At 51.2% G+C, this 286,624-nt stretch overlaps 1 protein-coding gene across 1 annotated transcript; it reads left to right on the top strand.

Moving 5' to 3' along the window:
* Positions 1–3,167: 3,167 nt before the first annotated feature.
* PLXNA2 (plexin A2) lies at positions 3,168–211,574 on the top strand. Its single transcript, XM_012758763.3, has 32 exons — positions 3,168–3,863; positions 28,301–29,568; positions 35,401–35,583; positions 100,856–100,990; positions 138,840–138,940; positions 142,086–142,209; positions 143,555–143,708; positions 144,320–144,416; positions 147,515–147,629; positions 155,751–155,951; positions 157,559–157,655; positions 160,568–160,758; positions 177,787–177,938; positions 184,287–184,404; positions 186,253–186,389; positions 187,330–187,497; positions 187,600–187,693; positions 191,960–192,199; positions 192,812–192,955; positions 193,270–193,504; positions 195,333–195,475; positions 196,174–196,442; positions 198,344–198,410; positions 198,664–198,810; positions 199,465–199,624; positions 199,994–200,097; positions 203,793–203,892; positions 204,830–205,020; positions 206,370–206,539; positions 209,021–209,233; positions 210,154–210,304; positions 211,038–211,574. Exons 2-32 carry the CDS (start codon positions 28,336–28,338, stop codon positions 211,131–211,133), a joined length of 5,730 nt encoding a protein of 1,909 aa, XP_012614217.2. The 5' UTR covers positions 3,168–3,863; positions 28,301–28,335; the 3' UTR covers positions 211,134–211,574.
* Positions 211,575–286,624: the final 75,050 nt, after the last annotated feature.

The raw sequence follows: 286,624 nt of genomic DNA on the forward strand, positions 1-286,624 counted from the left end.
ATACCTTTCCAAGGGTGGGGTTCCAGGAGTAGCTTGACCTCGGGAGGTGTGTGGGTTGGTGTCGGGGGAGAATGCTGTTGAACTTGCTGCAGTTTTCCAAAGATGAGGATTTGGCGTAAGACAAACATTTCCCCATTCATTCATTCATTCATTCATTCATTCATTCATTCATTCATGTGATGAATATTCATTAAATATCTACTAGTTGCCCGCAACTGTGCTGGGCTGTAGCTGTCCCTCCAGAAGGAAAAGAGGATGAACACAAGGCACTGACAGAGGACTGGTCAGCCCGCAGGAGCTGTGGGTTTGACATCAGCTGGACAGGATGAGGAAGAATAGCGTGAAGGTCAGATGGATACAAGAAAACTCTGAGTTCCCCAGAAGGACATAGAAGGATCTGGGGGTGTGGAGTTTGTTGGATTATTGGCATGCATTCTTTAAAAATATGTGCCAAAGAGATCATTATGTAACGCATACAGTTCCATTAAAGGAAAAAAATCTAGTAAATTTGCTGTTAATAAATATTTGTGTAATAAATGAATGATCAGATCAAAGGGAAGGGGTTATTTGAACACATTTAAAAGCTAGAGGCTCCTGTATACTACCATTACCCCAGAGGATGTTATATCTAAATACAAACCATGAACCAAGGTGGGTTTTGGTTTTTTTTTTAGTTTCTAAAGCATATTTTATAATTAATGCTTAACTAATAAGATCCATATTTGTTCTAGACTATTGGGACTAAAAATAACGACGATCTTTCCATTTTAATGATACTATTAATTCTTCAAACGCTTTTTACACATGTCTGTTTTAATTCCCTCAGCTCTCTGGAGATCGAGGGTAGACATTCCCATCTTACAGATGGAGAAACTGAGGCTTAGAGAAGTGAAGGGTATTTCATGCAGGCTTCCTCCCAGGAGGTAAGGTTAGTGCTCTCCCCACTGACGTGCTGACGCAGACACTTCCGCAATCTCCCAGGACTCAGACCTCAGACCCTGCTCGGCGGCAATGTGGAAACTAGACTGCACTGAGGCACCTGCCTGCAAAGTGTTCTCCCACTGTGATCTCTCTTTCTCTCTTCTTTTATTTCTCTTTCCTTTTTCCTTTATTCAGGAATGGGAGGGGAGGCATGGGGATGAAAGATGGAGTGAGCAGAAGAGTCTGTTTCATTTATGCTTCCTTGCTTTTCATGCTAGCATTTACTCCTGGACCACGGGAGTGGTGGGGGGCAGTATCAGAATATTACTTAAATTGTATGATAATCTTCTGAAGATGTGATTAAATTGAGGCGTGGGGAAGAGACGTAACCTCTGCCAGGGTCACGTAGCACTTGATTTAGAACCAGAAGACCCTAATGTTCAGCTTTGAGCTTTATTTTTTTTTTAGCTTTGAGTTAGATATTTCCAACCCTACCACTGGTGGTCTTAGGTGCAGCTGGCCAGACCGATGCTCCATGCATTGAACAAAGGGGGGAAGTGTTCCCAAATCTTCCAGCATCTTCCTCAAATCATCTTCCTTAATAAACTGTGCTTTAGCTTCAGTCAACCCAGAGATAAGAGGATAGACTAGACTGTCTGGATGGGGAGACAAGATCTTTGTAAAAAGAGAAACAAATAATAATAGAGGGTAAATATGATAATTTTCTAGAATGTTAAAAGAATAAATGCTGAAGAAATTCTAAGAAAAGAGTATGGATCAGGAAAGACAGCTTAGATTCTTTGTGGTTCCACAGGACAAAACTAGGTAGGAATAAATAGTGAAAGTTACATCCATTTCAACTAATTACAATGAAGAACTTTTGCAGAATTAGCTCGTTTCTGCAGATGTTGGAGTAGAGCCTAGATTCCTCCAATCCTGTATTGAATGGACGATTGTTTTGAGATGACCAGTGAGTCTAAATTTCTTTTTCCTCTTTCCCTCTCTCTCTTTCCTTTCTTTCCCTTCCTCCTTCTTTCCCTTCCTTCCTCCTGCCCCTACTGCTCTAAGAATTTCCTGCGGCTGCTTTTATAGGGTTTTCAGGAGTGATGTTTTTGTTGTTTTTCTATTTACACCACTGAGGACGGTGGCCACGAGAGGGCAGCAGAGGAGACGTCAGCGACTTGGACATGTTCAGCAAACTCGCGTGCGCTCTGATCGCCAGCAGGGACTACGCAGATCCTGGGAACTCGCTGGGGTCCCGCTAGCAGGCCCCTTCCAGAAAGCGGCGTCCAGAGACTGCGGTGATGCCCAGACTCTATGGCGCGCCATCAGTTGGCCTTAAGGGCCGCGAGGCATTGTCACCCGGAATCCAGACACCTCTCACCTTAGGTTATTAAAATAAGTTATCTTACCGCCACCTCTCTAAATCCCCTGCTAGGCAGGCTCTCCGGGTCTATAGACATCTCCCCTCCCGCCCTCACTGCCCCCATCCAAGTCGGGACTTGCCAAACGCCCAGGATCCCTAACAGCGTGGAAGCCTGAGAATCAATTCAGAGCAAGGTTCATCTTCGCATTGCCAATAATAATAATAATAATAATAATAAATTAATAACAACAACTTCAACCCTTATTCGGGTTGGCTCTTTGGCTTTTTGAAATTCACTAAGAGAAGGCATGCGGTCTCACAATTTCCGAGACCCCAGTCTCAACCCCACCAGACAAGGCCGGTGCCTGCCCGCTCACCCCTCACTCAAATGAAATTTGCAGAGAGGTGTGCAGCACGCGCGCGGCGGCAGGTGACGCCGAGGGAAGGGGAGCCTCTGTCCCCAAGGCCCTCGCCCACTCTGCCTGGGTCCTGACACCCCAGCCCCCCCTACCCCCGCACTTCCTACCCTTGGCCACACCAGGAGGCCAAGCCGGCCGAGCTCTCGCAAGGCCTCGACCCGAATCCCCAGGCCCCGGCAGCATTTTCCGTGACCCGTTGGCCACTTAAGGTGGCTGGTGGGTCCGGGCTGAGCCGGGCGCAGGGCGGGCGGCGGGGCGGCCTCCCGACGCCAAACCTGAGCCTCCTTTGTTGACAGCTCGCGGAGGAGGAGGAGGAAGTCCGCGCGGGCGGGGGCGGGGGCAGGGGGCTGGCTGCGGCGGGCGGTGCCAGCGGCGGGCGCGGCCCCAGCCCGGGCGGGCGCGGCCGGCAGGGAGCGGGTTAACGCGCGCGGCCTCTATGATAATGAGCTGCCTGGTAATATAGGGAGGCCGGCGCTGAGGGCTCCGCCGCCGCCGCCGCCACCGCGGGAGCCGGAGCTGCGGGCGGAGCGGCGTCCGCGCCAGGCTGGAGCGGGAGGGCGGCGGAGCGCAGTTGCCGGGAATATTTCGGCCGGGAGGACGGGCGATCCGGAGACGGAGCCGGCCAGCCCGGGAGCGGCGGGGAGCGCGGGCGCCGGAGCGAGCGGAGCAAACCTCCGAGTCGATCTGGAGCGCCGGCTTCCCGGAGGAAATGGGACTGTGACCGAACCGGGAGCAAGAAGGGAAGGAAGCGCCGGGATTGCTGATGTCAGAGCAGCCCGGAAAGTCGCGCTGGGAAAACCTGAAGACGGCCGGGGCTCTGCCTCTTCCCCACGAGAGACACCACCGGCCCCCCCCACACGCCCCCTCGGCGCCCCCGGGTGCCCCCCGCGAGCCGGCGACTGCGCCCGGCGGGGCTGCCGAGCGGCGACGGAGGACTGAGGGGCGCGCGGACCGGAGACCGAGGGGCCACTTCAGGAATACAGATAAGTGGCTGGCGGCTTGACGTGGATTTTAATGAATTTGGACTCCATGTGGATTTGGTCGTCCCCGTGATTCCGAGCTGCGGGCAGGGAGAGGGGCCTCGCGCAGCCCTCGGCAGCCGGCGGCCCGGGCGGACGGAGCAGGGACGGAAGGACAGACAGACGTCGCCGAGCTGGGTAAGCGGCGGCTGGGCCGGGCGCTCGGAGTCGGCGGCGCCCTCCGCCCTCTCCCCAAACGCGCGCACACCGCGGCGGCTTCTCCGGCGCCCGCCGCCTTGGGGTCCCGGCCGGCCACCGGCTTCCCAGCCGCCGGCTGCGGGATGCGGGCTGCGGGCTGCGGGCTGCGGGCGGCGTCAGTGGTCCGCGGCGCGTCTCCTCCGCGCACCTGCCGGCACTCTGCGGCTTTGGGGAGCACCCCGGCGGCCAGGCTGTCCCGCGAGCTGGCGCCCAAAGAGGGCCTCGGTGCAAGAGCGAGCAAGACAGCCCAAAGCCACTGTGGCCAGCGACCGATTTGGGGGCGTTCACTCAGATGTCAGAGTCCCTGGTGGTTGCTGGCTGTTCCTTCCGATCGGGGGACTTGGGGATGCATCATTTGCGGGATTCTGTAAGGCTCAGGGAGCGATTCCAAGGCACTGGATGGGGATGAGCGCTCCATCTCTCCCTGTCCTCCTCCGAGGCGGAGCGCCCAGCAGGGGCCCAACCCCCTGGTTTGAGCAGGAGAGGAGCGCTGGGGTTGAGATGGGAGTTTGCTCGGGCTCAGAGAGGATCCTCGTGAGCCATTTGAGAAGATTTCCCTCCATGTGCTCCTTCTTGCCCCACCCCACAAGTGATGTGGGGAGCTTAGAAAATTCTAGCCCTTTTTAATCCATCCCACAGGTAGTCTATGTAAATGTGAATCAAGGTGTAGGTGGCTACAGAGAGTCACCAGAAACAGCCATTCTAGGTCACCCCAAATGTCCACCTGTTTAGCATGACCCTAGGCGGACCTACCCACTCAAACTCTGCTCTACTCGGAGGGATAAAGGTAATGGGGGACAGGGAGGTGGTAAAAGACTTGGGGGGTCTGGGTCAGTTAAGTGTCTAGAAATGAGAGCCCCAGGAGGTGGGCAATAGAAATATGATAGGTCTCCTGTAGGGCTCGAAGACTAACAGTGGTGCACTCCAGTCCCAGGTGTGCAAGGGACATGAAAGTAGGATCAGTTTGGGGCAGTGGGGCTGCCAATCATAGCTTGAGGCAGTGGCTTGGTTGAACAAAGAGGAATTTTAGGGTGCATTCATCACCTTCTATGCAGGAGCACAGCGGGCAGGTTTACTAAGCCAGGACAGGTTTACTAAGCCAGCGGCAGGCCGAGATGAGTATCTGGGCTGGGCTGCACTGGACTCTTTGGGAGCAGGAGTCAGGTTCAGCGCTTCCCCCTCCCCGCACAATAGCAGGCTTCTTTCCCAGACCTTGAAACTTCACTCTTCCCTCTGGGCTGGCTTAGGATTCTGGGGCCTTCAGTTGAGTGGCAGAGCCCCAGGAAGAGATAGCCCTGGCTGGAGGAATTCAGCTACTCCTAATTGAAATGCACAACTTTTGTGCAATCGCCCCAGAAAGCTCCTGGAGTTGCTGGCAGCCCTCTCCCCTCTGACCTCCAGGCAAGAAGAGACAAGAATTCATTAACTTCCCCTTCTCCTCACTGAGCACCATTTGAACTAATTACCTGTGATCTCTCCTCAGAGGCCTGGGGGCTGGTGGGGTGGAGAGGAGAGAGGGTAGGGAACCACTGAAACAGAGTGGAGTCTGTCTGGATACCCTATGGAGGTTGCCTTTCTTTCCCTTCTTCCACCTGGCATCACACCCCTCATCCCGGACACTTGCCCTGCTGCTGCCACCAGTCAGCGTTACCTAAAGGAGTCATTTCCCTCCATCCAGCAGCCAGCGGATCCTGTTCGGGGACCGCGGATCAAGGCAGGGCCACGCAGACTGCCCTCCCTGTTCCCTCACTGTCCTCAGCAAATTGCATTAGGATGGGGGCAAATTGGCTCGCAAAGCAGTTAAATGGAAATGACATTTGGAGCGATGTGCTGGGCATCAGTAGCCGCTGAGGAGCAGCGGGATCTGAAGTGGCAAAGTACCTGAAGGTCTCTTCTGCCCAGGGACCAAGAGTCTGGCAAAGGAATCCCATCTGGCCCCTCTCTCTGACCGGGCATAAGGGCCGGGCTCCTTGACAGCCTAGTGCAGGACAGGGGTGCTGGCTTAGCTTTTCAGCCCCCGTCTAAACGAGGAGTACAGTGGTGTCACGTGTCCATCACCCAAAACCATGTCATCACAAGGTTGGTGGCCCGCCTTTCAGAGCTGGCCTGAATACCTACCCCTGTCTCCAGAGCACTAGGGAACAGCATTTCACCCTCCAACTCTCTTGACCATCAAAAGCTGCAGATGTGATGATTATAAAAGTTCACCATCTGTCTTACTGGAGTCTGCGCTCAAAATGAGGTTAAAAAAGAAAGCCCTCAAAGAACAGCTTCTTCTCTGCTAGCTGCCTTTCCATTTACAAATACTTCTGATTATTCAGCTAATCTTTATTTCATGGGCATGTTACAAGAAAACACAGGAGCGGGGAGGGGAAACCGAGTGACATGGTTAAATATACAAGGCAGCAGCTGGCAGCAGCTGAAACTCACCAGTTTAGGTGCTATGAAATATTTGTGGCTCTGGAGTTGTCACTGTTTGGGGGTTCTATAGTTTCTATCCTACCTTATTTTCTAGGACTGCCTCCCCAAGTTACAGGGTTTGGTGTGGGGGAGGCAATTCTTATCTCCAGCAGAACCCCCCCCCCCAACCACCAGCTGTCTGCCTGCATTGCCACACAGCTGTCTCTGCACGCACAAACTGGGGCACAGTTACGTCTGTCCATCATGGCAAACGGAGAGGCAAGGAGCACCAAGCCAAGCCCCCACCCCCACCCCTATTCTGATCATAAAGAGACTGGAGCATTGTGTTACAGTCTGTTAACTAGAAATAATTCAGGACCATTCATAGGGAAGCTGGGAGAAACAGGCTTTGAGGTGCTGGAGTTTTGCAGCTCCTGGGCATGCCTCCCTGGTGGCACAGGGCATCGCCACCACCCCACCCAGGGGCAGTCTGTTATCAATTCATTATATGTGAATATTCTATCTCTGCTCTTCACATATGCTCTGTTCAAACAATGATGAATGGAACGGATTCCCTTAACAGTTTTTTCACTTAGTTACAAAGATTTCATGCCTGATTAGAGTAAATGAGGGGTGGGTGTGCATCTCTTTCTTTCTTGGTCATTTCTAAAGGTGAGCCCTGTGGAGACCCAGAGAAAGGCGGTTCTTCCCAGGGTCAAACAGCTGGTCCCAAGGCGGGGCGGGGAGGGATAGCTGGTGAGAAAGGGACACCCCCTTTCTCCTCTGCCGAGCCCCGGGGCTCTCTAGGGCCCCAGTCCCTGGCATTTGGGCATATGGAACCTCTTTATCTGGCTCCACACTTCTCCATCTGGAATTTAAGGGCAGAAATAGAGGCGAGAAAGTTCTCTGTTGTGGAGCAGGGTCTCTCTATTGGGCAAGAGTGTCAGGGGAGAGGAGGAAGGGAGGAGGAGAGCGGAAAGCAAAGGCTTAGGCCTGAGCATTGAGAAGTTCCCTGCTCCTACAGTTGGTTAACCATTAACTCCTGGCCCTGCCCTGGCCAATCTCCCACTTGGGTGAAAGGATATCTCTGGGAAACCCCAGGGACCAGCAGGTGTTCCCCCCTGGCCCCCCTCACCCTGGCAGAACGCGTGTGCTCTGTCTCCCCTGTCCCCTAAAGCCCCAGGCTCAGTCCCTGGCCCCCACTCACCCCATTCTCTCCTTTCCACCCCCTGACAGCTGTCCCTTCACCTGGCAGTGTTGGTTGTTTGCATGGCAGGTTGTTTGCATGGCAGGGTGCTTGGTGTCAGAGACTGGCGAGCAGGCAGGGTGGCCGGGAGGTCCGACTGAGTGGGGTGGGCTGGTTTCACACAGGACTCCAAGGCAAGTGCTTGGAGTACAGACAGCTTCAAAAATACATATAAACCCAATAGGCCCCAGTTTGCTTGGGGGTTGGGGGGAGGAAGTTTTGCTGAAGTTGTATTCTCCTCCAACTTGATTCTCCTCGTGCTTCTCACTGTGGGTCTGCCCAGTGGGGTCCCTGTTTTGGTCCTCTTGGGGTTAGGCCATTTCATCCAAGGCCTTCCCAAAGCCTTTCTCGCTGGTCCGAGCCAGCGTCCTGAAGTTCAGAGCAGGCCAGTGCGTGCACTGGAGATGCAGATCCAGATACAGGAGCGAAGGCACACCTGGAAAGGAAACAGGAGACGTGGACGCTGTCGCAGATAAACAGAGAGAGGCAGGGAAATAGAAAGGGGAGATCAAGGCAGAGAGACTGACAGCATGGATGAGGCTGGAGGGAGCTGAGAGCAACCCGGGAAGAAAGCGGGAAAAGCCAGCCAGACCAGGCACGGGGGCACAAGGGGCTCTTCTTAGTCTTCCCTGGCGGAGGCTCTGGTCCAGCTTGGGAAGCCGAAGTAGCAGGTTATGTCCACTAGAGGGGACTCTTGAAAACCAGGCTTGGCTCTAAAGAGTGGCTTTTGTGCTTTTCTTTTTAGAAGAAAAAAAATAAAATAAAATAGATGAGACATATTAGAGAATCCCAGCTGTCACTACAGGGAGACCACAACTGGTAGGGTCCTATTGCCAGGGGGAAGACCTCCGGGCCCCTGTCTGGTTGCAGGGGGGCGGGGGGCGCGAGAAGGTGCCTGCAGCATTAAGCAGCCCTGGAGAGAGAGGCCTGCCCGGACAGGATGTGTCTGGGTGGGAGGCGGCAGGAGGGGGACACATTCTTAAGTTAGCAGGCAGCCCAGTCTGCCGGCTGGCCCGCCAAGAGCCTCTTGCGTTCCTTTATCAGCAAGAGAAGTTCTTGGCCCATCCCCAAGGCGCCTTCACATGCCTTCCCTTCTTCCAGCTCCCTGAATGTGGATTTTCCAAACGATCTCAGGTGGTGGCAAAACTGCTCCCGAGGAGACTTTTCTGAAAAAGACCTTTCAGGAGCTGAACGCATGTCCACGTTGTGTCGCTGATTTAATCTTTGTCTTCATCGTCTCTGCGGGAGCCTTTCTCTGAATTATAATCCCCCCCTTTCATTTCAGCAGAGGACAATATTGAGAGAGAGCAGAGTCCAGAGGCTTTTTTTTCTCATCTAAGGAGATAATCACTGTCTCACAGGCGCGAGGAAAAACGGTGAAGTTTGGGGACGGGCAGGAGGCCAGAGAGTAGCAGGGTCTCCTCAGATCTGATACCGTCCCCTGATATTTCATGTTGGTTTGCCTTTGGCTCACATTTACCCGGGGGTCAAGGTTGGGGAGGGGGGAAGGGGGGACAGAGAAAAGAGAGAAGAAAAACAAGATAAATGTATCGTGTTATAGAAGTTTAATTCTGCTTTTCCTTGGCTAAAATTGCATTCAGGGTGAGAGATAAAAGGCAGTGCGTTGCCCTTGGAAAGTTGAACTTGTCTTTCAGAGGGAAGAGGAGGAATCCTAGGGCTCCAGTGAATAGCTGGTGAATGATCCTCGCTCCCTCCCTGGTGACCCCCCTGCCCCAGACAAACACACCTTCTCTGGAGGCTCAGAGAGGGTGGCAGCTTGGGACAAAGGTGCCCGCAGCACTTCCTGGCCCTCTCCCTCCTCCCAGGGTTTTTCTTGTTTTTAAACAGCCTCCCCGCAGCCTGAGCTCCTGGTTTGGGCCTGGAGGGGACAGAAGGAGGAGGGAGGAGGGCAGGCTACTGAACATCCCCTCCCTCCCACTCACCTCTCTACTTGGATCTTTACACTACGGTTGGTTCTTGCACTTTACACCGAACCAAACAGGAAGACACTGAAAGCAGGAATTGGAATTCATTTAAGTTTAAATAAATAGGGATCGATCACCTATGCAGTGCCAAGACTGTAGTAGCTCCCTCTTAGCAGAAAGATGAAAAAGTAATAGCTCCTACCTTCAAGGACTTTACAGTGTACTAGGGAGACTGGGGAGAGGATTTCATAAGCCAAGGAACCCCAAATATCTTTAGGAGTTAACTGTATACTGGGGGTGCAGAGGAAGTGAGGGCAGGGAGCGCTGCCAAGCATGTACTCTCCAAGGCAGGCAGCGGGAGGTGGGGATTTGCAGGAGAGAAGCTGGAGCACTTGACAGTTTCCCATGAAGAATGACTGCCTAATTCTCTCCCCTCCTCTGGCCTCTGAGAACCACCCCTACCTAACCATTTCCCCCCTCATTCTCCTCTGTGGATTTTAAACGAAACATTAGAGTTATTTTCTATTAGTCAATATCCTAGAGCAAGGTCTCTGGTGCACATTGCTGGGGGAGGGGGTGGGGGTTCCATGTTGTAATCTATGCAAATTTCATCCCTCTCCAAGCTGGCAGTGTAGACGCCAGTGGAGTTCATCAGGAAATGTTCACACTTAAGTGTCCAGAATCCTGCATTTACTCGCCCGCTCTTACCTGAATGCAATCATCCAATGGATGGGACCCCGAGAGAAAATTCATGTTTTAGCTCTACACCTTGGTCAAGCCAGGGGCTGCCTCTGCCATATGTTTGCTACCTGGAGAAGGATCCACTCTCTTTTAGGGTCCAGGAAGAAGGCAGAGGAAGACTCACGGAGGGTAGTTACAAGGAGGCAGATTTCAACTCAACTTAAAACGTTCTCTGAGCCCATGAAGGAAGGCAGCTCTCTCCCTGTGCCCTGGTCCAGGTGATGGGGAGCCCGTCACAGAACTGGGGGGACAGGCTGGGGCTTCCAGAGGCCTGTGAAGCCTTTGAAAGCCTATGCTTTCCTAAGAATGATGTGGGTATGCATATTTATATATTTCTGAAGAGAAGGAGTTTGTGCCTCCCCTCGCCCCACTGTGAAGAACCACTAGACTCTCGTCCCCAGGGCCTTTCTTGTCCTTAGTTTCTGCCTCTGCCCTGGCACTAGAACCCCAGGGCCTCCCACAAGTCCCAAAGTGGTGGCCGACACAGCCTCAGAGTAAACAGGGGCATTCTAGGGACAGCTCAGAGTGTCGGGGCGCCCACGGATTGTGACTGCTCTGTCACTATGGACCCGTCTTTCAACGTCTCTGAGCAGGGCCCAGCGGGCGCAGGCGGCCAGACCCAGCGCTCGGTCCACCCTCCAAGGGAGAGAGGGTGGAGGTTCAGGCGGTGAGGAAGGGGTGTGCAGAAAAGCTCTGCCTGCCAGGTAAAGGCAGGGGGACCAAAGGGCAGACAGAAGTGGCCAGAGGGGATGTCGCCTCTTTGAAGTGGTTTCCTGCTTCAGAAAAGCGAAAGGCCTCAGCTGGGCTGGGTAAATATTACGTTGGCCTCTGACCTCCCACCTCCCCAGACTGCCCCTCCCCCCTCCCATTTTTATTTTTCTCCCGAGGACCAAAGATACCTGAGGGAGAAGAGGCTATTTTCCAAGCTTCACAGAGGACAGACAGGGCTCTTAGCGAAAGCCCAGCCCGAAGCCGGACAGGAGGACCCAGGCCCCCTGCCCTGTCCACAGGCAGGAGACCCCCACCCCTCCCCACCCCCACCCTGCAAGCTCTGCCAGGTCCCTGCTCCAGTGGTGGGCAGTGGCGTTTGCCAGGAGGAGGACTGGCTCAGGATTTCACAGTCCCCTGACCATACTGACACCCCCACCCTCACCCCAGCTGCAAGTCCCTACACTTTCTGTGGAATCAAAACCCGCCCAAGCCACCAGGTTTTCTGCAAGGCAAACACCACTCCCTACCCCAGGTTTATTTATTCGGAAATCGACCACCCCAATCAAGTGACCCCTCAGGGCATCAAGCCCTTCAGTTGGGGGGGGGAGGGCAAGGACTCAGTGAGAATGATCTATCAGAACTGCATGTGGAGCTGCAAGCCACACCCAGCGCCCTCCTGCAGGACGTCTGGCCCCTGCTAGGATGGTTGAGAACAGATGGTCAGGAAGAGCCTGGTGTCAAAGAACAGGGTCCTAGCACACAGGGACAGAGGGCCTCCCCCTTCACACTTGGAGCCCTTCCGGCTTCCTAAAGATTTCTCACCTGTTGACCAGAGCTCGCTCTCCATTTGTTCCCTGGTCCCAGGAGGGAGACAGGAAGGAGTCACAAGATACTCTGGCAGAATTGGCTCCTGCTGCCTCTTCCTTGGGGCCTCAGTTTCTCCATCTGTACAATGGGAATGAATGTTTTTTCATGACTGCTCAGGACCCCTGGGGCCAGGCACAGGAAGATGGTGTTAGGGAAGCTAGAAAATGACAAGTGCTGTGACCATAGGCAACCGTCCTATACTTTAGAGCAGGAATAAAAAGCCAAGCTAGGGATATTTTTCTCTCCCCACCCTCATCTCTCTTTCTCTCCAAATTTGTTTGGAATTTTCTGAGAAAAAAATAAGATTACACTTAAAGAAAAAAATGTGTGTGCTAAAGTATAAAGGGCTAAAGACTCATTGGAGACTAGAAACCGAGGGGAACGATAACGGTGGCCTTGGCAATGAGGCCACATGCGGGGCTTGTGGTCAGCATGTAGCCGGTGGGACTGGAAGTTGAATTCTGAATTTGCTGCCCTTGGGGTTTTGGTGCCTTCGGCTCTGAGCAGAAGTGAATGACGCTGTCATAGAACTGGTCCTAGAGTTGGCATTGCTCTGGGAGCCAACCCCCCATGGCAGGGGAAGGGGCAGGTCTCAGGGGTCTCTGGCTGTCTGGCTGCAAGAGGGCTTGCATCCGCCCTGCAGAGGGAGCTCCTAGGAGCAGGGGCGTGCATGGGGCAGACGCAGCATGAAGAGCAGTGGCGGGAGCAGCGGCCAGGAGCCCACGCTGCACGCTGGGTCTTAAGGATCAGATGCTTGGCCTGCACTGGTCACTGGTGAAGACACAGCAGGACGTCTGTCGAGAAGCATCAGCTGTGCCCTAGTAGACCAAGAAGCTCCCTGGGGACCCTTTCAGCTGGAGCATGAGGTGCCTTGTCCCTTGTTGGAAGGGCGGCGTGCAGAAAGGCGCCTGTCAGAGAAGAGAGCCCCGTGCACTGACAGCACTTTCCAACAGTCTGCTGTACGACATGGGGCAGTGGCAAGACGCCTTGATTATCTTTTCTAAATATTATTTTTAAGGACCAGTCTGAATTACAAAAGAAATAGATACTCTGTGTAGCATACTAGAAATGTTTCTGAGTATTTGATAGGCGTCTTCAACCAAGGCCGCATAAGGGACATGAAACCCAAGCCCAGACTACTGGGTAACCGGATTACCCTCAGCCACACACAGCAAGTCGCCATTCACTGCTCTCTGGTTGGGAGGACTTTTCTCGGCCCCACCCTTGCCCAGCACACTCTCTTGATCTGCCCACTTAGCCACCTTCTCTTCCCAGTCCCTTGTCCCCCAAACCCCATGCCCAGCAACCTCCCCTGTCTGTCTCTCTGCCTTGAGTTTGAGCAGACATGCATCTCATGATGAAACAGCGTTCCCCCGAGAACGTACCTCTCCTCGTCTCTGCCCATCTGCCGGCCATTCGCACACACCACGGCCCCTCTGTGGCACTGGGCAGCATGGTGCATAAGCCACCCCCACCCCTTAAATAACTCCAACCAGCTTTCCCCCGTCCACGGCAAGCCTTGCTATTTGCACAGTCAATGGCTCTGGCAAGGCCAAGCCGCCCCTCCCTCCCCGAGAGCCACTGTGGGCACTGTTTGTGTTTCGGTCTCTATAGACTCGGCATTCACAACTTGAAGAGGCCGAGACAATGACCCGAGCAGCTGCCTGCAGGCTGCACTGGCTGGTGAGGAAGCAGCCATTTCTGCACTGCAGACAGGAAGGGGCAGCATCTGTCCAGGTAAAGGAAAACAGGAAGCTTCGCCAGGTAGAAGAAAGGTACATTTTGCAGCGAGTTTTAAAGTTGGCGCCACGGAATTTCATTTGCTTGAGCAAGTGTTTATAGAATATCTATATGCTGAGGATGACAGGAGAGAGACAAGTCATTGTCCACGCCCTTGAGGAGGTTACCATGCGGCACAGGAGAAAGGGCGTGCACACAAATCATGGTCATAAGAGTGGGGTATAAATATTGCAGGAGGACAGAACAGTGCGAGGTTAACCAGTCATCCAACCCTGGAAGGGGCCTTCTAGGGAGAGAATGAGCTCTACATCATTTGGGGGATTCAAGGAGAAGTTGGAAGATGGCCAGGTCTCAAGAAGGGCTCCCTGTATGTGGCAGAAAGATATCATGGGTGACAGCTGACATCCCCACCCACCCCACGTCCTCTAAGCTTGAGTCTCCCTCTTTGCTGCTCTGTAAATGCAGGGCAGGATTCAGCGCAGGAAAAGGCTCTGTTGGAAAGTGAAGTTGAGTGTCAGGCGGGTAAAAATGACCTGCAGCTACTGGCCTTAATTCTAAAGTAAGTAAAGTTGGTTCTCACACCTTCAGCCCCACAGCTCTCTCTCTCCCCGAGCAGGGTGCCAGGAAGGCTAGGCTGGGATTAGCCCTAGTGTCCCCTGGAGCCAGAATTCTCCTAATCATGTTAAAATTAGCACTCCCTCTGCAAGCAGGGGCAGACCCCTCTGAACTGAGATTTGGTCAATTCTCTGCTTGCACAGCTCTAACTTCTAATCATTGTCATAAACAGGATGGAAGCAGCTGCTCACTCCAGTCTATTATCAGCTTGGTTGGAGACAGAGAAATTTAAATGACAGTAAGATGCTTAGCAAAGAAACGAAAGTCAATGTTAAAAATAAAGAAAACAAGACAGCTTGTTTCATCGAAATAGAAGGGTTATTAAACAGCCCTGAATTAATCAGTGATCTGCCACGGTTGGGAATTGGAGAGTAGCAGGGCCAGGGCTGAGAGCTGGGAGGAGGTAGGGGCAGGGCAGGAGTCTGAGACAGGTAGGAGCCACCTGTGCTCCCCAGGGCTGGCTGCAGGGACTCCGGAGACAGAGACGTGTGCTCTTCAGAGAGGAGCTGGCGCCCAGCTTTCTGCAGGTGGGGAGAGGGGACACTTTGGCACAGTCCCTACAGATTAGTGCTCCTGGACCCTTTCCATCTCCCACCACCTGTGCAAGCCGCAGGGGCTGTGTCCAGGCCTCAGCGCCCCCCCTCCCCCAGCTCTATTTCCCACCAGCCAGAACTGGGCAAGAGCTGAATGGCATTCAGTGGATGGCCAGAAGCCCCCAGCCACAGGCCCCCAGCTTTCACAGGGGGGTCCCCAAGAGTTCAACTCTGAGCCCTTAGACTCCACCCCCATTCCCAAGGAGTGTCCCCACAGGATGTCCCCAGACCAGAGAATTGCCTACCTGGAGGCAGACTGACCTCTGGCGTGTGCAGCGACAGGCAGCAGGGGAGCAAGGGGACATGCTCAACTCCAGGGCCCCCACGTCCAAGTCCCACTTCCCCATCTGGGGCCTTAAATATTGGACCTCAGAGTAGACCTAAATCCTCTCACCTGTGAAACGGCGATGCTGATGGTTTTCAACCTCTCGGGCTTGTGTGCGGGGCCCATCAATGGGGTGATGTGTGCGCGATTCTTAGGGAACGATAAAATCACTGCGCAAATGCCAGTGCAGATGACAGTGGGGTCCCTCGGAGCGAACATCAGAGGAAAGGCTTTCTGGAGGGGACGGAGGGTGTCTGGGAGGAAAGCAGACCCGCTCACACCTTGGCAGGGGCGCGGAGGGGCGGGCGGGCGCCGCGCACATCTGCGCGCACACGTGCGTCAGTCCGGGTGCGCAGCATGTCGGATCTTGAGTCAATCACTCCGGGAGCATTTTCTTTGCTCTCTGACCTCCACATTCTTTCTCCCCTCCCCTCCCTCCCGCTTCCCTCCCGGGGCCCTCCTGGCTGTTTACCCTTTTCCAGGCTCCTCTCTCACACCCCATTCATCATCCAGAGCCAGATTCTCACTCAGGGAGCTCTTTTCATCTCCCGCCCCAGGTCCTCCCACAGGGGCCTGCCATTCCCCGGCCTCCCTTCAGCGCATTCTTCTCCCTGTCTTGTCTGGCTGCTCCGGTAATTGTGCCCTTCACCTTCCTGCACGTGGGCCGGGGGATCCTGGATGCCCCACGCTGATAGGGCCTCAAGGGCTCAAAAGTCTGTGTCCCCGGCTCCTTAGCAAGGGGTGATGCCCCCCACCCCAGGTATGTTAGGGTCCTCAGGCTGAGTGCCCTGTGCATCTTGGCACACACCAGGCGCTTGAGTGGTCGGACCTCTGCCGGGAATCCCAGCCGCCCCTCCGTTTTCCCACGCCCCTTTCATCCGCCGCACAGCACTTCCTCTGCTCGGGTTGCGTGAGTGTGCACATGCCTGTTACTTAAGAGAGGCTGCCTGACAGCTCAGGATCTTTTCTGCAAGAGCTGGAAATCTCAGACAAAGAGAGAAAAATAATAGAAGCCGCAGGTGGGAGGGACAGGGTAGGGACCCAGCCTGCTTAAGAAGCTTGCTCGTGAAAAGGAGTTGGAGCTCTTGATGGGGAGGCTGGCTGTTGGTTAGGAAAAGCGCTGGAGAGAAAGGGAGGCAGGGGGAGATAAGGAAGGAAGAAGAACTTTCTCCTGTACTCCAAGGCAGACCCAGTATGGGAAGAGCCCAAAGAATGTGGAGCTCCAGCCTGAGGGAGCTGTTATCTCAGCATCTCTTCCTCCTCTTCCTCTTCCTTTTCCTCCTCCTCTTCCTCTTCCTCCTCCCCTTCCTCCTCTGGACCAGCCTTCCTCTTTCCTCTTTTCCTTCCTCCTGCCCTGCCACTAGTGCCTGGACAACTCAGCAAGAGCGGCACAAGTGGTCCTAATCACCCCAGGGCTGTGATGGGAGGTGGCCCAGACACAGTGGGGCCGCTGAGGGAACTGGAGGGAATGGCTACTTGTGACTTCAGGCCCACACAGGGGAGAAGGTGGGACGAGCAGCAGCACCCGGTTCCTTCCAGAAGGCCGGGCCTCAGGAGGTGGATGCTGAGTCATCTCGTTCTCCTGCACGACGACCACCCTGTCACCTGCGCTGAAACAGAGCCCTTGGCATTTGTCACCACCACACAGGGTGGCCGCTGCCCCCAAAGGGTCGATGCCCTTGCAGGGTGTTGCTCCCAAAACAGAAACAAGAGTAACCGGTGTTTACGCAGCAAAACAAGAGTAACCGGTGTTTACGCAGCACGGCAGAGTTGACAAAACAATTTCCCATCCATTATCTCATGGATTCTCAGACCACAACCCCGTGAGGTGTCATTTTACAGTGGAGGAAGGTAAGGCTCCAAGAGGTTAACTAACATGTTCAAGGTCACCCAGCTAGGAAGTGGTAGAAGTGAGACTCGAGCCCAGGTCTGTTTCCAGAGACCCTGGTCTCTTCTCTGCACGTGCTGCCTGGCAGCATTCGCCAGAGTGAGCTGCTTGACCTCCTTATAGAAGACCCTCTTCTGGAACCTTCCAAGGGACTCTGCCCCATCCCTACTCTGCTCTTGATCACTTTATGTTGTCAATTTGTCATTTATTTTATTAATATTATATGCTTCTTACCTGATCTGTGGTTTTTTTATGGTTTGTGGCTATGGAGCTCTCTTGCCAACACTCTCCCTTTACACATCTGGATTGTGCGTTCTTCAAATACAGAGCTGTATCTTCCCGTTCTCCCCATCTTTCCCCACCTCATCCGGCTAGCCAAGGACATTTGCCCTTCACCCAGGGGGTTCAAGGCAGCATCCTTCCCAAATGGCTCACTTCCTTCTTCACTACCTGTAAAGGCTATGAGAACTCTCTGAGCCAAGTGTCTTCGTTCAAACCATTTCTTAGGGCAGACTAGCAGAGACAGTGTCAGCTGAGAAAAAGCAAATCAGCACCCTGTACCGCGCTCTGCTGCTCTCCACAGTTCAGAGCGAGCAGAATACTGAGTGAAAGTCATCGTGTTAGCCCTGCACGGGATGCCAGGAAACATGAGCTATCGCTCCTGCCCTCAAAGAGCCTCTAATTCAGCAGGGAGATAAGACATCGTCACTTAAAAAAAAGAAAAAAAGAGAGAGCCAACGCTGCGATGCAGTGCGTGCTGGAATCCACGTGTGCCGAAAACAGCAGTTTTTGATTGACTTTGGAGGAGAGAATGGTGATTGGAGGCAGAAAGGTCCTAGAGGCTGGATGAGGCTTTGGAGGATGGGCTGGTGTGGACAGGCAGAGAAGAAAGTATAGACGGGAATTCCAGGGAGAGGGTGAAACTGAGCAAGACGTTTGAGGGACTCAACAAACCAACCCATCTTTTGGGGAGTAGAGTCATCTGGCAGAGACGAGCAGTGAGGCTAAAGAAAGAGCCAACTTGGGAAGGACTTGAACTTGGGCACTCAGCAGTCCTAGTCCTGGGTTCATCTGGGCAACAGCAAGGAGCCCCAGAGGGTGTTTGCACAGGTGACCATCACACTCTGGCCGTGTGCCTGGCAGAGCTGGACAAGGGCCCGAGGCACAAGAGATGAGGCAGCACAAGGCACACCTTGCAGGGTGTCCGTGGCTGGGTCTTAGCTGCCAGTGGCTCTCAGATGGATGGTGACAATGTGCCTGTCTCACCAGCACCACTTTCAGACAGACAGCACTGGGTTTCCTGGTGAAAAGCACCCCCCCACACACACACACACACTTTGAACTTGAGGGAGCTCTAATTTCTGGAAATGGATAGTGTTGAAAAATGCACCTCCATCCGGTACGAACGGCCACTTTCCCTGACACGGGATGACGGGTCAGGGATCAGGAGTGCTCCCTGTCCCTGTCCCTAGAATGCTATAGTGGCTGTCTCAGTGAGGCCACTGAAGTCAGAAGGGAAGTAAAGTCTGCAAAAGAAAGCAGGAAGTGCTCTTACCTGGGGTCTCCTGGGAGCCATTAAAATTTTACTTCCAGAGGCAAAAGATGTGGACAGCTTCAGGGGAGAGTAAGTCTGGGTTTTAGGGTCAGTCCACGGACTGAGAGTTGAGATGAATGCTTTGTTTTGGTCTTTCCTGGCCTCCTTCATCCTTTTTCCTGCCACTGGTGTGAACCGGAGCAGTGTCATTATTCTTTGAAAACATTATGTTTCATGGTAGCATAATATGCCATTATGTGGAGTAGCCATAATTTATGTAACTGTTTAGTTGGGCACTTTTTAACCCTGCTCTTCTGTCCCATTTCAACCTCAAAGAGCACCTGGCTCTTCCTTGTACAGTATGGACGGGGTGAGAAGGCAGAAGAGAAAGTCCCAGGCTCCTTGGAAAGGTCACTTGGATTTGTTTGGAAAGATGGCTGCCACAAAACATTCAGGGATCCTACCTGGTACCTGAAAACCACAACTCCTGCTGGTACCTTCCCCCCGTCCCCCAAATGCCACCCCCTTACCAAAAGAAAGGACCAGCTCAGGCTAGACGGAAACCAGACTGTGGAGCCACAAGTTTTAACTTTTAAGATAAAGCACTTGCCAAGTCTCACTTAACATTCTAGTGAGTTCTTCCAAACCGGTGATAAGATTTGACTGAAAGATACATTTGAAAAATCCAGGCAATGAGGAATAATGGGGAAAGCATAGGTCTCAGAAATCTCTGCTTCCTAGCTGAAGGATACTAGTCAAGTTAGCCAGGCCTCCTGAGATGGTTCCATCTTCTGTGAAATGGGGATAATTCAGGCCCACCTTGCAAAATAACCCCACAAATATCAGTAGCATATACAGAGTGTCTAGCAATATGCCACAGAGCAGGTGGTTAACAAAGAATAGTAATAGTAGCTACTCCTTACTGGTTTTATCACAGAAAACAAATGGGAGATGCTAGCATGATTCTACTTGTAGCCCTTAAGGTATGAGGTTTCCTAACATGAATTTTGACTTGACTTAGCAAAGCCATAGCCCCACTTTTTATTCCTTTCCCTGCCTTTGGAAGGAGCCTGAGAATTCCTCTTCCTGCTCTTTAATCCCATGATGCCCACCAGAAGAGCAACTGCCCACTAAGGTGGTTTAAACTGGATCCTGCTTAAGAGTCAGGGGAGCAGTGGGGTGACCTTTCCCGGCTCCCCAAAGTGCAGAGGGCAGGCACAGCCCCCAGGCCTGCTTTGCACAGTCCCAGAGCCCCGATAATTCGCAGGAATTCCTTCTGACCCAGGGGAGAGGGGGCCCGGGCCGGGCAGGGCTCCTTCCTGAGCCTCCCCCAGAGGGGGTTGAAGAGGGCAGAGCCCAGGGAAGGGGGAGTGGAGGACGGAGGACGGGGTGGCAGGGAAGACAGCTGCTTGCAATTGATTGCTCTTGTAGTTTGGTTTATACCACGAGGGGCTCTCAGCTCTGCCCGGGTGGCGACCTTTCGATAATAAAGGGAATTCTGGGAGATTTCTGGCAGGCCGGTGACATATGTGACAGGCCTTCGGGGTCAGGCGTGTATCTCCCTGCTCCCGGCCCCTGGGTAATGAATCTTGTTTTGACTTTGCAAAGCCAGCTCGGCCAGTGCCCCAGAAAGGAACAGAGCCAGCCCCCAGCCCAGACCCTCACATGAGTGCACGTCCTGAAACCCCTCCTAATTCAGGGACACAACTCCAAACTTTTATAGCCCGTGCGAGAAGAGGACAAACACTGGATGTTTTGCTAAGGCCCTGGGAGAGCTGGTGCTGTTCCCAGGGCTCTGTGAGAGCCCACTGGCAGACCTGGAAACAAAACAACAGAAAACCCTCCCTGGCACGGGCAGCAGTGGTCCCAGGACAGGGCCCGTGCCCAGAGGAGAAGCTGGGGTGGGAGTGGGGGACAGATCTCTCTCTGGGGTCTGGAGAGTGACAGATTCACTCTTCCGGGTAGGAGCGGAAGAGAGCAGGAGATGCCAAAAAAGACAGGACCCGCCCTGCAGGAAAAACAGAAATCAGCAGATCCTAATTCTCGTCCCCAAGCCGTGAGGGGCAGAGCGAGTGGGTTCTCCGGGCCACGGTTCTCTGCTGCACGAAAGCAGCGGCATTTGCTGACTCCAGTTCCCACGGAAGTGCTGAGAGGAGCCCCACATCTCGAAGTTTCTTGGCCCCGAGATTCTTTATGTCCACCCCCTCCCTGAAAACTGGTGTGTGTAGGTACATGTGCACCTTTTCTTTAAAAAGAGCAATTCCTGAGCCAAAAAGTCAGAGTACCTTTCTCCTCCCTGCTGCGTTAGTTTGCTGGGGGGGGGGGCGGGGGGGGAACTTAGAGGACAGACATGTATTGTCTCAGTTGTGAAGGTTGGAGATCAAGCCCTTCTGAGGGCTGCGAGTGGAGGATCTGTTCCAGGCCTCTCTCCTTGGCTTGTAGGTGGCCGTCTCCTCCCTGTGTCTTCCTTCTGTCTTCCTTCTGCAGGTGTCTCTCTCGGGTCCACATTTCCCCTTTCCATAAGGACACCTGTCACACTGGGTTAGAGCCCCCCCTCGTGAGCTCATCCTGGTCCTTGTCCAAATACAGTCATGCTCTCAGGGACTGGGGGCTAGGACTTCACTCAACACAGGGATTTTGTGGGGACACGGTTCAGCCCGTAAGCCCTGTCACCCTGCCTCTGTCTTCCATCAGAGAGGCGTGAGTCCCTCGCTGTTACGCAGTCGTGTGGGGTCCAAGGGCGTTTGCCAGGGCAGAGCGCTACCCCCAGCTGCCACTTTCCGGCCCGTCACTGCCTCTCCTGGAACACGGAATCTTCCTCATTGCTGCTTGGGATTGTTAAACACCCCCACCCTCCCCTCCCACCACCCCCGTTCCCATCTCTCACTCCTTGCTTGTTGGAGATCGAATGTGGTTGATCCCACCTGTGACAGGCACCTTGTATGTGAAGACAAGTAGGGGCTCCACCTTCTCATGGTGACAGCAGGTGACTGGGTAGAAATAGCCACCCAAAGTTCTGGAGGGGCCACAATGTCACCTTCTCAGGGGTGACTGCCAGGGGTGCCTGCAGGCTGGGGCCCGTTTTCCTCCTTTCTCTCCTCTCACCTTCCCTCTCCCCAACTCTGGGACTAGGCGTAGCCACTTAGCTCTGCATAATGGCACGGAGTCTAGGGGGAAAAAAATGACATTCGATTAATGAAGCAAACGCAGCTGGTATAGAAGTGACATCTAAATTGTTCCTTTGGTCCCGTTATTTTCCGCAGAACGTTCCCCCTCCCCCCCACACCCCTCCCCCCTTTTCTCTTTAAATTGCGTGCATAAAATACGCTAATAACAATCTTTGGTGTCTGTGCGTTGAGTGACAGCTGAAATAAGAAAAAGACTAATCGTACCTCCTGCAGCCCTGTCACATGGAGATTAAATGAGTCTCTCTCCCCACCCCCTCCTTGCCCCCCCCTTCATGCCCCCCCACTCTCCTCTCTTTCTCTTGGTCTCTTCTCAATGAGAATCATGGGCATTTGAATAATAATATTATAGACGCCATCAGGGTGACAGTGGGGAAAAAAATCAGCTCAAACCCATGATTATTCCTTCAATCTAATAATTATTTAAATACCAGATAACTCCTTTCACTCTAATTGAGGCCTTTCAGCTGTCGGCATCACCCGGGGCTCCTGCGTTCGCCCTCTCGCTCACCTTGTGCTACCCAACGTGCCTGGACTACCTCCGAGGTCCCCGTTAGACAGAGTGTTTGCACGTGCAGCTGCGCAAGGGACATTAAGACAGCTCCCTCGGTGACATTCCACCCACAGGGGACACGCCGGAGCCTCAGGATCTCCCACCGAGACATTTCGTCCTCTTAGAAATCTTAAACCAAAGGGAGCCCCCTGTGAGATCATCGGGACCCATCCCCTGCCCCTGGGTGAACTTATTCCTAGACAGCTGTCAGGAAAATTCAGTGTCAGAAAGTTCCAGAATCTCCTTGGCAGGATGCTCCAAGGATCCTCTCTAGATAGGTTGTCCCCCCTGAGCAGCTCACTTCAGTCCTTCTGCTGCTGCAGTCCTCTTTGGGGAAAAAGGAGCTTTGCGTGCTTAGGATAGATCCAACCTGTCTGTGGGGTTGTGGCACAGGACGCTGTAGCCCCTAATTCACAGTGTAGGTGAAATCCCTCCATTGCATGACCTTTGCCTGGGCCTGCCCAGGCCTAAGGGAGGTCAGAGGAGGACTTCCTCCCTGATGCAGAAGGGAGCCATTCTGACATGTCTCTTTCATCCCCTCTGCTGCTAGTCCAAGCCACTTTATTTATTTATTTGCTTATTTATTTATTTATTTTTGTGACAGAGTCTCACTCTGTTGCCCGGGCTAGAGTGAGTGCTGTGGTGTTAGCCTAGCTCACAGCAACCTCAAACTCCCGGGTTCAAGCGATCTTCCTGCCTCAGCTTCCCAGGTAGCTGGGACTATAGGCACGCACCACCACGCCCGACTAATATTTCTATTTTTAGTTGTTTGGCTAATTTCTTTCTATTTATAGTAGAGATGGGGCCTCGCTCTTGCTCAGGCTGGTGTCAAACTCCCGAGCTCAAGCAAGCCTCCCGCCTCGGCCTCCCAGTGTGCTAGGATTACAGGCGTGAGCCACCATGCCCGGCCCCAAGCCACTTTCAGTCTGCCCTGATCACCACTTCCCTGCCCAGGCCCAGCACCACCCTCATGTCTGCCCACCACGGGGCCATCCTCAAAGGCACCTTCTTCCCCCCCAAACAGTACAGCCTCCAGGCAGAATGCCCCCAACTCCCAGGACCCTTCCCCCTATGAGGGAGGAAGCCTCCCACTTTCTGTCACAAGGTCTGGCTTCTAATTGCAACCCGTGCTTGACTCAGTTTAAGTCACCTTGGGCAATATGTTCCCTTTCCGTGGACTTTGGTTTCTTCATCTAAAAAATAATAATAATAATAGTGGCTTGGAGTAATCTTATAATCTCTTCTAGCATTCACCCTGAATTCCTGCTTTAAAGGCACTACCCGTGAGAAGAGAGAGCTAGGGGCGAGGATGGGCCCTCCCTGTGCCGTGGGACAAGGAGGAGGTTGGGAGAATCCCGAAAGCAGCTGCTAACTTCTCGGACTTCACAGCTCTCATTTTCATGCTTGCCTTTTCTCTCTCATCACCCATGTCCTTGGGGTGCTGGCTGGGCGAGCACCCAGCAGTACAGTAGTATAATGGGCACCGTTTCCTGTGCTCTTATGAAAACCATCAGCACCAGGCTGGTGCTGGCAATGGCATTGGTGACAGTGACAATAGGAATGGAGACGCAGGTGATGGTGGAGCCACAGATGGGTCCCAGGGCGTGAGAGCTACCAACATGAACTTTGACTCAATTTGGCAAAAACATACCCTGAATCTAACTTCTCTTCCCACCAGCTCCTTTTGTTATAAGAGAGGGCGAGTGAAAACCCAGAGGCGTGTGCACCCAGATCTCCTGGAAAGGGCCACAGAGTGGGACGCAGGGAGGAGAGAATCCTCCTCTGAGCCAAACTGGAAATGCTCGGTTGTCATTTCCTCCCTGCCTTCCCACTGACGCCCGCAGCAGCTGACCGGGAAAGTATCAGATGCCTTCACTGGCTGTCGCCAACACCTGCCTCCCGAATCTTGATCGGGGAGGTGGTGTCATCGGGCCCTCCAAATAAAATATTTAGTGGCACTCGCTTCCCATAGAAGCGAGCATGGCCTCTCCTTGGCACCAGGAAGGATCCGGGTACAATGTCGTGGGAGAGGCTCTGCCATTAAGGTGACAGTCCAGGAGCAGGATGCCCGGGCTTGAGAATTGGGGTTGGGAAGAAGGAAACTGGCAGGAGAGCAGAGACTTGGGCAAGTTTTGTCTCTTGAGAATGCATGTGACAAGTGACTGTATGAGCTAGACAGAGAGATGCGGCAGAAAAGAAGGAAGTGTCATTATTGAGAGAAAACTGCTAAGGTTGATTGACACAGCCAGAACACTGGGGTTAGGAGGACATGCTAGGTGTACAAAGTCCTGGGCATGTGTTTACCGGCTTCCGCCAAACTGAGGGTGGAAAACTCATTCTAAGACGGATCGTGGGATGGATGGAGGTGAAGAGTTGGAAATAGTGACAAATAAATTGCTAACAATAAAGGCTTAACACTTAAACTGGGCGAGGAAAATGCATGAACGGATTTCATCATAGTAATCCTATGAGGTAGATACTAGTACTAAACCCATTTTATATAGATACTGAGATAGCGTCACAGAATGGCAAAGTACCTTGACCAAGTGGGCACAGCTATAGGCTCTGTATCCAGGCGCCCAAGTTCAGAGCTCATGCATCTAACCACTGCCCCACACTGCCCCCTCAACAGAGGCATAAAGGTGGGTTCCCTTCCCCCTCACTCTGAATGTGGCTAGGAGGTCTGATCCTTCCCCACTGGGCCCTGCTTTGAACAGCTGCTTGGTAACATCAATCTTGGCATTGCAGTCAGTTGTCCTTATGAAGGCCATACTCCCGAGGTGGAGAGCAAACCTCCCCGCCACCCCTTACTGCGGGAGACCATGCATCCTCTTGATTCCAGAGTCCAGAGACAGCTGCTCCCCGTGGGCGGTCCCTGAGCACCATGAGACGAATCCTCTTGGCTGGGTACCAAGCAGATGCTGCTTGAGGGTGAGAGAAAAACAGCCCAGCTGTGGTGCTCTGTGCAAAACTCCTGGCCTAATTAGCCTCACCAAGTTGGAGAGAAGGATCTCGGCTACTCTTGGAATCACAGACTCTAGAAACTGAAGGAATGAAGCCACAAGGTATCATTTTATCAGAAAGAAGAAATCATGCAGATTGGCTAATTCAAAAACCTTCTGTTTTAAGATCAAGAAATAGGCTCAGGGAGATGCTAGACCAATCTGAAGCCACACCACAATTCATGAGTGACAGAAGCAGAATTTGAACTCAGAGCTCCTGAGTCCCCCACCCTCCACCCTGCCCTGTGGCACCGTGGCTTCTAGCCAATTTTTCCATTCTCAGTCCGACTCTCAGGATCCTACACTTCCACTGGCTTCCCTGCCGTCTGCAGAGAGGCTATGCTGGGACTTGTGCAGTAGTATGACAGAGAAGATCACCTTAGATCTATTCTTTTTCTCCTACCACATGTTTCTGACACTGAGCTCAGCCCCTGGGTCAGGGAGGGCTGAGGATCAGAGGTCCACCCACAAGGTTCAGCACATGGAAAGGGAGAATATAAGCAAGAACAGAAGGCAGGAGCTGCACCGGGATTCCTGAAGCACCGTCTCCTGGGGAGGCTTCAGTGATAAAATAATAGCTAACGTAAGTTAAGCACTCACTGTGTGCCTGCAGCCCTGCCCAGAGGCTTCCCTACGTTGTCGCCTGTACTGCCACGACAGCCTGAGAGGCCCGTACTGTCCTTACCCACATTCTGCTAGAATGGGAGATGAGACTTGGCTTGGCCAAGGTTCCAGATCTGTCCCTAAATTCTGCCTCCCAGCAAAAGCCGCTCACTATTCAATCTGTGTCTTGGGCGGGGACGCTGAGCAGGGAGATGAGATGGTTGATCTTGACCTGACGCCATGTCCTTTGATGTTATTTCTGCCCCCAGCACCCCCTCCCCCCACCCAGGGGCCAAACATGCTTGCACGTGTGTTATGGCAAAGGCGGGAGTGTAATGTCCACAAATTCGGCGTGATGGTGTCTTTGCGAGCACTTTGTAAAGTGCAAACCCCACGCTCAGGGTGGTGGTGACAGTCCTCCTCCTGCTCCCTGGAGCTCCCCTCGGGAGACACTGCTCTCCGCCCGCGGCCCGGGCAGCCCAGAGAGCGAGAGGGGCGTGCAGAGCACGGCCGGCCTCTTGCAGCTTCCAGTCCAGCTGGAGAATTTGAGGATTCTGTTATTTCCTTTCCACGGCTCCTCTTCAGGAATTCACGTCCTGCTACCGGCCTCAGGACATAGCTAAAAATAACCGCTGGTTTGCAAACCGAAAGCTCCTCGGACTGCAGGGCGGCTCTGCCGGTGCGCCGCGTGGGGCCGGAAGGGCTGCGCCGAGTAGCGGAGGCCAGCCCGTGCCTCGCGCTGCTGTTGCCTTCCTCTTTCCGAGGAAGCCTGGGGCCCCGTGAGTCACCCCAGAACACCCCGGCGGAGTGTGATTAGAGAAGGGGAGCCAGGCGGGACCTGCCCTGGCACCGCGGTGGCTGCTAGGCCCAGGATGCAGAGTTGGAGAGTTTCTAAAGATACAAAGAAAAAACGGGGGATTCTCAAAGTCGATGTCTGCTCTAATGATAACGCAGTCCAGCCAGCTTGGGGAATAGAGAGGGACAGACAGACGTCGCCTAAGCTGCCTTGGAGCAAGTTCTCCACCCTTTGCTCGGGTGTTTCCATTCCGGCTCTGCCTCCTGTGCCCAGAGCTCTGTCTGGACTTGCCCGAGAGGGTTGCTGGAGGATCTGTCCAGCTGGAGAAACCATCTCTCTGCAGGACGGCTCGCTGCTTTGCTCCCTCCTGCTGTCCCTCCCATAAGTCAGGACCACAGCTGACACTGATGGGGCAGGCCCTGCTCTCTGACCTCCCCTTTTGCCCAGAAGTCTCTAGAGGCTCCCCCTGGCACCCCACCTTGCACCCCTGGGCAGCTTCCTTGGAATATGGAAGAGTGAGCACCGAGCCCCTGGCAGCGGGAGAGCCTCAGGGCCCGGGAGTCCGGAGGGAGGGCAAGAATAGAGGCGTCAGGGCCGGGGAGCGGGGTTTGAGCATGGCCCGGGGTTGATTTCATGGATGCCGAACAGAAGGCCCCAGCAGCAGCTGACACGGGAGCGCCCCTCACCTTGCTGCCCTTTGCTGCTCTCCACGTTTTCCCAAACCCAGAACTGCCACCTCAGGTGGCTGCAGATGGACTCCGATAGCCAGTCCCTCCCGTCCAGGAGACTGGCTCCCCCGTGCACTCTGCCTGCAGAGGAGCAGAAGTGGAAGCAATTTGCTCAGGACCTGGCCGCCTGGCTCACTGAGGCATGGGGGGTGGGCACGGGCACAGCTGGGCATTGCCTGTCAAAGGGACAGTCGTTTGCCTGTGTCCCCAAGGGGCCTTTCAACCTCCTGAATGGCACGTGTCGGAAGCCCAGTCTTGTTGGCCACAGCATAGTTCTCTCTTCTAGCAAGTTCTAGCAGCTAAAGGTGAGAGGTCCTCCTCCTGGAGGAGAAGGGCAGAGGCGGTGAGGGTCTCTCACCCAGGGCGAGCCCTCCTCTCCTCCCTGTGCACTGGCAGGGCATGAGAAATCGAAGAGGCTTAGCGGAGTGAGGCCACAGAAGTCTGAAATTAGGAATTTTATTGCAATATCGGACTCTGGGAGTAGCTGGCCTAGAGAGCTGGGGGGGGGGGGATGGCCTTCCTAACCAGCTTGGAAACGCAGGAGGGATTTCTACTGGTCTCGGGTAAGAGGTGGGTGAGGAAGGCTGGCTTTAGCGCTGCCACCAGATTGACTGGCTGGGTGAACTTCAACAGTCTTTTAACCTCTCTGAGAGATAAAAACGCTGTCTTAAGAGGACAGAAATAGCGATGCTTTATAAAGTAAAAAAAAAAAAAAAATACAGCGTAAAGGCTGGAGACCAAAATAGATAACAGGATTCCCTGAACATCCCTAGGAGGGAGAAAGTCTGTTAAAAATAGACAAACTGAGACACAGAAGGAAGAGATTCGCAGAGCTGAGCCGGGATGGGGACTCTGGGTCAAGCATTCCTCTTTGCACCTCTTGGAACCGATTTTCCGTCTGACCACTCTGCTTTGTGTTTTCCAGAACCATGTGCGGGCCGACCTAGGAAGGCGGGGCAGATGAGCTCACAGAGGCGCCGTCTCCTCGCCCCCGCCCCTCTCAGGATGGAACTGAGGGGTCCCTGGCCCCGGGCCGCGGAGGTTGACAGCTGGTCCGTGGTCCTGCTCTCGGTGGTCTGGGTGCTGCTGGCCCCCCGGGCGGCCGGCATGCCTCAGTTCAGCACTTTCCACTCCGAGAACCGGGACTGGACCTTCAACCACTTGACGGTCCACCGAGGCACGGGGGCCGTGTACGTGGGGGCCATCAACCGGGTCTACAAGCTGACGGGCAACCTGACCATCCAGGTGGCTCACAAGACGGGGCCGGAAGAGGACAACAAGTCGTGCTACCCGCCGCTCATCGTGCAGCCCTGCGGCGAGGTGCTGACCCTCACCAACAACGTCAACAAGCTGCTCATCATCGACTACTCCGAGAACCGGCTGCTGGCCTGCGGCAGCCTCTACCAGGGCGTCTGCAAGCTGCTGCGGCTCGACGACCTCTTCATCCTGGTGGAGCCGTCCCACAAGAAGGAGCACTACCTGTCCAGCGTCAACAAGACGGGCACCATGTACGGCGTGATTGTGCGCTCCGAGGGCGGGGACGGCAAGCTCTTCATCGGCACCGCCGTGGACGGGAAGCAGGACTACTTCCCGACCCTGTCCAGCCGGAAGCTGCCCCGGGACCCCGAGTCCTCAGCCATGCTCGACTACGAGCTGCACAGCGACTTCGTCTCCTCTCTCATCAAGATCCCCTCGGACACCCTGGCCCTGGTCTCCCACTTTGACATCTTCTACATCTACGGCTTCGCCAGCGGGGGCTTCGTCTACTTCCTCACCGTGCAGCCCGAGACCCCCGAGGGGGTGGCCATCAACTCCGCCGGAGACCTCTTCTACACCTCGCGCATCGTGCGTCTCTGCAAGGACGACCCCAAGTTCCACTCGTACGTGTCCCTGCCGTTCGGCTGCACCCGGGCGGGGGTGGAGTACCGCCTCCTGCAGGCTGCCTACCTGGCCAAGCCGGGGGACTCCCTGGCCCAGGCCTTCAACATCAGCGGCCAGGACGACGTGCTCTTCGCCATCTTCTCCAAAGGGCAGAAGCAGTACCACCACCCGCCCGACGACTCTGCCCTGTGTGCCTTCCCCATCCGGGCCGTCAACCTGCAGATCAAGGAGCGCCTGCAGTCCTGCTACCAGGGCGAGGGCAACCTGGAGCTCAACTGGCTGCTGGGAAAGGACGTCCAGTGCACCAAGGCGGTAAGGAGGCGCGCACCTCTGCTCCTGGCCCGGGATGCGGGTCCCCACCTTCCTGTCCGTGCCCCAGGGCACGCCTGCTCCCAGACACCACGGCCCTGGAATGCAAGAGGTTTTCAGGTTCATGTTAACAGATGGTAACCAATAACACAGGGTCTTTCCGACACCAGATACCCGGGACATGTTTGTTGATTCATTACATCATTCCGAATGTATGCATTGAGTGTCTATGTCGTGCCAGGTGCTACCGTAGGTACCGCAGGCTTCAGTGGTGAACCATGCAACCCACCAAGCTCCCTGCCCTCACGGAGCTTGCAGATTAGGGAGGCGAGACAAAAGAACACATCAAACATGCAGTCTGTCAAATGGTGAGAATTGCTGTAGAGAAAAACATAGCGGGGGAGGGGAGAGGCAGCACCTGTGAGGCTCGGCTCACTGAGAAAGTGGGGTTTGAGCAAGCACAGGACAGGAAGAAGGGGAGCCATGCAAGTGTCTGGGGAAGGCATCCCAGAGAGAGAGAGCAGCAGGTGTGAAGAATTCAGGGCATGCCTGGAGTGACCGAGGAACAGCAAGGAGGCCACTGCCGCCAGATCAGAGCATTCGAGAGAAAGAGCAGTAGCATACGAGGTCAGTCAGTGGTAACTGGGACTGGATCTTCTACGTGCAGAGCTGCAGGGCACCGTGACGCCAAGTCAAGGGTCAGGTAGGCATCGGATATCTAAGTCAGATGAGAGAGAAAGGAGTTGCCCTTGACTGATAGATTGAAAACTGGAGGAGAGTCAGGAGAGTGGGAAAAGGCAAAAGAGGAGAAGGGGAGCTCAGGACCCAGACCTGAGGACAGCAGAGACAAGCGAATCAGTGGCAAGCGCCGTCCTGCCGGCTGCTGGAGGGTCAGGGTGCTGCCATCAAAGTGTTCACCACAATCCATTCGTCCTTCCATCTATCCACCCATCCCTCCATCCATCCCTCCCCCTTCTCTACCTTCATCCTTCTATCCATCCATCCATCCATCCTCCTTCCCTCTCTCCCCCTCCATCCATCCCTTTATCCATTTAGCCATCCTCCACCCATCCCTCCCCCTTCTCTACCTTCATCCTTCTATCCATCCATCCATCCATCCTCCTTCCCTCTCTCCCCCTTCATCCATCCCTTTATCCATTTAGCCATCCTCCACCCATCCCTCCCCCTTCTCTACCTTCATCCTTCTATCCATCCATCCATCATCCATCCATCCATCCTCCTTCCCTCTCTCCCCCTCCATCCATCCATCCCTTTATCCATTTATCCATCCTCCACCCATCCATTCATCCATTCCTCCCCCTTCCCTACCTTCATCCTTCTATCCACCCATCCATCATCCATCCATCCATCCTCCTTCCCTCTCTCCCCCTCCATCCATCCATCCCTTTATCCATTTATCCATCCTCCACCCATCCATTTATCCACCCACCCATCTCTCCCTATATTCCCCCCTCTTTCCTTCTTCTCTCCCTTAATCTTTTCCTCCATCCCTTTTCTATCTTTTATCCATTCACTTATCCATCCAGCTCTCTATGTATTCATTTATCACTCCCTTTATCCATCCATCATACATCCATCCACCCATCCCTCCCTCCATCCATTTAACAAGTGAGCATTGAAGGTCTTCTGAGTGCCTGGCACTGCACTAGGCTCTGGGGATGCAAACACAAAGAGACACGATCACTACGTCCATAGCTGGGGACAGAGACAGAGAGATAAAAACAGCTGGCAACATAATATAGTAGCTAAGAGTCTAAGGGTTTGGGCTTCTGAGACAAAAACCAGGGTTCAAATCTCTGCTTCTTCCTGGCTTCAGAAGCAACATACCACCTCTGCATTCTCATCTGTGAAGTGGGAATCATAGTGCCTACCTCATGGGGTGATCGGGTGAGATAACAAGTAGAGAGCTTAGCCCCATGCCTGGAAATGTTAGGCTTACCATTTTTAGTTGACTGTTAGGGACCGTGACAAGTGCTGAACTAGCTTTCTGAACACAGTGCTGTGGACTGGGGAAAAATCTGCAGCCTGGGGGAAAATCTGAGACCAAGAGGCCCATATGGCTGCTTTCTGAGTCCCCCAAACTGAGGGCACCTGCCACTGGGACCAAAACCCACTTGTCAAAGCAAGAAGACAGGTCAGGCCTGGGCTGTGCTTCTCTTCCTGTCATCACCCGCTAGGTGTGGTAGGATAATGGTTAGGACAATAGGCTTTAAAGTACAACAGACAGGGATTAAAAATCAGATCCACCACTTACTCCTCATGTGACTTTGGGAAAGTTATGTACCTGGTCTGAGCTATAATTTTTTCATCTTTAAAATAGAGACAGTATTACCCTCTTTTCATGGTTATTATGAGGATCAAATAGAAAATGTATGTGAAATGCTTAGTATGAAACTTGTAATATACTAAGCATTCGATAAATGGTCAGCAATGATTATTAATATTAATCACAGTAATAAGGAGCCAGTTATTAGTTATCTCAGTTTCATACCATGAGGGAAGCTAGACTAGATGATTCCCAAATCTCTTTCCAGCACTAAAATTCTATGACCAGTGGACCTAACCCACCGGGAGGAGTGGAGGGAAATGAAAGGGTTAACCCGGTGTGGAGTCCAGCCTGGTTCCCATAATCCAGAGGGGACCTTGTCAGGAGGAAACTGCTGATTCCTGCCTGCTTCTGAGCCAGAGGAAAGAGGAAGATGACACCCTGCTCCGCTCCAGTGGTGGTGCAGAGAGACAAGCCCGGGCTAGTGACCAAAGGACAGCAAAGGCACTAGGAGAGAGGTGACAGGAGGTGAGACCAGAGTGGAGAGCCTCTCACCTGCCCCCACTTCAGCACCACAGGTGCTGCACCACTGGTGCAGTGACCACAAGGGGACCTTAGAGTCCAAAGGACCCCGGACCTGGGGACCCAGAGACATTTTGGTGGCCTTGGAGGGGATTAAGGTTGAATGAGAGAAGCTGTGGTCCCTGAGCTTGATTTTGACATGACTCTGGAATAACATAGAAATCCCAGATCAAGGATTTGAGCTCTGACCCCAGAAAAGGGATGGGAAAGGGGACTCTCACTCACTGTACTAACGGCTGTGCTTGGCAGTTATTAAATGTTATCTCATTTGCTCCTCACAGTGACCCAATAAGGCATGAATTATCCTCCTCATTTTACAGATGCAAAAACAAAGGCTCACAAAGACTAAGCAGATTGCTTAAATCAACACAACGACACACGATAAAGTAGGGATTTTAATTCAGTTTGCCCGCATGACTTCTAAGCCCGGGTTGTTTCTGTTTAGTCATCCTGCCTCTAAGGAAAGCCATAGAACAAGCTCTCACCATCTGAGCAAAAGTAAAGGGGCATCAGGTGTTTGGGAATATCTGGCAATATATTGAGAAAGAAATTGAGGAGAAAAAGAAATGCCAGCCAATCCCCAGGGCTCGGGCTCAGAACAAACCATTTCCTCTATAGCTCTGGAGAGTCTCGAGTCAGGTAGAATCTAGCAAAATCCACAACTACCAGCAAGGGTTTTTTGCTCCTGTCATCATTTCTCAAAAGCTACACCTGTGCCCAGACTCTGAGGCCTTACCGGTCCCGCAGAAAGTGGGAATGAAACTGAAGCATCCTTCTCAGAGCTGAAAGGAGGCTTGACGATTACCTGGCTCAATCCTTTTACCTTACAGTAAGCAAACTTCATAAAACTGAGGTTCACTGAAGCCATAGGGCACATCGAGGTCACACAGCTGGATGGTGGTGGAGACAGGACTAAAATCTGCATCACCCAGGTCTTACCTGGGCAGCTGCCGCGTGTGGTGTAGGGTGGAGGACGAGAAGTACGAAATGTAGGAAGTCATAGCTGATTGCTCTGACCTTCTTTTCTGGGGATCCAAGAATTCCCATCATTGGCTGCAGCGATGTGCTTGTCACTAGGAAGTAACGGGTTCTATGCAGGCAAGGGAGGGAGCGGAGAGCCCTGGTCTGTGGCGTTTGCCAATTCCCACCCGTGGTGCCCATGCTCCGACCATGGCTGATGCAGGCACCAGGGAGATGTCACTGACTACAGAGATGTGCACGACCCTCTCCCATGGGCTGGCGCCAGCAGACCTCTGCTTCACCCCCTTCCCGAGAAGCTCGCTCCTTCTGCTCTGTGGGGCTCCGTGTTAGCCAGAGTTCAAGGGTCATCCTTAACCTTGATATTGCTTTCCTTTCCTAACAAATACAAACACACACACACATACACACACACACACAAGTGCACACACACACACACAAAGTGCAGCACCATCATTCCCAATAGTAGCAGGAACAGCAGCTCTCTACGAAACACTAAGGAATCACAAGAGATGAGTCTGTATTCCCTTTGAAACTGAGAAGGGAATGGAAGGGAAGTCCCTGGTTTAAAAAAAAAAAAACTCACATGCCATAGCCAATAAGCCAACGATTCCAAAGAAATGAGGCTGTCGACGCGTGGTGATGCATCAGCCTGCTCCTCCCTGGTGAGGGCGAGAAGAGGGGGTTGGGGGAGCAGGGGCCAGGCTTCTCTGATGCTTTCTGTGCTTCCCACGGCCACTTCCCTCCTCCTCTGGGATGCCTTTCCAGACCCAGAAGGAGCAGCCGCCACAGGGCTCGGGGTTCTTTCTGGCCCAGATCCCTCAGCCTTTACCCCAGGATTCGGTGCTGTGCAATCCACTGGGGCATCTCCGAGCACCCGTCCCAGCCCAGCCTGATCCCCTCTGCAGCCCCTGCCTCAGGAGCATGCAGCCTCTGTCTGTCTGTCTGTCTGTCTGTCTTGCTCTTTTTTTTTTTAACTGAATGAGATCTTAGAAATCATCCAGTTAACATTTTCTTCAATAGCTCCCAAAGAAGATTCTACTGGTCTGAGTTTGCCCAGCCCATTAGCAATAGAACAGAGAGTGGGGTCCAGGTCTTCCTACTTTCTGACCAGCAGGTTTTTTTCACTTGCTCATGTGCTCTCCGTTCAAAGATACCCCAGTCTCTCCTGGGGTACTCTATATGGGCACACCGCCACTCTCCTCCAAATGCTGGTAACGGGAAGGATGACAACTCCCAAATTTCCTCTTGATTATATTTACCCAAACACTGTTGAAGACCTATAACGTACAATAGTGGAAATAGTTGTACAACTTAACAAAACTCTTTTACAAGCTTTATTTCATTGGCTCCTCCGTAATTTTATAAGAAAAGTGGGCAGATATTATTCCAAATGAAGAAACTGAGGCACATGTCTGTTAACTAACTCTTTTAAAGTATAAAGTACTGTCCAATCCGTTCCCAATGTGGTAGATAGAAGTGAATGGTTGAATGGCTTAAAATGCCTTGTGCCCAAAGGGAGACACTGCAGCCGAAGAAACAAACAAGAAACCCTCTCCGGGCTGGTGGAAATCCCGCGATGATGCCTCTAGAGTGAATATCAACTGAGGGAACCCTGGTCTAAAATAGGAAGATCCGCATAGAATGGCATGGTCCACAGGGACATTAAAGTAACTAGAAAATTAGTTCAAGCTATTAGCTGTACAAACTGACCCTGGTTTTCCTAGCAGGCAGGTGGAGGCAGGTACTCCAGGTGAGTGGAAGAATGCTGCTTGCTCCTTCATCTGGGTTCATAGGAGCCAGTATGGGATTGGAGGGTCAATTGGTGAAGAGTTTTTGTCTGCAGCACGGTGAAGACCCCCGAGCCCCATGTCTGTGCCTCTCCGAGGCCTGGTGCCCTGGGGCTGGCAGTTGAGTATAGGGGCCAAGTAGGATGGTTCCATCCTGCCTCCACCGCTATTCACCCACTTCCCTCCCCTTCCCTGCAGCCCGTCCCCATCGATGATAACTTTTGTGGACTGGACATCAACCAGCCGCTCGGAGGCTCGACTCCAGTGGAGGGCCTGACCCTGTACACCACCAGCCGGGACCGCATGACCTCTGTGGCTTCTTACGTGTACAACGGCTACAGCGTGGTTTTCGTGGGGACTAAGAGCGGCAAGCTGAAAAAGGTAAGAGTCTGTGAGCTTGGATGCCACGACGCCATTCGCCTCCTCCGCTGAGATTCCCTTCTGGAAGGTAACTGTCGGTGGAGATTTAGCTGCTACAGGTCACTCTTCATTTTCTTGGGGGATGACATGGAGAGGTAGGAAGGGTTGCATTTTGTGGCTCATCCTCTCTCTGCTTCCTCTCGCCACCAGTCTGTGGGTATCTCAGGAATGCAAGCCTTTGTCAATAAGCCCAAACTTCAAGGAATTGGGAAGGCGCATATGCATAAGGGGAAAAAAATTCACTCTTCATTCCTAAATCACATAGAACTGATTTTTTGATCGTTTACGGTATGAATCGCGCACATTGCAGATCCTTCCCCACGACCCACAGGGTTGATCGTACTGGTCAAAAAAGTCTGTGCCGAATGCAAAGAAGTTAGTTAGACCAGATTACAGGTCTCAAGTCTGAGAAGCTGGGACGGATGGCGGGTGCTGCTCTCCTCCGATGGTGTCTGGGAAAGGCATTCTCCTGTCTGTCCTCTTCCTGCGATCACAGGCTCTTCCCTCCCCACCTCGCCACCAGGAAGTAGACATTTTACCCACTGCCTCCCTGGGCACCTCTGCCAGCTGGAGGGAACAGGCCTCTGGTGCAGCAGGCTGAAGCAGCAGCTTGTACCTGCTTGTCTGGAGCTTAGGGTGTGGACGGGGAGCACAGGCTGGTTCATTATGTGAGATCACAGCAGCCCCGTGCTTTCCGGTCCCAGCTAATCCCCTTTTCCCAAGCGTACCCTGCTGCCACCTTTCCCTGGTCCCAGCACCTGTGGATCAAGGCACATGCCAGCCCTCGCTGCCTTTCACTCTTTGATGTTGACATCGCCCCGGAGCCCTGTCCTCCTAATCCACTTAGAGCCTTGGGAGGGATGTTATCTGGGAGTGTGGAAGGAGGGTAGCCCTGCCAGGAAGGATTTCCATGCTCTGCCTGTTGTGAATAATTCTGCCAGAGGAGGTGAGAACTGCTCTGGGTTTACCTGGTGTGCTGAACCTTCCAATCCTCTCCCAGTTGTCTACACCAAAGCTGTTGAACCGTTTCCTGCTCTCTGTAGAGGTTCCTATGTGTTTCTGTGCCGGGCGCTCCCCTCTGCCCGGGTCTGTGGGCCTGGACTTGGCTGGTCAGCACATGGAAGGGAGAAAGACTGGGGTCCCTGCTTTTGCTTCCCAAAAGTGGAAGACAGACAGAAGGACTTGCTCTACCAGATGCCACTAAGGTTTAAAAGTGGCCTATCTGCCCTGGGTCCCAGGGCCACCACATCCAGTTGGGCACAATGTTGTGCCTGGCCCAGGGGCATTGGGCCAAAGGACCTAGTGGGGGTTGCAATCCAGCCTGAGCTCTCCTTGTCATCCCGTGTGTCCTGTGGTATAGACACCCGCCCAGCGGGGCTCCTCTTACTAATGCATCTGCTTGTGGGGACCCACCTTTTTCTAAGTTGCACCAAGGCTTCCTAAGGACCAGCAGCACCCACAGAAAGGCTGGTACTCAGCACCTTCCCCTGTCCCTGTCCCCACCTCCTGGATCATGTGTGTAACTCTGTCTCCTTTAGTCTCCTGAAAGTCCTATTCAAGGCAGGGGCCATGCTCTCTGTGTGTGTACTCCCTTCCTCCTCCTTAATCCCTTCACCAATGTTCGCTCATGGAATAGGCCCCAAGACTGTGCTGGAAACAAGAACCATTCTCTAGGGAACCTTGGAGATCATCTATTATTCGGCAGGGAAACTGAGGCCCAGAGAAGAAGAGTCACTTGCCCAAAGCATAGAGATCTGGGATAAGTTGCTTCTTGTCCTGACACCCAGTGCGGTAGCTCCTTTATATAAAGACACAGCTATGGAGCCCAGAGTTGGAAGCTAAGAACCGTCCTCAGGTCCAGGCTTGCCACGGAGTTCAGCCAGGGGCTAGCTAGCGCCTCCGCACTCTGCAGCCCTAGGTCTGAAATAAGGAATCCACGTTGGCTTGCATGGATGGGTAAGGAATGGATAAAGGAAGAGTGACCCGGCAGGTCTCAAAGGGACCTTGAGATGACCTTCTCCCTATCCTGTGCAGCTCACACAGCACACCCACAAGGGACTGGGCACCTTTCCAAGTCCCACATCTGATTGGCCAGGCGCTCCAGACCCTGGTAGAGCCCCAGCGGATTAGTCGCTATAGAGGCAAGTCAGCGGGTTCGAGGGCAAGGCTGGGGCGAGGCCGCCGACGGCTTGTTGCGACCTGCTCCTCCTCACTCTCCGCCTGGCCTTTCTGTGGCTGCTGTGTGAGCTCATCACACACCCCCTTCCTCCTCTGTGCAACTCACCCTTCCTTTCCACCCACACGCCTTTGAGGTACCTGACAGTCACACCCGGGCTCCCACTGGCCTCCCATCTACCCACCAGCTTGTCCCCATCCCTCTCCAGGGAAACAGCCCAGGAGGAATTTATGGAATGTCCCCAGGAAACCCTACCATAGTCCAGGCCCCATAGCTCTTTCAACACAGGAAGGAAAATAAAGAAAAAAAAAAAAAATAGCTAAGAGTCTGGAGAGGGGGGGGGAAGCCCGGTGCATCAGAACTACTCACTTCTTCCCTGCCCGGCCAGGCGTCTGTCAGACTGTCCAGCCCTCATGCACCGCGGCCTGCAGGAACAGGATGTCCCTGTGTGGGGAAGTTGGGAGGAAGCAGAGACTCGCTAGAAGTGGCATGACCACAGGGTGCTCTCGTGTGCGTTGTCCCAGACTCATACGCTGCTCTCTGCAAGATGCACAGAGAACACCATATACAAGGCCACGGCTCTCTGAGCCACCAACATGTGGAAGGAACAGGCAGTGAGGTTAAGACCTCAGAACCAACATGTGCAATGCTCGCATAGGCCAAGGGCCGGTGCACCACCAGTGGTAAGAAGATAGGCAGGGATTCAGCGTAAGGATGGAACAGTTCAAGCAAAACCAGCAACCGTAGGGTGATCCATCTGCGAGGCTTTATTGAGAAGGAAGATTGCCAGGGTCTGCCTAAAGGCTGATGAGCTGATGAGTTGGGGGTGAGGGAGAAGAGCATTTAAGACCTTGAGAAGGTGCAACGCACATGCAAGGAAGGTCTACCGTGCGCAGAGAAGCGTGGAAGACTTGGACAGGTAGAAGGTGAGGTCTAGAGCCCTGTGAGTCCCGAAGCCCCGAGGGCACGAGGTGAAAAGGATCTCGGGGTCTTAGCTGACCACAGGGTCAACGTGAGCCAACTATGTGATGCAGCTTCAGCCAAGTTAGTCTTCACCACAGTAACGGGAGAACAGCTTCCAGGTGGTGAGAAGCAGTAGCTTCGCTTTACGCTGGCGATGATAACATCGCAAGAGGGTGTTGAGCAAACGAATGTGCCAGATAAACAAGAGCTGGCAGGATGTGGGAATCATGCTTTGTGAAGGATATTTTTAAAAGGATGTTAACCCAAGGAAAAAAAGAGTGAATAAAGCAGGACATACCACAGCTCTCTGCAGATGATGCAGTTTACCGAGTACTTATTAGGTGCCAGGTACTATTTTAAGAGCTTTGTATCTATTAACTCCCTTCATCTCTTATGTAACACTTATAAGGTAGGTACTATCATCACCTCCATTTTACAGATGAGGAAATGGAGGCCAAGAAAGGTTAAAAAAAAAAAAAACAGCTTTGTCCAAAGTCACATGGCAAGTAACTGGCAGCGCCAGGGCTTAAACCTTAATTATCTGGTCTCACAATCTGCATGTTCAGCCTTTAAGCTCCGGACGATGAATTAGACATCATCATTGCGGCCCCAGAGGGCAGAATAAGGCCAGCGGGTAGGTGTTAGAGCAAAGCAGCTTTCCTCTTGATAAAGGGAAGAAGTTCCTTACAGCCAAACTGTCCCCAGGTGGAAAGAGCTGACTCCAGAGGGAATGAGCTCCCCGTCAGGGGAGATATGCAAGCAGAGACTGAAGGTCACCGCTCAGGGATGCCGTGGGGCAGACTCTTGCACTGAATCACGTGATCTTTGCAGCGATGCTGCCGCCGCTTCCTGGCTCCTTCAGCAGCACCTGGGATACAGGAGGGCAGGGAGGGGCAGAGAGGAGGAGTGGAAAGAGGGAAGCCGTGGTCCTGGTGTGGGCTTCGGAGTGCAGGCTGGGCTGGAGCCTGCCCTGGGCAGAGCTGAAAGCCTCTCGGGGTCAAGTGGAAGGGGCTTGGCAAGGACAGGGCAGGTGGGCCTGGGGCAAGATGTGCACGAGGAAAGCAGAGTCCTCTGGGGCCTGGGCGTAGTTGACTGTGAGGCCGTCCCTCCGGGTTGGGGGCAGGCGGTGGGAGTCCAGGTGACGAGGACTAGGAGCGAACACCCAGGCACAGGGTGGCAGAGTGGTGACGGCCATTGGAATCCCATTAGGGACAACTTTCCAGGTTTCAGGGAGGAGTCAAGGGGACAATTCAAGCATAGGACACAGGAGGGAAGGGTCAGGCTGGGCAGGTGAAGGGTGCCAGGACGAGGCGAGGAAGGACTGTCTCGAGGTTCAGGGTCAAGTTCTTCTGATTTCTTCCCTCCATTTGCAGCTGCTAAAACCGCTGCCTCGGCCCTGGTTTCACGCCCCTGCAGGGCTCCTCTAAGAAGCTGGAGGGTGGTAGGGTTCTGCCTTGACCGGCTAGTCCCTCGGCCCTGGGGGCTTAAAGAGCAGCAGGAGCTACGGGCCCCGTGTTCTCCATCCCCACTGGAACCCTCGCCTGCTGCTCAAGCATGGGCGACACGTCCTTTATGTACCCTGTCCCTTCAACCATTGTGACTCGCACCCTCCCACCTCTTTCGGGAGTCACAGGCGCTTGTGGGCAGGGGCCTTCCTTCTCATGTTCACGTCACCGTCGGACCCGACACGTCTCAAACATGAGGAGCTCATGAAGGAGACCTCAAGTGCGTGGGGCTCCCACTCCGTGCCAGACCCCTCTTTGCGCTGACCGGAACGGAATCAGGCACCGAGAGTGACTCCGGCTGACGTGGCCGGTTTGCAAAGGAAGGGAGGTGTGATGCGCAGGGCGGGTGGGCGCGGGGAGGGGAGAGGGCTGGCGTGGCATGAGGAGTCAAGGGAATGAATGCCAGGACTTCCGACGGCTAACAGGAAAGGAGTTTGTTTGCTGGTCAGCAGCCTCTGGAAGAGTGTGGGGCGGTGCTCTCAGAAATGTTGGCCAGGGGAGGAGGGGACGGATGGCATTTACACTGCTGCCCGGACAGCCCCAGAATAGCACGGACACCATCTGCCTCACCTGGACCAGGTGCAGCTCGCCTCCAGCAGGGAGGCAGGTAGAAAGGCCCAGGTCGCCACTGCTCCCGCCCCACCTTCCTTCCATCTCTAGGATGCCTAAGATGTTTCTGCAAATCCACAGAGGCTTTCCAAGCTCCAGGACAGGCCTGGTCTCCTCTGGCTCCACCTTCTTTCTCATTAGCCAACGGTGGCCTCTAAAATGCCTGTGGGATTCTTAAGGAAAATTCTTTCTGTCTTTCCCTAAGGGACGTACTAGCCCAAGGTCTCCAGTCCCCAGCCCACAGGAAGCCCTGACGTCCCAATCCTATTCCTCTCTTTGTAATCTCACAAACGATTTACTAGGCAAAGCCAGGAAAGCCGTGAGCCTCTTGCAGGGGCAGCTTAGGTGTTGGAAAGAACCCATCAGGAGCACCAAAGTATTAACTCTCCCAAGCCCTGGGGTGATTGCTCAGGTGTTTGATAACACTGGCTATTTATAGCATACCTTCCAGTCCTTTCCATCTTCCCCAACTACTCCAGCTAGGTATGGTGGTTGCCTGTGCATCCTTACCCCATTTTACAGATGTGGCAAACCGAGCCCCGGACATACCAAGAATCTTGCCCCGAGGTTGTACGCCCAGCCCGCTCTCCATTGACGATATTGACATTGGCGGTTGGACTCTCTCCCAAAACACACAGAAGTTTCCTAACCTGTCACTTGGCTCCCCTCACGGGGTGGAGTTGCCTGGGCGGACGGAAGGCCAAGTTGGATAAAAAGCTGAGAAACATGCCTCTCTCCTCGTGCCAACCCCACCAAACAATAGCCGCTCTGAGTGGAAATGATTCACTCGTCTCGCAGAGTGAGCCCTGGACTGAGCAAACAGCCAGGACTGTGGGTCCCCTTCCTCTCGGAGACCTAATGGCTTGCTTGGGACCTGGGACCGCTGGTCTGACACCCTCACTCCCCCAGGCATCTCAGCAATGTGGGGGCTACGTAGTGGGGAGCAGACACCCTCTCCCTTCCCCAGAGCCCGTGTCAAAGAGGTGGGGTGGTGGCTCGGGGAGCCACTGCCACATCCCTGGTAATGAGTTTGGCAACCTGCCCGGGCTCCCGCCGCCAAACTCGCTGTTTGTTTTGTTGTTTTATAGGCCTCTTGGGTCCCCAGAACTGGTCTTCTGAAACCTGGGAAAGACTGCATTTGGTTGGTACCAGAAAGGAGGCATATTTACAGAATCCTCTACCCCTGCCACCCCCCAATGCGCTCACCCCGGCCAGCCCATCCCCCAGCTTGACCATGCCAGGTATAGACAGGGGGTGTTGGTTCTGCCCCAGCAGACCCTGGGAAAGGAGGTCCTGATCTCTCAGAGCCATTCCTAGAGGTGGAGAAACTAAAGCCTCATTTATTTTTTTTGCACCTTTTGTGCAGCTTCTTATATACTTGAATCTTGGACGATTCCTGTACGAGGCGTCAGGCTGTGTGTTCAGCTGGCTCTTCCACAGCCCAGGAATGAGCCCTGCAGCTCAAGAGTTTTGTTGCAGGGCAGGTGAAACACAGAGAACTGTGTTTTGGGGACAGGGGGATGGGAGTAGTGATTCAAGCTCACAGAATCCAGGTGACCCAAATAGGCCATGCAAGAGGCCAAGCTGCTAGTGTTTATGGAGGTTTCATCTTTAGGAAAATAGGCGCATATACACACGTGCTCTTTTAGGCCACTAAGCCTTGCCTGCCGGTGGATCTGGGACTTGGGCATATATCTCTGGGCGGGAACGGGATTAGAAAGACCACCTGGTCCATTTCCCTGCCTTCAGGTTAGGGACCAATTTGCAAAACAAAGAGGATATAGGCTTATGGGATCCAGTCCTGCCTCTATCTTACTAACTCTGTGATTTCTGAGCTTCAGTTTCCTCAACTGTAAAAGGAAGACAATTCTAGTCCCTGCCTCATGAAGTTATAATGAGGATTAAGTGAAATGACTCATCATCAAACTCATATTTATTGCATACCTACTATGTGCCGAGGGCTTGGTTCACGATAGTGAACAAAACTCTCAAAAATACCTAGCCTCATGAAGATTATATCTTTATGTGGGAAGATGGACAAACACCAGTATGCACATAATATAGTTTGTTTAGGGGATGGGCGCCAATGGTGAAAATGCAAAGGCGGATGAAAGCTCAGGCCCGTACACACATCAGCATTCCTACAATTACTTACCTTGTTAGCCTTCATTTTTTTCTTCTGTGGAGTAACAAACACTTTGCATATTTATGTAAGGATCATATAAAATCATGTATTAAAAAGTACTTAATATAGTGCTTGGCACAAAAGCACTTTCTATTATTGCTAACATCTTCGAGGCTTTCCCCAAATCCCACTCCTTCCCGGGCTCTCTAGGGTAGTGAAGCTGTCAGATCAGGCTCCTTTTTAGTGACATGTTTGCCAGGTCAGATGGAGGAAGAGAATCCTGCCCCCTGCCCCCAGCCCTGAGTCATGGGAAAAAATACTTAGAAGACCAGACCAGCTGAGCCGAACTAATCCAATCCTGCTGGACTTTGGCATGCGGCTGCATTAGTCACCAGGGAGAGCTTTCTGAGTCTCCTATCTCCAAACAATGTGTCCCGACCCCCTCCCCAGGGCGGGGCCGGGGGAAGTGTCGGTTCCGCTGTTGCCGCTTTGCAGAGTTCACTAAAACAGGCCCACCCTCTCCTTTTGCATGCTCTCAAGCCAACCCAGTCTCCCGGTGCTACCCACAGCTCTGCTGCAGATGAACTGTGTGATCTTGAAGGGACCTTTGCTTACTCAACTGGACCACTAATGCCTGCCTTGCAAGATAGCTATGCATATCAGACATGGGGGATGTCAAATATCTAATACAGAGCCCAGCACATAGTGCTTAATCACTGGCAGCCATTGCTTCTATTACCACTGTCACTACTGGTGTGACTGCTGCTATTATTGCTGCTACCACTCCTGTATTATTAGCATTACCCTGTGTTTCTTCTAAGGGCTCAAACTCTCTTAGCTTCTATTAGCTCATTAATTCCATATAATTTTCAGATGATCAAGAAAGGTTGGGCTATTTTCACTGCTCTGTTGCAGATGGTGCTGCTGAAGTTCAAAGATTATGGACTTACTCGGGGTCACATGGTAAATCAAGGGAAGAGGTGGGGATTAGAACCAGGACTACAAAGATTTCACGGTGGAAATGGGCCGGGCATACTCCAAGGTCGCTTGCATAGCCCAGGATGATCAGGCTAAAAGCTGGTGGCTGCTTGAACATCTGTTTCCTTGCTGTTATCATGTGCCTCTCTGTTCAGGGAAGTAGGAAATACATGGAGAAGCAAGGTGGTAAAAACGAACCTGGGGTTTTGTCCTTCTGAGTCTCCTCCTGGGCTTATCTCTCGCCCGTCTCCTGGCCTCAGCCTCCAGAAAGGTTTTTAGGCTCTAAGGTGGGGAAGAAGTTTGGGAGCCAGTGACACCGGGGTTGTCCCACTCGGACATCACTGTGTTCTGGTTTGTGCTGCGAAGAAGGGTGCCACCAGCTGAGTATTCACCACTTAGCCTGGAAGGAAAAATGGGATCAACGGGCTTTAGTAATGGATCAGAAATTCCATGCTTGATTGTTCGGGGGGGGGTGAGAGAGCAATCAAGGCAGGGGGAGAGGCCGGTGGGACCCTGCAGACGGGGTAGGGCCCCCAAGAGGGGAAGGTTGACAACATCAAGCGAGGTGTGTCCGGAGTCTTCCCTTAAATGTGAATCATAGATTTTATAGCTAGACAGGACCTCAGAAAACGGTCCAGCCTACTGACTTTGGATAGGTGAGGTGTGCATTCTTCCATTTAATGGATGAAACAGCTGAAACCTGGAAAGGTTGAGTGATCTGCTTAAAACCACCCAGGTTCTTAGCCACAGAGGCAAGACTAGAGAATTCAAGTTTTTGGATTCTAATCTTTGGGCCCTTGTCTATACCCTATGAAAGAACATTCTGCCTGCGCAAAACACCAGACTGACCTCTGCCTGTCTCTAGCATGCAAGCATTCCCCAAGCAAAGCCTAAAATTGGTGTGGGGATCATTGCCCCTGGGGCACAGCTTCCTGTGCCAGGCCCGACCACACAGGCTTGCTCAGGGGTGATGGCCGGCATTCCTGAACCCTCTGTCCACGTGTCTTGGGGATCTTGCCAGAGCCCGCCCAGCAGGGAGGCCTACTTAACCACACCATGCTTGCTTATCTTGGGGCTCAGAAGTTCTGACCAGTCAGAACGCTGAGTCACACGGCCACTAAGTGGGAAGCCGGGATTTGAGTCCAGAGCTCTCTGGCTCCAGACCTCGTGCTTTTAACAGCTAGTTTTTAGCATTCTGTTGGACTTCCTTGAGATTCCATTTGTCCACCACCTGCCCTATAGAGAGCTGCAAGAAGATGCACGAGAGCAGAGTGGAAGGGCCGCCGCTTGGCACTCTTTTGAGTATGAAGGTGTCCTGGATACCGGGACATGGCAGCTGTCACCTCGGCACACGCTGCCTTGCTTGCGTCCCTCTCCCTGGGCCTCCTCCTCCGTCCCCCCCAACCCCTCTGGGCCCAGGTCACAATGGACGGGGTGGCAGGCTTTTGTGCCACACACAGTCCCCAGCTGACTCCCCTTTCTCCAGGCATCATTGTTTGCTGTGAGCTCTCTGAAGGGGAGACAAAGGAGTGTTGCTGACGAGGCCAAAAGCTGCTGGGTAGAGCGTGGGGCCTGGGCCCATCACCCATGCATCCCTCAGAGCCCCCGGGCTCTCCTTCAAAGACATTGTCTGCGATCTTTTGTGTGCCAGTCATACCCATTCAGAGCCGGCTGGGCAAAGGTTTCGGCGGGGAGGAGGAGAACACTGAGAAATGGAGTCATTTTGATCTGGCAAAATTGGAAGAGACATTAATGCAATAGTTAACAGCAGACCACTGCTGGGGGGATGGGCCCGAACGCTTGTTCTCTGTTTATGGGGCTTATGCAATTCCATCAATATTGATGCCTGATGCCTTTGATTCTGACACTAATCATTGCTATGAATTAAATTTGCAGCCATATAATTAGGATTGCTATTAATAGGGCCCTGAGCTAAGCACTACGGCGCGGCGTGTCTTTTTCTTGATAGAAAATGGCATCCTTGGAACTCTGCTAATGGGACGCACCTGGGATTTGCCAAGAATGATGTGAAAATTATACATTCTATATTTGTGTTGGCCCTTTGCTGAAATGCCAGGAAGCAAAGGTGAGGCTGGAGGGGAGGCTCACTTCTACCCAGTGCTGTGGGCAGCAATTAGGTGTCTCGGCTGCTCTTTGCAGTCTTTAGGGAAGGACCTTCCAGAGCCAGTGTTGGGCGCTCCTGGTCAAGCTTCAGAGAGCTCACACTCAGGGCGATCTTCCCGACGTCTAACCTGACACTAGTCAGTCTGGGCTCAGAGACTAGAGACTATGGTGATTTCTTTCTCAGACTTCCTGGTGGCCGTGAGCCAACTATGGGAGAGGGATGTTTCCCTATTCCATATCCCCTATTGATAGGCCCAGCGGGGCCTCGTTTCTAGGTGGACAATTGGACAAGACCCCCACTCACACTGATCCCATGGGCCCCCCACCCAGAGAGCTCCTTTGGGCCACAGAGAACCATTTGAGTTCACAGGTGAAAGAGCACAGGTGGGAAGGGATAAGCTCTCATGTTGAGATGCTTTTCCAGGTAAATTTGGAGGAGATTTAGTCACTGGGAAACCCAATATTTAATTACACTCAAGCCCCCAGTTCAGCTTTGGAGACTCTCAATGCCCCGTTCACCCTTAGCCTGAGTCATGACGTGTCATCGAGCACAAGGGTTGTCTAAGCCTTTTCCAGCCGGGCCACATGGGGTGACCTCCCTTTATCACTTAGTACAATGATTTGCACCAGTTGGCATAAGGGATGGATTAGTCCCTGCTCTTCTGACCTTAGATTGAAAATAATTTTTCTTTCAAACCATCATTTATTGATATTCTTGTTTCATATTTTTAAGTCATTGTGAGACAACAATGGTTTGAGTTCAAGTCCTAACTCTATTTACTGAGTATGTAACCTTGGCTAAGTTGCTATAACCTCTTGGAATTTCAGAATTGAGAGTTCTCATTCTTAAAACAAGAATAATATCTACGTCATAAGGATTCTAATAAGGTTAAATAACTATCTAAATTGCTTAGCACAGGTTTGCTGCATCTAATGAGATTCTTTGCCCTCCCCATTCTCTATTTTTCCTCACATATACAGAGAACAAGGGCAAAATAGGACAAAAGAGATAGCTTTACACTCCCATCCCCACCCCGCTCTGGGTACCCATGGCACTCAGAGGAATGCTACTTTATTTTCCACCCATTCTCAGGGATAGCACACAGAAAATTAATTCCTCCAAAGCAAATGGTGCGTTGGAACCTGAATGCCAAATGCCTGTAGTCTTTGTCTCTCCACACACGCAAAGGGTGAATGGGGGCTTCTTGCCCCACTGCCATAGTTTCTGCTGTTGCTCTTTCTTTGCAACTACCCAAGCCCAGGTCTTGGGTAGACTGAATCCACCCTTGAGTTCAGGGCTCAGAGCCCTGCCGCAACTCACAGGCATTCAGCACTTCAATGATAGGGAGAAAAGGGCAAGAACATCATAGCATCACCCAAAATGCATGGATTACAGTATCTGTGTTCGATTCTCTCATCCGCCCTGCACGTACACCTTGCACCCACCCGTTCTACATAAGTGCATACTTACAGACACGTGTGTGGCTAGATAGCAGTTGACCGGTGGCCAACTTTAGCAGAGAACATAGGTACTGTTTAATGTAGAACCCTGGAAAACAGTGTTTCTGTTTGTGTGCTCAAGTACCCGATAGTTCATTCATTACCAAGTAAGTATTTTACTCTTCATACCTGAAGTTCAGTGTGGATGGGATTGTTGTTGGGTGATTGTTGGTGTTGCTGCTGTTTTGGTTCCCACTAAATAGAGACCATTGATCAGTTCCTTCAATATTGGAAATCAGACTGTTGTTGGGCAAGTACTCAGTTACTCATATGTGCATTCAATTATATATTGACCATAACTATATTCACTCCATTCAGTTATCTTGTCAGTTGCAAGATCTTGTATGACACAACCCAATCCCCAGCTCTGAGGCAGTATGGTGTAGCTGCAAAGCCCCCTGCACCTCCAGTCTTTCCAGTAGTCTAATTGCTGCCCCTCCTGAAGCTATAAAAGGTTGGATAGTTTCAGTCTCAGACAGATTGGTGGTATGCCCAGAGGAATAGCCACAGACAGAGAAATGGAGGAAAAAATACGCCCAACCTCCCCCCACCATCAAATCAAAGAAATAAAAAACCTGTCTCCTTGGTGCCTCCCCAATATTTATGTCTGGGCTCAGCAGACACCCCTGGGTTGCAGCCAGGCTGTGTATTAGCATTAGTCCATTACGCTTTTTATGATGCATGTTACCCGCCCCTAACCAACCCCCCCATGCAACATTTTATGACTGTCCTTTTCATTTCTGGAAAGAGCTTCACAGAATGGCAGATGCCTGAATCTCCCCACTCTTTGGGGAGCTATTTGTAGGCAGCCTGTCCCAGGCCATAAACAACGGGAGATAAACCACAGCCACTGGCAGTAAACGCAGCCAAGGCCAAGGAGGTGCAAAAAGTAGGGGGATGAGCGGCTGGTGCATTGGGGGTAGACGCTACTCACAGGAGAGTCAAGGGACTGGGGCAGAAGGGGGTTCCACCCTCGTAGATCTCCACAAAAGCTGGAGGGAAATCTTACCACTCTCCCTCATGCCTGCCTTCCCTACTAAACCTACTCATCCCTTAACTTGTGATCAGAACCAGTAAACTTTCCAATCAGGAGAGAAGGGTTCCCTTTGGCATCATTTTCTCCTGCCAGCTCATGCTGATACATAGATTACCTCATGCCACTCACCTCCCACTGATGCTTCTAGATCTTGGAGCAACTTCCCGTAAGCTCATCTGCCTGCTACCACCCACTCTCCTTGTTGACACCTACTCCAACCAGTCCTCCCCCTCTCTCCAATAGTCTTCTCTTCCTTCATGGCCAAGATCAAGACTTACCAATCTGTCACCGCTACTTCTGGCTCATTGAAACTTCGACCTGGACTCTGGTGGCCATGGCAGTGATATTTATTTATCCCGGCGTTTGAGCTGCACCCACAGCAAGTCACATGGGCTGCTGCAGAAGACAGCACCTGGAGCCAGCTTTGCTCCAGAAAAGACTCCCCTGGGAGGAGCAAACCAAATTCCGAATGAATGCTGGGTCTAGTGGAGATTTTGGATTCTTCCTACACACAAACAGCAACTGAAAGCAAAGGGGTTGGAGGGGGCTGGGAGGAGGAGAGGGACAGCCAGCAAAGCCCTAAATGATTAGTGCATGGCGTGGTTTTTCTCTCTCATCAGCCCCATCTCGGTGGTGGGATACACAGAGAGGGCAAAGGTGATAGTGCTCTTTTTCTTCTCCTTATTTGGTTTTGGACTCCACATCAAATGGAAACATGCAGATGAAAGCGATGTGCATTTAAAATGTATGTACACATCAGACTGCTGGAGATAGTAGCTATTATACTGCGTGTATGTTTTTTTGCAGTAAGCTGCTAAATTATTTATTGGGCACTGGGCTTTAATCTCATAAACCTGCCTGCAGGCCCCAGGCACCAGCAGCCTGAGCACTGCACAGAACACGGGCGGGCTGCATGGGACCTTCCAGCGACTCTAGATAGCGATTGTTCCTTTTCACTCGGCCTCTTCCCCCCAGATCAGCTCATTAACAGCAAGCAGGTTTCCCTATCACCATGAACTTGGAAATGGATTTGTGTCTAGTAGCAGGCCAGGGCTCCAGTCTAAGCTCAGAGTACGGGGAGCTGTGGCAAGAGACTGTTCTCAGAGCTTCTTTCCTTGGCTGAGGGATAAGCCATCCCCAGCTTTTTTGGGCACCAGGGACTGGTTTCGTGGAAGACAGTTTTTTCCACAGACAAGGAACGGGGGTGGGGAGGTGAGGGGGTGGGGGAGGCGGAGCTCAGGCGGTGATGCGAGCGATGGGGAGCGGCTGTAAATACAGATGAATCTCCCCGCTCACCTGCCACTCAGCTTCCGCAGTGTGGCCCAGTTCCTAAGTTTCATGGAAGATAATTTTTCCACTCTCGGGGGTGGTGGCGGGGGTAGCACAGGTTGGTGGAGCTCGGGTGGTGATATGCAGCCCAGTTCCTAACAGGCCATGGCCCAGGGGTTGGGGACCACAGCCTTAGAAGACAGAGTACATAACTCCAGGACCACAGGCCAGTGCTGGATTGTCCAGAGCTGTGTGCTGTAAGCTATGAGACCTCCTGCCCCCCAGGTCCCACCCCTGAGATTTATGGATGGATGACGCTGGACGAATTTTTTTTTTTTTTTTTTTTTTGATACAAAGTCTTGCTTTGTTGCCCAGGCTAGAGTGAGTGCCGTGGCGTCAGCCTAGCTCACAGCAACCTCAAACTCCTGGGCTCAAGCAATCCTGTTGCCTCAGCCTCCAGAGTAAATAGGACTACAGGCATGCGCCACCATGCCCGGCTAATTTTTTCTGTATATATTAGTTGGCCAATTAATTTCTTTCTATTTATAATAGACACAGGGTCTTGCTCTTGCTCAGGCTGGTTTTGAACTCCTGACCTCGAGCAATCTGCCCACCTCGGCCTCCCAGAGTGCTAGGATTATAGGCATGTGCCACCACCCCCGGCCAACAAATCTTTTTATATCTTGAGCCTCAATTTCCCTCTTTAAAGTAAAAGAGATCTTCATTATCCTCCCTGGCTCCGGGCCTGAGAGCAACCTTCTTGGTCATTCTCTTAAATGCTAAGGCAATAATGACACCCTTACACTTGTTTAGTGGTTTTAGTTACATAAGGAGCTTCCATGTGTATGTCACCCATTTGGAGCTCATCTTGTGATCCTGACAACCCCATGGGCTGTGATGCTATGGATGAAGGGGCTGGCCCACAGCGGCCCAGTGATTTGTCACTGTCACCTGGGAATGCCATTGAGGTTAGGACCTGGATGCCCATCCTTTGTCCTCTCTAATCATGGCCTAGATGTGTGAGCTAACTAGCTTTAGGCTAGTGTGGAAACTGAGGCACACATCGTCTCTGGCACTGAGGGGCCCTAGGGCTGTGGGGGGCGTCATGATAACACCAATGCCCTTGTCCTGGAAATGTGAGCACGGAAAGAGCTGTGCTTTCCAAACCCCAGGCGTCTGCTCTCTGGGAGCAAATGATGCCAGGACTGTCTGGGTTTCATCATTCACTGTACTGCAGCAGCCAGAACCTTCTAACTCTCCCTCACAAAGTCAGGGGGAGGCCAGGAGACCCAAGAGGAGGGTATTGCAGTACTTGAACGCACAGGATTTTTAACCAGTTCCAGGATTCAGGGAGTCTGTGATCTACCAAAACAAAAAACAAAAAACAAAAACCAAAAAACTGTTTTGCAAACATAGGTATATGTCATTTTTTGTGTAAAAGGCCCATTGCTTTTATCAGATTCTCAAAGCCTTTTTATAACTGTGAAATGTTAAGACCCTTTGTCTAATGGTTTGTAGGTAGAATGCCCTTGAGCTCTAGGGTGGCCACTCCTAACCCTCAATTCCACACTCCTTCAATCAAAGCATCTTGCTCTCATCTATGGTGTACACCAGGGTTAGGAGTGTGATGTTTTTTGATGTTTGGAAAAAAGGCTCAAATGACAGATGACGGAATGTTAGGCCTGCTTGGCCATCACGTGGGGTGCACCCCGGGTAACAGGCGCGCAGGCACCATACTCACCGCCTGCCGTGCGCATATGCACACAGGCTCCTGCACACACACTCCCCGTCCCCAGACCTGGCGTCCATAGCAGCAGAACAAAGCAAGCCGGAAAGAACTCAGATCAGGGCCAAGAGAGGAGCCAGAGGGCCAAACCAAGGACATTGGATCGGGGCACATGGAAAGAGTGAGCAGTTGAAGGTTGTACCTTTGGGAGACAGGGCATGGGGCACGGTCTTGGTTGTAAAGACAGATGAGACAGCACAGGCTGGCAGAGAAGGCTGAGCAGGCGGCTCTGAGTCAGTGTCGAGAGAACCGGATCAGGCCAGAAAGTAGGAGTTCCATCAGCTGGTGGGACTTAATCCTGCCATGAGGCAAGGTGGGGAGTCCACTTGGGGATGGTAAGAACTGCCCCCTAAAACCCCGATGCTTCTCCATGCCCCGTCTTACCTCGGGATTTTGCACGTGGTGTTCTCTCAGACTAGGGACACTTTGCTGTGCCCCTTGCCCAGCTGACACCTCCTTGTCTTCAACGTGCTGTGCCATCACTTCCTCTAGGAAGCCCCCACTGTGTGCTTGACAGCCTGGCTGTCAGAGCAGAAGCGTGTAGTGGTTAAGAAGAGTCCAGGCCCTGGAGCCAAAGTGTCTAGGCTCAACTCCTCTTCTGCCCCTTAATATCTGCATGATGTAGCGAGAGTCACTTCACCTCTCTGTGCCTGTTTCCTCATCTGAAAACTGGAAATAATAATAGTTTCTGTCTCACAGGCATGTTGCGAGGGACATGTAAGTGAGTCAATACATGGAAAGCACATAGATCAGTGTCCACGATAGAATATGTGCTCAGTAACTGGTAGTATTATTATTGTATGTAATGCTACAATTACCCCTTTTCTCTTCTCTCTCCCTCACTAGACTCAGCAATTTTAGGATAAGGATAAGAGCTGGTAAACATCTCTGAGCCTTTAGCACCAGCTAATGTAACAGTCAATACGTCTTTAAAAGGAAGGAAAAGATGGGGAAAGTGGGGAAAGGGAAGAAGTCTTAGGACAGGAACCATTTCTCTGCCCCAGTTGTCAGGTGTTGTCTAGATGTGAACCCAAAGAGGCTTGCAGGTTGTGCCATGCCTCCCAGTGAGGGGACTTCGGGTTCCTATCAGTGTCTGTGGCTGGCCATGGGCAATGGACAGATTTCTCCGGCAGTGCATATGATTCCGGCAGTCACGTCTCATACACAGAAATCCAAGCCAGCATTGCTGCAGGCAAAGCCCTTTGGGACTGTCCTTCCCCAGAGGGAAAAGTCCTTCAGCCTCACTTAGCTCGCAGCCTCGCTCACCTGTCAGTGCTCCACCTGCACGCCCCAGCAGATGCCAGGTCTGTGCCAAAAGACAAGTGTCAGCAGAGAGACTGGGGAGGGTGGGCAAGACACTAAAAGGTGCCCTTCCCAGCCCCCTCTGTGATTGCACCAATCTTCTAGGGTCCAGAACTGCAGAGCTACACCCATTACTATGTGTTCATTCATACATTCATACACTCACTCATTCAAAAAAATGAATATTACTATAGAGGACTACTATGTGCTTCCAAACATATTCCTTGCTGCTAATATCTGTATTAATTCTATCAAGCCAGTGGTTCTCAACAGGGGTAATTCTGCAGACATTTGGCAGTGTCTGGAGATAGCTTTTGATTCTTACATCTGGGGCAGAGGTGTTGCTGGAATTAATGGGTAGAGGCCAGGGATGCTGCTAACCATCCTGCCGTGCCCAGAACTCCCCTGTCCTACAAGGCATTATCTGGCCCACAATGTCAATAGTACTGAGGTTGAGAAACCCCTGTCAAGGCAACAAACATCTACGGAGTATCAACTACGTGTCAACTACTGCACTAAGCGCTACCCATGTAATCCTCATAACGGCCCTGTCACATAGGTACTGCGACAATTTATTTTTCCAGATAAGAAAACTAAGACTCAGGGAGGTTAAATTGTTTTCCCATTCATTCAGGTAAGATGGAGTTACTGGACCACTCAGTAGCTGGTGGATTTGAAAAGCAAACCCAGGTCTTCCGGCCCCAGAGTCTGCTCATCCACTAAAGCACGCTCGCTCTCTGCACAAGGTCAGGAGAGAGAAAATATGAAATCAGTAAGTGGGGGAGAAGCATGAGTACAGGGAGGAGAGTGTGGTTCATAACTGCCACTGGGAATGAAAACAGATATTCCCTTCCCGCCTCCTTCTCTCCCCATCCCCATGCACACTCACATACACACGCACGCACAACTGAACAAAATCCTTGAAGCCCCCAGTTTGCCTGAAGGTTTTCTTTAGTGTGGGTGGCGATTTTAGCTTGAGATTCCGCCCTCCTTCCCCTGCCCCCGAAATGTTTCTCATCTTACAAATGCAGCCAACCCTTTGGCTGGGCAGAGGGTGGAGATATTTCTCTTGCTCCTGAAGTATCTTGATAAAGATCTGCTCTCTGCCAGCCTGCAGCTTCTCCTCCTGCTGATCTAGTGCATGCTGTAGGATGTGTGGTATTTTATTTGTAGCTGCTGACTGGTGGGCTGTTTGGACAGGGCCAGCATGTGTAATGGGAAGAATATGGAGGACTTTGGAATCAGAACATCTTGGTTCAAATGCTATCTTTGCCACCTGCAAAGTAGAGGCTATTGGACAAATTACTTAACCTCATTGAGCTTGGGTTTCTTCATCTGCAAAATGGGAATGATGACACCTATCTGGTGGGCTTGCTCCAAAAATTACATGAGGTCAGTTATGTTCATCTTTTAGCACAGTGCTTGGCAAACAGTGAATACTCAAGAGATGCTAGCCAGTGTGCTCATCCTTCTGCTTCGGCCTCGGGTTAGCTTTTTCCAGGAGCTCAAAGACAAGGGGAGGAAGAGTAGGGTTACCCTTTTGCTAATCTTTGTCCTGCTTTCGCGGAGAGTCAGGTAACGTAGACCACAGCTGCCGCCACCTCCCTTGGCATGGTCACGTGAGCAAGAGTTATCACAGCAAGACTCTCCATGTTTACCCTTCACCTGGGCAGAGATTCAGAGCATGGCATGGAAGAGTTGAGCAGTGGTGCTGGTTGACCCTTTTTAAGGATGTATCCTGAAATCGCTTAGGATCCCGAGACTGAGAGGGATCCTCAAGGTGTCTTGTCCTGATGATCGTCCTCATTACTGGCCTTTTGCCGTTTTCCTTCCTTCCTGTGCTTCTCATAGAGGTTATTTTTGGAATGGATGGAGAAGGGAGGGAAACTCACTCACGGAGATCCTACCATGCCAGCCCCTTTGCCATCCTGACGCAGCCCATGCCTCCCCTGGGCACACGACAGCCAACCCACCTGGGCCAGGAGTGCGCGAGCGTTGCTCTAAGGCTCTCAGGAGAGGAGCTGCCTACCTCTCTGCCATCTTATCTTTGGTGACTTCTGCAACCTCAGGGGCAGGAAGAGTCTAGACTTTCCATGTTACAGTACCCAGTATACTTTCACATTCGCATCTCCTATAGTTCTCGGCGCAGCTCACGAGGTGGGTGTTCTTGCCTCTGTTTTGAAAATGGATTCAACGGAGATTCCCATAGATTATCCAGTCGGTAAACAGTGGATCCAAGACCTACATCTCACTTTTGTGGCTCAAAGTTCACAGCCCCCATGATGCCTCAGTACCTTGGTCGTGCCCTTCCTTACCTAAAGCACGCATTCAACAATAGCGTTGGACTCCTATTATGTGCCAATGCTATAGGTTATGGGCTAGGGGAGATGTGAAGGACAATACAACGCGAGTCCTTTCCTCGGGCCCCTGTCTGAGATGTGTTCCTATCCTTCTCACTTCCCCTGAAGTCAGGATACAGGTGCATCTTTAAATCCGTTTGAAAGCATGAGATGTGTTTGCCTCCTTCTTACTTCTCTTAAAGAGAAAGGATTGGGGTTCACCCGTCTCACAAATATTCCAGCATGCAGCGCAGGTGGTGGAGCCATGTGGGGAAGGGAACAAGAAGCCCAGAGGTCAGGTGGCCTGGGCTTCGCTCTCAGCTCTACTGACCTTGGAGAAATCATGCAAGTTCCCTTATCTCTAAAATGGAGACATTGATCATTCTGATTCCTACTTCACAGGACTGTGGGGCAGACCTAGTCGTGAAATCATACGTGTGAAAGCCTTTGGCAAGCTGCACAGCATCAACCCCACGTGAGGGGTCAGTGCCCTCGTTCTCTCCCCTACCCAGTCCAGCTGATTAGCGGGCTCAGAAAGAACCTGCCACCTGCAGGCTGAGTCCCAGGAGGACATGGCCTGCTAAAGCCCTACAGGTAGAGAAAAAAAATTGCCAGGGACTTTCATAAGATCTCGGTCACTGTCCTAACAGAAAGGGAAGTAAGTGACAGCTCGGGGAGGGCAGAGTACCTTGCAGACATCTTCCTATAGAGCTGGCTGATGTGGTCTGGCCACGAAAAATGTTTAGCTTGAGAGGTTTGCTTTCATGAGATCAGTTTTAGGGAACTGAGCTGAAAGTGCAAAGAAGAAAAGAATTTCAGTGTCCATGAGGTTTTCTTGGTAGTGCGTTCATTGTTAAGGCTGTCACTCACTGCTGCATTCCTCCCTTCCAAATCCAGCCTCCCTGCTGTCTCTCGCACATGCTAGAGAACAGAGATCAGCCTCTCTGGGCTACATAACAGAAAACATCTTTCTCGTGCTGGTCGGTGACACACCCCTGCCAGTCTGGGAGCCATTACCTTTTCCAGATGTGGAGTAATTGCAGGACTAATCACCCCTGGGGACTGCTGGGACCCTTCTCCAAGGGTCTGCAGGTCCTTTTATTTAATCCTCATGACAGTCACTAACAATAAAGAAGAAAGTGGTAGATGCCGAGGAGAGGAGCTGAGATATTTGCTCAGCGACGTGGTGAGCTGCTTGTAATTCCAGTTCAAAATTCTTAGGTCTGCAAAAAAAAAAACTGAAAAATGTCTCTTGTCCCTCCCCCTGCCTTCCTACGGGAAGGGTTTGGTACAAAATAACATTGCAATTCCCAGTGCATCTCTCCATCCTGCAGCCACCTCTCTGCAGATGTGGGGCCGCCTCCTCCCCCCATCCCATTTTCTTCATCACCGCCTCCTGCCTCCAAGCCCAACTTCCCGAAAGACGTTCTTGACACTGTCATTAAACAGCTGCCAGCAACACCTGCTGGCATTCTCTGTTGCAAAGACAACAATCCAACTTTAAAAAGAGAGACGACCAAACAAGAAAGGCTATGGGAGGTATAGTTGTGTGGGTTTGGGTTTTATTGTGGTTTTTTTTTTTTTATTATTATTGTTTGTTTGTTTTTTTGCCAAATTACATTTCCTATATTTCTCTGTTGATTCTCCTATTCCTTTGCATTTTCCAGTCTCTATTTGTGAATCCCCTTGCCCAAACTCTACTTTGCAAATCAAGAAAAGAAAACCTGTTTTAGAATTACATATGGTGGCAACATGTGGCTAGGATCTTAATATCTGCAAGAAAAGTCACAGGGCTGTCTCCACCTACCGAAGCCTTTTACGGCAGGGAACGAAAGGGGAAAAAGAAAAAAAAAAAGATGGAAGAACCAGGCTTTCCATCTGCCCTCCTAGGTCTCCTTCCAACAAATGCTGATGTGGGCTGATGAAGATGGTGTTCTCAGAATCTGTACCTCGTAATAACTCCTGAGAAGTTGCTTTTCCACCCCTGTCCTCGTACCCTGGCATTTCTCTTGTTTACCCAACTAGTCATTATGGGGGGCCCACCCCATCTTTGCTTACTGTCTCAGTGGTCGCTAAGCCTTGATAGATACCCCCTCTGTGTGCCCCACCGTCTTCCTGCCCACCCACGGAGTATGGCCTACTCTGAAGCCACCAACACCCCTCCTCACCCACACCTGTCCCTAAGTGCCACAGGATCCCACTGCCCTGCTGATTTCCTCCTGCTGCCAGCGGGAGGAATACAAAGCCTATTGTTTTGTTTAAGGCAATAGGCAGAAAGTGGTAGAGGTCTTTTGTTTTTTGTTTTTTGTTTTATTTTTTGGCTTCTAGACAGAGCCAATGAGGAATAAAGCGGCACCTTTAGGAAACCGAGTTGTGTTTTGAGGTTGGCAAGGGGCTGGAGGCCGGCGAGGGCAGGAGGGGCCGGGGCACTGGAAACAAGGTCCAGGGGAGCTTTGCAGAGGTCAATCCCAAGCTGTATGTGTGGGAACGATCAAACCGATGACACTGCTGGTTTTCTATCGTGTCATGGAAAAGGCTTCTAGGGAATTCTTGCCAAGTCTTTAGAAGAAAAAGAAAAAATATATATATATATATATATACATATATGTAGCTAAAGTAGCTAAAGACGTGGATATTTATGGAGAGATATATGGATATATCTATGCCAGTCATGCCAGGAGCTTTGCAGTGAGGAGGAGGAGGGGGGCTCTGGAGGAGAGCAGGGATCCCGGATCTCCCTGCAGGGCTCTCTGGCCTTTGGGAGGAGGAAACACAGCATTATCCAAGGTACCTCGACCCACCAGCCTTAATCCTCAGGCCCCCGCCTCCCTAATGGGGGCCAAGCCTATGAGCCAGGAGCTTGCCTTTGAACTCCCCAGTCAGGTCCCCGTGGCTTGGAGCACACCGTGGGAGGAGTCTGTGCTGCTGAGCAAGCCCATCTTCAGGGCAGGGAGCGAGAGGCAAGGATTCTACGTGAGAAAGTGCAGGGCAGGCCTGAGGGCATGACGTCTGAAAAGTGGGAAGGAACGCAGTGAATTGACGTTGGCTTCCACCTGTGGGCAAAACGTTTAATTGGACTACCGGGCTCAGCTCGGAGGGGCCCCGACCCTGGTTTTAGAGGCACTGGGAGGGGAGGCTTGCCTGTTTAACGAGGACTTCCTGATGGCCACCTTGGAGCTTGGAGGAACAGCTGAGGCTTACTGAGAAATTGGGCTAAAGATTCTTTCCAGAAATCTCCCTGGTCTTCATGGGGGCACGTGTGCACATACGTGCATGTGTATGTGCAAATGCTCTTCCAGATTTCTCTGCACCAGAGGACCTCAGACAGGACAGGGGGAAGCAGCAGCCTAGGCTGACGGCTGAGCCGGCCGGGAGGCCTCACTGGGTGTGCCCGGTATCTGGCGTTGGCATCTCTCATTCCATCTCCATCATGTCACCAGCTTTCAAGATCTGCTGAAGCGTGACCGCTTGCCTCATCCCCGAGCCTGTGTCCCCCAACCCCGTCCCTGCCTGCACCCGCCCCAGTGGAGGCCCGGGGTGCGATGAGTAAGTCACTACACCCACCTTATCTCGCGCTGGACTTGGTACACTTTCCTTGACTTTTTTTTAAAGCAGGGGGTGGGGAATGAGAGGCAGGGCATGATTGCAAAACTCCTTTGGCTGGAGCTGCCACCTGAATTCTTCCTCTGCTACAGACAAGCCTCCCTCTTCCTCCCCCGGCAAGTCGAGCAACTCAGTACTGGTGAAGAGACTCAGGGTCTAAAGAAAGCCTGCAGGTTGGCAGAAAGAACTTTCTCATACCTCCCTTCCCGCCTCCCTGTCTCACCCACCCCACGCCTGTCCCCAGACCAGTTATGCCTCATTCCTAAGAAGCAGGCTGTCCTATGTTGGAGAAATCCAGAATGAAAGTTACCCTCAAGGACAACCATCCTAGAGCGGCGCTGTCTAGGATAACTTTCCCTGATGAGAAAAAACATTTATGTCCGTGCTTCCCAATACAGCCGCCCCGCACTGCCTGTGGCTATCGAGAGATTCAAATGCGTTGGTGTGCCCACATTCGGGAGCTGAATTTCTGATTTTACTTAATTTTAATTCATGTAAATAGAAATAGCTACGTGTGGCCAGTGGCTACTGTACTGGATAGTGCAGTTTCTAGAATATGAAGTAGCAACAGTTAGAAGTAGTCTAGGCTACCTAAGACACCATTAAAGCCTAAAGGAGTCAGTCCCGGTTGAAAAGGGGGCAGTTTCCGTGAGGTGGCTTAGTGCGATTTCTTTTCCTTCTGCCCCAGAATGATCCAAGATCCCAGGCTAAAGCATCACACCCTCACGGGGCTCTTTGTGCTACCTGTGATCTGTTCCCCAGGTAACAGGAGCTGAGGGGTGGGTACGTGAGAATGGGGCTTCCCCTGAGGGTCCCCGTGGCCCTCTCCTGTCCCAGCCCTGCCCCCCAGCCTCCTCCCCCCAGCAGGGCAGGGCAGAGTGGTACTGCAGCTGCACACATCTGGTTTCCCTCCTAGCGCTGCCCTCCTTCTCATTGCTGTCAACACTGATGGTCAGCAGAGTCCACCGGGCCCCACAGACCTCCTTTCCTGCTCCCTCCTCTCCCTCGTCCCCTGCTGAGGAAGGTTAAGGGGGAAAGAGAGGGAAAAAAAAGAGACAGGAAGGCAGAGAGAGGCCGAAGTGAAATGTTAGTGACATTCAAGAAAGTGACTTCACAGGGCTCTCGCTGCCCTCCCTCCGGGTTCAGGATGAACCTTGTCTGGTTTATAAGCCATCAGCGACTTCTCCCCTGTCTGAGTTGCCAGCCCCCCCTCCAGAGCCCCCCGCCCCTCCCCCCGCCATGCACACAGAACACATGTGCCTCTTCCCAGACCCTGGAGGGTCCATCTGTGACCTTTGTTCTTCTGACCTCAGCCCTGGTGGGGGAAGGAGCCCCAGAAGGGCTTTCACTCCCTACCCTGTTCTGGACATATTCAACCTCCCTCTCTGAGCAACCTGGGGAAACAAGAGGAAGAGAGCAAAAGCTCTCTTTCCGGGCCAGAAGGTTGGCAGCCTCGGCCAGATTCCACATGTGGACAAAGGCTGGTGGGGAGGAAGGTGTTCCTTTCTCTCATCCTGGTCCCTCAGCTTTTACTGGCATCCCCACCCCTGCCCCCAGCTAGAGGTGTGATCACTCTGTCGCCCTGTAAAGTTGCATTAATTCACCAGGCTTCCCAGCGGCCAGATTCTCCTAGAGAGAGGCTGAGCTGCCCATCCTAGGAATGGGCTAGAACCCAGATGTATTGCATGCAAGCCCCCTCCGCAGCTCTGCCCCACCAGAAGGCCTTTAAGCCTTTTCTTTCCCGTAACTGCAGAGGAGAGCAGAAGAGCCCACGTTTGTGACTAACCAGCAGATTTGCAGAGCCCTCCTAATCTGCAAACCGAGGAGATTGCATGGTAAGGCCCTTCCAGAGCTACATTCCTTGCACTGAACCTCCCAACATATTCGCTCGTGTGGGCAGAGCAAGGCGCTTCTCGTAACTATGGGATCGCAGTGAAATACTCCTGGAGGTTTTTGGTGGTTCCAGTTTCTCAAGGAAGAGAGCTGAGCTCGCTGCTCGCCTCCTTCAACTGGCTTGAGTCCCTGCTCATCACACTCGCAGCTCTGGAGCTGGGCTGAGCTGAGCTGGACTGCACAGGCCATGCCGGGGGACAGAGGAGAGGCACTAAGTAAACTAGCCTTTGTTTGGGTAGCAGCGAGGGCAGGGAGGAGCTGCAGCGAGATAGTAGAAAGAACTTCCTACCTCAGACAAGATCTCAGGGGAGTGTAGCATTTCCCTTCCTAGCAAAATTTCAAACTAAGAGAGTTGGACGAGTACATTTGCCTCTTGCAAGTTATTTTTCAGGACATGATTTACAAATATACGTTCTCCTCCTGTCTGTCCGTACACCACCACTTCCCAGCCCTAGACCCCGTCCCTACCTTCCGCAGTGGTCTGGGGCCCACGGGGGCCTGGCCCACAGATGTCGGGAAGAGGTGGGCTCTCGGAGGAGGGGGTTTTGCCAGAGAGCAGGGGGTGAAATTCCCCTCCCAGCTCCTCCCTGACTTCTGACCTTTGCACCTTTCTTGCTAGTGATCCCTAAATTACTGAGCTGTCTAACCCTCTCTAGGGAGGAGGGAAGCAAACAGGGCTGACGGGAGGTGGAGCAGAGAAAGTATGAGGCGAAGGTCAGGGGTCTTTTCACAGTGTGTTTTGGCAGAGGAGGCCTGGGGAGCAGCCAGTGGGGTCGGGCTTTCATCCTCCCGAGCTGCCCTGACTCGGGAAGCAAAGGCTGTCACTGCAGCGTGATTCGGAGCATGTGCTCTGGGGAACTGGGGCACACCCCATGGGGTCCGGCTCCCAGAGGAAAGGATCCGATAACAGACAGTGGCCTTACCCCGCACCCACTCCCGCCGCTGCCCTCCGGAGCCTGGGAAGGCGGCAGCCCGGCCTTGCATGTGGGGCTTTGCTCGGAAGGAGGAAGGCTCGGTCTGGCCTGCCCAGGCGAGGAAGCCGGTGGATGGATGGTCTCCGGAGCCCCAGCCAGCATGAAGCTTCTCTGATGTTCTAGAAGCCCTCAACGTGTCCCTGTCACTCCCCTGGCCCCGCAAATTGAGGTCGGAAGGGAAGAGATCACAGGCTCAGAGCCTGGAGGCTGGAGGTTTCTCGCTGAGTGAGCGTGGGAGTCCTTGGAAGGCTAGAGTCTGGGGTCCCGGGGGCCTGGCCTTCATCACCCCTCTTACACCTGGTGGAGGGGGGACCCCGAAAGCGTGGTTGGACCAGGGCCAGCGGCAGATGCTCTTCTTCCCCAGCTACTCCCATTTCCCTCATCGCAGCCCTCTTTAACCACCCCCGCCCCGTGTCGTCTGCCCCGGCCCTCCCTTGATTGCTTTGGGGTGGCGGGCAGTGGCAGCAAACACTCATGAGAGTTGGGGACCCCATGCAATGAGCTGGGCTCCCCTGGAGCAAAGTCTCCCAAGGCTCAGGCGAAGGCGTTGCGTGGCCCGTGTCTCCCCGCTGTCTCCACACTCGCTACCTGTGTGACTTAGGGCAAGACACGAAACCACTGTGGCTCTCCATTTCCTCATCTGTAAAATGGGCACAGCAGCAGTGCCTTCCCTGCGTGGATTCAACATACAGTAGACACAGAGTGTGCAGCACGGCACCTGAGTCACAGGAGAAGCTCGGTCTTCTGTTGTAGTGTCCCAGCTCTCTTTTCTGTGGGTGGCTCTTTAACACATAAATGGTGACAGTCCGCTCCCAGGCAGCCGCAGCCACTACCATGGCCAAGGCGCCAGCTGCGTGATGAACCGTCTTCTCTACCGTATACGCCCTTGCCCCTGTCCCAGCCACCCAGGCCCAGAGGGGCCCGCTCAGGCCCGAGCCCCTCTCCCCCTCCTTGATGCAGAGGCGTTTCTTCTGCTGACAGCCTGAAGACAGGCCATTTTTCTTCTCCTCCGATATAATGGCCTCTACTCCCCTACCCCGCCACCCGCCCTTCCCAACCTTAATGACTTTAACATACACACGGCTCTTAAAAAAAAAATACAAGCCCCTAGTGAGCCGCTCTAAACCTCGTGTTGCAGAGGAGAAACAACCCAAGCACATGTTCACAAGTCACTGCATGTGATGACAGGGGGCCTTGTGCTAATTTCCGCGTGTTTGAAGCCCCAGGGTGGGGGCGGGGCGGGAGGCAGCCGCAGGGAAGAGACCCAGGGCTTGGGTATTTGGTCTCTCCCTTTGATCCTCCTGGAAAGGCTGTAGCATTTAGGGAAATATTTCATCCCGGGAAATCTTGAAGAATAAGAAGGATGGCTTTAGGCAGGGCTGGGCAGGGAGCAGGGGAGACCGTGGAAGGGGGTTGCTACCAGAAGACCTTTCCTCTCCTTGAGATCCCGACTCCCCGCTCTGGCTTGTTTCTCTGGGCAGGAGGAGGGAAGAGATGATCTCTCTAAGGGGAGACTCTAGCTGGAGATATTTATGGATTTGCGAAAGCCTCCCACCCCAGCACACCGCCGTTTCTGCCTCCAGTTTCTCTTTGCAGCTTGCCCGAGAGGCCGTGGAGGCCAGTAGAGGCCCAGGGCCCTCGCCTGCCCCTCGATGTGGGTAGCATCTAGGGGGAACCTCTCCCTCTGCCCCTCCCAGGGCTGACTTCCAGTCTGTGATCCAGGGATGGTCTGGTGGGGAGAAGGGGGCTGTCCCCCCACCCCTCACCTGCCCAGGCACGGGGCAGACCCCCGTGCCAGGAGGGAGGAGCTGACTGCCTGCAGGTCCGGTGAGCAGGAGGGAGAGAGGACAAAAAGCCAGGACCCCTGGCTGCACCCCCAGCATGGAAATGGAGCTGGCGGGGATCCAGGTTTTCCTCTAAATCAGAAGCAAACGCACCAAAGCTGCAACCTTACCCCTTGACCGAAGACGGGAAAGTGCCCGTCTGACCTCACGTTATTGGTGCTATTATCATCATTATTGGTAATATCACCATCATCATCCTGTAATTTGCCAGTTTCAATGGCGAGAAGGCTTAGGCCTCCTCTGGGCTTTCCTGTTAAGAGAAAATGAGTTGTGGCAGCCTCCCCACCCCTCTCGTCCCCCGTACCACCCACAGGGCCTCTGTCACCGGAGACTCTCGATAGCCCAGGCCCAGGCCCAGCACGCTTTCATCCTCGTAAGTGGCAGGGCTTAGACGCTGGGGCAAGGGGAAGGGAGTAGCACATGCTCCTCTTCTTTAAAGCAAGAAAAAGATTGCAACCCAGGCCCTAAACTAATAGTTCTCAAACCTGAGCGTGCATCAGAATCACCTGCAGCTCGCTGGGTCCCACCCCCGGGGAGTGTCTGATTTAATGGGACTGGGAGAGAGCCTGAGAATTTGCATTGCACAGATGCTGATTTTGCAAGTTCCCCAATGATGCTAATGGTGTCGGCCTGGGGACCAGCCTTTGCAAACCATTGCCCTAAGTCATCCTGAATTGGGTATATTTCAGGGGTGAGTCACTGGAACTCCCTTCTCCTCCCATCCTTATGGATTCAGGTGTTCGCATTGCGCCTCATTCAGTAGCCTGGAAACTCAGTTCCCAGCAAGAGCCCAGATGCAGGGGAGGTGGGGGAGTGCTGCTAGCTCTCACACACAGGGACCCCTTAGAGAGAAGGCAGAGGCAGGCAACACCACCCCTGCACCCACCCCCTGAAGATTTATTCCTTCATTTGGCATTTCAGGCCTTCCTCAAGGGGAGGCTAGGGCCAGCCTGACTCACTGTGTAAACCTTTTTCAAGAACGCTGGGCCCCAGCCAAGCTCTCCTCCCTCGGTCAGGCCCACCCTCCTGCTTCCCCACCTGTTCCTCTAGCTGAGCTTCAGACTCAGCAGAAAGTGACAATGTCCCCGAGCACACTGTCCCCATGCACACTGTCCTCACGCCCATCAGGGAGCAGGCACCTGGGTACACACCGTGTACATTCATTTTCAAAGCAAAGCTTCCCACCCTTCTCTGCTGTAGCTTTCCTCTCCTCTCTGCTCCAGAGAGCTCAGCAATTCTGCAAAAAACAGTGCCATGGGAGTATGGCCTTTTCTCTTTTTTTCTCCTTGCTGTAAGAAAAAGCAGAAAGAGGGTAGAAATTGACACTTGTTGAGTTCCTATGGTATGGCAGAGGCTGGGCTAAATGTATTGCACTTCATTACCTATAATCAGCAGTGTTTTCTGCCTGATATTTGCTCAAGTCTTCAGGGTAAGGCCCCACACTTGTTTTGCAATAGCAGGTTTGAAATCGCAGAGCACACACACTACACAGGCAGCCAGAGATGGGCAAAGTCTAACCCAGTGGTTTGTGAACCTGAGAGTGCATCAGGATCACCTGACAGCTTGTTAAAACTCAAAATGCTGGGTCCCACCCCCAGATTCTCTGATTCAGTAGCACCGGGCTGGGGCAGGGCCTGAGAATCTCCATGTCTGACAAGTTCCTAGGTAGAGCTGATGCTTCCCTGGAGCACACTTTGAGACCACACTTTGAGAACCACGACGGTGGCTGGCTGTTGTTCCAGGTGTCACTCATCAGAACTGCATTTCTACCCCTAGACGAGATTACACTCCTTCTTTCTGAGTACCTTTGAGGTCACTTAGGAAAAATGTGACCAGCTTGCTAATTCCATGTTGTTTCTTCATTTATCCAAAAGATAATAATCATTATAGTAAATACTCATTTAGTGCTTACTAAGTGCCACTGTTCCAGAGCTTTGCATTTATTAACTCTTTTAATCCTCTGAAGTAGCTGTAATTATGATCCTCATTTTACAAAGCAACAGAGACTCAGAGATGTCACGGCTATGCAGGTAACCAGAGGTAGGAGAGGGATTCAAACCAGGCAGTCTAGTTCTAGCATCTGTGTCACCGCCCAGCCCAGCCCTTGTCGAGTCTCTGCTCTGAGTTAGGCACTATGCTGGTCTCTGAGTGAGTTAGGTAGGAAGAATGCAAAGGTGAGTAAGGCACAGCCTTGCCTTGCATTGCCAACTAGAGTGTCATAAGATAGTACCAAGATGGAAACACGTAGCCAGTGTGGAGGGCCTACAGCAGACAGCATGAATCACTCTCCCTGGGAGAGTTGGAGAAGGCATCAAAGAATGGAGAAGGCATTCAAGCGGGGCCTACAATGAACTGCCAAAGAGGCCAGAGGCCACAGCAGCGGAAGCAGTCTGTGCAAAGGCACTGTGGTGAACTTGGCCCAGCAAGCGCAGGGACTATGAGAACTAGTGGAACTCAGGGCTGAAGGAGGAAGACAGATGGCAAAAAGGGAAAGCCACTCTCTCTAACCCTTTCTATCTATCTACCTGGACAATATCCCTCTATTGTCTACTTCCCACTTTGGGGCTTTTTCCAGTTGATCTTTCAGATTCTCGTGAAGGCTTTTCCAATCTCTACCAACCTAATTCTGACCTTGTCACTCATAGTCTTTGGGTCCTATTCCCCATGCCCCCACGATATCTGTAGCCATGTTGATGTGTAGCCTCAAAGCCCAAGGCCCCTTACCCCAGCAGGTAAAGGCAGAGGTGGCTACATGCATAGTCTGAGAAGTATAGGGGTGACAGCCCTCCTTCCCACCCACACCCATGGACGTGGATGAGTCCCAGGGTTGGTGTCAGGACACTGAGCCCCCTCTGCAGCGCTGACTTGTCTGACCCAGCTCTTGTCATGCCACCGCGATCGCTCATGGAAACTAATGCTAGAAGCACCGTCCTTCGACCTTTGTTTTCTTCCCCGTGAAATGGCAGTAATTCCTTCCTTACTCATTTATTCAGCAGACTCATTGTGACCTTAACTCAAACCTGGCTTTGAAAGCATGTTGCAAACTGTAAAGCACGCGACAAATAAGAGGGAGAGGGAGGGTGTGTCAGGCTGGTTGCTTGGGACAGAAACAGTATTGAGCCATCCATCAATTCACTTCAGACAAAACCCCAAGCAAGATAGCACGCAGTGGGAAGCCGGCCCGGGTCCAACCCTATAACCATACCAATGAGTCCCCAGGCGCCTTTTAACTATCTTTTGAGCCGTGCGGTCTTCTGTCTCTGTCTGTCAGGTTTCCGTGGAGAGACTGGCTTTTCCGTACCCTTTCTCCAGCCTGACCTCTGGCCCCCAGGCCTCAGGTTGTAGCTCCCAGCCCCCACGGAGAATGCGGATGACATTTCCAGATTTCCAGCCCGATCCCCAGGAGAGCAGTGATTACCGGTGCCGAGAGAGCTGGCCCCACGCCTCCATCTCAGGCTTCTCAACAGAGGAGGACCAAGAAGGAGGACACAGTTCTCACCAGGCTGCCTAGATTTTTAAGGGACGCCAAGTCTGGCCTCTTTGCCCTACTGTGATCTTTCGGAGGGCATTTTGCATCTTCCCCTGCCTTCGGGTCGGGGAGCCTCTATGCCTTCCTCCTTGGATGCTGGAGTCTTTGTGTCCCTGTTCGTGAGGGAGGAAGGGAGGTGCCTTCCCCAGGAGGGAAACTCTTGCCCGTGACTGGCCGGGCTCCGTGCTGGAACCCACCTTCTCTGTTGGGTGCTCAGCCGGGATGAGCGGCCCCGCTTGGGACATGGGAAGACTCACGCTTTCTGCTTCCCACATCCCTGTCCTCCCCGCCACCTGTCCCCTCCCGCCCCTCAGCCTCTCTACCATCCTCCCTCAGTCCAGTTCCTCAGGGAACCGTCCTCGCGGTGATCCAGTTCAGTCCTCATACACCTTCCCCTCCCAGAGGTTTCTGCGGGACCAGCCAGTCTGGGCGGCTGGCGGACGCCCTGCCGAGTCCTGTTTTCTAAGGGCGACGGGAGCGCCCACAGAGCCGCTGGTGTGCGAGGTTCCAGCAACAGCTGGCTCCCAGCTGTCCCCGCTCCCCCAAAGACAGCAGCTGGCCGGGGCTGGCCCCAGAGTTCCCAGCACCAGGGAGGTATCAGATCAGCAGAGGCCAAATCCAATTTCCCTTGCATTCCAGCGTCCTCGTTGAGGGAGACCAGGAAACACCAGCTCGTTTCCTTGGGGGGTTTCTCCTGTGTCCGCCCTGGTGTCACTTTGCAGACGTGCACAGGAGGGCGTAAAGGTGGGAGGAGGTCTGAGGGCTCGTGCACAGCGAGGGGCGCACTACGGGGGTCAGTCTTGGTGGAAACTGAACGCAGGGGGACCGGGCCTTGAGGAGGGGTACCTGGCCATCCCTGCAGCCCAGCGCACTAGCCAGCCTGCCAGGGAACGGCTCAGGTGAGCCTCCTGCTCCTCCTGCCTCTTCCGCCCCTCCCAGCATCCTCCCCCTCCCCCAGCCCGCTCCTCCAGATGGTCTCCACATCTGGCTGATGGTCATCCAGAGACTTTGACAATACCTTCCTCCCACCCCCACCCGCTGCGTCTCCTTATGACTCTGCCTCCTGCGTTCCTCCCGCCTCCGCCGGGCGCCTCTCTGCAAGAATAGAACAAGCACACGGGCTCTCCCCAGAGTTGTCGCGCTCCAGCCCCCACACGCCAGCGCGGGCTGCCGGGCCTTATCGGGCCCCCGCTCCCCTCTTTCCCACGCTCACAAGCCCCTCTCTGAAAGGGGCTGAGGCCAGCGAGTGGGCAGGGCCCCTCCGTGACCAGGCAAGTCCTAGGCAGAAGCCCATCACATCATGATTCAGAGGCTCTGGCTCCAAATACTCTTCTCAGAGGGAGCTTGGCATAAGGAAGAAGATCCACAAATTCCACTAACTTCTCTTATTTCCAAGGAGCTATGTCAGCAGCTATATTCCGTCTCTGGTGCATGTGCTTCTGTGTGTGTGTGTGTGTGTGTGTGTGTGTGTGTGTGTGTGTGTACAAACATGAACATGTGCACACAACACACATCCCATCTTGGCACCCTGGTGCCCGGGTGGCATTCCCTGGCAGGACAGAGGAAGCAGCAGATGTTGCCCAAGTTCTTCTTCCTGGCACCGTGATGCTGTCCATCCCCCTGCAGGTCAGGCTGGTAATAAGGGGATTCGTTTTAGTTCCCCTCCATCTCAGCCTCAGTGTGGCTGGCTAATGCTAGTTCAGCTGGTAACATTTTCACTGGCAAATCCTCCACCCGCCCGTGGGACGGGCTGAGCATACACACTTAGCCCCAGAACTGGATCTGGTGGCAAGAGGAGCGTTGGCCCTCAATCTCCAGCAGACGTGACAGCTCAGTAGCAAAGGACCTATCCTTGGTCCCATTGCAGGCAGATCAGAGTGGAAAGGGCACTGGGCTGGACCGAGTGGGAATCCTGCTCGGCCGTGTGATCCTGAGAACTTCACTTGGATTCTCTGAGCTTTGATATTCTCAGTACTTAATGAACATAATAACATGGGACTCACAGGGCTTGTTGCAAGGATTAAATAAGATAATACATCCATATGTAGTAAGCACTCAGCAAATGCTAGATAAGTCTGAAATCCAAACAGTGTAGGGAAATAGAACCACAGACTTTTAAAAAGAGACCTTCAAAGGCTCACTAAGCCAACATCCTTCAGTGTACTAGTGGTGGTGGCAGTAAGACTAGTCAACATATGTAAGGTCCCTTGCCAGCTAATATTCCAAGTGCTTTATATGTACTGATGCATAATCCTGCACCATCAGGATTTGAAATGAGGACATTTTACAAATGAAGAAGTTTGGCTCTTGGAGGTTAAGTACCCTGTTCTCATTAGTGGTTAAGCCAGGAGTCCAGCCTACAGAGACTGTCTCCAGATTTTGCTCTTAACCTCTACCCGACACATACACTGCCCCTCATATGGTCAGTGAGCCAGCTCCAGCCTAGAGAACGCAGTGACTAGCTCAAAGTCACCTAGCTGTTCATCTTCTTCCTCCTAGGCCTGGGCTCTCTCCGTGACATTGGGCTGATTCCTTAGCCATATTCTTTAGGAGGTGCTCGAGAGACCCATCTTCTACAGCTGGCCAGCCCCAGAGTAACTCAGCTCCCCCTTTTTCTTCTGCTGCTCAAGAGTGTCCCCTGAACACAAAAAGCAGCCTTGTGTAGGCTCTCGCAGGGACTCCCAGGTAAGGCCAGTGCACTCCCAGGCCTCCCTTCTGCAAAGATTGACAGTAGGCTCAGTACTGTCCAAGGGACACAATGAGATCAGCTTTCTCTGCCCTGCAGAAACTGTTTGAAGGAGAAGGCGGCTTCCTTGGGACAGTTGCCACCCAAGAACTCGGAAGCCAGGCTCCCCAGTGGTGAGATAAGTGTCAGGGCATGTGCTTGGCTCAGCTGCCCAGGGCTGACGTCAGACCCTGCGAGCCCCAGGTGCCATCCGCAGACGTGGGCTGGATGTGGGCATCTCCAGCAGGCAGAGGCAGAGGCAATGGAAGAAGAGGAGACAGCAATCAGCTGGAAGGACTTAGGAGCTGTTTTTAAGGCAGCGTCAAAGTAGACAGCTAGGAATAGAGGGAAGAACAGAATAAATACACTGTTTTCCAAAGCAAAATCCAGGCACCCCTGGCCTTTCACAATATGATCCCGCCTACTTTTCCAATTATACTGTACCTCCCCCGGCCGAAAACGTTCACTCTGAGAGTAACAGAGACCCAAAACAGTGGTTTTTACATAGATCTGCTACAGTAATGTGCATCTTTCCCACGGAGACACTGCTCACGGCGTGAATTGCTAGTATTTAGTGAGCACCTACTCTGTGCCAGGTACTGTGTTAAGTGCTTCACGTGCATTTTCTTTTCTAACTCTCACCACGTATTCCCATTAAGTAGCAGCTATGATTCCTGTCATGTAATAGTTAAAGAGATCAAAGTTTAGAGAGTACATTAGGTCACAGGCAAGTTTCTTAAACTCCCGATGCCTCTGTTTTCTTCACTGTAACACAGGGAACGAACTCATAATTTTATTTTGAGAATTAAATAATAGAGTACATATAAAACCTTTAAAATAGTATGTGGCCATAGTAAGCATTCAGGAAGAGTGAGCTATTATTACTATCATCACCAAATTACTGTTTCCTTGGACGGAAAGGGCCCTGGCACACCAGCTGCACGCTCAGATCTTACAGTCCTCTTGGCCCCAGCAGTGGTAACACAGCGCATGGCAGCTCCCACCACCACTACCATCCCACTGTCCTTTGCTATAGACAACTTGCCCCTTCCCTAGTTGCCAAGTGCTAAGCAAACTTACCTACTTACCTTTAATCTGTGTGCCCTTGTTCCATCTTGCAGTCAGATTCAGCCCATCATGGGATGGTACCACCCATCATGAGATGGTATCACCAATCACCACCTGGGGAACAACACCTCCTCCAGGAAGCCTTCCTTCCTCAGCCCCCACTGGAATGCCAGAATTCCTGGCAGGACCATCCTCTGTCTCAGGCCATTTACTGACTGGCATTATTATTTCTCATTTTTCTTCTCCTGTCTTGTCCATTTTATTAGATTGTGGGGCTCTCGAGAGCAAGGACTGTATTCCACTTAACTTCATACTGCCCACATATTTATCACTCTGGAGGGTCTTAAAAAACTTGTTGGTTGGTGGATCAACCAATAATGGTTAATTGTTCATTAAAAACAATGTAGATTGCAGGGTAAAAGGCAATTTTTGTCAGTGCTTATTCCTATAGCAAAGGCCAAAATAATTATTGGGGTCATGGAATCAGACCATGAAACCTACTGGGCTTTGACCACATTAGACTCAGTCCATTTTCTTGTGCTTGGTCAAACTAGCCCCTTAATAAGCAGGCAGATCGGGCTCTCACTCATGAGCCGGCCCGACGCCCCACCTCTGGCAGGCATCCAACCCCACAGGGTCTCCTGCTCCCCTGCCTCTGTAGGTGGCTGTGCCTCTCCTCCTGGCTGTGGTTCAGAGGCACCCGCCCCTGCTTCCCCCGCCTGTCAATTATCAGTCTCCGGAGATGGTCCCCAAGGCCCACCCCGGTTCTCCCTAGCCTACAGTCACAAATGACTGCTTCAAGGCAGGCTGGTCTTTGTTTAATGCTCCTTTCATTTGACTTTGGGCTAAAGAGTAAGATAAATGACACTCTGTCTCTTTAAGGTAAAAAAGAGGCATTAAAAAAAGACCTATTTTTTTTTTTTTTTTTTTGCCTTTTAAGAGAAAAAAAAAATCCTCCAAGTTATTAGGGGAAAGAAAATCATTTGACTTAAGCAGCCTCTGGCAATCTGGTGAGGCTGGGAACAGTATACCTGTCAGCATCTATCAGGTTTGGAAAACAAAGCCATCTGCATATGGAGAAATGAAGGGGGGCTGGGGAAGAGGTAGGGAATAGCTAATGAGGGATGCAGGGAACACCCCACTCCCGGCTGGGGGGTTCTTGGAGGTCCGGCTTTCTGGAGCTGGCAGGGACTAGAAAAGTCCAGACGTTTAGGGAGGGAGCAATGAGTCTGGACTTGCAGAATTTTTCTTAATAGTCAATACAGATTTTAAGAGTTCATCTAATCTAAACCATTCATTGTTTTAGTATTGATACATAAAGAAACTCGAGACTGTAAAAAGAGAAGTGGCGTGGCCAAAGCCACACTGGATTTGTGCCCAAACCAGGGCTAGAATCCAGGTTCCTTGGCATTCTGGGTTTGGTGCTCTCCTCTGTTGACTCGATTCCCTTTTCTCACCTGTTGGACATGCCGTGTCTGTTCTTCCTCTCTGCTCCCCGAATCCTGCCCCTATTCTCTTTTTCATTCCAGAATCTGTCCCTGTGGACTCCAATGTGACCTCCCTGTCTGATTCTTCCCTCCGACTCCTGATGCCCCAGCCCCTTGCCCGCTCGCCCAGCTAGGCGGGGCTCGCTCTGGAGCACGCTTTTCTAGAACCGGGGCTCTGGCTTGCTCCCAGACAGGACCAGATGCACAGGGACCCAGCACCAACCTGCCCTGGGGCCGGGTCCCTGCAAGGTCAAGTGCACTGGGGGAGAAGGGGAATATTCCTCCGGGAGTTAACGTTCTCCCCACAGGCAAGGCGGATGGCCCAGACTGGCTGACCGTGGGTAACCCATCCGAACTCTCCCTGTGTCTTGTCGCCACGCCGTTAATCGACACTTGTTTATCCGTTTCTGAGCATGTGTCACGTCTTCGTCTGCAGCGAGCACCCTGTCACTCCCGCCTGCCCTCGACTCCCAGAGGTCAGACCCGGAGCCGCTTCCTCCCTCGAGCGAGCTCTCTCGGGTGCCCGAGGCAGGCGCTGCGCGTGCAGGGGAGGCGGCCCTCGCCCAGCCTAGCTGTCCCGCGTCCAGTGACGCGCTCTGCGAGCATCCCAGGCCCGAGTGAGGACCATCAGGACCCTCTCCGGGGAGTTCACTGGAAAGATCACATGCTGGGTAGATATCAGCTCAGCCTGATAGGAACCTCCAAAGGGCAGAGTATCATTTGAAATGAATATGGGGGTAGAGTCTACAGCCCGTTATCCTGGGGGAGCCCAGAGTTCTGACTCCCAGAAATCCCACCTCTTGTGCCTGCTGACAAGTCCTGTGTCCCTGGCTGCACGTGCTGGTTGAAACTGGGACTTACTGGGATGCCATAACCTGGCCACAGGTGGCCAATTAAAACTCCGTTCAGGCCCATTAGTCTCTAAGGGGCAGTGCCCGTCATTCTTTAAAAACAGCAGTCTTTATCTTCTTTCTATCTTTATTTTCCCTTGTTTCATAAGATTAGAGACTCCTCAAGCTCTTAGAGCCTGCTAAAGTCAGCAGAAAGAGCACTGGAGTCAGACACCTGAGTTTTTATCCCCTGCCAGCTGTGTGCCTTGGGTAAGGCACTTAACCTCTCTGAGCCTATTTATTCTTCTGCACAGTGGTGGCCATATACTCACCTCATGGGGTTATAATGAGCACTGAATAAGAAAAGTATGTCACTTTATTCGGTAAATATTTCCTGAGCACTTACTATGTGTTGGTTGCTGTTCTAGATGTTGGGGATACATCATTGAACAAAACAGGCAAGCAAGCGCCTATTGCATTCTAGCACCCCATTTTAAATCAGAATGAGTCCGGTGCAAACTGCAATTTGAGTGGAAGATGCAGTTCTATCCCACCGTGCATTCATTTCCACTCCTTATCCAGAGGAGGCTCTGTTTAAAGAGGGGAAAGAAGAAGGAGAGAAGCACAAACATTTAACGAACCCCATTTCTCATAAATCACACCTTTTAGTCCTCACTTATGGCGTGTGTATTACTGTCCCCACCTTCCACATAAGTAGATGAAAACACCAGCGGGTCAGTTAACTTGCCTAAGATATCACAGCCCAAAGGTAACAAACCCAGGATTTGCACCGAGGCCGTCTAACTGTAAAGACCCGCCCTTTGGGCTTCTCCAAGCCGGTCTGCATGGCACATTCGCTTTGTGCCCCGTGTCCCATTTAGTAACTCCGGCCCCCAAAGCTGGAGGGAGTCACTCTGTGATGGATTGGGGCGGGGCAGCTCGCAGGTGCTTGTGTTTGTGTCTGCTGCGTCTGTGTGTGTGTGTGTGTGCGCGGTTTCAACGACAGGGATCTCAGTAGGGAATTGGTATTTGGGCTGCTAAATAACCACAATTTGTATTAAGCAGAAACATAGTCATTATGCACCACGTGCGGGCTGCCGCGGCTCGCTCACACTGGGGAAGAGGGAGGCTGATGGCGCTTTGGCCTGTGGTCTGGTGAAGAGCTGCCACCAGGGGTCCTGAGATGCCCTTCCGGGGGCCGGATGTGGGGAGGGATGATGGGAAAGCAAGAAGAGTGGGGTACTGGGGCTCCGTGCACCTCAACTTCAGGAGACACGTGGCTCATCCCCTCCCGTCTCTGTGGGCCTCTCGTCAGTAAGGCCACTCCACTTCTCATTAACGCAAGTAAATACGCATCCCAGCGCTGGGCAGGGGACACATGTGTTGATATTTAATTATATAGTGTGCGCTGAGCGTATTATGGCGCCTCCAGGGAATGGCGGTGCATACAATGAGGTGCAATGGAGTACATTGAGACTACTTAGTTAATTAATGCATTAGCGGCTCCCTTGGCCCCGAGTGGGGTGGGTGGGAGAGAGGGCAGAGATTATCCTGGTGTCCGCAGCTCCTTGCGGGTTCCTCTCTTCCTCTGAGCCCTTTTCTTCCAGAAGCTCTATAAAGTCCTCAACTGTCAGGGCAGTCCCCATTAAAAGCGCTGGCCCAGGATCGAGTGAGAGAATGAGGTCCAAATTGAGCTCTGGCAGAGGTGAAGCTTGGGGATCAGACGTGGATTTCCTCTTCCTCGTTGATGTGGCTCCCCAGCGACCTGGAGATGCCAGGAGTCAGTCAGCAAACTGACATGCCAGTGCAGCCCCGAGCTCCACTCTCTATTTCGGGAACTCCCTGGCTGGTTCGGCAGCCCCAGGTGCAGACTCAGGTGCGGGGCTGTGCAGCGCACAGAATCCCACTGTGCCCGCCACGGCTGCTTTGGGGCGAGGCGGGAGGAGGGCTGAGCCTGAGCCCGGCGAGGTGTGCCGGACTGAAGCCAGAGGTTACGATCCGTCTATGTAGAGACTAAAAGGAAAGAGACGCTTTCTCCCTAAGTTTCTTCCAATATTTGTCCCCACCTTCCCCCCAAACTCCATATCCCCCTCCCCCGCCACGGTTAATTCTTACGTATGAAGCCCTCATGCTGTGTTCTTTGCAAATCTCATTGTTATATGACTTTGTATGAATACACTTGTTGGTTTTCCTTTTTTCACCCCCAAACCCGTGGACTTTGTCTCTCATTCTTTTGAATTCACAGAGGCATGCTCCAAATGCCTCCACTTGCATTTGTTATGGAACCTCCGGGCTAGCTATATTGCGCCCTCTCGAAACAACCCGCTGGGGGCAAGGACCAGATCACTGTCAACTTTCTGTGCCTAGCACCATACTTTGCACAGGTGACACACAAGCAGTATTTGAAGGGGTGCGCGCCACACATAGCAGATCTTCAGCAAGTCCCTGCAGGCAGGTGGTCATGTCTTTTTGCCTTCTGGGATCCCCACTGCCAGCTCAGCGAGCAGAGCCTGGCCCGGGCAGTGCTGGCCGGCTGGCTGCTTTACCCGCAGCCCAGCCTAACGCCCACTCTCAGCGCAGCCACCTAAGCCAGAGACCTCGCCGGGAGAAGGTGTGCTAGCAAATCCATGCCTGGGAATAGAACTCAGCTGCTGAAGTTATTGAGCTTTCTTTTCTCCCTCTTGCAAAATTTGTGTTCTTTCTATGCCATGTGTTCAAGGTGGGAAACATAATCTGCCCCGACCACTTTCTTTGCGGGGGGGGGGGGGGGGATCGTGGGGAGGGGGCTCCCTTTCAGAGTCCTCTCTCCTTGGTGGCCCACCGGAGATGGGGCCTGCCCCCTCCTGGGAAGTAACCCTCAGTTTATCTGTACAGAGGAAATAGCTCTCAGCTGTGGCCGGAAGCTCTGGGGGGACCTTCCTGAGCAGGAGGGAGGAGTATAGTAAGCCCGGAATCAGTTCGCCAGTGGGGGTCGTAGACCAGGTGTCCCCTCTGGTCAAAAAATGAGACCCAGATCCCCTGGCTCTTGTGGGAAAGGATGAAGTCTCACCTGGAGACCTGAGGCTCCTCTCAGCCCCGGGACTGTGCAGTTCTGAGATGGGGCAGGGACGCCACGGCTGCAAGCTTCCTTCTGGCTCCTGAGGGAGGGGTGACAGCAGATGCCAAGATCAGCCTGGTGCAGGACCAGCCCCGGACGGAGTAGGGGCAGCTAGACTTGTGGGATTTTAGGACCAATGAAGTCGGATGGGAGTTCGCCCTGGGCTGTTGGGGAGCGTCTGGTTGTGTTTCCCTAATTAGAGAGTTCAGGGAAGCAAGAAAGTAAGACTAGAGCATGCAGGAGGAGCCCGGGTTAGGAAATCAGAAAACCCATATAGACGTCCATGCTGCCGCTTCCTAGAAATGTGGCCTTGGGCAAGTCTCATGAATTCTCAGAGCCTCCTATCCCCAAATATAAAACCTGGATAATAGTCCTCCCCTCACGGGGCATGCTGGGAGGCTGCGATGAGGTATTGTATGTGGAATCGCTTCACAAGCAATAAAAGCATTCTCTAAATATAGGGTATTATTATTTCCTCCCATCTGAGACGTGGTTCCTTTTCCTGGGTAAGAGAACATGAGCTATAAAATGAACGAGCCCCTCCCCGCCCCCGATGCCAGCTGACAGGCTAATGGTGCCCGAGCACCAGGCTGGCAGGGAGGGAAGCCGGGTGACTGCCACGGTCCCCACCCAATGCACAGCCGCTGTCCAGACCTTAGGAAAGAGGCGACATTAATCCCTCCCTCTCCGCAGGCCCTTGCCAATCACTGTGGCAAATTCAAATTGGAGGCTGCAGAGAAGTGGAGGGTCCAGCAGCTTCGGTTCCATTTCTGACTCCCCGCCCCAGAGGCCTCTTGTCACTGTAATTCCCAAGGCACGGCCCCCACCTAAGCCTCTTTGCTAACAGAGTATTTTTAACCTGCCACCTCCTTGCGCTTTGCCGATCTGCAGACAAGGGTCCGGGCGAGATAAGAGAATCCATTAGTGCCGCTAGAGTCAGGCAGCGCCTGCTAAGTACGTCCTTAGAGCTCCCTCCCCGCCCCGGAGCAGCAGCTGGACTGACACCCCGAGACCTCAGGGGACCCGGCTGGGCTCAGGCCTCTCGAGAAGGGAGCTCTGCAAAGGAGTTTGTATTCCCCTTCTAAGGCGTTTTAAAAGATGGTCCCGGAAAAGCCCTTGCTTTTTAAGGAGCTAGACGATCCTACTTCTAAGATACTCTCATCTTCCCTTTGCCTTCCAAATCTCACAGGGGCTTGGGAAGAACGTATTTCTTAGAAAATGTCTGGAACCGGCCATCACAAGAAAATAGCATCAAGAGGCAACTGGTGCTAAACCTCACTATTAGAAGGAGTTGGGGGTTGGTTAGGGGGAGACCCACGTGGACCCTCCTACCTGTTGGATCAGGGCAGGGGGGGAACGGAGAACTTCAGAGTCAGAAGAGGATTCGGTGGGTGGCGAGGGGGACAGAACTCTTTGCTCCTCCCTCTTACCCCCCTCGGGTGGATGTTGGTGGAGATAAGTGCAGAAGTGAGTTTTGGGGAAGCAAAGAAGGGGCAGAGGGGGATTGGGCTGGGAGGGGCTCTCTCAGGAAGTCAGAGATCTCTGCTGGAGCCTGCAGGGCTGAAGGTGTCCCCTGACCACAGGCTCTCTAAGGACACACACACCTGCTCGGGTTGATGTCCATGCTAAGCCGTTCATTATTGCCACCCGCCAACACGGTACGGAAGTGTCAGAACCCATGAGTGCGGGGAGAGTGGACAGGTGCACACGTGAATCCGTCTGTGTGTGGAGCGCCAGGGAGGCACAGCCCCAGGGGAAATGGCGGTGAAAAGCCACCATGCTGACATCCAAGGGCGCGAGAAGGGCATCGGGCCCCGAGGCGGAGACCACCCACCCCCGTCTCCAATGTGGACGGGGCAGCGATGTGCAAGGCACTGTGCTCGGCACTGGACACATCAAACGAAACTCGGGGCGGCTGGGAGAAAGGACGCTAGCAAGTCATTGCACCTGTGGCTGCTTATTCCGTTGGTGGCCAGTGTTAGAGACATTTGCAAAGTCCCATAAGCAGCCTGAGAATCTGTAACTAGGGAACCAGAACTGTCGGGGAAAGGGATTCAGAGAAAGCTCCCTGGGGAAGTGGTACTGAAGCCCACTTTTAAATGCTTCGTCGACCTCTCTGTTTCACCCCTAACGTGCACAGTTGAGAGCCCCCAACCCATGCCCCTTGGGGCCACCCATCCACCTTCCCTGCCAGCCATTCCGGGCACAGGGGAGCTCCCTCTCCCTCATTTCCCACATTCAGTTAGCTGCCGAATCCTGTCCGTTCGTCTTTTCCAGCTGTCCCCACCTGCCCTCCTTTCCTCCTCCCTTCCTTGGCCCAGGCTAAGGCCTTCATCATCCATTCCCGCCCACCTCCTCCAGGTGAGCTTCCACGGTTTTTACAGCTTCGGAAGAAACTTGAGCAAGGTCCTGGCATCTCTCCACCAGAAACACTTCATCTCTTCCTACATCCCTTCCCCACTGCATCTCGGCCACTCTCATGCCGCTTAGTTGCAGCTTTGACAGTCCCGTCTTCTCTTTCCTAAGTGCCCCTGTGCCTTGGCTCAAGTGCCCCATCCCTGCAGGCTGAAGTCAGATCCCACCTCCTCCGTGAAGCCTTCCTGGATTTGCCCCTCTGTAATCCTGCATTTCTTATCACTGGTTCCAGAATTTAGCAGAGGCAGCCTCGTGTGTGAGCTACTTACATTCCTTTCCCAGAGGCAGTGTGCACAGCACTGACTGTCACAGACTATAAAGGACGACTACCTGGCTCTGTCTACTGAGTAGGAGTGTGACTTTGGACAAGTTGCCTAGCCTCTCCGTGCCTCCCTTTTCTCTTTGGCGGTGCAGAGATAATAGTAGGAGCTACCTGAGAGGGTTGCAGTGTGCATTTAACGTCTTCATATGGTGAATGCACACAGGACAGTCCTGCTGGCTGCTATTTTTATTCCATGTATTATCTACCTTCTCTGTCTGGTGCTAAACTCCGGGAGGTCAAGAAGCATGCAGAATTCATCTTTGCACTCCACCCAGAATGATTTGGCCTCTCCCCATAACCTCCTTGCAGAAAGATGCACCAAAGGCCAAAGCTAGAAAGGACCTCAGAGCTCACCTTGAGCAAACGCTCACGTTACCTACCGGCCACCTGAGGCCCAGACGGGCTGAGGGACTTGCCCAGATCACACAGCCGGGCACCGTCGTCAGGAACGTAACATCCAGGTCTAGCTCACATCTCTCCTGCTCCAAGACAAAGCTATTTCTATCTCCTCTTTGGAGAAGAGCAGATGGTCAGTGTCATCTCCAGCCTCCCCTTGGCACATCACGGAGCTGCACTTCCAAATCACACTCAGCCTTCTGCCCGCCCTGCTAATGGGTCTCAGCTGTCCTGAGCCCTTTGGCCTCTCTTAATGAAGCAGGTTTCCTACCTTCCCATCGGGGCGCTGTGCTTCTGCACAGGGTGCTGCGTGTTCTGTAAATAAGGAGCTGCAAGCGGCAGGGTTTGGGCTTGGCCTTGCCAGACACTCCGAGGGGGAGAAGGAGAGAGACCGAGTCCAGGCAGACCACTCGGGCCGGCCCCTGGCCCCCCACCCCCACCGGCACCTTCCCTGCCAGGCACCCCCGGCCGCATTCGCTGTGGATCTGACACAATCTGGAAAACGCATTAAACACTGCACAGAGTAGCTGACGCATAATTAATAAAGTACTGATTTTGGCTGGAAGCCTCAACTTAAAATAGCACGATGACTGTGGGGAAAGGAAGGGCAGGGAGCGAGGCTCCGAGATAGCACGTGATGAGAGCCGAGACTGCCGTTTCTGAGAATAACAGGGCGCTTCTCTCCAACGCAGCGCGGGAGGCGGGAGAACCAAGCCCCCTCTCTCCGAGGGTGACAGCCACTTCCAACACACACTGAACGCAGGGAGGAGAAAGATTTTCTTTATTATTATTATTATTAACGGGGTGAAACCGAGGGCCAGCGAGGCTAAATGTCTTGCCCAAGGACACTCGGACGTCCTGGGGCGGAGCCAGGCTCCTGTGCCCTGGGCCAGAGGCTCTGCCACCTGTCTGCGCCCTGGGGCGGTCGGAGACCACCGTTCACGTGGGACTGAACGCCTCTCTCCTGAAGGTGCACATTCCAGGACTGTTTTTAATTTGAGAGGTGTTTTAATGGCATTTCGAGACAGACTGTTCGCTCACTGATCCTCCAGAGAGGCTGAAGGGAGCTTCACATATTCTTTGAAGAAGCAAAAAAAAAAAAAAAAGTGCCTTTTCTTCTTTAAGAACACTCGGAGAGCCCTTTGCTGCAGTTAACCAGCCTTCTGGTGTGGGGGGAGAAGGGAGAAGGCTTGAGAAGGAGAGGGAACGGGGAGGAAAGGCTTCCGCGGTTGTTCAAATGCCTGGCCTCGAGGGCTCTCTCTATTGAAGCCGGGGCCCTGCTGCTTTCTGCCAGAGATCCCAAACTCGTTTTTTTCTGAAACAAAATGCAAATTTCAGCCCAACTAATCAACCCCGGTAGGGCGGCATCACCTCCACCTTGAGCCTGCCGGTCATTAACAAATGGCCCAAAGCAGACCTGAGCACCAGCTACAGGTGGAGGAGGCCAAGATGGAAGGTTCTAGAAACTCCAAAATCACCATAGAGCAAAATTTTGATATCAAAGGGGAAACCGAGGCACACTTCTTCAGACAGGAAATCCTGGTGTGACTTCCTCATGCCATTTGGAGTAATTCCTTCCTTTCTCTACAGGGCAGAAGTGAACTTGATCTTGTTTAAATAGCAGTGAATGGGTGAGGACATGTGAAAGTCTGTTATATCACAAGGCCCAGCGGGCCCTCCCTGTGAATAATTAATCTATCAATTGTGTCACATAGAGACACAGCACCAGCCTCTGTGGCATGGTGTGCGTTGCATCTGTTTCCAAACCCAAAGCATAAACACTATCCCCGGCACATAGTAGGTCCTCAAAAATGTCTATAGCAAGATTTAGGAGATCAAAACCAGATCTGTGCTCTAAACCTCCCAGAACCTCAGTATTTTCGCCTGCAGGATGGGGATAAAGAGAGCTTGTCTTTCCTCCAGCCTGCTGGGAGGACTGAGTGAGATGCAGGTGCCAGTCTGGAAGCCTCCTGGCGGGAGATGCTGTCAGGCTATCAGATATCCGGCTGCCTTGTTCTTCCTAGTTCTGTGATCTCCTCTCTTCCCTCCCATGTCTGGGTCAGCACCAGCTAGACAGATCTGGCGATCAGCGGGACACAAGGAGTCCCTGCCCCCTACCCCCAGGCTCTCCCGTGCAGGCACCTTGTTCTCAGTTATCCAGAACTTAAACCCAGAACCTTATACAGCTACTTCTTCCCAGGGGGGTATAGGTCAGAGCTCCGGAGCCAGAGGCCCAGCTGTCAGCCAGATTCCCAGCTCTACCCCTTTCTGCTGCTAGGGGCTTTTGTGCTAATGAAGGAGAGAAGGGACAGAGGAGAAATGCGCTATCTATCTCTGGGAGCAGAAGGAGTGAGGGGGAGGCCGGCAGGAGCCACGGGTTGGGTTTCACTGGCATTCCAAAGCAGGCCTTCGCTGTGCAGCTGAATCAGAGCCCAGGGAGCCTCCAAGACCAGAGGAGCCTCCAAGTCGACTGTGGGCAAACCTGATAGCCCATCTGGAATCCATCCACCGCCCGGCTCCCTCCCCCGTGCCCTGAGCTCACTGGAGGAGCCTCGGTGGGGAGCACAGCCAGGCGCCCCAGCCAGCAGGCTGGGCAGATTCCCCCTGCACCCCAGTGCCAGCCCACAGGCCCTGCGGCCCCAGCCCACCTCTGGAAGTGCAGGTTCTCCTACGCACCAGCCCCAGCTTCAGTTCCTGCCCCTTTCTCTCTGCGAGCCAGAGTGAACTGATCTCATGGCTCCAAGCGGTGCAGAAGGAAGGAGAAAGAGCTTCGAGTCCCAGGTGCACCTGAGCTAGGCAGGGCCTGAGACAGCCGGCTCCATCCCACTGCAGCAAGAAGTCTGGGAGGCCACCACGGCACAGTGTGGCCAGAGGAGTTGCACAGTGTGCACAGAGGGGTTGACCGGTCCTCGGCTGGCAGAGTGCCAAATCTCCTTGGACGTCTGCTGTCCCAAATCTTCCATCACTCCAACATCCTAAATGCCTAGACTCTCATGACAGAGGAGAGCTGGGCACTGGAGGAAATGGGGACTGTGCAAAGGGCAAGGGACAGCCCTTTGCCTGGGGCCTTGTGCTGTGCCCTCAGCTCTGCCTCGGTTTGCTTGAGGGCGTCATATGCTTTCTTGAGGACTCTGTTTCCTCTTCTGGGAGAGGATTACCTGTCCCCACAGGAATGATCATGAAGATCACAGAAGAAAAATTGGGTGGTTGAAACAAGCAAAAAAAAAAATAAAATGTCAGTAGCAGAGCATGCCCCTAGCAGAGCAGATGACAACGCAATGCCCTGTTCTATGGACGGCGGGCAGCCAGCTCTGAAGAGTCCCCCCCAGAGTGGGTAGGAGAAGGATCTCCCCATTTTTCTGGCCTCTTTCCCACTCCCTGGGTTGATGGGAGTCAGGGAGGTTTTGGTGTCACCCGCCATGTTTGATTAACCTTTGACCGTCACCCAGCCAGTGAGTAGGGGTGGACACCTGGGGGCTGTCCCTCCCAGTCCCACACAGACAAGCACAGTGAGCAGGAAGGGACACTCTCCCTAGGAATGCCCTCTCCTGGTGTGTGTGCTGCCAGGGGTAGAGCCCACCACAGGGCTCCACCAAGAAGGGAAGATTCCCGAAAGCCAAGGAAAGTGACCCATTTGCTGGAGAACCCCACAGGGCCAGAGGTAGCTCGGACCACCTGGAGAGAACCAGGCCCTTTTGCCCACCACAAATCTCTTTTAACAACAAACTTTGAGAACAGCCTGTTTTCCCAGTGCAGCTTCCTGCACAGTGTTTGCCTAATCTGTCTGTCCAAAATCCCTCTCCAAACAGGAGGTTTCCTGCCCAGCACTGGCAATCAGAGAGCTAATTATCTGGGATTAGCGATGGAATGGCAGGGGTTGGGGGGGGGCGTGCTTTTAATTACAGAAAAAAATTAGCCCAACTGATGTCAGCAAGGCCACTGGGATTAGAGCTAAAGTCCAGGTTTGGACACAGGTCCTTGTGGGAGTGAGTGGCCTGTGCTCTGGGGCAGGTGTCCTCTGCTCCTAACAGACTCTGGAGTCGGGGGCAGACAGGGGACAAAGAGGGCCCTGAAGAGCTTGTATCTTGGGGATCTGGGAGAGGTCATGTGTGTGTGTGCGCGCGCGTGCGTGTGTGAGAGAGACAGAGACAGAGAAACAGACAGGAGTGACAGAATGACAGCACAGAGAAAGGCAAAGACGACAGACAGGCAGAGACTCTGGGATTGACAGGAGAGAGACAAGGAAGGGAAGAGGGGAGGGAGGGAGGCAAGCGGGGGTTAAAGGGAGGTTATGAGTGAACACAGACAGACGGACAGACAGATCAGATGGACACAGTCCCCGTGAGCTAGCGTTTCTGTTACTTTCCCTTCGTGGGGGGAAGAAGAGAACGGGGGCAGAAGAGTTCGTCTCGGCTTCCCTCCTCCCTGCATTCTTGCCACCTCCTTCCCTCTTTCCCCTGGTGTCCAGCACACTGACCCGGGTCTGCAGCACGCAGCGCAGGTGAGCAGGGCTTTCTCTCTGCCTGGCCGGGGGACGAGGATGGCTGAAGAGCTTGGACTCCGCTGGGCCCCGAGGGATCTCGAGTCTCCTCCCCGTGGCCCGCGGATGGGGCTTTTCCGCCAGACAGCTCCTGCCCTCTCTCCTATGCGAGGAATCTCTTGGCTCAGAAAAGCGTTCATTCATCAATCTATTCATTCATTTCTTTTCTTTTTGCAAATAGTTACAGAGCATTATCAGGGGCCAGGACCTAGCCAATCTATGGACTTTCATCAGTGCAGTGGTGTATAAATCAACCACCTGGCCTGAGTTTTGAGGGGTATCTCCCCTCCTGGCCCCTGTCTTCCAACACCTCACTTACACTTAGAACATCCTGAGAGTGGTCCAGCCTCACTCAGAAATACCCATGCGCCAACTCCCGCCTGCAGGGACAGGGTGCAAGCACATGGGACAAAGACCTGAGCATACATCAGGGCAACACACAACAGGGCACAAATTCACGTGGTACAAAGAAAAGATATGAGCATGATTATTTGCATGTATTCCATCTCACTTCTTTCCAAAGAAGGCATTAAAGTGACTCATAATAAAAGATTTGGCAAACATATTGTAACCATCACTGGCTCGGAACTCAAAAAATATCCAAGCCACAAAAGGAGTGGAAATAAATATGCTACCGAGAAGGTCAGACATAGGTGCCAGGACCCAGCGTCCTTAGGCTTGGCCTAAGTGTCCCGGCAGCCAAATCGAAAAGGCAAAGATGAAAGGAGCTAGAAATCTCTGCTCTCTGCTAGAAGGCAGCGTCCCTATTTTTCAGGACAGACGATTCCCAGACATTACATTCTATAAGTGATTTATCATGTGAGATCGTGTACAGAAACCAGGACGCGAGTTTGACATCAAAATCAGAGGCTTCTTTCATATGGCAGTTTCTGATAGCAACTCCTGATAAAGCGCCAAGGCTGTGACATATCCATGCAACAATCAGCATCCAAGGAGTGACTCTGACGCAGTAACAAACAGTAAAAAAAAAAACAAAGCGCATGAGGCCATTAAGGAAAGGGAAGCCGGCTGGTTGAGCTTTTGTGGTTTTCTGGAGCTCTCACTTGATTCAAGGATAGAATGCAATTTTTTAAGCACCCTGTTGTGCTTGGCACTCTGCTAAAAGTTGAATAAAATGAACTATATAGATTCGACTTCTACCTCTGGGAATTTATAATTTATGTTGGCACTTAGATAGGAGCTCAGGCAGCAGAGTAAGAACATTAAAATGACAGACAGGAAGATGTTAACATTATACACGAGACAAAGGTGAGTGTATTTTAGAGAGGCAAATGGATTAATAAAAGATTTTATAATCAGACTGACTCGCGTTCAAAATCCCTCTCTACTGCTGGCTGGCTGTGTGACCTAAGACAAGCTACCTAACCTCTCTGAGCCCTAGTTTCTTCATCAGCGATACATGCTTGGAGGATTAAAGTAGATAGTCTGCGTTAGGTGCCTGGTGCCATATCCAATGCATAGTATGTGCTCAGTAGGTGGTCACTGCCCTCCCACTCCAGGATGATTGAATAAGTTTCCGCTCTTAGTGTGGGGAGAGAAGTTATGAGAAGCCACAAAAGAGCGAGAGAGTTCTGCCATCCTCTCCTGGGAGGCTGAGGACCTGTTGCCTCTTCTGACACTTTCCGTCCAAGTCATTTGCTTCCTGGTGGTCAGGACTGTCCAAAGCCATTTCTGGAGATATCCCAGCACAGGTGGTCTCGGGGTTCTGTCTCCCTTGGATCTGTGTGTACCCCTGGGAAATCCGTGACCCTTCTCTCTCTCTCAGCACCTTCCTCCCCTCCTAGGAAATGCCCAGGGCTTGGGTTTGGCAGCCCTGGAAGGTCATGATTTAGGCCGATCCCTCCTTACCCAGCCCCAGGGGTTGCCCACCCCTCACCCGCCAGGTGCCCGGTCGCTGCTTGTCACGGGAGGTGCCAGTGCCAGGTAGAATGAGGGGCATTAACTCCCGCCCCTCCTGGAGGGACCCCTTGTCCAGATGGGTTGTCAGCCGGCCCCAGGCAGCCTCCAGGCGACAGCGGAAGGGGGTGAGGACGACGGGAAGCCACGTGGCGCCCCCCTGCCCTCCTGCCCACCCCACCCCACCTCCCGACACTGGGACCGGCACCCCTTGAGCCGCCGAGCTGGGCAGGGAGGGAGGGAGGGAGGGGCAGCTCTGGGGCAGCCAGGTGTTGGGCCGGGGGCCAGGCTCGCACCAGGCCAGTCCTCAGACACACCCCCTCCGTCCCAGCCTCCCCCCTGCTTCTTTGCAGCTTCTCTAGTACTTTCCAACTCACTGCCAAATTGTCAAAAGCTATGAGAGGCGAAGTGCTGTTCAGTTAATGATTCCAGTCCCCAGAGAGATGGAGCGCTCTTTTAAGAGGAAAAAAAAATAAAAGCGAGAGGAGTGGGGGTGTGAGAGGGGCGGGGGGATGCTTTAGTATTTCACACAAAAGCTACGCTGTCGCTCCTTCCAGCTCTTTTTAAGGAGCAGATGAGAAGTGGGCAGGTCTGCCCTGAGCTGCCTTCGCTCTGTGGGTGAAGGACCGGAGCCTCCCCCTTGCTTTTCTCTGTTTCACAAAGTGAAAAGGGTCTGAGCCAGAATGCTGCCATCCTCTCTGCCCAGTGGCCTCAGCGCTCTGTCCCCCCCCAGCCATGCCGCCCCTCCCCAGCGGGCTGTGAGCTCCCGCCTTTGCAAGGGGCCCCTGCCCTGCGCACCTGCTATCCCCGACCTCCTCCTCTTCCTCCTCCTCTTCCTCCTCCTCCTCCTCCTCCAGACAAAGCAGGGGTGGGGGAGGGGGCCCAGTTGCCCCCATGAGCCCCTGGAGAATTCCCTCCCTGCCTGATTTGCCGCCTCTGTCTGGCCCCACCCAAGTCTATGCATCGCAGAGAAATCAATCATTCACGCATCCTTTTCCAGTCTCCCAAATGCTTCCACGTTCCGCATCTCATTGTCCCCGCCGCAGCCTTGTCACCCGGGCATCTTGTTTTTTTCACCAGTTTTGTAGATGAGGAAAGTGAGAATTAACTCCCAGCCGAGTGCCCCTGTGTGTGGCCTCCACCCCGGCGAGCTAAGACGCCAGCCTTGACCGGACCGTCAACACCTGTCGGAAGGGAAGCTGGAACTGCGGGGCTCGGCAGATCTAGACGAGACCTGTGCAATCTCTAGCCCCTGTGGTCTCTCAGTGCCATCTGGCTTTGGGAGTGGGGGGACTATGCAGAGGGTATTTTCTTACGACGTGTTGTCCCTAAGATAGCCAGCTCATCGCTGGTTGTAGACTGACGTCCCCTGCAGCCACTCCTTGGGGACGGCGACCTGGCTGTCCAGGTGCAGGAGCAGAACGTGCTGGGTGGCGGAAACCTCTCAGGGCTCCGGAGGATCTGGGGAGGCCAGAGGAGCGGAGTGGCGGCTGCACTTCGCTCACCCATTGTTGAGCCCGTCAGATATCCTGCCGATGCTCAGGGGAAAGGCAGGACAGAGCTGGCTCCTGGCGAGGCCAAGCCCTGCTTGCCTCCCTGCCCTCCCCACAAGACGCGGGCACCTGCTGTACTATAGCCAGCACCCGCGGAACCTGCGAGGTGGCACTCTGCCCGGCAGCTGTGGGCCGTCTGGGCGAGAGGAGGTGGGCGTGGAGGACAGGCAGGTGTCCAGCCAGCGAGAACAAGGTGACTGGGAAAAGGTCTCGGGGAAGTGACGGCAGGGAGCGAGGCGGACCTGGAGGATCCCTGCTCCCCTCTCCACCTTCACTAGAACTATCTGGCCCCAGAAGAATAGCAATGAATTAATTAGGGGTCTGTTGTCACAAAGAGACGACTCATTATTAAAGCCCCTTTCCTGGGAGGGGAGATGGGGAAAGGTGTGAAGACGACAGCTATTCAGACAGAGTCTTTTAAAAGAGCGGGACCCTCCCCCCCCCCCCAGCTGTCTGTTCTGCCCCTGGGCCCTGCCAGGCAGACCAGAGCACACAGGGTGCCCCTGGGCTGGCTGCTGGGGGCTGCAGGGGATGGGGCTTTCTGATGTCACTTTCCTTCCCCCTCCTCTTCTTGCACTGCCGCTGGGACCCCACCTCTGACCCCATCTCAACCCTGGCTTTCTACCTGCCTTTGAGCCAGCAGGGCCCCAGCCTAGTGGCCCTGGAGTTCTTTTCGAAGCAGCACCTTGAGTGTTTATACTGCTGTATAGTGTGTTTACGTGCCAGATTCCAGAAGATTCTGGGCAGGTGGGGTGATGTGGAGCAAGAGTCCCTCTTTCCCTACTCATTTTTTTTTTCTAGAGATGGGAAAACAGAGGCCTAGAAAAATGAAGGCCCGACCGAGTTCAGATCCTGGCTCTTTTGCCTGCTAGCAGCGTGACCTTGGGGAGGTTCCCCACCCCACCATGCCTCAGTTTCTCATCTCTAACATGGAGATAATAGTAGTGCCTACCTTGTCGGGTTGTTACGAGGATTAAATGAGAAAATGTGTACAAAGCCATTAGCATGATGTCTAAGATAACAGGTGTTAAATACATGTGAGCTGTGAGTAACGGTCCACTCCTGCCTGGTCTCAGCAGCAAGAATTTGTCCATTCCATTAGCATGTTTATTGAAAGCCTACTGTGTGCACACAGTACTGAGTGCTGAAGGATTTGTTCATTCCATGAGCATGTTTATTGAGAGCCTACTGTGTGCACAGTAGTACTGAGTGCTGAAGGATTTGTTCATTCCATTAGCATGTTTATTGAGAGCCTACTGTGTGCACAGTAGTACTGAGTGCTGAAGGATTTGTTCATTCCATGAGCATGTTTATTGAGAGCCTACTGTGTGCACAGTAGTACTGAGTGCTGAAGGATTTGTTCATTCCATTAGCATGTTTATTGAGAGCCTACTGTGTGCACAGTAGTACTGAGTGCTGAAGGATTTGTTCATTCCATGAGCATGTTTATTGAGAGCCTACTGTGTGCACAGTAGTACTGAGTGCTGAAGGATTTGTCCATTCCATTAGCATGTTTATTGAAAGCCTACTGTGTGCACACAGTACTGAGTGCTGAAGGATTTGTTCATTCCATTAGCATGTTTATTGAGAGCCTACTGTGTGCACAGTAGTACTGAGTGCTGAAGGATTTGTTCATTCCATTAGCATGTTTATTGAGAGCCTACTGTGTGCACAGTAGTACTGAGTGCTGAAGGATTTGTTCATTCCATGAGCATATTTATTGAGAGCCTACTGTGTGCACAGTAGTACTGAGTGCTGAAGGATTTGTTCATTCCATGAGCATGTTTATTGAGAGCCTACTGTGTGCACAGTAGTACTGAGTGCTGAAGGATTTGTTCATTCCATGAGCATGTTTATTGAGAGCCTACTGTGTGCACAGTAGTACTGAGTGCTGAAGGATTTGTCCATTCCATTAGCATGTTTATTGAAAGCCTACTGTGTGCACACAGTACTGAGTGCTGAAGGATTTGTTCATTCCATTAGCATGTTTATTGAGAGCCTACTGTGTGCACAGTAGTACTGAGTGCTGAAGGATTTGTTCATTCCATTAGCATATTTATTGAAAGCCTACTATGTGCACAGCAATACTGAGTGCTGTAAGTCACATAAAGCTATACAAAGCAAAATCTCTTCCCTAGAAACTTAATAATCTTAGGAAAGATAACTGCATATATTCACAAGTAACTGTGCCAAGAGACGCACAAGGTGCTATGGAAGTTCAAAGGAGGGATCAGTGCAGGCTTCATGGAGGAGGTGGCATTTGGGTTAGGCCTTGAAGGATCATTAGGGTCTAGGAAGTAGAACAAATTGTCAAGTAAAGTCACTGAAGACTGAAAAGCTGGGGACATAATTGGAAAATGATGAGATGGTCGTGTTAGCTCTACCCTGGAATAACAAACTGAGAAGTGTGAACTTTTCTAAATTATCAAAGGGGCTGATTAAAGGTGTGATGTGTGTATGTGCATGAATGCATGCAATGATTTCCTTTTTCTCAATATTCCAAAAGTAGTGGGTATGTTCATCATTTAAAAAAAAAAAAATTTAGGAGACCGAGATAAGCAAGAGAAAGAAAATTACAAACACCTGAAATTTAAGGATTTTGCATACAGAAAAGGCAGGATCAAACAAGTGTTTTAAGAAGATTAATCTGGCGGTGCTTGGTAGAATAGATTAGAGCAGAAATATGCTGGAGGCAGGGAGATTTCCAGGGTTATTGCAGTAGCACAGATAAGAGGCAGCAAAGACTCAGACCCAGCCGCTAGCAACGGGAAGAGAGGTAGGTACAGTGGCGCGGACGTGGGCTCCGTTCCTCGCAGTTACCCTGCGTCTTCTGCACCCTGCTATACACATGCCACGTGTATGCTTTTTAAATGACTTCTCCTTTTAAATGCACCGGGAGTCTCCAAATCCAGGCGCAAGCCCGGTGTCAGACAGCGGGACTCAGAGCTGCAGACGTCCCTTCTCATCCCTACAGCTGCAAATGCCATTCCGGGCGTTAATGAAGGCAAAGATGACTGTCCCACATTATAAAAGGCAGGGCAATCTTAGGCCATTGAAAAGAATGAGTTAATTAAAGAGAGTAATAACCCTCTTAAACACCCCCCCCACCCTTTGCTTTTTTTTTTTTTTTCCCTAGACTGCAGGTGGCCTTCTTTGTCACACTGGAGGGGACAGCTGTAGGGTTCTATTCTGTTCCCCAGGACTTAGCTCCAGAAGCACCCAGCACTTGTAGTTTCTGGTCCCAGTGCAGGCCTCGTCCTCCGGCTTGACACAGGGAGAACCGAGGCCCTGGAGGGAGGCGGAATGACAGAGAAAGGCACAGACAGGCTTCGCATCAGACAGACCCAGCTCAGACTTTCCCTCTGCCACTTCCTAGCCGTGTGATCCTGCTATAGACACTTTTTTTTTTTTTTTTGAGACAGAGTCTCACTCTGTTGCCTGGGCTAGAGTGCCGTGGTGTCAGCCTAGCTCACAGCAACCTCAAACTCCTGGGCTCAAGCGATCCTCCTACCTCAGCCTCCCCTGTAGGGACTACAGGCATGTGCCACCATGCCCGGCTAAGTTGTTATATATTTTTAGTTGGCCAATTAATTTCTTTCTATTTTTAGTAGAGACAGGGTCTCGCTCTTGCCTAGGCTGGACTCGAACTCCTGAGCTCAAACGATCTGCCCACCTCGGCCTCCCAGAGTGCTAGGATTACAGGCGTGAGCCATAGCACCCGGCCCTGCTATAAACACTTAACATGTCTTATTCTGTAAGATGGGGAGGCCCACCTTGTAGAGTTTTAGAGATTATTCATTTTGCATTCCCAACGGTTTGCATACCAACTGACATAGAATAGATGCTCAATAAACACATCAAGCTAAATTGATAAAGAGAGAGAAGCTAGTTGAAAGCACTATGTATATTCAGTCTCAGGAAGTGCTAGTTTCTTTTTCCTACCCCCTTTTGGGGAGTGAGATGGGGCATTTCTAAAGCAGTGAACCTGCCTGCCAATGTCCCTACCCACAGGCTGCTCCAGAGCTGGGACAGAGAGGCTGCACTGCCCTCCACAGGGACCTGAGGGGTGGCTCTAAAACATTCCCAGTTCAAAAAGCCTAAGAGGTTCAATTCTTTCCTGAAAACAAGCAGGACACCCCCAGAGAAGGAACCTGCATGCAGTGCCTCGAATGGAGATTCTGAGTGCCCCACATTTCCAGAACTTTGGGTAAACAAAGCTCCAGATTTGGCAGAAGTTCCTCCTTATTCTTTATTAATTCCTCCTACCACCCCTCTAGCTCCCCACTCTCAACTCTGTGCGCTCCGTGTGAATTATTGCTTTGCTGCTGCGTGATTTGATTTCATCTAGAGCTGCTTAATGCTTCGGCTGTCCCTTGCTGTGTTTATCTTATTGTTTCCCAGAACAATCGAGTGCTTCCTCTGGCCCTGGCAGCCTCGTCTTGTTCCTGGAGCCTCCTGACCTGCCCGAGCCTCTGCAGAGCCTAGAGCTGGAACAGCGTTTAAAGGTGGGGCTGGGCTAAGGCCTCAGCCCCGGGTTCCTGAATCACCCCACACCATTCACCTTGCATGAGCTCTTGTCCCTTCCCTGTCCTTGGAGTTCAGAACGCTCTCTGGCAGATGCAGAACAAGAGATCTGGGTTCCTGTTGCCTGTAGGTCTTCGTGTCACTGGCTTCTGGGTGGCAAAGGGAGAGGCCCAGGGGGATGGGGCTCTCTGTGCCTTTGTGAAGTGCAGTCTGTCATCGGCCATGGGAAGGAGTGGCGCAGAGGCCATCCCTCTCAGTTCCACGAGCAGTGTGCATCAGGGATGCTCAGCCATCCTCATCCTCCCTCTGCTGATGAGGAGCCACATTTGGATAAGGCAAACTGGCCTCTGGAGCTCCCCACCCACTCTCTCCAACCTAACCCGCGAACACTTAGCTTTCTCATAGTAAGTGATCGGTAACTATCCACCACCTTCACTGTCCTCACTAGCCAGGCTATTAATTCCCAGACTGTCCCAAGAGGCAGAAGTCCAGGGAACAAGTGGTTCCTCTGGGCACTCCTCCCTGCATTCTGGGAGAAAGACCCCCATGGCCTGACCCCCTGAAATTCAGGAATCTCTAGCCCCAGGCACCCTTCGGCTGGCCCTGCCCACCCTCGGTGGAACATCTAGGGCAGATTCTTAACATGCACAGAAATAGAAATAATTATACATGGAAATGTCAATCTGCAGTGTCAAAGCCCCGGTGATTGACCGACAACTCGCTGGGGACTAGTGCTGGAAGCATCTGCATGCCAGGGGGAGGGCGTGTGCGCACGCATGCACTCGTGCGTGTGTGTGTGTGTGTGTGTGTGTGTGTGTGTGTGTTTAGTGTGGAAGTAGAGGGGTTCTCTAAGCCTAGCACATCTTAGCAACCTCCTTCCTCGTCAAGGACCGGAAAGACCCTTGGCCTCTTTCCCCTATTCCTCTCCTCTCCTGGCTCAGTGCAACCCACAGGCCAAGTTTTCCAGGCTCCTGCGCCCCCTCCAATTATCCGAGCATTTAGGGCCAGGCTCCCAGCGATCCTCCAGGGAGCCTCGGCCTGCTGAGCTGTGACCCTCAAGCTTAGTTAAGGTTTGCACGGCTCGGAAGGCAGGGCCAACGACAGGCACCCTGGAAGTTGCTGCCGCCACGTGTGTGTGTGTGTGTGTGTGTGAATGCATGTGCAGGAGAGAGGGAGAAAGAATCTCAGAGACGGAATTTACCAAAGACTTCAATCTATAAATAATTCGGGTCATGAAGCGCTACAAAAATAAACTTCAGCTTGAATCCTCACTCTCGCAGTACCAACTGCACAGCTGCGGATGCGCTCTCTCATTAGCTCGCGCGCGGCTCGATACGGGCAGCGCCAGCCCTCCGCCACCTCTCCCCTTTACAGGTCTGAACGTGCAGACGCACACACACCGCAGCGTGCACGTGCAACACGCATACACACCGTACACACATACACACACCACAGTGTGCACATACAGCACACATACACATGCCATGTGTGTACATACCATGCATATACATACACATGCCACATACACACATACCACACTGTGCACATGCAACACACATACACATACCATACACATACACACCATTCATATACATACACATGCCACACGTGTACACACCATGCAGATACATACACATGCCACATGCATACACACCATGCATATACATACACATGCCACATGCGTACATACGATGCATACACACACACACCACACACATACACACCACATTGTGCACATGCAACACACATACACATACCATAAACATACATGTCATGCATATACACACATACACACACCACACTGTGCACATGCAACACACATACACATACCATACACATACACACCATGCATATACACACATACCACATACATGCACACATACCACACATGTGCACACTAGTACACACCATACACACAGGAACACACCGTACACATGAGCACACACCACACGCAGCATATAACACACACACCACACACATACACAGACGTATATACCATGCATGTACACACACCACGCCCACATGCATACATACCACACATGTGCACTCAAGTACACTGCACACACACAGGCACACAAACATATGAACACACAGCATATACACACACACGTAAACATGACACACATGCACACATGCCACATGCATGCACACACCACACACATACCCACCAAACACACACACATATATATACACCACATACATACACACATGTGCATGCCCACAACACACATGCACATAACACACATATGCGCGTATAACACACACCACACACATACACACAAATCACACACATGTTGACATGCAACACATACATTCATACACCACGCAAGGCCAGAGTCCTGACCCAAACAGAGCTAGAACCAAGTGAGAAAGGCCCCTTCAAAAGTGAACTTTAGGACATAAAGTGGTGAGACCTGCTGAAATTACTGCTGACCCTCAATAACTCCGTATCAAAAGTCTCATCTTCTCCAAGTACTCAGGTCTGAGAGACCAAGTTTCCAATAAATCTGGGCTCAGACATAGCAATAACACCTTTACATTCACATTGCACTTTACATTTTCCAAAGAGCTCACGTTTCTGCTCATGCCTTTCAGCTTAGGCATTGCCTCCTCCAGGAAGCCTTCCCCTCGGGGCCTCCTTCAGGCCCGGCGAGCTGCTGCCCCGCCCCCAGGCTGGTCTCCCTGGATCCCCATGCCACTCATTCTCTTCTCCCTGGGGTGACCTCTGTGTTTGCGGAGACTTAAACCAGGCACAGTGGCACGTACTTGTGGTTCTTGCTACTCAGGAAGCCGAGGCAGGAGGATTGCTTAAGCCCAGGAATTCAAGACCAGCCTGGGCAACATATCAACACCCTAGGAAGAAAAAAAAAAAAAAGACTGTAAGAATTGAATCGTCCATTTGCTCATCCCCAGGCTTCCTGAGGGGGTCCTATATCATTTATCACAGTGTCCCCAGCTCTTCCTGCAGGCTTACCTCATGGCAGGCACGTAATAATTGAATATTGGACAGTACTGAAATTCATAGAGCTATAACTTACTTCAATTTCACAATATCCTTTCTCAGCTAGGAAGGATGAGAATTACTACCCTTATTTGGCAGCTACGGAAACTATTACATAAACAAGTGAAGTGACTTGCCTGAAGTCACACAGCCAATTAATGAGAAAATTGGGATTAGATCCCAGCCCTCCAGACATGAGGCAGTACCTCCCCCGGTGTGGTGCCGCCTCTCAAAGCCAATCTCTTTCCTGCCAAGAGGAAGGAAGATTCCCAATTCTCCTGCTCTTCTGCAGCTCTTGCAAAAAAAAAAAAAAAAAAAAAAAAAAAAAAAAAATATATATATATATATATATATATATATATATATACTATTACTGCTACAACTGCTACTACTACTAATAAAGTGATATTAGAGTACCGAATCCCAAGTAAGGGCTCCATAATTTAGGGCTAACTAGAAAAGAAATTGATGTGCAGGAAAAGGAGTTTGGAGAGGACTGCAGGTGAGTTAATTGGATATGCTGATTTGAATTGGATGTTCAAGTAAAGAGGACATCATTAATTTCTGTACAGACATAGCTGTGATTTAAAGGAAAGATACTAATAGGGTTACTATTTCATACTCACGGAATGCCAGACAGTAAATCTCCCCTGAATTTTACCTCACACACTCCAGCCCCAAAGCCAGCCCTGATAAACTGAGCTTAAGCTCCCCTCCCCCCCCCAAAACATTAGGATCTGAGTTTATTGTTGCCCCCAGGAAATTGTCCCACTTTGACCTCGGGGGTCTGCAGGAGGAAGGGTGGGCAAGAAGAGAGTTTGGATGTTCAGTGTCCCCATCTACTCTGTCCCGCTGCACAGAACGGCTCCGTGGGCTGATATTCTGTTCTCTTAAGCATGTCGCAAAGTGGCTAAGCATCTGGACTCTGGGTGTGAATCCCGGTTGTGCGGCTCTTCTGCTGTGTGGGCTGGGGTCAGTTGCCTGACTTCCCTGTGCCTCCCATTTCTTACCTGTAAAATGGAAATCGTTATGGAATTTACCTCAATGTACTTGTAAAGATCAAGTGCATTAGTTTTTGTTACATGCTCGTAACAGAGTCTAACATGCTGTAAAAACTGTGTGAGTGATGGCTATCATGAAGTTCTGTAGGGGAACAGGGTCCTTTGAAAATTCACCGAGTCTCCCACTGCCTTCGGGCACGGCCGCATTTAGCCACGAGGCAAAAGAGGTTGTCCTAGGTTGATTTTAAACTCAATCCTCCTAGGAGGAGTTTACTCCTGAGAAAGAGACTGCACTCTCCTGTGGGCCACCATTCTGTAGTCAAGACTCTTCCTAAAAGGAATTCTCACTAGAGCAGCCTGAATCTCCTCGTGCAATAGTTTAGACACTCAGCGAAGGACTGTCACCACCTTCTGTAGCAGACTGTCCTTGTGCTACCTGCCTTCTGAGCCTTGTCCAAGCAAAATGGCCCAGTAGTTTCTGCATATCCATTGCGGTCAAGCCCTCCCCAGAAGATGAGAAGTCTAACGGGAAAAACATACACAAGTGGCTTATTCCACGGTCCCTGTCACCTCCCTCCTCTGCCCTGTCTCCAGGCTCCTCCACCGCCTGGTTGGAGACTGGGACCTGCATAGCCTGGGCTTGGCCTGGATTCATGGCCTCTTTCAGTTTATTGTTGTCCTTGTGGCCACTGAGGCCTGGCCCTGAAGACATAGGCTTAAAAGCTGAAGAGAGCTGTCTCTGGGTGGGACAACCTAGACTAGACTCTAGCAGTGGGCTTTTGTTCTGGGGACTCCTTAACTGTCCCCCCACCACGAGGCAGATGTCTGGAAACCCCAAACTCCCTACCCAAGAGTGAGAGAGATGGATAGTCACAGCTTGAACCCCACTAGGACCCTTGTCCCCAGCCACTCCCAGGGCCGTCTCTCCATCAGCCACGTGCTGTCCCCTGCCACACAGCTAGGGGACTGGGGCTCAAACTAGCGCCCGCTTAGACGAGCTGGCAGGGCTTAGGCAAGAGGAGCTCCAAAGCCCTTACCGCTCCAGCAGTTTTTACAAGCCTGTGATTCTCCGTGGGGTACACTGAGCTGATTGCTTCTCCCTGTGGTTCAGAGAGGAAGACAGGCTCAGAGGGACACCTCGCCTGCAGGTGTGCCATTAAGCAGAGCGCAAGCCCAGGTGAGAACGGAGTCAGAAGGGACCCCCAGGATGCCTGGGTCCCGGACCTATACTCTGCCCACACTGGGGTGCTACCGGGAGGGAGAGGAGGGGACCGAGCGAGGGGAAAGGCTGCCCGCTGCTTCCCCGTTGCCCTCCTGCTTCCTGCCTCTTGCCTGCCAGCCCCTGCCCGCCTCCTTCTCCTTGACCCTCTGGCCCCCGGGCCTCCATTCTCCATCTTCTCTGGCCATGTCTTAAAGGGTTACGCAAGCTCAGGGCAGACGCCGTGGATTACGGGGTGAGTGGGGAGCCGCAGATTCCTTGGCCAACACTGCCCTTCTTTGCAGGGATTTAGACCAAATGAAGTAGGATAGCTTAGTTCAGGTTCAGCACCAACAGCATTTTCTGTTCTCGTTTGGTTTTAGCTCTGACGTTGGAGCGTTATGTGGGTTTGATGCTGGCTTCAACAGTTACGTTAAAAGATTGAGGTTGCAGACAGGGGAAAAATCAAACCCGTCTGATGAAGTCTCTGATTCGGTAAAAAGCGAATGGTGGGGACCGGTCCTAACTGAAGGCAGCAGTGCGTGACGATGACAAACATTATCTTTGGTTCCATCCCAGCTCTCATCTGGCCATGAGTGCTGTCTGGTCCTAGGGACCACAGCGGGAGGGCTGGACCTGTGGTGCTCATTCTATCTTCTGCCCTTGTGTCCACGCCTTTCTGGGATCCACAGCAGTGGCCAGGCTGGGGACTGGTGGCTGCCTCGGCTGGCAGGGAGTCCACCAGCCTCCTCGGCAACTCTGGGCCAAGCCTGAGGGAGGGGCTGGTCCTACAGCTCCAAGCGCTGAGCCAGTGCCTTAGGGAGACTTCGGTCTCCCTGGAGAGGAGCGGCTGTCACAGGCAGGGCGGGAAAGACACTGGGACATGTTCCCTTCCGAGACGGGGTATGGCTCCACTCAGACAAGAAGCAGAGCCCGAACCTCTCATTTTATGGAAGCAGAAAAGTGAGGCCAAACCAAGCAGAAGTCATGGCAATCACATCTTCTCTCTGCCACCTGCAGTGGCCCAAGATCTTTTGTGACTAAAGGCCGAAACATTTCTGGAAGGGTCTCACAGAAATTTGCATCTGTCCCCCTAAAAAGAGAATTGGGCTTTGAATGTTAAGGGGAGGCTTTTCAAGGGTGGGGTAGTTTCCTAGACAAAGCTCTTTGTTCTTCCTTCTGCTCGAATCCTATAATCAGAATTGCCCTGCGTGGAGGGTAGTAGCCTCAGCCCAGAACATCATTGTGGACTCCTGGAGTCTCTCTCTGCCCTATGAGAGTGACCCCTGACCCCATCCCTGGGAGGAGGGGCTCTAGTGACAGAAGACAAGGCAACAGCTTTGAACAGCAGGAAGCCAACTAGCTGGATAGAGAAAGAGCTAGCGTGGTGCTCAGGGGAATGAGAAGAGGCCAGCCCACAAGGGCTGGCTAGGGCTAGGATGGCTGAGAAAGGTGACTTGGTTCCATTGAAGCTACTTCCTCAACTTCAAGCCCAGCCCCCCTGAGTTACCTGCCCCCCTGTTTCCAACCCTGGGGTCTGGGCACAAGAGCCTCAGGCAGGAATCTGCTGTGTCTGCCACTGAGAACTCCAGGACCAGTGCTGCCCACCCTGCCATGGGCTCATGGTCTGCTTCCCACCCACCCCTGGTCCAGCCCAACCTGACAGGCACAGCCCGTGCCCTGTCTCAGGCCCTCAAGTATGCAAATTCTCAGGAGGGTAGAGAAATAGGAACAGAAGTCCTGGTCCCACTCCCCCAATTCTGCAATAAACAATGCTGTTGTCCCTCTCCACTCGGCCAGTAAGGACTGAAAATGCATCTGTCCATCCGTCCTTACACATGTACTGTGACGTCAGGTGCCAAGCTTGGTGATGGGGGTGAATAAGTCATGGGGCCTTGCCCTCAGGACTCTCGGTGTGGTGGGAGGAATGGGAAGAGGAGGAGATGGTCAGGAGTACAAGAGAGGATCCAAAGGACTCGAGGAAGGAGGAGCCTTCATCTAAAAATCTTGCAAAGAAAATGTCTTTTAGCCTCTCACTTTGATTCGGCCCCAAAGAGTCCAGGATTTGCTATCAGGTGGTGCACAGTTCACGTTCTTGCAACACGCTTTTCTCAAGCATTCCCTTTTATCCACCCCCAGCCACGTTCCCAGCCCCGTGCTAGTCCTCAGAGGGTTATAAGATAAATGGAAAACATATCCGTGCCTTCAAAATGTTGACAGGACTTACGCACATCTGAAGCAATTAGAGAACAATGCGAGTTGGTAGTCAATACATGTTAGCTAGTACATATACAATGAGCAAATCAATTGATTATAATCCTGGGACAAAATGTCTGGTTAAAAAAAAAAAAGGCATCAAAGTGGGAGCAAATTAATTAGCCATTATAGAGATGGGGGAAGGCTTCGTGGAGGAGGTGGGGCTTGAGCAAGAGGCTGTGTAGACGGGCAGAGGACAAAGAGAACAGGCTGGAGTGTGGCGAGTGTTGGTCAACAGTCAACTATTATGCTGGAAACAAGAAACTGGGGGTGGGGCACATCCAAATCAAGGGCTCCTTGCCACCCACTTTTTGTATGACCATAGGGACCTCTTTCCTTCAGTATCAGGTTAGTGTTCAATATAGGGGTTAGCCTAGATTCGTATTTCTCAAACCATCGGGCCAATAGCGTCAGCATCACCCGGGAACTTATAACAAATGTGCGTTCTCCGGCCTCGTCCCACTGAATCAGAAATCCGGGGGGTGGGCCCGGCGGTGCACTTCACCAGGCCCTCCGGGTGATTCTGAGGACAGGCTGGTTTGAGAACTGCTGGACTCCGTTGCTGCTTCCTGACCCTGGCTGCTCATTAAATTCACCTGGGGAGCTTTTAAACCCAAAGACGATGTCTGAGCCACACCCACTGAGATTCTGATTAATAGATCTAGCCCTGGCATGCATATTTTTTAAAACTCCCCAGATGATTCTACCGTGTAGCCAAGGCTGAGAAGCACACACTGGACTAGATGGCTTCCAAGTCCTTTCTGACTCACTTTCCTGGGTCTAAGCCGGATTCCTGGCTCCCTGCATCGCACAGGGTGCATTTGCAGACAGTCAGGGCATATGTTTGGGGACAGAAAGACCTTCCTGAGATCTGAAAATCCTGACTCTGTAGATGACCAGCTTTTTGGTAGTGTGTGCAATTGTCCGCCATTGCACCTGCACCTGCCACAGGTGAGGAAGCTGTGTACAGATGCCGAACCCCCGACCCCACCGCAAAGGGGAGTACACGAGCACACACTCGCTTACACACGCGTGCATCACATGGTGCTATAAGTGTATATAGACACACGCAAGAATAACCATGTAGCGATATTCAAAATCATTCCTAAGGGCATGTGACCACACAAATAAATCAGAAGTCCCAGACCCAGAGCACTCAGACTGCTTGGGAAAGGATTCCTCTTGGTAGGAACTGGGCTGTTTGAATAAGTGGCACTTCCGTGTATGGAGTGGCAACTAGGGGCTTAGCTGTTGTCTTCCGCAGGCTCCCTGCGCTGGACAGAGGCAGGCAGCCCGCAGGGGAATGCCGAATGAAGATGCTAAGGACATGCGTGATTCTCTCTTGCAGATCCGGGCCGATGGTCCTCCCCATGGTGGGGTCCAGTATGAGATGGTCTCCGTGCTCAAAGACGGGAGCCCCATCCTCCGGGACATGGCCTTCTCCATCGATCAGCGCTTCCTGTATGTCATGTCTGAAAGGCAGGTAAGTGCTGACACCCACCCCTCCATCCCTAACTCCAGGAAACCTTCCATGCTCTGTCACCTTTGTTCAGACGCTGTGCAGTCTAACAAGAGAGACCTCTGGCCTGTAGCACAGGGGTTCTGCAAGAGAGGGAGAGTCCTTGTAGGCGTTTGCAGGGAGCCAGAAAGCAGCAGCCGGGGGCCAGCCACTTCCCGGAGGCTCCTCGCTAGGCCGCAGCCCCTGTCTCAGCGAGGTGATGAACAGCTCTGCAAGAACGGGCCAGACTGCGCGGAGCAGCTTGGTGTGATTAGGAGGTAGATTTACTGCTCTCGGGCCCACAGAGTCTGCTGCTCAAGGGAGCCAAAGAGGTGTAAATAATCCGGGCCTCCAGGCTGGGCCCACTCCTGGGAGAGACAGACCCAAGGTAGGGCCCCCAAAGGAGATAAAAATCTTAGCCTGAGTCTTAGACTGGTGCAAGAGAGAAGCTGGTCAGCCCTGGGAAGCTGAGACTATGCCTGTGTAGACGGGGAGCCCCGTGAACTTGACCTCTGCCCTCTGCTGGATGACAACTGGGCAAGTTTTTTCCACCCTCTCGCATGGATAGAGCGTCATTCCCCCAGATCGTATTGCCTCTGAGTCCGTGTGAGCAGAAAAGGCAAATGCAGAGAGAGCCACGGTGACGGGAGAGAGAAGCAGGGGAGACAGGAGGGGCCCCGTGAGATCAATGGGGATCCAGAAAGCTAAGCAGAGCCCTCAGCCGGGGCTGCTGCTTCGTTCATTCACTCGGTCAGCGAGTTCACCGTGGCTCAGCAGCAGCAGTGGTCTTGTCATTTTTTCTGAACAGGGTGAGTAAGATAAAAGCTGAAGGAGGAGAAAAGGAACAGTGAGTCTGTCTCAGCCGCTGAGGACGCTGACTTAGGCCAGAGAGGGGTGCTGGTGGGGTTGGAGCCCCTGCGAGCTTCCGCTGTGTCATTCTCAGAGTGTCCTGCAAGGCGTCCGGGCGTCCTTCATCGGTGTCACCCTTCCCAGAGCTCTCTTTACCTCCTTGCCTTTTGAATGCAAAGAGTCTGAGTTAGAGGGTGAGGGCTGGGCGGAAGGAGGAAGGAAGAGGTGAGTGGGCACACGCCGGCATTAAGGGAAGCAGTGATGCAGTTCTAACTTGAAAATTACTTCTGGAGCATAGATGACACAAATCATATGCTAATTGCATGCAAATTACACCCAGATCCTCTTGAACCCACCTGTCTCTTGCACCTTCTTTCATGCCGTGGAGGCATAAACAGGTCCAGATGGGAACTTGGTGGAGTTGGAGGAGGCTTGGGCTAAATGAGAGGGTTAGATAGGACAGTCTTGGAAATAAACTCTGGCCTATTATTCCAATAAAACAGTCAGTGGGCCTAAAGAGAACCATTACTGGGCACATATTTCCCAGGAAGTAAGTACTGGGAAATCATCGAAATGAATGGGACTTGGTCACTATCCTTAAGTTGATTATAATCTGTTAATAACAAGGGAGAGAGACGTGTACCCAGATATCTCCGTAACAGCAGATTGAATTCTATGAATGCTCTGCCTTTTCTTCCTTATTCTTTGTTTTCAAGACAAAAATTTATCTTTTTAATAAAAATGGTAGATGCTCACCATACAAATTCAAGCAATGCATACAAGAAAGAAAATAGCAACAAGTCACCAAATCTCACTACCCAAAATGTAAACACCATGTTAACATTTAGTGGATGCCATTCCAGGCCCTTATTCACAAATAGATTCACACTTATTCATGGACAGCTGGCAACCTATATGGGTGGATAAAAGGATGGTGAGAGGGACTGAACAGACCCACATTTGATGGGATATTGTCGAGAGACACTGTGTATAGCTGATGACCAGACAGACAGCTCTAGGTAAGAGCTCTTTCTTGGGTTCTCTGAGCCCAGTGAGGTGGAAAAAGAGAAGTGACCACTGAGACCTTAGTGGAAGTCAGAAGGTGCCATTGCACACCTTTTGGCTTTGTGTCTCTTTCTCAAATGGGATGCTTCAAAATGCAGCCAAGGAAGAGGGGCTGGGTCAGGGCTGGGGGCTGATGAGTGGGCTCCAGGGAACATAGTGACCTCCTGGACCCAAATCTGATGCCATCTCTGAGAGAATCAGACCCGGCCAAACCAAGGGTCCACATAGCTTATTTGCAAATATTCTCTCCTTTGTCCTCATCTTCTGCTTCAGGTGCCCAGTTCTTGTGACAGCTGGCACCAAACACACAGGTTTAGCAGTAGCCAGACACGATGAGCAGATATAGGAAGAATTGGTTTTTTGTTTTTTTTTTTAATGCCACGGGGCTGTCTCTGCTCAAGTGAGATATTAGCGGGGCAGACCCTGTACCCGGTGGGGCCGCAGTCAGGAGGCAGAGTCTGCAGGGGATTTGCGATGGAGCTCTGAGGCCTGTCACCTGGAGAGCCGTAAATCGTGTAGAAATAGGTAGCCAGGTGACTTCACCGGGAGCCGGGTCCAGGGACGAGGGCCAAGAACAGCTCAGGAGGCCCATCTGTCTGAGGCCGGCTGTGAGCTGAGCATCCCCAGACAGCTCGGTCTCGCCGAGGAAGCAGCTGACTGTGCGGCAGGAGAACAGTCAGTAAAACGAAGTCAGAGGTCCTGGGTGCTAGTCCAGCTTTTGCTAGAATGAGCAGCATGACCCTCTCCAGGTTGCAGTTCCTCCTTTACAGAGCAGAGGAGTTGCATCGGGTAACGGGCTTGTCTCTGGAGTCCGAGGCTCCGATTGGGCTCCCATCCCCCCAGTCCGTGTATTCGAGTGGCCTTGGACAAGTCACTTAACCTCAGTGTGTCTCACGCAAGGTCAACGTGAGGCTCAGCTGAGACAATAAATGGAGAATTTCTTATTATACTGCCTCACGAGCCACATAAACACTGGTTGCTGAGATTCCATAGGGCCTATTCCAGCTCTCGCACGTGCAGAGAGTGCAGACTGTGAGTATTTGATGAGCAGGACAATAAGGGGACGCCGGGCCCAGCCAGCAGGCCCCAGGAGCCCCGTGTTCTCAGCCTGGCCCCACCTCTGACTCCCTGGGGGAGCTGGGCCCTCTACTTCTCAGGGACTTGGTTTCTCCACCTTTAAAGATAGAAATGATAAATCTAACTTTGAGATCTTAAAGAGATTCGGGATTCCTCTCTCTCCAGAAGATAACACTCAAAGTATTATACAATGGGCTTCAGGTTAGACCAAAAGAAGAACTTTCTGAAGAGGCTGTGAGGCCGTGTGTGCTCAAATGAGGTTTTTTTTTTCCTGAAGGGCGAACACTCTAGAGAGAGTAAGAGTGCTGGTTTGGTTATGGGCAAGTGTGCAGAAGCTCCTTGACTTACAGTGGGGTCACATCCCCATAAACCCATCATAAGTTGAAAATATGTTAAGTTGAAAGTGCGTTCACCACACCTAAACTACCGAACATCATAGCTTGGCCTTGCCTACCCCCAAACATGCTCAGAACACTTACGGAATCCTACAGTTGGGCAAAATCCTCTAACACAAAGCCGATTTTATAATGAAGTGTTGAATGTCTCATGCAGTTTATTGACGACTGTACTGAAGGCGCAAAGCAGAGTGGTCATGTGGGTACTCCAAGTGTGATTGGTACTAAATGCGTATCGCTTTTACAGAATCTTAGAGTCAAAAGTCGTAAGTCGTGCCATCAGAAGTTGGGGACTGTCTGTATTCCTCTTTGAGGCAGTGATTTAAGACTTCGTAGTTCTCAAAAAATCCTAAGACCTTCTAAGCCATCATGGGAATGGGGCTTCCCATCGCTTCTCTTGGTGACAAATCTCTGGGCAGCCCACTGCCATCCCTGCCTTCCACCCTGTCCCCAGCCCTTGTCTCTCTGTTCCTCCTCCCTTCCCCCAAAACATGGTACCTGCAATATCCTCGGGGCCGTGACAGAGAGAACACACTGCTAGAGGAAAACCAAGTCCTGGTCTCACGTTCTTCTTTTGGAGGTTTTCATCTCCCCACAGAACTGGAACAATCCAATATATCCAATATAGCACTTGTGTGTTCTCTTTCCCTCCTCTCTTTCTCTCTCTCTCTCTATTAATTAATTAAATGTAATTAAGAAATAGGACTAGTAAGAAGAGTTGGGTCGTTAGTGTCACTGCCTAACAAGTCAATATTAATGTGCTGTTAATAGATCTAAGGACAGGCCGGTCCCAGGGGGAAATTTGGGAACTGATTCCCCAGTCCTGCTAATTGCCCGGGTGCTCTCCGGCGAGGACGCCTGGCTCTTCCCCGGAAAGTCAGCCCCAGCCTCACCAGCAGTGACTCAGCAGTCGTGATGGGCGTGAATGCAAGTTACTCCCATAGCCCCGGCGTCTAATGGAAGGCAGACAGTGAGTCTAGGGGAAATCAGGCTACGAGCCAAGTGAAAAACTGAGCAACAAGATGAAAAGAAACTCGATAGCCCCAGTTTCCACCCAACTCGTCAGGCCGGCCACTCCCATAAAGGGAATATAACTATACTCGGGGTGGATGGGAAAAGAGTATAGGGATGGAAGCAATTATTCCATTTTATACTTTAATTAGTTTGAATTAGCAGAGGGAATAGAGGCATAAAATGATCCAGCGAAGGGTGAAATGGAAAAAGGGAGTCAGGGTGGAGAATGGCTGTGTGGAGGCTGGAAGGGGCCTAGGAGCAGCTGAAGGGCTGGCGATGGGGGTGCGTGTTTGGAGTGGGGTGGGGGGGCCGTGGATTCGGCTCTCTGTGCCAAGGATCAGGGAGGCAAAATGGCATAGTTGTTAAGAGCTGCTGCGGGAGTCAGACCGACCTCCCTTCCACAGCCACGGATTAGGTACATGGTTTTGAGAGAAAGTTACTTAACTTCTCTATGCCTCAGTTTCTTCATCTGTATAATGAGCCTACCAATATTAACTCTTACAAGGACTGGGAGAATATACATAAATTACCTAATGCCATGACACATTGTCAGTGCTTTCGGTAAGTGGTGGCTATTATCATTAGCAGTAGTACTAGAACTTCCCGGGACCTCAGAAAGATCTAGAAGCATCCCCACTATAAATTATGGCTGGGACACAGTTCCCAGTTTCACGTGGTGGCCTCCAACCTGCCATTCCTGCTGCCGCCTCTCAAAGGGTGGCTCAGAAGCCCCTGTCCTGGCCAGATGACAGCATCGGGCTGAGTTGCTCATAATCTGCTATTTATTTTAAAAATCCAGGAATGTGCCCAGCAGACTAAACAGTCCTGCTCCCTTCAATACGCTCGGAGGCAGCCACTGGCCCACATGTGAGGCCCAGGAGGCCAGTATGGCAGGCATCTGTGGAGAAAAGGGAGGGGGACCCTGAGCCCTGGCCATCCCCCAAGCCCTCTGGGCCCTGTCCAGCTGCATGTGTGGATCCCTGGCCAGAAGGGGACTAGCCATGGGGCTTGTCATTTCTGACCCCTCTGGATAAGTAACCAAGTCTCAAGTTCACTGCAAAAGATGAGGCTGCCATTCTCCAGGTAGTAAATGCTCAGACCCCAGTGCTGGGTGCTCTTCATGTGCCTGTAGCCGGCATACTGTTCCGGTTACGTGTTGCTGTGTAACAAACCACCCTCAAATTTAGGGGCATTAAAAAAATTTATTATGCTCACAGACTGTGTAAGCCAGAGATTCAGATAGGGTGCATCATCTCTGTTCTATGACGTCTGCAGGGATGACATGAATGGCTGGGGGTGACGAGAATGTCTAGGTGCTGGAATCATCTGGAAGCTTCTCCTCCCGCAATAACTGGCACCTGGGAACTAGAATCTGGGATCAGCCAGGACTATCGGTCAGAGTGCCTTAGACTAGGCTTCTCCATGTGCATTGGGCTTCCTTACAGCATGGTGGCCTGCAAGACAGTCAGACTTCTTGGCAGCTCAGGCCACCAAGAGTGAGCACTCCCACAAATAAGGTAGAAACTGCATTGCCTTTTTATGACTTGGTGATGGCTGTCACACAGCCAGCTGCCTCTTCTACTTCCTCTTCGTCACTCTGCTGCCCACCACCCACAGATTCTGATGCATGTGCTCCGTGAGCACGCTTTAAGGACCAAGGCTTTGACACGTCTTTTCGTCTGCCAGGGTCATGGAACCACAGAGCATCAGAGCCAGTGAGGACTGCAGAGATCACCCATTCTGACCCCAGATGAGGAAGAGGAGGCCCAGAGGGCATCCCGTTTAGCTGCTGCTGTCCTCATTGTACCCCACCCAGCAGCCACCTCCAGAGTCCATCAGAACTGGCTTGATTTGCCAAAACGCATGGGGAAGCCCCAGTAGCTTCATAGCTTGCTGTTGATTTGCTGAAGGTTGTGGACGTCCCAAGTGAGGTCCACATCAAACGTCTGCGGGCCCTGAAAGTGCTTCCAGGAAGCCTGTGCAGGAATCCATCTGGAGCAGGGTCCCCACTGCCTGGACATGGCCCCACCCCGGGCATGCAAGGGCTCTCTGGGCAGTCTTCCTGCGGCAGTGCCATGTGGGCTGCCCAGGAGTGGGTCTCCTCCGTGACCCAGCTTCAGTGTGCAGGGCAGTGGGACCTCATCCCCAGGGAATACAGGAAACTGGTTTTTTAAGGACCCCTGGCTTAAGTATTTTAAGAGAGTTGGGGCAAAGAGAACTTTGGCCTGGAGTTATCAGAAACAAAAATCATTTTGAAAGACTAAAGCCACCCTGCCCTGAAGGTCTTCAATGCAGAAGTTCATTGCATTGGTTGAAGACGCTACCCCTTCAGGGGGGACAGGATAGAAGGACAGGCCAGCCCTCTAGCGTGTCATCCGGCAGTGCCCAGTGGGCTTCACCAGAGAACTAATTCTGGTTTCCTATCAAGTAAGTACTAACCTGGATCTTGGGCCAAAAGGAAGAACTCTTTTCAAAGGGGCTATTGTGATGCACTGGGTAGTAAATTTTCTACCTGCAGCCCAAGCTACTGAACTGCCAGGCCCCTCAGGCACCTACAGACCTTGGGGAAGGGAAAGAAGGAACATGGGGAACCGCACTTCCAGATGTCCCTTGCTCATTTATTTTGACATCTCAGACTGTTATTTTGGTTGTGCACGTTTGTTTAGTCCAGGCGATAAGACTTCCCAGGGCGCAGGCGGAGCATGCCAAGGTGTATTTTTACAAGGCAGGCGAAGTCTCAGTAACAGGAGACCTCCCTTCTGCAGGGGCTGGAGGCCTGGGCTGAGCCGAGGGGGAGGGAATGCGAGGGGGGCAGGGGCGAGAGTTGAGCCTTTGGGACTCTGGGGAGAATTACAGAGTTTGAGGATTAGGAAAGTGAGGATAAGCGAATTGCTGCTGCACTTTTGTTTTAAAATGTGTCACTTTCAATCCAGGTCTTTGATGCACATGTGTTTCTGGTTAAGGACCGGGGACCCCAGTGTGGCCCAAGAGCTGAGTGTGCTCACATAGTGCCTGTCTCAAAGGAACAGCAGAATCCTGTCTCCTGGGGGAGGGCGGGGGGGGCGGCAAGGATGAAGGGAACAGTGACCACCTCAAGCTTGGGTTTTGATTTTTCCCTCTTTCTTTCCCCCATTTCCAATGTCAAAGAACAAAGAGGCTAACAGGGAGCTGATTCCTTGGCCGTTAATATTCTCATTGGAGCACTTTTTGTAAATATTTTCACATGAGGGAAAGGAAATGCAAACCCACCCTGTTAATCAGATGCTTGGCTTGCTGTATTTAAGAGAGAAAACTCCAGCCTTGTATTTTAAAATCCTTTGGTTTGGAAAGAAATGGTTGAATACAATGCCCAGGCAGGAAGAGGGGGAGCCAACTTTCTCTAAATGAGCAAGGGGGGCTGGAGATTCTCTAATCCTTGGCCACGGATTTGATTTCTCTTGCTGCTACTGAAGGCTGACACTCTGCCCCGAGTGATGTCCCTATGACTGGGAGGTGGGAGATCGTAGTGTCCCAATACCAGAATGAACCCTGCCCTTCCCTGCTCTTTTAAATATGGAGGAACTGATGCCCAGAGAGGGGAGTCCCTTGCACAGCTCGTCTTCTGAATTACCAGGAGAACCCCGGGTAAATCCTGATTAACCTGGTCCAGCCCAGCATTCCTTTCCCCAACTTGACAAGTTTCACTTAGCCCAGGCAAGAAAGAACACTGGCTGTATTTTAAAACTTTTAATTAAAAAAAAAAAAAAATTAAAAACAACCCCAGGCCCAAGAGAGTCCCCGAAGATGTTCCCAAGGGTCAAATTAAAATAGGGAGAGATTTGCATATCATTGCATATCATTTGCATACACAGACTCATTCATTCAACAGACCATTAAGTGTCTACCATGTATAATGCATAGAGCTGTCTGCTGACAAGTCATTTGCATATGCAGATGCAGACAGGGCTGTCTTTCCAAGTCATAGTCCTGCAAAGATCTTATAAATAGGGCTGCCCTGAAGACAGGTACCTTCTTTTTCTTTTTGTCTTTTTCAATGCAACAGCAGCAGCGCTATTAAGTGTGTTTTTGCATAAGAGATAAATAAAATAGAATCCCTGCCCTCAGGGCTGCCACTTTCTGGAGGGGAGGAATGAGGTGTAGATAAATAACCAGATAAACAACAAGAGAAGGTTATGTATCTATGCATCCCAGCAGTGCTGCCGAGGAGATGTGCAATGTGTTCAATGATTGAAGTAACTCATACCACCAGGAAGGGACTTACTCTTGCTCCTGCGATACTCGGGGCCACTGAGACAGAGGACTCACCCTTTCCCTAACACAAGGACCCAGCACTGGTTGAGACTCAGAGATTATCGAGTGAATAGTAGCCCTTTATTTTACAGAAGAGGAGAGATCTGGGGGGCGGGGGGAAGTGACTCCTCCTTGGGGAAGGGAGGGTGCAACAAGCCTCACGACTGACTGACTACCAGTTGTTTCCTGACAGCCCTGAAGAGTTCTAGAATCTCCCCTAACAGCCTAGGTTCAAGTCCTGGCTCTACCACTTACCGCTGTGTGACCTTGGGCAAGTTGTTCCATTTCTCTGTGCTTCAGTTACCTTGTCTGTAAAATGGGAACAATTATGGCATCTGCTTGAGGATTATATTAGATAAATTAATACATCAAAAGCACCCTGAACAGTACCTGGCACATGCTCCCTGCTTAATGAATGTTAGTGGCAGTAATTATATTTTTATGGCTGGGTCCCCATGCATCATCGCCGGGCCAAACCCTGCAGACACGCTCTGCAGAGAGCCACACCTGAAAAAGAAAACTGGCCCGCCCTGCTTCTCCTCTCAGCTCTTCCTTATTTCAGACATGTTGAAATCTAACTAATATTTACGTCGTGTTTTTCTTATTTTAGTTTTCAAACATGACCGCAGCTCATGAAACAAGTCTGGGAGATAAATATTATTATCCTTGCCTTGCTTATAGATAAGAGCCCTGACATTCAGTCTGGCTAGGTAATTTGCCCAGGGCCACAAAGCTGTCCTGAAGCAGGGAGGGCGGGGAGGAGGACTCCACCTCACCCTTCTGAAGCCAAATCCACGCCTCCCTGGGCTTCCCGAGACAGCGCCCCCTGGCTGCCGTCTGGCTGCAGGCGGCGACTCCCCCCCTGCACTCCCCCTACCTGGCTCCACACTGGGGAAAGGGCTCCAAGGGCAGCTTGCAAGGCTCCAGGAGGCCCTCCTCACTTGACACCTTCAAGGAGACAGGAGCAGGGCTCTGTTTGTTTTAAAAATCCATGGAGGGGCCGGGCTGGTGGCTTGCAATTGTAGCACTCTGGAAGGCCAAGGCTGGTGGATCACTCAAGGTCAGGAGTTGGAGACCAGCCTGAGCAAGAGCAAGACCCCGTCTCCACTAAAAATAGGAAAAAAATTAATTGGACAACTAAAAATATATAGAAAAAAAATTAGTGGGTATGATGGCACATGCCTGTAGTCCCAGCTACTCGGGAGACTGAGGCAGGAGGATTGCTTGAGCCCAGGAGTGTGAGGTTGCTGTGAGCTAGGCTGACGCCATGGCACTCTAGCCCGGGCAACAGAGTTGAGACTCTGTCTCAAAAAAAAAAAAAAAAAAAAAAACCATGGAGGAAAGCAAGCGCCGTCCAGGCCCTGCACAGACAGAGGAAATGTCTCTGGTGGTTAGGAAAGAGGGAGAAAAAGCAGAGCACCCTAGGAAGTCACTGCTGCCCTTCATGTCCTGCAGCAGCCAGGTGCCCCAGGGGCACTCTCTCTCCTCCTTACAACAACCTGGAAAGAAAGTTATTAGCACCTCTGTTTGACAAATGAGGGAGTCCAGGTGCAGCAAGGGACAAGGTGTTCCTATTACTGTCAGGAGGCAGAGCCAGGAGTGAGGGGCAGATCTGTGTGTTTGCAAAGCTCCTGCCTTGCCCACTGTCCCCCTACCACCAAGGCAGCCCACCGGGGACCCCAGCAGGTGACGTCCTGACTCACCTGCACAATCGCCTGCCCTATCCTCAGCTCCGCCTGCCTGGCAGAGGAAAAACCTTTGCACGGAGGGCAGGTGCAGGATACCTACGAGTGTGGCACCGAAGCCCCCTGCTTCAGCCTCTCCGGTGCTATTTCAAGTCTGAGCCCCGTAAACCGCGATCAGCTCAGTCACTGGCCCTAACAGGAGGTTCTTGGGCTCAAGGAAGCTCAAGATGGTGTATGCACCATCTTGAGTCTTATCCAGCCAAATGTTGGGGTCCCCGTAGTGACACCCCGGAACTCTGCAGCCTGCTTTTTATCTCCTTCCCGGAGCTCTGCCTGGTGCTCCCCGTGCTGAGTTGCGGTAATTGAATGTGTTTTATTTAGACCATAACATTTAGTGCCACTTTGGATTTCCAATTAGGCTTCAATCAGACGCCGAGAGTCTGATTCGTTTTGTTGTTTTGATCAACACAAAAGATGGCAACATCAGAGGAGCCGTCGTGAAAAGTTATTTCCATCTGCTGATGACTAGGACAGTTTCTGTGGTGTGAAGATTCAGGTTCAGAGGTGTCGAGGGAAGCATCAGCCGTCAGGGACAGGGAGGGGGAGGAAAGAGGAAGAAAGCAAACCCTTGGAAATGAGCACGATGCGAAGTCCAAGGTGCACGGCTGGGACTTGGCAAGGACCCTCCACCTTCGGGAAGGGAAAGGAGTTGGCGCCACGCCTGCAGGTTTCTCCTGCAAGTGGCTTAGGTGTGCACCTTCTCAAGGCTTTTATTGGCGGGGGTGGTCCCAGGAACACAGGATTCCCAAGAGGCAGGAAGCTGACCACTGGTCAATTTCTTTGGGGAGAGGCCTCTGAACTTCGCAGCCAGAAGTGGCCAGCTGTGCTGGTTTACAGAGATACGTGGAGGCTTCTCATCAGTGCCTGTGAGTTCTGGCCGGCTGCTCACACGCGCTGCCTATCAGACAAGGTTTCTGCCTGGGCTTGGTCGCTGGGATGACATTTACAACCAAACTTCAAACTGCCCGGGAGGTGGGGGTACGAGGGAGGCGGAGGGATGGCAGAGGGGACAGGGAGAGGGGCTGGGGAGGGGTAAGGTAAGAATCTGCCTCTGTTAATTGTCAAAGAGTTGTTCACCAGTGCTTCGGAGTCAAGGCCAACTGGGGCCTCGCTTTCCCCACTGATAAATGTGTTTCGGTGACCCTTGCAGGCATGACATTTAGTGTGTTCTTTCTAGCCATGAAGGTGCATCAAATGCAAGCTGCGTGCACCGCACTTAGAGGCTGACCTGGGTCCAGGTGTGCGTGCGCTTGTGCCAGCAGGGAGGCGAGATGCGAGCAAACAGCCCTGAGTGTTCTGGGGGTGTAGAAGGTCGTCTACACTATCAAGCCTCTTTCGTACAACACGATTGCATGCTCCTGTTAGGGCCGGGACAGGTTCAAGCTCCTCCGGGTTTGCACCGTTTTCAGAGCCCACCGTGGCTGCCTTTCTCCAGCTGGCCCTTTGACCTTTCCGTGGCAACCAGCCCGGGCCGCAGCAGCTCTGGCCGGGTCTCCACTGCACAGTCTGCTCGGCGCGTGCTTAAATTCCCCGAGCCTTTGCAACCCTGCATCCAGCAACCCTCCTCACCTCGCCTCCCCACCCCGTTCTTGCCAGTCCCCACCCCTGCAAACAGGCTGAGGTTTGAAATTTCCACCAGGTGGAGGGAAGGCAGGCTGTGTCATCCGCTTCTGGTGGCTTAGCGAATAGTCCAGGTTCAGCCTCTGCCTCCAGTACTATTTCATGATGAGAAGAGGGAGGTGGGCACAGATGTGAGTCAGGGGGAAGAAAGATCGGAAAGGGAAAAATGGACAGAGATGTAAACAAGGTCTTAGCCACCGAGGAGCTCGTCAAACACCCTTTGAGGACCTGCTGTGCTCACAGCATAGAGCTGGTCCTTGGACAGTCACACATACCCGAGGAAAACAGACAAATAAGCCGCGAATTACAATACGGTTTGCAGAGTGCTGGGCATACGTGCGAGGTCACCATCCAATACCGCCTGTGAGTCAAACGAAGAAGGCTTCCTGGAGGAGGTGATGTTCTAGGCAAATCACAAAAGGGGAGGGACTCACCTAGTGGAATACAAAGCAAAGGAGTATCCGGTGGAGGAAAGCTCGGAGGCGTGAGAGAGTTCAGCTTATCCAGGGAATATTCCCCCAAACTTGACATTGTCAGAGCTGAAGGCAGAGATGAGGAGGCACCCATCCTCCCAGGATTTCCACAGCACCCAGGTGAGCAACCTTCAGGTGGGCTCCACCTACCCACCCTTCCCAAGAGGAGAGGAGCCTCGGCCCCCCAATAGAAGGGACTTCGGGTTCTCCCGGCCCCCGCTGCTACGACATAGAACTTGGGAGGAAGCGACCGTGAGCCCAGCTCCTGGCGCTCTGTGGCTGCAGGCCACCGTCAGACCCTCTGGACAAGCCACAGATCTAAGCAGCAGCATCAAGAGAAAAGATGCCAGCGCTGGCAGAACGCCACCACTGAAGGCCACTGTGATCGTGCCACTCTGCTGCCCTGACGACAGCCATGTCTCTGACTCTACAGCGGGGAAGACTTCTGCCCTCCCCAGGTTCGTGGGAAGAGGATAGAGGAGACAGTGTGTCCATTTCACTCATTCCCTCATTTCTATGACTTTTATTGGTGGCAGAGACTTTGCCTATCTGAGCTGCTTCTGTCTCCCCAAGAGATATCATGGTGTTTGGTACTTACTAAGTGTTCAATAAACATTTGTTGAAGCTTAGAAAGCAAGCAAGCAGAGGAAAAAAAGGAAAGAAAGGATACATGAAAAGGCAGCATTATACCCTAGTGTGGACAGCTCATCTCTAGAGACAGGTGGAACTGTATTCGAATCTTGGCTCTGCCACTCCAATCGATATGGCCTGGCTTAACCTCGCTCAGCCTCAGTTTTCTCTTCTGTAAAGTGGGGATAACAATAATACCTACCTTGTAGGACTGCTGAGAAGATAAAATGGCTCATCCCTGCACGAAGCCCGGGACAGAGCCCAAGCCAAGCCCGTGGACATGGCGGCAGCCCAGCCCTGTTCTTTCTCCCTGGTGCAGCCGTGAGCTCCCTCTTTCGCTGCCACTGAGCCCCCCACAACTGCCACAGTGCTCATTTTTCATCCTTAAGTCATCTGCCAGTTGCATCTATTTCTAGCCTCTGTCTTATGAGACAAGAATAAGGAAGGAAAACAGATAACTGTGGAGGCTCATTTGCCAGTTGTCAGCTCCCGCCGTCAGCACAGCTCTCTGTCTGCTTCTCCCTGGGTGCCTGGAAAAATCGTTGTGACCTTTTATTTACGGGTTGATCTAGTCAGCACTTGCTTGTGGGTCTCTCTGCCCGGCCCCCGGCCCACCCCGGCATCCCCACCCCTCCATCAGCTCGGTGTTGGCTCCCTGGCCCCTGCCACTCACCGTGCAGGGCGGGCGAGCTGCACTGGGCCCCTGAGCCTCCCTGTCCCCACGATCAGACTCCTAAGAGCCTGTGGGTGCAGAGAGGAGAGGCAGCCAGAGTTATTGATCTTCCATACACGCTGCTCCCAGGGAGGACTTCCGCGGCGGATCCTCTCCTTCAGACCTTCCTCTTCCTGCCCCGTTTCACTGAGGAGCTAAGCTGAGGTTTAGTTTAGCAAGTGACCTGCCCCAGGGTGACTTGGTAAGTCAGCAGCATTGCTCAGGAGCGGACATGATTCTCCAGCCTCTCATCCCGGATTTCGCCCTTTGAGCTTCACCAGGGGTCTCCTTTGCATCCGTCACCTCCCAACCCCTGCCACTCCTTGCACGATGAGCTCCGGGCCTGGCTGGCCTGCCCGTCGCGGCCAGCAGCAATTTCTGCTTTCCTTTCTCCTACTCCTGGGCTCAGCCATGCATTCATCTGCAGCCCCTCTGCGCCAACTGGGCTGAGGTGCGCAGCGCAGAGAGGGTGGCCGTTGGGAGTGGGGACAATCATAGTGGTGTCAAGGAGACAGAGGAGACTAACAAGTGTGTGCTGACAAGAAGATGTGCCACAGAGGTCCCAGGAGACTAGGGCCGAGCCAGGCAGACCCAAACTACCGATGTCTTGATTGCCTGCAGGATTTAACAGTATGCACAGCGTGTGTGTGTGTGTGTGTGTGTGTGTGTGTGTGTCTGTCTGTGTGTGTGTGTGTCTGTCTGTGTGTATGAACACGTATGTGTCTCATACCCAAATCAGCATCAGGAAAACATCATCCAAGGTAGAGTATGGTTTTCTCTCTCCATCTTCCTCACACTGTCTTCCTTGGACTCCCCAAAGCCTCCTTTGCCCATGTCGGAACTGGCAAGCTTTATACCGCCCCCAAATTTGGGGAAGGGAATTTCAAAAGCCTCTTCTGCAAGTCAGCTCCCTGCTTTCCAAGCTCTCTTCTTGGCCCTCGCTGTCAGCATCAATTTTCTGCAGGGAGTGATTTAACCTTCATTTATTCATTAATTCTTTTTTTTTCCCCCTTAACTTCATTAGGTAAGATTTATAAAGGTGCTGAATTGGAAAGGTCACCTGTCCCTGGGCCCAGGACACAGTGTGCCTGCGTCTCTCCTGGTGAGCTTCCTTCCAGGCGTGCTCCGGAGGCAGGGAGACGAGGGGAGTAGCAAAGGAGGGAGTGGGAGTGTGGCCTGTGGCTCCCGGGAACAGAGGGCAGGCACGTGGATGCCACGGCTCTGGTCACTCTCCCGTGTGACCCGGAGTGGCATGGCAGCTAGGACAGGCTCTGTGTTAAGCACATCTGGAATCCTGGCTGCGCCCTTTCCCTAAGTTGCATATTCTCATCAAGCTCTCAATTTCTAGAATCTACTCCCCCAGATTGCTGCAAGGGTTAAGTGACAGAATGTATATGCCACGCCATTCCATAAACCGTAGCTTCTTTTTTTTTTTTTTTTTTGAGACAGAGTCTCGCTCTGTTGCCCAGGCTAGAGTGAGTGCCGTGGCGTCAGCCTAGCTCACAGCAACCTCAAACTCCTGGGCTCACGCAATCCTCCTGCCTCAGCCTCCCGAGTAGCTGGGACTACAGGCATGCGCCACCATGCCCGGCTAATTTTTTCTATATATATCAGTTGGCCAATTAATTTCTTTCTATTTATGGTAGAGACGGGGTCTCGCTCTTGCTCAGGCTGGTTTTGAACTCCAGACCTCAAGCAATCCGCCCGCCTCGGCCTCCCAGAGTGCTAGGGTTACAGGCGAGAGCCACCACGCCCGGCCTAACCGTAGCTTCTTAAAAGATCCTAAATTGCTCCGGACCAGCCCTGGCAGTGTCGGGCAGTCATTAGATCATTAATCACTAGAGACTGGGTGCACAGGAAGTCTGTTTGATTCCCCCAAGAAAACGAAGCCCACATATTCCATGATTGATCCCATCTCTAGAACCACAGGAAAATCCTAATCTCATGGAGGAGCCAGGAAGAACCAAAACACCGTGTGGTCTCAAGGTTGCTTCCCAGGGTCTAACAGATTTCTGCAGAAAGTCATGCTAAACTGCCTCAGCCTCTCTGCCATCACCATCTTGCCCTCCCCCCTTGGCAATTGCTCATGGTCATAGGCCTTTTCCCAAGTCCCCAAGGCCTGCTGGGCTCAGCCACGAACCACCCCACCTTAAAGAGCTGTCTCTGTCAATACTGGCCTCCCTAGAAGGCGAGGACACAGAATGCAGGCCCAAGAGCCATGCGGGTGTTTTGAGCTTGTTCGAAGAGGAGACTGTCTGCTTGCTGCCACCTCCTCCATGCTGTCCTTCCTCCTTGTGTCTCCAACAGCACTCAAAACCATCCCAATCTACCCCAATTAGAATAGATTCAGTTCTCTGAACTTTTCTAGCTTTTATGATAAAACCACACCTGGTAAATATCAATCTATCTGGTGTCTTCCCCCGTTAGGCTGTAAGCTACTAGAGGACTGGATGCAGGTCAGAGGGAGCCTGTCCCCTCCCGGTGCCCTTTATACAGCCAGAGCTCAATCAGTGTTTGAGAAAATAATGTTAGTACGAAAGCACAGAGGAAAGTGGGCAGGCAAACCTGCCCTGCATGCCAAGCTCAGAATATTGGGTTTGAATATGATCACAGAGGATTACAAGAATTAATTTTATTTTATCTAATATTCCTTGAGTTGGGGCTTCTGGAATTCAGCATGCAAATTTATGCTCCTAGTGCAAACTGGAGCATGCCCAGATTAAGGGAGAAAATTCCAGTCACCTTATTTTTTTTTCAGAACTCCGTTTGCCTCATCTGGGATCACCTACTTGTTTGCCAAGGATGTGCTAAGGGATAAATTCTGATAGAGGAAGGAATTGGAGGGCTAGGTGAATCTGACCAGTGCCCTCTCTGTGCTAGATGGAATGCAGAGAGACGCTGATGCATGAGTGACAGCTATCCAAGGAGCATGGGGACTTCCAGGCAGTAGCCACAGGAGGCCAAAACTGCTCCTCTGGTCCCCAGACAGTCTCCAGGAGTATGCAGATCGCTTCAAAGTGTTATGTTAGTTAGTCCATGTGTCCTCAGGCTCCCAGATTTAATGAGATTTTGGGAACACTGTTAATAAACAATGCCTGACCTTTTTGGAGTGGCAACATCGTATTATTTCATGAAATATGGCCCTACACAAAAGGCCACTTCCTATAGTTATTGTTACATTTTGAAATGAATGTGGGTCTAAAAATGAATTTGGTTCAGAGAGTCCCACCGTATCCACTGAGATAACTAGAGATACTAGTCACTGAACACCCCCAATAGAGAGTGGCCAGCGTTCATAGCTGAACTCTGCAGTTGCAACTCGTTCTCTGAGCTTCTTCCCTGGTTCTTCAGCTGTGGCCGCCACTGCTACCACCGTGTCTGGCCTAAGGATGCCATAGCTTGTGGCCAGCTGTGGACAATACTCTCTCCCTATAATTCAAGCTATATCAATATTGGAATTTATAGGAAAGAAGGGAGGTCTCACATATATAGCAAACATATTTTGTCAGCTCTCTTTAGTTGGGTTTGCCTAAAGCATATGCACTGGTCAGTGGTATCTCTGGTTCTATTATTCATGAAGTTCAGTTTCTTTACCTATGGCCTTAGACTAACATCTAGTGGCCATGGGGTAATGTTGGTAGACTTCAGGACAGAGAGTGAAGCTACACATATAGTTTAAGCTTTAGATATTTTCTCTCTCTGGGATCAACTAGGTAGAATAGATACCTTGTCATTCCTGCAATTTTCAGGGCAGTTACCCTGTGAAACACATCTCACTTGAGTTTGAGAACAAAGGTGATTGTTGTTTCCTAAATCCAGTGAATAGCCTAGGCCTTTTCAATCCAGATTGTAAGCCCCTCCCACCTCATTTCAATCCAGATCGTAAGCCCCTCCCATCTCATTTCAATCTAGATCGTAAGCCCCTCCTACCCCATTTCAATCCAGATCTTAAGCCCCTCCCACCTCATTTCCATCCAGATCCTAAGCCCCTCCTACCTCAGGGCCATGTGTGGCCTAGGGGTCTTGCTTTCTGCTTTTCTACATCTGAAGGCTACAGTAACAGACAAAATTACTTTAAACATAAACAATGACAGATAACCATTAGAGGAGAGTCATTCTTTTACCTTGTAAAAATTGAGCTGGGAATTGTCACTTTTAAGAGGTAAGAGAGAGACATATGGACAAAATACCAAGAGACTCTTATTTGTCTCTAAACGTTCAATCTGAATCATAAAACCCTGGACAAGAGGCTCTTACATTTGGAGCCTATTTCGTTTTCTTTTCTTCCTGAGAGGTTTGTGGAGGGTGCAAAAAAACCCACACTAGAAAACATCATTTCACTGTACTTTGGTCTCCCCAATGGCAAAAATGAAAGAATGCAACTATCTGATATCTAAGCGTGTAATCTAATGACTAACCTTGATTCAGTGAGATTTCTTTGGGTGAACAATTGGACAATTTCCATTCTGAAATGCTTGCTTATGTGTGGGAATATTAAGCTCTTGTCCTTCACTTTCTTGGCTTTGAATTAAGAAATTTAGGAGGTTACTAATATATGCTAGAATATGGATGAACCTTGCAAACATTATGCTAAGTGAAAGAAGCCAGTCACAAAGGACCACAAATGGTATAATTCCATCGATAAGAGATGTCCAGAATAGGCAAATCCCTAGAAGCAGAAGGTAGATTTGTTGTTGCTTAGGGGACTAGAGCAGTTGAGAGGGAATGGGACTGACTGCTAATGGGCATGGCGTTTCTTTAGGGGGATGATGAAAGGATTCTAAAACAGATTGTGGTGATGGTTGCACAATTCCTGAACACACTGAACACCACTGAATTGTGCACTCTTAAGTGGATGAATTTTGTGGTGTATTAATTATATCTCATTAAAGCTCCTATTTAAAAAAAAAGAAAAATTCAAGAAGGCCACACCTTAATTCTCTGGCTAATCCAGAACTTTTCTTTCCCTTGGCAACCACCACCCAAAGAGAGAGTGGACACCACACCACGGAAGATGTCATTGTGTGCATCTGAGGGATCTGGAATCTTCCGTCCATCTTTCTCTTCCTTTTCCCTTCTTCTCCCTGCTCTTTCTCCTACCTTGTTCTCTTTCCTAGTCCTTCTATCTCCCTTCTCCTTTTTCCCTTATTTTTTAACTGACCCGACCATCCAGTGGGGGCCTCCAATGGGCATTCCTTGACCCCAGGAAGCTAAAAGGGGTGTGGGGGAGGGAGCAAGAGATAATAGTGAAAATTAACATTAACTGTAATAATAAATTATTGATATTTAATAATTAATAATATTTAATAATAAATCTAAATTGTTAGTATTGTTATGAATTATTACTATTGCTGTCCAGGACTTAATTTAATTCTTACAACATCCCTATTAAGAGGATAATTGTCCACATTTTATAGATGATGAAACTGAGACCTAGCCAAGCAGACTAACATGCCCAGGAAAACCAAGCTAGTTGGGGCAAAAACAGAATTCAAACCTGGATTTGCCTGGCCTCAGAGCCTATTCTCTGAAACATGATGGTCAGAGCCTATTCTCTGAAACATGATGGGACCTTAAATGTGAGGCTGGGCTTGGTTATTTATTGATGAATTATAATAGAAGTAATTTGATGGAGTTCCAAACTGCAGTATCTAGGATCTCATCTGTTGGTCTGATATTTATGGCCATTTATGGGTGATGTCTGTGTGGCTCTTCCATTCATTATGGTTTTCATTAAGACTCTAATCTTGTTTCGAAGTCTGTTTGTCATTTTTAACTCTCCTGTTTAATCTTGGGCACCCCTAATCTTTCTTCACTATGAGCCAGAGGCAGACAGCTCCTGATGGCTCTTTTCTTCTAACGATTGTGTGCAGGCAGGGCTGGAGGGGGGCCATGAGAGTGGCCGGCATGTCTGTGTGCTCTGAGTGTGTATGACGTGAACATGCCTGTGCAGTATCATTGAGTGTGTGATGTGAGCATGTGCGAAACGTGTACGTGGTGGCGGGGTCGCCGTGTGTACTGTGAAGGCGTGGTGTGGGCGTGCGTTTGTGTGCACGAGGGTGTTTGTATAAGAGTCTGTGTTTGTGGAGGGATGGGGTGCATATGTGTGTGTTTCAGGGACCATCATTCATGCTCTTCTCTTTTCAGAAGCACAAGAGTTTTTGAGTTGAGTTCTAACCATCTGTTTCCAAAGCACAGAGGCCATTGTGCCCCTCTCTTCCCACCTTCCGCCATGTATGAGCCCCCCTGGGGAGACGGGGTGGCAGGGAGTCCCGACAGGGATCAGAAGTCCACCAGGGTCCCTCCCCTCTGACAGTCTTGCAGCTGGCGAGGATTGTCCCGTCCAGCTCTTCCTCCTGGTGGACCTTGAGCCTCTGCGTGGGTTTCCCTGGGAATGCAGAGCTTCCTCCCAGCAGGGCTGGTTTCTAGAGAAATTCTCCCAGTGGCCTCTTCTTCCTTGGAGGAGGACTAGAGTTGTTTTACTTTATTATTATTATTATTATTATTTTAAATGTCTACACCTAAGGAAGGAATCAGTGAAAAAAGAAATCTAAGTGGGAACATCCCATACTGTGTTCTTTGCTGTCCCCAGAGCACAACCCCAAAGCTCATTCTCTCTGCTTTGGTTTATGACATCCTCATGCCCAGGACACTTCCCCCCCCTGTCTCTTCTCAAGTCCTGTCTCCTCCATGGAGCCTTCCGTGCTCCGGAACCCATAGTCCATGTCCATCCCTCTGGACCTGCCGACCCCCTCACAGAAATGATGAGGCACCACAATAGTTAGCACTTAAAGATATTTTGTCTGCTGGGTCAGACTGGGACAGATCCATCAACCACATTTCAACTCCCTACTTCCCTAGAGACTTTGGGCATCATGGTCCCAGATATGATGGTTCAGGTTGTGCACTGCACAAAGGGACAAGTAGGGGAAGAAACTGAGCCCTCATTCATCTTACCAAGCCATGAACCTAGAGGGGGCACCTGTTTCAAATTGCACAGAAGTGCTGCACTGACTAGTGGTGGCTCCGACAGAGAGTCTCAGAGAGTTCAGCCTTGTTGTCTCGGGAATGCTTAATAAAGGACAGGAAGAGTGCTGCCTCCCCTCCCCCAGGCCCAGCAGATGAAGTCTGGCTGCACCGTCCTCCTTCCTATAGCTTCGCCCCCCTTCCCTAATTAATCCCGCCCCACTCTGATCCCCACTTAGCTCCACATGCCCTTGTCTGGCTTCAGCTTAATTTTCACATCTCAGTATCTCCCTTTTAAGTGTCCTAAATCTTTTTTTTCACATCTTTGTTGTGTCCTTCCCACTAGTTAGCAAGCTCTAGGAGGGCAGAGAACGCGTTTCCATTTCCTTTGCTTTCGGCCACCCTGGTGCGGAATCAGTGCTGTTGACACCGAGCCACCAGCTGAAGGTGCAGAGACACCAGAGCTCTGTGCTCAGAGCCGGGAGCTGGGCCAGTGACCCCATCTCCCCAAAAACCCCTCTCCCCAGACACCAGCTCAGCGGGTGTCTCTCGGCACACGAGTTCGTCCACTCACCTCCCTGCAGCTCTGGACCTCATTACCCGCAAAACGTCCCTAAAGGATTAGAAAGTTCCGGAGAAACTCAGTCGATGGCATGGTCTCTCTCTGCGGTGACACAAAGCGTTGGACAGGAGAATTAAGAAGTATCCCCAGCCCTTCACCAGATTAACCTTCCCTTATCGCTTAGTGAAGGATCCATTAGATTTCTCACGTGCGGCGCGACTTAGTGGGGCCTTGGGCTGCGCCCCCTCCCTGGGGGTGTGCTGGGTTCGGAGGAGGCCCATGTGGAGGTGGGGCGTCCGGGAAAGGGCATTTGGATGAGTCCGTGCCGCGTGGCTTGGGTGATCCCTGCAAGACGATGTCTATCTAAGGCATGCCTGGCCAGCGGCAGCCAAGCAGGCATCTCCTGCCACTTCTTCCCGACGACCTCCACCCCCGAGCCCCTGGCCGACCTCCTCCCCTTCCACGGTTCAGCCTCGGTACCCCTGGGCCTCTGCAACACACTCTCTCGCTCCAAAATAAAGCACCCGGGCAGTCACTAAATAGCAGTATGGATGCACCAGCACCCCCCCCCATGCCCTGGAATGATAATGCCTCACCCGCGGTGCGCATCCAGACGGGGCCAGATTACGCTCAGGTGGTTAAAAGTCCGGGTCTAATTAGAGTTCCAGGGAATCAAGCCATTGTATTATTAATGATTCTCCAGCAATGTTCTGATTAAAACAGTAATTTTAATAAGCACAGCTCGATGCTAAGTGTTCACTGAGCACCTAATTACATCAGTTATAACTCCAAAATTATTTAAAATTCCGCTTTTTTTTTTTCCACCAGACCCGGCATGCACCAAATAAAATAGACACCCAGACAACTCAGTGATTATTTGCTCTAATTAATTTTCTAAGCACCTGGTTTTTTTTAAGAGGACAAAACATAATTTGTCTCTCTTCTATTTCCCCCAAAATTCCCCCCCCCTTGTGTCCCCCCCTCCCCCCGTGGCTCCGTGACATTGGTTACATTTGCAGCAGCCACAGAAGGAGATCAGGAAGACAAAGCAGTGAGGGAGGTAAAGATTTGAGCAGAGGAGGCTGCAAAGCTCTAATCCCCACTGACTGCTCAGGCAGGATCGGACCCTGGTGGGGACAAGGGGAAGGGCGGGAGCACCCAGAGGGCTCCTAGCCGGGAGCCGGCTCCTCCCCGCAGCCTGGTCTCCATCAGACCGGCTTTCCACGTCATCTGTATCGATCGCACCTTCAGACGTCACATGTATCGACCGCACTCGCGTCTCCAGGAACGCGGAGGCAAACGGGGCCAGAGACCGGCCTGTGTGGCAGCTCTCACCTTCTTCTGACCCAGGAGCCGCTGGAGTTGAGAAAGAGATCGTGTGACCTAGTCGCTCTCCGGAAGGCCACCGGCATGTCAGGAAGCATGGCCCGCTGAACCATCTGAGAGTGGACATCCAGGGTTTTCCTTTTCAAAAAGGCCATTTTATCAGGAAGTTACCAATCTGTGTCCAGAGGGAACAGCAGTGGTTCCCCTGCAGTAAGCCTGGCACTGAACAATGCCCCGTTGTGGCTCTCGCTTCTGGTGACCCTCAAGACAGCATGGCAGCGAGGAGCAGCGGCCATTAACAGCAACCCGCGTGCTGGGGGGTGGGGGACCGTCGCAAGGCAGCTTTCTGCTGTCTCCCATTATCCCTTCCAAATGCTTCTCGCTAGGGCTCAGGCAGGCCGCGTAGCTTCTCGGCTCACTCTGGGACAATAAAGTCCTCTGGTCATTTGAAGTCTCCAACACAGTCTCAATTCGGAATTATAACGTCCAGTTCCAGACAACTCTGGACTTGTCTGAAGCTCAGATATTTTTCCCTCCCCTTGCCTGGGCCTGCCGCACACTTTCCCCTGACTTCTTCTTTCTCTTCCTCACCCACCTGCCCCCAGCTGGAGCTGCTTCGTAATAGGGAGGGGTCAGAGAGGTTCCTTCTCACTCGAACCGGAGTGGTCACCAACAGGTGGCCTCCTGCTCCCAGGCCTGGTTGATGTGTCTGACTCTTTCCGAGCTGGGTCCTTCCTGGGCCTTTGGACACCTCCCTGTCGGGCTTCTCAGTCCCAGCAAGTGGGTGGTGCTTCCTCTTAACTGGCCCCTCTCCCCTAAGTCCTGATTTTCTAGAAGTTTCCTCCATATGGATGCTCATAGTGAGGTTCCACCAGCATTTCCAGGGGGTCTTCTAGGACAGGTTGTAAAACGCTCTCCCTCCTAGGGGGTCCGCATCGGCCACAAGCGAAGCGAAGCGCGTGCACAGGTTGGAGTGAGGAGAGGGAAGCAGTGACTTCCCAAGTCCCTGCCTTCACTCCACCCGCCCGAGAGCTCACCAGCCTGCCCTCTGAATTTCCCACCTTTTGCATTTTCTGCCCACTTCCAAGAGGTTCTATGGAACGGTGGCTAGGTTACAGCAGTCCAAGGGTTTTCTTTTATTTTTTATTTATTTATTTATTTATCTATTTATTTATTTATTTTGAGACAGAGTCTCAACCCTGTTACCTGGGCTAGAGTGCCGTGGCAGCATCAGCCTAGCTCACAGCAACCTCAAACTCCTGGGCTCAAGCAATCCTCCTGCCTCAGCCTCCTGAGTAGCTGGGACTACAGGCATGCGCCACCATGCCCGGCTAATTTTTTTCTATATATTTTTAGTTGGACAATTAATTTCTTTCTATTTTAGTAGAGACGGGGTCTCGCCCTTGCTCAGGCTGGTTTTGAACTCCTGACCTTGAGTGATCCTCCCGCCTCGGCCTCCCAGAGAGCTAGGATTACAGGCGTGAGCCACCTGGCCCGGCCAAAATCTCTTCTTTTTCATTCCTTCAACCCTTTAATTTCATTGACTGGGCCAGGGAGCCAGGGTAAGGGTCAGAAGAATTATGAACCTGAGTCTTGAGAACTTACTGTGAGAAATTGCATGCTCATTTGCCGTCTTACTTTAGAATGCAGCATGATTGCATTGTGGTGCTTTGGTGGGTGCTTTAATTTTAACATCCAGCAATGTTTATAAATGTGGAAACTGAGTCTCAGAGAGGTTAAGTGACTTGTCCAGCCCGGTTGAATATGTGTTGAGGCTGAGCTAGGCTCTCTATAACCTCAGCAGTTATATACTTCTCATGACAACCATGAGCCTCTGCCATGTTAAAAACATTACATCTATTTAAAAAAAAAAAAAAAAAAACCAAAAAACTCAAGTTACCTAGTTACCTAATGGATCCTAGCAGAATGCCAGGGGGCGTCAGCCACACCTAGAGAATCTTAGCCTAGTGCATTCCCTTAAGTAGCTTAAAATAAAACCTGGATCATTGGGCAAGTATGATTAGCTTCTCAGCAGGTATTTATAGTCCTATTTTGTGTAAGAAAAGTAGGAACATACAGGGATATCTCATGAGAAGAAATAAAAAGCAGAGCCCTGAATAATCTAAAAAGACACACACCTAAGAAGGATGTAAAGAGTGCATTAGGGTCATGCTGATTGGGCAAGCAGTCAGATTCCAAATTCAGAGACAGAGGTGACAGAGGTTAGTGACAGATGGCTTCCTGGAGGACAGACAGCCCAGGGATTTGCACACCAGCAGGAGAGGGGAGGACATTCGGGTTGGTGGGAATGTGCGAGCAAAAACGTGCAGGCAGGACTGCACCAAGCACGTGAGGAGGTCAGCCCGGCAGGAGGGGGTTCATGCTGGCCAAAGGGGCAGGAGTGTAAATGTCAGCCCAGGTGGGGAGCAGAGTTTAAAAGGCTGAAGCATCAGGCTGGCATGTTTGAACTATCGACTTTATCCAAGGGACAGTGTTTTCTTTGTTGTTTGGACTTTTTTTGGTTTTTTTTTTTTTTTTAGCTGAGATCATCAATACAAAACACTGCCTCTTGGAAGCCTTCCCTGATTTGCACTTCCTCTTGGCTCCTGTAGCTCTACCGCATCTCAATCATAGCACTAATATTTCATTATAATTTGGGAGGTTTGTCTGTCTTCCTGACACATTATGAGTACTTTGGGATCAAGGCTGTGCGTGTTCATTCTTTGAGCTTAATATCTATACAGAATATATGGCAGGTGTTTAATACATACTTATTAATAATAACTATCAGCTATCAGCAAGGCACTGGGCTCCGTATTCTTTAAACCATGCCATCCTTCCTGCCTAAGAGGCAGTATGGCATAGCAGGTGAGAAAGTGGGCTCTGAAGCCAGCCTGCCTGGTTCAGGGCCCTGCTCCACCACTTACTGGCAAAACGACTTTAAACAAATTCACTGAGCCTCCCTGCGCCTCAGTTTGTTCCTCACCGGCAGATACGCTTTATATAAGGATGTGCAATTCCTGTCATGACCAGTTTACTGGTCAGTAACTGAAGGCCACACGGCCAATGAGCAGAAGGGCTGAGATGTGGCCCTGGCAGTCCGACTGTTAGACCTATGCCCTCAACCACTGCACCTTCGACCTCCTTGAAGGAAAGGAGAAAGGAGGGCGTGCAGAGCACATCTGGCGTGGAAAGAATAGAAGGGAAACTGAGGAAGCCATCGGCCTCCGTCCTGCAGTGAGGATGTGGGTTGGGGACGGGGTGGGACACATCCTGAAAGAAGAAATGCAAAGCTTCTGCTTTTCCTCCTGCTCCTTCCTTCCTCTCCATCCTGCTCCCACTGCCTCCCCTGGCCTTCCAGGGATCACTTTTTCTACCTTCCAATCGCTTTTCCTATCAGCTCCCTTAGCCCTCGGAATCACCCGTCCCTGGAATTCCCCCAGCGCCTGCTCATGTCTGTGCTTCACCCCTGCTGTTCTCTCCTCGCGCCCTTCCTCCGTTCCTGCCCGCTAGAACGTCTCCACGATGGCAAGGCTTGTCACAAAGGGATGACACCTTCCTGGTCTTTTCAGCCAGAAGTAATCCTCCCAGCTTGGAACCTCTTGTATGACATGTTCCCTGTGCAGAGGCTGTGCTTCTGAAGGGCACTGTAACCAGGACGAACCCACAGTACAAGCAAGACATGATACCTAGTCTGGGTGGACTCATGATTGGGTGAATGAATGAATAAACAAGGAAATGAAAAAATTATAAATACCCAGTGTATTTCCACTATATGCAGGCCTTCTTGGTTATAAGTCAAATGTACGTGAATGCCGATTCACAAGGCCAGGCTGAGGCCATGGGGTCACTGCAGCCCCTGTGGAGTGGTCGTTGTCCGATTGACCATTCTAGAAAGGTTCCCAAGGCACCACAGAGACGCAGGACCCAGCAAAGCATGGGAGCCTCCCGTCTCCCCTGTCACCACCTTGCCAGGGTTGAATGAATGAATATCTGAGCTCTAGACAAAAAGGAAATTAAAAGGTTTCCACGAGAGTATAGGAGACTCTTTTTTTTCCCCCAGAGATTTAACACATATTCTTGTCCTCCATCTCTCTATCTCCCTCCCCATCTCTCTCTATCTCTCTCATAGACACACACACACACACACACACACACACACACTCATCCAGTCACTTAATTTGTCCTAGGGAGCTGTGAGGGACAAGAAACTGCTCTATCGTCTTGCCCAAGGGAACCAGTCACTTAGCACCCCAAGAAAAGTCAGAGAGAATATTGTCAAGAGATCTGATGTGTCGGAGAGGACAAGAAAGGCACGTCTCGAATGATTAGCAAGGAAAGCTGAAAGATGGTTCCAAAGAGGCATTCCGTGGTGTTCGCTGAAAACCAAAATTGTGTTTTACAAGGTGAGGCTCCGTGGCTTCTTGCCTGTTCGGAATCACACAACAGCTGAGGCTGAGCGGTGGTGGCATCTCGGATCCAGCACCCGTGGGTGGGGTGCTGAGCTGGCTCCGGTCTCTGTTAGGTACACAGGTGCTGACCCGGGTGCGGTACAGAAGGCCTTGGCTAGCTCTGCCAAATGGCAGTTTCATGGCCAATGAGTTTCATACCTTTTATCCAAGGCGTGATTATTGCTAATCGAAAACTTTTCCCAAAACCCCGCCATAATAAATAGAAGGCCCTGGGCAGTGAGGCTCGGCCAAATCTGAGTCCATCTTATACACCACCTGGTGGGATTGTCCTCCCTATATAAAGATGACCTGGACCATCAACCTTGAGTCCTTTCATATCTCAAGAAGCAAATCCCCAGGGAAGTATTAGGATGGAAGATTAGTAAACAAGGAGGCCCTGAGAACCTGCAAATATGTACCAGTCGCCATGGCTGCCAAGACCAGAGCAGCAGGTGCAGCAGGCGACCAAGGGACAGAAACCAGAGCTTGGTTGGGAGGCAATGCCAGGAACTTTGCCAAAGGGAGCTATTATTTTTTATGGTCTTTTTCAGGAGCAGTGACATCCTAATGACCCCACTTTCCCTGTTATGAAAGGATTCCCCAAATATAAATTCCCTGGGTCCCCTTATCGGAAACAATACTAAAGTTAGGTTTAACCTTCTACTCAGACAACAGCGAAGATGTTCTTACCCCAGATCTCTGATCAGCCTCTTCTTGGGCTTCTTCCCTTGAGGATTTCCACCCCAAACCTCATCTTCCAAGCCTCACATGCTTCCAAATTCAAAAGAGAATTTGGGATTGACAGGAGCTCCGAACCCCTCCTCTCATGCTCTCTTGGGAGCTAGAGGGCAGGGGAACCAGAAATCAGAAGGGCGAGGCCCAGAGACCAGGCCTTTAGGCAGAGGCCCGGCTCCCAGGTGAAGTCCAGCCCCCCGTGGTAAGGCTGGGCTCGGGCTTGGCGTGCGGAACTGCCCCATCGGAACCAGGTCTGGGCAGATCACCGGTGTGGAATGAATGCGTGGGGGTGGCTTGGGGTGGGGGGCGTCCCTGCCTTCACTCCAGCCCCTTGTCATCATCACCTTCCCCTCCTGGGTCGGAGGGTCAGGGTTGGCCCTATAAGGAGCTTTATGGGAGCTGGCTAATCCCAGGCATATGGCTCCCAGGCAGGGGATCTGTTTTAGGTGTTTCTGAGCCCTGTTTCCCAAATCCTTCTCATCCCCCATTTCCTATCCCACCCGCTTTCCCTAACTGAATAAATCCACTGTTGTCATGGAGACAACATAGTATCAGCATCTCTGCTTCTTTGTAGATCCTTCCAAAAACCAGAACTAGAAAGGGCCCTTCTTCCACCTCCCTCGTAGACCTGGCACGGGAGTCCTGTCTGAGCAAATACGGTGTGGTATTTGGGATATCTGCTTCACTCATTCGGTTTCCTACCCTCTTTGTAGTTTTACCTGGCCCGCGTTTTACCTTCATCTTCAGGGAACGAGGCTTAATTTGACTTCTTTCAGCCAAGGATCCTGGGTTTCAGCACATTCACAACACTGGGATTATGTCATTAATAAGGGCAGTAGTTTGAGGGGCTGTATTGTTCTTCATGCAGATGGCAGACCTAATTCTCCCCGTATAATGGAAGAGCAGTCTCAGCCCAAAAAGGCTATGTGTCTTGTTCAAGGTGGCCCTACACAAGCGTGCACAGCCCGGCCAGGGCCCCCTCGCAGCTTTCCCATGCAAACACTGCCACCTTCGGTGGGGTCTGCATCTCGAGAACGAGCGTGACAAGTGCCACTGTTGAGCACCAGCTGTGTGCAGGTGTGCACATGAGACAACCTTGTGAAACTGATAGCATTATGGTCACCATTTCACAGAGGAGGAAGGTGAGGCCCTAGGAGGTCTCGCCACTAACTTACTGTCATGTGGCTGATCAGCATAGGAGCTGGGGACTGTCCCCTCAAGGCCGCCTTCTTAGCCAGGACAAAACGTGGCCTGTACTGGAAGACAGGCTGCAGGAGGGGCCGCTGACCCAGCGCTCATCCAGAGGTGAAATTCCACCGTTTAGGGTCAGAAGTTTCTTTTCCCATTGTCCTCTCCCCTTTGCCTGCTGCAGGACCTCTGCTGGGCTTTTATGAATAAGGGGGAAAAAATGTTATTGAAAAGTTCAACCAACTTTGGAGTCCTCTCTCTGAGTGATGGATAGCTTTAATTACTCCGAATTACTCAGCCACTCCACTCTTCTCCCCCAAGTCATTAAAAATAGATTTTCTCTTTGAACTCCGCTCCACCCTCAGGCCTTCGGATGGTCAGGAGTGCTTAGGAGACAGCCCTGGGGTCGGCTTCTGGTCAGAAGGTTGCGTGTTGCTTTGGTTGCAATCACAAGCGGAACCTCCAGCTGCTTTCCTGGGGTTTTCGTGCCTCCTTTTGTTTTTAAAAAACTGATGTTGGTCACGTGACTTTCACAGCTCAGAGGACGCACGGGAGGCCGGGTGGGTGTTCACGTTATGAGGACTTAAGGGGATCTGGGTGCACCACTACTGATTTTTAAAGAAATGGATCTAGTGTGGGGAACAAACAGATAACGAGCTGCTCACATGAATTACTGGGAAGCTGATTCGTAGGAAAGAACTAAGCCAAAAATGTGAGCTAGAGATACTCTGCTCCCCGAACACCACCCCTGAGATGGGTGAGACAGGTACTGCTGTCTCCTTTTTAATGATAGGGAAGCGGAGGCTTGAAGCACAGCTGAGTGCCCAGGGCGCATGTAGCCGATAACTGGGGAGACCAGGATGAAGCCCCTGCCACCGTCCCCTACCCAAGCTGTGCTGCGCTAAGAGAGGGCTCAGTGACACTCCATAGAGGGTTCAGATGGAAAACCGTGGAGGGAAACATGGAACCTGCTCACAGCCTCTTCCATCATGGCTCTGGTCCTAGGCAGCTTAAAAATCAATTCAGCAGGGGATCCTGCACCCTCCCCAGCCTGTCTCCCTCCTCACCCTCTCGTGGAGCCTCTTTGGCCGTCTGGCTCCTTATTCACCAGCTGCATCATTGTTGGAAAGCAGAGGAGAGTAAAGCGAGCTAAGAGACGCGCCGTGGTCAGCAACAGGGTGATCCAAACTGCGGCGTCCCCCAGCTTGCCTGGGAAGCAGAAAGATGTCCTTTCTAGGAAGGAGAAAAGCCCTGTCTGCCAGCTTTTGGAACCTTTTCTCTTTAGTCCTTGTCTCTGCCTCGACCCTCCCTGCTTCAGCGTGGGAATAAGACAAACCTGGGCTCCGACTGATTCCGTTTCTGCCACCCACGAGGCAGGCGACCTTGGGCAGGTTACCCAACCTGAGACTCAGTTTTTCTAACATGCAAAAGAGGACTAAGAATACCTGCCTCGCCAGGTGGGTCTAAGGATTAAATGAGATAATATATGTAAAGCACCTGGCATGCAGTAGATGCTGGATAAATAGTAGCTGTTATTACTATTGTTCCTGCTGCTTCGTTCTGTTTGACAAGCTTAGTTAAAACTGTCCAGCTCACGGCAAGGTAGTGCCAGCCATCAGGACGCCTCAGTGCCCATCAGACCCCTGGGAGCAGATCCAAGGAGACATGATCTGGTCATTGCCTCTACCCCCTCACCTTCACCGCTCCCAGCGGGGGAGATTTAGATTAAGGTGCTGCTTCAGGCATGCGGTACACGTCACCTCTTTCCCTCTGCAGGACAGAGAGAGGGTGTGGGCGCTTCTCCCCGGAGACTTGCTGAGCCAAAAGGGACGAGGGATTGCAGCACAAGGCACGTCACAAGCTAGAGAGGGCCTGGCCCTTCCCCAGAGGGTCCACTTTGGCCTCTGCCCCTGAGAGAGTCAGGCCAGGGCTGGGGACTGGACTAGGCCTCCCAAACCTCCACTTACATTTCTCGCCTTGCCAGGATCCTACTCTTGGCCACTGTCAGGCAGAAAATCCACAGGCCTTTCTATGCTGATTGCACCCATTTGCGGCAGTACTGATAAGATGTGGAAGAAGAAAAACTCCACCCACCTATCCATTCCATCAGTGAGCGGGTGCTGGGGACCAAGAGCTGTGGGGTGCAGAGAAGTCAAGCCTCACCTGCCCTCAGGTTGCTCCAAGCCTCCTGCACCTACTCTGGTCTTGCCTGGGGTCTGGCCTCAGCCTCCTTCTCTTGGAACAGACTCCCGAGCTCCTCCTCCCTCTCTACCCCTCGAGCAGGCCACGGAGGGTCCTGCTCTAGCAGGCCACTTCTCCACTTCCTGCCAGGGAAGAGTTAAGCCAGCCCTTTGGGGGCCTTCATTTCCCGGTGGATCAAATGGAAATCATAGCACATAACAATACCTGTCCTCTCTTCCTCTCTGGGGAGTTGTGCAGATCAAATGAGATAATGTGTGTGAAAGCATTTCAAACATGCTAAAACCCTCTCCTAGTGTTGCTGTGATTGTATTATTGATCTCCGTCCACATGGCAGCCGTAGTGGGGCCTCTCTTCAATCTGCCATCAGCCGTGCGTGTCAGCGAGTGTCAGGTCTTTTCCTGAGAGCAGGTTTGGACTGGGGGCAAAGAGGAGAAAGTGGATCTTAGACCCTGCAGAGTTGAAGGGGTGAGAGGGTGGGCTGGTCGGGGCGCAGCTCCACCGGCCTCAGCTGCTACGCGCTTTGCCCCCGGGCCCTGGGGACCAGGGGGCTGTTGATGAGGCCAACTGCGTGCTCCAGCCGGGTGTCTGTGCCACCTCCCACCCCTGCCACCTGGCTCCCGGCCGCCGAGCAGGCCTCTGTTTCTTCCCTTGTGTCGGGAGCCCAGGACGTGTGCGGGGACAGGTGGACCATCTGGCGAGGAGAGGGCAGATTCCAGGGAAGCAGGGGATTAAATGCTCAGTCTCGGAGGGGCTCCACTAGCCCGGGAACAGTTTTCCCTTGTCCCTCCCTCCCGCTCTGGCTCCCTCTTGCTCGGTTGCAAAGCAGTCCTGCAGGCCTCTTGCATGCTGAGCGCTCATGCCAGAGCCCCCAAGGCGAGCGCTGCTCTCTGTCCTCTGAGCCAGGACTCTCTTGTTCTACCCCTATGGTGGTGGCACCTGTCCTACCACATTGAGATTACCTGTCTCCTTGGTTTTATTCTCAACCCAACCACAGGCTCCAGGAGGGCAGAAAATGTAGCCCCAGTGCCTAACAGAGGGCTGAGCACAGTATAAGTGCTCAGTAAATATTTGCAGACCGAACGGGACTCAGGCCCAGTCCACTATCAGAATCAAGTGGGTTTTTCTGCTTTGGACTCGCATGTTTCTCTGGAAGAGCCCTCCCGGTGGTCGGAACCCTGTAGCTCCGTCCAGCTGTGCACACAGGTGGCAACGATGAGCATTGATTTTCTGTCTGGAAGCTGCTGCAGCAAAGGGGGCTTGTTCCCGAGTCCACCGCTGGGGAAGGCTTCCACCTCAAGAGCGATGCGTTTGCACCTGGTGATCGCAGCTGTCCAGGGCCTCTGTCCGGGATGACAGCGACTGCCCGGGCCTCACCCTGGATGGCCCACATCCTACAGGTCCGCCATGTTCTTCGGGAATGAGGCTGGAATCCAGCAGCTCCCCCTGGGGACTTGTCCCCCCCCACCACCACCACTAGCAATGTGACAATGTTTCTGGTTGCACTGGGCGGGCCTCACCCCACCCCCGAGTGGGCTACCCATATGCTGAACTGAGGGAGTGGGGGGGGGATAAACCGCCCCCCACTCCGCAGCCCCCTGCCAAGCCCTTCCCACGCGCATCTCCAAGCCACCGAGTCGGGCAAGGCGGGCACCAGAGACGCGGGGCCCCGGGGCCAGTGGAGCCAAGAACACAGTGTGAGTCACCTTTAATTAAGAGTATTTCTTAAGTAAATGACTTAATAGGACAGTTATATTCATTAGAGGCGTAATTACAAGACTTAAGATGCAGCAGCAAAGCGCGTGGAGCGCGAGGGCGGAAACCAGTCTGAAGCTGCACCCGTCCCAGGGAGGCGGCGGGGGCGACGGCAGTGGAGGGGGCGCCCCCCTGTCGTGCGGTCCCCGTGGCCCACTCTCCTGCCAGCCCGCCCAGCCTCGGATCCCAGCACTCAGCGCGGAGTGGGGGAGGGAGCTGCCGGCATAATTAAAACGCAATAATAATAAACAAACACTAATTAAAGCATCCTAGAGTGTCCCATTAAACTCTGAGTCAGCCTTGACGAAGCACCGCCTGATGCGGTGGACACTCTCCGGGAGAAAGCTCCGGCTCCTTCTGGAGTTTCGGGAGACAGCGCCCGCCCCGCCCAGTCCTGGAGCAAGTGCTCACCCCACTGCCACCTGGGGGTGCCCAGCAAAGTGGCCCCTGCCTGACTCCGGAGGTTTGAACTTTATCCTTTACGGGCTTCACGGACTTGGAATCATTAGAACCAATTTCTCCCTGGGCATGAAGTCCCCAGAGTACTGTTGCCTCTCCCTGCACCCCCAAAGTTGCTCTTAGTTCCTTCCATAGACCCAGGACAGAGTCTTACTCTGTTTCTTCCTGGCCCCACGGCCTGGCTTTTCAAAAGGCTTCCCTAGGGATCTGAGACCGTCTGCGTGAAGCAGTTCTCAAACTTTAGCTTTGTGAAAACCCATTTCCGGGGCCCCCATCCCCAGCACATTTTTGATTTAGTGGACCTGGATTTTCATGATTAATAATCTCCAAGGTGAGGCCAAAGATGCCGGTTCGAGGGCTATACGTTGAAAGCCACTGCTCCTTGAGAGTCACGGGGCCGCCTTTTGAAGGACGTTTCTTTTGGCCAAGGAGGAATCCACAAAGCTCAGAGATGTCACGTGTTTTGGCTCCGTGGCCTTCACAGTCCTTCCCAAGGTCATGCACACCCGCCCCTCCAGACTTGCACCCTCGCTCTCTTGCCCTCCAGCAAGGTGTCTGCAGAAACTCTCTTTCCTGCGTCTGCCTACGTGCCCATCCCACCTGGACTGCTGCGTCTTCATAGATATGATTCACCTTTTAGGGCCCAGACACCTGCCGCGCACTCTCCACCCAGGGCAGCGCTGTCCGATAGAAGTAAAATCTGAGCCACAAGCATGAGCCACACGTGTAATTTTAACTTTCCCAGCAGCCACATTTCAAAAAGTGAGAAGAAACGGGTGAAATGAATGATACGTTTTATTTAATCCAATAGATGCAAAATTGCATCTTCCAGCCTCCCGATAAAAAAAAAAAAGAATACATGTGATATTTTCCTTTTTTTTTTCCTTTTCCCTGCTAAATCCTCGAAACCCTGCGTGTATCGCATACTCATGTTACGTCCCAATTCTGACCGAGCAGCGACATTTCAAGTGCTCCGCAGCCACCTGGGGCTAGTGGCTATTGTCCCGGACAGCGCAGAGCCTGAAGTGTTTTCTCTTTTGCTCTCAATTCCCTCAGTGCTCTCTGATATACCTCTCTTAGAACGCGTACCACTTCCTTGCTTTTATTGCTAGTCTGTTTGCAACTCGAAGGTGCTAGCCGTGTTGGGATGCTGTGGGTTTTTCTACTCTGAAGTGCCCAGCGGTCAGTGAGCACGGGCTGATGAATGACGGTGGCAGCACATGACTGTAGGAGACAGAGAGGGCCCCCGGGAACAGCTGACTTTGAGAGTCTCCTCCCAGTCACTGGGACGTTTCTTTCCTCTGGTTTGTGCATGACTTTTAGATCTTAGAGGAGAGAATAATTCAAGTTTTAGGATCCTCCCCCCCCCCCCACACACACACACATACTCCGCCCCCTTGCTTGTAAGTTTCCAGTTTCCTGTTTCACTTTGCACTTCAACTCCGGTGCATTAAAAAAAAAAAAAAAAAAAAAAAATCCCACCAGGAGGGCCCAGGAAACAGGAAAAATAGTTGTGCCATTGGTTTCACGTTTGGAGAAGAACAGGGTTTCACTATCTCCGCGGCACTTGGCGTGAAAGTGGGCTTTGTTGCTGGAGACACTGCTCCCATTCAGGGCCCCCTTTCCCAGCTGCTGAGAGCCGGGCTGTGTTTTGACAGACGGGCCGAATGCAATGCAGACAGTTGTTTTAATTCCCAGCCAGATGCAGACATCACTCACGGAGAGCCCGAAACCCAAGAAAGGGAGGCCGGGCACTGGACTGCTGCTCTCAGGGCCCGGGAGGGCGGGTTGGAGGGGGCCGGCGGAAGCCCACCAGGCAGCCAGGGCTCCCGATACCCCAAAGGGCTGAGAGCCACCAGGCCTGGCACCGGCACGCTGGAAGGCCCCCGGCACGCACCTGTCCCCAAGGTGCCTCTTGCAGGCTTCGAGGGCCATGAGCAGGGTTCAAGGGTTACTCCGTAAGGCCTTGTGAAATCGGTTGGTGGCAGTGATGGCTGGATGTTATCTTTTAACTGTAGAGTCACACAGGACAACAATCCTAAATAGTCTCAGGGAGGAGTTAGGTAAACTGTGGGAAACAGAACCTTGGAATGTCGGAATGGGAAGGGACAAATGCAGCCCTCTTACGAGGGCAGAGATCCCTTTTACAGCCTCCCAGACAAATGTCACCTTGACTGTGGTCATGCACCCCAGTGGCAGGCGTTCCTTCGGGAAGCCAGGCGGTTGCATTCTTGGACAACACTGACTTTCTTTCGAGCTTCCCTGAAACTTTTCCCCCACGAGTCCTGTTGCGGCCACACTGCGGCCCTTCAGACACTGGGAAACACCCTCCTGGAGTCCCTTGAGACTATTCTTCTTTGGGCTGAACAAACGTCCCAGGTCCTCCCCTATACCCCAGATCCACATCAGGGTCCCAGCCCGTCCCAGCCACCCTCTGGTTGAGCAGCGTCCCTCCGAGGGCAGGTTGCAGAGACCTGAGCTTGGGACTCCCCGGTGTGACACCGCCTCTCTGGACCCTGACGCTGTGTGTCTATTTATGTAGCCCAGGATCAGATGAGCTGCTTTCGGTATCACGTCCCCCTGCCCTGTGATATCGGGAGTCAGTTCAAACCCTCAGGTCCTTACGCTTGAGCTATCTCCAGCCAGCGATGCCCCAACCTACACTTGGGGCATCAGGGTTTTTAAAACTGAATTGCAGGATTTTACACTTATCTCCCCGCATTTCATGTTTTTATTATTAAAGGAAAGTTGGGAAGGTTTAAAGGCCATCATGTCGCTCACAGAAAAGCCTTATATGGAATGGCAAGTGTGACAGTGTAGTAAGGACGGTGGGGACAGCCAACAGAGAGAGGGGCTCTTCTCCTCCCTCCACCTCACCTCATCTGGGCACACCCTGCACTCAAGGTGTGCTGAGCTTGTCCGTGATTCAGCTCGGCTCGTGTCTCCAGGTCTCTGCATCTGGCCCATCCTTACCCTTCAATACCTGCCCTCATTCCCCTGGTCCCTTCCTCCCCATAGCTTATACCTGCCGCCACTCCTCTAAGCCTCCAAGCCCCCCAGCGTGAGCATTGGGGGCCAACCCCATGCAACAAAAACGCAGCGCAACAGGGTAGCTCTGGATTTGCAATTGCCAACTCCCTCTGGGCCCCGCAAGGGTAGAATCCGTGTGCCGCTTGCTGCCGTTTCCCTGGCGCCTAGCACCGGACCCTCCACGGGGCCGACATCTGATAAACATTTGCAGAATGCACAGTGTTAGGGTCCTTCCAGAACCTCTCCGGAGGATGCCGTGAAGGTGTCTCCATCATATATCCTCTGTCCTCCTGCCGGAGGCAGAACGCGGTGCTGCTGGGCCGAGGGTTGTGTTTTCACTTGCGCTCACACATCCGGTAGGTGGGGGACCTTAGTGCCCTGACAAGTGACAGCCCATTCCCAGCCCGGCAAGTGTTTCTGCAGCACAGCAGCCTCCTGCCCCGGCTGGGGACAGACACCTGGGACGTACTAAATGGAACAACACTTCAGGCCTCTAATCCCCCCCTTGCCCGGCCTTCGTTGTCACCCATCCTGTGCAGGTAGGGGTGAGTGAGCAATATCCAAACTCGCAACCCCGCGCCCCAGAAAGCCAGAACGCGTTTGCAAGGGCTGCGCTCTCTGGGGGGTGGGGGGCAGGGTGTCGATCTGCAAAGAGTCCCACTTTCCGGGCAAGACAGACTCATCCCGGCAGCTCTTTTCTGTGGATGTTCCCATTTAGCCAGACTTTTCAAAGGCCGGGAGATTTACTAGAGAGGCTGAATGCAGACATCAGAGAATGGGATAATTGGATCCAGGTGGTATATTCGGTTGGCTGTAAAGAGCCTGTGCCGTACTATGAATATTATTTGACGGGGAAAAGTTTCTCCTCTCCCCTTTTTGAATGTTTTCTGTGCAGGCAGGATGTCTCAGCCCCAGCCCAGCTGAAAGCTCTTCAGAGATGAGTTTGTGCCACTCAATAGCCTTTCAGCGGAGTTAACCATTTTCAGCACTTGCCACTGGCTTGCCCGGCTCTCGAGAGGAAGTCCGTGGCAGGCAGAAATAGACTGGGGGGATTTGCTTCCACCTCTGGCAAAGGCAAGAAGTCTCAGGCCTGCCGCTGGGAAACACTCTCTGCCTTATGGGGGCAAAGAGATGAGGACATCGAGGGTGGCCGATTTGCCCCCCCACCCTGCTCCATGTCACCTCTTTAGGGGAGGTGGCAGTGCGAGTTTGGGTGGATGTAGGTGTGTCTGATACACATCTGCTAGATGTCACCACCTGACCTCACTGTGCCCTCTTTCCTCTCTCTGCCAGGTCACCAGGGTCCCCGTGGAGTCATGCGAACAGTATACGACTTGTGGGGAGTGCCTGAGCTCGGGGGACCCTCACTGTGGCTGGTGCGCCCTGCACAACATGTAAGTCGGGGTGTCCTGGAGAAGGGCTGGGCACGCAGAAGGCCGGGGGCTCTCCTGGGGTCATGGGATGTGACCACAGTTTGCACAGAGACGGGAATCACCCTCTTCTGAGCAGCAATTCTAATCGTGGCTCTGTTTCTGAGAGCAGGAAGAAGCAGAGAGGCCACGGGCGGGCCTTCTTTCTTAATGCAATGCCTTCGCCTCCCTGTCTTTCATTTTACTTCCAAATTCTGCCCTCCCAGCTGCGCTGCAGTGACATGCCGATATCTCCGTGTCATTGACAGAACGCACAGGGAAGCTGTAGAATCTCTAGGTTTCCCCAAAACTTCCTCAATGGAGCCTGAAATAGGTGCCCCCCCCCCGCCAAGAGCACGTGGACGGCGGAGTACTGGGGGGAGGTGGGGTGACGGGGTGGTTTGGACCCTGGCTAGCTGCTGTGTGTGACCCTGGCAGGGTCCACTGACAATTCCAGGCTTTTCGTTTCCCCATTGCCAGATAGGGAACATGCCTGTTTCGCAGGTGAATTGCGAAGCCTAAATGAAATAATAAATGCTTTGGAGACAAGGAAGCCCAGACGAGGCTACACAAATCAAAATAATTATTATGGACCCTGGCCCCTTGGGGGGGCCCTTCTGGCCTCATTATTTCACGGTTCCAAGAAACCCGAACCTCACTCCAACTGGCCTCATCCTCAGCCATTGAATACCCGCTCAATAGAAATGCAAAATCATACTTAAACTTCCTAATTCGAAGAGCCCCAGAGGGAGAGAACAAGGCGGGAGCTGGCTGGGAATGCTGTCGCCCAGTGGAGTTGGAAGCTCGGTGGCTCCGTGCCAGTCACCAGAGCATCTCGATGCAGTGCGCTGGGTTTGGGGTGGAGGCGGAGGCAGAGGGCCAGAGTTCAGGGTCCTGCACAATAGCTCTTGGCTTCCAGCCTCTGCAGCAGGTGTTGGGAGGGCTCTGGAGGGAGGGAGAGAGGCTGGTGCCTCACAGATGCAAAATCCGGACTGGATTTGAGCCCACGAATACCGGGGACCCTGCTCGTGTTGTAGAGGTAAGAGACGCCTCGAAAAGTTTTGCAAAGATGCTCTTAGAAAAACCTTGGACAGTTGAGTCTCCATTCAGGTCAGACGAGGGGTAATTATGCTGATGCCATCCACCCACGTTGCACCCCAGGACTGGCAAAGGTGTGGGGAGGGGGTAAATTTGGGTTCCCTCCAGTGAGTTGATTCACCAGCCAGCCAGCAGGCTCTCTCTCCTCAAAAGAATTTCTTCCTCCAAAGAACATGACAGTCCCCCACCAGCTCTGTGCAAGGAGTCCTGGGCTGCTTGCCCTGTGGCTCTGCAGTGATCATGTCTAACTACGCCACCTACTCCCTGCTCCTCTCCTCTCTGCCCTCCCAGCTTCAGTGCCTGTGGCTCTTCTCCCATGGAGAACACACCAAAATTACGGATCAGGGACTATCATTTATTCGACAGCAGGGACATCTGCTTTCCCTAACTCGTCCTAACACCTACAGATCCAAGGGCAGTGCCTGAGTCTCCCAGCTGCCCAGACCACCCCTGTCGTCCTCCTGGTCGAAGTCAGCTGTGGCTACTGGAGTGACCAAGCCTGCACTGAGAGTCCTCCCTGCCTGCCAGGGTACTCCTCCCCCAGCCACGCTGCCTCCCAGAGGTCCTCCTCCTGGGCTGGTCACCCTCATCTTCACCAGCCCTTCGTGCAATGCTCTCCCAGCTGTCCCCAGAAGCCCGACCTGGTGACAGGGGAATGAAGAGATGAGCAATCTCCAGCTCCCAGGCCGGCCTCAAGGATGGAGGGAGGAAGATGGCTAAAGAGCCTCTGGGTCTGGGGCGGATTTGAAACCTTCCAGCCTCTTCCGTGTGCCTTGCTCTTGCAAGTGTGTGATTGTCTCCCGGCTATTTATCTCTGTTAGAGCTGTTGCCATAAATAGTATGATAAAAAAGAGCCATTTCAGTGAGTCAATGAGATAAAGGCTCCAGTCAAGAGCTCACTTTAGAGCTATCTTAAGGATTCACTTAAACCTCAATAATTCTTTTCTTTGACAGCATTCATATTTAGATCCATTATGTGCCTGGAAAGGGAGAGGGGGAGGAGTTTGGGGGGGGAGCGAGAGCGGGAATCACTGCTCGATTGTGGAATCTGGTAGTGTCCCCACGGCTATCTGGTCGGGACACACACCAGTCCTGGCGCGCCTTCCCATGGGACAAGGACGGCGGCAACCGGAAGCTCCCGGGTGCTGGTGTCACCTGCCCACCTGTCCCTGTGGGCGGAGGAGCCCAGCGCCAGAGATGAAGATGTTGGGGGAAACAGCCGCACGAGCTTTCTGACACAGGCAACCCAGGCTGCGGCTCCTTGTCTGTCTCAAGGCATTATTTCATGACATAGACGTTTATTTAAAAGACACCATGTGACAGGTAGAATATCCCAATGAATAAAACATGGCCACTGCCTTCAAAGAGCCATTAATCCACCCCCAAGATCCTAGGCACACTGTCCCCAAAAATAAGACCCTTTCCTACTTTTAAAATTCCTCTAGAGGGACAACAATAATATTAATCATTGTCATCATCATCATTAATATTAGTATTATTGGGGCTAACGCTGACACAGCACCTCCTGCGTGCCAGGCCATTTTCTAAGCAGTGACACCTTCGGTCCTTACACCAACCCCATGAAGTAGGTGTTATCATCATCCTCGTTCTCTTCTTACAGTAGAGGAAACTGAGGCAGAGAGAGATTAAGTCACTTGCCCAAGTAGGTGACAGGCCTGGGGTTAGAGCCCGGGGACCCTGACTACAGGATTCACGTGCTCAGCCTAGTGCTGGGCCCCTGACTTCCGTCACCTGCTCGTCCCCGAGACCCACAGCGCTGTGAGCAGTTATCCTTTATGTCTACACCGCATCTCTCATGTTGGGGATTAATCCTCCTTCCTCTTAGTCTGTCTTTAGCTGCTCTGGAGACCATCTGGGAGTCCCCAGAGCCCTCTGGAGCACAGTGAAAGTCATCAGGGGAAGGAGAGCCCCAGGCCTCGGGGCCGCTGCCCCCCTTCCCGCCCAGGGGACAGTGGAGCCAAACAGATGGGGCCCAGAGGCCTGACCTCTTGCGAATCTGTGTTTGTGGCAGGTGCTCCCGCAGGGACAAGTGCCAGCGGGCCTGGGAACCGAATCGATTTGCTGCCAGCATAAGCCAGTGCATGAGCCTCACTGTGCGCCCCAGCAGCATCTCCGTGTCCGAGCACAGCCGGCTGGTGAGTGACTCGCCCCCGGGGGACAGGGAGAGGGAGCGAGGAGCGTGCACCAGCGTGGGGTGCTCCTTGAACGCCCGCACGAGTACCTGTGACTGGGCCAGGCTGTGAAGAGCCAAGGAAACGTTACGTTTTTAGCAAACCGGTGCTAACTCCTGTTGCAAAGGGCACAGACGTTCTCCGGACTCCCTGCAAATTCGTTACCCGTTGATCTGTTTTGTAAATCTAGATTTTTGCATTTGGGAACAAACATCTACTGCGTAATGCAATCCGATACCAAATAACAACGCATTTTTTAGTATCTGCTGCATTTATAATCCTCCACTTGCTACATTCTCACAGAAATCTATCTGCAAGGTGCCTGTGTGTGCGTGTGTGTGCATGTGTGTGTGTGCATGTGTGTGTGCATGTGTGTGTGTGCATGTGTGTGTGTGTAGGAGAGAAAGAGCCTAAAACAGGGAGAGACTGAGACTGAATTCAAAGTCAGTATGTGCTTAAAGAGAATATAAAACAGAATAAAATAGCCCTTAACTACTAGTCAAGGTACAACCCCAAATATTCCATGTGCTCCTCGGGCCCTGCACTGTTATTTCATTCTGAAGGTTTTATGAGCATTCACGAATGTTAATTAGTTAATGAACCTTCCAAAATTTCGTTTCATTCATCCCCACCAGGAGGTTTTAGCTCCAACAGAGCTGGGGGAATAAACAGGGGAGTTTGTACCTAAGTCTCTTAGTTCCATGGAAACTAAAGTGGGACAGAGACTCAGCAGCAAACAAGCATGTGGGAAGGCCAGGCAATACCCATTGTGACTGAGAAACCCACTGCAGATAAATGCCACCAGGTGCAGGTGGGAAGACACAGGGGAGCCTCCCTCTGTCATGGTCCCCAACGTGGAGGCTGTGGGGGTGTCATCACCCCGAACCCTGTGGGCGCTCCTCGTGGCGAGAGCGAGCCGGTCTCGAGCTGTATCTATTCAAACACTGCTTAGATGTTGCATTGCAGTAACTGAGTACAAACTCGTTTAAAAGCTCACTGGATTGAGAGCAGCTTTTTGTCATTAAATGTTTTCTCAATCATCAGATTCTTCTGAGAGTCTGTGATATTTTTGCCATTAAAAGGAGTGTTGGCTGGGTGCCGTGGCTCTTGCCTGTAATCCTCGAGCACTGGGAGGCCGAGGCTGGAGGATCGCTTGAGCTCAGAAGTTGGACTGACACCCTTCTCTCATGGATGAGGTTGGGAAATCAGTGAGCAGGTGCAGTGGGCCACGGCCGGGAGCACCCCGTCTCCTGAGCGCGTCCTACGTCTTCTTTGCTTTGCTCCTGAGCCTCTTTGCTCCTCCCCACAGCTCAGCCTGGTTGTGAGTGACGCCCCTGACCTGTCTGCGGGCATCTCCTGTGCCTTTGGGAACCTGACGGAGGTGGAGGGGCAGGTGTCTGGGAGCCAGGTCATCTGCATCTCACCTGGGCCCAAGGATGTCCCTGTCGTCCCTCTGGACCAAGGTAAGAAGTGTGCGTCATGAGGGTCACATGCTCGGGGCTGCTCTTCCGGGGTGAGGTGGAGGCACAAGTGGCAGGCACAGAAGTTGCCTGGCCAGCTCTTCTTATGCAGACACTCGTATTGGCTTATTTGGCCTGTTTGAGTTTGAAAGCAAACTGCCATGCCCCAAAGCGAATTTCAGAAAGAAGGACAACCCTTGCGTCCATTTGGGTTAAGGCTGCAGAGTATGCAAAGAGTCTTTCCAGTCTGCCCCAGGTTGTCACTCCACTCCACTTCCAGGAATGGGATGGCTTCCATTGGTGGTTTTCATTGTCTCCTTGCCACATAACTGGGGGCACTGGCCTAAGATTTCTGAAATTCTTTCAGTAACCGAACAGGCCTGACCAAGGCAGGCCGTTCCATAGAATGTGTTCCTTCCCTGCTATGGCCAGGGAATGTCTGGGTCTGGTATTCACCCAAAGGGACTTTCTTGGGAGGAGAAGAGGAGATTTGGGCAGGTTCTACCTGCCATCTGTGCCCCCAAGAAAGCCCTAAGGTGGCTTTGTGACTTACCCTTTACCTTCAGGCTGTCCAGTGGGTCCCCAGGTTGTCACTCCAATCTTTTCTTTTCCAGACTGGTTTGGCCTAGAGCTGCAGCTGAGGTCCAAGGAGACAGGGAAGATATTTGTTAGCACCGAGTTCAAGTTCTACAACTGCAGCGCCCACCAACTGTAAGCACTGACTGCAAAAAGTGTTGCTCTGGGTCTGGACGTGGGTGTGGGGTTTCTCTCCCCCTCAACTCTAAGCTTCTTTGGGACAGGAATCATGTTGTAGTCGCCTCATAGTCTCCCTATGGGGCCTGCCACATTATTTGGACAGAGTACACTGTGCATAAATGTCGCTATATTAAACCGAGCAGCATTCACTCTCTGTAGCCTCTGATCTCATTCAGTCTTCCTTGGCCCCCACCCCAATACCCCCTATCCCCAGCTCTTAAGCCAAGGCAGTAAAAAGAGGGTCATGGCCCAGGAATCACAAGAAAAGCTCTCCAATTTAGACCAGTTGGCGATGTCTTTGAAGGTAGAGATGGGCAGTGAGTGGAATTTGGACATGTCATCCCATAAGCAAATGGAAAAGGAACTCCAAGACAGAGAGTCAGCTAGTTATGTGCACAGCTATCCACAGAGGAGGGGCAGAGGTGGGGAAAGCACCCCTCAGCATACGGTAAAAGGACTGGGCTGTGCAGGGAAGGTGGAGGCTTTAACTCTACCATTTTCCAAATCCATCTTTCAACTTTTGAAAGAGGAAAGGAAACCAGACAGACCAAACCACCAGCCACCAGACGAGCTTGAGTTCAGCTCAGCTGGCCTCACCAGTCATCTCCAACAGCTGAGTGCCTGCCAACTGGCACCCCCAAGCTAGGAGATCCCACAACTGTGCAGGAAGCTGGGAGCATTTCACAAGGAAAAAGCAGGGTCAGGAAGGGAGGAGAGAGACCCCTACTTAGTTTCTGCTGATCCTCTTTGGAAGATAAACCGTGACCGGTCCACAGAAGCTGGGAACTCATGCACCATTTGGTTTACAAAGAGGGAAACACAAGTCTCTATAAGAGAGCCACATAAAGGTCTTAGGACCAATGACCCTGGACATTCCGCAAGGGGAGAGGCCAAACAGCAGCTCCCAGACGGGGCAGTAATTGAGGACATCCCTTCCCATTGCCCAGGACAGCAGCCACTTGAGATCAATATCATAGGCAGAACTCCAAGGGCACCAGATCTGTAGGGTCCAAGCTAGGGTCACAATGGGCTCAGCAATCAAGGTGGTGAGAGGGTCAGTTTGCAGCTATGCCCTAAGGCAATCTCTGGCCATTAAAATAGACATATGAGCGACTCCTCCTCAGCCTCCCCTTTTCTGATCTTGATTTTCATGATTAGAATAATCTTCTGGAGTTGCAGGGTCTCTATATATAGTAGCTAAGGAAGGAGACATGTCTGAGCCCCACTGGGGCAAATCAATAGATGTGCTGGGAAAGACAGAACAAATGGTAAAAATGGTCTGGCAGGAACCAAAGCAAAGCAGAAAGCTGCTGAAGCTGAAATGGACAAAATTGCCTGCTAACCACTGTAATCCAATGCCAGCCAACCCTGCTTTGGGACATGCAATCTTCTTGGAGAGAGAACTTCTCCCCTCCTTCTCAAACTCCAACATGGCAATGATGGAATCCATTGTTAGTGAGAGCACCCTCATCCCCATGGCAACCCCGTGTGATGTCACCACTTTCGAAGATCCAGTGCTATGGCAACAGAGATGCTGTCACAGGCAGCAAGTCTGAACAGAAAAAAAGCAGGTCTCCTTGACAGCAGAGATTCCATTTTATCCCCAATCACTATCTATCTATCTTACCCTCCTCTACTCCCGACATTCACAGTGAAAAGTCACAGAATCGAGTTGAGACCCCTGTATACACTGAGGCCCGCAGAGGATAAGGCCCTAATTAGTCAGGAGAAGAGCCAGGTCTGGCTAGAGCCCCAGTGCCATTATCCTTTGGTCCTTCGTCCATTCTCGTTATTTACTTACTGAATTGTAAGGTGGTAGCAAGAACCAGTTGATTTGAGAGTCCATGAAATAGCGTTGGCCTAAGCTTAGAAACTAACTTTGGGCGTATGCAGATGGGGATAAAATGATGTGCATGGGAAGAGGAAGTATAGGTGGGTCAGCACACCTGACCCTGGCTGGATCCCCAGATGCCCAAATGTAATCAGGACCCCACCAGGTGGCGCCAGACTGCAAACCTGGCCTGTCCATTCCAGGTTGGTCTAGGGAAAGACCAGAGAAGGGAAGCTGGCAAGGAGGAGGAAGACCAACCCCATCCACAAGAGCTATTTCCATTATAATGGTCTGACCAGGCACAGACAGCCAAAATAATATACACAGCCCGCTGGCAAAATTGGAAGGAAAGAAGTACTCACCCTGGTTAGAAAGGCATGTGCCGCACACATATTCTTTTGTTCCATGCCTAGACAACTTGAGGAGTGGGACAAAGCTATCATTTAATACTGTTAACTCCCCCAAGTTCAATAACACAGGTGATATGAACCAACTGTTAACACTCACATGTTACTTAAGAGGTTGAAATAACAGGTAATTTAAGCACTTGAAAATAATACTCACATTTAGCATTGTACTTTTCGAAACCATTTTCTGTGCATTATCTCATTTGACACCAACCAGCCCTGAAGCATAGACAGGAATATTTTATTACAGGACAGATGCAGAACCTTCAATTCAGAGGGTTAAGTGACTTACTCAAGGTGACCCCAGGGCAGCGCAGAGGCAACTCTGGAATCGGATCTACCCAATTTCTAGCTATGTGCTCTGTCCGCTGCTCTATCTTATATGCAATTGTATGTTGGTAAATGTTTAACTACCAACAATTGGGGAAAAACCTACTTTGCAGCATTGCCCATTTCTGTGGTGTAAATATTCCTACCATTGCCAATTTTAAGCTACCAACCTGAGGTCTACCTTGCAAAATTTCTGACAATATGATCAGCTCTCATGAGCCAGTACAGGCCAGCTGCAGCACACCACTGCTTTGTAAGTGACGTCAGTCCCACTTGGGTCTCAATGTCTTTTCAATTTTATGGTCCTGTGAACACCTTGGATGGAGACTCCACAATACTCAGTGCTAGAGAATGGCCCACCAGTCAGCTGTCCTGAGAGTGAGACAGAATTAAAGATTTCCATCATGACGCATGGCTGCCTGACCTGCCCTTACCTTCCCTCTCCTCTCCCTTCCCTTTGCCTCTTACTTTCTCTGTCTTTGCAGGTGCCTGTCCTGTGTCAACAGCGCCTTCCGCTGCCATTGGTGCAAGTACCGTAACCTCTGCACTCATGATCCCACCACCTGCTCCTTCCAGGAGGGCCGGATTAATATTTCAGAGGTAAGAAGGGTCCGCCTTGGCATGGCCACGTCCCCAGTGAATCTGAGTGGCCCCTCACTTTTTAGATGGTCAGTCCAGTGGCTTGGCCGTCTCCTTGCCCTGGCCCTTCTTGGTGCTCTTATCAGAGATTCTACATGTTAGAAAGACCTGTTATTATAAAGCTCACAAAAACTGGCAGCAAATGAACCCAGAGGCAGGGGCTATATCTACTAGACTCCTAAGACTGTATCCATTCAAAAAAAAAAAAAAAAAAGCTTAAAGGTAACTGGGGGTTGAGACTGAAAGCTTAGAGGAAACATATCCAACCAAACAGACTCCCTGGTCTAGAAGAGTACAGTGAATGCCATTTGTTCTTTGAGTCTGGCCCTTTGCTTAGCTGCAGACACAGTCTAGTTCAATAAAACATTCACTCTCAACCATTCTTTCATGCCAACTTCTCTTCCAACTCTAAAATTCAATGATTCTTTGCCTCTGATGTAGGACTGGGAGGGTGGCCTTGTAGCAAGAGAGAGAAATTCAGCTAGGAAAAAGAACCAGGCATTACTAAAAGTCTTATTTTATTACACAGTTGAAGCTCCCTCCCAAAAGCCGGACCCACCTTTGTTATCTGCACAGTGAAATATCAAATTGCTTATCTTTCCAATGAATATTCCATTCAGTGATTATTCACTGATGTTGACTGTCTTACACATTCATGGCATGTCTCAGGACGGTAAAGCCTGCGTGGTGAGTTTCCCATGCTTGTGTCTAATGCTCTTCGTGCCCCAGGTTGGCCAGTTGTGTTTGAACAACTGTAGAGACCCTATGTATTCATAAAAATGCAAGTGTGTGTATATGCACAATTCCCTCTTGTTCCACCTTTTAGAAAATCCACAAATGTTAATAAGTGACAATGTAGCATATTCACATACTGCTATAGTCTTTCTATACACATCTTCCTCTTGCACTAGGCTGTCAGCTCCCTGAAGGCAAGGACTGTATCATATCTTTAGAGACTCAGTGAATGTTTGTAGACTGCATGCCTGAAAGAACGGATGAACCAATGACCTCTCTACCCACATGCCATTGATGGGACTTGTTTCTACTTTTCTAAGATTTCAAGAAATTGTGTTTCTTGTGTCTCCTAATCTTGGTATCTGTGCTTGTTGCTTCTGTGTCTAAGCTTAAGAAAATAGACCTTGAAAGGTTTTCCGAACACATACCTACGGCCTTGAACTCTTCTGAGTTTCTGAAGCAACACGCATTATGGTCAGTCAGAAAAATGGGATTTGCCTGTCTGAAAAGGGAGAAACATCGATGGTCCCCACAGGTGGCAGGAAAGACAGACACTTCCACAGGTGCGTGAGCATGATGGAACCAGGCATCTCGTGCCCTGGGGACCTTCCAGAAGAAGGATTTCCCTCTAGCCAGTGCGAATACTTCAGTGCAGCTGGCCTGGAAGCACTACGCTGGTCTTAGTGGACACCGGAAATTAATTCCAGCCCTGGAATTCTTTCCGGCCAGTCTCGTCGCTGGGAGGAAAGGGCCCAAGAGCTGCAGGTGGGATGGGGTGGTTGCCATAGTTCGGGAGCCAATGGAAGCACGGCTAAGGGTGGCAGGCCAGCGGGGAAGAGCAGGGCCTCCTCGGGAGGCCTGGCCAGGGGTGAAGGCCGGGCAGTGAAGACTGGGACATACAGTCCCAGACACTGCCTTCACAGGAGCCACTTCTGAGCTTCCTGACAACGTGATGGAAGAGGCCCCCAGAACACGGAGGCTGAAGTGCAAACCTGGACACACAAGACAGCCGCTCCGTTTTCTGGGAGGACACCCCCTTGGGCAAAGAGAAACCACAGCCAGGCCCGAAGGCGACCTGCAGCTGGAGCAAGGGCAGGCAGAGTGTTACCCGGAGCAAGACAAATAAACTCTGCCCGGGTGTGCGTGGAGGCCCGGAGCCCTGCGCCCCAGAGGGCTAATTGGAAACAGGCCCAGCCTCCCTCACGCCCTTCCAGAAGTGACTGAAACTCAACTCCCTCTCAGCGGTGAGAGACACAAACATTCCGGACAGCTGGCCCCAGAGAAGCTGTGCCTCCCTGCGACTCGGGATAAATCAATAGCAAAAGAGCCCTGGGGGCGAACCCGGACACTTCCCACCTCCTTTTTGTTTCCTTTTCTGTGCTCAGATGTCTGAGCCTTGGGGTTGTGTCCCCTCCTCTCCTGTCACCCCGAATGGGAACAGGCTGGACCAGCCCCAGGGATTGGCTCTCGAGAGGACGGAGAGGAAGCCCACGCTCCACCCAGCTCCCAGCTTCGGCCAGGAAAGGAAATAAGGTGCAGATTCCCAGGGAGGCCACCAGCCACCTCCTACCGGCTTCCTGAAATGCTGCCTTAGCGCTTAGCCACAGACAGCCACGGGGCCCTTCCCAGCAAATCGCTCCAGGGCCCTGCTCTTTTCTGTCCAGAGATCTGCTTTCAGGGAACCCCGTTCCTAAGATTTGAGGAACAGCAAAGACGCCCCATGCCTTGGATGAGGCTTCTTTGACTCTATCAGGGGTCCCTTCTGATGCCTGCTTGCTGTTAGGGGGACTGGAAATCGCCTAGCTGTCTCTTTGGGGTTCCTAGAATATCTCTTTCAGATTTCCAGTAAGCCTCCTTTCCCAACTTTGAATCAAAATTTTATGTCTGTCTACTTCCTAGAAACAATGTATAACTGATGAGCTCCATTGATTACTGCAGCCATATTAAAGCATCACACATTTGTACGTCTTTCACTCGAGGCAGGAGTTCTCAAAGTGCGCCTGCCAGGGACCAGCAGCTCCAGCGACACCTGGTAACACATTAGAAATTCAAATTCTTGGGCCCCATCCCAGGTGAAGCTAAAGATTGAGAACCACTGACACCTGGCATTTCCATTGATTCTCGCAACAGCTCTGCAGTTTCACATAATTCATATTTGACATCTGTGGTAAGCAAGATGCTAAAAATTTGGGGGAGCATTTTTTTTTTTGGCCCAAGGCTACAGAGAACTCAAGCATCCAAAAAGGCTGAGTACAGTCTGCTTTCGACAGAAAAGCAGGGCCCGCGAGCTTGTGCCTTTCCATACCCACAGCAATACCCGCTGGCCTGGCTTCAATCTGGCCCTTCACTGCTGGTCGTGAGGGTCCAGGCTATGGACAGGCCAGCACAAATCCGTCCCTGCAGGTGGAGAAACTGCCCACGGAAGATGGGTCAGTAGTGCCATTTCCAGAGTTCAAAAACAGCCGGCGTATGAGGTAAATCTGCACGCATTTTTCCGGAGGGAGGATGGAACCATTCCCATGCTCAGGCTCGACAACGAGGAACAGCTGTGCTAGAGTGGATGCCATTCAGAATGAAAGTATTAGTAGTTAACATTTATTGAGTGCTTATTATAGATGCAGCGTTTTATATATACATATATATAAATCTCATTTAATCTTAAGCACGCCATATAGGAAGTGGATTCTATTATAAAAAAATAAACTGAGGCTTAGATGAGTTAAAACAATTTTCCTATGATTGTCAAATAAATACAGAAATCAGGATTCAGAGCCAGTGTTCCAAGATGGCCTTGGATAAGTTGGAGTCTTCTGTTCCTACGTGCACGTGCGCGCACACGCACGCACACGCACGCACACGCACGCACTCACACACATGTGCACACACATGAAATATGCAGCGACGTTAACAATGGTTAATCCAGCTTACAAGGGCTGTCCAGGAAGTCTCTAGCCATGTAATATGTTCTCCTTACATCCACCATGGCTGGATACTTTCCGGACAGCTTTCGTATTCCCACTTCAAACGTACTTTCGTATTCCTCTGTCCTGCGATCTAGGGTTGTCAGGTGTTACTGGCACCGTTTTGTAGTTGAAGAAACTGAATTTCTCAAGGTCTCGTAAGGTAACAAGGCAGACCTTTCTGGCGCTCAGCGTACGACGGATCTCGGATGGGGCCCCCAAAATCTCTACCTCCCTGGGCAGGATCAGGCTGTGACAAGGTGTTAGCAAGCAGGCGTGCGCGGGAGTGTGTATGGCTTTCAGCTTTTAAAGCTCATCTTCCTCCATGGCTAAACCAGGCCTAGTGAGATGTAGATACATAAATATCTTCTTTATGCCCTGTCCCAGGGGAAAGATAGAACCAAATAAATCCGATTAGCTTCCCAGGATGCTGGCTGCTCTCTCTCTTTGAAGTCCAGTGGGTGAAGATAATGCCATTTCCACAGGGGAGAAGTCGTTTCAGAGGGCTCACGGGTCCCCAGCACAGAAAGCGGGCAGAGCACAGCCGCAGAGGGTGGGCAAGGGGGCCCCGAGACTCACAGGGCTCCTGCCCCAGGGTCCCTGTCCTCACTGTGACTGTGCTTCCTCTTCCCCACCTGCCCTACCACTGTGGGATATTCCCAAACGGGACATCTGTTCATCTTGATTTAAGCTAAGGGTGCTCCTGAGAAGGTGATCCTGGCTCCAGGATCAGACGACCTCAAGAGGTCATGCAGAAGGTGGCGAGGCACAGTATATAAGAATGATAACAACAGGCCAGGCACAGTGGCCTCACCCTGTAATCCCAGCGCTCTGGGAGGCTGAGGCGGAACGATTGCTTGAGATTAGGAGTTCGAGACCAGCCTGAGCAAGAGTGAGACCCCGGCTCTACTAAAAATAGACAAATTAGCTGGGCGTGGTGACGCACACCTATTAGTCCCAGCTACTCAGAAGGCTGAGGCAGGAGGATTGCTTGAGCCCAGGAGTTTGAGGTTGCTGTGAGCTGAGATGACACCACTGCACTCTAGCTTGTGTGACAGAAGGAGACTGTATGTCTAAACAAAAACAAAAACATGATAACAATAATCTCAACATTCTGCAGAATAAGCATCTGATCATTATTTGCTTTCTTGTTCTTATGACAGAGAATTATGTGTGTGTGTGTGTGTGTGTGTATGCACATGTATGTGCCTCTTTGTGTGCATGTGTGTGCCAACAGAAGCAAACAGGTTGGAAGGGGCCTCCGTGTATCTGATGAGGCCACTACTGTCCTCAAGCCCCAGAGGTACTGGCGTTCCAACAACTTGGCAGTTCCGTGAGCTTCCAGTCTCATGCAACTGTCTTTCGCCCTTACCGCTGCCGTCTCCGCCCCTCAAGAATAGACTCACCCGAGCCATCTCACAACCCAGAGGGTCTGGATCTTCCCATTTCCCAAGATAAAGAAAATGTACCTTGGGCCCCAACAGTTTCTTTCCTTTACCCTAGAAAACAGAAGGAAAAAATTCTCTTCTGTTGGACCTCAGAGAAACAGCCAAATAAGCAAAACACAGGACGCCCTTTTTCTACTGGGGCAATCTTGGAGCCTATTTAGGCATTTGGGAAGACCCTAATCATTGTCCTTAAATTTAGTTCCAAAAGGTCTGAAACAGCAGACCATGGGAAATTTTTCTAAAATTCTAGAATCCCTTTAAAAATCTCACAAGAGTATTCATAAAGTCTACTCATGATTCTCTGACTTCCAAGTTGGACTGGGCTTAGCCCTGCACAAAAGATGAAAGTGTATGTGTGCGTGTTGTTACATATTTATACACACACACACACACACACACATAGTTTTTTGTCAAAGTTAAAAGGATTCTACAATCTTGTTTACTAATCTAAGACATCATACTTCCAAAAGCACATCTTTAAGACCTTGCTACTGAAATTTAAATTTGTTGTCTAGGCTCATTAGAGATGAAAAACAACTGTTCATCATTTACAATTCATCAGCTGGTTGGGAGTCTGCAAATCTGTTCTCTCTCTCTCTGTCTCTGTCACACACACACACACACACACCATTATACCTCAGCCTAATTTCTAACCTAAATTAAAATTCTAACTTAATAGATTCGAAGGGGATTCTTTTAGCCACTAATAGGAAGTGGTGTCTCCTTTTCCGTGGAATGCCTGGGCTTCCCTAAAGTGGTGTTCATTTTTTTTCTTGGCTATAAATATATGAAAGACTCTGTCAAGAGTGCCCGCAGGGGATGAAAGTAAAAGTGCAGTAAAGAGCAAGTTTATGAGTTTGCAGCTTGAGTGACTGGCTCCTAGACAGGGACCCATCTGTTCTGGGGTTGCCTTGGGATCTTCTCTGTCAAGGAAGCCCAGCCTGCCTAGAGGCCTCACATGCAGCTGGCCAGCAGACAAGGGGTGACACCAGTGTCCCTGCAGGTCCATCCAAACCCTCTACATAGGTCTCTTTGGGGAATTTCTTCTGGACCCAGCTCTTCCTACATCCTCAGGATGTCTTAATAGCAATGGACATGCCGCTTTAGAACTCATGTGACTCCAAAACCCAGGACCATTTCCAGCCCCAGTGTTTGAGAATCAAACTCTTCTCAAGTCCCTCGAAGTCCAGAAGGCAGGACTTTATCACATCTGTAAAGAATCTGCAAAGTGGGAGCTAAAAAGAGACTTTGAGGTCTATTTCATGGGTGGCTTTATTTTCTTCTTTTCCACTTTCTTTCCCACAAAGAGTGACCAAGTGTCTACGACATGTCAGGCACTGGGCTGAAGACTGGGTTTATGGAGGTGAATAAGCTGCAGCTGATTTGCAAGAAGCTCACAGCCCAGTGGGGACAGCAAGTCAACAAGAAATTGCAATCCTCTGGGTCCCATGAGATCATGGGAGAAGATCCATAACCTACGTTGACCCAGTGTGGGGACAGGGTCAGGGACGGCCTTCCAGAGAAGGAGAAGCTGGGCTGAGTTTGAGGACTGATCGGGACGGGGCTGAGGCAGGGCAGGGGCCAGTGGGGAAGACAGAGGCTAGGAGGCAGGAGTGGGCGTTTCGGACAGAGAGAAAAGCATGTCCAAAGGACCTGGGATAGATCCAGTAAGGGAGGTGGCACCTCATAACTAACCGTATGTTCAGTCTTGCTGGAACATGACATGCAAAAACCACAGGGTTAAGAGGGAGGTAGGCAGGGGCCACATGCCGAGGGGCCTGCAATGCAACTAGGGCCCGGGGAAGAGAGGCGCCAGCCAAAGCCACACCAGACGGCCGGCTCTCCCCATTCCCCATCCGAAGCTGGGCTATCGCTCAGCATTGCCGGCGCTGCACAAGGCTTCTTAACAGGCATCGCCTTTGGCATTAGGAGGACAGTTTTTTGTTGTTGGCCACTGTCCTGCATCTTGCAGGAAGTCCAGGAACCCTGGCCCACAGCAGCAAATGCCAGTGGCACCTCTGTGGGCCTCACGGCAACATCAGCCCCAAGGCATTCCCAGAAATTCCCGCTAAGAACCTCTGCCCAGAGGGAGAGAATGGGGAAGAGGAGTCTGGAGAGAGGAAACGATTCCATGTGGGTTGTACGTCCTCACTGCCAGAGGCCTCTGGGCTCATGTTTCCTGGGGCAGAGGGAGAAAGAGGAGACTGGAGGTGTAGGTGTGGTACTTTGACCTCTGGTGGAAAAGCAGCGTCCAGGCACAGAGCTCAGGAATCTGGATCTTTCCTCCTCGCTGTCCCTCTCTCTGGTGGTCCTTCCCACAGGCCCTCCCTACCAAGACTTTCTTTTTTTTGGTTTTGTTTTCCAAAGCAACATGGTATCCATGCAGGGCCTGGTAATGAAGTGAGATAAAAAGCCAGTGCAAGTGTTCAGAGTGTTGCTGGGAGGGCTTGATCCACGTTCTGGAAGCACAGCTCAGCTGGGGCTGGGAAGCTGAAGCCACCGATAACGGTCGCTCCAGGCATCGGACAGTCAGCAGGGGGCAGAGCCGCTGCAGCTGGGAACAAGATGAAACCCAGAGGTGGAGCTGCCAGGTGGGGGACAGGGACGCATGAGGCTCTTTCATCCAGGCTGAGATAAAATCCACAGCCTGCCACCACCAGTGCTTGGGAATTAATTCCTGAATTGTAACACACACACCAGATGACGGGACAACTTCGGGGATGTGAGGACAATATCAAAGCCCGGGAGCTAAGAGAGAGATTCTATTTTCCCTCCCACTCAACGTGCCCCTTAAAGGAGGTGCTGACCCCGGTGAGCGGCCCGCCTGTGGGCAACAGGGCCCAGCTTGGCGTCGGGGCCGCATCCCTGCCCGGGCTCGGGTGGGTCGGCCGGGCCGGCGTGAGCAGGGCACAGACGGGCCTCTCTGCTTGTTCCCCAAGGACTGTCCCCAGCTGGTGCCCACGGAGGAGATCCTGATTCCAGTTGGGGAGGTGAAACCGATCACCCTCAAGGCTCGCAACCTGCCGCAGCCGCAGTCTGGCCAGCGAGGCTACGAGTGCGTGCTCAGCATCCAGGGCGCCGTGCACCGGGTGCCCGCCCTGCGCTTCAACAGCTCCAGCGTGCAGTGCCAGAACAGCTCGGTAAGAGGACTCGGGCCCGGCCTGCCCCAGCTTCCAGAACCTTCCGGGTTCACAGGCCGACCCCACATCCCCAGGGACAGAGGAGCGTGCTAGCGTCCTGGACCGCTCCACCAGAGCAGAGCAGGGGGATGGTGCCAGAGGAGGTGGAGATCTTGGGGGACCCCCTGGCAGACGCTGAGCTCTCTATGCCCCTTCTGAAGTTCAAGGGGTGCCTCTTTGCCTTCAGTGAAACTTCAGCCAGAGCGAGTCAGCTCCAGCCAGCACCCTGTCCCCATTGGGAGGGCCAGTAAGGTGGAGAGCCAGTAAGGTGGAGGGCCAGTAAGGTGGAGGAGGGCTGGAGGAGAGACGAGGAAGTAACACCAGCCGAGGTGACAATGTGGGTGGAGGGAGGAAGCAGTGGATCCGGAGCGGCAAGGGTTAATAAACCAATCCTGAATGGCAGACAGAGAGCACGAGGTGTTTAATTATAATACCAACCCAGAGAAGATCTTTTTATCTGCCAACTCCCTGTCTCTGACCGTGGGGGGTCAGCTGGGAGATGGGGGGGAGGGGGTGACATGACAAAGGTGTTGAGGGAAGCTAATTCGCCTGGGAGAGATAAAGAGAATCTGGGCCTCTTATCAGGGAGCTGTCAGATTCCCAGGTCACTGGCGCTTGATAGAATTTGCAATCGGTGGAAGGCCGCCAAGCGCAAGGGGAAGGCGGGATGAGAAAGGTATGGAAGACAACAAAGGGAGGGAGGCGGCAGGGGAGGGCTGGGGGCAGGAGCACATGCCCTCCAGAGCTGAGTGAGCATCGGGGCGGGCGCAGTCCCCACCAGGAGATGCCCGGAGGTCCCCTTCGCAGAGGGACTGTTTCTGAACCGTGGGAAGGGCTTAGAGGTCTTCTGCAGGATCAGCAGAGAGAGAGAGTTGACTCTTGGACACAGCTTGAGGCCTTTCGTGGTCAGACCTATGCCCACAAATCTGTGGGTCCCTAGTGGACGGTTGACCGAAGTAAGGCTCTCGTGTGCAGAAGGAGAGGGAGAGAGGGCCACCGCAGGGCCAGGCCAGCCAGTCACTCAGCACCGCTCCTCTCCAGGCCCTGGGATCACTGGGCAAGGGAGCGGGCGTCTGCTCTGCCTCCAGAAACACACGGGCTTTCTAGAGAGACCAGACTCACGTCTGAAAGGAGACGCGGCGGCTCCCGGGAAGTGCTGGTTACAGTCGCGAAGCGCAGGGAAGTTGGCCGGCAGGGGGCTGGCAGAGAGGTCACCTGGGGAAGGCAGCTCTCAGCTGGACCAGAGGAATAAGGGTGGGTTAACAGTGGGGTTAGAGCTGCCTTCCTTATGCAATATGAGCTCAACAAACACATAGACTGGGGCTTAAGCAGACAGGTGAATTCAAAGATTTCTGTAGGCGAGCAGTCTAGGGGAAGGTTGGATCCGATTGTGCAAGGCGCTGAGTGCCAGGGGTTTGGGGTGGGATCCTGTTAGCATTAGTGACTGGCAGTCCAGGAAAGGACATCGTAGGGGTGATTTGAGTAGCACACGCGGGGTTCCTTGTAACCCTGACCCCCCGTGACAAGGGACCGCATAAAGCCGTGCGCCTCCGCCCCTGTCCCTGCAGTACCAGTATGACGGGATGGACATCAGCAACCTGGCCGTGGACTTCGCCGTGGTGTGGAATGGCAATTTCATCATTGACAACCCGCAGGACCTGAAAGGTAAGCGGCTACTTCCAGGTAGAAGTTTGATCTTTGCGTGACCCCGGGAAAAGACCGGGGCTGGAGGGATCAGAGCCGGCCCAGCCGCTGGGCCATGAATAAAACACTCCCTCCGTCAGCGGAACTCTTCAGAGGATCCTAAAGCAACATTTGGAGCCATCAAAGGAGTCCTGTTGGGAGCCCTGTTTTATTGCAACCGGAGCATCCGCCGGGCGGCTGCCGGATCGTCCGCGTTATTCCTCGGCTCCCGCAGGCTTTGAAGCGTCTGCAGAACCTGACCTAGGAGAACAGCAGGCGGGAACGTCCTGCCAGTTTCCCTGGAAATGGAGATATTGTTTCCAGCCAGGCTCTTGTTCCCCTGTCCTTGGCCCTGGTCACGGTCCCTGCACAAAGAAGGTTTTTGAGGCTGCTCTCCTGGTGCCGAGGTGGGAGGGAGGGAAGGACCGGCACGCGGACTCGAGCTCACATCTGGAGCAAAGAGGCTCAGGAAGGGAGCCGGGCTGAAGAAGGAGGGGCTCCTCCAGGAGGGCCCCTTTATTCTTCATTCTGTAAACCCACCGAGTGGAGCTCCTCCTGTGGGCCAGGTAGGCCCCGCCCAAAATGCAGCAGGTACCGAGGTTCCAAGAGTGTGGTAGGCGCTCACCGTGGGCAGGCACTCACTGCGTCATTTATTAAAGATCATTTTTCTTAATCATCACTATCACTCTGAGAGGTACGTGCTATTATGATTGTCATTTTAGAGATGAGGAAACTGAGACCCAGAGAGGTTAAGAAATGGGTTAGACAGTTGCATAGTCTGATTGCAGAGCTCACACGATTCCCACACGTGGCTCTGGGCACCTGCTGCTCAGGCTACTGTGGGATTTGAACTCTCTTCCCCCCAGAACACATCTCCCTATCCCCTCCCCGCACCACGAGCCACCTGTCTCACCGAAGTTCAAGCGGGGAGAGTTGTCACAAGCCTCTGCTTCCACCCAACGGGGACGGGAAGCCCCAGTGGAGCCTGCAAGTGTCCCAGCGTCCGTGGGGCTCCGCTCCCTGTCCCCCGAAGCTGCCATTACAATCGATGCCACTTAGACCGGGAGAAAGAAACTGAGCCCGGGAGATTTTTTTCTTTTTTTCCTCCTATTTCTCCTCATACCCAGGCCAAATTTTCTCACTGCTAAGAGAGAGGAGACATTTTTCCTGCTGAGGATCTGGGCTTCGAGCCCAGAGGTTGCCTGTGCACCTGGAGCTTAGAGAACAGCCACTTCCAAGCTGTTGCATTGGAACTCTGCTTGTGACTCTCGCGGCGCCCAAGAGGCTCCAGGAGACAGCACAGGCAGCGTCACCTTCACACGTGTGTCCCCACCACCACCCCAGAGCCTGAGTGTCACTGGAGGCTGCTCGTTGTGCTGGGCAGAGAGGATGATGGTGTTTAAGGACTCAGGTTCTAGAGTCCAGCAGAGCAGGGTTCAACTGCTGCTCCCTGGCCTACAGCTGTGTGGACTCCAACTGATTGTCGCTCCCCTGTGTATCCCGGGGTCCTTATCTGTGAAACGGAGGCAAGGATGTCCCCCACCTCGGGGCCATCGTGAGCAAATGAGCTCATGGCCGGGGACCGTGTCCTATATATTTATACATGCTCGACGTCTTCCCGAGCATTTTAAGATTTCCATTTCCTGCCCTCTCCCTTAAAAAGCCATAGGCGGGAGAATATTTAAGTCTAAGCCCTGCAGCTGGGACTAAGGGACCGCAGGGCAGAGCAAAAGAACAGGGTGGGGACCTATGGAAGAATTAAAAAATTATCCCCTCCCCCGGGCCGTGCACCTTAGCTCCGGCAAAGACACACCGCCTGGTCCTGACAGCTTATATGTGCTTGACCAGAGAGCTGAAAAATGACTTTCGGAGTATTTTGCCTCTGGATAATCCTACTTGGGACTCTCAAGTTCAAAACCCCAGCAGGCAAGGAGCTAAGCCCCAGGCTCATAAAGCACAGTTCCATTGACTGGCCAGTTATACCAGGGCTTTTAAGTCAGTGGGAGACAAAAAGCAAAGATAAAGGGTTTGCAGACTCCAAATGTGACCTGTTAGGTAGTCAGTTTGTCCTTTCTGGGGACATATGCTCCATCTACAGGGGCTGTGAACAAGACTATGTCACCCTCTTTTTTTAATCAGCAGTGACTCTCCTACTGCCAGCCACCTGGCCTTTCTTTAAGCCCAGGCTGACTCCTCTCCCGGACCCGGGCGATTCCCAGTGTGCCAGGCAACATGCCCCTCTTCTCAGGACCTACTGGCCCCCCAACTCAGCGCAGCGAGTTGGAGTTTCAGGATTCCAGTTGGGGCTCTGGGACTCATCGTGTTTCCTTCGGAGCTTCCTTTTTACCTGCGGGGGGGGGGGGGGAGGGGGGGAGTAGCCCTTATCTCTTGCAATGAGGGCCACGTGTGAGAGCTTGCCAGTAAGAGACATGGCAGCATAAGAATGTAGCATGAGTTCAAAGAAAAGATAATAAGCATGTGTACAACATCAGATATGTTACAGGCATTGTGCTAAGCACTTAATATACAACATCTTACTCAAACCTCACAAAAAAACAATGATTATCTCCATGTTAGAGATTAAGTACGCGAGGTTCAAGGAGGTTAAACACTTTGTCACATTGCTAGGAAGTAGTGAAGCCACAATTAGAGCACTGATCTGATTCAGTCTACAACCAAGACTCTTAAACAATACTATTTTCTATAGTGCCTTTAAGTGACAGCTAAGAGGCTCAATTTATGAATTCCGCATCTGTCATTCTTGCAGTGATGAGGATGATAGGTGGTGTGATCTGTGTGTTGGGGACAGTTCTTACCGTGTCTGCAAACAGAGGGTACGTTGCGAGCGGCCCTCTCCAGTCCCCTCTGTGACCGACCACGCCCTCTCTTTGCAGTCCACCTGTACAAGTGTGCGGCCCAGCGAGAGAGCTGCGGCCTCTGCCTCAAGGCCGACCGGAAGTTCGAGTGCGGCTGGTGCAGCGACGAGCGCAGGTGCACCCTCCACCAGCACTGCTCCAGCCTCTCCAGCCCCTGGCTCGACTGGTCCAGCCACAATGTCAAGTGCTCCAACCCCCAAATCACGGAGGTGAGTCCCTCAGTTTCCCAGAGCAGCAGGGGACAGCCAGCCAGGAGCTGTCCCCAGGGCAGTGGGAGAGAAGTAAGTGCGAGTTAAGCTTATGTGGATAAACTCTTGGTGTGGGGTGAACGTCATGCAGCGGGTGTAGGAAGCCCCTCGCGTGTGTCTCGATGGCCCCTGTCTAGGCATAAGGGACGAGGGTGTGGAAGCGCAGCTTCATGCCTGTGCGTGAGTGTGCATGCACGCCAGCGTGCGTGTGCACGTGACAAGGGAGGCGCAGGGCCAGCCCCGGTCTCCCTGCCAAGCTGGCTGAGCCAGGTAAGGACGAGAAATTGGCTCCGTGGTGGGTGAACATTTCAGAAAGCAGGTTTAGCTTTTCTCAGCAGAAATGTGATTTCAGGAGCCGCAACTAACTCAGAGCTGCAAAGTTGAAAACAGAAAAGGAAAGTAAAGGCGGTCACTACGTTAGCCACTGTGCCATTCCCCAGGATTTAGTCTCTGTCCCAATTTGTTCATGCATTCTAATGGAAAGAAATAGGAAATTAACTATCCTGTGGGGGAAAAAAATGATGTTTCCAAAATAGCACATTTCAGAGGAAGATGAATGAATGATGTGGGTGAAAATGCAGTCGCTTGGGTTTCGAATGGCCGGGACGAGGAGTAGCGCACTACACTGTGGCTGCATTGTGTGCTCATCACTTTTCACCAGTCCCTATGCAGTGGCTGTCACTTGTGCTTTGAAACTAATTGCACGTTCCTGATGGTGACTAGGAGGAAAGGCCCAGGCAAGGACCCCAGTGTTCTGCATGTTTGAGAAAGCAGGAAGGGACTGCTCCTCTTCTGAGCTGATGCACTATCCCTTCTAGTACCAGCCAAAGAAAGCAACTCCGGTTCTCGCCTATGTCACCGAATACTGGGAAAGTTCCAGAGCATCCCTAGGATCACGTAGAAACTTCAGTTTAAAAAAGAAAGCCCCAAGATCAAATGAATGGGTGCTGTTAACCTACAGATGGGTCATTTTCAGAGGATGCAAATATTTATTGAACGTGCTCAGCGCTGTCACGTTTAATCCTCACGACAGTGGTGGGAAGTAAGTCTTCTCACCTCCACTGTGCGGAGGAAGAAAACGAAGTTCAGAGACATTGAGGGACCTGCCCGAGTTCACACAGCTGATAAGTGACAGAGCCAGTATTTGAACTCACATTTATTTAACTGTAAAACCAGTTTTAAATTCTCTATGATTTGCCCAAATAACATAAAGCAAGAAGTGGTGCTTCTTCTTCCTTAATATCCAGTCCTGTCCCAGCTGGTAGATGGGACCCAGCCACACAGCAGCAAGTCCCGGGGAAAGTGCCCTGCTGTGGCCGGCATCCACTGCATCCGGGTCCTCACGCGTCCGCGTCGGAAGGTGGTATGAGAGTGTAGACACCACCCTGCAAAGATAGGGCTGGGTCGATCCCGTTTTACTCTTGACCCTGGCTGGTGATGATGCCTCTTTACTTTGTCCTGTGTCTTTGTGTCACTGGAAGAGAATGTCTGCGGGCGGGGGCTGCCGGGGGCGCCCCGGCCCCTGCACCCAGACGGCGAGCTTCCTGAGCTGCTCGGGGCTCCGTGCCTTCTCCCTGATTCTAGTGATTTCCGCCAGCTGCTGGCCTGAGGACTTGCAATGCTCTGTAATTCTTCCTGCTGCAGCAGTTGTCAGTCTCTCCGTCTGCGAGCACCTGTGGCGGTGGGGGGGGGGGACGTTGAAATTAGGCAAGGACTCGCCACCACTGTCAGCACCTCCCACCTCGGCCAGCCCCGGGAGCCACTAGGGCGACAGGCAGGGGCCTCTTCCCAGCCCCGGGGCAAGCTTCTCCCCGGGAAACCTCTGCTGCAGCCGCCCTGCTCGCTGACCGGGGAGCGACAGGCTGCTCTGTTCACAGAGGACACCCAAGCTACACATGGCTAATTAACCCCCTGAGGTAATTAGGCTGTAATTGATTTTCCCCGTGTGAACACACCAGCAGGAGTCGGAGGCCCCGGTCTGCTGTTGGTGTTTTTCAAGTCGAGGCTGTTGAAAAATGAAAGAGCATCTTTGGGGAGAGACGAGTCCGTGCTGTGTCCCAAGCCGCCCAGGGGGTGGGGGTGTCACTCTGGACGGGACGTGCAGGACCGAGTGTCCGGGCCTGGAACGTTCTTCTCGCTGCTATCTGGAATATTGTCTTTCACCTCCTACCCGCCCCCAACACCTGATCCTCTTTTCCCTGTAAAAGCCATTTTCTATTTCTTTAACTTTTCATCTTGAAACATAATTTCAGACTTAGGAAAAGGTACAAAAATAGTACAAAGGACTCTCCCATACCCTTCACCCAGATTTGCTAAAGTTAGCGTCTTACATAACCACAGTACAATTATCAAAATCGGGAAATTAGCATTGCTACAATAATACCAGCTAATATATACGTGCCTTATTACCATGTTGCCAACTGTCCCACTGATGTCCCTTTTCTGGCCCAGGGTCCACTGCAGGGTCCCATGTGACATTCCATTGTCATGCCTCCTTAGTCCTTTAATCCTCAGTCTTTTTTTGTCTTTCCTGACCTTGATACTGTTGAAGCGAACAGGCTGGTTATTTTGTAGAATGTTTCTCAATTTGGATTTTTCTGATGCTTCCTCATGATTAAATTCAGGTTATATATTTTTGGCAAGAAAGACTAAAAAAAATAAAATAAAATACACACTACTTGTCCAAAGGGCAGAGGAGACAACCTGAAGGGGATCTCAAAGACCAAATCCGGCCAATTTGAGCAAGAAAAGAAATAATGATAGTCATGGACCCTACCAATAGAATAAAATAAGAATCCATGGTCCTTGTTGATATAAATAAAGAAACAAATAAATAAATAACCGAGGAGAAAGGAATCTCTTCTTTACACCAGAATTCCAAAGAATAAATGTGGAAGGAATTAAGGAAGTAGAAATCACCATTTGGCCAAGTACGCAGTAATAACTGGTTCAGAAATTAGTAGATGAAAGTGTGGTGAGAAACAGGATATTTGTGTAGTCTTAAGCCATCTTCCCATAAAATATTTGTCAATTATAACAAGAGCAATAGTAACTGCACAGTGGAGAAAGCTGGTGGAACCCACCTTAGCCAAGTAACCAAAGTTAACAAAACCAATATAATGGGAAAAATCAACCTCATGTGCCTTTCAGCAGAATTCTCCAAGAAGGGCACAACCTCATTTGTGTGGCATTTTTATCAAGAATGCACCATTTATTAGAAGTAACCTTTAAGGAGAATCAGTGCATTTTCTTTACTTCGGCTTTCTTGGCTAATCCCTTCACAGTGGCATGACCTTTTCCCTAAACCTCTCAGTCATTGGAATTCCAGGAGGTCCACATGCCTGTGTAAGTACCTCCTTGTCTCCAGCCCTGATCTTTGGAACGTGCGCCTCCTCAGTGCAGCAAACAGAAGCCACTTGCTCCAAAGATCCTTCTTGAAAGGTGGAAAGAGAAGGATTCTACGATGGCCTGTGACAGCCACTGGGGGTGGGCGGGGAGGAGCAGAGTTTCCAGTCCTGGAAACCAGTGGGAGCTGGAATGTGTGCCTCCTGCCCAGGAGGAGCAGAGAAATAAGCCAGATGACCCCAAAGGAGGTCCTGCTTTAGGGACAGGAGTGGGCTCAGGCACCCTTAGATAAACAGCTGTGCTCCCGCTTTAACCCCGCCTTGCCCCGGTCTCCATGGCAACCGAGCCCACCCCTCGAGACCCATCTCTTATGGCAGATTCATGCAGGACGAGGCATACAGGCGGTTGAATTTCTCAGTCTGCATAAACTTCAGGTCAGGGCCCCCCGGGGACCCACCGCCTGCTCCTTCTCAGCCAGGCCGTGGTGGCTGTGGTGTGATAATGGCTCTGTCCTCCTAGGGAGGCATCCTGGCCGCTCCCATTTCCAGCTGTCATCCTGGGTGTCTGTGCACGTGTCACCTGCTCGGCCCCGGGGGGGCAGGAGACGTGCAGAGGACCGCAAAGCCTGCGAGGTGCCCGGCCCGCCGCATTTCCGTGCTGCCCAGCGTGTGCTTCGGCACCTGCCGGCACCTCCAAAAGGAGGATGTCATGAGCGACCCCAGGGGGGAAAGGAAGGCCCAGGGAACACATTCCCTAAAAAAGCCATGCGTGGGGCAGGATCCAGCAGAAAGGGAGGAAAGGAGACTCAATATGTTCTCAGGGAAAATGAACCCAGGGAGGGCAAAGGGACGGTGGAGCTGACACGCAGAGGTCTCTGCACCAAGTGAGGATATCGGCTTCCTGGGGCGGACGTAACGCTCTGGAGGCCAGGAGTCCAAGGTCAAGGTGTGGGCGGTGTGGGTTCCCCCTGAGGGCGGTGAGGGAGAATCTGTGCATGCTCCCTCCTCGCATCTGGGCGCTGCTGGCAATCTGTGGCATTCCTTGGCCTGTAGACACATCAACCTGCCTTCATGCTCACATGGTGTTCTACTTCCATGTGTCTGTCTGTCTGTCTGTCTCCCTAATGTTTTAAAAAATAAGGACCCATCACTTCTTTCTCCTTTGGCTAAGATCAAGTATCAAATAAAGACCCAGTCCTATTGGATTAAAATCCCCCCCAGTGACCTCATTTTAACATGATTACCTCTATAGTGACCCAATCTCCAAAGAAAGTCACATTCTGAGTTAGGGCTTCAACATAGGAAATTGGGGGGCGGACAGAATTCAACCCATGAGAGTGAGCATTCCGAGCAAAGGGAGACGATGCCACCATTCCAAGTAAATTAATGAATGAATTAAAGGAATATTTAACTAGTGACTGCTGTGTGCCATGCACTGGGCCTACACTTGACAGCTGTCACATGTATATGTGAGTCCTGGGTGGGGAGACTGGGGTGCAGCCTCTCCCGGTGTAACCCCGGCCTGTCCTTGGACATTGGCCAACCGGAAGAGGCTGGAACTACCTGCCCTGGAGGCCACGCTGCTTCCTCCAGAGGGCCTAGGACCGAGACTTCTAATCTGTAGCCTTTGCAGTTATCTCCAGTGGAAAGAGGACTGCAGCAGGGACGTAGGTCTCCACGGCTAGCAAGGGCACTACCCTCATGCCAGGCACGTGAACAGGCCAGCCGACCCTCTTAATTCTGGGAGTCGTAATAATAATCATTGATTTTGTTTAAGGAGACTCCACTACGTGCCAGGCTCTGTGCACTTTACATTTCTACTCCTCCAAACAACCCTAACAGATAGTAATTGTTATCTTCACTTATGAGCTGGGGAAACAAGTGCTTAGGGAGGTAAGGAATTTGCCCAAAGCCACACATCTGGTTGGTGGCAGAACAGAGATTGAAAACCGGGGCCCTCTGACTGCAGAAGGCCAACTCCCCCCTCCACACCGTGCCCCCCTCTCTTGGTCAGGGGGATGGAGGGTATTCCTTGGCTATGCATTCCTCAATCTCACCCCACCCCACGTGTACCAACAAAGTCCGTGTTCAGGATCAGAATCCTCGTGGAAGACACCAAGAGATCCCAAACAAACTGGGAACACTGGCTACCCTTTGTATTGGGCCTTAAAGTAATCTCCTCCTACTGTCTTCCTAAACAGAGTTAGGTCCAGACTTAACTTCTATGAGTAGGGGGGATAAATAACAAGAAGATAATTTGGGAGTGCATTTGAGCTTAGGGCAACCACTCCTTGCCTATTGGGTGTAAGCCTTACTCTAACTTATGCCCCAGGTATTTCTTGAAGCTACCAGGGTTAATTCAGTTGTGGGCTTCTTTTGTGTGTGTGTGTCTATGCCCACCAACGGAATGACAGTTAAGTGAAAGCTGGAATCCTTGGCTGGCAGCTGGGACATCTCAAGCATCTCGGCCTGATGGGAGAGCCCAGGGGATGAGACCCAGGTGGCTCTACCTGCAGATGACAACAGAGATCGGAGTAAAGTGAAGGCAAAGCAGGCTTGAGATGCAGAGAATGAGCCTCCAGAATTGGGGTCCTCAGGGAGTTACCAGGACCCTACCACCCTTAAGCTGTGAATGTTCCCTCGTGTCCCTGAAGCCACCCAGCACATTCCCCAGTGAGGCTACACTGATGCCAGGCAGTGGGGCAGGGTGGGTAGGTTTACAGTTGTCTCTCCATTGACCACCAGTAGCTTTTACGTTAGGAATTTCTCAACCTCGGTGACTTCTCCAACACCTCGTTAGTCCATGCTCAGAGAATATAAATTCTCTTTAACATTATCTTAGGTACATGTAACCAGGAAAGAAAATCCACTGCAGAAAACCACGTACACTGCCCTCCGAAACCAAGCTCAGATCATTTTTGATACCTTAATCATTTGAGATGATCCATCGCTCCTGCTGGCTTCTGCTCTCCACTTGCCCAAATAACTAAAAGTATATTCTTTTTTTTTTTTTCCTGGATTCTCTCTGATGCAAATACGTTTGTGAAAATCTTTGGGAAGCTGGGACATTTACAAGTATGTATCTGCAAGGCTGCACCAAATTCTCTGCAGGAAAGGCCAAAAGCCACCGGTGCCCGGAGCCAGAGTGACTCACTGCAAAGTTCCCAGCAAATAAATAAATAAGTCAGCCAGCTTTCCCGAGAAACAAGGTGGCACTCTGATCTCCCGTTCATTTATTTGCAGGCCTCATTAATATAACATCACTGCAACAAACAGCTAACGGGGGATGGTGTCAGGATGAATAATGGAGTTACTCTGCTGAGATAACAATTAGGTTTTGAATGCACTATCGGCTACGACAGAGCCAGCCAGGATGCACGCCAGGCAGGAGAGCTGGTGGTGCCACCCATGCCACAGATTCCGACAGAGCCATCAGCTGGGCTCTAGCCTGCCATGAAGGGTGTGCACACATACGCTCACACGCACACACACAACGACACACACACATGCCCGTACACACACACACCAAGCTGGAAGACAGCGTGACAATTTGCTTGCTTTCTTGGACCAGCATCCAGGTGTCTTTGGGAGTCAGGATGGGATGGAAACTTGCAGGTATGAAGTTGGCATCCCTGCCCTTTAAATTCGGGAAAATGCTAAGCAGCAGGAAAGGAGTGAGTGGATTAGGAAGGAGAGGACGGACTGTCTACACGCCCGTGGGTGTCCTCACTGGCTGGCCCTGCTTAGGGGGCTCCTAAGGGCAGGACCTACCCGAAACCCCAGTCTCAGACACAAAAGCCTTTAATACAGAGCGTGACCGTCAGTTTGGGATGCTGACGGGGCCAAGGCCGTCCAGGAGTGGACCCCGCTTCCCCCCAAGAAGCTCTGATGTCAGTCTTTCCCGTCTGCTCCTATGAGCCCGGTGGTGAGGACCGCCCGCCTGCTGGAAACTGTGGCAAAAGCAGCTCAGGCCCATCAGAGAAGCCACCAATGCCATGCTAGACAATGTCTCCACCAGCCACTGCCCCTCCACAAGTCAGCCTCTCTGCCCCTGCCCTGAGTCCCCCCCAAGAGCAATACCCACATAGGACGCTTGTGACAACAAAGCCAGTGTTCCTCTGGACCTCAGCTAGCCTGACTTCTGCTGGATTCCTTAATCGCAAACTAGTCATGAGAGAAGTCACAGCTAGCATGCAGTCGACGCTGCCCTTGCACCCTGCTCTGCTCTTAGCACCTCATCTATGTCTTCGCATTTAGACCTCACGACAACTTTTACGAGGCAGAAGTTACTATCATTAGGTCCATTTTACAGATGAGGAAACTAAGGCACCATGAGGCATTGCTAGTAAGTTTTGGAACTAGGATCTAACCCTCAGCTACTTGACTCTGGAGCCCCCACATTTGACCAGTGCACTATCCTTCATCTCTTTCCTGAGCTCACTCGGACAAACAGGACTGTCGACCCACAGAGCCAGAGCAGGGAAAGGAGCGGGCACCAAGCTCTTGCTCAGAAGAAAGTCTATGGTCTCCATGCCCAGCACCCTCTGGGAAACTGGAAATGCCCAGGGACAGAGGACAGAGGGCCGAGGCCAGGAGGGGAGTGTGGACAGTCACTGGGGCGGGGGCAGAGAGGAGAGCCAGAGCAGGCAGTAGCAAAGGCAGTAGCCTGCAAGGCCAACTCCAGAGCCCCCTGGGAAGCAGCAGGGATGGCCTTAGCCAAGGGAGAGGGGCTGGACGGCCAAACACAGGGAGCCCAAGAACAGGCTGGGGCACGAGTCCTCATGGTGGGTGACCCAGGGGTCTCTCCCAGGGCAGGAGCATGGTCAACCCAGGCGGTGCCTTGTGGAGGCCAAAAGCAGAGGTTGGGCAGACCTGGCTGCCACTCGCTGTGTGTAACACCGAGCAAGTTGCTTAACCTCCCTGGGACCCCCCGTTCCCCAGCTGTAAAATGGGAATGATAATAACACGACATAGCTTGTGCTGAGCCCTAAGTGGGATAATTCCTGGCTCCTTATAAGCACTTGATAAACGTAAAAACGGTAGCCGTCATTCTCGGAATCTTCAAACACCTGGAGGCGAAGCCTTGCTCTGGCTTCTGTCCCGCTGTCTCCAACAGCCAGGAGACATGACCAGAGGGAGAGGAAGATGGGGTCTGTAGGATGGGGGCTGGGCTTCGTGAAGCTCCTCTGACCCCTGGCGCCCCGACTCTGCCCTTCCCAGGCTCTGCCTGAGTCTGAGCCCGGGCACGGCCCACCTGAGCGCCCGCTGCCCAGTCCGCCCAGCCCCTGGGCCTTCCAGCGCCGCCCTCTGCTCCCTGCACGTCTCCCCGGCTGTAATTAATGGGCTGCATCTGCTGGCGCCCCGGGCGGCTCTGTGGCACAGTTCCCTCCGAACTCTCCAATTAGTGGCTGCAGGAACGAGGGCAGGGGCAGCGTCACGGCGGCTGCATTCCAGGTCACGGCACCCATGGAGGAAAACAAACATGACACCGTCTGGCGGGAATGCCGATTCGGCTGGGGTGCCCGGCATTCACCACCGGGGCTCAGCTGGGCTGCGCCGCTGTCAAGGTGGGGTCTGAGCAGGTGGAGAAGTGGCTCCCCGAACCCGAGGTTCCCGGGAGCTTCGAGACGGGCTCCGCAGGAGATAGGAATCTCCCCGTTGGTCCCTTACCCTGTGCCTTGGCGTAGGCATGCCTGCCCGATGCCACATCCTGCTGACCTCATCTGCCCAAGAGGTACATGGGCAGGACTTGGACTGGCCACCTTTATACGTGGGCATGCTCGGTGGCTGCTGCGGAGGCAGGGTCCAGGGCTGCCAGCCTGAGCCCTCTTACCCTAAATAAAGTGTTTCCCATGCTTTCCTTCTGAGTCCTGCAAAAAAGGTAGATAAACTTTTTATTCTACAACTGGTCAGTATGCTACTACACTTAAGGCAAGGTAACGACACAACTTAAAGTCCCATGAAGATGCAAATAGGGAGGAGAGAATAGCAGGTGCCTAAAATGGGGGGAGAAAAAAAAACCCAGAAAGGAAAAGGAAAAGGAAAACGAGAAAGATTCCAAACGTTTACCCTCCGCTAGGTTTTGCCCCTGGCCAGCCTGGTTAATGGCTCACGTGACAAGCGCAGGAAGTTGTCTTCTCTGGCCCTCCTCCCTGCACAGCGACCAGTGAGGCCTTTGCTGGAGCCACAAGCCTAGTTGGCGTCACTACACTCTCAGAGGATGCACAGAAACCCGGCGGTCCAGAGAAAAGCATCTGGAATGATCAAAGGGTTTAGGAAACAAGAGCTTCAGAGAAAGAGTAGCGGAATTGCAGAAGCAAAGGCCAGGGGTGACTTAATTGCTGTCTTCAGTATCTGAAAGATGTTTGATGAGGAGGCAGCTGTTTAGTCCTCCATCTGATGAGGAATCAAACCAGAAATTGGCTTCCATTAAAGCAAGAGAGATCGCGGGAGGCACTTCTTAATGATCCCGACGTTAAAATACTACATCACTTTTAAGCAACACTCAGGCACCTCCATTCTTCCCATCGTCATTAAACAACACAGTTGGCTCTAGCGTCCAGTTGAGAACAGCATTTCCTAGGGACAGAGAATGGGGGATATTTATTGACAATTGCTGGGTTTCAGGCTGTGTGCTGAGAATTAGGTTGCTGACAGAAGCAAGATAGGTGTTGTTGTCTTATTGGAGAAATGAGCAGTTACAGTCCAGGCTAGCGACTGCAGTCTTGGAGGTGCGAGCACCTGTGTGCGGGGCGCACAGCATGCCAGATGCATACAGCTTCACGCCCTGCAACTTCGGGGGCCCCTAAGCTCTCCCAGAAAGCACATGTACAGTCATGCATCCCTTAACACCAGGGATACATTCTGATAAATGTGTCATTAGGCTGTTTCATTGCTGTGCAAACACCATGGAGTGCACTTTGGGCACAAAGCTAAGTGGTGCAGCCTGCGACCCACCCAGGCTGTCTGGGATAGAGCCCAGGCCACAAACCTGGACAGCACGCCACTGCCCTGAATATCACAGGCCATTGTAACGCAATCAATGGTAAGTGTTTGTATATCTAAACGTAGAAAAGATACAGTAAAAATACAGCATAAAGATTTGGTTTTTTAAAAATCACGTGCCTGTATAGGGCACTTACCAAGAATGGAGCTCACAGGACTCGCTCTAGGTGAGTCAGCGAGCAAGTAAATGGTGAGTGAACTTGAGGATTAGGGCATTGCTATGCGCTGATGTAGACTCCGTGAACACTAGGCACTTAGGCTGCACAAAATTTACTTAAAATTTTTTCTTCAATAATAAGTTCGTTTACTGTAACTTTTTTACCTTAGTTTTAAAAATTTCTTTAAAAACTTCTTGACTCTTTTGTAATAACACTTAACTTAAAACACAAAGCCAGGCACAGTGGCATGTGCCTATAGTCCCGGCTACTCAGGGTCCCTCGAGCCCAGCAGTTCAAGTCCAGCCTGGGCAACATAGAAAGATCTTGTCTCTAAAAATAAAAAGTTTTTTAAACACAAAAAAGACACACACACACACACACACACAAATCACAAACACATTGTATAGCTGTACAAAAATATTTTCTTTATTTCTGTCCTTATGCTATAAGCTTTTTTTTCTATTTAAAAAAATTTCTTTTTCACTTATTAAACTTTTTTGTTAAAAGCTAAGACACAAACACACATATCAGTCTAGGCCTACAGAGGGTCGGAATCATCCTTATCACTGTCTCCCACCCCCACATTCTTGTCCCACTGGAGGGTCTTCAGGGGCAATAACATGCATGGAGCTGTCACCTCCCATGAGAACCAATGGAATATTGGTTCTCAATATCCAGCCTTCTTCTGGAATATTCCCCTGAAGGACTTGCCTGAGGCTGTTTTACAGTTAACCTTTTTTTTTTTTTTTAATAAGTAGAAGGAGTACACTCCAAAATAATGATTAAAAGCACAGTATAGTAAATCTATAAACCAGTGACACGTTGTTCATTATCATTATCAGATATTATGTACTGTCCATACTGTACATGCTGTACTTTTAGACAGCTGGCAGTGCAGCTGGTTTGTTGACACCAGCGTCACCACACACATGGGCGTAGTGTGTTGGGCTGCAGTGTTACGACGGCTGTGACATCACCAGGTGATGGGGCTTTTTCAGCTCCATTATGATCTTACGGGTCCGATGTTGACCTTAACCTCATTATGTGGCGCATAACTGTGGTCCAAGACTCTGGGGATCCCCGAGGGTCAGGGGCGAGCAGAGAGGGAGCACCCAGATGATGTCATCATGGAACACAGGGGACAGCCCCACTAACCCCCTCCACCCCAACCAGCAACGAGGCTGCTTCTGGGCTCTTCTCTCCCCGATCCCCTGCTTCTAGCTCTCACTTCTAAGGTCCGCAGTGGGAGAATTTAGACAGATTTCTGATCCACGGTATAAAATGTGTAGAAAAGCATGGGATGAAATTAGTCAATATCTAAAAATCTTCCCAGTGGATTTGACAGGTTTTCTTCTCCCTTCCCTCCTCTCATCCCCTCCCCCCACCATACACACACGCACACACACGCACACACACACCCCAAGCTGTCATGTGTTTGCATAGGCATCTCATTCAGAATTACTTCCCTGAAGGAATTCATTGACTTCATTGTGAAATGCTGCACCTACCCAAGAATGGCTAATAGCAGGGGGAAGAAATGGCCAGACGGGACGGAGGAAAGAACGAAGACCATTTCAGACAGGGCCAGTGTCCTTCCAAATGTATTTGGGGTGAAAGTGCAAAGTCTGGTGAAAGTGTAAAGTATGCTTCTGTGTAGGAGCCAGAACCCCCCAAAGCCAAGGCCCAGGCCTGGATTCACCCCCACTCCCTGCCCAAGCCCAGGCTGCGGCATTCTCCCATCTGGCCACGAGCAGCCCTGTCCAGCCAGCCCGGGTCACCCGCCATCTCAGCTGCCTGATCTGTGTGTTGTCCTTCCAGACTGATAAGAAAATTTCCACCATCGCTAACGACTCTAACACCCCATGTTTTTGTCATCCAGGAAAGCATAGGTGCAGGGAAACACCGGGAAGGAAATGACCAATTATCAGACCTGCTCTCTCAACCAGCATCCTAGGGAATTTCCAAATGTTATCTCACTTAGTCTTCGCATCATCCTGCCAGGCAAGCGTTACTATCTGTTTGCAGATGAGGACATTGATAGTCAAGGTCACATAGCTCATGAGTGTCAGAGCGGGTGTTCGAGTTCAGGGCTGTCTGACTCCAGAGGTTGCTCTCTTCCTGCTGCAGCCCGAGCATCACATGGTCTCTCCTCCTTACCCCAAAGGAGCCAGCAACACAAGGGCCATCTGAAACCGGCCAAGACAAGTGGACCTGATTAACATCCCAGCCATATTTTGTCCCCCCCCCTCTGTCAATGGGGGACTCTATGTGACTCCACCCTGCCCTCTCACCCTCCCCTCCGTGGGAGGTTAGCTGTCCCCTCCTCTGCAGCCCCACAGCTCCTTCCAGATCTGGAAGGACTTCCCTGGAGTTCTGTAAGCAGGATCTGCCAACTCCTCCAACTGTCCCCTGTATAGAACCATGAGGGAAGGCTGGACTTGGCTCTGGAGAGAACCAACTTTGCAGAATTGTAGCCCTGGGGCCCTGCCATCTAATGCCGCTTTTAAGAGAGAGCTATGGTGGCAGAGTGTCCAAGGGGGACTTGAGACCCTGCAGCTGCCTGCTCTGAGGCCGTGTCCTGCAGGACCCTGCTCAGTCCCTCTCGGAAGAAGAAACCCTTTCCCACCAAGCCTCCCCTCCATTTCCTCCCCCGAATACTTGGTCCTGAGAAGAAATGCAGGAAGTAGGATGCCTGTCCTTGCTATCCTCGGCCAACACACAGATCCCATCACTCTTAGACTCTTTCTCAGCCACCTGGAAGGCCTCGAGCGGCAGGGGCTGTCTTCTGTAGGATGCCCCGCTCTGCTCCTTTGCACTCTGCACACAGACCTCCACCTTGACCCTCTCTGAGTTTTGAGCTGGGGGAGAATGAATGACATGTCCCAAGGCACAGAGACTTTCAAAGGGCGCTGTGTGTAAAAAAGGCACCACCGGTCTCTGGGCGGGAATGGAGAACGCACTCCAGAATGGAACACGTGGCCGAAGAGGTAAAAGAGGTGGGACCTGAAGGACCACAAATGCCGGGCCGGCCTTAGGAATTGGGGACTCGGCCTTGGCAGTGGTTGGAACCATTGAAGGTTTTCAGAGCAAGCGACTAGTAACCTGGTCGTATAGGGGGTGCACAAAGTTCACCCCAGCAGCTATGAGGAAGTGTGGTTTACACGGAGGCCCTGTGGTTAGTGTGGGGGGAGATCATGGGGCCCTGCTGAACACCTGGAACACACAGACTCAAAAGACACCTGGGAATGACACCCGATAGGGCCTGGTGACCTTCTGTATCATACTTGGTGGGGGAGGGAAAGGGAGCTGTTTGAAGGTGCTTGGGAGATCGCTGGCTGGGCACACGGAGAGTCTATTAACCTTGAAAGAGTGTGGGAGGGCAACCAGGTTGGGGCTGGGAGGAAGAAAAAATTAAGAGTTCATTTTTCGACGTGGTGAAATTTGAGGCTCTTGGGGGACACGCATGTGGAAGCGGAGATGTCCAGTAGCAATTGGATATATGGCTGTGGAGCTCGGGAGAGAGGGCTGAGCCAACAATATAGATTTGGAAGTCATCCGTAATGGAGGCCTTGGGAATCCTCTTGCAAATCAAATAATCACCACCTCATCTGTGTTTTGGAAAGTCAGACTTTTATGCATCAGTTTTGCTTTTTAAGCAAGGGAGCTGGAAGCTACATCTGTTACAAGCCCCAGAGCATGGTGGTTGCTCAGGTATCTCCCTGAACTCCCACACCACCTACCCCGGTGCTGGCTGAGTAGAACACAGCATGAATGAAGACCTTCATGAAGACCCGGCCTTCCCCGGGTGCTTCCCGAGCCCTGCGGGCCTGGTTTAATGACCCACGAGGACACTGATTCTCCTGGTTTGGATTCCAGCAGCTGTTAGCCGGAACTACCCATCTCTTTGACTTGTATCTTCACGCCAAGACTATAACACTTGCTAATAATTTACCAAAAAAAAAAAAAAAAGATCTTCCTTCTCTAAACAGTATGAGCTGACTTATGCATCTGAGCTGCTCTTTGCCAACACAAGGACCCCTGGGCACCCCAGTGCCCGAGACCATGTGTCTGCCACCGACCCCTGAATGTTGGGAGGAAAACACGACAATGACTTAGCAGCAGGGAGAAAGAAGCTACCCCGTGGAAACTGCCAGCGCCACTGAGCATTCACAATGCAGTCCCTGCATGCTACCTGCAAGAAATATTTTTAGGCTTTCCAGAAAGATTTCATTTCACAGCTTTTCTGAAAGGTTGTAATTAACTGCAGCAAGCACAAGAATGTATTTTTTAAAAATAAAAGTGAGGGAAGGCGAGAGAACCAATCACCACTGTTTTGTCAGCTCCTTCAGGTAGGTGGGTTCGTGCCATCCAGGTGGCTGGGGGAGGGGACGGAGGGGCTGGTGAAGCTGGTTCCAAGTTGGATCACAGGAGAACCAGGGGCTAAAACCAAATTCTCCCCCATGATGCTCTCCTGCAGAGGGGCAGAAGGAAGCAGCCCCTTCCCTGTCTCTCATCTCCCAGAGCTCAGGAGTCCCAGGTCCCTGAGGGAACTGTGCCAGGGGAGAGTGGAGCAGCCAGAATATGTACTACGGAGGGATATTTTTAGAGCCCAGGGACAGAAGAGCCATTGGGGCTGCCGGTTCCTCATGCCAGCTCTTCCCTCCTCGACTTGTCCTCACTTCCCCCACTCGCACCCCCAAGATGCAGAGACGCCTCTGAGCCACCTTGACCGTCTCCCTTGATTCAGTTCGTGGGTCTTGTTTATTTTTATTCATAAAGGGGGATATTTTATTTCCCAGAAAAGGGAGTCCGAGTCACAGATAAGGTGACTTGGGTGAGATGAGCCCTGTCCCCCCCGGATGAGAGTGTGCAGGGCTGGCACAGGGGTAAGGAACCAACCCTCTTTTCCCTGCTGGCTCTCACTCCGGGTTCTGAGTCTGGGTTGGTGGCGGGACTCCCGATGCCCACATGGCAAGAAGAGGGCAGCACACCTGCGGGGCAGAAGGGAGGTAGGAAGGGTCTCCGGAGCTTCCCACAGCATTTTCACCTGTACTTATCCATCCTCTCCACCCTCGGGCAGGCTGCCTCTTCCACCCCACCGGACCCTCCGCCAGCACTTACGGGGTTAAGAGGGAGACTGTCCAGAAGTGCCCAAGGACACCGAGGCCCAGAGGACCCGTCTGGGAGATTCTAGTGGACTCTCGATCCTGATCAAGTCCCCTTCCCTCCTCCCATCTTCTTTTGCCTTGCCTTTCCTATGGTGCAATGAAAAGAAATCTGGACTTTTCTACAGCTCCATGTACAAGTTGCTCCAGGCCTTGGGGACACCCCTGACCCCTCTGGGTCTCATTCTTCTTGCTGTAAAATAAGGATCCCAGAATAAGAGACTCTGGAGTCGCTTCCAGTTCTGAAATTCTATGTTCCTCTGCCGTCTAGCATTGAGTTTGCTTCTGGTTTATTCCTACGTCCGATAACTGAACCACGAGTGTGATCTTATTCACTGGGATCTATTGGATCTCAGAGAACTGCATTTTCCCGAGAGCCTGACCACCTCCCAGACAGAAGCTTATACCGTGGGAGAAGCGGATTCTGCCATTGCCTCTTTTGCTGGGTCAAACAAAGCAAAGTGGGGCAGTCAGCATCTGGTGACTGAATTCAGGAATCCATAAATAAATGATATTTATTAACAGGGGGCCAGCAAAGATGCAGAAAATCCTAACGTTGTTTCTCCTTGGTCCTAACACGCTGTCATAGGATTTTTGGGTGTTTTTTTTTTGCAGAACAATGTCAAACACACTCTCCACTTTTGATCGTCCCCCTGCGGCTGCATCGAATCTGGACTCCCTTGAGCTCCAGCCACTTTCCCCCCTGCGCGGGGTTTATCGCTACGTACCCTGAATCAGCGATATTTACGGGCTTCCTTTATCTCGTCCTCCTGACTCTACGTTCCTTGAGGGCAAACTTCCTGTGTATTCATCACTGTGCCCCCCACGTGGTCTAGCACACAGCAGTGGCAGTAATAACACTGTCACAATTACAAAGCCCTCTGGTTTCCAAAAAAAAAAAAAACCACTCCCAAGCAAGCGCTCCTTCTGTCTGGCGCTCTCGAGCTCCCCGGGAAGTTGGCGGTCCTGATTACGGAAGTGCAGAGAGAGGTTCCGGGCCTGATCACAATCAGGCGCCGAGTGCATTAGAGACAAGTCCCAAACAATGGCTTTCTCCCTCCAGTGTAGTACTCTTGCCAATAATTTTTTTAAGTATGTGGATGAATGAATGAATGACTTGAAAGAGCTGAGGATGGAGCGTGCCACAGAAGATGATGGCAGGGTCCTGGATAAGCTAGAAAGTGCAGAAAGCACCCGCAGTTCACCTGGCTTCCAGGTGTCCATCAAAGTCACCTTTTTTAGGGGAGGGGGGAAGGGGATGCCCCTCCTATTCCTGAGGCCCACCGGGGGTTCGCTAATGCCGTTTCCCTCCTGCAGATTTTGACCGTGTCCGGACCACCTGAAGGAGGGACCCGAGTGACCATCCACGGCGTGAACCTGGGTCTGGACTTCTCCGAGATCGCCCACCACGTGCAGGTGGCTGGGGTGCCCTGCACACCCCTCCCAGGGGAATACATCATCGCCGAGCAGTGAGTCCACCCTGGCCGGCCCTCTTCCAATGGGAGTGCCACCCTTCCCCTCCTCCACCCTCAGAGGGGCTCACTCTGAGCCCCTCTTCCCTGGCTCCTCTGCCTGGCATCGGGGCTCCGGGGCTGGTGCTGCTCCCCGTCCGGTCTTCGCCTGCCCACTGGTGTGACGGAGACAGTCTGCTGACGAGCTCAGGCCCCTCCTAGGTCCCCCGGCCCCTCCCCGGCCAGCCCCCATTGGAATGCATCCCGCACGGTGGGCTGCGGGCAACAATTTGTTTGGTGCACGGGGCTCTGACAGCAGCTTAATCCGAGCAGGGCCTCCGCCGGAGCAAATTCATTTATTTCACTAAGGGAAATGTCAGCTGGAAATTAGAAAATAGGCATGTAGTGGCGGACAGGCGAGCGGGGCTCCAGGAGTGACATATGTTCCAATTTGGGGTGTGCATTTGGCAGTGGCAGCCTCTGTGGAGACGGTGGGCAGGAGGCGGGCACAGAGCTGGGGGCGGGCCGGCCGGCGGGCAGGAGGGCTGCCACCCCTCCAAAGGAGAAAGGGAGAGGGGCAGCCACAATCACATCGCAGGGTTTGTCCTGGGAAGTTAGGCCAAACCATTCTGATTCCACGGAGAACACAGCTCTCTGCCCGGGGCACTAGGAGCATGCCTGAGAGCATGACCTCGGGCCGGGGGGCTTCCCTCCCTCGGCCCCACCCTCTGCAACCTCAGGTCACCTCCTTAGTCCGCCCCAGAGCCGGCCTTCAGTGGCAACCCCATGGACATGACATCTCCTTATCTTCCATCAGCACTTTGCAGTGAACAGAGGTCTTTCTCATCCTCTATTTTTAATTGGCAAGGACCCGAGAGGTAACATCCGTTATCTCCACTTTGCAAAGCAAGAGCGCACCAAAGACTCCAGGAGCGAAGTAACTGTCCTCGGTTCGCTCAGGGCACACTGGCCGAGGCAGAATTGGACCTTGAGCCTCCCAACCCTTTGTCCAGGGCTCTTTCCCACCCCGACCCGTGATGGGGCAGGACTCCTGGGCAGGATGGGCCCGGAAGTTCCGTGACTCAGCACGTTGGGGCTTGGAGGCTCTGCTGTGGCCCAGAGAAGAGTCAGCGTCAGGAGGACTGAGTTCCCGGACCCCACGCGCTGTGTGTTGCCCACCGGCCACGGCAGGGGCGAGGAAAGAGCCGGCCTGAGCCTCACCCCCCTCAGGTCTGGTCCTTCACCGACAGCCTCAGCCCTGCAAGGAGTGGGTTGTGCCAGAGAGGCTGGCTGGGCCCACAGGGAGGAGCTGAGGGAGGGCACAGGGAGGTGACATAAGTAGCACTTCTGAGCCAAAGAGGAGGTAAAGTTGAGGGGCAGGAGCCAGGGCAGCCTGCAGAGGCCCCGACGGCCAGACGGTCTTTAGGTTGGGCGCTCAGTCACACTGAGCCCAAGTCCACCTTGGCCTTGAGGACCTGCCTTGGGCCTCTGCACACAGCCCCGTCTCCAGCTCGGTGAGATGCCCCAGTCCTCCAGAGGAAATGGCTGGGGGTGGGAGGTACCACTTTTGGCTGACAGGTGCAATGCCTGGGCAGCTGGCCCTCAGAATGTCACGAGAGCACGCTGTAGCCCTGGCTCCCCTACTGACCAGACCCCAGACCTTGGCAAGCTGTTCCATCCCTCTGACCTTCAGCAGCCTAACGTGCTGTGCCAACGCAAGGAGCTCCCGTTCTGTTTATGAAATTAAAGGGACTGCACTGGCTCACCCAGGGCCTCGGAGGAGCAAGTGCCGAGAGAAGCCGGAAGAAGTGGGGATGTGAAAGGAGCCTGGGGAGGTGAAGGGTCCCCGAGGAGGCTGGTGGTCGCCCTGGAAAACCAGCACCACCGCCGTGTCCCCGGGCGCGGGGCAGCCAGGCTGCAGAGCACACAGCCCGCACCTCACCGGATGCAGCCTGGTTTCCAGCCGCGCCGGGCTCATTACCACTCTGGAGGTTTCGGAGTTTGTTAGCATAGTTAAAGCCTCCATCCCGGGCAGGAGCAGCAGGCACGATCGTTACAGATGTCTGTGCGAGATGAGTTTGGCTAAATGGGCCCGGTGCAGAGTCCGGGGCTCGGGCAGGTTTCTCGGGCACGGTAATGATTCACCATATGCTTGTGCCGCGCCATCTATCACTCAGCAATTAGGTTAATGCCGGTTAAAGGGTCCCGCTTAGTCCTGCAATCAGCACCCCACAGGTCCACGGAGGGCCGGGAGACTCAGTCGCAGGGTGTTTTCTGGGCAATGGGACGCAGGTTGAGGCTGCAGCTCCGCCCCTCCTGGGTCAGGGGCTCTGCGTGGGGCAGACGCAGCTCAATCTGCTGCTGCTGTGAACACAGCCACGGCCGGGTGGATGGCACATACCGTGTTTCCTCGAAAATAAGACCCACCCATAAAATAAGCCCTAGCAGGATTTCTAAGCATTTGCGCAATAGAAGAAACCCTACCCCGAAAATAAGAGCTAGCGACGGGCGTGGCTACGCAGCGCATCTGCACAACCCATGCATGTCGTCGTGCAGCGGGAAAGAAGACGGGCAGCCCTTCTCGTCTGCCCCGTGAGAGCTCTATCACTCGACATGAGAGATGGGGGCCGATGGTTCTAAAGGAAACAGAGTCGCAAGAAATTCAGGATGGAATTCGGGGTTTGGAGAGTTATGATGATCTTCTGGAAGAAGACGCCTTATCTATATTTGAATAAATGTAGATTGTTGTACCATACTTAAAAAAAAAAATAACACATCCCCTGAAAATAAGCCCTAGGGTGTCTTCTTGAGGAAAAATAAATATAAGACCCTGTCTTATTTTCGGGGAAACACGGTACATGCATGCGCTCCCCAAGCCAGGGAGCGAGGCACCGCCTGTGCAAGTCTCTGGGCGGTGGTGTGGCGTGGGGGCAGGGACACTGGTCAGGATGCCAGGACACAGGGGGTCAAGCCTCAGCTCAGCTCTGGACGAGCTAGGTGACTTTGGACAAGTCACTTTGCTCCCTGTTCCTCAAAGGTCTCATCTGGACGATAGGAATGTAGGAATAGATGAGTCCTGCCGTCACTTCAGTGGTCCTTAGGGTGTCGAAGGCAGTAAGCTATACGCGTACCGTGGTACGTGCAACTCACACCGTTAGAAGCTTGTCGGTGGCACTAACGCGTCTCCAGAAGGCCCCTGTCAACAAGGAGGAGTCGAGTCTTCAAATGTCAAAGCTGGGAGCGGTTTGGACCAATTTCCCATGTTCTAAGGAGAAAACGTAGGTGTCCCCAGCTAGCGTGCCCTAATAACACCTAGGGGGCCCAGAGCCTCCAGGGACGTAAGGAAGAGACACGGGAGGCAGGAGGCCCCCCGGGAACCTTGCTGGCTTGCAGGGCTTGAAGGAGGAGTTGGTGTGCACGCTGCTGCCTGAGGTTGTCTGCAACCAAGAAGGTAGGGGGACAAGGGGCGTGCTCTCAGAGCCCGAGCAGCCCAGCTGGGGCCTTCCCACCACCCCCTGCCAACAGCCTCACGTCTGTCACTGCTGCCTATCCAGATTGTCGTTTCCTCAACAGACCCACAGGGATCCCACTAAATCTAGCAGCAGCAGAGTGGAGTGGTGAAAGCATGAGCTTTGGAGTCAAGCTGACCTGGATTTGAATCAGGGCTCTGCCACTTACCCGAATTGCAGCCATAGATAAGTCAGTTGGCATGTCTGAGCCTCAGTTTCACTGTCTGTAACATGGAGATAATAAGACCCACTCGGCAGTGGAGCCTGAGGATGACATGAGATCCTGCCACACTCAGTAAACTGAGTCTGCTATTCTTCTAAAGGTCCAGAATCTGCTTTAGCATAACACTCATTCTTCAGTACAACCTTTCTGCTCCTGCCAGCTGCCCTGGCTTCTTCCTCTAACCCCCTAGCTCCTTGAGCTCAGAGAACAAGAGCCTATAACAAATATTATACACTCAGGGCATTTCCCTCCTTCCCTGCAGACACTGGGTCCCAGGAATTAAAGGGAAGAAGAATTAGAGGTGGCTGAATTCTTCTACAGTGCTGCTGCATTTCCCTGGGACTCCTGCCCAGTCCTTAGACTTACCCAACCCGACCCTTCTTTATAGCCCACTGGTGACCACAGGCCTCTGCCCACTCGTTCCAGGAGGAGGAAGGGCTCCCATGGCCAGCTCTGGGCCCCCACCGCAGCCCAGTCCCCAGACCCCTTCGCCGTGCCCTTCCAGGTGGGAGACACTCAGAGTCAACTGTAGGTCCTTGGCCTTGGACACACAGGTAGTGTTCATCTCCCATTCATCATTCTTCTCCCAGGGGCTTGATACATACAGCTTATCTTTGGGGACATAAACCTCGGGCGAGAAAATGTCCTAGAAAAGACAGGGCGCCAAGGGGCCCCAGGTCAGCGTTAACCCCATACAGGGACAGCTGACCGGGACCATGCCAGGCCTCTCCTCTCCCAGACAGCCCCAGGGCCCAAGAAAGAACATTTCAATACTGCCCATGACCTTCACGTGTTCTTATATTTCCTTTTTTTCCATCACTTCAAGCCTGTGATGATTTCTTCTTCTTTTTCTTCTGAAGGATCTCTCCAGCAGAGTGTCCAAGGGTGATGAGTGAGGAACAAGCAAGCCCTGATTAGAAGACAGGGCAGAGTCTTGTCTGCTCCCTCCTCTCCTCGCCCCCCGCCCCCAATACTCACAATAGGCGGCTGATTCCCCTCTGGTCGCCTTGACAGTGCAGGGCATGGTTTGCGGGACGACAGGGGGGGCCTGAGACAGCAGCAGCTGCCAGGGCCCGGGAAACAGGATGGCAGAGCCATGACTCCACGCAGGTAGCAGCATGAAAATACCCACACATACGATCTTACATTAAGCTTCCTGAATGCTCCGCTAATGAGGTTTAAGGAGACAGTTACGTGTAAAATACTAATTGATCGTCACGATCGTGTTTACTCGGGTTCATAATTAATTGCTTTATTCATAGAGGAAGGGAAAGGAGAATATTCTTCCGTGCGCGTTCGATACTTCCTTGTTGAATCTAATATGCTAAACGTAGTAAGACAGTTATTGCATGTTAAGTAAATATTCGCCAGGAGTGAAAGTAGTTATTTGGGATTAACTGTTATGAAGGAGACGGAGATCAGCGGCTCCGTGTGTGCGAGCATGCGGCGTGTTTGTTTAATGCAAGTTTTATTACATCGAAATGAAATCTCTGTTTAGTTACCTTCCTTCCTAGAGAAGCTGGTGAGATAAGCATCGCTCGGTTAAACACGGATCTTCCCCACCGTGCCAGGATAATGCCGGGGATTAGTGGGGTGGACGGGGGAGGGTTTCTGTTTTTCTGACTCCCCACTAAGCAAACCTACCAGGAGCACCAGACTGCTCTGGACTCTTAAACGGGGTTCAGGAGTTCCTTCTGCTGAGCCTGGCAGGGCCCTCTCCCACCCAAGCCAGGCCCTGCAATTCGAGGCAAGAGGGTTACCCCCAAGAACCTGGTTTCTTCAATCCCCACCCCACCCCATCCCCGCTTCCCCACCCCATCCTCAGCTGCCCACCCTTTCCAGAAGATCTGCTGTGACTAAGGCAACCAGCATGTGCTTGCCGAGCGGTTCTCAAGTCGTCAGGAGGGGGTATCGATCTGGACTGCTTCCTCCAGCTCGCCAGTTAGCGCTAGAGTGACTTCTAACCCAGGGCCGTGTCACCTGCCTCGCCCACCAGCTCAGCGCACTCAGCCCTTGATTAAGTGGGAGTCCCTTGTCAACTGCCGGCCTAATGAACTCATCCCCTCCACCCCACCCCTTCCCAACTGCCTCCCTGTTCTGCTGGGAGCTCCTGTTTGGAGCTCTCACTATCTCACCTGATTATCTACCCCCTTTTAAAAACTCACTGCAGGAAGCCAACGGCAATTGAATCAGCAGGCAAGCAGGCCCTGGCTCACTCCTAGAGGGAGTGTTGCAATGTGGGCTTGGCACAGAGGAGACAGCACCAGCTTACCTGCTGCCCCTAGGTCTCCCTGTTGACCGTTCAGTTCATCGCATGGATACCCGGCACCTACCCAATGCTAGGCACCGTGCTAGGCAAAAGAGGAGAACAGGCTTGGTTACAAAATCAGGCAGCATAGCAGCTCAGAGGCACATAGGGCTATAAACACTTGCACTGTACAGGTGAGACCGAAGCCCAGAGAGGGCAAGCACTGCACCCAAGGTCACACAGCTAGATGGGCGAGCGAGCTGAGGGTTGGTCTGGCCCTGTTGCAAGACTGTGCCGCGTTGCCGTTCGCCACGGCCGGGCGAGCAGGTTGGGAGGGACGCCCGGTCTCGCTAAGCCTCTCACGGGAAGGTGTGCTCTCTCCCCAGGATCGTGTGCGAGATGGGCCACGCGCCCGTGGGAACCGCCTCCGGGCCGGTGCGCCTGTGCATTGGCGAGTGTAAGCCCGAGTTCATGGCCAAGTCCCATCAGCAGTACACCTTCGTGGTGAGTATCGGGTCGGAGGCCCGGCCAGGGGTGCCCAGCAGGGGCACACAGCTGCCCCAGACCCCCCCGGAAGGCCCCCGCTCCCCTGCCAAGCCAGGCAGCACCGGGCTTCTTGCAGGGCAGGCAGGAGAAAAGGAACCTTCCAGAAAAGGGGAGCTTCTGGCCTCGCTGCTTGGCCAGCCTGCCCTTCCAGGGTCAGGTGGGGGTGTGATTAGCAAAGCTCTGGAGACTGGAGTCCCAGAGCCAAAGGTCAGAGTTCTAACCAAGGCAAAACCTGGCCCCTCTCCGAAAGTGGATCCTGGACTCCCACCGGTGCCACCTCTGAGTCTAATTTCAGCCTAATGAGGCCGGACCTGACTAGTCGGGTCTGTAGTTAGTTATCTGCATGCTTTGTTTTCTGCCAAGGATATTTTAAAAGTGGGAGTTTAGAAATGTTGCTGAGATCTGGCAGAGAGACAGTGTGTCTGTGTACAGGACCATGAGATCGCTCTGCGTGTCAGTGTGGTCACACACACACACACACACACACACGTGCACACTCACACCTGAAAACATCACTTCTAGCTCAGGCAACAGGTAGTCAAGTCGCCAAGGCTTTCGGTAAGGCTGGCGCTGTATGCGTGCTAAATCAATAACTTCTTTCTGGGGCCCCGGAGCTATATTCATACTCGATCAATAACTTGGCTTCTTAGGCCCCGAAGTCCCTTTTCTGACACTTGCCTACACTGCTACATCGAGCACTTCATTAAATAGCATTAACACTAGCAGATGGGGTCAAACCAGCCTTGCTAAGAGTTTTAAAAAATCTTTACACCGCAAAATTCTATTCTCTCCAAAACATTTGACTGCTTATTTTAGGCTTATTCCTGCCTCTGCCTTCTGGTCTTGACATCTCTAGGTTTATTCTTTCTCAGATCGGAGGAGAGTACCCCGGCCTGTCTGCGGCCAACCTACTGAATTCACCTCCAACCCTGGGCAACCCGGGGGGCTGGCTCGTGTGTGGAGCAAACGCAGGAGGACTACTGGGGAGAGGCCCGTCTAATGTCAGAGCTGGGAGGGGCTCTAGAGATCATCTAGCCCACCCTCCTCACTTGACGGGAGCAAACAGAAGTCCAGAAAGATTCCAAACCTTGCCTCAGGCCCCACCGCCCTAGAATTCACGCCTTGTGTAGCTGCTCAGTTAAATGCACTTTCCACGCCACTGCCTCTAGGTAGAGGCATTTCCTTCCTGATTTAGGTCGGCTGCCTGATGCATTTTAGGCTAGACATTCGGGCTTAATTTTATAGCTTAGGAAGCTTGCTAGAAAGTCCCAGCCAGCCAGGCACCATCCTCCAAGTACGAGCCGGAGAAGCCGCCCTAACGTTTAGTGACAGCTCTCTGTACTGGGAATCCGGCTGCCCTTCCCATGCTCCGGGGGGGAGTCAGAAGGACATGTGCATGGGCCATGGGTGGGGACTTCCCTCTCGGTGGCCCAGCCCAGGCAGAGACGCTTTATCGATCCCTATTGAGTTTGTGCCCAAAAAATCAGTACAGGCTCTAGATAGAGACGTGTTTTCAAATTGTTCTCAATTTGTAAACTAATAGATAGATTAGTCTGTGTCACCTCTGCTTTCCCTTCAGTGTTATGAGCATGAGACTCTCCGGGGAGTTAATTAATTCTGACACGTGGCTTTCCCCGGACATGCCCAGAGACTCTTCCTGGGAAGGGCCTCAGCTGCAGGAGAAGCAGAGAGAGAGCGTTTGGGAATGAAAGGGGCCGGAAAAGCACCTGCACCCCCAGCATGCAGATGGTTCCTCCCCCTTGTCCTTAGGTCTAGCTGTGGTCATTTCTCTGCTTCCTTCCCAAGAACCCTTCCGTGCTGTCGCTCAACCCTATCCGAGGGCCGGAGTCAGGAGGCACCATGGTGACCATCACAGGCCATTACCTCGGGGCTGGGAGCAGCGTGGCAGTGCACCTGGGCAACCAGACCTGCGAGTTCTATGGGTGAGTAGCACTTGGAGGCCGTCTGTACCGCCGATGCACATGCATGTTCACGTGTGCCGATGCCTGTGTACCGCATGTTCCTTTGCATGTTCATACGTGGGCCGGCCCCATCACCTCCACGTTGCCACACTGGGGACCCAAACGCCCTTCCTGTCATTGTGAGACATAGACACACCACCTGTCAGTTTGTACCCCGTGCATCAGAGGAGCTGGATACTTCTAGAGGTGATTGGAAATGAGGGCCAGGAGGACACCAGATGGAGAAGGCTCCTGGGAGCTCTCCTGTCACCACTAGGATCAAGTGTTCCTTAAGTCCCTGCTCTGGTGACTTGAGAAACACAGAGGTTGCACGGTCTCGGTCCTTGTAAACACAGGCTCACGCTCGGGTCACCCCTTGTGCGTGAAAAGTCGAACACTTACCACTTGTCAGCGACTCGCGTAGCCTTGGGGATATGGAGCCCCCCGAGAGAATTCCGAAAGAACCCATGGGCGGGGAGCCCGTTCACCTAGCAGTAGCTCCCTGAAAATCTCCTCTCTGGACCATAAACTCCACAAGTGCAAGGACTGTGTGTTCACCTATACATACAGTAGGTGCTCAATAAGTGGTTGCTGACTGCCTGACCAGACTCTAGGCACTGACTACCTAGTCATATTCTGGAAATTCAGAAAGAGGAGTTCCCCCAAAGCCCATGAATCCATCTCTGCTCCACGTTCTCCGACCCTCTTCTCCAACTTGCTGCCTCCTTAATCCAGCTAGGGTTGGGTCTCAGGTAAAAAGAGGGCACCGATCTATGCTGATGAGGGGTGTGTTCCACGGCTTAGACTATAAAAGGGTGGGAGCCCACCTCTGGGCCATTTTCTCCAACCTTTCAAGCCCGGGAGCACCCCACTTACCTGGGCCTTTCTTCTCAACCCCATCTCAATGCTGTCTCCCCGTCAGGAGGTCGATGAATGAGATCGTGTGTGTCTCACCGCCCTCGTCCAATGGGCTGGGCCCGGTGCCTGTCTCCGTGAGCGTCGACCGAGCCCGTGTGGATAACAGCCTGCAGTTCGAGTACATAGATGACCCTCGGGTGCAGCGCATCGAGCCCGAGTGGAGCATCGCCAGGTGAGGCAGAGGGTGGGAGGCTCGCACCTGGCTGCGGTTGGCTGAGGTCCACCGTGCCGGACCTGAGGGCTTTTACTTAACCCAGCCTCTGCTTGCTCCCAGCGGCCACACTCCCCTGACCATCACGGGCTTCAACCTGGATGTCATTCAGGAGCCGAGGATCCGAGTCAAGTTTAACGGCAAGGAATCTGTCAACGTGAGTAACCGCCGGTCGGTCGCCCCAGCCCTGGGTGAGCACAGCTCCCTGTCTGCCTTTTGCAATGGGACGAGGACTGTTGGCTGAAGACGCTGAGCCTGGAATCATGGCGCCACATGCCTGAACCTTACAATGATTTCTGTAATTACAGTGTAGGTTGTCAGAAGGTGATATAGTGGGTATATAAAAGTACTGGCTTCCAAGCTCAGGATACAGCACAGAAAGGCTCCTGTTTTATGACATGTTCACTTTGAGGCTCCCTGAGAATCAGTGTTGGGGGTGGTTGAAGGAATTCTGGCTCCAGATTCACACATGTCTGGACCTCTGTCACCTATTAGCTGCACAACCAAGTCAAGCCATCGAACCTCTCTGACGCTCCACTCCTCAGCGACACACGGCCCTGCTCAGCCCTTCCCTGCAGATGGGTCACATGTGAGCCGTGGCTGGCACTAGGCTGGCCCTGAATAAACGTCAGCCACTGCATGCAGATAATCCACCCGGGTGCTGAGATGATGGGGTTGAACATTTTACTTTACTCCCCTGTGCAAAGCCATGTAATTTTTTTTCCACTATGGGTTTTATAATTTTAGAAAAGTTTTCTGTATCCTAAAAGAGTATCTGATATGTTGTTGTAAAATTTTTTTTCAGTTTGTTCTAATGGCCCCATCTCACTCTTTCACCTAATATTTTTTTGAAACATTATTGCATGTGTAATTATATTCCACCAGATGCTATTATGGGCATGATTGTTCATAGACATTACCGTGGTTACTGCCATGACCTTCAGGGGATTGACTGGGCTGATACAGAGATGGGGAGATGGTGCTGTGTCTCCCCCTTTTTCTCTGATGCATCTCCAATGTGCTCAAGCCTTCCTTAAGAAACAGAGATACATAAATTGACAGTGCTAGAAGGTTAGATCTGGAAAGTTCTACAAGATCATCCAGTTCAACCCTCTCACTGTTGAGATAAGAGTGATGGGTAGCAGAGCCAAGCTAGGTCCCAAACATCTGGACTTGTCACAACTAGGCCACGTGAAGTGCTGGTGGGCTTGACGGCCCATCTTGCCAGAGACACGGGGGCACCTGTTTGACACCTTCAAGACCCACCATGGTCTCTGGGCTGGGTGAGCCCATACTTCCTTCTCCCAGGTGTAGAGCCTGATGCCTGGGTGACAGAAACCACGTCCCCATCCACTTCCAGACTGCAGCCAAGTGTCCCCAGCAGGGCACCGTCCACCTTCCTCCTGCCAGACTCCAGGAGCCAGGGGAGGAGGATGAGGCGTGAGAATAAGAGCAGTGAGCTCACACCCAGGAAGGATAAATCTCCCCTAAAACAAATTAGCTGCAGGTTTTGTCATTATTCGGTTGCAGCAAGGCCAGAGTGTAGTTTGTCATATTCACAGATCAGTCCCTGAGAGAGGGGGGCCTGCGGTGGGGGATGGGGAGGGGGCACAGGGAAGCCCTGGGGCTGGTCAGGAGGGAGAGGGAGACAGAGCAGGTGGCCAGAGCATTTATCCTGGCTTCTGCAGGAGGGAACAGGCACCGGGTGCAGCAGGGTAAGCGAGTTTAGGATGGGCTAGTTGAGCAATTTCAGCAGGCTCTGGGGCTTAGGGGCTGTCCCTAGTTATCTGACACCTTGTCCTGGGGTGATCAGGGCATGTGCATAGGGTGAAAGGAGGTGGCTGGGGTGCAGGGTGGGGTTGCTGGCTGGCTTGCGTAGGAAAGGCATGCTCACAGGAAAGTTTCGCTACCTCTAGGGTCTGGCTGGCCCTGGGAGGGACATTCCTCCCCACAGCCTGCAAGGCCCCAGATGTCAAAGCATCGGAATACAGACACTAAAAGACCTCATTCATACAGTACAGAGAGAATTTTGTAGAGTGAGTACATGGCTGACAAGGTTGACCTCCAGAGGCTGTGGCATGAGTCCTTGGGAAGCCCTGGGCTGGAACCACCCCTAACCCCCGTGCTACACCTGACAGCTGTAGCAGAAGGCTCAGGTCCCAGGTCCCCTCTACCCCCTGGGCAGGAATCTCCCCAGTACTCTCCCAGTCCCAGCTACCGTGATCTCAGTGCTTCAAGGAACTGAGAAGTAGCTCTCCCCTCTGGAGAGCTAGAGGGGGACTCGGCTTCAGTGGGGACATGCCTGGAGGACAGGCATGTGGGGTGCAGTTTTCCATCAAGCCTGGCTCCAGAACGGGGAGCTCCTGAACTCTGTCCTCCTCTTTCGGGAGTGGTGGGAGACGCCCTTTGCCCCTACAGCCCTGCTAGGGCCCCATCTCCTCCTCAGCCCACCTGGGGCTACCCTCCCTCACCTTTAGGGTTTGAGGCAGCCCCAGCAGGTAGTGAGGGGGGCCAGAGCATAGCCGCAAAACCCAAAGGAATGTTTGGCAAACAAAGTGCCGATGCAGCACAAGGCAGGAAGCATACAGAGGCCTCTTGTGTGGGAGTGATTTGCCTATTCATAGGGGAGCCAGGTCCAGGGAAACTGGACCAAGCAGGGAGGAAGACAGGAAGGGGGTGAAGAGGCTCACTGAGGCTGGGGCTCTTCCCTATGGAGCCGAGGGATTGGGACTCCCTGGCTCAGCTCTGCCTGTTTGACTACACCCTTCATTCTGCATGTGCCTCAGTGTCCCCAGCTGGAACATGAAAGGGACATTAGGTTCCCAGGTGCTGCTGAACCGTGCCATGAAAAGGGTGGGAACGGGTACCGCCCCACTAGAGGATGAAGACCACAACAATCTGTTTCATGGAAACTCTTAAACTTCCTCCAGAAAGGGAGCTCCGGTCAAAACTTGGACTTGAAGCTCTGACATAATCTCTATACAAGTGTCAGCTTTTTTGCAATTTCACAGTCGGTCTTGTTTTCTGAACATGAAGCCTGTGTGTATGTGTTGGCTAGATGCACATGTGTGGACCCGCCAGGACAGTGCGTACCTGAGCAGTCTGATGCTCAGAGGTGCCTTTGGCTGTGGCTGGGACCCTGTGGCTTCCAAAGCTGAAACCGAGCAGCACCGAGTGGGAGCCAGGAAGAGAGGGGTGGGAACCTGGCTTTGTTTCCCAAGCCCTGGGTGGGCCATTCGGTGGCTTCTTCAGTCTGGCTGCTGCCTTGGGCAGCCCTGGAACTAAACCACCTGGGGAGAGAATGGCACCGCTTATGCCAAGCAGGGGTCAGCCCAGCTAGGACTTCACTTGGAGGATCCGAGTCCTCCAAGAGAAAAAGGGCATCACGAATTCAATGTCAATGCCAAGGTTCCACCCAGTGCAGGGTTAGGGGGCCCTTGTGTGGAGACTAGAGAAAGAAGTCTGTGTAAAACATTTAAAAAGTTGCAGGATCCTGTTTACTCAGCAATTTATCCAGTAAACATTAACTGAACATGTCCTATGTGCTGGGCAGAGTGCTCATCTCATAACACTCCCTGCTCCACACTCCCCATACACACACAAACACATGCACACACACACACATGCACACGCACATACACATGCATACATGTGCACACACGCACACGCACATACACATGCACACATGTGCACACACAAACACACATGCACACACGCACACACATATGCACACACGTGCACACACGCACAAACACATGTGTGCACGCGTGCGCGCGCACACACACACACCCTACACCGTCAAACATCCCACTTGCCCTCATCCCCGGACCTTCGAGGTGCTGCTCTCTCTGCCCCTCCTGTCTGTGTCTAGATAAGTCCCACTCATTCTTCAGATTAAATTTCATTCATTTCTCCCAGAAGAAAACTTCCATGAGTGACCGTGGACATGCACACTCACACGCTCACGCACACACTCACGCACACACGGACGCTCCCAGAGCACCCGGCCCTTCCCACCAGCGCTCTTTTTACATCCACGTGTGAGTTTCCCAGCGCTGCACCCCTACTGCGCTCCAGGCCCTCGGCCAGGGCTGTGTCACACTGTGGCGCTTATCTGTCACCCCTCCAGACAGTGACCGCTTCCCTTTATAGCCCCAACTTCTACCACAGTGCCTGGTGCAGAGTAGATGCTCAGTGTTGGTGAATGAATGAATGAATGAATGAATGAGGTTAAAATGCACCTTCCCTGCTTCCAAAAAATGTCACCACCTTTTCTTCAAAGGCTTCATCATGCCATGCAGACAAGCAAAGAACCCAATGATTAGAAGCGAAAGCAAGCGGCGGGGGGGAGGGTAGCAGCAGGCCCCCCGGGTTCCGCCTGCCAGGCGCTCGGGGTGTGAATGCTGCACTCCGGACCTCCTAGGTGTGCAAAGTTGTGAACACAACCACCCTCACCTGCCTGGCGCCCTCTCTGACAACGGACTACCGGCCGGGCCTGGACACGGTGGAACGGCCAGATGAGTTCGGATTTGTCTTTAACAACGTCCAGTCTCTGCTGATTTACAACGACACCAAGTTCATCTACTACCCCAACCCGACCTTTGAACTGCTCAGCCCCACTGGAGTCTTGGACCAAAAGCCAGGATCGCCCATCATTTTGAAGGTAGGGGCAGCGATGGTAGAGGGCGCCCCACTCTCCCTACGCCTGGCTTTCTTTCCGGTGCTTTCTATGCACCTGGACTGGCCAAGCTGTCATCTTCCATGGAAGGAGCTTGTTTATAGACAGTGACCCACTGAGCGGTGTACCTGGCGCTCAGGATTCTCAGGACGTACTTTAGAATATTTCTCTTTGTTCTTGTGAGCTTTGGGAACCAGCGAGCTGGGAGTAACCGTTTCCTTTTCTGTCCACTCTGTGGCTACGGTGACCTGCACGTGTATTCAGGAGGTCACAGTCACCTGGTACCATCGGTCCAAGTGTTTTGTTATTCCACCACTTTCATCAGATCCAAGTATCCGCCTTTAAATTTTCTCTCGTTTGGCATTTTGTCTCCCCTGTCTCCTTCCCGCTCAAGATCTTTCCTCCCTTTCCTTCTTTCCTCCTCTGTCTTCTCTCTAGACCGTAGCTGACAGGCATCCCCTCCAAAGGGCTTGCCATGGGGTCCTTTCCTGGTTTTGCGTTGCTGCCTTCCCCACCTCCTTAATGTCGTTTCCAGTAGCCAGTTGACTTCTGCGTGCACAGGCCAATTATTCCCATTAAGATCGCTCCTCTCCACAGGGCAAAAACCTCTGCCCTCCCGCCTCCGGAGGGGCCAAACTCAACTACACGGTGCTGATTGGAGAGACGCCTTGCACCGTCACCGTGTCCGAGACCCAGCTCCTCTGCGAGCCCCCTGCCCTCACGGGGCAGCACAAGGTCATGGTGAGTGGGCCGCTCCCCTCCCTGTGGCTCCGGCTCCCTCTCGGTGCATGCAAGTCTGTCCTAAGGAAAGGCTCCCTCCCCCCCCCTCCCTGCCTGACCCCTCCCTCCACATCTCAGCGACATGTCCTGCACCAAATCGGGTGGAAGTTGAGGGCACGAGAAAAGGCAGGCAGATACCACGGCGGGAAGTGGCTTCGTATCCAAATCCGCACTGCGTGGTCCTGGTCTGTCACACCCTCCCTGGCCCCTCGAGGGTCTGCCGGCATGCCGGGGGGCTCTACACCCGTGTGCGTCTGTGTGTGCACAATGCGCAGGTTCACGTGGGCGGGATGGTGTTCTCGCCGGGCTCGGTGAGCGTCGTCTCAGACAGCCTGCTGACCCTGCCAGCCATCGTCAGCATCGCGGCCGGCGGCAGCCTGCTCCTCATCATCGTCATCATCGTCCTCATCGCCTACAAGCGCAAGTCTCGGGAAAACGACCTCACGCTCAAGCGGCTCCAGATGCAGATGGACAACCTGGAGTCCCGGGTGGCCCTGGAGTGCAAGGAAGGTAAGCGGAGGCACGCCCTCACTCCCCGGGCCCTCTTTCCTCACCCACCTCGTCACGGTCTTCTCTGCAGACGGCTCCCGTCGCTCCCGGCCGAGCCTTTGCACTCCTCTTTGACCTCCGCTTTCCCAGAAATGTCCCTCGGGGCCAGAGAAGTGCTATAAAGAATGCCCCCTGCGTGCAGTCTCAGGCCAGAGACAGCGAGGATTCCTGGGGTGTGTCCCCAATCAGTGGGGGTGGACACTCTTAGGCTCCCTTTTTTAGGTGGTGGGGGAAATGCGTGGTTTTTATATTACTTTCTCCTCTATGCTTAGCTATCATTTTGAATTTGCTGTCTACATATGACAAGTGCAGTTAAAAACAAAGAAAAAGGATGGCTGGGGGCCTGTAATCCCAGCACTTTGGGAGGCTAAGACAGGAGGATCGCTTGAGTCCAGGAGTCTGAGGCTGCAGTGAGCTATGACTGCACCACTGTACTTCAGCCAGCCTGGGTCACAGAGTGAGACCCCGGCTCTAAAAAACAAAAGAAAACAAACAAAGAAAAAGCGGGCTATTTGGTAAAGATCCTGGAGGCGTTTGAGAGACAGGGCGGAGGGGTTCAATGCCAAACCCTCGGAAGCTCTGGTCACCTGGCGCCCGGTGGAGAGCAGAGAGGAGAGTCATTGTCCTAGTCCCCCACCTGTCTGGACGCGTCCCTTGATCTGGCCGACTCCCTCTCCCGCTCAGGGCCTCGGCGTCCCCACGGACAGAGCCTCCCAGGCCCCATTTTCCCAGACTCCAGAACCCCCACGTGGGAGAGCCGGGCTCCTGGTCTCTGCGCAGCTATCTTTGCAGCGCGTGGAAGCAGCGGCAGAAAAGGCAGGAGAGCACCCGCCTCCTCCCCCCTCCCGGGGTTTGTTTGCATCCGAGAGGCTTGCCCGAGTCCTTGGCCCCGGACACGTGTGTGGGAGCGGAGACTGTGTTTGCTCCCGTCTCCCACGCAGCCAAAGCCTCGAGGTGACGCGTGTACCTGGCGTCCTCTCGGGCTGAGGGCCTGGCGGGCTCTCTGGTAAACATCTCAATTAGAAATCAAAACATTTCTCATTGGACTGCGAGCGTCAAGATCAGAAACGAGCCCCTGCTGGATGCTGGGCCGGGAAACAGGAAAGGCTGGGGCCCATGCTCCTTCTGGCACGGGGGCCGGAGAGTTTGGGAGAGGAGGTCCCCAGAGAGACGGGCCTGCGGCCGAGCTGAGACCTCGGAAGCCCTTCCCTCCGTCAACTCTCCTCTCTGCTCTCCACCAGGCGCCAGGTGACCAGAGCTTCCGAGGGTTTGGCATTGAACCCCTCCGCCCCGTCTCTCAAACGCCTCCAGGGTCTTTACCAAATAGCCCGCTTTTTCTTTGTTTGTTTTCTTTTGTTTTTTAGGGCCGGGGTCTCACTCTGTGACCCAGGCTGGAGTACAGTGGTGCAGTCATAGCTCACTGCAGCCTCAGACTCCAGGGCTAAAGCGATCCTCCCGCCTCAGCCTCCCAAAGGGAGGCTGGGATTACAGGTGCCCATCCATCCTTTTTCTTTGTTTTTAACTGCACTTGTCATATGTAGACAGCAAATTCAAAATGATAGCTAAGCATAGAGGAGAAAATAATATAAAAACCACGCATTTCCCCCACCACCTAAAACAAGGGAGCCTAAGAGTGTCCACCCCCACTGATTGGGGACACACCCCAGGAATCCTCGCTGTCTCTGCACCCCAGGGCCCCTCCTCCACCTTCACAAACTTCTTCTTCTTCCTCTTCCCCCCCATGACTGGGGTTCCCGCCTGAGCCGCCCCTCTCTGCTCACTCTTCCAGCTTTTGCTGAGCTCCAAACAGATATCAATGAGCTGACCAGCGACCTGGACCGCTCGGGAATCCCCTACCTGGACTACCGTACCTACGCCATGCGGGTGCTGTTCCCGGGCATCGAGGACCACCCGGTCCTGCGGGAGCTGGAGGTAACACCTGCCGCGCTGGCCCAACCGCCCTGCAGGGACGCAGGGCCGGGGTTTCCTAGCAAACGCAGAGGGGACTCGTAGCACCCAGTAAGGCCAGGCGTGAGGAGGGGCCCGCAGTTCCTACCAGCATCCCAGCCACAGAGCTGTCAGCCAGTTCGCAGCCAAGGGGGCGCCCGGGCCCTTCAGGATGCCTCCCAGGCCAAGGCTCGTTGTTTGTCGTTTCTTCATGGGTGACCGAATTGATTAACTAAGATCCTGCCTCATTCTAAAATGGATTTAAGGTGGCTTAAAGGAAGGCACAGGATTCCGTGAGGTTTGTTTGTTCATTTGTTGGTTTGTTTTGCTAAAGATAGTAAGTCAGGACAGAGGAGATTAAAAGGGGGGGCTAGTACACTGGAGAGGTCCCGTGCGGTGTCTCCTGTCGTATCCTTGGGGAAATCAGGAGGCGTCCCCCACCCCAAGGGGGCCTCCTGGAGCCCGGCCCTCCCAGCCCAGCGGAAGGTCGGAGCAGACCGCAGAGCCCAGAGCCCAGCCGTCTTCACCAGCGCGGGTGGGTGGCAGGGGGTGGAAGTGGTACAGGCCTCGGGGACTGGGTTCCGTGACGAGAGTCCCCACAAGGCCCCAGTGAGGCCTAGGGCGGGAGCCCAGAAGCCTGTCCTCTGAGGGTGTCGCCCCGTCTCGCCCCCCCAACCCCCCAGGTGCAGGGAAACGGGCAGCAGCACGTGGAGAAGGCCCTGAAGCTCTTCGCGCAGCTCATCAACAACAAGGTGTTCCTGCTCACCTTCATCCGCACCCTGGAGACGCAGCGCAGCTTCTCCATGCGCGACCGTGGCAACGTGGCCTCGCTCATCATGACCGGCCTGCAGGGCCGCCTGGAGTACGCCACCGACGTCCTCAAGCAGCTGCTCTCCGACCTCATCGACAAGAACCTGGAGAACAAGAACCACCCCAAGCTGCTTCTCCGGAGGTCTGAGTGGCGGCGGGGCGCGGGGAGGGCAGCAGGGCGCGGGGAGGGCGGCAGGCGTCCGGGCAGGGTGCCGCACCTGTTTAGAGCAGGCCCGAAAAGCGGCAGGACGGGGCCTGTTCTCCAGCAATGCCATCTGAGCAGAGCAGCCTGCGTCCCCTGACTCCCTAAGACAGAATCTGAGGTTGCCCCGGCCCAGGGACACTGCAGTGTCCCAAGCCTGGGCTTCGATCTCAGCTGGAGCTCCAGCTCTGCCACCTACAAGCTCTGCGATCTGGGGCCAGTGCCGTCACCTCTCTGCTGTTTAGTTTTCTCTTAGACAAAATGAAAAAAAAAAAAAGCCCCCATCTCAGTCTTCCCTCCGCATGCCTCCAGAGCTGCACCGTCCAACACAGCAGCCACAAGCCACAGTGGCTGCTGCTAATTAAAATAGAATAGACTAAAAATCAGCTCCTCTGTCACGCTAGCTGCGTTCCAAGTACTCAGCCACCGTATTAGGCAGCACAAGATAGAGAACATTATCGCAGAAGGTTCTAGTGAATGGTGCTGGGCTAGAGATTTGGCGTGGCCTGCCCTTTCTGTGCTCGGCTTCCCAGATCTGAGTCACCAGCCTCCACTGCACACCCCCGTTGCCATTGGAGAGGGTCGGAGACCTTGGCATCCCTCGAGCCCATCCCCTCTAGTTTGGGGGCTCCTGGCAACGGGGGTGGGTTGGAATATGCCACCTCCGCTCACCACCCCTCCTTTTAGCCTTCTCCTACCCAGGTCTCGGGCTTCCAGGCCCCACGTGGGGTGTTTTAGGAGTGGGGAGCCCCTATCCTGCCAATCTGAGCATTAGAAACTCTCATTAAGAACTGTTGTATTTAAATTAGAGCTAATCTCAGGCACAATGCAGGGAGAGGGTGCTGGGAGGAGCCAGGGGAGAAAGCTACAATTTTTTCTGCCATTGTCACTCTCTCCCGGGCCCAGATTGCTGAGCAGTCCTGGCAAATGCCTGGGATTTACTGCAACCAGAGGGTATAATTTACACCACGTGCAGGGAGTTAAAATGCCCCTCCGGAGAGGGTCTGTCACAGCCCTTTGTTCTTTTCCCAAATCCCCAGCTCTGTAGCCCTGGGATGGGGGAGGGGAGGGAGGGCGGTTCTTGCACAAGCAGCTCCCTTGTTGGCTAAACACTTAAGCACTGCTCTCTGCTGGGATTCAGGACCCCACCTGTCCCCAATAATGACAGCTAATACTTACATAGCAGGTACCAGGTGCTTTTCTTAGCACTTTGCAAATATTAACTCGTTCAACCCTAACCACAAGTGTGGGGGGGGGGCGGGGGGTGTAATTACTACTGTCTCCTTTTGGAGAGGGGCACACTGAACCCAGAGAGGTTAAATGACTTGCCCAAGGTCACACAGCCAGTAGAGGGCAGAGTCAGGATTTGAACTCAGCACGGCCTGCCTCTGAGTGATCGTGCGGAGGGGAAGATAGCAGGTACCTTCCAGATATGCAAAGCAGAGTGTCCAGGCATGTAAGAAATCCCAGGGGGACAGGAAAACTCTCTATTTATCACTCTAAGGCCAGGAGGAGGTCAGGGAAACCTGTCCTTTGTAGCCCTGAACAGTGGGCACCCGTGCCTTTAGCAGCCGCCCCTGTCCCAGGTCCGGCCAAGCAGGTCAGAGAAGCACAGACGTCAGGGCTCAAAGGTCCTACCCCTCCATCCCAGGCTCAAGGAAACTGAGGCCCAGAAGGAAGCTGTCCAAGGTCACACTGGCAGTTCCCGGTGGCGCTGGGCTGGGCCCCAGGTGTCCTGCGTTCTCTCGTGCTCTGTTGCACTCCTGGGCCACGCACAAGCCCAGGCCCCACCACCGAGACCCCTCCGTAACGGACTGCCCTCATCCCTCTCCCTTCCCCAGGACGGAGTCTGTGGCCGAGAAGATGCTGACCAACTGGTTTGCCTTCCTCCTGCACAAGTTCCTGAAGGTGAGAAAGGCCGTGAGCTGGGGACCCGGAGTCCAGAGCAAGGCGGTGGCTGCTCCTCTCCGATCCTGGCCATCGGGGCTGCGTGGGGACCCCATCCCCGGGGAATAGGGACCTGGCTGGCCTGGGTGCTCCGGAGCAAAGCGGGCCTGGGAAGCCCCTCCGGCCACTGCCCCGGCTCCCCGGGAGAGGAAGGGGAGGACGAGCAAGCCACGCAGGCTGGTGCCCGCGCTTCCCTGCCCGCCTGTGCCCGCAGGAGTGCGCCGGGGAGCCGCTCTTCATGCTGTACTGCGCCATCAAGCAGCAGATGGAGAAGGGCCCCATCGACGCCATCACGGGCGAGGCCCGCTACTCCCTGAGCGAGGACAAGCTCATCCGGCAGCAGATAGAGTACAAGACGCTGGTGAGGAGGCTCGGGGGGCGGCTCGTGCACCCTCTGCTTCTGACGCGCGTCCTACCTCCTGACCTCAAAGGCAGTCTGCGGGGCCAGTAAAGAGTCCGGGCCATGCATGGTCTGGGGCGAGCCCTAAGGGCATCCTGAGTGTGCAAACGGCAAGGCTGGCACAGCTGGGCTGCCCCTCCCCTATCTCATCTGGTGAGCCCTGAGAGCTCTCTGTGCCTCAGTTTACCCTTGACAATATTGGGGGAGAAAAAAACGTCACCCATCATTAGATGTGGGGTGATCATTTATAGCATTATAGGAAAGATGTATGCGGATTCCTATAAGGAGGCTTTGGGGAGGTGTGAGGCTGGCCCTGGACACATCTAGAACCATCTCTAGACTCCCTGGAGTGCCTCCTGTCTCCCCGAAGCCATGCAGGAGCTAGGAAGTAGAGTCCTGGTTCTCTGAGGAAGGGGAGGTGGACGCAGTGACTCGGGCTCTCACTCGGCAGGCTGCAGGAGGATGGGGGAAACAGAGGCACAGAGCAGAGAAGCATCTCTGTTTCTTCTGCAAGGAGGGTGGACCTTGGGAAAAGAAGATTCCGAGGCCCCAACCCTCCTCCCCGAACTGCTCCTTCAACTCCCGCCCTGCTCACCCTCTGTCCCCCACCTGCAGATCCTGAACTGCGTCAACCCCGACAACGAGAACAGTCCGGAGATCCCAGTGAAGGTGCTGAACTGTGACACCATCACGCAGGTCAAGGAGAAGATCCTCGACGCCGTGTATAAGAACGTGCCCTACTCCCAGCGGCCGAGGGCTGTTGACATGGACTTGGGTAGGACGCTGGCCTCGGGCTGTGAGGGCGAGGGGGGTACAAGCCGCTTTCTGGGCAGCGTTCAGGTCAGGTCATGGGAGGGGTGGGGAGAGGGGAGTCCTGCCGTGCACCTGGCTCCCCTGGAGGTATGACTGGGCCCTGGCCAGGTGAGGGCCACGTGCAATGCTTCCTCCTTGAGGCACTGCCTGCTCAGGTGTGGCTGTCACCAGGGAGTGCCCCACGTCTCCCCCTGGAGCCCTGGATGTCTCTAAGCTCTGGGGGAGCCAAGCTGGCCAGGCCCCCAGGGGAGGCACGATTGCAGGCGGGACCCTGGCTCTCGGCCGCCACACCACTCACGCTGCCACCTGCCCCACCCCCCTCTCCACCCAGAGTGGCGCCAAGGCCGGATCGCCAGGGTCGTGCTGCAAGACGAGGACATCACCACCAAGATCGAGGGGGACTGGAAGCGGCTCAACACGCTGATGCATTACCAGGTGGCCTGCCCTGCTGCACGTTCCTCTTCCTCTAAGCCTCGTCTAAGGCCCGGAAAGCCTGAAAGGGGTTTCCTCTCTCCCCTTCCTGCTCCTCCCCAAGCCTCCGGCAGTGATTCTCACACATGGCTGCCCACTGGGGGTAACTGGGGGAACTTATGAAAAATGATGGGTGCCCAGATTCCACCCTCAGAAATGGATTTAAGGGTCTGGGGTAAGAGCCAGGCGTCGTCCCTATCCTGTGTAGCTCTACGTGTCTGCAGAAAAAAATTGCACATTGCAAAGTCCCCCACGTGGACCCAGACCGTTAGGTGCTATCCGTTTCCCTCTTCGGCGTGTCACCAACGCGGCTCACACTTCTGCCGTGCCGTGCGGCCGGGAATTGGTTAGACTCGTCTTCGCGTCCTCTATCCTGCCACTCGGTAGCAAGCGTCCTTGGGAAGATTATTATTTCTGAAGCTGTCTTTCTTCCCACCCGTAAAACGGGGCTCACCTCGAACCCTGCCCCTCACCGTCGCCCGGCGTAGATTAGATGTAGCCGGGGAAGCGCTCAGCACCCCGGCAGGCGCGCTGAATGAGCAGGCAGGAAACCCCAGCGCAAGAACACTCGGTGGAGGGGGTGTCCGCTCTCGCCTCCCCTTCCCTCCATGGTAACCACGCACAGCGGGGGGTCTCGGTAAGATTAAGCACAGGTAGACAGGTTGGGACTCAGGAAAAATACTAAAATAGAAACTGGAAATGAGAGACACCGAGGGAAATTAAACCAACCAGAGGAAGCGCCTGAGGCTGCAGGACCCATGGGACTGTCTGATTAATAATAGCCTCCCCTGTCCCCGGCTCGGAAAGGGAGGGGTGCAGGGGGCTGGCGGGCCGGGCTCTCAAGCACCGAGCTGCCAGCCGCCAGCCGCCAGCCGCTGGGAGGCCCTGCAGCGAGCTGGGGCCATCCAGGGGCGCAGAGGAAGCTGGGGGCCCTGGGGATCCCCCGAAATGCTCTTCCTCAAGGCCCCGTTGCCCTCGCTGGCCTGCACCCCCCCCCCGTGCCGACACCCCGCCTGGACCCCTGCCCCAGACAGCACGGGTGTGGTGTAGCGGGAAGAGAAAAGGCTTCGGAAGCCATATGTAAACCCACGCTTCCCCACTCGCGGGAGGTACAACTTTAATCTCTTTGAACCTCGGACTCCTCATCTGTCAAATGGACACAACAACCCTGACTTGTAAAGGGGTGAGGCACCAGGGCTGTGACCTTATGCACAGGTAGCTGCAAGCAGCCCCTGTTAATTCTGTGCACACACCCCCACCACCCCCACCACTAATTCACGTGGTGCTTAATGCACCAATAGAACAATCGTAATGGTCTAATTAGAGGTGTATGAGGAAGAGCAAAAAGAGAACAGCATCATGCTCCCAAATTATAGGTTTCAAAAGGGCAGGAGTGGGGCCTTTCTTCTTCTGTCCCTGCTGCCCTCATGCCCGTTACTGAGCTGGCCAGCCATGCTGCGGCTCCCAACCAGAAGAGTGGAATATTCTGTTCTTTTGGTGCTCATCATACAAAGCACTTTCAATTCCCTGATGTCATTTATCATTCATGTATGCGCTGGTTCCTCAAATATTTACTGAGCTTTTACTGAGTGCAAGGCACTTCCCACACCTAGCCCTGAGTGACAAGGGACAGCAGAGAGTATTCCTACGTTCGGGAGACGGTGGTGATGAGGGTGTTCGTAATAGCAACGCTCATGCCAGCGCTCACTGAGTGGCAGGCGCCGTTCTCAGCCATCGTGTGTCCTAACTCCTTTAAACCTAGACACGATTATTATCCCCACTGACAACCGAGGCACAGAGGGGTCAAGCCATGTAGCTGGCAAGTGGCAAAGCCAAGGTGAGGCCCAGCCAGGCACCTTGACCGCAGACTTGTGCTGCCTGCTGGTTAAGAGAGGGGAAAGCCAAGGCCAAAAGGTTTAGTGACCAGACCTGGAATCGAGTTGAACTGCGGGCATTGGAGTCACCTTGGGGATCTTCTTTTAGGTGATAAGAAACCATAAATGGTAACGTCATCTGTTCTCCGTGAGAGTGTAAACCTCTGTCCCTGCCAAGCTTTCAGAGTATCATTTCTGGGCTGTGAGTTGCAAGGAGAATTCCTGAAAGACAGGTGGAGCATCTACCCACAGTCTTGGTGCTGATTGTGCAAACTGCTGACAAGTCCAGGAAGCTGCTCCAGCCGGGAAGTAACGGAGCTTCAGCCTCTTCCAGGCACAAGGACTTTGCACCATTGAGAGCAAGCCTTGTCCTCTTGTTACCCTCCCTGGAGTCAAAGGTCCTTGGAGCCCCTACAGAAGAAAATCTGCATAATCTTAATTAACAAAGAGATGTTCAAAAACTTCCCGGGCTCCTGCAGATTTATAGGGAGGGTAAAATTAAACACCACCACTAAAACCCGCTATCAGGGAATCTCGTTAGCACTAATGTTCATTTATAGTTTGACTTCCCAACATTTAATTCTTTTTCGGTGGGAGAGAAGGACTGACAATTTAAGACCCAGAAAGATGGTTTTATGACTGGTGCAGCTATAAATCAAACTTATAAAGTTCATAAAAATTGTTAAAATAAAAAATGGTTTAATAGGAATGTTTTATGGCCCATAACATTATTATAGCTGTTTTATTCCCTCTGCGTTAGGGGTTTAATTGGATCGCCACGATTCTGGGGATTCTCTGTTTTTATTGGATGGAGGGTAATCTTAAATCAAAATGGCCCCAAATGTCTTCAATATGGCTCCTTATTTATCATCCTTTTCCCTACAGGCTGGGTGCTGAGCCCGGGCACCCTCACAGGGGATAGGACAGAGACCATCTCTCTCTCTGATGCCCCAAGGGTGGCTGCCCCTTTGGCAGAACTCTTCAAAGTGGCTCAGGCATTATAGGACGCAGGCTGGGAAGAAATCAGAGCCAAAAGGGTGAATGGGCTTTGGACCAGTGTGGCTTGAAATAAAATCCCAAATTAGGATATCTAATGAGGAGAACATGTGCTCTGGAGCCTGCCAGACCTGGCTGCTACAAACACCGGCTCTACCCCAATGTGTTAATTATGTGACCTTGAAGATGGTCACTTAGTGTCTCTATGCTTCCATTTCTTCATCTGTAAAACAGGAATAATTGTACGTAACTCACGGCTCATCGCGCCCAGTGCTGTGCAGCAGAAATACAATGCAAGCCACACTTGCAAGCCACATGTGTCATTTAAAATTTTTTACTAGCCACTTAAAAAGTAAAAATAAACAGCTTAATTAATGTTAACGATGTATTTTATGTAATCCAATCATCATAGAATAATTATCATTTGACTCTGTAATAAATATAAAAATGACTAAGATAGGTTATATTCTTTTATTCATACTAAGTCATTGAAAGCAAATGTATATTGTCCATTTATAGTACACCTTGGTTCGGAGACTTAGCGTTCTTTTCAGTTTGGACTGGCTACATTTCCAGTGCTCGGTAGCCATGTTGAGCTACCATATTGGGCGGGACATCTCTAGCCCAACAAAACCTCAAGAAACCCATAGTAATGGTCATTTCTAGCGTTCTTGAACTCCTTGCTGTCTACCCCACGCCTATTTTATAACCCGCTGGAAGTTCTTGACCATTCGACTTCCCAAGACACCTCCATTCACCCATGCTGTGTGCTTGTTGTGCCTCTCTCAGGTGTCAGACAGGTCCGTGGTGGCTCTGGTCCCAAAACAGACGTCTTCCTACAACATCCCTGCCTCTGCCAGCATCTCCCGGACGTCCATCAGCAGATACGGTGAGGACCAGCGAGGCCGTCTGAGCCCCCCGGGGCCTGGCTCTCGACCCCTTCTGACAGCAGGGAGCACCTGCTGAGGCCTGGCCTGGCCTCCATTCGGCGGCTCTTGCTCGTGTGTTTCCCTTCCCCCCTGCTCCAGTCACTCCCAGAGCAGCCTGTGTCCACAGCTGCGGCAGCAGGTGGCACCAGGGACTTCCTTTGACATCCCCGGCCCAGCAAAGGAGTCAGACTGGCCCAGACCAGGGAGGCACCGACATGGGGGTTGACATCTACCCCAGTCCCAGTTTGTGCCTGTCGTCCTGGCTGCATTATTAACAGCGACCTCTTTTACTCTCAGATGTGTCCCAGCTTAGACAATGAATCGCTCGTCCTCGCCCTTCTGCCTCTGTGGGGTAGCGGGGCCCCTGTGCCCTCTGGCACTTCACTCTCTGTGGCTCTGTTCTCGCTGGTTTCTTGTGTGTACGAAGCTTCCCAGCCGCAGGGCACCACGGGACTGAGCTCAGCAGCTATGCAAAGGGCTTAGGGTACTGGGTACTCCACGTCCTAGGCCCCAGGAAAGAAGGGACAAGAGGAGCATTACAACCTGCAGCACTTTAGCATCCAGATTTTTATTAAAGCACCATTGAAAGTGTCCCGTTGTCATTTTACCTGCTACGTGTTCGTTGCTGGGAGCATGGGAGAAAAGGGAACTCCCAAATTCCCTAGGGTCCCTCTCTCCAGCTCCCGGAATTTCTAAATCCTTTTGTAAAAAAAAAGACCTCAGGCTCCTCTGTCCTCATGCCAGCCAAGGATCCCTAAAATAACTTACCAAACATGAGGTCCCAAGAGTCCCCTTCCACCGGAAATGAGTTTATTCTGAGTGGGCGCAGGGGTCGCAGGGACTCCGGAAGGGGTCCTGCAGGCCGGCGGCTCACAGCCCCCACCGCCCCTTGCCTAGACTCCTCCTTCAGGTACACGGGCAGCCCCGACAGCCTGCGGTCCCGGGCCCCCATGATCACCCCGGACCTCGAGAGTGGGGTGAAGGTGTGGCATCTGGTGAAGAACCACGACCACGGTGACCAGAAGGAGGGCGACCGGGGCAGCAAGATGGTGTCGGAGATCTACCTGACCCGGCTACTGGCCACCAAGGTAACTCCTGCTCTGCCCACGCCAGGGAGGGCTCCTCGGAGGGGTATGTCCTGCCCCACCTTAGTGTCGGTAGTGTGTCCTTCAAGGGGACCCATTCAGATGAACTGGAGGCCAGGTCCCTCCCGGGCAGGGTTTCCAGGGGGTCAGGCCACTGCTGTTCTCCATGCTTTGGCAAAAATAGCAAACATATCGTTACCTTCTACCCACTACTCGAGATGAGCCATATGCTTCGGAGGAGCGGCTGTCTCCTCTGGGCCCCCTGAACACTTGGGGAGATATCAGGGTTTCCTGCTGGTGTTAGCTGGGCAGATATGCAACCTCCACCGCCATTGCATGTTCTACCCACTTCTTGGGCGCCATGGGAAGGAAAGCAGAAAGGCCTGGTCCTGCTGGTAATCCGAGGGAAGACTCCCTCTCCCCCGTCCCGGCCCATCCAACGACCCCCGAATGTTGGTGGAAGTGAGGCAACATCTTCTAGCCTTCCTACGAGAACAAGACATGCCTATAAGTAAGGCAATCGCTCAGCCCACGGTTTCCAGGCCGGGCTGGATTTCAGGTCTCTCCCCCGCTAACCCTGCGTCACTGCTGCTGGAGTTCCAACACGGCGGCATCCAACCCACAGCTCTCAGACTTGCGCCCAGAAACGGAGCAAGAAGCGTCCACTTTAGCTTTGCCTACTAATATGCTCAGCATACCAGGAAGAGAGCAACAGAGAGGCACCAGAAAGGGCTAGGGGTTTTACTGACCCTTAGAGGTGTGACATGAGCCTGTGAAGTGTGGGACCTGGGCCCAGTCTTGTCCCTTCCCCAGAGACCCTCCAAGGCCCTGTGGGCCAGGCCTGTGCCTGGGGGTTCTTCTGTAGACCCTTCCCCTGCAGCCTGCACTCCAGACCCCACTTGTGCCGGGACACGGATGCCCTAAGGCTCTCCGAGCCTCCCTCTAAGACCCTCCTCGGTCCTGCCGTGCTCCTGCCAGGTGGCACCCGGCCTTCCGGCTTGCTCCTGGGACACCCTCTCCAGACTGGCCTGCCAGCCCCTGTGCTCTCATCCACCCAAAGCCCTTCCTGTCTTCCTGTCACAGGCCCAGAGGCGTGGACGCGAGCATAAACGTGGCATGTGGCTGCGGGTTGGGGGAGGGCTTCTGCCCCAGGATCCAGGGTCCGCTCCGTTTCTCCCACCTCCCCGCTTGCCGACAGTGCTCTTCCCCGCCCCCGCCACACCGCTCACACAGCCTCGTGTCCCAGACGGATTTCCAAGGCAGGCTGGGTCCAAGGCACCATCTGGGGTGCCCGTCTGCTGCTGCCCGCGTCGCCCGCCCTCTGTCTCACTCTCCCCGCCCCCCTCTCCCAGGGCACCCTGCAGAAGTTCGTGGACGACTTGTTCGAGACCCTGTTCAGCACTGTGCACCGGGGCAGCGCGCTCCCCCTGGCCATCAAGTACATGTTCGATTTCCTGGATGAGCAGGCAGACAGGCACAGCATCCACGACACAGATGTGCGGCACACCTGGAAAAGCAACTGGTAAGCCCTCGGGGGGGGGGGGGTGCTCAGCGGGAGATGTAGCCTGGAGAGGCCGGGGACTGTGGGGGCTGGGGACCAGCCCGAGACCCTGGGAGATGGCAAGGCAGCCTGTTCTCAGCTGGGGCTTGGAGATCCGAGGAGCTGCTAGAGCAAACAGCACACATATGCTCTGCAGAGCCCACGTGGGCCACAGGCTGCCTGCGCCAAGTGGGGCCCGCCTGGCGTGAGGCCTGGCGCCAGGATGCGTGCTTGAGCCCTGCCCCTTCAGGCTGTGACCATGCCCCAGGAAGAGTCTCTCCTCCCCTGACTCGGAGACCCCTGGTTCTCAGGAGAAGAGAGCTGCATTTGAGACCTGCAGCAGAGCTTCAGAGCCAGGCGTCGTGGGGCGTTCTGAGTGGGGCAGAATCCAAGGCGCTTCCTGAGACGGGGAAGTCCTGAATTAAACTTATCCCCCTGCTAAGGCTGGCCAGCCCTGGGGACGGAGCTCGCAGCTGCTGCAGGACTATGGGGATTTCGTTGCCAACTTGATCTCTTAAGGCCAAGTGATTACCCCAGCGCCATAGCTTTCAGGAAGCAGCAGCCAGAATGTCCCGCAAGCGTGACTCTCTTCCATGAAGTCACCGCCCCATCCAGACCAGCAGCGGGAGAAGAAGCTCCCGTGGGCCCCTGGCGTGAGGCTTTTCCCTCCCGGGTTTTGAACCTGGACCGCAGACCAAGCTGAAGACTGGCTTGCAGGTCAGACGGGGCCTGGCCGAGAGCCGAAGTCAGAAGGCTTCCTTTGGGAAAGAGCTCGGAGAAGGGAGAGGGAGGTCCAGGCATTTGGCTTGGGCAGGCAGCCCACACAGCTGTCTGGAGTCAGCGGTCTCCTCAGAAAACAGAGCCGGCACAGATGGGCACAGGCTGTTATTTGGGAATCAAAAGTCCTAGCAACCAACAAAACACTTTGGAAAAGGCCAGCCCCGTATCGGTCCTCAGGGCTGTGGTCACCGAGCCCTCCTGAGTCTGCAGCTTTGATCGCAGCGAGTGAGACCGGGAGGCCGGGGGTGGCCCAGGGTGAGGCGCCCGCAGTGCACCGTGCCAGGGCCGGCCTCCCATCTGCACCCCCAGGGGCGGGGGCGGGCTTGTCCCCTTTGCTTTGGAGCAGGCCCAGCCTGGCGCCGGGAGCGGGCAAATTTCGGGGAAATCGAGAGAAAGTTCTGGGTTGTCCCCATCTGTGCACCTTCTTTGTGCTGGCCAGACAGGAGTGATGGAAACGCACTTCGCTGGCGCTGGGTGGGGAGCGAGTCTCCCTGTCGGGGCCTCAAAGAGCAAATGCCCGAGGAAAGACTGTGAGCAGCCCCCCAGAGCTGCAGAGGAGGGGGGGGCACGAGAGATGGGTGAGCGCAGCTCCTCCCAGGTTGCAGGAAAGAGAGCGAGAGGTGGATCCCATTGCACTTTGGACGGCAGGCGGGAAGCCTGGCGGCAGGGCTCGGGGTGGGCAGAGCGGATCTGAACGCTTGGGGGGTTTGTGTGTTTTGTCGAGAAGATGAGGAAGGGGAAAGGAGGGGTGAGTGGGGAGCAGGAACCATCATCGCAGGCTGGAAGGCCAAGCTGGAGGGCAGGGCTCGCTCCACGGAGGAGTCCAAAGAGTTAAGGCCCAGGACGCAGCTGGGAGAGCAGGGGAAGCTGCTGGAGAAGGAGTGAGAACAGCCGCTGCTGTTCTGGTTTTGAAGGCGAGAGAAGGGGCTTATCCGCCTTATGGCCTCAGGAGCAGAGAAAATGCATTCTCCTCCGCTCACAAATTCCCGAGTTGCAGGAGGAAGTCTCCTGACTACTGACCGCTTCCTCTCGGGGTGGGAAAAACTGGCCAGCGAGTCATTCCCAGGGTACCAACAATGGCCCCCTCCTCTCCCTCTGCCCCGTGGCAGAGACAAGAACGCCCCGGGGAGAGCCGTGAAAGAACCGGCCCCAGGGGAGCCCATTCCTCTGCCCAGCCCAGGCCGGGCCAGCCCTGGGAAGGGGCCCTGCCGCAGGGCTGGGCGGGGAGCGCAGGTGGGGCCCTTTGTGCCCGCTCTGAGGCTGCGCCCAGGGCTGCCGGCTGCGTCCTTCCTTCCGGACAATGGCCACCACGGCGCTGGGAAGGGACTCGGGGAGCCTGGTGGCTTTGTGTGAGGCCCTGAGAAACTGTGCTGGCCCCTGCACTTGGGCTCCCCTGGGGGCACGGAGGGCTTTAGAAAAGTCTGCAGGGGACGGAATGCGCCCACGCCCACCGGGCGCTGGTTAGAGACGGGGGCAGTGTCCCGCCAGGGGACAGCGTGCCTCTGCTTCCCCCCCAGGTCAGAAACAGCTGGGGTCACATGGGCCGGGCCCCTTTTCTACGGTGTGATTCCCTTGCCCCCTCGGGTGGGCAGTGTGAGGTTCGGGGGTGACGGGAGGAGCACAGCGCCCTGCGTGAGGGTGCGGGCTACGAGCCTGCTCGAGTCCCCCCGACTTTCCCCGCAGCCTCCCTCTGCGCTTCTGGGTGAACGTGATCAAGAACCCCCAGTTTGTATTCGACATCCACAAGGGCAGCATCACGGACGCCTGCCTCTCCGTGGTGGCCCAGACCTTCATGGACTCCTGCTCCACGTCGGAGCACCGGCTGGGCAAGGACTCCCCCTCCAACAAGCTGCTGTACGCCAAGGACATCCCCAGCTACAAGAGCTGGGTGGAGAGGTCAGCAGCACCCCGGGGACAGGCCAGTGTCCCTGTCTCCCTGCCCACCCCCTCCCCCGCCCTGCAGGTGACACTGACCGAGGACTCAGACCAGGTTTGGTGTCTTCAGGACCGCATGCTCCCCTCCGTCTTCCTTGCCCACACTCCCTGTTGTGGGGACAAAGGGTGGCTTTGTGCTCTTGGAAGTCAGATGACTGTCATCCTAATTACCATATTTAGCATGTACTAAGCAGCCAGCACTCTGATAAAGAATTGTATCAGCCAGGCAGGGCGGCTCACGCCTGTAATTCTAGCACTCTCGGAGGCTGAGGCAGGAGGATTGCTTGAGGCCGAGCAAGAGGGAGACTCCTGTCTCTACTAGAAATAGAAAAATCAGCCAGGTTTGGTGGCACACACCTGTAGTCCCAGCTACTTGGGAGGCCGAGGTGGGAGGATCGCTGAGCCTGGGAGTTTGAGGTTGCAGTGAGCTACGATGACACCACTGCACTATAGGTAGCAGAGCCAGACCCTGTCTTAAAAAAAAAAAGAGATTTTGTATGTGTCATCTCACCAAAATGTCCAACCGAGTTGTACAGCAGGTGTGGCTATAATCCACATTTTACAGATGAGGAAACTGCAGCACAAAGAGGCCAAGCAACTTGCCCGGTGTCACGCAGCTAGCAGGTAGCAGAGCTGGGATTTGAACACACGGAGCAAGGCCAGACTCTGGGCTTGTGACCACTCTGCTGGGCGCAGCAGTCAGAGGCTCTCAGCTAGATGGGGTCCCCCAAAGAAACTCTCAACCTCCGCTTGCAGCAGGAGGTCAGGGGGAGCCAGGTCAGAAGAGAACCAGGGAGGCAGGAGCAACTGGGGCCACGGCGGGCGCAGGCAAATGTTTGCCGAGTCCCCCCACCAAGGAGGCACTGTCCTGTCCGTGGCAGATACTACGCAGACATCGCCAAGCTCCCGGCCATCAGTGACCAGGACATGAACGCCTACCTCGCCGAGCAGTCCCGCCTGCACGCCGTGGAGTTCAACATGCTGAGCGCCCTCAACGAGATCTACTCCTACGTCAGCAAGTACAGCGAGGAGGTAAGACGGTCCCTCCTCCCTCCGCATGCCAAGAGCAAGGCAGCCAAACAGGAAGCCTGACTCAGTCGTCGAATAACAATGCACAGCAACTTAGAAGGCACATTTGTGGAGTCAAAAGCCCGTGAGCTCGGAAAGCATCAGCATGCCTTTATGAGGCAGCCCCACCTCTCCTGAGTCACTGGACCCCTTCTTGCACTTTTCATTGTCTTTCGCTCATTGTGCGCCCAGTAAATAACACTTTTAATAATTTAATTGTTTTTCAGTTCAGAGTGTTGTACGACGGATTTCATTTTTTTAATTTTTTTTATTAAACAATGAATCCAACTCTTCTTTGCCCTTGGGCAGATCCCGTCGGTCACATTTCAGATAGGCAGGTGGTCCTCAACGCTGATAGGGGTTGGCACGGGGACAGCTTCGGAAAGGTCACACGTCATGCATTAGTGCGAGGCACCGGACAGTAGGGACAGTGGTAGCAATGGTTGACACTTGCATGGCACTTCCCATGTGCCAGGTATTGTGTTAGACACTTAGGCTATATACATACATGTACACGTGTGTGTGTGTGTGTGCGTGTATATGTATTCATTTAATTAATCATCTCAGTTATCCAAGGTTGTGTTCCTTAAGGCAGGGTGGGAAGGCAGACAGAAGGGTGAGTGGGGCAGGACTCCGGGAGATGACGCCTTCTGTCCTGGGTCCTGAAGTCCCCCCCACCTTTGTCTCTGTCCCTCAGCTCATCGGGGCCCTGGAGCAGGACGAGCAGGCGCGGCGGCAGCGGCTGGCGTACAAGGTGGAGCAGCTCATCCACGCCATGTCCCTCGAGAGCTGAGAGCAGCCTCGCCTCTCTGGGTGGAGGGACCCACCCAAGGGGTCGCGCGGGGAGTCTCGGAAGCGAGGACGAGCGAAGGGGATGAGGCCCCAGAGCTTGCTGCTGCCCGAGCCCCCAACCTGGGGAGAGGGGAGGGCCCCTCTCCCTCCGCCAGCCAAGTTTCGTCACAGCCAGTCCCTGCTGGGAGAGCCGGTGGGCGCCACCCGTCCCCCACCACAGGGATAGGGGCGGCGGGCGAGCGAGCGCCGGCCAGGAGGAGGCGGCTCTTCGGGCTGAGAGGCACGTGGGCCCGGCCCTGCCTCCGTGACTGCTGCTTTGCATGAAACTCATTTGATGTATATTGGGGGGAAATAATGAGAACTTTATTTAATTTTTTTTAAGAAAAAGGAAAAGAAAAAAACAGAAATAAAACAAAAAAGCCACCCTGTTCATCCCGTCCAACTTCTGTTTAATTCTGATTTCTGTCTCCCCGCCTTCTCTCCCCACCCCCGCCTCCTCCCTCGTCCAACTCCTGTCCCCAAAGGCCAGAAAAACCCTACAAAGAGGTGCTGAGGGAAGTTGCAGGGAGAACGATTGTCTCGTTTTCCTTGAAATTAAGAAAAAAAGAGAGAAAGAGAGGGAGGGGACAAAGAAGAGCAGAAGAAGAATGAGCACAAGTTCCCACCAAACTCTTCGCAAAAAATCAAGGCCAGTGAAACCGGATCCCTGCCATGGCCGGAAGAGCGAGGAACCGCAGAACTTTGCCCCGTCCGCAAAGCCGTCGCGGGGCCGCACCTGGCTGCCGGGAACCTGAGCCGTACACACCCCACACCTGTATGCTCTCCCCTCTCGGGAGGAGACACATACCTGGATAGCACCGATGCTTTTGGCTACTGTGCTTTGTTTGCTTTATTTAATCCCAAACCTCAACCAAGGAGGAGCTGGTCTTTGGTACTTTTCTTTTGGTTTCCCCAAAGCTACTCTCAGAAGCAGGGTGAGGTGGGCCTCTCCCGGACCAGACACCTGGCCCCCATGAGGACACTGGGCCGCCGCGCCCCGCATCGGCCCCTGTCATAAACGAGGCCTCCTGGAGAAACGGTCTGAGGCCATTGGAGGCCAGGCCTCCGGGAGGTTCCCTTTTGGGAGCTGATTTAGGAACAGGGGTGTTTGGCTTTGCATTCCACTCCAATCTTCCAGTGAGTGGTTTCTGGCCACAACAAAGGAAACAAAACTCAGACACTGTTTACAACAAGCAATACTTGAAGAGCATGGGTTAAAGAAGCCTCGGTATTTATTATTACGCTTTCTTGCTTTCATTCTCTCGTGCCTGGAGAGGGGAGACAGCCCTTCGCCCGTGCATGGAAGCTCCTGACCGCCTGGGCCTACGGCACTCCCCCAGGAGCGGCGGCTGAGGCAGGTCTCGCCCGACGCCTCTCCTGGACTTGCGGGTTGGAACGACAAGAGGACGGCTTCTCACTGCACCCCTTTCCTGCTCGCTCTCTGTCCGCTAATGACACAGAAAACCACGGCCGGCCAGCTCTCCTGAGTGTAGCTGCCCGACAGGGACACCAGAGCCCCACTCGAAGGTCCAGAGGCCCCACGGAAACCAGTGGGAGTCACCCAGAGGGAAAGCGCTCTGTCGGCAGGAGGACCTCGGTGACCAGGACGGCGTGAGAGTGCCCAGGACACCCGTGCTGGCACAGATCCAAGCGGCGTAGGCGTTGGGGTAGGAGGACAAGAGAAAGGAGAGGAAGTGGGGGGGGGCAGGAGAGGAATCACCTCCCCTTCCCACTTTCCAAGGGGTGGGGAATCCCAGGCTGTCATGCTGGGAAGCTGGACCGGCTTCCCCAAGAGACACTGGACCAGGGGCATTTCCTCTGCGACTCACTCTGGGCCCCAGCTCCTCCGTGCCCGGCTTCACCGCCAAGCGAGTCCGACTTCCAAAGGCTCTGCTGACCACATGCGATTCCCAGGCAAGGGCTGGGGGCGGCAGCGCGAGGGCTGGCTCCCATCCTGGGCGTGTGGCTTTGGATTCACTGTCTTAACCACACAGCAGACGTCGCCTGGTCTCCTCAGCTCCAGTTTCCTGCCTGAATGCAGCTGACAAATGGGAATAGAAAAGCATTCAGCAGAATACTCAGGAAACTTGCTGTTTTCATTATTATTCACAACCAGCCATGCCAAGGCCACTTTCTTCTGATAATCCACTTCTGTGAAAGTTTCTCGGGTCCTATTAATAGCCTGAAAGACATACTAATGACTGGCCTTCCGCACTGAGCCAAAGTGTTTGCTCAGCCTCGCACCCAAAGCTTATCAGCGCCCAGCACCCATCCTTCATGGAGATGAAAGGGGAGGAGATACGGGCAGAGAAGGACGTGAGCAGGAGACTTCGTGCTACTGTGAAAAATTCCAGCCCACCCCATCTCACTCCCGAGCTCTGTCTGAGTGAAGGTTTTCTCATCACTCTGCCACTGAGACACGCTACACCTGCAAGTAAAAGGAAGTCAGGCATCTCCGCACGCCTGCACCAGCCTTACCTGTGCATCTGCTTGGCGTCTCCCAGCAGCTACGTTTGGGGATCCTTCACCGCCCCTGGGGCGCTTCCCTGAAGGTTTCTGGAGAGCGTGGAGAAGGACAGGGGACGGCCAATTGAGGGGCGAAGAGGGAAGCGCCCACGCTGGCTGTGAGTGGGCTGGCCACATTTCTCAGGATTGCATGACAGAGCTGGGGAACTTGGGCTGGCAAAGGAAGTGGCACACAGGGGCACCCTTAAGGAAAGAATTAAGAAAAAAGGAAAGCTCTGCTGGACTCAGGCCAGGCAGGCCATGAGGGTGAAAGGTTGCAGAGCCCCGGGCCCCTCTCCAGCTTCCCACCTGTCCCTCTTGCACACTTCTTGGCTTCGGGCCACCCAGAACCAATGGAGTCCGCACCCTGTGGAATGGGGGAGGAGAGGGAGTGTGTCTTCTCCCCATTATCCAATCTGAGGATATTTTGACCTTGTGTAAGGAAGAAGGATTAAAGCCACAGCCTCTCCCTACAGGAAGCTGTCTTGCGGGGAGGCAGAGAGGGAAGTCTCTCTCCAAAGTCAGCTTTGCTTCGTTTCGTGGATCTGCACAAGAGTGACAATGGTCTGGAGAAGGACAAGGACCCCGGAGAGTGCTTGGCAAGACAGAGGTTGCTAACATACAGGATGGAGACCAAGTCCCTGCAGCTGGATTCTGCTGCTGCCTCCTGCCCTCGGCGTGGGGTTGGGTGCTTCTGTGTCTGCTGTCCTACCTCTCTCCACGGCGAGACGGCTCTCAAAACCATCTCCCATCCATCCACACTGGCAGGGAGCTCCCCTCCTCACAGAGCGCGGTCATTAGGAGCTTGGATCAGCTGTTGCGCTCACTGGAGGAGGCAACAATTTCCTGCATTCATTCATTAGGGGAATCTTCTTGGGCAGCCACTATCTAGGTGTGGGGAAAACAGCAATGGCGAAGACCAAGAAGATCCTTCTAGCTAATTGGTATTCTTCAGGCTGCCAAATTCCTGCCACCAACTTCCCAGGCTCAGTTCTCCTCCCCTCCTGGGAGAACCTGGCAGAGGACACCAGTTTTGTGGGGGAGGGGGCCCGGCCGGCGAAGTGGACCCACCCAGCTGCCTTACCTTCTCCTGGGGACGTCCCCCCAGCAGAGAGAGAGCCGCTCCTGTCTCCCCCACCGCCGTCCCTCTGGGCGGCACTTCGCCTGCTGCTCGAGCTCCCGACCTTCCTGCAATTCCACCAAATGAGGACAAGACATAGCAGTTAGCCCCCTGGCCCCGCTGAGCGAGGAGCAGAAGCAAGGAGTTTGCTAGACAAAACATGGTCTGGGCAGAACAAACAGGGAATGTCTGGAAGCCTCCGGCTGATCAATCTCCAGGTGCGTGCCAGCCGCCACACCTGCCCCCACCAACCTGCTGCCCATAAATACGGAGCCAGCAGCTGCTCTGGGGAGGCTGTGCATTGCCAGCCACACTGTGTCATGCCAGCGACTCCCGGGGCTGGACACAGACGGGAAAGAATTGAGCCTCAGTGGGACTCCGTGGGTGAGGAAATGCCAAGTGGTCTCGTAGATGAAGTCCAGGGCCTTCTGAAGCCTTGTCTCAGGAACGTGCTTTGAGGATGTGCTGGCAACCTTTCCACAACTCACAGTCTCCCTGCCCTGTCCCCTCCTTCTCCCAGTGTCCCCAAAGTATGAAGTTTTAGCACGTGGGGCTCGGCGATCCCTGCAAATGAAGGATAGAGTTGCACCCTTGCTATTCCCAAGCCGTACTAGGGAAAGTCCTGGGAGACAGTCACCAGGGCTTGTCGGGCAGAGCCTTAGCCCAGCGAGCAAACTGGAGAGGGTCCTCAGCCTTTCGTGGACACCCGCGTCTCATCCTCCTCCCCAGCCCTCCCTGCGGACTGAGCTGTCCCCACCGCAGGGCAGCGGGCTCCCTCCTGCCCCAGCCTCAAGGAAGGCGGGGCACCTTCTGGATTTCAGCCACAAACCTCGCCTTGACTTTGTCTGCCCTCCACACTGGCATCAAAGGCGGAGGGCGTAACGGAACACGGTCCCCGGCAAACAGAGCAGACGTCCTCGGGTGTGTAGGGGAAGAGGGGACAAGCTCTATGTACCGTGAGACGAGGGGCCTGAGCCCACCTGCCTTTCCCCCCAACTTCTCCTACTCAAACCCACTCCTCTCGACACACTGGAATCTGTATTATATATATTTTTAAGAAAATACAATGATGGTTGTCTGGTTTTCCTTGTTTTTACAGGTGTTGTGGAATAAGAGCTGTAAGAAAAATTAAGTATTTAAAATGTTCCAATAAAAAAAACGGGATTTTTTTTTGTTATTCTAATATATTACTGTGTACCTATTGTAAATATGAAACACGCCTATTTTGCAAGCCAAGGACACAATTTGTACTGTTGTTATATATAAATAAAGTTTACTGAATAAAAAAAAAAAACACAACTTTAAGCCTCCAAACAACCCTGATTGTTTAGCAATATATGCGCAGAATAACATTTCATGGGCGTATTTAAGAATGGTACTCCTGGACAGATGAGCTAAGTTGTTTTAAGTTGTTTTGAGGAGGTTCTAGAATTCTCTCTGGAACCAGAGCATATTAATGTCTGGTCATCATCATCATCATCACACACACACACACACACACACACACACACACACACACACACGCCGTTCCAGCTTATACCAGCAGGTGAACACTGCCCCCTAGCTCCAAGACCCCAGAATACAGCTTTCCTCCGCTGGAGGCTGCCCGTGTAGACTCTGCAGGTTGAGGACCCTCCCAGGGGGTGAAGTGAGGTCTCAGAAGAATAAGGAGATCCACTCCCAGCCCTTGCTGAGAAGTACATGCGTTCGTTTGGACAGAGCATGTATAAAGCATGGCCTGGCACTGCGGTAAGTGCTGGGGAACAAAACAATAATCGAGAAAGGCACCATCCTTGTCCTCGTGGATGTTTCAGTGTGGTGAAAATCCTAAGGATTCTGAAAAAGGAATGTGGCAGCCGTGCATTGGGAAGGGTTTCTATTGTTGCTCCTCTTTTATTTTCAGTGGGGGCATTAAAGGTAAATCAAGGGAAAGATGCCAGATAGCACGTGCTTCTAGACCCAGCACAGGCAAGAGACAAGAGAGAAGCTCCAGGCTAAGGGAGGAAAGTAGTTGTGCTGACTTGGGGTGCAGAGGCAGGAGAAATGTCACGATCCTGCGATGAGGCCTAGATGCGGGGAATTGAACGTAGGACTCCCAAGCCCTGGACTCCCTCTAACCTGAGGGTGCCACGCCCCCTGCCCTCTTCTGCGCTTCCATCCTTCTGTGTTTCCTTCTGGTATTCCAGAGTGCTTGGGTGATGCTTCTGCTCCCTGACTGCTAAGAGGAATAGACGAGAATAACTCAAGAGCCCACCCATCTGACATCTCAACTGAGCATGCAAGGAAACTGCCATTCGCTCTCTTCATGGTGATAGCGCCGGAGAGTTTTCTGGGTCTTCCGCCCTGCACCAGGCACTAGCAGTAGAGCCTCCTGAAGCATGAGGGGCAGCACCTGCCCTCAGGGGGCCTCCAGTCTGACACGGGAGACACGAATCCTGCTCTCAAGGCCACCCAAGTCTAACAGGGAAGGCCAACATCCATATAACAACGGGGCCCCGGGGCTTGTAAAACAAAAAGCATGTAAACAAGTGCATGTTAATAAACACAGTGTGTGCTTACAGCTTCAAAGAGAAATTCTTGGGAAGATTTTTCAGTCCCTGCTTAGCAACCTCTGGGTCGATGGTGTTTGTGTGTCCCTCTTCTGCACCCGGTACATTCGTACACACACACACACACACACACACACACACACACTCCCTTCCCAGAGAGAGGGGAGAGATGCAAATGCTCCTCCTGAGGGTGAGAAAAATGCAAACACAACACCAAGAGGAGCCAGGAGGAACGAGGAAGAGTGCAGTGCTGTGGCCTTCGTGTAATTAGTACATTGTTTTCAACAGCACGGTGGGCCAGGGAAGTACACTGGAGAGTTGTTATTTTTTCTCCCGACCATCTTCCACTTCTCTTTGAAATGCAAACCTAGAACCCTGCAGGCACTACATGGCACCAGTGCAAAAGGTGTGCTTTCTCAGCAAAAGCAATAATATGGCCCTGGTGAGCTCTAGAGTGGGATGGGGCAATTATTAATAGATGAAACCTGCTTCTGTCACTGCCTGTCTGGGCCCCTGGCATCACAAGAGGCTGAGTGAAAGAAAACTTGGACAGAGGAGGCCATTTCTCTGTTTGGAATCCTTGTGCTGCTGAGTTCTGTCCGGTCTTCTTGCTGCTCCCCATGTCTCCCCTCAGCAACTGAGATTTGGGGTATCCCTACCCTATCATTAAATACCTTCGGCCGAAACTACCAATGTCCAGGAAGGAGGACACGGAATCAGAGGGAAGCTACGAGGTACCTGGTCTGTGTTTTTCACTGCCATAATCCTGGGACAGAGCACAGTCTCTGGCCCACAGCAGATGGTCAAGTAAGTATATTCCAATAGAATAAATGATCGAATGGATGGGACTTGTGAACCACCTACCAAATTCCAGGCACTGGAACATCCTTTCTTTTAGACTTCTCAGTCTCATACGATGGGAGTGCTCCACTTGGTCAGTCTGAGGTTCAGAGAGGCTAAGGGACTTTCTTAAGACCACACAATTACTACGCAGTAGAGCTAGGGAGGTCTGACTCCAAAGTTCATATTGCATGCTTTCTCCACTGCACACTGTCATTAGCTCTAGAACGATTTAATACTTGGAAGCCCCCACCAGAAATGGATCCTTCCTCTTGTAACAAGCAGATGCTATGGGCACACTCTTCAGCCTTCATTAATATTCATATTGGTTCAGCACAATCCGTGTCTATTCATCACTTGCTATGGGCACGACACCAGACTAGGCACTATTAGGCATATATAGAGGGGGAAAAAAACTAAGTCCCAAATGTACAGCTTTCCCAGAGTTTATAATCTAACGTCAACACCAAATCATCATTCTATGAGAAAAAGACTTATCCCTTTTCTTAGTAGGAATTATACATCATTCTTACTGCAAGTGCAAAATAATTTTGCCAGACTGCGTCAATAGGATTCTCAGAGATCTGAGCTCCTCCATTTGAGGGCAAAGCCTGCGTTATGAGCCAGTGGAGAGAACAGAGGGAGGTGGGTGCTGTGGGTGATCTGTGCTTGATCACGTCGGCACCACGAGCTGTCACTCGTCTCTGCCCAGCGAGTCAACTGAAAGACAAGAGAGACTCCCACCTGTTTTGCGTTGGCTGCTGGAAGATTAGAGCCAAATGCGCAGCCCACCAATAGCACATGTGCAACACTTTCTGCTGCGTGTTATTATGCTCATCCTATTCCCGGCTTTGCTTTCTGTGCCTGCCTCATTTGTCTTTATTCTTCACTCGCTATTCCTTTCTAATTGCTAAGTTTCATGTATCCCCGGCTAAGAACACAAGCCCTGGATTCATACTGTCTTGGGTTGAATTCCATCCTCTGAGCCGTGTGGTCTGGGCCAAGTTACATAACCTCTCGGTGCATCAGTTTTCAAATCCATAAAATGAGGATTATACTATAGATCAAGTAAGGTTTTTGTAGGGGTTAAATAAGAGAATATATGTCATGGACTCAGTAAGTATTACAATAGGTAAATGAAGGGGAGAAAGAATCCTTCTTTTATAAAAATCCTTCTCTTACAGGCAGTCTGGCAGGAGCTACAGGCAGGAAGAGATGAGGGTCTCCATCTGACTGTGGGAAGAAGCTTAATTAATACACGTAAGTTTCAAAGTCAAAAGTTGGTGCCTGAGAGTGAAGCCCCTAGAAAGGAGACCAGGCATGGTCGCTGACCTAGAAAACTAGGAGATGAATCTTTCACCCATTGGCAGAACTAGATCTGACTCAGCCAATAAACATGTTCCAGGTTAATGGAAATTAGCAAAGAGAAGTGCATCAAGCCAAATTTCCACGTGCTAGGGCCACAGAAGGGCCCAGGTGGTTTGCAAAGTCAATTGATGGCCTCCTGAAAGTCAGGTCAAGGGTTGTCCAAAAAGTGTTTGGGGCCGAGTAGGAAAGATGCTCCTTCACCCAGAGCGCCGGGGGCAGGTCTAGCCCACAGATCTGGGATGAAGGCAACAGAGAGGAGCAGATAGGCTGGAGGCAGAGAGCACAGAGCCTAGAAGGGCCTATTCCCAGCAAGAAGCCAGGGCAGCCGAGTAGGAAAGGGAACAGCACACTCGCCACACCTGGGAGGGGTGCTCACCTGCCTCCACTCAGGGAGGAGTCTGGGCACCTCCATCCCCAGCTGGTTTGGGATGAGCATCTTAGGGTTTCCCAGAGAAACAAAACCAAGAAACCAATAAAATACGTGTGTGGGTGCGGAGAGAGAAAAATGTTAAGGAACTGGCTCCCAAAATTGTGGGGACTGGCAAGTCTGAAATCTGTAGGCCAGTCTGGCTGGCTGAAAATTCCAGCAAGAGTCGATGTTGCCATCTTGAGCCCCAAAGGCAGTCTGGACGCAGAATTTCTTCTTCTCTGGGGAACGTTAGCCTTTGCTCCGAAGGCCTCCAGCTGTTGGATGGGGCTCACCTTCATCACGGAGGGTCACCAGCTTCACTCAAAGTCTACAGATCGTAAATGGGAATCACACCTGAAAAATACGTTCGCGGCACTATCCAGAGTGGTGTTTGACCAAGCAACTGGGCCCCAGAGCCTAGCCGAGTTGACACGTGCAATTAACCATCACAGGGAGGAAAAGACAAGTCAATGTGCTCATCAAACACTGAAACCAAAGCTAAGTCCATGTGATTTGTAAATCCATCGCCTTTGATGCTTTCTTATCTGGTTTCTTTCGCCCTTAGTAGAAAATGCTTTTGAAAGATCCCAGCCATTATTGGCGCACCAAAGAAGAAAAGGAACAGACATCAACGGGGTGTGGAGGTCCTTCCAGGGGGCAGGGAGGGTTCTGGCTTCCAGATCAGGGAAGTGGGCGGCTCTCAGACACATCCTGGGGAATAACTGGGAGTGGGAGAACCCGAAAGCCATCCTCCATCTGGCCTTTCTCCTGAACTCATCCATGTCTGCATTACCCTCGCTTATTTATAAGAAACCCACCCAAGAAGCACACACCAGAAACTGGTTAAAAAAAAAAAAAAAAACCAAAAGCATATGTTTGGTTATTTGATCTCCAAGAATCACGCAGTCTTCCGATCTTCCTGCTCCACCTCCCCAGCCTTGTCTCTCTCTGGTCTCCCACCTTCTCTGGGCTCCATTTCCCAGTCCCTGCATGCCATCACAGGTGCTCCCACTTCGAGGACGCACTGTAGAAAAGCTCCCCTGGAATTCTCCTTTAGCCACGGTCATTATCGTCATCCTCTGGCACGCCGCAGCGTTGCAAAGTGCCCCAGCCCCATGGGAGAAGAGCCTGCAGAGTCAGGTACTGGAGGACTAGGAAGGGAGCCCTCCATCCCGACCATATCTGACTCCACCTCTACCTGGGACTGACACTCGGCGACTTTAAAACTCCCAAGATCTTGTCGGAGCTGAGTCTCGGATAATGGCAGTAGACCCTGGGCTTTGGGGGATACAGGAATCCACCTCCTCCTCCTCCTCCTCCTCCACAATTGAGGCAGGCTGGGTTTTTGTTTCAACCCCATTTCCCTGTTAGAAGGGTGAGCATGCTGGGAGAGAAGGGAAACACACATTATCACTCCTCCTGGACATTTCCCCCAACATGCTGGGGGGCCCTAAGGTTTTTCTTCAACTTTAAGGAGTATCCCTGCTCAATCATTTGTTTCATTCAATCCTCAGAGAGCCATTTATATTCTCTGCTCTGTGCCAAGCACTGGGAAAGGCCCAGGGCCTGACCTTCCAATCTCATGAGCTTCCCTGGCTGTGACATTCGCCTGCTAGGAGTGACTTAGTATGTCTACTGTGCACTCACTGTGTGACTAGCATTGTCACTGGCACTTCGCAGACATGATCGGAGTGAATCTTGTGAAAGCCCGAAGAAGCAAATATTGTTTACTACCATTTTAGAGACAAGAAAACTGAGGCTCAGAGAGATTACATAACAAATTCAAAATCACACGGGGTTTAGTGACATCCTTGGGATTTGACCCCAGATCTTCACGAGCTGTGGCACCAGTGTCCACGGAGAAAGGCGCGTTGTTCTTTGGGGTTCAGGGAAGGACCCCGGCCTGTTCCAGCACACAGCGATGGAAGCAGAGGGGTAGCTGGCCTTGCCGCTCAGAGCCAGCCTGCAAGAGCCACACGCAAGCATCCCGGGCCCTCGGGCCTCTCCCAGCCAGAGCGAGGGCCAGATGCAGAAATCCGCAAGACTCCCGGGGAGGAGTGGGTCCTGCTACTGAGTCAGTGTCCTCAGGAATCTGTCCCCTGCCATCGGGCCTGTCTCCTCCTAAAGCCTTAATCTGCCACTGAACCACTTGGGTGGTCTTGACAAAGCCTTTCTCTTTGCTCCATTTCAGCTTTCTCCTTCATAAATTGAAGGGGCTTAGGAAAGATCAGTCGTTTTCAACTTGCTTATCAAAGGAAGACTCATACAGAAGCCAGGTCCACGCGGAGTCGCCCCAGTGGAGACACGGACAGGGAGGCAAGGCCCAGCGCGTTCCCGCTCCCCTTCCTGAACCAGGCTTCGCCCCCACCCCCCACTCTCACCCGGTGTGGGGCCCTGGTGCCCCAGCGTCACCCAAGGCTCCCGGGAACACTAGTGGTGCCCTTAAGGTCCCACCTGGTTCTGACGTCTCCCACCCTGCCTATTAGGCAGGTAGACAGAAGGGTCAAAGTTCAAACTGGAATTAGCGTCTTAGGGTTCAAAGCCCCAACCCGCCCCAGTAATCCCTGCCCCCTGCGCCTGTGTCACTGTGAGGCTTCTGCGAGCCGAGACAGAAATAGAGCGAGGCGGTGAGATCATTATGGCAAGCCGGACAGTCCACGGACTCTGCCAACGTCAAATAGCAACGGTGTGACTGCTCTGGCCTGTTCCAAGAGCAACTGGGAGGATGGCCCGGCTCATGCAGATGGGAAAGGTGAGAGAGGTGAGGCAGGGGTCTCGTGAGAAAGGAACAGGACAGCCTCAGGGCTCAGGTGGGACCCTTGCAGCCCCTCCCCTCCCTTCTGTAAAGCGCAGGCAAAAAAGCCCCACTGGGGCCGGGCGCGGTGGCTCACACCTGTAATACTAGCATTCTGGGAGGCCGAGGCAGGCGGATCACTCAAAGGTCAGGAGTTCAAAACCAGCGTGAGACTGTGAGACTCCGTGAGACTCCGTCTTTCTATTTATAGTGAGACTCGGTCTCTACTATAAATAGAAAGAAATTACTTGGCCAACTAAAAATATATGGAAAAGAATTTAGCCGGGCATGGTGGCGCATGCCTGTAGTCCCAGCTACTCGGGAGGCTGAGACAGGAGGATTGCTTGAGCCCAGCAGTTTGAGGTCGCTGTGAGCTAGGCTGACGCCACGGCACTCTAGCCCAGGCAACAGAGTGAGACTCTGACTCAAAAAAAAAAAAAAAAAAAAACACTGGGCACCCAGAATGGTAGGCGGAAGTCCAGGAGGCATATAGCCCCTCCTTAGATGGAAGAACACTCTGAAGGGTCAAAGCTGGGCTGGGCGGGAATCTTTCTTAAGGAAGGGTCTTTCCAGGCCTTTCTTCAAAGGAGGGCCAAGCCCTCCATCTCTGCCTCCCCTGAACCACAAGGCAGGTGGAGGTGAGGTCTGCAAAGGCAGTGGCTGGCTCTTTGACCTTGCGCAGGTCACCTGACCTCTGGTGACACTCTCTATCGCTGTGGTTTCATGATCTCTGTGACAACCGGAATGGCACAAATGAAATTTGAGAACCAGGGAAAGAAAACGTCTCCCAAAGAAACTCAGAGCCAGCAAAAGGAAAACGTCAAGAGCAGAACTCAGGTGCCTAGATTCCCAGCCCAGGGTTCTATTGGCATCAAAGCAAAGTTGTAAGAATGATAATGTTACTATTTCTTTTCCCGTGACCCCCAAATGCAAAATGCCCCTACAAAGCAAATTTGTTGTATTCTCCTGTGACCAGATCTTTCTTCACTGTCAGTCTGCTCATGGGTTGCCCCTTCCAGAAAGCATTTAGAATATAGTGGAGTTTTATTTTTTGTTTGGTTTTTAAATTGTGGATTATCAGCAAGATGGAACACTATAGGCCATTAAAAACTGAATGGGGCAGCTATGACAATGCACACATATGTGAATAAAGGAGTGACTTAGAGCTCAGGTGTGTGTAAAGTCCTCATTACAGGCCTGGCACAGAGCAGGTACTGGAGAAATAGGGACTTGTAGTATGTCATTGTCATCTTGCATCACCTCCCTGAAACATTCCGGCTCCCCATCCCTCCCTGGGGAGTATGGAGTCCGAACTCCCTCTCACCTGGCATCTGGCTGTGCTGAACGGAGAGAAGGGCGATGGCGGGGATCAGAAACCGTCTCCACCAGCCCGGGTGTCGCTGAGCTGCAGCCCCAGTCCTGGCATCAGACTGCTCATCGGAGCCTCTCGAAGCCCTGAAAAGCCTCTGGCCAGAGGGTCTGACCCAGGAGCCAATTCTGTCTTCCGGAAATGAATCCTGGTTTGGGACAAAGCAGGCAGGGACACCACGAGCCATCTGGAGGGGGTGGCACTTTCTAGCCGGTAGGGAAGGACCAGACAGTAATCAAAATAATATAGCACTATTAGCACAAGCGTAGACAGGCCAATGGGATTAAATAATGGCTTAGAAACAAACTCTACTCTCTCCATCTATGCTTTAGGGGAAAAAAGAAGCATTAGAAATCATCGGAGAAGGTGTGAGTTATGCAAAAACTGGGAGTTGGGAAAACTGGCTATTTGACAGGAATTGATTTTGATACTAGTCAGTCCCACAGTATACACTAAAATTCCCTTTAGAGCAAAGAATTAAAGCCACAAATACAACGTAAAGCGGGGAAAAAAATAACATGCCATTTTCCTTAATGGTAAGACTGCAGTATAAGGATGCAAATGCTTCATAAATTAAGATATATGTTAAATTCGATTCTTTACAAACTCCAAAATGGGATTGCTTTCTTTCTAGACAGCATGATTCTATAATTTATTTGGAAAATACATAAGCAGGAGTGGCCTGTTTTCTTAAAAAACAGAATAATTGTGGGGGGGCTTGTCCTACCAGATATTAAAATGCTAAATTTCATACACAAATATGTCATATTCTAAAGTATGTGAAAGTATAAAGACACAATAATTAAAACAGTGTGATTATAATAGAAGAACCAAATGAACAGACTAAAACAGCTCAGAATGAGTCTATCGTATATAAAAAAAATTTAGCATGTGATAAAAGTGTCATTCAAGCCAATGAGGAAAGAAAACATTCTTTAATAGATGATGTAGGGATACATGGTTAACTATTTGGGGGAAAAAATCAATTTAAATCCTCACCATGCAACATAGAACAAAATAAATTTCAGATGAATTGAGAGTTAAACGTAAAAAAAAATGAAACCATAAAATACTTAGATAAAAATATTAGTATGTCTATCTAAGTGTGGATATGGAATTTCTAAGCATAAAAGCAACTGGAGAAATCACAAAGAAAAAACAGATATATTTGGCTGCATAAAAATTCAAACCATCTCCATAAAAAACATCATAGAAAGTAAAAAATAAACAGCAAAATCAACCTGAGAAAAATGTGCGCAACAAAAACATCAAAAAGTTAATGTTCTTAAAAGACAAAATAGCATTTATACACATAAAAAACCCCATTAAACCCAAAAGAAAAATGTGCAAAGAACGAGAATAGGCTATTTGCAGAAGAAATTCGAATGATTGTTTACACATCCAAAGGAATGTTGAGGCTCAGTAGCAATCAATATATGTGATGAAAACACAATAATTTTTGCCCTATCAAATTGGCAAATACTTGTAAAAGCCCTCGTGGAGTATTCATGAAGAAAGGTACGGTAGGATGATGGGCTCCCTCACACACTATTGGCGTGATAGAAATTTATACAGTATTTCTAGAATACAAGATAGCAAAAAGTCTCAAAAACCTTTACGCTATTCATTCTCTTCATTGTAATAATTTGACTTCATTTTTGAGCAGGTAACAATAAGGATAAACATATATGTACATGCATTTTATTTATAATAATAAGTAGAAACAAATTAGATATCTGCCAATACAAGAAAGTTAAATAAATGATATAGCATATCCACAAGATGGAATATATTATTCTCATTGGAGATTGTGTCCATAGAGAATTTTTAACGATTTGGACAAGTGTTGACAGGAAGTTACAGGCTTACTGATCTTGAACATGGCAGTGAGATTGTGGAAAGATTTTATTTGATTGCATACTTTAATCTGTTTCCCACTCACCCACCCCAGATTTCTACGAATGTAATCATGACAATTGCAAATTTTCTTTAAAGAAAAATACTGCGCTCCTAAACTCCTCATCTTCCACAATGACTCTCAGGGGCTAGCAAAAGGTCCTTTCCCATTCCCTCATCTCAGAGGGCCTTCCTCTCCCAGGTCCTCAACTGAACAGCTGCCCTTTCTTCCTCCCCTGAGCTTGCCCGGTCGGGAGGACGGATGGGCATGTGCCACACGTGTGCTCCGTAGGAGGTCACGCCACCCTCTCAACCTGGCACCCAGGAGAAAGCAAAGCGACTCCCCACACTTTGGCATTGGCAGAACCTTTCACGTCTCAGCCCTGCCAAGGATAAATGCTGCCCATGGTCCTGGGAAAGTCTCCCCACTGAGCTAGAAAATACACTTCCAGGGGGTAGGTTCTGTCTTAGCCAGGAAACATCTCCAAGGCCTATCTTATAACAGGGGAGTCGACAAATAGGGAGCGAATGAATGCACTAGTCTCTCGTTCCGTGCAGGGGGCGAACTAAGCCCAGTCCACAGAGCAGTTGCGAGCACCCAATGCAATAATGATGTCAACAGTCAGCCCTAGGGAGACACCCCTTAAAGGTTGGTGTCTCAGCTGGGCGAGGTGGCTCATGCCTGTAATCCTAGCACTCTGGGAGGCCGAGGCAGTTGGATTGCTCGAGGTCAGGAGTTCGAAACCAGCCTGAGCCAGAGGGAGACCCCGTCTCTACTATAAATAGAAAGAAATTAATTGGCCAACTAAAAATACATAGAAAAAATTAGCTGGGCATGGTGGCGCATGCCTGTAGTTGCAGCTACTCAAGAGGCTGAGGCAGGAGGATCGCTTGAGCCCAGGAGATTGAGGTTGCTGTGAGCTAGGCTGACGCCACAGCACTCACTCTAGCCTGGGCAACAGAGTAAGACTCTGTCTCAAAAAAAAAAAAAAAAAAAAAAAAAGCTTGATGTCTGCCCCACCCCTGGTGGCCACAGAGCAGACCACAGGCCTGGCTCTCCTAAGCCTAGACATCTTTGCTGAGCATCTTAAACGGCTCAGCCTTGTCTCTGAGTTTTCTCAGATGGTCTGAAACACACGTGGCTTTGCTTCCTCTTCCTTCTGGTTTCCTCGGAATTGATTCCGCCACCGGTGAAGGGCAGTAAATTAATAACTAGATTCCCCCCTCCCCCAACAACAAGCCCAACAACTAATTGGCTCGATATCTCCCTGTTGCTGTATCACTTTGGGATTTTTCTGGGTGAGATATAAATAAGCCAATTCTATTAATAAGCCATTTGGCCAAGGGAAGAAAATACGCTCCCGAGATCCCGAGGGGCCTGGGGAAGCCGCTCAGTGGCCCATGGAGCGAAAGACTTGATTACAGGGATGAAGGATTCCGCCTCCCTGCCCTCCTCCCTGCAAATCTGCACCCGGCAGACTCCTCTCGGGCCTGCGGGGGGAGAGGGGGAAGTGAAGCTTTGTTAAGTTTAAAAATTATAATTTAGATAAATCTGTGCATTCATTGGTCTGAGCGTGTCTCTGGAAAATAATAGTTAGCTGGGTAGAACCTGCCACATTTCAGGGGCTTTATTGTCTCCTTATAATTAAGTCCTGCACAGAAATCCAATTACAAATGTTCTCAATCGCCCTCCAGCTAAGTGCTAACAGAAGAGGGGAGGAAGGCTCCCGGACTTAAATAACTCTGGATAAAAATTAATATCGTGGCCGTGTTGGCTAATTAAAAGTGCCGCCTCTATTAGCGGGCCTTTATATTAATAAATGAGACTATTATTATCATATCCGACAACCGGGGTCCTTATCAAGTCTGCTCTGTCAGCCCTGCTCTTGAAAGCACAAGTTCGTTGCCCTGGGTGCAGGCTTTTCTGTGGGAGCAGAGGGGACGACCGCATCCAGCCAGCCAGCCACTGACTGAGACAGGGACGTCAGCACACGGGGTTTTGTGCACTCCCCACGCCAGTCCTGCAGGACGCGTGTTACGGCTCTGCTCCACGGCTGAGCAAACTGAGGCAGAACTGGGATTCAAACCCGCAGCCTCCAGAGCCTGAGCCTAGCGCTCCTTCTGTTACACCAGCCCACTGGCCCTTGCTGGATGGATTGGATGCACGGGGTTTTTAATACACATGCATTGGTACCTACAAGGTGGAAAACGTCCCCTCAGTAGATTTTTGACATTCCTTTCTTGTTGGCCGGTCACTCACTAATTCCCTGCCGTGGGTCAGGCACCGTTCCAGGCACCCGATACAATGGGCATGCCTGCTCTCAAGAAGGTGCACAGGTATTTATGAGGGCAGAGCAAGGGCAGGGTGACACAGAAGCACACACCAGGGAATACCCAACCCAGGTATAGGGGACATTTCTCAGGGGAGGTGGCGTCTAAGCTGAGTTTGGAAGGACAAAGAGGAAGAAACTCAGGCCACGTGGCGAGTCGAGGGGAAGAGAATTCCAGGTAAGGAAATCCTGTGTGCAAAGGCACGAGAGAGTAGCTGCAGGCAGTTCACAGTGTCTGAAACGTAGAATTGAAGGTGTGTTATGAAAAATTATCAGGCTTGAGAAGGAAAGGGGGGCCAGATGAGATCAGGCAGGGCCTTGCTGGCCGTACTCACAGTTTATCCCAAGGGTGACAAAGAGTCTTGAATGAGTGGTTTTCAGCAGAGTTTATATGAGCAGAGCTACTTTTTGAGTTCATCCCTCCGGCAGGAGAGTGGAGGATGAACTAGCCACAAGCCACCCTAGAAGCCAGGAGAGACAGGACAGTGACAATGGAGTGGGATGGACAGACGTGGCCCCTTCCAGGGAAACGCAAGACACAGAAGCAACCAAACCCAGTGACTGACCACAGGTACAGTGGGAGCCGTGTCTGACCCCTGGCTTCTGGCTTGGGCAAAGTGGAGGATTCCAGAAAGTAGGAGAGAGAGGATGGGAGCAGCTTTGGGTGAATGACAGTACGTTCAGTTCTGGACATGAAGAGGTTTCAGTTCCTTGGGGACATTCAAGCCCAGGTGTGCAGAGGGACGCTAGATGCAGGGGTCCAGAGCTCCTGAGAAATGATGGTCTGGAGAATTGGGAATTATCAGGTCAAAGATGGCGACTGAAGTGTGATCATAGCCGAAATCATTCAGGGAGAGCGGGTGGAGTGGCCACCCTGTCCTCAGTGGGCCTTTGTCTTTGTCCATCATTTGAGCCCACATTTATTATGCATGTCTATATGAATTGCCACTCATCTCCCATCACCAAGCATCTTCATCTATTAGTGCAATAGTTCCTTAGTGACAACGGACGAGGAAGGTCGTGTCCAATTTCCAACCTAGGCTAGACGCCCCTCAACCTGCACAGCAATCCTGAGTTCCATGTGAGTCGCCAGTATCTGCCGGTGATCCAGGGAGCATGAATTCGAGTCCGGCTCTGCGCCCAGCCTTGGCTTTACTCCAAGGCCTGACCCTATCATGAAACCAGGGAGACGGAGAGAAAGTAGCCAAATACCCTCTCGGTTTCAGAGAATATTTACCCTAAGTCACCAGAGCCTCATAATGGAATCCAGACCCCAATCATTGTAATGTCTAAATTCCAAAAATAATGATAATAATGAATGAAATGCCGGCTGGGCTTAAAGAATGAAAGCTTCTAAGTGAGGCGGGGCGGGAGGAAGAGGGAGGAAAGAAAAAATATCTGAAAACAACATCTTGTTTTTACAGAGTAATGGGCCAACAATTCGCCATCCATCAGCTCACAAACGCAGGAAAGCCCTGATTGATAGGCACTCTAAGAGAATGGGGTGCAGGGGCTACAGGGTGATGAATTTTCTCATGATGAGGAGGTTGTCTCAGCTTTCTTTCCCTGAGAGTCTTGCCAGGCTGTCTGGTTAAGCTTTCCCGCTCTAGTATAAGTCAGCTTGTTTTCTGATCCTGCTTCTGGGTCTCACCTGGGGCGGGTGGGAGGTGAGCCTGGCCAGGCTGGGGCTCAGGAGGTCGCTTCTCACACACGCTGGTGAAGTGTGAAGGAGGGAGGAGGATCTCCAGTGTTGTGTCTGGGGAGGGGCCAAGGTCAAGGCCACGTGACAAGGCCAAGACCTGACCATCCACCAAAGCAGCTAGAGGGGGAGCTAGAGATTTGGGCCAAAGCAACAGGCCAGGACACGGGGCCGGTCAGGAAGCAGGGGGACCTAGGACGCAGGGACAGTGGAGAGTGGGAGGGAGCCCGAAGGAACTCCAGAGAGCAAGAACTGGAGATACCTGGGGATATCAGCGATCCACTGCTGCATAACAGATCACCCCAAAGCTCAGTGGCCTGAAACAGCAAACATTTACTATCTCACCGTTGCTGTGGGTCAGGGATCAGGGCATGCCTTAGCCAGATGCCCGTGGCTCAGGGTCCCTGATGAGGATGAAGTCAAGCCGGAGGCCGGAGCCCTGTCTCCTCCAAGCCTGAGGAAGGGAGGACCCCCTTCCAAGCTCACTGCGGGGTTTCGGGACGGCTTTGATTCCCCGTTGCATGGGCCCCCCTAGAGCCTACCCGACGGCCCTCAAACATGGTAGCTGGTGACTGGGAAAAGAGAGAGAGAAAGAAACAGAAAGTGACAGAGAAACCGAGAGAGAGCAAGCTCTCCAGGTGGAAGCCGCAGTCCTTTTATGACCTGATCCTGGAAGAGATGTGTCACGACTTCTGTCATTTTCTATGCACTAGAAGCAAATCCATACGTCCAGCCCTCACCAAAGGGGAAGGGACTGTACAAGCGAGCGAATACCAAGGGGCAGAGATTATTGGGGGGGGGGGGAAGCATCCTGAAGTCTGCTGACCTTACTGGCATTGCTTTTAAAGTTCCAAAGGTGGGACTGGACACATGGACAAGCCAGGTTCATTTAAACGGCCACTGCTGGCCGGACACCAGCATGTGAGACAAACACCTTCTTAGATGGATGAGAATCCTGCAAAATTCCTGGATCATTCGTTGTCCACACTGGAGATTATTTCCATGGCAGCAGATGTAGCAGTAGGAGCTATAGTCAGCTACTTACGGTAGCTGTGTACCGATTCTTAGATATCCTCTAGAAGTTGACTTTTTGAGCAAAGCGCTGATGGAATCCTGACATTTGTCCCTCTTCCCCTCACTGGCCCCCTCCTTTCTAAAAATATCTCTACTATTATTTTCCCGTGCTGCAAAACTTAGCCTCGTACATAAAAGCCACTAACCTCTAATTGTCTGCGACTTCTCGCAAGGCTGCCTCGATTGATAAATCTTCTGGGAACGGAGTGGCAGTGTACACAGAGTCTGTCCCGTTAGGAAAATAGGGCTTATTTCTCATGATGGCTTGTGCAAGGCTTCTACTCCTTTAAAGGAATTCTGAGAATCTGCAAGTCTGGTGAGAACACGGGGTGTCCTGCAGGGTTGGAGTGACCACTGGTCGAGTCAGTCTTACTCTGCCCAGCCCGCCCTGGAGGGAGGTCAGAGGTCAGATGCCGTGGGGAGAGGGCGGCAGGCGGGCTCCCGGGCAAGCTCATGACAGGAACACGCAGGGGACCCTGGCAGCAGAGTTTCACGCTGGGATTGGGTCTCTGGGGAGATCCCAGCTGAGCACGTGTGCCGTAAATACCGCGCATCTGCCTGCGTGGCTAAGAACACGCAGGGCCCAGGCCAGGGGAGGGAACAGAGACAGTGGGAAGAGAGAAAGGGACGGACGGTTCGCAGCATTCAAAGAAGGGAGCGGACCCGGGAAGAGAAAGACACGAGGTGGAAGAACCCACAGCCGCCGCCATCCCCAGCCCCGGGCCCAGCAGCGACGTCTCCCTCACTTCGCTTGACCCGCTTAGCTGAGGTCCTGCTGTGTGCGCGGCCAGAGCCTGAAACAACGGACAGAGCAGACATCGGTGCTGTTCTCTCGGAGCTCGCTCTGCAGGGAACGGGAAGGGAATTGGTGCGACGAAGCTCACAAGGGGGACGGCAGGTCATCGGGGTGCAGTTGCACAGGCCAAAGACACAAAGGCAGATCTGTGTCGCCCTGGCTTGCAGCCCACCTGTGGGGACATGGCCTGAGGGATGGTGCAGCCCGCCTTCCACACAGCACACCTGAGCCCGCAGGCCTCGTGTGCACCCGGCCCCGCCCTCAGACCCACCTTTCCCCTGGCCTGCCACTGCACCGCTGGGGGGGCACTCAAGGTGGCCTCTTCCTCTGTCCGTTCAGACTCTTTGGAAATGGCCAGGCTATGACAAAAAGCTGACAGCTGCTGTTTGCCATAGGGCTGGATAAGAGCAGCATCCCGTCTTGCTGAGAGGAAGAGGAAGGATGTCCAACAGGTCTCCACACGGGGAGAGAGGGGGCAGTTGGCTCAAAACAGGCAGAGGCCTGGTGTCCCCTCCCACCCTGCTCACCTCCTCCTGGCGCTATGGCCCCCTGTGGCACTGTAGGGGCTGGCCCCCTGGGCTCACAGCCAGGAAGACTGGCCCCGCTAGGGAAGAATGCGGTAGGCATCGGGCGGTGAGTCCACGCAGAGAACCCCCAGCGCCTCAGGCTGGTGGGCTCCTCCCCTCCAGCCTCCAGAGAGGCCAGCTCCCAGCGCCACCCCTTTTGACTTCCTAGTGGTGCTTCTGGAATAGGTTGTCGAGGCCCCCCTCAGTTATGATTTCCAGTCCTCGCCTGCTTGTGTGAGTATGAGGGTCTTCCCGATGTCTTCCCAGAGCCCTCCTGCCATTATGTTCAAACGCAAAGAGCCATTAACAGCAAAGAGCCAGAGTTGGCCACGTGCCGCCGAGTCCCGACACAGTAGCCAAGTGCAGAGGTGCTGTGGGCGTCGACGCTGGTAAGCTGAGGAGGGGGCATCTCATGTAGGGCTGGGGAAGGACAGAGGGGACCCAGGGTGGGGAAGGCTCCCCCGGAAGCCCAGAGCCCCCACAAGAGCCATGGGACATGTCCCAGTACACACGTCCCCCACAGCTGTGGCTCAGTGATGGGCCTTGCAGATGCATCTCCACGTCAAACTCGGAGCCCACCACGGGAAGATGCCCCCCAGCCCCAGCCCCGTGAGTGACTGACACAGGGCCCCTCTCACTGGGCCCAGAATCCTTAAATGCTCAGACTCTACCCACTTCCAGCCGGAGCTTCAGCATGCACGTGGAGCCATCTTTTTAATTTTCTGGTTGGCTTGGCGAATTGCAGATGCTCTCTCCCCAGAGCCCTGGGCCCGTGCACAACTCCCATTTGCATGTGTCTGCGATGCTCCCTTCTCTCTGCTTTTCCCTGCTTAGGGAGCACCGAACCCCAACCTCTCCAACAAACGAGCCTCCGGCCACCCAGAGGCTGTGCCATCCCTGCTCCTCTGCCCTTCTGATCCCAAGAGTCACCCCTGCCCAGCCCCACTCCTAGACTCAGCAAAGGGGCAGCTCCTACCGAGAGACAGGAGAGGGAGCCGGGAGGGAGAGGCTGGGAAATCAAAGCCCCAGCTCCCTCCACATCCGCCACTGCCATCACAGCCCCCAGCTGACAAGAGCCCTTGTTAGAGCCAGTGGCTCCAGTGCCAGCCCAGCCCCTTGGAGCAATGACAGCCATGTGCTACGTTTGCCCAATTCTGCAGCTGGGCTAATTACTATGGTTCCTGAGCTTGGGGTCCAGCCCCAAACCAAACAAATTAGGACAAAAACCACAGGCTCCCTCATGCCCCTCATTCCCAGCCAGCAATTGCCGAAGGACCCTTATAATTGATAACAACGCCATAAAAACCCGCCACCTGTCCTTTATCCTAAGGACTTGGCAGCCTGGCCCACAGTTCGGCCCATCCTTCCTTGGCCAAGCAGCATGCAGTTTCGCAACTCTGCCTCTCTAAGTGCTAGGAGCAACCTGAGAGCTGTCGTATCCCAAGACAGGGCCCAGCCTGGAAGACATTCTGCAGCTGATGGGCAGGCTGAGAGCGGGCAGGACGGGGGAGACGTGGACCAGCCGGTGGAGACTGGCACTGACGCCAGTGCTGAGGGTGTGTGGAGGGAATGGCAGGAGAGAGGGCCCCAGGCCCGTGGGATGCACTCACCTCCTAGCAGGCCACATTCAGAAATGTGAGGAAGCAGGAGGAGGCTATGGATAAAGTCTGGCAGTCTGCAGGGCCCCGTAGCACCCTGGCTACACCATCCAGGTTCGAGAGCAGAAAATAAAATAAGGAGCCAAGGCCAGTGTGAGATCTGGGTGCCAAGGAGGACCAGGTACCTGGGAGGAGGCAGGTAGGCACAGGTAAGGCAGTGCTCCCCCACCAGCGAGGAAATAGGGTCAAACCAGACACTGGCTTGAGTCCCCTGACTCGGTCCTGCTTAGATCTAGAAATAGAGGTGGCCAAAGAGGCCAGGTCAGGGACAGAGCACCAGCTCTGAATGCCAGGCCGTTCGGGCCTATATTGGCATCCTCCGCTTTGAACCCAAATTGAGAGGCAGCAGGTGCTTGGCAGCGCTCTGGCCGGGGAGTGGTGGGTGCTCCACTGCCAAGGCCAGACATCAGGGGGCTGAGCAACGTCCCGAGCTCACCTCAGAAAGCAAGGATCAGTCAAATCCAGTTAAGAAAACACAGAACACTTTGGGACATGCTTCTACCATGGCCAGAACAACAGCTTCTCAGGAAAATGCCAGAAGAGCTCATGGAAAGCGGAGGCTCCAGGACCAGCAGCACCCACATGCGCCAGCTGAGAACAGGCTGGACGTGTCGATTACCAAGCCTCGCCCCTCCAGTATCAAAACCTGGGGGCAGGGCCCAGCAGTCTGTGTTTCTATCAGCATTCTGACTCTGAAGTTTGAAGACAGAGCAGCAGTTCTCAGGGGCGGCATTCTTTTATTCGAGCAGATGTTCTTAAACCTTGCACCCGAATCACCTGGAAGGTTTGTTAAAACCCAGATTGCTGGACTCCAGCCCCAGCCCTTACTCAGGAGGCCTGAGGATTTCAATCTGCAACAAGTCCCCAGTCAATACTTGGACGCTGCTCATCCAAGGACCACACTTTGAGAACCGCTGATTTAAATATCCGGGGACAAGATGCAATCCTTGGGCTGGAAGGGGGCTGGCCTCAAACCAAATCTCTGAGTCCAGGGGGCAAGAGGAAGTCCCAGAAGGAACGATTCCAATTAGGTAGCTGTCTTGGTCCCTTAGAGCTGCCATAACAGAAGGCCCTGACCTGGGGGGACATCAAACAGCAGAATTTATTTCTCCCAGTTCTGCAGGCTGGGAAGTCTGAGGTCAGGAAGCCAGCAGATCTGGTGTACGGTGAAGGCCCGCTTCTTGGTTCACTGTCACCTCACCTGGCGAAAAGAAGGAGGGAGCTCTCTGGACTTTTTTTATAAGGGCACTAATCCCATTCATCAGGGCTCTGTTCTCACAGGGGTTTAGGATGTCGGCATAGGAATTTGGGGTGGGGGGCAAAAAACATTTAGTCTGTAGACATAATGTTATGGACCAAAGGTTTGTGTTCTCCCCAAATTCGTGTATTAAGAGCTAGGACTGTGGGGCAGTGATAAGGGTTAAATGAGAGCCTAAGTCTGGGGCCCTGATCCAACAGGGCTGGGGCCCTTTTAAGAAGAGAAAGAGGTACTAGAGCTCCCACTCCACCACCTGAGGACACAGCAAGAAGGTCTGCCAGCCGAGAAGAGAGCCCTCACCAGGAGCCAAACGGGTTGGCACTTTGACCTTGGACTTCCTGGCCTTCAGAACCATGAGAAGTACATTTTTTTCTGTGAAGCCGCCCCGTCTATAGCGTTCTGTTGTGGCAGCCCACGAAGATTAAGACAGGCAGACTCAGGACCCAAACAACCTCATCGAATAGTGATATTAAAATAATAATAATAGTTATAATAGCAGAAAGGTCTCCATGTAGACCCCCCTCGGGGACAGCACAGATGAGTCCAGGTCCTCTGCTGTTTCAGGCCCATCCTCACCAGCTGAGGGATCCTTCTTTGTTCTCACGCCCAAACGATCTTACCAAGGATACCTTGAAATCCGGTTCTGATTCCAGCTCCTCACTCCCTTTCTCCACCGCAGGCCTTTCTTTCTTGCCCCAGGCTATGCCTGAGCCTTTGCGCGGCCCTCCCTCCCCCTGCAGCGGTCTCCTCTCACCCCTGCCCTCAGCATCTGCCCGGATGCTAAACCACAGTTAGGGGATGCAGGGGCCGGCGGGGCAGGCGAGGACCGGCCCGGCCAGCGGGTCCCTCCGGAGAGAGCAGTCCCGGGCCAGAGAGGCTCTGGAAGGGGATTTATTGGCAACGAAACTAGGCCCGAGGGGGGGTGGGGCAAGAAGGCAGCGCATAATCAGGGTGATGCTTTATATAAGTTGCTCCATCTCCGGAAAATAATTGTTCCACTGGAACATCATTACACTGTCATTTTTCTACTCCTGTGCCACTTACAGGAAAATAGAAACTCACTTTCTTCTTGATAATAAGCTGCAATTTCAATAACTCAAAAGGCTTTTTCTGAGACGGAGCCATTCTCTCTCCCCACCCCTCCCCTGGGAATCTAGGTGAAGACAGGCGCCTCCTCCCGACGGCCAGGCTGGGGAAAGGCCTCGCTGGCTCCCGAGGACGGCTGTCCCTTCTTGACTCTTCTCTCCTGTCATCCAGGTGACCAAGCATCCCAGTTTGCCGGGGACTAATGGGTTTCCCAGGATGCTGAACTTCCAGTGCTAAAACAACTCAGTACCCTGCAAACCAGAACAGTGTGTTACCCCACCTGCCATCACCTGGGGACAAGGGGACAACTCATCATTTGTGCATTTAACAAGGATTTATTGAGCACCTACAACGTCCCAGACACGTGTGCAGGCGTTAGGAGGCAAGCAGGGCACAAAGCACAGAAAAACTTTGCCCTCGGGAGCTTCCATCATAGGGGAGGGAAGTGAACGATAAACATGAGAAATAAGTGCATCATACGATGCACTAGAAAATAATACCTGCGGTGGAGGTATTAGGGTAAGTGGGAAGGTAAGTGGGAAGGAAGACTAGCAATGAAGGGTGGGGGTTGCAATTTTAAAAAGGGAGGTCAGGGGAGGCCTCACTGAGAAGGTGGCATTTGAGCAGAGGTTTGAGAGGGGAGAGAGAGAAAGGTTATTAACGTGAGGATATCTGGGGGAAGGGCACTCCAGGCAGTGGGATCAGCCAGTGCCAAGTTCAGAGGCAGAGCTGGACTTGAGCAAAGGGGACAAAAGTGGCAAATGTAGTCAGAGAGGCCAAAGGTTGCAGGGAATCTGTAGGGCACTGTAGGACCGTTTGGTTTTTACCCCGGGATAAGATGGAGGAAGGGGCCCAATCCAATTTATGTTCCGATAGGCTTGCTCAGGCCGCAGGGCTCAGAATAGACCATGTGGGGACAGCGGGAGAGAGGGGCAGCCGGGGAGCAGCTGAGAAGCTGTCGCACAAGTGAGCATGGCCTAGACCAAGGTGGCCATGGTGGGAAGGGGGGAAAAAACAGCAGCTGGATTCCAGATGCGCTTTGAAGGTAGAGATGGCAGGCTTTCCGGATGGGGTTTGGGTATGAGGTATGAGAAGAAAAAAAGAAGAATTAGCCTGTCTTGCAGTACTTGAACCCACAGAGGCCCATGTTACCTGCTTAGACTAAATAATACCAATTTCTAAGACCCGTTCTACACCCCCGCCCCCAAAGACTTGGGATATTGCCGGATTTAAGTTACAGGCTAAGATGCACTTCCAAAGAAGACCCTGGAATATTTGTGGTCTTTAAATGCAGAATGAATTTTCATTCATTTGTTCCTGGCCCCGGCGGGGGAGCATAGAACAGCCACACAAGGTCAGCTCTCTCGCCGCTGTCCGTCTCACGACAGCCCAGTAGTGAGGAGGCTGCAAACTCCCTGGGGCTCAGTTTTCTCATCCAGTGAAAAATAGGTTCATGCTTCTAAAACACTTAGCACAGGGCCGACGCCTTAGAAAGCGCTTCATTGCCGGTGGAGACAATGAACTACGCCCCCCTGATGATGCACTTCGAACGCACGGTGTTGAAATTCCGACAGTGACCAGCAGAGGGCGCCATGAGCAGAAGCCGGCGGCGCTGCGCTGCGCAGCTGGGAAGACTGGCTCAGCTGTCTGGGATCTACCAACTGCTACAGCTTCACAAACGTAAGGGGTTGGGATTCATGTTTTTTGTCTCTCCTCTTACCCCTCCCCCACCCCTAATTTGCTAACTTTTAAATTCCTCCTGGATTCTCTCCCTCCATTGCAGAGACGGCCTGCTGGGCACAAGGGATCTTCTATTTTGAGGTCATCCCTGCTCCAAACAGCCCAAAGCCCTGGCATCCCAGGTGCATAATGTGGCCATTCTCCAGCACGCGTCAGCTCTTAACTCCTCCCAGAGCCCTGCAGGAGACCCGGACACCCGGACCCCTTCCTGTGCCCGGGGCTCTAGAGGACGGAGACTAGCAAAGATAAGGTTTGTCCAATTTGTTCTGGTCCCTGAAAATTCTACCCCTTATCTCCTCTCGCATTGCTTCATCACATCGCCCAAGTAACCTCGATAACATATCTTTTAATTTAGGAATTCATTTTCGCTTCAAGAAAGAGGAACACTGTGGCCAGATAAGAAACCCCATCTGTCTTCAAGAAAAAGGGTCGTGGATTTTGGGTGTCACGAATCCTGTAATATCTTAAATTAAGGTGCCACTTCTGAACGCGTTCTTCGTGTTTATGAAATGATTATTCCACAGAGGTGCATTTAATATTGTTAAAATAATGACGGTGCATGTTTAATACATCAATTTAAGTTATTATCTCCCATGCTATAAAATGCGGGATAATTTCATAAATAATTATAAAGCATTTACAAATGGCGCCTTAATGCAAAGCATTCTCGCTAATCCTTTATCTTTCACGAACACAGAAATAACAATTAGATTCCTGGAATGAAAAAGGGAGGTTATGTTCTAGAATGTGTCATCTCCTTACTGAATGCAAATAAGGAGGAGGGAGGGAGGGAGGGAGGGAGGAAGGAAGGAAGGAAGGAAGGAAGGAAGGAAGGAAGGAAGGAAGACAGACCTGGGTAGAAACAACGTTCCTTTCCTCCTTCTTAGCAGACAGAGGATGCTTGTCCATGGTATCATCAATCCAGGCACGGAAGCTCTTTCTCTGCAGGGACTGGGGATAGGATGTTGACCCAGGTAAGGGGGTTTCTTGGAACCCATTTTGAGGAAGGGTAACTCTGCCTACTGCTAGTTTCTCTGGGAGAAATAGAGAAGCTGCAAAACAGAGGCCCAGTCATTTGATTAGACTAAGAGGCACTTTGCTCCATGTACCCGCTATTCCCACATGCACGTCCATAGGTAGGAGGATGGGCAGGATAGCCCTAGATTCCTGGAAGGATGATCCAGATCTTCAACCCTAAGAGAGGGCCTTGTAGGGCTCTGCAATAAGTAAGGTGAATGTCTTCGTGCCTCCCAATATGATAGGATGAGAAGGCACCGCACCTCTGTGGTATTCTTCTTAAAAACCCACAACCTCACTCAAATCATGAGACATCAGACAAACCCAAACGGGGGGACCAATCTACCAAAGATCTGACCTGGACTCCTCAGAACTGTCAAGGTCATGAAAGACAAGGGGAGGCTGAGACCCTGTCCCAGGCTGGAGGAGAGGAAGGGTGACTAAATGTAGCATGGCATCCTGAATTGCATCCTGGAACAGAAAAAAAAAACATTAGTGGGAGAGCTGGAGAAATTGATGTGAAATCTATAGTTTATGTAACAGTATCTGTACCAATGTGAATTTCTTTGTTTTGGTGAATGTACCATGGTTATGCAAGATGTGAACCTTAGGGGAAGCTGGGTGAAGGGTCCATCAGAATTCTGTCTTTGCAACTTTCCTGTAAATCTAAAACAATTGCAAAATAAATAAGTTTTTTTAAGACTCGTTGTCTTGCTCCCTCTTCATTAAAAAAAAAAAAAAAATCCCCAAACTAAAAAACCTCCCCAGCCTAGCATCCTCATTTATGTTGCTTTATTTCACAAAGTCAGTATCTTGGAGCTATTTCCCTGTCCCCAAACACACAGGCTCCCTCCCTCCCCAGGGCCACAGCTCTCCCTGGCCCCTTAGCTGCCAGCCCTGCCCTCTGCCTTCCCGCCAGCCCCACCCCAGCAGGCCAGCCCCAGGCCGACCTCAGCTTGTCTCCCGCCATCCTCTCTCCCTCCTTTGGCTCTCCGGGCATCTGTGGTCCACATCCCTCTTTTGGATCTTTATAACGAGAGAGGATCTTTGCAGGACTGACCTGCAACTTGGAAATGTCCACCGCACCCCTCCCCTCCTGCTGTCCCTACCAACCCCTCAGAGGCTGCCCACCCCCAGCCCTCAGCTAAAACACAACAGCAGTGCCTCCTGGTGGCTGGTCTGGGGAACCATCTGACCTGGCATCTCTTCCATTCCCGAATGGACATACATCCTTTTTCAGTTCCGCACTGGTTTTCTCCCTCCTTCTCTCTCTCTCTCTTTCTCTCCCCCCAAAGCACCCCATGATTTCTTACTCCCTCTATTGGGTTACATGTACGAAGAAACTAATAACCTTAACTATAAAGCAATTGGAGACGGGGAGAAACGACCGTTGAGTTTTGAGCAGAAATTAAATCACACAGAGATTCAGTCCCATCAACTTCTGAAGCCCTTAAAAATACTCAGGAATTCCATTCAGATTCTCCATTCGTCTCTCTCTGCTCGCTCATCCCTTTTGTAAGCATTTTTTCCCTCCAACTCCAATACACTAAATGAAAAATTTCACCTATTTTTATTCAATACTATCATGTTTCTCTTCTAATTACTAGCCTTGCAAGAGTATTGTTTTCCACTATTTTTCACGGCAAATGCACAGTACTTAATCTATACTATGGGTTAAATAGGGTTTTGGCAGCCGGCCCAGGAGCCGCGCCAGCGCTGATATCCTTGTTGTTATGGGAAAAAGCTTCAGACAACGGACTCAAACGAATTTTTGGAGCTAAACCTATTTATAAGTCAGGAGAGGCCTGCGCTGCTTTGGAGGGCTATTTGATTGGGTCGGGGATGTAGGTCCTTCCTGTTTCCCGAATGAATTCATCCGATATGCAGCAAATGCCTATTAAGGGCTATTACAGGCAGGCCCTGCGCTAGGTCCAGGGGATGCTGCGCCCAGAGGACCCAATTTAGTTTCCATCCTCACATTCCAGGGGAGGGGCCGGGCCGGGGTTCAGGCGGGTCCGCGAGCAGGTGCGTAGGGATGCATATCTGTCAGGGTTCACCAGAGAGAAGCAGAACCAACAGGAGATGGGCAGGTCGATTTTAAGAAACTGGCACATGCCATTGTACCAGCAAGTCTGACGCCTGCCCGCCGGGCCAGCAGGTGGGAAACTCAGGGAAGAGCTCTATGTTGCGGTCCTCAGAAGACCTCAGCCTTGGTAACTCAGGATCTTCGACTCCTGGGAAGAGACCCACCCGCACGATGGCGGGTAATCTACTGATGCTCTACGTCTATCGGTTGTCGATGTTCATCCCGTGTGCAAAGATATCTTCGCCGCAGCATCTAGACTGGTGGCGTTTGACCAAACAGCCAGGCTAGTCAAATTGACACGTAAATCGACACGAACCATCACGTGGCAGAAGCTCAGTAGCCTCAGAGCCCAAAGATGGGGACTCCTAGCGCAGCATGCGTGTGTGTGTGTGTGTGTGCACGTGCTTGGAGGTGTCACGTGTAAGCTGGGACCTGAAATGGGCCTTAGCCAGTGAGTAGCAGCAGCAGGGAGAACTAGCGCACCCTTTCACCCCCTCGGTGGCCTGCACCCCGATGGGCTCGTTTGGTGTTAGTGTGCTTTACTCAGCCTCGGTCTCCACCATGCACGTGGCCCCCACGTCCTCGAGCTCCTAAGAGGGCTCCCGGCCTTTCTGCCTGCTCTGATTGCTGCCTGAAGTTTCAGCCTCCGTCCCTGGGCATCAGCTTAAGGCCAGCCACGCAGACAGGACAGCGACAGTGCAGGAATAACTGTCTCCCTCCTCCTCCTCCCTCCAGTGGGGCTCCAGGCTCCTTGGTGGCATCCGTTTCCACATTCGAGTTATTCGACCCTCGTGAACTCGGCCGACTCGGCCCGGACTGGCCCCGTGCCCACCCGTCTGCCCAGTGCCTCCCGGCCGCCTCCTGGCCCCGCAGACCCCCTCCCCCGCCAAGCCTGCCCCCTCGGGGGATGGGGGGTGCGTGAGCATCTGGTGCTGCCGCCTGAGCAGTCCATCAGCCTTCACACCGCTGTCACCAGGAGACGTGGTGGAACGAAAACAAAAGATGTGACAAATTTGTCCTTTTCTCTTTCATAATTAACCAAAATATCACAGCATGTAGCAAAGCGCGGCTCCTAATTAACAGACAGGCGAGAGGCGATTAAGGAAAAAAGCCGCAGCCCCTACACTCGGCACCCCTCGCTCACTGGCACCCCCTCCCTACCTTGCAGTACCCCAACCCCCCAAACCCGGCCCCCCTCCCCCGCCCCGTAATTATATTTGCAGGAGAGAATGATATTCTGGTCAGACACGACAGACAGAACGAGCCCAGTCCCCAGTGAGGCAATTAATATTTCACACCTGCCAAAGCAAAGTGGCAACAGCAAGGGGAGGAAGAGGTGCCGGGAAGGCGACTGGCATTGTCACCAGGCCTGGGTTTGCAAAAGCCGAGCGGGGACAGTCCTTCTGCTGGGTTGCGGGAACGGGCAGGCCAGGCTAGCACAAGAAAACAACTCTGTAGGGTCTGTGGAGTGGGGGTAGGGGAAGCCACCAGCTAGAACAAAGAACATGCGATTGTACGTGCAGCTACTCTGCTCCCCAACTCCCCGCTCTCCCATGCACGCCACGCCCGGCCCCAGCCCTGCTCAGGGTGAAGCATTCCAGCGCCTGGGCCTGGGGCGGCGTGAGGGGACCTGAAGGGTAAGAGGAAAGGGTGGCCTCGCCCAGGAAGGAGCACCCGCTGTCGGGGAACACACCGCACCGAGGGTCATCCATGGAAAACCAGGCGAGTGGCAGTGCCAGGCATACTGACATACTGACACCTTGCCACACAGGTGACAGCCCAGGTGGGAAGGAAACAAGGAGAGCCAAGTGTGCTTCATTGTGTCCTGCGCACAGCCCGTGTCCCCAGTCAGAATGACAATGACCACCCTCATGCTGGCAAGCCTTGTTGCTTCTGCCCTCTGCACAGCTCTTGACCCCGTCCCCTGCTCTCTCTCCAACGCCACTGCCAGCACGGGACCCACGCACAGCCCCTCTGCTGTCCCGAGGCCTGGCAGGGGGACAGACGCGGACCTCATCCTCCCCAGTTTACGGTCTAGGAAACCAGCTCCAGTGGGGTGGAATCCCTCCTTCCAAGCATCACGTCGCTAACACTTACTACTACTTATGGACCCTATTCGGGAGCCTGAGTCTCCTCCCTCAAAACCCAGGCAGTGCTGGGGTTCGTGGACCCATGCAAACATTCGCCACCAGTCCCACCCTCGAGGAACTCACTGTCAGTGAAACGGGGTCAGAAATGCACGGAGGTAGAAACGGCACATATATGACTCCAGCAAGAGGCGAGTTTATGCCAAGGCAGTGCAGGGAGTGGAAAGATCATAGGCTCTGGCCACCCCCACACATGGCTAGAACCTCAGTGCGTCCATTTCCAACAGTGAGAGCGAGAGATCAGGGTCACATTGCTTAATAAGTTCCAATAACTATGTCTGTATAAAGGCTATTGTTCCTGTGTGTATTCACTCCTTCCATTCACCCATTCCTTCGGAAGTACATCTCGAGCAGGGACCATAAGCCTGGATCATGCTAGACCCTGGAGCTGTAGCGCTGAGCACGACATCCCAGTTCTGCCCTGGGGGTGGCTTATATTCTAGTGGGTGGAGGGCTGGGAGGGACACCAGAAAGAGGCTATGCTGTCACACAGGAGGAGATGACAATGGCTGGGATTAGAAGGGTGGCCGTGGAGAGGGAGGGGAGGATGGGTGTAAGTTATGCATGGGAGGTAACATCAACCGGGCTTGCTGTTCGATTGGATGTTAGAGCCAGAGAAGGGGGGTGGGGGGAGGAAAGGAGTGACTCGTATTAAAATATTTAGAAACAGCATACATAAGGTACTCGACATAGTACCTAGCACACACTGGTGTTCAGAGTACGAGCACCAGAGGAATTAAAAATGAATCAGAGTGAAGTTTCTACAAGGGAGGGCAGAGGGAGGAGTGATGGAGAGAGATTTCTGGAACAGGTGAATTATGAGCCAGGTGGAAAGCGGAGGGGGGTAGTGGATCGGCATGGGGGTGGGAAGAGGAGGGTGTCAGGAATTTCCAGTGGGAGACAGGAAGGGACAGACCACACATAGGTTTGGAGGTGGGAACTATGAGCCATCAGACTTAAGAACCAGCTAGGGTTGTATGTAGGAGGATTCTGCTTCATAAACAAGAACAGTTGGCCCTTGAACAGCACAGGGGTTAGGGGCTCTGGCCCTCCATGCAGTCAAAACTTCGTGTATAACTTTTGATTTCTCAAAAACTTAACTACTAATCTGGTCTTCTGTTGTCCGGAAGCCTTACAGATAACATAGACAGTGGGTTGATGCATATGTTGTATGTTCTGCATACTGTATACTGTATTCTTACAACAAAGTAAGCTAGAGAGAAGAAAACGTTTATTGAGAAAGTCAGAAGGAAGAGAAAACACACTTGCTGCTCGTTAAGGGGCAAAGGTCGTCCTCCTTGATGTCTTCCCGTTGAGCAGGCTGAGGAGGAGGAGGAGGAAGCGGAGGGGTTGGTCTCGCTGTCTCAGGGGGGGCAAGGAGGAAGAAAATCCTTGTGCAAGTTGGTCCTACGCAGTTCAACCCCATGTTGTTCAAGGGGAAAAGGCCTGTAAGATTTTAAATTAAAACAGAACTAAATCCGGATCCTCAAAATTAATTCCTGACTCTTCTTCCGATGCTTGAACCTAGCTATGGGGAGGACTCCCTCCACTCGCAGACTCCCCCATTCTGTGTGTGTAAAGGAGGCTGAGGGGTGAAGGCCGGGCTGGGGCTAGAGCCACCTCCGCACACCTTCAGCCAGAAGCGTCCTCAGGGTGTCTTCTAAAAAGGACAGCCCACCCAGCAGTTCCTCTTTTAGCAACTGCTGCCTCAGACAATCTCTGCTTCATTTTTGGCCCCCACTCTCCACTGAGGCCGTGCCCTCGAACCCGGGTAACCTTCAGATGGGGGTGGCCTAAGCCCTGGCACACACATCACCCGCCTTGGATGCCCGACCCCTGGGAAGGACCTGGGTGGGGTTGCTTTCCGTCCTCCTTGCAGCCTATTGGTGATTCTCAAACTGTGTGGCCCACAGAACCCTGGGGTTCCTTGAGACATTTTCAGAGATCAAAACATGTTCATATTATGTTTATAACAATTTTAAAACATCATTCGTCCTTTTCGTTGTGTTGACATTTGCACGGGGGTCCACAAAGGCAGTCGTAAGGTGAAACTGTTGCCACCCACGTGAGCCAAGTAAGAGCACCACAATCTAATATTCAATAGTCATTTGAATCGCTTCCCGAACTTTTGGCTAAGATCAAGTATAATGGCCATTTGATTTTTCCCTCATCACACACTCGTGGTTTTTTAAAAAGCCATTATTATTTAAGAATGTTCTCTATGAAGTAGTGGGAAATCATTACTTTTATTAAATCTTAACCCTTTTAATATCCCGCCTGACTATATGAAACGTACAGGAGGTGTTTCTGCTGCATATCCAAACACTCGTGCAATTGTTTGAGCTTTAACCTGAACCAGCTACTCCTTCCACAGAACACCAGTTTTATTTGAAAGAACAGCTGGCAAGCTACGGTTATTGGGACTTGTGTTTCGGGTAGAAGTTGCCTTGAAAGTGAACAAAGTGAGCCTGTCGCTTTAAGGAAAACAATTGATAGATTTGTGGCCAATGATAAAAGTTGAGCTTTCACATGAAAATTAGAATGTTGGAAAATTTGTGTCCACCACCATGAACTTGATAGCTTCCCAAAACTTAAAATCCTTCCTGATGAGGTCAGTGGTAATAGCAACAAATATGTATTTTTTTTTTCTTTTTAATCTTGTATAATGAAGTGTGTCAACATTTGGAAGATCTACATAACTCAGTGGCATAATATTTTCCAAATGTCCAGTGCATGATTCTACAGGATTATGCATAAATAAAAGAACCACTGGAAGCAGGAGAAACACCAATGTATTTTCATGCCTTTTATACAACACATAAAATGAAGTACAAAAGGTTCCTTGATATGGCTTCAAATTCCAGATCATAAAATAACCTGTAAAAAACTGCCATTTATCGAGTTTAAATGTAATGTCAAAGATGAATAGCCACAATTATCTGAAAACGCTATTAAAAACTCTTACCTTTTCCAACTACATATCTGGATAAGGCCAGATTTTCTTCCCATATTTCAACCAAAACAACATATCCCAACAGATTGATGGCAAAAGCAGATGGGAAAATCCAGGCAGACATCAGAGAGAGATTTATAAAAATGAAAAACAATGCCATTCATCTCACTGGTTTTTTTTTTTTTTTTTTTTTTTTGGAAAAAATTTTTTTAAATAAAATGTGTTAATTTTATTAACATGTAATATGTTTATTATTTTTTTAAATCAACTGAAAATAAGTATTTTTAAAATTCCTATTTTAATTTCTAACACAAGGAATATTGTGTTAGAAATTCGACCCCTGGAAACAAAAGATCTTTTGAGTCTTATATATATATGTCATATATACATATATATATAGTCTTATATATAGTCTATATATATAGTGTATATATATAGACTATAATATATAATCTATATATATATAGTCTATATATATATATATATATATAGTCTTATATATATATGTTCTTAATAGTTTTTAAGAACATAAAGGACTCCTGAGACAACGAAGTTTGAGAATCCTTGCTCTAGCTCACTGTTTCCCGCCTTTCTGTCCTTTCCATGGGCCTGTCCAAGCTCCATGGTCCAGGTCCCGCTCCATAATGCCAGCCCTGGACTCCCCAGCCCCTCCAGGGGTTCATTTCAGAGTGGCCCATGAGGGTTTCAGCCGGTTGCATGGCCCCTGTCTTCACCACCTACCCCTGCCAGCACGCGTGCACACACACACACACACACACACACACACCCCAGTTGCTCCTGTAAGCAGTGAAGACCCAAGTCTTCCTTGAGGTAGCTTTTTGATCCTGGGAAAGTCAACCTTGCTAGCCTTTTTTTCCTCACCAATAACACATGGTTGTTAATAGTTAAAATCATCCTCATTGGACTATTGTGAGATTTAAATAAGACAGGGGACGTGTACTGAATATTCTGCATCTGCAGATCTCCTCTGCCTCTTTCCCCACCCTGCTCTGTGCCCCTGGAGGCTTCCTGCTGGGTTTGGCCCGGACACTCCAGAGCAGGGGGCCTCAAACTTTTTAAACAGGGGGCCAGTTCACTGTCCCTCAGACCGTTGGAGGGCCGGACTATAGTTTTTTAAAAAACTATGAACAAATTCCTATGCACACTGCATATATTTTATTTTGAAGTAAAAAAACAGACAAAAACACTTGCATGTGGCCCTCGGGCCGTAGTTTGAGGACACCTGCTCCAGAGGCAGGAGGAGAAAGAGGTTAGAAGGCTGATCCCCCTCCTGTCTGAGCACGTGTGTACACATATGCACATAAACACGAAGCGTGGCAATGCCTCTAGGCAAAACCGCGCTCTGGCCGGGCACCCCTCCTCTCATACAGAATAACTGCCCCTCCCTTTGTCCCTGCCTACCTGGGGATGGGACTTTGCTGGTCCCAGGTACCTTTCCACTCTTTGTCACTTTCCTTTGACAGCCACAGCTTTGTAAATAGCTCCTGCCTTGAATTCTCCTCAATTATCTTGTCCATATGTGTTATTAATATTTATTTCCTACAGGGTCCTTGTCTGATTCAGGGTGTGAAGTACTATCATCTTGGAGGTGTCTATACCAAAGGAAGGTCCTTTTCTTTCTGACCTAAAGTCTCCTATGACCACTGGGCACCCCCAGCTCCTGGTCTGCCTTCAGAGGGATACAGAAGGAGACAGGGATTCTATTCCACTCCACGCAGTTTATTCTCAACACTACTCATGCCCAGGGCACTGTTCAAGGGGTTTGTAAAGATGCCCAAGTAATGACTCCTGCCCTGAAAAGGAACAAACAAACGTCCTGCGCGTTCCCATCTTCATGCCTTTGCTCATGGCGTTCCCCACCACGAACGTTCTTCTCTTTCCATCACTCAAAACCTGCCATATAACCTTCTTAAGAAACCTTTCCATGTTCCCAAACCACAAATAAAGTCTTTCTCCCCCAAACCCTTCTTTTAAAGCACTCATTTCTTTTTAACTTGTTTTGTTCGATTTGGTTCAACACATATTTATCTGGTGCTTATTTTACACCAAGCCCTAGGCCAGACACTGAGCAGTGCCAAGGAAAAATACTGCACCATACCCACCCTAAGGGAGCTCACTCTTTCGCTGGGGAGACAGAAACATAAATGCTTGCGATGCAAAGGGAGTGAGGCCGTAAAAGGAGTTTGTACAAGACTCTACAGGTTTAGGCTAAAGGAAACATCGTGGAACCAATCTGTATAGATGTGGGGAGATCAAGAATGTTACAAGGATGCGGAGAGAGAGGAACACTCCTACACTGCTGGTGGGACTGCAAACTAGTTCAACCTCTGTGGAAAGCAATATGGAGATACCTTAAAGCGATACAAGTGAATCTACCATTTGATCCAGCAATCCCATTGCTGGGCATCTACCCAAAAGATCCAATGACATTCTACAAAAAAGACACCTGCACTCGAATGTTTATAGCAGCACAATTCATAATTGCAAGGCTGTGGAAACAGCCCAAGTGCCCATCAATCCAAGAATGGATTAATAAAATGTGGTATATGTATACCATGGAGTACTATTCAGCTCTAAGAAACACTGGTGATATAGCACATCTTATATTTTCCTGGTTAGAGCTGGAACCCATACTACTAAGTGAAGTTTCCCAAGAATGGAAAAACAAGCACCACATATACTCACCAGCAAATTGGTATTAACTGAACAGCACCTAAGTGGTCACATAGGTACTGCAGTAATAGGGTATTGGGCAGGGGGGAGGGGGACGGGTATATACATACATAATGAGTGAGATGTGCACCATCTGGGGGATGGTCATGCTGGAGACTCAGACTTGTGCGGGGAGGGGGGAAATGGGCATTTATTGAAACCTTAAAATCTGTACCCCCATAATATGCCGAAATAAAAAAAAAAAAAAAGAATGTTACAAGGATGGTAGTGCACTCTCGGGTTAGCCCTCGGGGGCTGGAAGCTCCAGTCCAGCAGATGCCCACCCTGTGGCACCTCCAAGGTGGCACCGAGCATATAAGCAGCCACTGTGGAGGGGGATGGCCACATCGATGAGCATGAGGCCGTGTTGTCGGTTCCCTGCTACACATGCTGATGGCCTGCAGGGATGACACAGGACCTCCCCGAGCCTTGGTGGAGGAGCTCAGAGGTGCCTCGTGGGCCAGTGGACCGGCTGAGGCGTGACGTCTGGTGAAAGGGCTGCAGGCGCTTCCCATCCAGACTCACAAACTGGACCGCAGACTCCGGGGGTGGTGCCAGCATCCCAGGCCGCTGCCTCCCACCCCCAAAATTAATAGTGGGGAAACTACAGCAGAGAAAATAATCACAGATCTGAGAGTCCAAAGAGAAATCCCAGAAGGCTCCTGACAACTTAAAACCCGTATGTGTGCAGAGGGGGTGGGTGGGTACGTGAATGGGAACAGTAGAGACAAAAGCCTCAGTGGGAGATGAGTTGCTCTGAATTTGCGGTCTTGCACTACCTACGCACACATACACACACCCCTACCTTGAGATGACCACTGTCTACCTAGAACAAGCAGCGTCACATCCCAAGCCTCTAGGATTCCAAGAATATTATTAAAGAAAACCTAAAACCCTGGTGGGACAAGAGCTGAGGAAACCAGAAGTGGACATCCAGCTGTCCCTGGGTAACCACTAGACCATACTACCTCCCCCACTGCACCCCCCAACCCTCAAGGCTGCTGGATCTACTGAGGGCGTGGCCGCCTCCCTAGTCTGCGTCTAAATAGGCTCCTAAATTGGGACTGGGATGGCAGCTTGCTGGGACATATTAAGAGGGTTTCTAGGGAACCAGGGGTTCTCTGCCTTGGAGCTCATCCCCTCTCCTCTTACTGAAATTCACCAGGAAGTGGCACACTAGGACTTTGGACCCTCCTGCACTACGCGTTACCATGGAGAATCACTGACAGCCCCAAGGAACATACTTTCACAGGCCGAAATAATTTGACCTCAAGGAAATAACATCATTTTAAAAGAAAGATAACAAACTGAATGGTGTTAGTCCAGGACACAGATAATTGGGACAGCTGCACCAAGATTTTAAGTAAGCAGAATAAATATTCTTAGCAAAACAGATGATATTAAATATGAAACAGGCAAAAATCAGTCATAAAAAGGAACAAATAAAAATGCTGTATATGAATAATATTTGAAACAAATAGAAGGGATACCCCTGGAGACAGAATGTATAAGCGGGAAGATTGTGCTGAGGAATCCTTCTGGAAGACAGCAGCAGCAGATAAAAAGATAGGAAATATTAAAGAAAAGCTAAGACAAGTGAGTGAGTAAATAGAGGCACTAATATCCAAACCATGGAATTCCCAGATGAGGAGGAAGAAATATGGAGGGGAGGAAATATTTGAAGCAATAAAAAATAAAAGACAAAGGATTTCAGACTTACAAAGTACCATATAGAATAAAGAAAAACTCACACCTAGATATATTCTAGTGAAACTGAGAACATCAAAGATACAGGGGAAAAAAAAATTCTAAAAGTTTCCAGAAAGAAAAAAAATAGTCATCTATAAAAGTAAAGACTCATAATTTATCAGATGTCTGAACAGTACAGTACGTGGAGTATAGGAAAACACAGAGAAATATTTTCAAAGTATTAAAGGGAAAAGAACGTTGAATCTAGATCCAGCCGAATTGTCATTTATATGCAAGCCATGTAAATATGCAAGAAGATATTTTCAGGCACATATGGCCTCAGAAGGTTTGCCACACAAAATCCCATTATGAAAACACTCTTGGAAGAGTACTCAATAAAAAGAGAAATGAATTCAGGAAAATACGGCGAGAGAATACTATGGAAGAATGACCCAATTGCTTGGTAAAGTTTATTGTTGTCTGGAAAAGCAAGAACCAAACAAAAGCAAAATAAAAAGCATATCTATAACCTCCAAAACTAAAATTGTAGACATTATCAAGGCAAATAAACAGAAGTATAGGTCTTAAATTAAAGGCAACCACCATAATATTATAATAAAACTAGAAGATAAAACTTTTAAATAAGCATAGGATAATTTGATCTTTCCAGTAGAAAACATAAAAGAAGAAAAAAGAAAATAATAGAGTAAAAAGAAAATATAAAATAATACAGCAGAAATAACTGCTCACTTAATAGAATTACAAAACACTTACAGAGATTTAGCTTACCAATTAAACAGAAGTTCCCTCCAAAAATTAAAACAGTGTGGTACCACTGCACAGACTAATAAAGTACAAGATACAGAAATAGACCTAAGTGCATACGGAAATTTATTATATGAAAAAAAGTAGGACCTCAAATCACTGGAGAAAAGATGTGTTTTTAAAGTAAATAATGCTAAGACAAGTGAATAACCAACTGGAAAAGGATAAAGTTGGAACTATACCTCACAGCCTGCCCAAGGATAAACTGCAAATGGATCAGAGACATATGATGCAAAAATGAAACCATGCAAGTATTAAAGGGAAACAGGTGAATTATCTTATAATCTGGGATTTGGAAAAACTCTTTCTTATTATGATTCACAATCTAGAAGCAATAAAAGAAAATATTGCTTAATACAATGACATTAAAAAAAAAACTTTTGCATGACTAAAATCACCATAAACAAACTCAAAAAACACATGACATAGTGGGAAAATATTTGCAATGCATGTCACAGATAAAGGGCTAATATTCCCAAAATGTAAACAACTCCTAAAAATCAAGGGAACAAATAAAAAGATATACAAATGGTCCTTAAATATATAAAAATACTATCAGAATAAGGGAAATGACAATTAAAACCATGTTAATACCACTTGCTACTGCAAGATTGGTGAAAGTTTGAAAGCTTCACAAAGCATTCTGTTGACAAGGATATGAGGAAATAGACACTCAAATTCAGTGCTGGGAGAATGCAAAATGGAACAACCTCACAAAAAAGCATTTGGCAATATCTAATACCATATCTGAAATTTGGCAATATCTAACACAACCATGTATGGATTTAACTTTTCATCCAGTAATCCTACATGTATTAATTTACTTTGAAGATCCATCTCCTAAAACACAAAACAAAATATGCACAAGGTCATTCACTATCCAGGTTGAGCATCCCTTATGCAGAATTGGTGGGACTAGAAGCATTTCAAATTTTGGATTTTGTTGGATTTTGGAATGTTTGCGTATACATAATGAGATGTCTTGAGTATAGGACCCAAGTGTAAACACAAAATCCATTTACGTTTCAAATACACCTTATACACATAGCTTGAAGGTAATTTTATACAATATTCTTAATAATTTTGTGCATGAAACAAAGTTTTGACTGCATTTTTATTGCAATCCATTATATGTGGTCAGGTGTGGAATTTTCCACAGCACTCACAAAGTTTCAAATTTGGGGGCATTTTGAATTTTGGATTTTTGAATTAAGATGGTCAACCTGTAGTATTATTTATAACAACAAAATATTGGGAAAAATCTATTATATATATATACATAATAGATTAATAGAATAAGGCATTGCATATCCACACAATGGCATGATACAGAGCTATAAAAAAGGAATAGCTCCGTAAATTGATGTGAAGTGATTTCCAGGGTATTTTTAAGTCAAAATCATAGATAGTACATTGTATTTTTGTAAGAAAGAAGGTAAAATAAGAATCCATGCCCATTTTTGCAAAAGAAACATAGAAAAGACAAATCAGAAGCCAGTGAAATTGGTTCCTTGCACAGAGTGAGTTCAAACACTAAGAAAATGCTAAAAAAAAAAAAAAAAAAAAAAAAAAGGGAAAGAAATTCCTCTCAATGTGCCTTTCATGTAGTTTTGATTTTTGACCCATGTAAATATTTTATTATATAAAAAATAAAATTAAATAATCAAGCATGGGGGAAAGACCCTAACATAGAAATGAACCTATCTACATAGCAAATTGATAAGGTATCTATTCAGAAGGGAAAAATCAATCTAAGTAACTTGTGAACATAGTATTTGGACTGCACATCTTCAGTGGGACATATTCCAAATAAAATAAGAATGGCAAAGAAATTTTTAACTTAATCTAACAGTTTTGTCTTTGTAATGGTATGAGTATAGCAATTTCATAACTATTTTGTATGTATTATAGCAATAAGAAAATGAGTATATAAAGATAGATAGATAGATAGATAGATAGATAGATAGATAGATAGATAGATAGATAGATAGATAGATAGATGCTGTTGAGAACCATTGTGGAAGAATGAGATACAAATAAGGAAATAGAAAATGAGAGGGAAAATCTTGTAGTATTAGACTGGAATTAAAATATGTAATAAAGTAGTATGTACTCATGACTTTTTTTAATAATTCATTTTTCTCCAACCTTATTGAGATATAACTGAAGTAGACTCAACTATCCATATTTAAAGTGTGAAATTTGTTCAGTTTTGACAATTGTACATACAAACAAAACTATCACCCAAAATAAAGATAATAAATATTTCTGTCACTTCCAAAAATTTCTTATTTTCTTCAACATCCATTCCCCCCTCCACCCCGCATCTCTAATCAACCACTGATATTCTTTTTGTCATAAATTAGTGTGCATTTTCCAGAATTTTATATAAATGGAATTATATAGTATATACTATTTTTTTGCCTGGCTTTTATTCAGTACAGCAATTTTAGATTCATCTAGGTTATATATAAAGTTTATTTCCTTTTATTGTTTTCATTCCCAGGATTGGAATGGCTCTGTTATTAGGTTCATTTAAGTTTACAATTGTTATATCTTCCTGATGAATTGTCCCTTTTATTATTATGAAACGGCCTTCTTTATCTCTAGCAATACTCTTTGTCTTGAAGCCTGTTTTATCTGATTTTAAAATAGCCACTCGAGCCTTCTTATGCTTATTATTTGCATGGTATATATTTATTTTAAACCTATTTGTATCTTTGTAAAGTGTGTTGCTTGAAGGCAGCATATAGTAAGGCCTTGCCTTTTATCCACTCCACCAGTCCCTGCCTTTTGATTGAAATGTTTAGACCATCTGCATTTAATGTACTTATTTACATTGTCAGATTTGATTCTATCACTTTACTAGTTGATTTCTATTTGTCTCCTCTATTTTTGTTCTTCTTTGCCCCCTTTTCAACCTTCTTGTGGATTATACAAATATTTTTTAGTACTCTGCATAAATTTATCATTGACATTTTGGCTAAATCTCTTTGTATTATTTCTTTTAGTGGTTGCTCTAGAGATTACAATATATATATATATGTTTTTTTGCATCCAAGTAAAACATAGAAACTTTACAACTATATAAATTCCTTTGCTATTCCTTTCAACTGACCTTTATGTTATAATTGTCATTTGTATTATATTTTCATACACTAAAAACCCTACCAGATAATGTTATAAATTTTCTTTCAATGGTCATATGTGCTTTTAAAAATGTCTTGAAAAGTCTCTCATATTTACCCGGATGTTTCCATTTCTGTTGCTCTTTCTTCATTCCTGAAAACTCAGTTTTCTTTTATTGTCACTTTCCTCCAGCCTCTGATGCATTTCCTTCATCGTTTACGACAGAAAAGATATTCTGATGACAAATTCTCTTAGTTTTCCTCCATCTGATAAGAGCTTTATTTTGACTTCACATCTGAAGGATATCTTTGCTGGCCATGGAATTCTGCGTTGACAGTTCTTTCTTTCAGCACTGTAAAGATGTCAGTCCACTGTCTTCTGACCTTCGTGGGTCCAGAAGAAGTCTGCAGGCATTAGAACTTGTGTCCCCCTGTGTGTGATGTGCAGTTTTTCCTCCAGCTGCTTTCAAGAGTCTTGCTTTGATTTTTCACCATTTTGATTATGAGTCTAGGTATGGTTTTCCTTGAGTTTATCCTGTTTGGGGTTCACCGAGCTCCTTGAATCTTGAACCTACAAACATGGAATGAAATAAATGCAATACTATATTAATAGAAACATGGAACAGATACAGTGTGGCCCAGAAGAAGAGTAGTCAGTTCCAGCGAGCCAAGGACACCAGAATGTATGGGACACAGAGATTGGAACGAGACAGTGCAAGCACAGAAGATGCTGTGAGACCAACTATGAGATGCGACAAATGCAAAAAACCAGTTCTTCATTCTCCAGGTCTTTTTCTTGTCACTTTTTTTTTTTTTTTTAACTAGCTGGCTTTGTTTTGAAAAGTTCTTAATGACATCTTCAGGAGAAGCACATTTTCTCACTCTGACTTGTCTTTTTTAAGGGCAAAAATAGCACTTCCCACTGTCTCCGTGTCTTTGGAGGATGTCTACCACAGGGCTTTGCAAATGTAAAAAAAACAAAATTAAAATAAAACTGTGCTCTTTGGACAGCCGTGGGAGGTTCATCCTGGTTTGTGGCTCTATAGAGACGAAGTGATAGAACAAAGAAACTCAGCTCTCCCTGTTAACAGTGCCTTTGGTAAAAAGAGCATGAAAGCTGCCTCTTTAGACAGTAACAAGTTAATTGTTTGAAGAAGTCTGAGATTCTCAAACTAGCATAAGTAAAAATTTTCATTTTGTTACCCAAGCTTACGCCTGTTAAAATTAACCCTCCAAACCTAAGATGTTCATCCAGTATTAATTACCACATTTTAAGGGGCTAAAATTGAGTGCTTTGTTGGTTTCTCTGGTTAATTTACATATCATTACTTCACAATTCATGTTGTAATAAGTTTTATTAAAATTAGTAAATGAAAATGGAATATTACCTCCAAGCTTGCAGGAACCTAGAATCAGAGACACTAACCCTTTTTTCTCCTTTAAAATTACAATTGTCAATTTAAATATATATATAGATATATATGTGTGTGTGTGTGTATGTATGTATGTATTGTATATAGAACTTAATCATTTATTCTATAAATAAAAGCATGAAACCAAAACGAGTTAGTATTTACAGTTTCATTGGGATTGTATCAAACCCGTAATCGATGCTTTATAATATACAAGGAGAGAGGGAAAAAAAAAAAAACAGAAAGAAGTTCTGAGGACCCCTAGTTGGCGCCATCCTCAAACTTTAGCCAGGAGTAGCATGTGTCATTAGCACAAAGAGCTTTGAGTCCCAAGGCAAAGACTGAAACATGTGTTGGGAGCCCTTCTGCATCCACCAATTCCCAGCAGACAGGAGTGGCCCCGGGTGACCACAGTTCAGCCCATGGCGTTCCGTCCCACCATCCACCTCTTTGAAGCAGCCTGGCCAAGCTAGCCTGCAGTCTGGGGGAAGGTGGGAAGTGTTTTGCAAAGCACAGTCTACCTATGAGAGGTTCTGGCTATTTATTCAGACAACGGGCATGCACTGCACTTGCACACAAAGTTGGGGGTGGTGGTGCCCCAGGAATGCACCCCACCTGTCGGGAGCCCAGCACCCCCACTCTGCTCTGGGAGAAGCAGTGCAGCAGAAGCCAAGAGAACAGAGATTCCCAGACCCCAAGGGATGCCCACCCCTCCCGGAGGCAGGAATCATGACCTCTTGCCATAGGCTCCTCTAGTTCTCCTTTTTTCCCTCTCTCTCGTCATCTCTTTCTCGTGGTCTCCTCTACCTGGCTCCCTCCTCTTTTCTCTCACTGGGGTCCCACTGGCCAAAAAGGTCCTTCGGGACAGATGGGGATCTGCCAGGACCTCCCCTGGGCCCTCTCTCCCACTCCTGATAAATCCATCCACCTGCCACACTCCTTCCTGAAGCCACCCCATGCACAGTGACACAGGGAGACCGCCCTAAAATTTCCAAATGAGGTGGGAGGGGGGGCGGGGCGGTGTTGTGGGTCCCTGTCAGTGTCATTTCTGCGTTGGGAGGGGGACGGTTGGTTCTGGAGCAGAGTCTTCCCAGAAACCCTCACACCACCTCGCCCCTCCGCGGAGAGGGACTGGCCCCGTGGGGCATTTGCTGACAGCTCTGACAGGCCTCAAGGAGACAATTAATGCCTCCCAGCTGCCTCAAACAGGGAAGGTGCTAGAAGAGGGGGAAAGGGGGAGAGAAGCGTGTAAATTGGCAAAAAGTTGTAAAGCAACAGTAGAGAGCAGGGAGGGAAGTGAATCAGAATCTTGTTGAACAAATTTCTCTCGGAATCTGCTTAAGGGCCAGTGGGAACCTAAGGCAGACCCATGCAATCACTGCAGAGCTAGGTTTGTGGACTTCTCAGGAGTTGACGGAGCTTCTGGAAAGAAGGCGAACTCGGGAAAGTGGCAGAGTCTCTGCCCCTGGCCTAAAATCCCGAAATGGGGGACCTTGAACTCTGCCAGCTCAAGGATGGGGGAATGCGGGGGGGGGTGCTGTCTAAGGCTGCAGGTGCCCTGTTTCCAGAATGCGGGAGGGGGAGGGCAGCCCCTGGGAAAGTTGTTTCTGACAACAAGGCAGACAGACAGACAGACAGACTGGGAGATGGACGGGTCTCCTTCCTTCCCAGACAGCCCCTGACTGTCTGGGCGGACAGATGGTCCTTTCCTCCGGGCTTTATAGATTAATGCATCCTTCTTATCAATTATGGAGACAAGAAAGTGTAATTTTCTCCCCATGTTTATACTGTTCAGGATTAATCTGCCTGTAAATGGATAATCTGTCAGCTTTCGGAGACACTGAAGTGGGGAGGGGGTGGGGCAGGAAACGGGGAAGAGATTTACCAGCGGGTAATGCCATCTGCTTTATTAGGTTGTTTTATAAACCTGACATTCAATTTGTTCTGGAGGACTTGGTGACGGATTATTCTGTAAATTCCCAAATAATTACGATAACCAGAGAAAGGGGAAAAAAAAAAGGGAGAGGGAGGTGGGTTTGGAGGCGTGGGGGTGTGCAGCACATTTGTGACTAATGTCGCCCCTGAGGGTGGCCGAGAGCGGCTGGACCTTAGAGGCGGGGGATGACAAAAAGGGCCAGATAGCCCATCAACTCTGGGTCTCGTACAATGTCCCCCGGTTTTCAAACCTTCAGATTCCCTGCTCTTCTTCCCAAGATGGTGAATTCAATTTTGTAGGGATTGTGTTATCATGTTTCCAGACTTAGATACATATATCATATTCTCCGATCACCTGGGTCCGAATCCTGCTCCTCTCCTTATCAGCATATGAACTTGGGCAAGTTATTTAAACTCTGTGCCTCGGTTTCTTCCACTGAGGACAACAATAGTACTTACTTCCTATGGTTGCTGTGCGGATCAACTTAGTTCCTATATGGAAAGCACTAGATAAACTATGTGCTCTACTATCACTGTTTATTTGTATGTTTATTCCACAGTGCTGGGCCCAGTACTAACGAGATAGAGACAGCACCCTCTCACTAGGTTTCTGACGGTTGAGTCTGAAAACTCCTAATGGTAGAATCAGAATCTCGGAGCTTTTAAGCCCCTTGGCAATCACAGGACTCACCCTGCCCTTCCGTCCCTGGCTTGACTGCTGCCAGTGACAAGGGGTCCCCTCTAGCACGGGGGGCTCACTCCATCATTGGGCTTTTCCCCACGACTCCTCAGACAGTCCCCATAAAGCCAAACCTGCCATCCCCTAGCGGAGCCCTCCCAAAGGGTTAAAGCTTCAGCCTCCTGGGTTTGCGAAGGGAGCCAGGGCACCCCGGTGTAACGCATAGCCTTGATCATGAGCTCTGAGAGCTCGTTTTTCAGCAGAAGGTTATTCAATTACCCCGTGCACGTTTATCTTTTAAATTTCCGAATGCTGCCTCCTGTGTTTTCTGTAATCTTATTTGTGCTTTTGTTGGGGCAGGGGTGGCTGGGGGAAAGAAAGCCACACAGTGTGTGTCCCAAACCCACCCGCCTGACGCCTGTCCTTGTGTCCTTGGGGACCACGCTCTAAGTAAGGTACAGGCATGTGGCCGCGCCATCCCCGTGGGGAGAAGGGAGGGGTAGGGACGAGACTCCTCACTGCTTGCTCTTCCTGGTGATCTCGGTGTCTTTGTGTTTGCAAGGGCAGCTCTCTGTCACCTCAGTCGGTGACTAAGATAATGAGGCTCAGGGAATGGAGTCACTTGATCTGGGGCTTCCCACAAAGAAAACGTCTGTGCGGGGGGCTACAGTTGAATAGAACACCCCCTCACGTCTCCGCGTGTTTTCTTGACCACCGGCCCCTTGCTATTCGTTGTGTAAATACTACATATTATTCCTCTTTCAGATGAAGAAACTGATGCATGATTAGGATAAGTAATTTGCTCCAGATAGTCATATACAGAGTTAGGGTCTAGACTATGCAGTAGGGTGCTATTGTGTTGCCTGTCCAGGCCTGATCTTCCCACTTCTTCTGGTACAAAAACCCTCTGTCCTTCCTGTGGGGAATACATTCCCAGTGGTTTGCATGGAACCGTCACTGCCCCTCTTCTGGCATGTGCCCAAACCTGGTCTGGCCAGTCAGAATCCCCAATGCCCTTAACCACAGTCATTGGATCAGGGGATGGTCACGTGACCCAAACCCAGCCAATCAGATCTTTCTGTAGGACTTTTCTGCCAAAGCTATTGGGGGGAAAACTTTATTCTTCCTGGGGTTGTTCATCCAGTATGATATGAGCCTTAGGCGTGTGTACCCAGAGTCAGCCCGAGTCCTGACCCTTTTGTCTTTGCTCCTGAATAAGCCAATCTCTGCCTTCATGTTCACATGGCCATCTTCCCTTTGCGTCTCTGTGTCTAAATTTTCTTCTTCTTCTTTTGAGGATACCAGTCGCATTGAATTAGGGTTTACCCCCCTACTCCAGTATGACTTCATCTTAACCTGTTTATATCTGCAAAGACCCTATTTCCAACTAAGTCACAGTTACATGTACCAGGGGATAGCACTTGAGCATATCTTTTGGAGGGGGGGGGGCAGAGTTTAACCCATAACACTGGGTCTCTACCCGATCCTGAAATGTATCTGTGGGGATGTCCAGTTGTACCCGTGTGCAGGTGTGCCATCCACAGACCTGAGTGGCGCCCTTGAGGAGCCGAGTGTTTGTGTATGTGTGCGTGTGCGTGTGCACCCACATGCTCTGCCCGTGTGGGCCTGTGCATTGCGTCTATGGCGAACACGGAAGTTTTTAAAATAATAGTCTGATTTTCTCCCCCCTCTGTTCTCAGACTCCTCACTGGCCTGCAGACTGCTGTGCTCACACACAAAAGGAAGGGCTTTCAATGACTTTCCACTAGTGATGGGAGTTATTTCCTGGTGCACTTCTTCCTCTAATTATACACTTGCCTCCCCCACTGGCTTATTCAGGAGCAAAGACAAAAGGATCAGGACTCAGGCTGACTCCGGGTATACAGGCATACACACACACACACACACACACACACACACACACACACACAAACACACACAAATTTTACAAGCAGCAGTCAGGGTGTGATTCTTAGAACATGTCAAGGACCCTAGGGTTCTTCTGAACATCTTCAAAGCTCCCCAGAGCACCACACCATCATGGTCTTCTACTCTAGAACTGTCTATACATTTAAACGCGCAAACCTTAACATCTTGAAATATTCCTTGCAGAGTTAAAAAAAAAAAAATCCCAGTAATAATTCAACTCCCCCTACAAAATTACTCTAAGGCTGCTGCTGGTTTCTCCACTGGCAAGTGGGAGCAGGTGGGAGGAGGAAATAAATATAGTCTTCCTGCCTGCCTTCCTTCTGATACCCCAAGAGATGGGAGATTGCAGAGTTTGAGGATGGACGCAGAGCAGCCATGGCAATTCTGGCTGGCCTAGAAGTAAGTGGACGGGGACCCTAAAGGCAACAGATCCTCTCTGCCTCTTTTCAGAGAAATACAGTTTATCAAAGTGGGCAGAACGCCTGAGACCATATTTCAACCTCATTTTACAGATGGGGAGACTGAGGCCCAGGAAGTAATTCAGTGTTGCCTACTCTCACAGATCCAGTATCTCCTGCCTCCTGGTACAGTGATTCTTTTCCCCATCACCTCCTGCCTCACCTGCCTCATCTTTTTAGGCTTTAGGGGCAAGAGTGGTGGAGAGAAAAGAGAGAGGGAAGAGTCCCCCATCTCCAGGGAAGAATGACGGGAGAGAGCCACAGGAGACCATCTTCTAAGGTCCTGAAACCCTCTCTCCGGCTGAAGCTTCCTCCACCATCCAGACTTCCCTCCCAAAAAGTTCCCTGACATCTGGTGGCTGCCCCAACCCCTCTGCTGATCTTTTTTAACCAGAGACACTGTGATTGCTCACACGCTTTGATCCTGCAGGCGCGGGCAGCTTTTTTGTTCTATTATTCACCGAAGGGCGGGTGCTGAGTTGTCTCTCCTTATTACAGGCCACGGCTGGGCTGCCCACTGCCTCCCCAAGGCCACTGGATGGTGGCCATCAATAAGTCAGTAGCAGCGGCTGGATCTGAGACACCTTTGGGGAAAGGGATTTGTACCAGTTCAGCATCAGCGTTTTCTACAAGCTTCCCTTTCGGAAGAGACTGGGAGAGGAAAACAATGAGCATAAAAATTATAGAAACACATGCACAGATGCTAAGAGGCATGTCTCACCTGCCCAGGTGAGTGGCATGCATCTGAAGGCAGAGCCTGCTCTTATCTATGTGCGTCCCCCGTGGCACCTAGCACAGGGCTCAACCTCCACTAATATTTATTTAATGAGCAAACATGTGAGCGAACATCTCCTCCCAAGCCTCATTCCCTTCAAAAATAGAGGAAAAGCAGCACAGAGCATCACTTCTAACTACAGGATATTATGGGGTAAATTTGTTTGTGTGTACACCCACCATCTCCCACATACTCACTAGAGCAGCTGTCCCCAACCTTTTTGGCACCAGGAACCAGTTTCATGGAAGACAATTTTTGCATGGATGGGTCAGGGAGGTGATGGTGGTGGGGGTTGGTGGGAACAGAGCTCAGGTGGTGACGTGAGCTGTAAATACAGAAGAAGCTCCCCTTGCTCACCCACCCGCTGTGCGGTGGCCTGGGAGTAGGGGGCCACAGCACTGGCAGATACAAGCTCTATACAGACACTTTGTTTTGCTCGCAGCAGTATCCCCAGCGCCTAGGACAATGCCTGGCACATAGTGGGTCCTCAAGAAATGTGTGCAATAAATGAATGAACTGGGTGTCAGGAGACCTGGGAACTAATTCCAGCTCAGTCACAAACTTCCCTTCTCTGGATCTCAATTTGCTCCCTTGTGTGACAAGGGTATTGTGCCTGATCGCCAAGGAGGCCACCTAATTTAGACATTTCTTGAAGAACGTGGGACATCATGTCACCATACTGAGTCCATGCTGTGTCCCTGACCTCTTCTTCCTCCATGGCCATGAGGGGCTCTGATAATCTATACAGATGCAGACGTGATGGGGTTAGACAGTACAACCCCAGGGGCCTGCAGCCAGGGGAACATGTGGAGCCTGCAGAAAGGAACATCCTTGAATGGAATGCATGACCCTGGCAAAGGCCCGGAGAGCTTTGTCAGTCCTATCTTTGTTTCTGCAGTTGCTTTCCTCCCACCAAAAATCCAGGCACGCAAGCCCTCTCTGGTGGCACCCGGTGACGTCCAACAATGGGACGGAGTCCCACGAGGAGAGGGCGTGAAAAAAGAGGGAACTTTCTAAAGAGGCTGTTTCCTAGCAGACAGCCCCAGAAAATACAGGTGGGATTATGGACCGGGTCAACACGCAATGGAGCAAGCCCAGTCTTTTAAATCGGGGACTAGAGGAAACACATTCCAAAGTGACTGCTTGAGATGAGAACAGGGTGGGACCCAAAAAGTTCAAGGATAACTCAGAATCAGGAGATACGGGAAGACGCGGCCACACCCAGCTAGTGAAGACGAATTTAAAGAGAACTGCCTGGGCGTGACTCTCTAAGAGAAGAGGACACATTATTCTCATTCCCTGGTGTAGGTTCGCTTCTCAGTAGACCTTCCCTTGTCGGGGTTGCCCTTCAGACCCCGTGATGACTGGGTGGGCCCTGGGCGGCCCCTCCACCCTCACCCCACCTTGCAGAAAGCTGGCCTCTCTGGAACTGTGACTCACCCGGGCATGTTACGTCCTCGTGGGGGGAGGGGGGTGCAGAAGGGGTGGCACCCCCTGTGCACGGCCCCCCACCCCGGGGGTGGAATGTGTGAGCTAGCTCCCATTTCACAGTCCTGACGCCTGCCCCGCCGCCGCCCCCGTCTCCCCGCGAGCAGCAGCGCCCTGTCGCCCGCGGAGCCTGGCTCAAGGTCAGGGCGCAGCCAAGGCCGCGCGGAGGGGGCGGGCTGCGGCTCCCAGCACTGCCCTCACCTGGCATCTGCTTCATAGGCTGCTGACTCCCAAACAATACAGTACACGCCGATTTGCAGGGTCCCTTCCGTCTGGTTTCCCAGTAATCCACTCCCACCAAACAAACACGCAGGGCTCCCCTGGCCCGGCGCGGATCTGGAAAAACACAGCGCTTGGCTGGCCTCCCCGGGTTGCTTTTACCCGCCCCTCCCTCCCTCCCTCCTCCCATCCCTCCTCCCTCGTCCCCAGCCAGCGCCGGCCGCAGCCCGGGTGGAAGCGGCCCTGCAGTGGCGCCCAGCGTCCATGAGAGGGCAGCCGCGGGCCGCAGAACGCCGACAGCGCCCGCCTTCCCCGCCAGGCCCGGCCCGCGCCTGCGCAGACCGGAGGCCGCCCTGGCCCCGCGCCGGGCCCGCGCTTCCGGCTGCCGGGCTGTGCGGCCGGCTGCTGTCTCTGGACTGTGGCAGTGCGGTCCCTGGAGGGAACAATGGGCGGATTTCAGGCGTCCGGGCCGGACAGCCTTCCACGGAGGCCCCAGAGACGCGATAACAGGCAGTGAGACGCGGCTGTGGCTGCAGGGCTCAGGAAGCGTTCCCCGACCAGGGACCGCAGCAGCGCCGCGCCGCGCCCCATCCCCCATCCCGCGGCCTCTGCATCTCCGCAGCCTGAAAGCCCCTCCTCGGGCCGCCTTGCGTCCATCCTGCTACAGTTCGACAGCAAGGTCGCCTCCGGCTTTGACTTGCAGACATCCCACCGACCCGGAGGTCCGGGGTGTGGGGAAGGGCCCAGGCCCAGTTTGCAGAGCGCCCCCGCGACGGGGCTGTGGACTGCATCCTCGTAGTGCACAAGGAGTGTCGGGCTCGGAGCCGGAAACACCTGCAGGACTCAGCCAGGCACAGGTGCGAAAACCGGAAGTCCGTTGTCCAAGGCCGTGGAGTTTGCCAGTGAAGAGCAAATGAGGCCACATCTCGGCCCCTGCTTGGGACCCTGTGATGGCTCCCCTTAGCTCTTGGAGAACGTCAACATTGCAGATGGCCTTAAGGCCCTCCAGCATCACCTGGCCCTGCTTACTGTCCAAAATACCCCACTCTCCATTCCGTCTCTTCTCCATCTCCTGGCTGTGCGCATCGGGGTCCGTGATCCCAGCCTTCCGAAGCCCCAATCTCTGCCCAGCCAACTCCTGCTTGTCTTTTAGGTCTTGGCTAAGAAATCATTTCCCCTAGAAAGCTTTCTAGGACTTGCCTGCACCCCTCCCACGGAACCCTATCCAGCTCTATTCCAGAGTGGCCCACAAAGAACCTCCTCTGCTTGTTCCCTTCCCTGGTCCCCCTCGGCCCACACTAGGTCCTAATTGACATTACGTCCCCAGCATCTAAACAAGCCCACGATAGGCTCTCCATCAATTATGTAACGAATGGATCAGAGCTACCCAATTTCTAGGCCCATGTACTTTTCACCATGTTGCCCCATGAACCTTTCACTCTTGTAGCTAAAATGAACAGATTTGTGGCACAGAAGAGCCTATGCTATGTGACAGGGGTGGAGAAACCACGTGGCAGAATGGAAGCCCGTTCTTTCCCAATTGTTGGGAGGGTATTATGTTTCTTGCTTCTGCAACCTGGAGAATACTTTCCAAAATGATAGTCTCCCTACTTCTGTAGTCCAGAGGGTACTTTCTAACTTGTAGCTCTCATTATTCACTCAGAGGTAACTTCAAAAACAGAGGTTTTAAACCATGTACTGGGATTTACAGAGGTTGAGGGGCCCCCTACAACCAGAGAAGCACCAATTTTATTTTTCATTTAGGTATTTCTTTTGAAAAAAGAAAAGGAGCCAAGGATCCCATTAATGCTTTAAAAATCTTTTGAGTGGAGGAGAATGTGGGGATGGGGGTATATGGGAACTCTGTAATTTATGCTCAGTTTTGCCGTGAGCCTAAGCCTGCTCTTAAAAATACAGTTTATTGATTATTTTTTAAAGTGTTGAGATCCACAGCACCAAAGGATTGTCGAGTAGAGCAGCTGAAGAGCTGTGAACAATAGTTAACAGCTAATCATTTCCAAGGGCCGCAGCCTACATTCGCAGTGACACACGCACTGCAGCTTCCCAATCCGCAGAGCCTTTTCTCCTTCCCTTTTATGTAGAGTCTGTGCTTGTTGTTACCCATGTTTCTTCCAGGCTATCAAGGAGTATGATCTTTAATGGATGTAGTAAGGAACCAGAAGGTATTATAATATTTTCAGAATTTGTTATATTTGTAGAAAAAGTTACTGTGTTATTTTTCTTATTTGAAAAAGAAGGAGAGTTGAACATTTTGTATTTCTCTATTAAAAAAAAAAATACTTGTTTTGTTTGAAGCCCTAGACCTTTTGTTATTATTATTATTATTTTTTTTAATGTTCCTTTACCCACCAAAGTTGTCCAGGTCCCAGTCCCTGGAACCTGTGAATATGTTACCTTACAAGGCAAAGGGAACTTTACAGATGTGATTACATTAAGGATCTTGAGATTGGGAGATTTTTCTGGATTATCCATGCGGGCCCAATATAATCAAAAGAGCCCATATAAAAGGGAGGAGAGAGGATCAGAGTCTGAGAAGAAGATGTGTCAATGGAAGCAGAGGTCAGAATGATTCAGTGTGAGAAAGATTTAGCTGTCCATTGATGGCTTTGAAGATAGAGAAGAGGCCACAGGCCAAGGAATGCAGGTGGCCTCTAAAAGCTGAAAAAGGCAAGGAAATCGATTCTCCTTTAGACCATCCAGAAGGAAGACTCTCCTGCTGACACCTTGATTTTATCTCAATGAGATACATTTTGGATTTTTTCCTCCAGAACTGTAAGATAATAAATTTGTGCTGTTTGAAGCCACTAAATTTGTGGTTATTTGTTATAGCAGCAATAGGGAACTAATACAAAAACACTCTGCTCCAAAGGAAAAAAAAAAAGTCCCTGCCATAGATCCACATGAGTGTCAAGAAGGAAACTCATCGAAGAAAGGAAACAAACTGGCTAGTGCTGTTGTGAAGAGAAGGAATTCTTGTAGAGGCTACCCAGATATGCATGGATATATGCTTTGCTATTCCAAAATCAGTATGAGTCAGCACCCCGGGCATATATCTGTATAGGACCTGCATGCACTGTCTTATATTTTAACTACTTGTATAGCCATTTTTATTTCCCCTGCTAGCTGGAAAGGTTCCAAGATGGCATTCATCTTTATATTCCTGTCGCCTCCAGTGTCCTGGATGAATAATACCACCTTCTATTTGTGAGGCACTTCACACTTCCCAAAGCACTTGTGTGGCCATTATCCATTTTGAGCCTTACCACAATTCTTGTGAGGTCAGGCAAGACTGGTGGCATTATTTAATAATAAATTTCATTTGACAAAAGACTAGCACCTAAATTTCTCTAACATCTAGGCCTTCCTCTCCCCAATATTCCCCCCATTTTATCTGCAAAGTGAATTCTAGACATAGGTGAGAAAGTTGAGGCACTGCTGGCCTCCCAGGAGTCCAAGACTGGGCTCTGGAGGTGCAGAGTCACTGTGTGGACCTCCTTTGGTCTTCTTCACACTCTGAACGTGGAAGAAAATCCTTTTGCAGAAGTGGTGGTGGAGGGTAAGCCCATCCTGCTTCTCAGGGACATTGGGAAGAAACGAGAAGGGGTAGAAATGAGAAGAAGGAAGGGCAACCCTCTGGTTCCAGACGCAGGGAGGCAGGCAAGGCTGGCAGTCAAAAGTCCCCAGTCTGCACCCCTCTCTCTTGCACCCTGACCCTCCTAGGGGAGCTTGCTGTGGAGACAGGAGGAGTTGTCATGCTCAGCCTGGACTTCAGGACCTCACCCAGGGACAGGTCAGAAGAGAATGGTATCCACCACCGCTGTATGTTTTAAAGACTCTCGTTATGGCACCAGTGTTCTCACTTGCACGGAGAGTACTTTCTCTGGAGTTAGAGACAGGTTCAGGTCATAGGTCTCTACTTACCCGTGGTGTAACCCTGGCAAGTCACTTTCCCGGGGTGAGGTCCCACTTCTCTATCTGCAGAACGTGCATAATAGCACCTGGCCTGCAAAATCGTGGGGAAGATAAAAATAATATATGTAAAGTACATGGAAAATAATAAGCACTCCAGTGGTAGCTATAGTTATTTATAACCAAGAAAACAGAAAGGGGGAGTGGGTTTTTCCAGGTTAGGCAGCAGGTAAACGGTGGAACCAAGACTCCGAGAAACCTCAACCCCAGAAAGTTCAGTTCCTCATCCGAAAGGCTCTTCTGCTCCCCAGAAAACTTAAGTCTCCTATCTTCTGCAGCCAGGCGCGGGCCCTGCAAGGCAGATCTTCCCCCACCGACTCAAAGAGAGGGAGCAGCAGGGACTGCTTGTGCGCGCGGCCTCCACCCAGAACCCGCTGGAAGCCTGGCGCTGCACAGCTGCGCACATCTGGAACCCCGCCCCGCTGGAGTCCAGAGGGGCGCACCCGGGCCCACAGTCTCCGCTCAGGGAGAAGGGAGGGCGGTGGCCTTGTGCAGTGCGTCCCCAGTCCCCGACTCCCGCCCGGGCGCAGAGGGGCAAAGGTCTGCAGGCTCGGGGCTGCGGGGCGTGGCGGGGAGCGCGGGCCCCGGGGTGCAGACCCGGCCGCAAGTCCCGAAGTGCAGGCCTCGCTTTGCAAGCGTGGACGGCGCTGCCAAGGCCTGGGCAGGAGGCGCTTGGTGCGGGCGGCGGCGGCGGCGGCAGAGGGTCCCTGCGCGGCGACCTCGGCCTGCACTGGCCCGCGGCCCGCACGGTTCAGCCCCGGCCGAGGCGGCCAAAGCCCGGCTGGCTAGCGCCAGGCGCTGGAGCCAAGGCTGACGCGGGGTTCTGAATAATGTTTGGAGGAGCCGGCGCTGGCCCTAGCACCCCGCGAAGACGCGCTGGAGCGGCGGCCCGCGGTCCAACTCCAGTCCCCGGGCCTGCGGGCCGCGCCCGCGCCGGAGGGTGCGAACCGCAGGCTCCTCCGGGCCGGCACCACGGGCTTCCACGGCTCTTACGCGTGATGCGCGCCCCGCGGTAGACTGAGGACAGAAAGGAAAGGCAGTGTTACTCTTCACGAAGGACAGCCACACGCGCGAGCCCCAGGCCTGGGGGGCCCCGGCGGAGGCGCCGAGCGTGGCTGTGCAGAGCCTTTGGAAAGCGGCGCCTGCTTTAGGAAGATGACAAGCACGGGGAGCCCAGACACTCGCCTGTGCTGAGCCCGCAAAGGGCCGTTTACACACGCCCGACTTATCCCCTTACTGTGATTAAGACGGTAGGTAAAGTCTAAGGAGCTTTGCGTTTTACGGGGACACTTCCGATCAATCTTCCCTCTTATTTTTACAGCAATCTGTGAAGCGAGCAGGGCTGGCACCTCCAGTCATTTTACAAGTGAGAAAGCGGAGGGGTGGCAAAGGCCTGGGGCTCTCCACCCCTTGCCCTGTTAAGCTCTGCCAGCCAAAGCTTAAAGTCCTTTCTTCTTTCTGTCTCTTGCTGGGAGGCAAAGTTTGCACCATTTAACATTCCTGCAGAGGGGAGGCCTCTACTTCTCTGAGGATTAGGCCACCCAGCCACTGCTGTGCGTAGGGGTGCTGATAGCAAGTGACAAGGCTTTCCCTGTTGCAGGAGAAATTACTTGAGAGGCCTCCTTAGATGCTTCCCTTCCTGTTAGAAAGAGGATTAGGGCCCCAGCCTTAGAGCTGTGATTTTCAAAGTGCTGTCCCCAGACTAGCAGCAGGTGTGTGTCACCTGGGAACTTGTTAGCAATGCACATTATCTACTTTGCCGTAGACCTACTGGATTGGAAACTCTAAGGTAGGGCCCAACAATTTTTGTTTCAAGGAGCCCTTGAGATTCTCTGATGCACATGGAAGTTTAAAGCAGCACTGTTCCAGAAGAGCCTATGTATAGGCCAGAGGCAGGCCCTGCATTCAAGAGACTGACTGCCACACTGCTTAGGAGGGCAATAAATTGGGCAATAAATTGGACTGGGAAGCCCAGTGGTTAGCAACAGTGTGACAGCTCCATCCTCAGAGTCTCTGTTAATTGAGCGTGCACACGCGTACACATGCATGCACACACACACATCCCCCTTTGGGGCCCCAGAAAATGTTGGAAAGTAATGGAAGCTTTTTGGGCTTCCTATCATATTGCATTTACATACCCACTCAGCTCTTACCTACTCTCTAAGGGTACCTACTGAAGGTCAGTTTCTCAACTTGCTAGGGATCATCGGGGTGTTTTCTGATGCTTTGGGTTGGAAGAAACAGATTCAACCAGGTCATCTCATGAAATGGAGCTTCGTTGTTCAGCTCATGAGGTCGTAGTGGAGCAGATGCTGCTATTGGCCTTTCTCCTTGGTTAGTGGGAGGCTGAGGCTGACTGGGTGGAAGTGCAGAGCTATCCTGTGGTTCAGGGGAGGTCGCATTCCTCCCTGCATCCCAGTGATCGGTTTAGGATGGGCACGCAGTGCAGTTCTTGCCCATGAGACGTAAGAGGAGCTTGCTGGGGAGGTGATGGGGTATTTTCCTTCCTCTTTAAAAGGGGCACAGGAAAGGCATATTCCCTTTTTCATCTCTGGATGTCATCGCCTGGAACTGCTGTGGTCTTCTGAGACCATGAAAGATACTAGGCTAGAAGAACAAGCAACACACCGAGGGTGACAGGGGAGAAATTCACAAGACACTTGGGATCTCCGTAACATTATTGAGCCACTAAATTAATCAACCCAGGGAGGGAGGAAAGCCCTTGGGATTTTCTCGTTAAATGAGAAGAATTATTTTCCTTATGTACACCACTTTTAGTTGGGTTTTGTGTTACTTGCAGCCCAGACTATCCTAATGGTTTGCAGCCCAAACCATAGTTAATGAGACTAGAATCTCATTGGAATATCTGAGCAGAGACAAAAGTCCAGCTGGGTATCAGAGGGAGGTTCCAGGAGGACACTCGGGATTTCTAGCATCTCTTAGCATTGGATTATCTTGTCTCCCACATCTGTCTCAGGAGTTCCCAATTCTGCGTCTCAGTGTTTCACCACTAATGTGGTTCAGTTCCTCTCTTGTCTACCCCTTTTTGTGTCTGCTGTTCTCTCTACCAGCTAGCGGGTACTCTCTGTGATTTCCAGTTCAAATTTCCAGGAATGAGAATTTGATTGGCCTAGTTAACTATACTGCTGATAGACAAGAGATTTCATGCCAGGTCCCCTCCTAGGTTGCTGGTCGGTTAGTCTATGGATTGGCTGTCCTTGAATCAGTTTTCTATTTGTGTCCAGTCAGCCACAGTAAGGATGGTGGGTAACAGGACATAGCCAAGCCCACTCACCCTGAGGCCTTGGAAGAGGCTGTGGGCTGAGAAAGTTCCCTTAGAAGGAAAAAATGCTTTTGGCAGCTACAAAGACTGACTTGATGGCGCAGGCTTCATGGGGAAGAGTGCAATGGCGGTGCTGAGTCAACCAAGGTCAGAGCAACGGAATCCACTCCCACCACAGCCCCTCTCTGCTGTAGATCTGTTATAGACGCAAGAGTAAGGGCTGCCCAGCCAATGTGTTTGCCTGGGTACCTAGACCCTGTCCCCAAGCATAACCATACCACTCACAAAAAAATCTCTACCCCAGGTGTCCCCAGCCATGCGCGTACACAGGAAGCGGACACACGGCTGCTGTCCACAGTGTGCACACCATACGTGGCTTTACCATGTGGCACTTTATGGAAAGTGTTTGCAGAGTCCTTTTGTTGTTCTAATCATTGTGAAACCCTTCGCAGTGCGGCATTGTGTTGGGATGGGCAAGGAGCAGCCACAGTGATAGCATTTGAAGCAGGATAGAGCAACAACTGCAGCAAACTGTTTCCTAAAACAAAGTTTGTTAAAAAAAACAAAAAACAAAAAAAAACACCATATGGGATATAAGCAACTAGGAGTGCAAGTGTGAGAGAGCAAGGCAGCTTTCTTTGTGCTCATGGCGTTCTCATCGGAGGTGCCTTATTCTTTCCCTAAGAACAAGTAATCACAGGCATGGAAGAGGTGCGAACTGTGGTAATTCTGTCGCTTGTTAATCCTGCACCCTTGGGCAAGTTGTTTGATGTTTCTGAGCCTCAATTTCCTCATTAGTAAAATGTGTCTAATAATGCTTGCCTCATAGCATTTCCACAATACTTGTATATAGTAAGCTACCTAGGAAAATGTTGGGCCCATAGTATAACATTTTAAAGCTGTAATTGTAAAAGATCCCTTCCATGATGTGGGTACGATGTCTGATTATTTAGACAGAACTATGGTCTTGATCATCGTGTGATGTTTGTCACCCAACTGAAAAAAAGAGGTTAGAATTCAATGTGGTCCTCAAGATCAGAAAGGAGAACTGGCTGGGAGGGGCTACGTGGAGGGCAGACAGTTGGGAAGAAGACATTTTTGTTCATGTCAATCGGACGAGGAAATGGAGAGAAAACTAAAGTGGCTTCCAGAGCTGATCCCAGTCTCAATTCATCATTTTATGCCATGTGGGGAATAGAATAAGACCCAGGCCTAATACTGGCTAGGACCCTAAGGGAAGAAGCTGACGTGGAGCAGAGATTACTGTTACCACTTAGTGACTGATACTGAGGCCAGCCACTCAGAACACTAAGAGATGAGTCAGGAATGAGAATAGGATTTTTACGATTTGGGATCCAAAGGACCTCTGGGGGCACAGAGAAAGACAAATTTAGGAATTCTTGGGTCCAGAGTCAGGAATGGTCTATTAGACATCTGAGGGCACCTAGAAGTCCAGTATGGCTGCCCAAAGCCACACCCAGGGAGGAGATCAACAATTAGTGTTGGGGAAGTTTTAAGATTCGCTGTAGGCCTTACAATAGGGATGCCACAGTGTACGGTGTCACTTAAGTTAGTGGGGAAGAACAGGGCCTGCATGCCTCCACGTAGCATTCTTTCCAGAAGACAGGATTCAAAGATGTTTCACCCCACCGAGGTACACATCCTGCATAATCCACAGGACTGTGAATATGATGGATTTTACTCCCATTATTAGGTTATGTTCATTTGGCACAGTTGGCCTTAAGACAGAAAGATTATCTGGGTGAGCTGGACTTAATCATCTGAGCCCTTTAAAAGCAGAGAGTTTACTCTGGCTGGACACAGAAGGGGAAGTCAGAACTTTGAAGCGTGAGAAGGATCTGAGGCACCATTGCTGGCTTGAAGATGGTGGTGGCCACTTGTCAAGAAATTTGGGTGGCTCTAGGAGTTGAAAGAAGCCTCCTGCTGACAGCCAGCAAGAAAAAAGGGACCTCAGTCCTGCAACCACAAGGAACTGAAATCTGCCACCAAGAATGATGAGCTCGAAGTGGATTCTTCCCTAGAGCTTCCAGACAAGAGGCCAGCTTGGTCAACACCTTGATTTTACCTTTGTGATGCCCTAAGCAGGAAACCCAGCCACCCCAGGTCAGATTCAAAACCTATCTGGCCCCCAAAACTGTGAGCTAACAAATGGGTGTTATTTTAAGGTGCTAAGTGTGTGCTGATTTCTTATGCAGCAACAGAAAACAAAAAGAGATCAATGGAGAAATACATGGTTCAGACTTAGGACTAGAAATGTGTCTATCTTCATCTGATTTGTTTGGCTTTTGAAATTTATCTGATTTGGTTTTTCCCATATTTGTTTCCCTTTTGTTCTCCATTAGCTTCTTTATACATTTTTTTTTTGAAAATTCATAATGTGATTACAAGGAACCAGAAAGAATCTGACTATACCCCAAGTGCTAAGAAAATATAGGAAGAATATAAGGTCTGCATAAAATAACTTAACCTCCCTTATATCTTAGTTCCTCATCTATAAAACAGGGGTGATAATAATGTCTTCTTATTATATTGAAGTCAGATTCAAATTAAATAATGTGTTTCAATGTGCTTTATAAAATGCAAACCTGTATACAAATGTGAGCTACTATTTTGGTTAAGCCAGAACGACCAGCAGGATGCTTGGGGCAGGCAGATGAGCCAGTGGCAATGAAAGTCCCAGCTTTAACATCTAGAAATCTGATAGAGATTTCTTCTGTTTGATCTAGCCAAAAAAAAAAAAAAAAAAGAAATCTGATAGAGAGGAAAATAATTAGTAATGAGAACCCCTTGGAGAAAGCATTGGGGAAAGAGCTGTAAGAGTGTTTTTCCCCTTGAGTGTGCTTTCATTGTGCAAGTAAAAAGAGCAGGCTGAGAAACATACTAGACCAATTCCCAGCATCACCAAGAACAGAATTTAAAATCCAAAGCAGAATAAAAAGTAATATGAGCCCCCCCCCAAAAAAATGGACAACTAAATTGCTTAGAGAGTGAAAGAAAAAAGGAAGCCACGATACATTATGTAATGAAGACATTAAACAGAACAAATGAATGGAATCAAATATCTATAGAGCAGAAGAGAAGCAGAAGTCTTTTAGGAGATGTTATCATTGGCTCAAGATGCAATGTGCCTGTGCTTAAACAATGGTGTGTGAAATATCTTAAACAGGAAGGAGATCCTTGGAAAGAAAGGCTGCTGGCACCATGTAGCACCATTTGGAGATTCGATCTATAACAACAAAGAACATTGGACAAGAGGCAAGTGATAAGCATACCCAAGAAGGACAAAAAGATGTGAAAATCAGATGGATTCTCCCAACCACACCCTAGTTAGCAGAATGTTTGTTAAGGATCAGATTATAGTAGCTATATAGAGAAATACTTAGGAGAATATTCAGAACAGTAAAAGCCAATGCCCAATAATACATGTTTTGTTTCCTGCCTGTTCCATTGTTCATTGACAGTGAAGGCATATTTTTAAAATATGAACCCAGGTAAGATGAAAAAATACACCACACTAAAAAAAATATAAAATGCCAGAAAAATTCAAAGTAATAATTAAAAGTGTTCACAAGCACACAACATTTTGTACTCAGTCTTCAAGGTGGACATGAGTCATGAGTGTGGGCTCTAGGATAGATTCGCCCAGGTTCAAACCTTCCCTCTGTCCCTTACTAGCTGCGCCATCTGGGACAAGATACTCAAATTTGTTGAGCCTCAGTTGCCTCATCTGTAAAATGGAGATAATAATACCTACAACACAGGGTTGTTATGAGGAAGCTGTGAAGTGCTTACATTGTGCCTGGTTACAAAGGAAGTGCTTAGGACAGATAGGATAGTATCATTCACTGATGAGCACTACCAAGGTGGCAGTAGAAGGTACAGAGGGACAGAGAGTAGAGTGCCAAATGACACTGGTGCCAAAGCCCTTGCCGCCATTGATTCTGACTTCTCAAGATGCTCCTTACAGAGGAGTGAGTGGAAGAGCTCGCATGTTGGCCCCCGATGACTACAAGACAGCGTACTCCTTGAAGCTCTACTTCAAGCCCATGACATGCTTCCCATTTAAGGCAGAGAAAGCTTTCAGATCCTTTAGTAGATAGCACCACAGTGTTTTTAGAATCAAGTCCAAACTCTTGAATAAGGGTTACAAGGTATTTTACGATCTGGCCCATTTACCTCTTCCATCTAAACTTTCACCACACTTCATCTCCCCCTTTATGCTCCAATCTTGCTGACCTGCTTTTACAACTCCACCTGGAAGGCTCCCACCTCACCACTTCACCTGGGTCTTCCTTCCCCTATGTTTCAGGTCTTCACTTGGATGTTGCCTCTTCCAGGCAGGCTTCTCGGACTCGCCAGGACTCAAGTAGAGGCTTCTCCTGCGCACATGCATCACGCTCTGTCTTCTGTCCCCGTCGTTGCATGCTCACTCCGGTGTTACTGCCTGTTTTCTTGTGTCTCTCCAAGAAGACTGTAAGCAGTTTGCACTGTTAACCATTTCATCCTCAGTACGTGGCACAGTGCCTGCAGTGCCTGGCTCATGGAAAGACAGGCCAGTTGCATATGAATGAACTTGAAGGGACGGAAGAATAGACGACTGGATGACCTGGCATTGGTTCTACAAATTGGATCAGGTTGTAAAATGGCAGTGTCAGCTCCTGTAAGCATTTTGCCTCTTTTAGACCTTTATTAGACAGTTAAGGAATGCTTGACATTGTGAAAATATTAATGGGGAATAGTAAGTGACAGCATAGGTCCCAAGCAAGGAAGGTAGGGTGGCCATTAGTTTTTTAGGACCTTCACTGGACCCAACCATTCACTTCCAAATAGATTTATACACATGGTCCCTTTCCCTCAACCATCCAAACTTACCTGGCTCTTAACCTTCCTACTTCTGCTGATGGTAGCACCACCTGGGTTACTGGTATTTAAAATCCCTGTCATCTTTGAGTCCTCTCCTAGCCCCCAAATTACTACAGTTCCTCAGTCCAGTAACTTTACTTCTCATTTACATCCACTTTTTTATTCCTATTATAACTATTGAAAAGTCCTTTGGCATTTTATTGTCTTTGTTGCTATTGTTAAGTGTTTTTGATTTGGTTCTCGGTTTGACTGTTGTTGGTGTATATGAATGCTGCTGATTTGTATACATTGATTTTGTAACCTGAGACTTTGCTGAACTTATTTATCAATTCCAGTAGTCTCTTGGCAGAATCTTTGAGGTTTTCTAGACATAAGGTCATGTCATCAGTAAAGAGTACTAGTTTGGCCTCTTCTTTCCCCATTTGGATGCTCTTGATTTCTTCTCTTGTCTGATTGCTCTGGCCAGGATTTCTAGCACTATGTTGAATAGAAGTGGTGATAGAGGGCAACCTTGTCTGATTCAAGTTCTAAGCAAGAATGCTTCCAATTTACCCCCATTGAATATGATGTTGGCTGTGGGTTTGTCGTATATGGCTTTTATCATTTTGAAGTAAGTCTCATCTACGCCTATTTTGTTAAGCTTTCTTATCATAAAAGGGTGCTAAATTTTGTTGAATGCTTTTTCTGTGTCTTTTGAGAGGATCATATGGCCCATCAACACATGAGTGGATTAATAAAATGTGGTATATGTATACCATGAATACTAATCAGCCATAAAAAAAATGATGAAGTACCTATTGTATTATCCTGGGTGGAGCTAGAGCCCATTCTTCTAAGTGGAGTATGACAAGAATGGAAAACAAACACCACATGTACTCACCGTTAAATTGATACTAATTGATCAACGCTAACGTGCATATATGGGAAGTAACATTCATAGGGTGTCAGGCAGGTGGGAGGGAGGAGGAGGGAATGGGTAAATCCACACCCAACATACGTGGTGGTCGCTGTCTGGGGCATGGGCATGCTTGTCCGGTGGTGCAAAAACAATTTATGTAACCAAAGCATTTGTACTCCCGTAATACTCTGAAATAAAAAAAAAAGTCCTTTGGATAAGAACAAAGCTCTATTAAAGAATAAGTTTTCCTCCACATTGTGAACTCATAGAAGACAGCTGGGTAACTCAACATCATTTAATATGTAACACAGGCTGCAGGCTAGCCTCTGTTTCTTCAGCCACTCAAGGAAAACAGCTCTGTTACAATAGTTAGACTCTCATGGCAGATGCAGCGCTGATGTTAAATGGCCTCAAATGGGGCAGTGACCTAGTACTGCTTCTTTTTTAATCGTTATAGTACCAGAAAAGCTAACTTTCCTGATGCATGTGCCTCTGCCCTAGGAAACAGGAAGGCTAGTCCTTCTCCTTTGAAAGACTAGCCTTCCTGTTTCATTGTCTTTGACTAGGAGAGGTCTTAAGGAACAACTGAATTTATAGTTCAGCTATTGCCAGAAGGAACATTAGTAATATTAATTATACCACAATTAAATCATAGCAATAATTAAGCATGCATCAAAATTTAAAAGGAAAGTTTTATGCAATCTTCTCCAACTGGTTAAATTGAATCATTTTGTTACTTGAGTTGCTTTTTTTCACACTGTTATTTGTGGCATCCAATAGATTCCTTCTTCAGAAAAAAAAAATTACAGAGCAATAGAGAAGTTCTTTTTGAGAAGGCGTAGACAGGTGGTAACATCAAGCCCAGTGCCTTGAAGCCATGTTTTCCCAAGTAACATGGACTAGAGTTCTTAAGGGTCTCTGGGTACCAGTATTGTACTCTGGGAAGAGAAGGAGCTCTGCAGTCTGGCTGCTTCCAAGTGACCCTTAATTTCTCTGAGCCTCGGTTCTCTCATCTGAAGAATGTAAATAATAATAATATCCCCTTCATAGGGTTATTTCGAAAGCACCTAGCATATAATTTAACTGTATATTGTTCCTAATTCTCCCCTTCTATGGCTCATGCCTCTCTTGAAGTGGTCAGCCTGTCTGGGCAGGATTATAAGTCAAGGTCTTACTATTCCAACATACTGTAACATGTTTATTTCTTTCCCATCTTGTATCTAAAGCTTATAGCTCTTATTTCATTAAAAAAAAATTTTTAGAGACAAGGTCTCAATCTGTAACCCAGGCTGGAGTGCAGTGGTGCAATCATAGCTAACTGCAGCCTCAAACTCATGGGCTCAAGTGATCCTCTTGCCTCAGCCTCCTGAGCAGCTGGGACTGTGGGAACACTCCACCATGCCTGCATTTTTTTTCTTATTTTTTGTAGAGACAGGGGCTTACTATGTTGCCCAAGCTGGTCTCAAACTCCCAGCCCCAAGCATTCCTCATGCCTCAGCCTCCCAAAGTCCTGGGATTATAGATATGAACTACCAATCCCAACCACAAAATATATTTCTTAAAAAATAAGACTGGAAAGTCTTTGATCCATGGGCTACAGGATGGAGGATCACTTGAGCCCAGGAGTTCAAGGCTGCAGTGAGCTATGATTGCACCACTGCACTCCAGCCTGGGTGACTGATCGAGACCCTGTCTCCAAAAAGATAAAAATTTAAAAAAACATCAGTTCAGAAAAATCTATGTGGTTTAGAGGATTTTCTGATTGGTTATAAGTATTTAGTATGCGCCCAGTGATTGTTTAGGCAACTGGTATTTGAGAGACTCAAAGCACATATATTACCCATCAGCGAGTCTCTAAATTCTAATCATGTAATTTTAGGTCTTGAAAGAAGCACAGCATCACAGTTTTCCAGCCTTATGGAGATGATTTAACAAGTATCAGGTTAGTATGTAAGGGCATCTGCTCTTATTTAAGAGCAACATGACAACCAAGTATCTGAATGACTCTTCTGTGCCTCATAAAACGAAGGTTAGGTATTTTCCATGTTGTTGTTCAATTCCCTTTATTTAAAGGCTCATGCAATCAATTCCTACTTAAGTTGCAGCTGAATTTTATCCTTCGCATTGTCAGGAAATGAAAACCATGCAATCCAACATGTTTAACTTTTGCTTTTGCTGCCAGAAAGCTTAGTCAGTTTACTGCCCACGTGTGCCAATCAGTCCAATTAAAGTGCCTTAATGCCCACTCTCTCTGGTTCCTTCAAATGTAGTCTGCAGGACTTTATTGTTAATTACCTAATATTGTACTATGTCTTAATCTTGAGTCCTTTCTGAAGTAGGCGGAGGACAAAATTCAAATCTTAAATGAAAAAAGTTAAATAGTTCATTCCAGATAGCAATAGCAGCAACCCCAAAATACTGGATCATTATTATGAGCAATAGATATTTAAGATTTCTGTTCAGAAAGACTTAAATGAAAGTGATAAATAAAAAAAACTGAGAGTGTTTTATATAAATACATATCACATATGTGTTTAAGAGCAAAGAAATCAAATCCTAGAGTCAGACTGCTTAGATCTGAACCCTAATTTTACCCTTTTCCCAGTTGTATATCAATGAACAAGTTATTTATCTTCGCATTGCCTCAAGTTCATCATCTCAAAATTGCAGATAAAAAGAACCCCAACTAAGGTCACTTCCAGGATTAATGAAATATTTAGGATATGGTGAGCTCTTGGTAAATACTAGCTTTTATTCTTTCAACTCCATTTTCTCATTCCTGATAATGTTTAAAAGTCCAATATTCAAAAGCTGAGCAATAGCCTTACATATTTTAAGGTGGGATGAGCTATCTTCCCCAAATGTTAACAGTTGGAAAATCCTTAAGTTTGCTTCCTGTAAAGACTGCCTTATTCAAACTCCAGTAATCTAGAACACATGAAAATCTTTAGCAGGCACAAATGACCAGGGTAAAAACAGCTGTGATCATGGGAGGGGGTTCAAGCTTTGGTGATCCTTAGGACCAGGGAAGTAAAAGCCATGCAGCCCCCTTCCCTGGCCTCTCTGCAGGACATGCCAGGTATGCGAGGATTGGGGTAAGAGGAAGGAGATCTCTTTCCTCATTTCCAAAACAACTGGGGAATGAGGGCTTGGTCTGCTCCTCCCAACAGGGTCACCTCTGAGTAAGCCCCCACTGAGTGGAGAGTCAGTGCCAGCATTCCTCGTACATGTGGTCAGAGAGGAGAGGGCCTAGCAGGAAGATACTAGCTTGAGGGGATGCCCCTATGTGATGAGCAGTCTCCACACCCCGGCAGTCAAGAGAAAGGACCCTGTGTTAGGGAGGGGATTGGAGATAAGGACATGTGCTAACTTAGAATCTTAGAAGTCCAGCCTTGGTTCTCAACCATCAGTCACCCTTAGCCTTCTGCCCATCACCAGCAGAAGCAGCAAGTGGACACCAGCATCTCCCGCCTGTGGCTCAAAATCATCAGCAAGCAGATGACATACCGAAAAAAATGAACAAGCATGTCTGTTAACTTCCAGATAGTGTGCCTAACGAATTACACGGAAATCTTATCTATCATATACTATCTTGTGAACAGAAAATGTGGAAAGCATGAAAGCTAGATTTCTGAAAGTTGAGGTGTTTTTTTTTTTTTAATTTTTAGTTTATATTGTTGTTTCATTGCATCCTTATTTAGAAGAGTCACCATAAATGATAGCTTAATCCTATTTATAAAATATCTGCTCAGGTGTGTTTTTAAATATTCACTTAAGGAAATGGTACCAATTTAGATTGATTTGGCAGTATAGCAGGTCTGGCTACTGCATAATCAGAGGCTGCACTGTCCAGTAGGGAAACCACCAGTCACATGTGGCTATGAGGCACTCAAAGTATGACTAGTGCTATTGTGGCACTAAATATTTTATTTCACTTAATTATAATTAATTGACAATTTAAAAACTGAAACAGTATGAAATACTTTTCCCATAGCCTAACTTGATCATTTAGGCAGGACTGCCTTTCACTGTATCTTTCACATAAGATATTATTGTATTATAGTGTATACGTTGAGCACATGGGCTAGTTCTAGTAATTACATGTAAGCATGTCGCTGCTCTAGTTGATATCCACATATTGATTCAGTTTAAATAATTTGTTTGCTACATAGTGATATAACATCATAATGTGTTTATTTGAATATTTTATGCAGATAGCACAAGCTACAGGAACACCTGTATAAATCATAAGTGGTAATGAAATGAAAAAGATCAAGATCGATTCATTCAAAATTTGAAATATTGCAAGTTTTGTTGTTATTTTAGCTTTAGATGAGTCACTAAATATAAACTTCACTGCCCAATTAATGTTTGGGTATGCTCTGTCCCCAAGCCAAGGACTTTTAAATTTACAAAGAAATATTGTCTATTCATGCCCTAAAATATCATACTCATGACATGAGTATTTTTCAGTATTTTGCATCTGTCAAAGTATATTTTCAGCTAGATATTAAAAAATTAGTTTATAACACAGAAAAACAGTTTTCCAGCTATATTAGGCCCAAAATCAGATTAATTGGATTTTTTTAAAGGGAATAATATTTCCTATATTTCTTTGTTTCACTGTATGATACATTTGAAAGATATTTATGTTCAGTTTTCTGAAGCAGGTTTCATGAAATATGTCTTGGATACATTGTTAAAATCATGCAGTGTATATGTGCAAATACTATGAATCATTTCAAGTTTATGGAACTGTTGAAAGAAATAGAAGATAGTGAATTTAATGACCTCATGATTTCTTTGACAATGTTCTTTGGTTGAGTCATGGAAGATATTTACAAAGATGTATTGTACTGCTAACTCTAATTCAAAATTTTCTTGTAAATAATGGAATACCTGCCAAATATTCAAAAACCAAAGACAAAAAATGGCAATGTGATTTATGTTCTCACACCAATATCACACTGCATATAAACGAGCTAAATTTGAAACTCTAAGGAAAGGAAAGCTTATCTGTGACCTAGCTAGACAGATACAGGTTTTAAGTTGAAATGAAACCTTTCTATCATTTGGCCAGTAATAATTATTTTTATAGTTTTCTTAAATGAGCCAATATGCAGAAGATTTTAATTGTAATTGACAGCATTTTGTAAACTAGCTGAAAAAACTATAAGAAAAAATGTGAAGAACTCATTGTTCATACTGATAGAGTTCCTTTTCAATCTATCAATACCATTTTGAGTTCAATGATAATAATAGCAAGCTCACACAAGAGTTAACGAATATACTTAACTTGTACAGACATAGTTTTGAAACTGATAACTTTTGCTTTAAAGTCAAAGCAATTATTGCTAAAGAGATAGACCAGTTTTGTCAATGTGGATGCAAATATTAAAGAAGAGTGATTTTTCAGTTAACAGAAAAAAATTTTAAGTATATTTGGAACACCTTAGGTATATATAAATATGCTTTTCCAACTGTATATTTTATAAAACCATTCACTTGAACTTAATTATTTCCCATAAAAATTGAGCATTTGAATTTGGTGAACTGCAAGTGTAAAGTACACTTAGTAAGAAGAAATAAATCTAAAATATCTCATTAATACCTTTTATATCAATTACAGCTTGAAAAATAATATTTTGAGTGTTTTAGGTGATATAAAATGTATTATTAAAATTAATTTGCATTATTTTTACTTTTTTAATGTGGCTACTAGAAAGTTTTAAATGACATATGTGACTTATGATATATTTTGGTCAGATAACACGGGTCTGGGGGAGTCTATGCAGACTGCTTCCTCAATAAATCCTGCACTTAGGGGCTTCAAAGGGTGAGGGAGGGAAGAAGCCAGTCAGGGAGAGTAACAGGTACCCCCACAACACCAAGAACTCTTTTGCCCTGATGGGATATATACGTGCTTGTCAGTACTTGCCATTGTCTTCCTGCTCTTTCCTCTCCTAACTAGGAAAGAAAAAGAAAGAGGAAGGTCATTTCTGGAAGCTTAAAGCCAGATTTCCTCTGAAAGCCTAGCTGGCCAGTTAAAATACGTCAGAGTCTATTCAGGGAAACAAAGAGTAAAGTAGATGCCCTTTCTCTGGGAAGTATAAGTAAATAACGACAGGCTTTTGACCCCAGAATCGCCAGTAGCCCCGAAACAGTGAAAGGTAGAGAGAGAGAGAATGAGAGACTCAGTTTCTGGGACTAGGACTTTTTGACACTGGAAACTTAACCTGAGAAAGGAAAAGGTTGTTTTTACGAAATAAGAAAAGTGGGCTTAGGTGAAGAAGTGATTAGGGCTGAAAGTTGAAGTTTAATGGGAGAAAGATACTTAATTTGCTTTTATGCATTTTTTTCTTTATATTTTGCTTTATAAAATATATTTTTGCTATACAGTGTGTAGGAATTATATACCATGGTAAGTGATGAATAAGGACCCAATAATGTATGCTTTTATGTTAACAGTCACATTTGGGGCAAATATCAGGATAAATGACCAGAGTGCCACTACTTCGTCTTGCTCGTTATGGTCGGGGAAAGGTTTTGTTTGTTAGGAGAGGAAGGTGTTGTGGAGAAAGAACCCGTTTACCTAGTGGCAGATACATGGCATCCAGACATGGAAACTGGGGGGGGGGGGGGAGAGAAACAAACACTTTCTGGAGCGAGCTTACAGACAGCCTCGGCGCTCTGTCTGATTCGCAAGCGGCTCTGTGCCTTCAGTGCCTGGCGCAGTGCCTGGCACCACGTGGGCGGCCAGCATCATTTGTTGGACCGAATTGCAAAATGAGATCATTTCCACAAAGGGATTTGTTGTTTAGTCGGAAGACAGAATGCAAACCGAAAGAAATCAAATAAATATAATTGTTTGTCTTTTTTTTTTTTCTGCATCTTTGTATTTTGTTTGTATTTTATTTTGTTAATTTTTAAAAATTCTTTTTTTCACCTAGTTTTTATTTATTTATTTATTTTTTTAAAAAGACAGTGGGTACCCAGGACACAACACAGGTACCCTTCGTTACCTGAATTCTCACTCTTCAAATATTCCCTGCAATGGCATGCATCCATTTATATCCCACATGCATTATCCAACTGAGAACCTGCTATAAAGCATCTGCATGCTGGGCCAGTAAAAACTTATAATTTGAACACAAGTCTGGGCAGGAGGGGGTAGGATGCCCTGCAGTGGTATCTCGGCTGTTTCGCCTGTAAGATGGCTTCTCTCTTGCATGTATTGCTTGTTGCATTGTTTAAGCTTGTGAGTTATCACCGTCATCGTCCCCATATTGTTAAGTGAAAATGCCTTCTAAAAAAAGCCCGTGAGAAAGTATGTGAGCCAAAGAGCCCTAGAAAAGCCCAATCACTAAAAAGGAAGTTGAGAGTGAAAAAGCATTTAGAGAGAGGAGAATGAATAAAGAACATAAGCAGGTAGAAAGGACAATCTAATTTGTATTGGATATTGAACAATGTGGGCTCACACAGCATTTGTCTGTACTTACTAATGTGTTCATTAAATGTAATTGGTGTTTTAGACCCTTTATACCTTTCAGAAATCTCCATGGCCTATTAAATAGACTTCTAGGAGTGTTTTAATGATATTTGGGGAAATGGTTGTGGTTTTAAAAAAAAAATGTTGTTTTATTTTTTCTCATTTATAATAATGAAATATAGGCTCCAGCTATCTGAAATTTCAAAATCCAAAATATTTCCAGAAATAAATTGGATTTGGATGATGCAGGATGCCTTAGGTCATAGACCGAAAGCAGAATTAGATGGTGTTATGAACAAATCTATGTTTTCATATCTAGAGAGGCCTTTTAACTACAAAGAACTTAATATTTTTGTTGTTACTTAGAGATATTTGGCGAGCAAATGACTCCTAAATAATTCTCCACAAGAGAACTTCAAAGAGTCCTCTGTTATTGAAGTGAAGTTGGAATCCCAAATCAAAATTTTTTTAAAAAATAATCACATACATTTGAAATTTTTGAGACCTTTATACATTCAACTTCCCCAAAAAAGAAAAAAAAAAAAGTGAGTGTGGAAGCCACAATTGGTCCATGGACTGTTGTGACTGTTTGTCTGGTTTCTCCATGTTTAGTCATCCTGTCACTCCCTGTCCCCAATGGTCAATACAAAGCTCTTAGAATCCTCTGGTGCAACACTGTCTGATCATAACAGCTTTGGGATCAAGAAATCTCAACTCTCCATTTTTTTCTGTTTCAAATTAAAATGTCCCCTTCCAATGATGAGGGTCCTACCATGTGCTCAAGTCTCTAGTGACTGTCACGGTCCTTGTGTTAGCTTGCCTTTCGTTGAATGTTATTTTGTGGTTCTTTCCAACCTCCTGACTTGGTCGTGTGCTCAGAGACACTGCTTTCTGTTTCAGTTCTCTTAGGCACATGTACAATAGGGACGTATCCCTATATAGCTTCAAGTACAGGATATATATATATAGGGTTAAATAATGCTCATAAAATAAATGGATGAACATTCATTATCTGCTTGCGTAACTATCGTAAATTCCAAGACACTAAGACTATAAAGAAGAGCTCCATTCTCAATCATAGGGTGGACTGGATACTCTGAAATGTCCTGCTGTAAAACAAGATAAAATATAATTGACATCCTTTTAAGTGCAAAGCTGAGCCCACAAGAAAGTACAAGAAAGCTCTAAAGGAACAAGAAATCAGATTCATAAATCTGTGCTCAACGCCCAGCCACCCAGAGGGATTTTTCCGGTGGCTCAGGTAGAGGTTTTGGTTTACAGGACCATAAAGAGAAGATGAAATAAGGCCCTCTCAACATGGGACCTGGAACCAAGACCTCTGGGAAGCACTGTTGTTGGGACCAGAAGGGGCTACTTGCTGGGGGAAAGAGGATCAGAAGAAATGTACCCCACTTCTGGATATATACAAAAGATGACTGTATCACTTACTTTTATCCTTTTCTGAAACACCACTAAAATCAGAGCAAAAAGAGTTTTTAATTAGCAATTCACAAGGAGAAAATCAGTAATGGTAAAATATTGACAGCTTAAGTACATATGGAAAATTAGCCACAGACTTAGAAGATCCTTAGAAGGCCGAATCCTAATTCTAAGCTGGGGAAAGCTGGAAAGTACCAGAATTTTTACTGTAAAACCTTCCAAGAGCACAGAATTGGCAGAATAATCCAGTAGGAGGTGAGAGTAAAGCCGAAGTTAAAAACGAAAATGAACGGTTGAAGGTCAGTTTCAGAAACACTTAGTCACATTTTTGCTCACCTCCACTGGTCCCGTCAAGCCATACCATGGGTCACTGCCCCTTCCCAAATGCAGCACGATGAGTCATTGAAGGATGTAAACCAGAGATTCCCTAGCCTGCCGGTGGTAGTCAGCACCTTTTTAGGACAGGAGCATCATTCTGAAAATAGGGGCACCCATTGAATGTTGAGATGGATCCCCAGCCTACTCTCCCACCAGTTCCCAGGATACAGACAATTAGGGCTACAGACCCCAGACAAGACAATGGGAAACTTTCTGAGGTCTCTGACAAAGACAAGATGAAAAATCTAAAGCTACTTCTGTAAGAGGTTGCCCCAGATACATCTCAGCCACAACCCAAACCCTCCTTCCAGAGCTTCCAATCAGGTTGTTAGTGTCCCTATAAGTAGTAAATATTAACAGACATTCAAGGTAATCAGTTGTCAAATAAAAACCTCTATCATGAAAGATATAGACTAAAACAAACAAACAAAAAAACAAATTAACGGGGTGGGGGGAGGGCGGGAAGGAAATAGAGATTACCCAAGAAGAAGAACATTTTCTTAAAAAATAACTGTCATCAATATCCTCACAGAGACAAGAAAAGAAATTGTGACCATAAAA

This window comes from Microcebus murinus, chromosome 23, assembly GCF_040939455.1.
Source record: "Microcebus murinus isolate Inina chromosome 23, M.murinus_Inina_mat1.0, whole genome shotgun sequence".
In the NCBI taxonomy this organism is placed as follows: domain Eukaryota; kingdom Metazoa; phylum Chordata; class Mammalia; order Primates; family Cheirogaleidae; genus Microcebus; species Microcebus murinus.

What these genes read in the sequence shown, in the direction of transcription:
- PLXNA2 (XM_012758763.3), top strand. Translation starts at nt 28,336, where the DNA reads ATGAGCTCACAGAGGCGCCGTCTCCTCGCCCCCGCCCCTCTCAGGATG. An exon ending in GGCTGTTGACATGGACTTGG is followed by an intron (nt 199,625 to 199,993) that starts GTAGGACGCTGG and finishes CTCTCCACCCAG; the next exon opens with AGTGGCGCCAAGGCCGGATC. An exon ending in GACGTCCATCAGCAGATACG is followed by an intron (nt 203,893 to 204,829) that starts GTGAGGACCAGC and finishes CCCCTTGCCTAG; the next exon opens with ACTCCTCCTTCAGGTACACG.